At 37.3% G+C, this 288,358-nt stretch overlaps 1 protein-coding gene across 3 annotated transcripts; it reads right to left on the bottom strand.

Moving 5' to 3' along the window:
* Nucleotides 1-48,844: 48,844 nt before the first annotated feature.
* Nucleotides 48,845-166,069, bottom strand: STXBP6 (syntaxin binding protein 6). Of its 3 annotated transcripts, none has more exons than XM_086748708.1 (6): nucleotides 165,947-166,069; nucleotides 126,636-126,814; nucleotides 74,843-74,973; nucleotides 72,853-73,018; nucleotides 53,776-53,933; nucleotides 48,845-51,930 (listed from the first exon to the last, which is right to left on the bottom strand). In XM_086748708.1, exons 2-6 carry the CDS (start codon nucleotides 126,787-126,789, stop codon nucleotides 51,907-51,909), a joined length of 633 nt encoding a protein of 210 aa, XP_086604834.1. In that variant the 5' UTR covers nucleotides 126,790-126,814; nucleotides 165,947-166,069; the 3' UTR covers nucleotides 48,845-51,906. The 3 variants fall into 3 exon arrangements, with proteins under 3 accessions (XP_086604834.1, XP_086604835.1, XP_086604836.1); XM_086748709.1 differs by lacking the exon at nucleotides 165,947-166,069 and adding an exon at nucleotides 144,671-144,709 and having other exon boundaries at nucleotides 126,636-126,821; XM_086748710.1 differs by lacking the exon at nucleotides 165,947-166,069 and adding an exon at nucleotides 85,113-85,174 and having other exon boundaries at nucleotides 126,636-126,765.
* Between the last annotated feature and the right edge of the window lie 122,289 nt (nucleotides 166,070-288,358).

The raw sequence follows: 288,358 nt of genomic DNA, 5'->3' as shown, positions 1-288,358 counted from the left end.
CTCTAATTCTGCCAACACTCTTGTGACAAGAAATGCGTTCTTGTATGTTTGTCTGCTCAACACAAACATGACTGGTAAAAAATGTTTGCCAAGTCTTGAATGTGGTACGTAGGATTCACTAATCTTATATTTTATTTTCATGCATTAGTTATTCAACAATAGCAGCTGGTAGCACTAAAAAGAATTAACATTCCATAATACTAGGTACTCTGACTGTTAGCAGCTGTCTTATATTCAAAAGAGGTGATGGATTAGTGCAATGAATTTAACACAAGCTATAATCAGGACAATGCTCTGAAGATGTATGTACATGGACAATTTCAAAATGAGAGAAGCATGAATGAAAATCCTTGTGGAAATCCTAAATGCTTCTGCTGAAAAAAAAGTACGTGCACTGACAAGTGAAACAGCATACAGGTCTTCGAGTAGCTGCTACTTTTCCTATCATTCTTCACCAATGAGCCATAAATGATTGTTAAATTTAACGACATAACTGATAAAGTAGGAAGGACAGGAAATGATAAAAGACACAGCATTTCATTCATAGAGGAAAATCATGTATAAGAAGTAGTAGTCTAGTTTGGAGACTAATTGCTCATTTATTATTTTCAAAATCTTACTTGTTCTACATACGTTGATTAAACAGTATAAAGAACAATCCCAACAAGATCCATGAACTCACTTATACTGGAGGTAAACTATTTTACGGTAATCGATTTCCAATTAAATATTCTACATTGAGCATGAAACAAGGAATGTATAATGAAACTCTCATTTGTAGTGAGAAATCAGTATTTGATCAAGTGTTTCTAGAACATGTTATGCAAAATGCTATTACAAACTTTGCAATACTGCAACCAGACTGTGCAGTATGTTACAGGGAATCCAATGCAATGATCAAACAGAACAACAAAGCAAACTGACAGAGATTGTCAAAATGGAAAAAAAAACCAAATAAACCCACAAGATTTTTGACTACTTTCCTAAAGAAGTAGATGCAACAAGGCCAATCTAACTCTGAAAATGGGTTTATGGTATTTAAACCATACAGTTATTAGCAGTTAAGCATCTGACAGTTTAGGGCCCTGTTGAAAAATACGTAACATCTCAGAAATTGTATAGTACAGTTACCTAAGAGGAAGGGTTCAGAAGAAGTACAAAATATTAGCTAGAACCATGGAACAGTGAAACATCACTTTTTCCAACGATACACACTATTATCAGAAAACAAGACCAGAAGGAATATTGTTCAGAGGAGCTGACATCTCTGTTAGACTGACAGGGTAGAGAAAGGAATGTGTGCACAGGAAAGCCAGAGTTGAGAAGCTGAACAACAGGCAAAAGGAAAAATAACCAAAGCAGATACCAAGCAATAACATTCCTTACCATGAATCTATTTCTGCATCATCTGTGAAATTGTTACCAGATGCCCTGTGGGAAAAAGCAGTTTGTCTTGGCCAAAGTATTATGGCGCCTGTGAGACTGTCAGGACACTGGGACTTGCAACATCTAGTATGGAATACCTTGCACGTAGCCATAGCTTTCTGAAAGTAATTAGTCTAAACCAATCAGCGGGCCATCCATTGTATCATAAGTATCTAAGGTAGGTAAAAGGTAGTGGAAATCTTACACTGACTATAAAAGCAAGCCAGACAATAGCCTTCTGTATCCTGTTGAAGGTGGATGCAGTTAATTTCTCCCCAGATATCTTATCCTCCACATGGGAATGACACCATTTATAGGAATCAGTCATGAAAATTATTAAATCCTTATCCATGACTACCTTATGACCAATCTGAACATACAAGAGGAGCTGAGACAAGCAGCAGGAACATCCAATGACAAATCACAATTGAAAGGAGTTGCTCTTCAGATGGATAAAGGGATCCCAGAAGAGAGAGAAATACCAGCCGTGATTAGGTACAAAAAATAAGGTCCATCAATAGTTTCTAAGCAGTTTTGGAGCTTATCCAGCAAGGTCTCAGTATAGAGAATCCTGCTAAAATGTATGCTGTGCCTATGGTTAGTATAAAACAGTAAATCAACATTTGTTAAAAAAAAAAAATTATCCGATTTGCCAATCTGAAGGGTGAAAAAATGGAAAGAAACATCCCAAAGAATGGGAATGACCCATAAAGTTTTAACATTCAAATCACTTTCTTATTCTTAGAAGTATCCTTCCTTGGTGAGAAGAAGGCAGAGAAGGCTTTGCTTCCTGTAATAATTTCTTACTGATACATAACAAATGGTGTGAAGATGGAGTTCTGCCTAGGGTGAGTCCTCCCTAGAACTTGTTAAGTGTTCTCTGCAGGCTGGGGAGAATGCATAGGGGATGATGCTGGGAAGATAGAGATATGTTTTGAACCCCCATATGTTGTTAGTTTGTCAAAATGCAGCAAAGGACTCAAGTCTATATCTCTTAATTTCAATAGTTAGTTGATATGCATTTCATGGAAACATGGAAAAAAAAGTACTGGGAAGAACCCAGATTAGACAGTCTCTGTCTCTACCATGGGCCAAGTTAACCATGATTAATTTACCTTTCTGACTGCCAGACCCTTTTAAAAGACAATCTTCTCAATATACCAAGAGAAAAAGCCATAAGTCTCTCAAGTCACCTGGAAATCCTAGTTTGTATCTGCTGTAGTTGCCAGGCAACCATTACAATCTTCCAGTTACTAAAATTTGTTTGACTGGAGTTGACCTTACTTTTATGCTGTGGTTACCCCTAGAGCCTTCCTCAAAATAACAAAATTCTGTCAATCTGCCAGAAACAAAATTCTGTCATTACACTGAAATTTTGCAGCCCATTAGTCCATAATATGAACTACTGCCTTTAGGTGTCCCACAGGGACAAGCTGCTCAAGCAACTGATTTATTTCAGTTAGAAGCGAGGTTTTTGTTTTTCAGCACATGTGCATTTCTTTCTTTCATTTGCTTTAAACAAATATTCATATTGATTCTAAGCATGTAGACCTGGGGACTAATTCTGAACTGCAGTCTTAGCCAAAATCTCAGTTAGACTGGACAGGAATGCAGCCTATTTTTAAGAATGCATTATGTGGCCTTTGTGGCCTTACAGCAACAAAACACATGTCAGTAATTACCATTTGTCAGTGTCAATATACAGATTAATATCAGCGCAGAATTGATAGTCAAGAAATTTCATGTCAATTAAATCACATTTGCTTTTAATTTATTTAGCATTTATTGCTTATATTGCAAAAGAGGCGTGAAAAGGAAACTGTTTTGCAGAAGTAGGCAGATATCATTGCTACTTTGCAACCAGGAGAGACAAAAAAGAGAGATGTTAAAGGTTCCTAAAGACAAAGTACTCAGCCTAAATTCCAGTGCTACTTCATGCTCCTAATTCAACGACATCTGAAATTCTTAGAGGAACCATCCAGAAAGAAACTGAATGTTAACCAGGGAGCTACTAGGGCAATCTTTAGCTCACCTAAAGCATCTGGTTCAAGCTACATTATCTTTACTGAGAATGGAGAGAGCTCCCAAGGAAAATTAATCCCATTTCTGTCTGTATTGACAAGAGTTAGATGCAATTTAGATGAGTAACTTAAAACTGATACCTAATTTTTAGACAGCTGAGGTTTAGACAGTGAGATGAATTACTCAGCTATGGTAATCAATGGAAAGTACTATGCAGATGGACTTCAAGGTCACGTTGCAATTATGTGCAACAAAGGTAGAACTACTCTGGTCTCAGATTGTCTAGGTCTGTGATTTATCCACTGAACACTACGCTTTCTGTAGATACGTTTAATATGTTGGAGATATTTTTTCTAGTACTTAAAAAAATATATTTATTAGATTAAGTGACCCACTGTTTCTTTCCATCTACATTTCATTTACCTTCTGCAAGCTCAACATCTGAGTCTGGAAAGCAATATATAATTGTGTTATAACAATATGACATGTACTTAACCTACTTTAAAAAATACTGCAAAAGTTAGCAAGTAAAATTATAATATAACAGTACTAAGTATAAGAAAGTTCTAAAGACCTCCAAGAACACAGTGATTCAGGATCCCTTTTGGCAAAATTTCAATTTACCTTCTATCTTACTGAAAACGAAACAAGCCTTAAAGGACATATAAGCATAAATATTGTATATGCAGCATATTTAGGCTTTTTGCAAGTAATATTTTATGTTGAATGTAATGTAACTTTGCATTTCTTTTTTCAAGATGTTGATGTTCACACTACGGCCAACAAAGTCAGTAATAAAATTAATTTAGTGATGTATAATCCTAACTTTAATTACTCACCCATTGTTAAAAATTAATGTGAAATAGTATCTTGAAACTTACTTGTATATACTTCGTAAAAAAAAAAAAATACTGCTGTGCATGTCCTTTTTCTGTATCAAATGGAAGTACTTCCTGTTGAAGTTTTCAGGGAATCAAGATTATTGTAATAGTCTTACAATCTGCACATATGAAATGCTGATTGATGCGGTACCTTGGTAAGAAGATATCTAAAACTTCAGCTGTATTGTTCCTAAACCTTAAGCTGAGGCCACTTTGGGCAATTCTGTCTAAGGTAGTGCAAAATGAGGAACTTTCACGAATGCTTTGAGCCTGAGCAATTCCCCAAAAGAGATGCTGACTGGTCCTCGTACTTGTTTTAATTCCTGTGCTGTTTTTATTTCCTAATATCAGAATAATAATCTGTGGAGCTGCATAGTGAATGTATGGAGCAACTACATCCTGCCGTAGTCCTTCAATTATTTATGTCTTGTGCTGAATTTGTTTTAACTCAGGTCAGTTCCCCCACCCCAAATTTAGAGTCATAGTCTTATAAATGTGGCATAGGGCGTAAGGGTGGGGAAGGGAGATAAGATGAGATGGAGAGGCACAGAAACAGGAATGAACAGCTGGGTCCACTCCCCTGTTTGACTATGCTGATTTATGTGTATTTAATGTTTGTGAAAAGATCATCTCAGGCACCTGAACAGTAGAATGGTAAAATGGTTAATATGGGCATGTTTAGTTCTGTTGGCTAATTTTCCTCCAAGCTGACTAATTTTTTAAGTAATTTTACAATAATCTGGTAAAAGGAATGTGAACAGTCAGTGAGTAAACAATCTTTTGCATATGTTTAAGTTTAGCAGGTTTGGAACAGACCTGCAGGATTTTCACATATCAAATCACACGGATATTTTGTTTAAATGGCACCTGCTGGTTTTAATATCTGAGTGCTTTCAATAAAGATACCAGCAGAGCAAGCAATGATGCATCTAGTGAGACTGAGCTCAAAGATGAATGGTATCTGGAAGTAGGACAACAGCAGAATGTAAGCAGATATGCTAGAGGATATAATGTCAGTAGCTGGAAGCTATTTGGATAGCAAATGCAGCAAGTTTTATGAATGGCTGTCAGGAGCCAATCATATAAAATAAACCTTACATAAGCCACATAGAAGCTTGGGAACAGACTTGTAAAATATTTTGTGCTCCCTCCTTTAGGATCGCATGGCAGATCTGGGTCTAAATCTGAATCTAGATGGGATTGATCTTGGTGGAGTGGTACAGAATCTCCCTGCATTAATTTCTAACCCTAGAAGAGCGTATATTTCAGAGATAAAAATAAATACATTGATGAATATAATGACGGAGAAGTTATCTTGACACATCATTCCAGTAACTAGTCACTCAGATTTGTAAAAATACAAACAAAACTACTGTGAAATTATCTGTCTTCAACTTCCAGCTTCTAGATCCTTTCACAATTTTTTTAGGTTGGTCTGAGAACTCATTCTCTACCATCTAGCTGTTTAGACATTATGATCAAATTATACTCTAACTTTCTTGGAGTTACTGTGAACAGGTATTTCTTAGAACTTTGTCCTACTAGAAATGTTCTTCTACTCTTTTTATTATAGTTATGGTGAAGGCCAGCTTTAGGCATCAGGAAAGCAGGTAAGATAGACATCTGCTGTCAGTAAAATGCCTCCAGGATTGACACATGTGGCTTTGGCTGCTTACTTTGTCTCTGCAGGAAGAAAGTTTCACTTGAAGAGTGAAACTTTCCAAAGAATCCAAATCTCCATTTTCCATCCAAAGCCTCTAACCTAAACACAACAGAAATCAGCCTAAGAGCAAAAATTTCAATTACATAGATGTAAAAATATTTTCCTAAAAATATTGACACTAGTAAAACGCATTCAATCCAAGAATTATAAACCGTTTTACTAGCAATCACACCCAATTTACAGCCATACAGGAACTAAGTAGTCACTTGCCTGAAGTCAAAATACTATTCAGAAACAGATCTGGAAATAGAAGCAAACCTTCTCTTTGAATGTTCATCAGAGAATGCATCAAGTGTGTTCTATGGTTTAGTATATCTATTTAAAGCACAAGTGAAGTTTTTAAAAGTTGGACTGTCATTTAAATATTAAAATCATGATTTGGTATGAGTTTACACAAATGATGGCATCTAAAACCTAAGATGCTCCAAAGAAAAATGCACAAAGATTTAAAATTAACTGTTTAACTATCATTTAAATGGCAAGGTGTTTTTTTTTCCCTCTGTCATGTTTTTTAATAAGTTTAAAATATGTAAGAATTTTGAGCTGCTTGATTACTTGAATCTTATTTTATTTCTGTTTTCTTTAAATCTAAGGCTATTTGATCAGGTGTGATTGCATCACCAGGCCCTTAGCATCAATAGACCAATAGAGCTGATACTAGTGACTGAATAAATACACACTTGCGGACATCCACTGTCCTAATTTCATGCAGCTGAAATTATGGGCTTGGTCAACATCTGTTCATATGCACCATTAGTGCCCTCTGCAGTATTATAATGTCGTTGTGATATGCAGTATGATGATAAAAGTACAGAAGAACGGCAGAGCTCTGAACATTAGGGAGCCAAAGTGTGAGAAGAATATGCAATATAGTAATGCAGTAACTAGAAGTGTTTATTTGATTTCCATCAATTTAAAATCAATAGTGTGGTACAATATGATTGCAGTTAGATTTTGAATGAAGATCTTCACTCATGCAAGCTGCTGTACTGACATTAGCTATAAAAATAACTGTAAATTAGAAGGCTGATGCTGCATTATAACCGTTGTATGACATTGCTAGGAATGTGTGCACATGATTAAAGTTATTCAGCACCCAGTAACAGCCTTCCAGGGCCCATTCAAACTATAAATGTTCTTGACTTTGTGACAGTGCTACTCATAGTGTATGTTTTGTGCAATCTGTCATCATCTCAGCTATTGGTTTAATTTACTCCACTGGCTTTATCCTGCTTAACCACAGTAATCCCAAACCTGCTTACTCCCACGTATCTTTCTCCCATTCCTAATAAAGTTTTGCTGAATGCATGTGCTGAATATTTGTTCCACTGTTTTTTTCATAAAAAATCCTAAAACTGCTATTCACACATTTTATAATGTCAGCAGTAGAGAAGCAATGAATCTGTTCAGCTTAATTTTCTGTCTCTCTTTAGGGCTGACTTTCTAAAAAGGCACTTATTTGCATAAAACCACTGCGCCCCTCTCTTTGTGAGACCACAAGGAGAAGACCCTGAGGAAACGGGGAACTTAATGATTTCTAGCCAAGAGAGCTCACTCAGGCCTTGGCCAAAAGATGCTCCTATTAGACTTTGGCCTTATACTAGTATGGTAGTGTATGAATTAAGCTACAGTACATTCTAAGGCCAGTGAGAAAATCAACTTTCTGTTCCTACACAAACAAAAAAAAAACCCGGGAAATCTCCAGACCATCCTAAATTAACTTTAAAAATGTTTGACTCTTAAAAATATTTTTGGTTTGCCAAAATTAAAATATGCCTTCTCCAGGAGCTCTCTCCCACATGCTACTCATAGGGCTTGACCTAAAACTCCTGTTTTGTGCATGGAGTCTAAATAGCCACTGTCACACAAACAAGTAGCCAACACTCATTTTGGTGGACAGCTGCACCAGAAGCTGCAGAGAGGCAAGGTGTGGCCAAAAACATTTCCCTGGAAACTTTTCTGCTTATCTGAACTTGTATCTCTGATCAAACCAAGGAGATCTCAATGGGTCATTTTGCTGATTTTTGTTGCACTCGAGTCAGCAGTGCGCTCTTGTGGCGACAAGACTAACTGACTACCAAGCACAGGGACCACAGCCAAAACGCCCAGGGAAGTGGCTGCTCCCTGCCACTTGCTTGGTACTCAAGAGGCCACTTCTAGTGTATCCGGTCCAGAGTGAGGCTTCAGAACAAAGACATACAGGCAAAGTGGAGAAAGACTTCTGGAGAGCCACCGAGATGATATGCAAGGCTGCAATGCATGCTCTTTGACAAGGAGCAGAAGGATCTGGATTTCTTGATCTTCAAAGAAAAGGCTGGGAGGAGCAGCTACAGTCTTCCTAAGTCTGTCTAAAGAAGGGTTATAGAGATTTGCTACTGAAGCCAAATCTGGTCTTTGGTTTATTAGTAAAAGAACTGGTACTACTTTCCTGTATTTCCCCAAATTTTGGAAGTATAAACAAATACATATGTTTTGCCTATATATAATAGAAGATTGCCTTCTTCATACTCTTAAGACTTAGTAAGTAGCACTGATAATGAAGCAAGAGCAGTCAGGCACCAAAGGGTAAAGGTCCTTTAGAAGGTCCTAATTGACTTACACCAGGCCATTTACCTCACATTCCTGATCAGATGTGACTTAATGAGACAGATGGTTAAACTGAAAGATTGTTTGGGGAAGGAGAATTTTCAAAATGTTTGGCAAACTTATTTGCACCAGTAGTCATCCCAAGGTTTGGGGAGTATGACCAATGCTGCACTGCCAGTAATGATAGAGCAGGAGTTAAGGAAGAAGAATAACTCTATCTGATGACCTAAATATATATAAATTAATTTTATATCTGCTCGTATAGTTTTAGTGGTCTGGTTCTCCAGTTTTTTGTAAGTAAGACCATTTCAGTTTTGCCTTCTGTTACTAACATTCTGAATTATTGTTGGTACAATTCGGCACAGCCTTCAGCTGATTACTTTTTTCTGCTTAGCAAACACATCTTTGTTTACACTTTTAAGCTCCAACTTATTGTTGCCTATATTTAATGAAAATGCCCAATCACTTATTTGTAAAGCAGACAATGGAAACTCTGGGTTGACAGCACTATAATTCACTGGTAAAGGTGTAGCTTCCTTATATTTCATGTAGACGAGGGATGTGGGTACATTCATCTCCTGCAAATGTCCTCTCACCTTATTTTTTACAATCCTATCTCATCCTTAAGGCACAATATCTAAATTTGCAGCTAGCTATATCTGCTAGGAAAATATCATCTGATGGTGTAGCCCATTTTCCACAGTAAAATTCTACTGTTCATGATGGAAGAAAAGAGTTGACTGTCTTATTTTAAGTTAGACAGTAAGGTCTTCCAACTGTGGACTGCCTTGTGCTACTTGTTTGCATATCACTAAGTGAAATAGAATTCTATTCTATGACTTCAATATGCCTAACTAAATTAATAGGCAAATTATATGTAACTGTGTAAGTTGGTAGTTGCTGAGATATTGGGAGGAAATGTATCTGGCTTTAACTCTCAGGCAAAATAATCCAACAAAAAGCACTTCTTATGGCAACATCATATAAGTGTATATTGGGATAGGGTTAGAAATAACAGTGCTAGATGAATCACTTCCTTCATCACTTCCTACAGCACAGAGAAGGTCTTCCATTAAATGTCAGCCTTGACCGAGTCTGATGGAGAGTAGCAAGTGATTTCACGAAGTCTTTTAGAACATAGTGAATTTATGCTACTTTATTATCTTCTCTACCGTATTTGTCATGAAAAAATAATCAAGTTCTAGTTGATTTTTGTCTCCGATAAATCTTGACGGAAAGCTGAACCTGCATGACTTTTAATGCCTCACATACTCTGTGAATTATAGTGCTATGCTTTATTACTTTGGCCTTTTCAATATTCAGCAATTTGTCTGACTGATCACTTGTTTTTTCCTCTGTTTATAGCTTCACTGACTTCCCTGGTCATTATCCAAAGTAAACATATGAAAATAGAATTTGTATAGGAAAAAATAATCAAAACTTTCAAAATGAAAAGTAAATCAGAACTGAAAGTGTACAACTTCTTCTGAAACAGTCTCAAGCCAATGCTGGAAGTCATGTGTCAAAAGGTCTCAGGGACATTAACAATAAGCAATAAAATGTCAACTTCAAAAGTGAACTAAACAGCTTGAAATTTGTCTTCACTGCGGAATTCACTCTAAACATACCTTGACCATTGCCACCACGTGCAAATCTCATCTCCATCTTAGATCATGACAATGAGCTGCAGGCCATCTTAAGTGCTGTGCACAACTGTAATTCCTTTCTTTAAATTTAATCATGATCTGAGTTCAAACTGATGGATCCAAAAGGAACATACATGACAACTTAATACAACTCACTACCTTGTCATATGATTGCTGCATAATATGAGCACATATTGTGTCATTCAAATGCCATAGCTCTTCTTTACTTTCCCACAATTGCCTATGAGGCCAGGAAAAAAACCCAGAAGGCTTATTTTCTTAAAAGCACTGACTGCAGAAGTCATAGAATAGTTCAGCTTACCCTGGTGCAAAACCCATGAGGATATGACCCCCAGGAGACTTATTGCCTTACACAGTTGAGTGCTGTGCAGGAGCCAATGCTGGCTGGCTTGATCAGGAAAACTTGATTGTAGATAAACTGTACTAGCTATGCAGTAAAGGTATACATTAAGCAAATTAACAAACTTGTTCCTTTCTGAAAATATCTGTAGCTATTGGAGAAACTAGCTCTGAGAAGTTTAGAATGAGGAGTAGAAGGCCATATACCTCATACATCAAACTGAACTGGCATTGTTGCGATGATCCCTCTGAAGTGAGTACTCTTACCCAATGCACAGAAGAACAGTACAATTTGAGCCAGTAAAGAGAAATGGTAGGATGGAGAAGATGGAAAATAATAGCTAAGAACTGCTATTTCATGAAGCAGTATTAAGTCTTGTTTGTGTTGTTTGTTTTTCCCCAGAACTGTTTTCTGAGGCCTATAAGACATACATGTGGCACCATCTAGTGGTCTCAAAAACATACTCAAATTTTGAAACCCTCTTTAACCACATATAATCGCACTGGTTTTAGTGGTGTCTAATGACTGACTTAGGTATAGAATTCCTGATCAGTGAACCTTGGTTTTTTAGTCAAAACTGACAGGAAGGTATCATCACTGATGAAAAGTTATAATAATGTGTTAGAAACTTCTAAATAAGACATAACATAAGAATCTATTAGGATTTCAAATTCTGATACTTCAGGCTCAAATATATGAATAAAGGCGTATGAGACAAGATGCAACATTCTTCCCTGGATAGGAGAACATAAATTCCAGTGATCTGTGAACACCACAGATGGCCATGTAGCTCAGCTGGAAACTGAGACTTCTTTCTGCCAGCAACAAATATTGATGACTTTGCTAAAGAGCCAATTGTAAAGAAGGTTGAAACAAATCGAGAGGTTGCAAAATGTATAAAGCACAGGTCTCAGAAGTCTTTATAAAACTTAATTTTAGAACGATATGAATATAGAATCTCCCCGTGTGACACAATGGAGGTGAAAATCAGGTGGCAGAGTAATGACGGTTAAGCATTAGAACTTTCCAAATGAAATACTGGTATAATTCTTGCACATATCCAGTCCTATTAAAATTTTACTAACTTCTTTGGAGAAAATGTCAAGGAATCCACTACTATAAATTGTTTGCTAAGCTACTTAAGATGATACTTTAAAATCCTGATAACAATTCATGATAGTTTTCTACATTAATGCTGCTCAAGCTTTTAGAAATCAGCTTTGAAAGCCTTTTGAAAGCCAATTGACCATTGGTGGTCAATGAATTTACAGAAACACATAATTTTCACAGTTGTTAGAATGTGAGCCTGGGGGGCTGGATGCACAAGACTTATATGAGTATTAGGATGCTGACCACTGTAGTGTTTGGTTTCTTTTTGTCTGTCCTGCTGCCTAGTGCAATTCACGATGATCTTGTAATGATTGAGAGAGAAAAAGAGAGAGAAAGAGACTAACAGGTACTAGTCAGAGTGAAATACCAAATAGAGAAAAGTAGGTCTTGTTCTCCTAAGAGTTAGTTATTTCTCCAATTCAGTATTCACAACTATGAGCCCCATTTGTGGATGTCATTGCCAAAGTGACTTATCCTTTCATCCTCACCAAAGGCGGATGAGAAGGAAAGAAAAGAAGGAAATAATTCTTCTGACTTTTTTTCTTCCTGAGGAGTCAACAGTTAAAATAGTTAGAATACAGTTTATCGGCATCAAAGTGTCACTCGAAGCAGCCAGTGCAACCTGGGTGTTCAGACCAGGCAACTATTAGCAACTCCTTTCAACTATTGATTATACTGACTCTACAGGCAAGGTCAGTAGGAGAAAGTCAACTTAGCAGCTGAGTAGGTCCTTAGTGAATGCAAACTCCAATTGAATACTGGACTTTGACAACTAAGGGGCATGCAGACATCTAGTGCCACCACCTCTTAATGCTAAACAGCAGAGACTTCTTGCACCAAGTACAAAGTGTGGAATTTACCAGCATGATCAAATCCAAGGAGAATGATTTTTTGAGCAAAAACTTCTGAAAAAGATACTTTGTCACCACAGCTATAATCCTCTACTTGCTTTACAAATACAATATTCATTGAATTCTCTGTGATATCAAGACTTTCTGTGGCAGGTAAATCTTTGGCTTTTTCTGTCACTTTTCCTTTACAAAGCCACATTTTAGATTGTGCTCTCTATGGAAAAAGTACATTGTTACCATTAAAAAGATTCACCATTAAAGATTACCATGAAAAAGTTATTAACTCATAAAATATTGCGTCTTCCCATCTATTGAAAAGAGGAAATAACTCTACTGGTAACAGAAGAGTTAACTGTCTTTATACAGGTAAAACTAATGTACAAATGAAAGCTCCTACATTTAGTACACTATCTTCCATGTGCCAGTGTGATACTTCTTAGGCTGACACTAATAATTTAAATTCAGATACTTAGCCTGGTGGGAGCGTTTATTCTAGTCCTTGCCCATCATCCAGTCATTCAGTTGAGGTCTTATAGTTGGATACTAGCTAGAATTTAGGTTGCTTCTATATGTCCCTGGACTCAAAATAAAAGATGACTGCTCTATGGAAAGTAGGAGCTTGGGCACTTGTTGGAAGAGACAGCACAATGTTAGTTTCCCTGTGCATGAGCCGTATCAACTTTATGAACAGCCAATAGATGCAGTAGTGAGCTCTAGAACAGAGTAGCAGAAAGCTGGACAGGTATGGGTCACATATGGCTCACATATACTGGGAAAGAGGAGAAACTAACTTCTCACATTTGACACCCTGTTCAGCGAGGAGGTAACACCAGAGAGCTCAGCCTCTTTGGGGGGACTGCATCCTGCATACATATGTATTTGTTCTTTACTCTACTTTGCCAAGGGGTAGAAGCTCACTTTCTACAAGAGAAGCCAAACAGGTGAGACAAGGTGCCTGTGGAGGCAGATGCACATCCCAGTGGAGAGAGAGCTCTTTTTCCTTTGTTCTGATGTATGCCAAGCAGATGGCTTAAGCTGACCTCTTTGACTTTGAAAGGGAAGGGAACGTGAGAACTTCATGGTTGTGTAGTTAGCATCAGTCTCACTCAGGAAGCTGTAACTGTCTAATGAGAGACAAGGCTGTCTCCTAGCTGTAAACTAGCTGTACTGCCTGTGTCCAGACAGGATTTTTTCCAGGCCAGATTCTGAAAGGAACACCCAAATAATGTACTGTAGACAATGTAGTTTTTTATCAAAGAAGAAGAAGATAAAATGTAATTGATGTGTTTTTAAGGTATGTCTACAAAGCTTTGAGAATGCCCAAGGTATGTTAATTATTCAGAGGCAGTTCTAACATAATTTCTAGGTCTATAAAAATGTAAAAAGAAAAATTAAAAATCTGAATTTAACAGTTATTTCCTGCTTAGTCAGCAAGGGACAGCATTTATAACCTAGTTATACAAAATATGTTTTCAGAGATAATTTTCTGTTTAATTAATACTAAGAACTATACTAAATAATTTTAATTTTCATGTGTAGGCTACATAGGCAGCTGGATTATGCTTACAAAAAGGTAACTTCCCTCCTGAAAACTTGAACATAAAGGTTCAAAATTGTTCATTACAAAACTAGGACTTTTAAAGTCATACTTTCCTGTCTCACAACTATAAATTTATAGGTATTGTTACTATTGTTACTATTACTATTATTATTATTATCTCCTAAGTACATGATACTTTTTTCTTTTGTGATGTGGTATACCAGATTCTTCATTACTTCAATACAAGACAACAGGTGTAATGAAAATCCAAGCAGTAAGAAGTAGTTAAACATAACTGTCATAAAAAGAGCAAGAAACAGAAATTAGTTCTCAACTCACATTAAATGTTTTAATTAAAAAATGGCAAAATATAATATCAATAAGCTAACTGACAACTTGAAATAATGTTTCTGAGGAAAAAAAATAGTCTTTACAAAACATTTGTCATCTTTTCCAAATGTATTTTCAACTAAAGCAGGGATGTAAAAACCTTTCACCAACTAATAGGAAAAAAGTCTTACTCAGTTTCAACTGAAATTGGTGTATCATAAGAATCATAGAATGGTTTGGGTTGGAAGGGACTTTTAAAGATCGTTTAGTTCAACTCCCACGTCTAGTCCCCCCAGGGACATCTTTCATGAGATCAAGTTCTCAGAGCAACTGTTGACGCGGAAGTCACAGACACTGCATACGACCAATATGATCAAGCAAATGCCAATTTATTTTTGATACATCCCGGTTAATATAGCCCTTCTAGTTCCTTATCACGCACAGGCTCTTTACTAATTGGTTAACTATATCTATTCACGCACTCTTAGCTAAAATATGATTCATTAAGTCTCTTGTTCATGCGCACGGTCCTCTCTGCCTACGTCCTGCCTCGTGTTCTGCTTTCAATCACGTACACCAACTTTTCTTTCTCTTTTCAAGGTTGCTTCACCACTTTCTGACCGCAGGCAACCTTCGCGATGTCCTTGAGGCCTACTGCTCACGAGCATAACAACTCTATTCAGTCTGGATTGTTCACTGTGTCCTTGATTCTCCAGATATCCAACAAGCAACCACAAGTGACACACAGGTGAGTGACTTAAAAATCCAGTGATTTCTGGGGTTTTTAGTAAAGATTTTAATGGATTGCAAAGCTTTGCAATTTTCATGTCATTTCAAGAAAGTCATCTAAATTTTCTGAGAACATGAACAGTCCTATGAAAATAGACTTAGACTATTTACTACCTTTCTTCTCCTTTATATGCACTCAGGTGAAAGTTTTCTTTCACCTTCTGCATCTCATTCTGTGTGTACGCTTTGCATCTTAAAATCCTCTGGGGGAAAAAAAACCCAAAACCAAACTCTTGCAGCAGAACATGATAGAGTGCATCTGCTATGTCCATCCAGCATGAAGCATAAAAGCCTCAATCAGGTAGCTAGATCCCATCAAACACTAATGAAATATAAACATTAGATAAACAGATTATGAATTGATGGATTGTATCAGGACACCCTCTTGATGGTGCTGAGAACATCTATTAACAACTAGTAACTCATTTCAGTTTTTTTTTGGTGTGACATATGTGCTGCAATTTAGGCAGAATTCTAGTTTTTGTGCTTAAGCAGTCAGCTGAATTTTCTCACATACATAATGCTATTTCTAGGATTATTAACTGTACAATAAAATTGAAAAATGGCTACCTTAGAGGGTAAGGCCTTAGACAATTGCCTACTTGGTCTGGACTTAGTAGGCAGTTGCTGCTCCCTGCCTTGGCAGATATGCTTCATACAAGTCATATGCCAGGTTTAGAAATTTAATTTGTTAGTTATCTCATTGTTAATATTTTCGAGTTATAATACAAGTTTGCAAAACTTAATTGTTTTAAATTATTATCAAACTTTAAAAGTTAGTATGTTTATAGAATATAGAATGCACCACGTAACAAGAGTGGGTGATTCTCTGTTAAGGGGCAGTAAGGTGCTCCTCTGTAGGCCTGACAGGGAGTCACGAGAGGTGTGCTGCCTTCCAGGAGCCAATGTCTGACATGTTGCCAAGAGGGTGCCACAGCTTGTCAAAAGCAGAGACTGCTGTCCATTGCTACTCTTTCATGTGGTCACGAATGACACCATAAGCTGGAGCCTGGGCAGAATCAAGGAAGATTACAAAGCCCTGGGCGTGCAAGTGAAAGGTATTGGTGCCCAAGTTAGCTTTTGTTACATTTTATCAATTAGAAGAAAGGATGCAGCCAGAAATAGCCATATAATGTAAATCAGCTTCTGACTTCATGTTTGGTACTGTCATGAGCATTTTGGTTTTTATGACAATGGGATGATGACCCTAGCCTCCTGTCTAGAAGAGGCAAGGGAATCTTTGGCAGTAGGGTGGCCAGCTTGATGAGGTAGGCTTTAAACTGAAGGATTTGAGGGGTCGAGGTCCAAAGTGGCAATAGTTACAGCATTACAATCAACTGAGGAATAAGCCAGGCCAACCAGAGCAGTGACAAATGTTCTTCAGTCGCCTCCTGAGATGAGAACCAGAAAACCAAATCAATCATCATTTGATCTTATGCACCCCATATCTAATGATAAGGAATACAAGGATCAAAACTAACGTACTAAGTAATCTTTGTTTTAATATAAAGCTTTTGGAGCATATCCATTTTGGTTAGAAAAGAGGCACCTTTTACACTATTCTAAACTGATCTAATTCCTCAGTCTTTACTGGATTTTGTTGTAAGGCTGCAAATTTTGAGTGACTTGATCTAGTAGAAGGTGTCCCTGTCCATGGCAGGGAAGTTGGAATTAGATGATCTTTAAGGTCCCTTCCAACCCAACCATTCTATTATTCTATGTTAAAAATATAGTATAATTTCCTGAGTCAGTTCGCCTTCTTTCTTCATTCTGTATTACTGAAGGATTTAATTCAATTGCAAATGTAACTTTGATTTGATAAAAGCATTGTTCAATTTTGTTCAGTATGATTTAAGTAACAGAGACTGAATTAGGATATCAATAGATTTAAAATATGATTATTTATTAACTTGCAATCAAAGTCATAGAAGCATATAGGTCTGACTTTTCTATTAACATTTCAATTACTAAAATGTTATCCCAGACGATAAATCTGTAAGCTAATAAAATGGCTTCTAAACCTATGTGTATGTTCTTCAAAGAACATATTATCACCATAATTATTTTTCATAAGAATGTAAATTGCACTTAAAAACTTTTCAGAGAGATTTAGGTTGTATTCACATCAGCAATGTTATCTCTGCTACACATCCCCTTATCTTGCAAATAAGAAATGTTCCGTTTCTTTAAACTGTGTTTGCATTACGTTTGCTCACACTGCATGAAATCAAACATGAATGTCTCTCTCATGTTTGCCCATGTTTCATGGTATAAGCTGAGATATTTTACTCAATAATACTAAATATAAATACTGTCATAGTGAGCTGTAGACCTCTTTTCCCCAGGAATTCTTCATGTATATTAGTTCCCTGAGCTTGACTGCTGCTTCTTTTTGTACATCTGGACCAAGACAACAGGCCATTAAGTTAGTTTCATGATTTGTAAATACACACTGTAATTTGGCAGCTAGAGTACATTTTAATAAATAGTACTTTTTTGGAACATAGCATAACTGAAATGTGCACCTACCATGACTAACAGTCACAATAAGTAGCTTAGAAAGTATGCGGTAAATAAGCTCTGTAATTGGAAACACCATGTGTTCTGTGAGAAGAAAATGTGATTTTAACAATTACTTAAGTCTTGCTGAATAGATTTCACTCCACAGGCCAGATAATATCTTTGCAGAACAAGTGCAGTAGTAGATCAGTGACAGCAGAAGATACTGCCAAATTGTACCTAGATAAATTTCAGGACAGAGCCAAATTCTGGTATGTGCAATGGCTCTGATTCTCAAGAATAGTCAGTATGATTATACACCCAAGATAAGGTTAAACACTGACACATATTTTTTCAGACCTGGGCCAAATATGATGCACAAAATAAAGATAATATTTGCATAATAACATAATTTACTAAGAATAGCTACAATAGTGTCAGCTTTGGTTTCACTATTTTATAGTAATATAACTGAGTTGCTCTTTAATTCAAATAAATAGACAAGTTTTGAGGGGTTTTTTAATGAAGACACTAGAGCTTCTTTTGTTATTTGGTTTTGTTCAATATTTCATCCCCAGTGATTTTCAGCTGTACTGGAAATATATCAACTTACATGCCAAAGTTGGACACTAACTTCAGAGATTTATTTTATTACTCCTGGGCTTACAATCTTTATTTTGTTTCATATTGGCTCTCCCCCAGGCACAGCTTGAAGTAGATTAAAATTGAATAGCATTTCTTATGACAAATCCCCTGCTAAACATGCAAAAGAGCAATACACTGGAGATGTCCAAGTTTATTTCTAATAACAAAATTATGGCTAAAGTGGCTTCTGAAAATAACATTCACCGGTTTAAAACTTTTGGACAGAATTATATGAATGGACTTAACTTACCACCAATCTTTCTTGATGAATGTTAATAATATTACATTGGAATTAATCAGGCTGGGGAATGTTGCATGAACTTTCAGAGTTCATTTTTCTGAGACACTGGTAAAGTTCAACTCTCCAAAATTTAAGCACCTAACAAAAATGTTAGAAAGCTATTGTCCCTAGCATTATTTTAAAGACATCAGAAAGCAAGGCTTCTGCTCTGAATTATCTTGTGGAGGACTCAGAGTCTTTTTGCTACAGCTGTGCTGTGGGATAGGCAGAGTCCAGTCCCTTTGTTATCAAAACCAGGGAAATGGCTGACTGGAAGACTTCCAGCTTTTAGGTTCCCTCTCCACGGAGTCCAGACATGGCCCTGTCACACACTTTAACATGAGCTAGACAATCCTCCCTCTAGTTTTGTGTTATCTCTGTTTCCTGTTCAGGGACAGTAACCTCATAAGCACCCTGACTTATCCACCAGTTTTCAACCTTTTATTGTACTTTTTTTTTCCACTTGACAGATTCATGAAATGCATGCAGGTCTAGGCAGCCAAAAAGGCTTCCCCATCACTTGAAATTGCACTAGAGTGTGATGGCATTGGCTAGCAAAGATTGTGAACATTTGGAAGACCACTGTTGTTAGCAGTTGACCCACATCACCACAGTATGCACTGTTGCCTTAACATCCTTTTTTTTCCAAAAGACCAAAATAAAGTAATGATTTATACTTAGTTTCTCAAGATTTGTGCTGCTGTAGATGTGAGATATTAGATTAACAATTAATTCATCCAGAGCTGTTAAATCACTTGTAAGACTGTAAAAAGAGACTCCCTATTAAATTGTCATTGCTATGTTGCTTATGGACCTTTATAAAATATACCACACAGTATATAGTGTGTAGGAGAAAGTTTTCCTCTGTATATTTTGAACAATTATTGTTTACAGAGAAAATATTTTCTTTCCTTTTGAAATCACCATTTATTCTGCTAGTAAAGAAGGTTTTCTTTAGTGTAGAATTATTATTATGCAAGAAATCTATTCTGTCATGATTATGAAAGCTCTGATAAATTACCCACCACTTTCATGGAGAAGTGGTATGTGATGGATGGTAGAATAGCTGTATTATCATTTTTTTCTTTCTCATAAAGGTAAAAGGGCCAAATATTGCCATAAGTAATGAGAAGTATGATTTATTTTTATATTACCACATAGTTTTCTAATTTAAACAAAAAAAAATGAAGTGTAACTTTTTTCAAATGCACTAAAGCCCCAATGTCCTTTCCAGAAGTTACTATTATGGTGGTGGCTATATCAACAAAAAGATGTAGATGTCTAATGTGGCTGCTTAAATGCTTACTGCCAAACTTGGCATACTAATCAAGATGCAGAAACTTTCGTGTCCTTTTATTTCTGCCAAAGGGTTTGCCTCAGTTAAACTAATCCTTGTCAAACACAAGTAACTGCAGCTATAACTCTCATCTAACGTATTATGGCATTCATTGGTGAGATGTATAGTTCATTTCATCTGTGGTAGATGAAGTAGTTAGCATTCCTGAGAACCATCTGTCCAATAAATGTGAAAGAGAAGGACATGCTTTTACCCAGAGCTTAATGGTCAACATACATACTGGGATGTGGCAATTCCAGCTTCTTTTTTTTTTTTTCTCTTGCTTGGAGAGGCTTGATTTCACATTAACCTACAAGCAGAAAAGTGGCTTTTCTGCTAGGCTAGAAATATCTAAAAGAACACAATCTCTCTTGGTGAAGAGTTTCTGTTTCGTCCAAAACAGGTATCATTGACACAGGAACCAAAACTCAGGTATGAAACTGCAACCACTCTACTGGAGCTCTGAGGTGACAAGAGCCTCCTTGTAGTGCTTTCTCCACAGATAACCAGAAGAGATTTTTAAATGTAAAATTTTCATGCTATCATAGAATATAAATTAGAGGTTTTAACATTTTAAACAGAGAAAAATGCAAAATGAGTAGGCCAAACAGGAAAGCAATTTTAAAAATATCCAGGCTTGATTCCAGACAACTCACTGGCTTCCCAGGTTGCAATAAACTGTATAGTCCTTGCTGGTCTCTGGGGGAGTTTCTCCTCCCTCAGCTCTGCCCAGTCTGCTACCTGCTCCTCCCAGCAGCAGTAGGATCTCCTCTTGGCCTTCACTTCTCCAGGTTGGACAAGCCCAGTTCCTGTCACCTCTCCATCATGTGCGCCAGCCTCCACCACCTTGGTATCATCTGCTGGACTTGCTCCAGCATGTCAGTGTCTGTACTTGTCCTCAGGAGTGCCAGACTGGACATACAACTTCTGGTGCAATCTCATAAGTGTCAAGAAGAAGTGGATGAACATTTCCCTAGACCTGCTGGCCATACTCTTGTCTGATAGGCAGAAATTTTTTGCTACATTAGTACATCATTGCCTAGATAGGCAGGGTTTTTTTTTTACTACCTTAGTACATCATTGATTAGTGTTGAGTTTGTCATCCCTCAAGATCCCTAAGTTCAGACAGGCTGAGAGAGTTAGGGCTATTCAGCCTGGGGAAGAGAAGGCTCCAGGGAGACCTTATAGTGGCCTTCCAATACCTAAAGGGAGCCTTCAGGAAAGACGGGGAAAAACTATTCACTAGGGCCTGTTGTAATAAAACAAGGGCTAATAGTTTTAAAATAGAGGAAGGTAGATTCAGATTAGCTATTAGGAAAAAAATTTTTACAATGAGGATGGTAGAACACTGGAACAGGTTGCCCAGAGAGGTGGTGGATGCCCCATCCCTGGAAACATTCAAGGCCAGGTTGGATGAGGCTCTGAGCAATCTGATCTAGTTGGGGATGTCCCTGCTCCTTGCAGGGGGGTTGGACTAGATGACCTTTGAAGGTCCCTTCCAACTGTAACAATTCTATGATTCTATGATTCTTTCCTGCAAAGCTATGTACTAGCCCATCAGTCTTCAGCCTGCACTGTTGCATGGGCTTATTCTCTCCCTGCAGCATTTTGCACTTGTCACTGCTGAACTTCATGAGGTTTCTTCCAGCTGATTTCTCCATTCTCTTGGCAGGCCTCTGAATGGCCCTAGCTATCAGTATATCAATTGTCCATTTGTTTGGTATTACCTGAAAAGAAGATAGCATTTATTTATTTATCTAAGAAGAAGTTGTATTCTTTCTGGATAAAAATAGAAAATGTCAAAAAAGATCAATACATAGTCTGAGAACTTCTGTTTGTTACATATTCTTCCTGTCCTTCATGCTTTGGGGAGTGTTTTGTAAGTTGTTATATTCATATCAATATCATACCTGCATTTTGGGAGACTTCAAAAGGGCTTCTCGCTCTTAGGTTCTCTCTATAACAAAGCTACTGATGCACAAGAGGGCAGTATGTCACAGGGAAACCTAGCATTGCATATATAAAGTATACTGCTGCTGTTTCTGGCATAAAAATGTTTTGGGGCTGATGATATATCAGCTCAGTTATTTTAACTCCAGTCATTGAACCAATTTAATGAGCCCAGGGAACTCAGCAAATTAAATATGTTTTCCTACACTTTCCCAGCCTTTACATCTTTATTGACTATACAGGCTTTGTATATACTATTTCATGCTAATGCATATAAGGAATTCTGCCAAGATTGACAATATTACAACATTGCCGCAAGCTGCAGCCAAAGTGTGATAACGGCAACAATTGACTTGGCAGCAAGCGCTGGCTCTGATACTCCAAGGTCACCTTTCAGTAGCAGCAGATGAACTTCCAAAAGCTGATGTTTCACCACCCTAAGGATCCTGGAACTGAGTTTTTCCTCCTGTGCAATTTCAGGGAACGTAAGAAAGGCTTGTGATGAATATTCACATAGAGTGTTTTAAATTACTTGACCATGGAACAACTTTACATTATGCCTGGGATTCGGTATGACAAGTTAATTTAGGCCTTACTGCATTTTTAAGCCTGCTAAGACACCAAACCATGTAATTATCACCATATAGTCTACGCAGTGTTCTGTTTTATGTATTGTGAACACCTCTGTAGTAGGGTAATGACATGCTAAATACGTCTACTTTTATAGTATAAAAGAGCTAGGACTCAAAACGAATGTGTTTGTGCTGCAGGTCTGGAAAGCAATATTTGAACACTGTCACAGCTCATTATTCTAAAGCACCTTGTAAACTTTTTTTTTGCCACAGCATAAACCAGCAAAGAACATCAATGTTCCTTGCTCTGTCTGGAAGCCTCTTCTACTGAGGCCAGTGGTTGGCATATTGTAGGTCAATATACAGGTACATTAAAACAGCAGTGAAAGAAAGTCTATATAGCATTTTCAAAAAATTTCTGGCTCACATAAATATTATTATTCAATGTACACTAAACTTAGACTTGACTTAAAAATAAATGAACATATGTACCAAGTGAACAGGTAGCCAGTGCTTTATATTAGAAAACCTTTAAAGGAACCAATATTACAGAAGTGTAGAGCATTTACAGACTGGGGAAAAAAAGACAAAATGTATCCTATGAAATATCACTATTTTACTTTTAAAGTACCACCCTTCTCTAGACTTCTCCCTTCATTGCATGTGAATACTGAGAGAAATAATGCTCCTATCTCTGTGCAAGCCATTCATTGTTTGGTATTCCTTAGTTCAAACTTTCCCTTAGCAAAAGAATATTGTCCTCAGACTTTCCTGCAAAGAGAAGGGCAAGGAGGAGGTGGAGGAAAAAGCAAAGGCCTAATGCATTCTGCTGTGTTTCAGTCATTTGAGTTTATCAACTCAGTTTCAAAAACAGAGTGGAGGCAGTACAGCCACAAGATACACTTGGCAACCTCGGTAAGGGTATCTTGTGGAATACTAATTTGAAAATGTGTTTTAAAATGTATTTTAGAATATCTTCTTCAGCAAGAACAATCATTGGCATTACAATCTTCTTTTCCACGCAACTCTTTCAAAAGGATAATGTTATTTGGGCCAAATATGATACACAAAATAAAGACAATATTTTTAACATTGGTAAAGTTATTTTGCCAGATGCAGCCATTTGAATCAATATTGTTCATTTGATATCATAGCACCTTGAAAAACAGAAAGAATAAAATATCTAGCAAATAGATATGCTTAAAATGAGAATTACTTGCATTCTTACGCATGAGACTGTAAAGCTATTCTTTTCCAGGGGCTGGGAAATTTCTAACCTAGGCTGAAAAACCATTTAAGCTATATGAATGGAATCAGTCTCTGAATGCTTAGAAATATAACTCAACCATCAGTTGAAACACAAGCCAAGTAATGCTGAAGCATTTTAAATTAAACATAATATATTCATTTCTATGTGCTTCTAATTAATTAATTGCATGCTGTTGATTTGGAAACATTTTCAAATTTGAGTCTGTGAACGATTGTTTGTTTTTTTTTTTCCTGGGATATTCCTTTGTCCAAGAGGTAATTAAAAGTCTTACTCTAAACTTATTATCTACCGTACAATACATAGACCGTCAGCTTCTTCATATCACACTTCCAGTGCAGAATCTTCTGGGCAGTCTGCACTTGGGGTACTCTGGGTAATTTGAATAGCAGTTTTTCTGTGCTTTATTTCTTTGTTTTCAGGGAAACTGCTTTGAATTATCTCTCTTACATTCATCACTGGTATGTGAAACCATAAGTGTTTCTGACAAAGCTGAAAACAGGATCATTTCTAAGTTTTCTGAATTTTGACAGTTTTCAAGATCTATTCTCAAGCTGAGAGGAAATCCAATCAAAACCCACATCCAAGCTTTCCTTCATTTTCATTAATTTGTGTTCACTTTGGATGCAAATTTAGCAGCATTTATCTCAGCATCACCTACCACAATTTGTAATAGAGACAAAGCTATGAGATCCTATTGTGTGCTCATTGTGCAAAAATATTCAATATAATATTTAATCTTTTACACATTAGTAGCAAATGCTTGATGTAACTGTCATGCAGATGTCAATCAGCCTGATGGCATGAAAATGTTATCACACTATGATTGAATAAAAGTTTGAGTACTTGTTTCTAAAATAGTGATTCTTACAATTGCCAGTAGAATCTTCTTTTTGCACACATACATTATATACTAATACATCTCACTTTTAATGAACTTTTAAAATCTTTTCAAACACACTTTGAAATATCTATTATTTTCATTGGATATGTAATACTGGAAAATACTTTTTTTTTCAATGTCATTTTTTATTGCAGGACTAAAAATCTTCTGACATGAAATATTTCAGAAACTCTGACATACTCCCACTGTCTGGCTTCTAGGTTCCACTTACAATCCTCCTTCTCACATTTATCTATATTGATAGACCCAAGGCATTAGGCCAGTGGTGGTCTCAAAATCTTGAAAAGTGTAGGGGTGGTAGGTTCTCTGAGGAGTCTCGTAGCCCAGACATTTGCTTGGCTTATCCCAGCAGCCCACCTGTGAGTATTAGGACTCTGTGCTGGATGAAGTCAACACAGCTCTCTAGACTGGTTCTGTTTTGTGGAGGATTCTAAAGGAGTTGCACTAAAACTTTCAGTTACTGTTAGCTACCTTTAGGTGCCTTTTGGATAAAGAAACAGTTTCCAAGTCAGTTTCAGTTCAGATAGTGCACTCACACCAATTGTAGCAGATTGTCTCCCTAGGTACCCAAAGTAGCTGTTGAGTCTTGAATCTGACTTTACAGTCATGATTCTCCATTGCCTGACCTGTTTCTTGGAAGAAAACTATGAGATACTTAGACTTAGCTCTCATATCTTTGGAGTTTGTCAGTCATGTCACTATGGCTGCTATGGTCTGTGTTTTCTGAGTCATGCTTTGATTTTGTGTTGGACTTAGTCCAAATATTTGATGGAGCATCTTGAAAGTATTTTAATAGACATACACTGCATGGTTATACACACAAAAATCTCATTATTTCCTTTTCCAAAATCTCATCTTTTAACATGTAACTTGATCCTTTCCTGCTTAAGAGTATTACTTTGAGAAAATTTTTCTTTAGTTTATTACTTTATTCCATTTATCCCATGTTCCAGACATTTTCAACTTAACAAATTCTCCCCTCCTTGTTTGTTTTTTTTTTTTTTCAAAAGTACTCTTATTATTCTATTAACTGCAAGAAGTTAACCAGGAAAACAGCAAAACTATTCCAAAGTTGTATTTACAATCTATCTTCTACAAAAAGCAGAATGGCACATGCTGATGTTGATATGTCTGAAATATTGATATTTCAATACATCTGTGGGGATTGCCTTGCCCTATGAACACTGGAAAAACAACAGCTAAAGAGATGCAAAATATTTCCTGTTTCATTCTCCAAACGGAGTGGTTCCTGGTGAGCTTCACTGAGTCACGGTTAGAGCAGGACTTGTGTAAAGTTCACTTACATTCAATCTTCATCTATTTGCAAAGCAATACTGTGTTGTTGGCTGTTTGCATTATATCATTGTTGGGGTCTGTGTATTCAGAACAGACAAACAGAAAATGCCTCAATCACATGGTACAAGCAGTTCACTAACATAGAGTTTAACGAAAAGCTTGCTTAGCCTGCGCAACCACCTCGATGAGCATTTCCTTTACAGCCAGTGGTCCATGAAAACTATAAGGTTTGTAAATTTTTCAGTAAGGTTTCTACAGACCAATGGAAATCTCTCCACTCTGGGTATTATTCTTCGAAGTTGTTTGGATATAGGAGAGTGTAAGAGACTGTTGGTTTTTTATCTTCCTCAAAAAAGAGTGGTTTAAAATAGGCCAAAATATACTGAAGTGTGGGAGCTGGCTGGGTGAAAGACTAACTTCTGCTACCAATACCAGTCAAGTCTGTAGTAATTTCTGGTTCTTATCTTTACACTAAAAGGTTCTGCACTTTATTTTTAAATTCAGATTGTGCCTCATCTACTGTAGTACTATTTTATACATTGAAACAGAAAATAAAATATTTTACTGGAAAAGCTGGTAAAAAAAGAGAAAGCTTCAATCACTTTTTCCTGTGGAAAACATTGAAAAGTATGAAAAAAAAATTGAAAATAAATTTATATCGGTTGTTCCATTTTTACATCAAAATTTTTTCCAGCAGAAGAAAAATCCATGTATTTTTTAACCTTTTCCAGACTTATTTTTTAAAAATATGATAGTTAATTTCTGAAAATCAAAAAAGTATCTCTAAGATTTATGGAAATCCAATCCGATTCACATTCAGATACCAGGTGTTTTAGATTTTGCAGCTTCTTCTGATACAGTATTGTCTCATTGATGCAAAATTTGCACTCTTAGAAGAGCAATTCCCCCTTTGGAACTGGTGGAGTTGGGAGAGACTTCTCTTTGGACTTTTTTTTTTTAAGGATTTCTATCTTTAAGGCGCTTGTGTAATTTTCTCATGTTTTCCTGTCAATGATATTTCAAAACCCTGCCCGTTGCTCATTTTCTTTTGCTTTCATATTTTGTGGCTATCCTTATTTAATGCTGGGTTACAAAGAACTGGGCAATTCCTATAGTTTCTCCCACAGCTTTGTCATCTCTTGTATTTATTCAGTTCACATCTCACTTTAAGTGAAACTGAAAAGCCTGGTGTGAAACTGAAGTCAGTCAACCATGACAATGAAAAAAAATCAGGACGTGTTGTACTGCAGCTCATCATTTTACTCTTTATTGTATCCACTCTTTAAACCATTTTGACTTTTGTTATGTACCCTGATACAAATGCCTGTTGTAGCCAATATATAAAAATTAGTGCAGTTTATTAGCATTAGTACTGATTTCCACAAATATGTGTTATTATCTTTTACAAAAATCATCAAATTACCAAGAAGGATTTTGCAATGAGTCAAAAATGAAAAATTCGTATGTCAATATACAATGAATTCCATCCAACCCCTAGAGCATATTCTGGTATCCACATTGCCCTGCATAGGTGAGTGGAATAATTGCTTTTCTGACTTTATCTCCTAAAAATATGAGTAGCATAAGATAAAAAACATTTTGGTAGTGTTGACAAAATGCCTGTGTAAAGCTCAGCCCTATGATTAGAATGGTCCAACAAATTATCTTTGTGATTATTGCTGTCCATCCTTCTCCTGAGTCCAGGAAAACTTCTCACTCTGAAAACCAGATGGGATTTATCAAAAGAGATGCTCACACACTGGAATGGAACTGAACAAAAAAGCACACCTTTATTCATCATTATATATTCGTAATCACGTACAATTCCTGTGTCTAGTGTATGAGCACAGAAAAATACTTTGTCACTGGAAGATCATGGAGCAGGATAATTTGCTATAGAAAAAACAACAAAAAAATCAAGTATCTGAAAGCTGATAAAATGAATGGAAATTGCATATGCCCCATGATTTCAGTTGGAAATGCACTGAACGAAAAAAGGAGAAAGACTGTAATTCACATATGCTTGTTTTACCTTGTATTTATATACATATTTTATTTTTATTGTTGGCTTTATATTTTAAAAGATGTAGTAATGTGCTTTTAGAAGAAGAAAAAGACAATTAAATCTTCTGAATATTCTATTGTAGAAAACAAAATGAAAAACTGGGCAGAGGATGGCTCATGAATTTCAAAAAGAGCTCATGAATTTGCAAATGTGCCTGCTTAGCACAGATAGTAGCAACACCTCCTCAGACATCATGCTCTGTAATGCACTTAGACATGGTTACTTGAGAGGTAGCAAATGAACTGCAGTCCTTGTCCAGAATGTTTGATCAGAAGGGAACAGCCACAATTGTGCCAGGCTTAATTCACCAAAAAAAGGCATGGAGAAAATGAATGCAAGCGTATCGAGTCTCTAAAAGGATTCCATGAACCCTTCTAGGACAGAAGCCTTTGCATAGCAAATAATCCAGAGGCTGGAAACCAATTTAAGAAAATAGGAAGCATCTATCATTTGCACCAGCTGGGCTGCGGCGTGCTGGCAAAAGAAAATTTTCAATTTGAACATCTATTAGCAGGATGTCAAAGTAGACTTTATTTCAGAATCTTCAGGACTTATGACTGTATTTTATAATAAAAAGTACAGTTAGAAGTTGGCTCTTTCTTCCTACAGAAAAAGATTAATAGCCCTATTCAGCTCGCCTTTTGCTTTACTCATTATATTTGGATTAAGTATTAAAATATAAAGCAGTATCTCAAGAGTTTCTGAACTGTAGCTCTAAAGCAGAACAGAAAAATCTCAGATGTTTCTCTTGTCAGCTTCACTGAGAGCCAAATTCTGCCTTTCTATTATAATATTGGACTTTTAAGGTCACTGCTTTTTCTTTTTTATTTCTAAGCTCTGATTTATTTTAAAAAATATATTTCTTTCTTTATAAAACAGGTTATCCAGACTGCAAACCAAGCAATTCCATGTTTTAAGAATGTTGAGACCAAAACAATGTACTTTCATATAAAACAGTGACATGAAAATATAAATAACAAAAAAAAAATACTTATTCTGAATATTCTTTTATGTATTTTGGCCACTCTGAGAACTTCTGGAATTACTTAATTAAAGCAAAATGAACACAATACATAATATTTTTAATACTTATTTTCACAGACCTATCTTAGTTCGTCTACTGACTTAACACAATAATGATACAGATGTCAGCCTGTGTACAGGAATGCTTTCTAGGTCTTGCAAGCTGATCCACATGAAAGTCGCAAGAGTTGCACATGCATACAAGTGTTTTTCAGACTCCAGGTGTGCTGTCCAGGTCAGACAACACCAATTTCCCTTACAATATGTAACAGGAATCTATTATTTTGGAAAAAAAATATTTATTCTTGTAATAACATTACTCATTTCAAGATATTTGATACATTTCTTAAAATTCCAGTATTGCTAGAGACCTGTGATTATGTGAGACTTATGGTTTTCCTTGAGAAACATGCTCTTTTTAACATCCACGGTTGAAGAAAAGCTGGTATATATGACCTGATTGTATGCTGACAGCTGAAAAGCAGTCTGAAAAAAATAAGTCAAATTATTACTTTTAGCATCTTGACAATTTTAAGCTAAACTCTCAAATTATTATCCTTAATTTCATTTCAAACATTTGGCATCATTAAGCAGTGTGGCAACCAGAAAGTCCTAATCTTATTAACAGTATAATAAAAAAAAAATATAAAGGGAATATTTAAACTCCTTTTTTTTTCCCCACAATACTCTTACTCTGTTAAATGGAGTGATAGTTAATTTACCTGCTTTACAGGCTAGAGCTGGGCTCATACTATCAGTCTTCCACAGCTCAGTCACCTATTCCGTCCTGGAACATGGGATAATCTAGACAACAAAACGAAAGAAAAAATAAGAGAAAAAAAAAAAAAAAAGAAGGAGAAAAGGAAACTACATCTCCTGAGAAGAACTAAGTTCTTATCACTCATTGGAATGAAAGTTAACAGAATTATAAATTAATTTTTAAAAAATCGTTTTAATTTCATCAATGGAAACGGAAAGAAAAATAAATAAATAAATCAGCCAAACTGCTTTTTTTTTTGCTATGAAACTTTGCCAGAAACCACATATTACTGCGAGAATATTTCCTTGCAGATCTTTGGTATTCTATAATTTTAATAATGCATATTTACTACTTGGCATTTAGTTGCATGTAAGGAAGCAGTAAAGCAGCCATTTTACTTTTGTTTTCTACTCAGTGTTTAGGCTGTCAGTCTGTACCTTGTATGTGATCCATCATACAAACACTATTCTGAACAGTGAGTGATGAGTTTGGCTACAAGTTCTCTGTGGCAATTATCCCTGTGTAAAGTTCAAGTCCTTCACAAATAATGTTGATTTTCACAATACTTACTATGTTGTGAAACATGATTTCCCGCTTCAGATGTAGACTAAAAAGAACATTATTAGTCTTAGATTAATGAATTGGAACATTTATTTTGAAATTTTGAGCAGCCAAACATCTTCGAACACCTACTCTTGCTGAAGGGCAGCTGTATCTGTATATACTTGGAAAAATGCAACTCGGGGCATCAGAAAAGAACACATCAGATGAAACAGAGACAGAATCCCACTTCCCAAGGAAACATTTACCTGCCTGTGCTCTGCAGCTATCTTCTCACGTTCTCCAGTCACTGTATCTAAAAAAGGCAAAAAGACAAAAAGCAAGTTCCACAGAGTTGTTACCTCTGCAATACTATCATGCCTGGAATTAAGCCAGAGACCTGTGAAGAAAAACTTGGTGACATGGCTGCACAATACTGAATCATAAGCTTAAGAGAGTGAATTTCAGGTTGATAGTACATAAACAGACTGTCCCTTCCTAATTCTTAAATGCCTGATCTTGCAAATTTAGTGTTTACATACCTATATGGGTACACATACATACTGTGCACATTACTTACACATTTATATAAAACCTGCATATCCATAAAATAATCTCAAACTTAAAAATACAGACCCAAAGATTTTAACATAATTACCATTTATTTTTTACTAGTATAAGTGTATTTTATATAGTTTAAGATAAGCAATGAAGAATATCACATCCAATTAAAATTGCAAAAAGAATTTGATCAGAAAGATTATGATCAAGCCTGTTGAAGATGACAGTCTTGCTTTTACAAAGGGCACACTGGGATCACAAACGAACACAAGTGGTCAGAATCTAGCTTGACTCTCCTGCCTAAATGCTACATTTCTCACCTTTAACATCTAGGACTTCAGTGAATTTATTTCAGTAACTGAATGGGAAAATCCTAAAAGAAACTGAGAGCAAGCAAAACAAATTGTCATATTGTTTATGCTTAACATTTGACTATATCTTAAGGGCATGTATTCTTTCATTTATGTCAGAATTTACTTCATAGTCTGTAACATATAAACTGCAATTTTATATAGTATACAACTGTAGAGTTTTCTTCTGCTTCTGCATGCTCAGACAGCCAACTAGGAGGATGAAGTTCAGTTAATCAAGATATCTTAAGCCAAATTTTCTCCTCATGTACATTAGTGCTCACACAGTCACTCCACCACTGGAGAAGATATGGAAGTGGTTTTAATTATGAACATGGTTAATTAAAAAGTATGGGCTTAGTCCTATAAATGCAATGTGATTTACGCCTTCCAATCTGAATTACAATCTTCTCCTTAAAAGCAGGATCTGCATTCTGAAAACAGCAGGTTACCTCTGAAAAGCAAAAACCCGGAATCCATGAATTCAAAAAGTATTATTTGACAAAAATCACCCACCATCGGCTACTGAGCTGTATCAGGTAGAAATGTAACCCCTTAAGCATATTTCCAAAAATAGCTCTAAAGTGTTATCCTGTTAAATTTGAACCCCATTGGAAAAAAGGACACTTTTTTTTTTTAATCCTGTTTCTCTTTGATAATTTCTAACAGAAAGAGGTAAAGCAGATTTCAGCAAATGTACCCACTGTTCCAATCACTTGCAAAACAGTAGGAGTTATTTTAATGGACATGATTTAAAGTAGACCTTACCTAGTATGACCTTTTATTTAAAACTGAAAAATATAATGAAGTCATTCTTATGTTAAAATATAGCTATGTAAAATGCAGAAAACAAAAGCACAGAGTTCAAATATTTAAACTTAAGAATAATTTTTTAATGTAGTATTTTATAAGGCAATATTTTATCTGTTTCACTTGGTGAAAAAAAATCACAATCACTAAATTACTAATTTCTGAACAGTTTTGTTCTTGTAAAATAAAGATAACAGTAATTAGATAAGTGTTTTGAATTTAATCTTTTAATATTCACCAATGATTCCACTTAATTCCATTCATGGGAGTTAAAGATGTGTATATGATCACTAGTTAGAACCAAATGTTTCATTGTAGTGTTAATCTGTTTTAAGCAGAAATATAACTGGAGATGTATACTGGATCATCAACTAGATCTAAAGCTTGATAGAAAACACTGTAGGAAATAAATGTACAAGATGTACATTGATGGTTGTAGGACTGAATTAAAATAATCAACAAACAAATACTCAGTAAAAATTATATATGTGATTTAAGAGGCCTGAGCCATATTTAAAAAATAAAGAAGTAATCCTAGTATTGATTAGAATGTAAACAAGCAATTTAAAATTACCATTTCATACACTTCGCAGAAACTCTGATATAAAAATCTCAAATGTCTATAAAACTTACAGTTTCTTTTGTATTTTCACTTTTAAAATCGACTAGGGTTGCTCATAGGGTATCAGATATTCAGAAATAAGTTAGTTTCTTTGGCTAAGGACCAGATACATGATAAGCAATAGCAACGGAAGATTTTCTAGCCTGTCCTGTACCTCAGCTCCTGAAGGCCTGCCAATGTTATTAAGATCTTCACCTTACCTAAGTTAGTTGAGATAATGTGGTCTCATATTGACAGGATAAAATATGGCTGGGAGTGGGACAATGCCTAGATCAGGCGCTGAGAGATTCCTTAGCGTCACTGGCTTCTGAAAAAATTGGCATCAGAAAAACTCATGGACCTATATGGCTAGCCCACTACTTTCAGCCTGCTAGGCAACATCAGACACTGATTCATACAAATTACATGTGAAACCCCTAATTCAAACCAGGGACCTAGAGTAATGGAATGTATTTGACTGAACATAGTTAAAGGTATTTAATATAAATGTATAGGCCTCACTTATATCCCCATCTTTCGCTCTTGAAGTTTTGAGATATAATCCAAAATACTAATTTATCAAAACCTTATACAGGTAGTGTAGAAAAAAGAGCAGCCTTAACAATTCCTTTCTGGGAACTTGTACATTTGAAGTTTTTACATTCATACTTGCTATTAAGTGTGAACAAAATAAGAAAGGAAACCAAAGAAAAATAACATACTAACCTGCTAGACATGAAGTAATATCCGTGTTTCCATGTAGCTATGCTATGCTATTGGTCTTTTACTTTTGTAAAACAGCTGTTCAGTTACACTCACAAAGATCTTAACAAGTCAGTTTTGATTAAAGGCAACTGTGAACTTCAGACTCTGCTTACAATGTTCAGTGACGTAGTCCAAGATTACCCAGAAGTGTGACCAGATGGTAAATTTTACTGTTTCTTTCTCGTCTTTTATCTTTATACTTTTCATTCCTCCTAATTTCCAAGGGGTCCTAGAATTTCTCTACAGAGAGAGATGTATTTCAGAGTAACTTCAGTAGATTTTTCTACTGTGCCATGTACTGAACTGACACTTTAAAGCAGTCCTCAAGGAAAGGTCACTTACAATCTAATTTAATTCATGATGTAATGAGAACATTTGGGGAGCCAGTACAAAGATAATGATGATGAGAAATCCAGTTTGATTGAGTCTATTTAATTGAACAGCTAATAGAAAAGAGATCGGAAGTCACAGAACCATTAATGATATGTATGAAAAGGATATTGAGGTTACCTGCCCCAAGAGAAGATAAATCGTATCTCCATAACTTCTGGTCTTCAGAACTCTCAGTGATGCCCATTTGACCAGATTTACACCATTAAGCAATATTTCTATTGTCTAACTTATATCTGCTTTCCTGCAATCATAATACCATTTCTTCTTAAGCTATTATGAAACATTTTAATCCTCTTTAAACTTTTGTTCTTCATATGGCCTTTTTGTATATTTGAAAGTCATCATCGTGAGTTCACTGCTTTTCTTTGTTACATTAAATGACTTGAATGTGTTCAGACTTTCCTCATTGTTTACAGTTTGCAGATCATTTTTGTTGCCCTTCAGTCCCAGGCTACTCTCCAGTCGTGTCAGGCCTCTCTCTGTGGAAGAGTCAACAAGAATGCAAGCAAAATTGAAATTTGTTACTTCTGCATAACAGAAGTAGTGAAAAGTGTTTGAGGCTGTGTGAACAATATTTTTTTTTCCCCCACTCTTTGCCTTTCCAGACCAAAAAAAAAAAAAAAAATCATAGAAACTTTACAGTTGGTTTTGTAATTAAAGAGAAATGATGAGGAGAGTGCTGGGGAAAGAAGGATGCCAAAACTGTATTAGGCAAAAAGAGATGGGAATAAGGATAAGGTAGCTCAGCTTTGCTTCACTAAAAACAAACTTCCACAGTAAAAGAAAAAACATTTTATGAAGACAAGGTGGTTGTTTGGATGATTATTAGAAAGGTATTATTTTGAAGAGTTGATATGCTTCCAATATCTTGAGGAAAATTCCCTGTTCAGTGTCCCAGGCCCATCCATATGGCTACTAACAAAAAAAAAATGCAAAAGATGAGCAACTTCATTACTCACTCTGTTCTTTTGGTTTACCAGACAAGCTGCATGCATATGAAGGCTTCCTGGATCATGACAGCAGTTATCGCAGCAATATTCCTGCCTCCTCTGTATGTTCACCAAGGTGCTGCACTTTGTATTTGCTGACATAGAAGAATCACCTTTCCCAACAGTACACCATCAGACTATAATTGTCTTCCAATAATAGAACAAACCACAGAGGTTTCCTGCTCCTTAGCCTTGCTTTAACAGGCGACAGCAGAAATTTAGCCATCTGATAAATACTATAAAAGGGGTAAGAATTAAAAAAATAATGCAGGCCATAGAGTATGATTGTTTACACTCTAACATTGTGTTTTGGTTTCTTTAATTACAGGATGATGATGATACCAAGGGATAAATATCCCTGCAACTAGTCCATGCAGCATTTTTCAGTTTGCAACTTGGTTACTTCACTCAGATGAGTTTCCTGCAGCATACGAGAACTTAGATTAAAAGCCAGTGAGACAATGTAAAGATTTATATGTAAAGAACTTCAGTTTCAGTACACACGTTTCTTAGACACCAATGCCAGTATTTACTAGTCACATGTGGTAAAAGGACCAATATGGCCATTAGAGGTTCTTTCCTGGCATCACTAAGAGTTCTCTAACCACCAGAATAGAGCAAAGAAAACTTTCTCATCTGCCGGAGATCTTTCTTTCTCTTGTGACTAGTGTCGCAATCTAGTGTAGAAAAAATGTCTGAATTTTCTTACAACTCTATACAGACAGGACAAGACAGGAAAAACAACAGACAACCTCTTTCTTCCCTTGAAATAAGTCAAGGACCTATAGCCGAGAATGAGACCTAAGCTGGAGTCAGTTTCTGCCCAGAGTTGTGATGTTCTGCTGAATGTTAGACACTGTTCCCTTGCAAAGGACAGGGGTGAAAATTGTGGTAGGTGTTATGTTCTCATCATAACACCATTTATTCTGTAGTCCACAACACTGAAAGTAACAATAATTAGCACTGGTGTAAAAACAACATCTAATATTGTCACTGAAACAGACTCAAGTGACCAGTATGCTTAGGTTCATATATAATAAGAAGAGCTGGCATAACCTTAAGATACAGTAAGCCAATATCCAGGTCTTGCTTGCCAATATCCTGACTTTCTCTTGTAACTATATCTCAGTAGTCATATGTTGCCACACGACAACGAACCAATCCCCCCTACTGGGATCCCATCCTGGGGAGAGAGACACAGACACGGATGCCGTCGAGTCAGCTCTCAATTTACTGCTGCATCACATCGCAATATATACCTGTACGCCCGCTACGCAAGCCCGTACACCCTTTACACACGTGAATACACCCATCCCCTACTCCCATGTACCTATCCGTGCCTAGCACGAAGCATTGTGTCAGCAAGTGCAGAAATCATTGCGGTCCGTTCTTCCTGTGTACATGCAGCCCCACTCATAGCCTTGTTGCTGCCTTGCAGGGCCCCACATCTCCCCCCTCTCTTTGCTCTTTACAATTGTGCCCCAACATCCTGCTGCCGAAGGGGCTGATACCCCTGGGTGGATGCTGTCATAGCGAGATTGACTGTGAATATTCATCTAGCAACCCCACCAACAATGCTGTGTACAAGCCGTAACAACAGCGGAAACAAGGAGAGTGCTATCAAAGCGACAATTGTGATAGTTAAACCCATAGACACGATATTTCCCAGCCACTGGGGCAAACCGAACAGTCCTGAGAACCACCCCCAGTCCTTTAGGACCCTGATGTTGAATACTGACTGGGCAATACTTGCAGCATGCGCACGTGCCTTCTCCAAGGCCAAGGTGGCGTTCTTGCTGAAATCCAAACAACAGTAGCCCTGGAGACTTAATTGTTCCTCCAGGTCGCTGCAACCGATACCAAGCCTCGCAAGCACATAATCTAATGCCAATTTTACCTGAGTCAGCCCCTCATGCGCCGCTAAAGCAGTTGTTAACTCTGATATGGCGAGGGCCGTGCGGTTAGCGTTCTTCACAGCCCAGCAGGCCAAGCGTTCTAGGGTCTTGGTATTTCGGGCAAGCTGTGGCCATACAAAAAAGGTCTCGAAAATAGTTTGAACTCGTCTGGTCAGGCCGATCTGATCATCACAGCCTGCATCCAAAGTGGCACTGCGAAGATGACGTCGGTGCCTTATCCTTGTCACATTAGCCTCCAGGAACTCCTGTACTGTCGTTGGTGTCATTGAGAGGAATCCAATGCTGCAAGGACCACCATGAGGCCATGAGGGAATGACGGGATATACAGTACCGTCCCCACAGATGAGGAACATGCCCCGCGGTAAGCTGATCGGGTCGGAATTCTTCAGAGTTAACTGTATCAAATGATATCACATTCTCATTTTCTTTTATAAGTTATTCGGAGATAATTGAGTGATTTTTTTTCTGTTACATTATTCAAGTTCTGCCCTTTATTGGAGTTACTTAGAATGTGTCATTAATATCTATTTTTTGTTGGCATTTTTAAAACTTGTTTCACTCCCAAATATAATCTTATTACAATCTGAGGAGAAGGACTTGGGAGTGCTGGTGGATGAGAAGCTTAACATGAGCAGGCAATGCGCCCTTGCGGCCCAGAAGGCCAACCGCATCCTGGGCTGCATCAAGAGAAGCGTGGCCAGCAGGTCGAGGGAGGTGATTCTGCCCCTCTACTCTGCCCTGGTGAGACCCCACCTGGAGTACTGTGTCCAGTTCTGGAGCCCCCAACACAAGAAGGACATGGACCAGTTGGAGAAGGTCCAGAGGAGGGCCACGAAGATGATCAGAGGGCTGGAGCACCTTTCCTATGAGGACAGGCTGAGAGAGTTGGGGCTGTTCAGCCTGGAGAAGAGGAGGCTCCGGGGAGACCTGATAGCGGTCTTCCAGTACCTCAAGGGGGCCTACAAGAAAGATGGGGAGAGGCTGTTTAGTAGGGCCTGTTGCAATAGGACGAGAGGTAATGGTTTTAAAATAGAGGGGGGTAGATTTAGATTAGAAATTAGGAAAATTTTTTTTACGATGCGAGTTATAGAACACTGGAACAGGTTGCCCAGAAAGGTGGTGGAGGCCCCATCTCTGGAAACGTTCAAGGCCAGGCTGGATGAGGCTCTGAGCAACCTGATCTAGTTGGGGATGTCCCTGCTCCTTGCAGGGGGGTTGGACTAGATGACCTTTGAAGGTCCCTTCCAACCCTAACCATTCTATGGTTCTATGATTCTATGATTCTATTTCTAGCAACTGCATTTTTCAAAAGAAGCTAAAATTCAAAGTTTCAAAATTCAGGGGGACTTTCAGTTGGTTTTTTTTTTTGTGTGGTTTTTTTTTGTTTGTTTGTTTGTTTTTGTAAATTAAATTTTTTTTTTTAATGGCCAGGCATAATTAACATATCTTTGTGTAACTTTGCTTAGCATGTATCTATTGAAACTTACTTAAACGCCATATATATATATATTTCTAAAGTTAGAGAAAAATATCAGTGCAATGACTTGGGTAATTAAAGAACACACTTCACACAGCAGCTTAGACTGGCTTCTCAGTTGAAGGTCACAGCTATCATCTCTTTAAACTGCATTCTGCACGTCCCAATCAATCTGTCACAACTCCTGTATGCGCCCTTCAGTGCTGAAGAGAAACAGAATTTAACAGAGAGCAGGTAATCAATAGTAGTTATGTACTGTAGCAAGGTGAGAAGACACATTATTTGTGAAGGATGTTTAGGGAAAAATAGTTAATTATCTCCTATATAGCCTGGCTGGCTACCTCGGTTTAAAGAACAACTAATACAACACTGTAGTTCAGAAATATATCTCAAAGAGGAAATTAAATTCTGGTGGAGAAACTGCTCTATTCTTTCTACCTTTTAAAAAATTAGTAATGCATTAACTGTACTCTAATATTTCACATGTTGTACTTAGAGTAAGACAATTTATTCAAAAGCATTTAAGGATTTTAGAGCTTTTTTTTCAATTAAACTTAATATCACCATAGTGGGCAAACAAAAATTATTTAATAGATTACATTAAAAGCATTAATAGAATACATTAATTGTAGCTGTGCTACATTAATAGCACAGCCCACTGTCTGAGAGTTAAAATTAACTAGCAAGAAAAGTCCCAGATTCTTCGTGTTTCTTGACAAAAGAGCATCTGTTCCTGTTTTACAAGAAACTATTGTAACAGAGAAAAAAAAGAAAAAAAAAAAAACAGTCCTAGTATAATCTGCAGAATATTATCAGCAGAACTGTAGAAAACAGTCCCTGTTACATGGTGAAGATGGCAGAACGTAAATTAAAACAGAAGTGATAATATATAGAGTTTTATCTGAAGCAGAACAACCACAAAATAAGAGGTGATAGCTACAAGAGTAAAGTTAGCTTGTAGGGTCATTAAAACTGGAACCTGCTTAAGTTTTCCTCATTTTTTTTTTTTTCTGCTAGTGACTTTCCTAATAATTTGCACATTAAACATGGGACTCAAAAGAAACAAGTTTTTTTTTTTTTAAATGTTTAAATGGATAGTACAACTGTTTAACACAGTTTTAGTGATTTTTAAAAGGCCAAGATAATTATCACTGATAGCATATTGTAGCTATTTATCAGTTTTAATTGCTTCAAGAGACAACTGTAATGCTTTAAGAACTATATGTATAAATTCACATAAACACTGATTTAGGAAAAATAAAAAGGGATACTACAGCAATACTACGTTTGCTTTTTCACTTGTATGATTGATGAGGGCACTTATCTCCTTCAGAGCGAATAGCCATGCTTGAATTCATGATTGAAAAGTACTATGAAGAAAAATGCCATTAATTGCTTTTTTATTTTCTGTAAATTTAGTAAAATTAGGATATTAATAACAACATATTTCAAAGACTATAGTATCATGATCTCTACTTTGCAGCTCCAGATATAACTGGTACTGTGCAGGAACAAGAATTAGTTGACAAAGAACTCTGCGCTTTTTCGAGTCACCATTTCTCAAACTAATTGTCAACTACTTAATTACTGATATTTACAACTAAAAGGGAGTCTAGAAATCTCTCTCCCTTGATGAATTAAAAAAAACTCAGTAACAAAACACTAGACTGTCATGGCTGGAAAACTATAGAAGGGAAAAAATGCATCCATTAATTCTGACCTCATCATTCAGTTCTAAGTAGGTGAAAAATACATTTTCTAACACCCAGTTGTGCTAGTATGTTCTTTATGTGTTGCTTCAGGAAATAGTGGAATCTGAACTAATGGTTCAGCTCATGATAGTTAAGGATTTATTATCAGATAGGAAAATACTCTACTGTTTCAGAAACAATTTTATAGGAAAATATTTTAATTTTTGACAGTTTTCTAGTTCAGGTCACCTCATCTTTCATCTTACTGAAATACAAATGAAAAAACTGGGGTACAAAACTCCTCAGAAAATGGAAGATTTTTATGTGAAAAAGTCATGTTGTAGAGTCATATTACAAATTAAAATACTATGTATTGGGGGTGTATTTTGAGAATGTTGCATGTGTACATGTAATAGGATTTCTTCATATTCATTTTGTGCATCTGTGAATTGTCTTCCTTTCAATACAAAGCCATGAACAAGTACTAGCTGGGTGTGAATGAGACTTGTACAAGTTCACAGTCAGTTCCAAACTCCAGGGACATTGCTTGAGAGATAAAAGTTTACATTAAAAGACAGTTGTTATTTTAATAGAAAACTGTGAATACACAACCAGGGAGATATATATAAAGACCTGTCTAAACCAAAACAAAACTAAACCCCAAGTGTCATTGCAGCATTATTTTTTTTTTGCAAATCAATAAAGATGTAATTTATTGTAAATTGAAACTGACTCCAGTGACTGCAGGGATTGATGATCATGACAAATTGACCCAGTCCATGCATTGCCTTGTGTAACTCCATTGTCACCCAAAGTTACATTGACTAACAAATTAATTTTTTAATTCCTCTGATTTTAAGTTGACATTGGAATTCTAGCTTTAATAACCTTTGCAATTAAGAAAGTACATTTCTTCAAGTCTCTTCCTCAGATGCTCCAAAAAGCCTGTGAAGTCCCTTTTTTTTCTGTTACAAGTAAACTGTGGTAATCTCTCATCTTTCAAATCTTGATCCCAGACCAGGAAGACGTATTCTTTTATTCCTTCTTGCATTCCTTGCCTACAGTTGGTATGCCATTCTATGACCCTCACATAAGTAATCTATTTTTCAGGTCCTACTTCCTATAATTCACATTTTGAGACATAAAGAATATTAACTTTTCAACCTTTTCGGAGGTTTTCTAAATGACTCAATTTATCATGTTGGGCAGGGGAGTCTTAATCTCTTCGGTGTGTCAAGACTGAAGGAAAATGTGCTCTGCCACATATCTCACCTTCTGTTTTCCCCAGTTATCAAAAAAGGGCTTCAAAGTGTGTGGCTCACTTCCATCCTACATGGTCAGGTTCTGTTCTTTCAGAGCGAAACAAAGGGAAAGCAGAAGAGGAGAAGGGAAGCTTGTTATCTAACACAAGGCATATATCCAAGCTAGTGTTCCATGCCAGAAACAGAAATCTCAGATCCAGAGGTGGCCAAGGGTATCCTTGACCATAAGTCAACTGTAATGATCAGGCTAAGAATATCTACAACGACAATAAATTCACCAGGGAACCTGTACTATATTCGTAATTTACAAAATTTAAGAGGCCAAATTAAAAAACTGAAAATTAGTTTCTACATCATTGAACATAACTTGCAACATTATGTAAAGGACCATTACTAAATTCTGTGTGCTTTAGCAAAATAGTCCTTCAAGGTAGACTTAGTGTGAAATTCACCACCTATTTATGTCTTAATAATTAAGACATACACAGAAGATTGACTAAATATGTCTAATACACACGGAACAGCAGAGCAAAAAAAAACCAAAACCAATTAAGTGCATACTGTAATAAATGAAAATATTTCAGATAATTTCTCTTATAAGTGCAACTACTGAACACAAGTGCCTACAGCAGAAGTAGCAATGAGATTAGGATACTCCTTTACAAAGAGAGCTTGAAAATATTTGAAACTGTGTAAACATTTGTTGAAGAGGAAGACAGCTTGTACTATTTCTGACAGACATATGCTTCATGTTTTATATTTTTACATAATGACAAATATTGGGATGATAAATTATTACCACGAAAAAGAGTGAGACTATTATCTTAATGCAAGTAAAAAAAGTAGTAAAGAACATACACAGTTTCTTGGTACTGCAAAGTTTTTCCCTTTCCCTGATACTTCATAAAGGAAATAATTAGTTTCTTCAGCAATTCCTTTCACGTGAAAATTTTAATCTAGCATATAGCTGGCTCAAATAACTTTCAACATCTGATAAATCAGAAACTTTTAAAACATCCCTCCCACACTCTCAGAAGTTAGAGTACAGTTGCACATCCTTTCAACACCAGTAACCAAAGGATTAAATTTTTTTTTCTGTACACAACAGTTCATGTAGGACATTAAAAGTCACTGTGGCAGTATGTTCTATGTTTTCAAGTCAAGAGATTTAAATTATTTTCTGAATCTCCTCTAGCATCCCATTGCCTACACAACAGACAAGAAATAAAACACATCATCATCATCAATCATATTAATCAGCATGATAGAATTAACAAGAATTGCAAGAAATTGTATTTTCCTTTTAGCTTTTGTAAATAGGATAATTAACTCAGCAAGTGTCTTGACAGTAGAAATGTTTTTTCCTCATGTATTTTTTTTTTTCCCCAGCAAACTTCCCATACAGAACACTGTTCACGTAATTCTTCAAAGGCTTTCTGAGACGATCTTGACAAATCCACACAAATACTGGGCTTACATGACAGATTGAGTTTACTGCAGCAAAACCAGCTACGTATTTATTTTTATATTTGTGGTACTAGTATCTAGAAAGAATATACATAACTCAAGAAATTTATTATGTGCACTTACAGAAAACAGAAGTGCTGTATTGAGGGGAAACTCAGAAAAGGGAGAAAAAGAATGGTAATGTAAACTACTTTAATTGCAATAACTAAGATGACAAGCATTAATTTATGGCTGTGTGACTTATGCCATAGTGTGTCAGGCAAGCTTAACTCACTAGTCAAGCTATAAAAACTGTCCATGTAGATTCTCTTAGACTTCCTATTTGCAAAATAAATCATGCTTGCTTAAAACACAAAGTCTGAGTATCCACAAAAGTACTTTAAGTAAGTTTGCTTTATTGGCTAAACCTGAACCCAATTAGTTGTCAGAATGTCACTGAGGAACCCATTAAACCTTGGTATCCAAATTGCTTCTGATGGTGTGCCTATAACATTTCTCTAGGGATCAGCTACAGCTGGTAGGATGAAAGCTATTGGATTTGTGTCTTCTTACTGGAAGATGTTCTGTTTAATTTGAACATATGATTATATTTTTATAATGAGTATTTATTCTCTGGGTATGTCTGCTAAATAAGTATTTTCATACACTAATGTGATTTTGATAACTTGCTCCATTAAATATGTTTTTAATAGTCCACTCTACATCTGTCCTAGTCTTTATGAAAAGACACAGTGTACTTGCATGTTTTCTTTGTTTTAGACTTTTCATAAGAAATCTTTGAAGGTTTTCCTGGACAACATGCTGGTTTCTATATATCCCATGCAGAACTGCCTTAATGCACTGTGCTGAAACTAATAAAAATCTCAGAGCTGAAGCTGGGGCACAAAAATTGTCTAGGGAGTCTATGATTATACAAACAAGCCTACGTCTTGGCTTATACAAAACAACCCTTAACTACCATCACCTCCTAGAGAACCTCTGGTCTCTAGGGATTCCAGCCAGCCCTTCTCTTCATTCCCTTAAATTTAAAAAATAAAATACCTTATTATTACCATTCCCAAAGCCTTTCCATCATTGTTTTACCCTGACTTTCTTAGCAAGAAATATCTTGAAGCTACTTTATTTGGAGAGATTTGTAGATTCCCCTCATACAAGTATCTAGACTTGCCATCTGACTTGGGGAATCACTGCCTGTCTGGCAAAATGCTACTCTCTTGCATTACAATCCTTGGAATGTCAAAAATATGGCAAATTTTAACACAATTTCTAGGAAGACAGGAATTAATATTTACCAATATAAAGAATTTTATTTGAAGTTGCTGACACTAGACTGGTTTCACAAGTCACTGCAGTTCATAGCATGAGCTGTCAGCCACTAATCCCACTGTGATGTGTTTCAGATAGAAACTATGCTGTAAAATAACAAAACTGAGATAAAGGCTGTTATTTTAGTAATAACATTTTTACAAATCTCAGAAATGAAAAATTCTGACAGACTTGAAGACAGCAGATACTGGAAATTTTCACTTAACCCCACTACAGGACAAGGAATCTTAGCACAGCTGGTGAAATATCAAACCAACATTGCAAAGATCTTTTTTTTTTTTTTGTATCGAAGGGATGGACAGAGAAGAGTTTCTTGTATTTTTTGACCAATTAGAATGAAAGTTAGGAAATCTGTTTACCTTTCGTTTGGTTTAGACTAAGCCCTCTGACATTACATTAGCATTTGATTAGTAATGGAAGAGTTGCTTACTGCTTAGGGCATGAAACTTGAAAATGCTTGATTAAAGTCATTATGAGCATACCTTAAAATGAAACCCTGTGCTGTTCAGTAGAGATAGTTAAACTACTTGATGCTAAAAAACAAGGACTGCCTGTTTTTCTATTTGTAAATTCTCTACATGATCTTATGACATTTAACTCTACATGTCTGCCTTGCTTGTTTCTTGCATGATAACTATGAATCACATCCTTTCCACAGACTATCACCATCTCCCCTGAAATGAAGAACTCTACTGCCAGTTGAGGGACAATGTGGTCTTCATTTCTTTACTGTGACTTTTTGGTCTTTCTGTGCCTCCTGTGCTCACTGTATGACTGTCCTACTGGGTGTCATCCATGGGTAGTCGCAAGTCTTGTTTCCAAAAGTAATTCTCATCCTATTCCATGTTGCTCTGAGAAGGGGCTCTGTGCAGCTCTGACACAGAGATGCTTCTGTTCCTCACACTAAACCAAAGAAATGTCAGAGAACTGTTTGAGCACAAAGCCATAGACATTTTTTCCTCACAGTTGCTGAAGCCTGTGACAAAAGGCATACATGCACAGCATTCCCACAGATACCTTAAGCTGGGTTCTTTAATTGCATTGATACAAATGAAAAATACTCAATTCAAGATAAATACCGTGTATTATTACCGCTTCAGCACAGACTTTGGAGAAAAAACTCCAGCAAGATTAAGGAAGAAACATCTAGGTTGGTGACAAAGCACTATGAATTTCTGACTATTAAATCTTGTCCTACATCCTTTCAGACATGCTGAAACACCTTCAGTACAGCTTTGCCCTTGTATTTGAAGTATCCTAATTTCACGTTCAGTGCATGTCCACTTCTACAAACAGTAACAAACTGCAGTCAATAAATAACGTAACAGGAGCTGTTCAAATCCCGAAGGGCAAGGGCTAAAGACCGTACTTCATATTGGCCTTAAAAATTCCAAGACTTTAGCTTTAGCCATCTTTTAGGACAAGGGACTTGTAAGTGAGTAATAAGAGAAAAACATGATATCAAATATGGAAAGACTGTACAAAAATGGGAACTAGGAAAGACAGTCAGGGTAGTAAGAGAAGCTATAAATAACCTTGCACATTTACTATGCCACACAGAGACAAGGAACGGATTCTATGAGGCATACCCAGTCAATGAACATAAACACATAACCGCTTCCTTCCCACCTACTTTTCCTCTTTCAGTACCATTGCACAGATCACCATATAAAACAGAGACTTTGGAAAATAAGGACTTTAATCTAACATCTACTAAACTGAGGTAATTAGCAATCACCAACAGTTAATGATGTTTTCCTCATGAACGGATGCTAAGAGTTATGCAACCTTGCCTGGCAGATAAATGGTACCTTTCTCAGCCATCCGTCTTACAAATGATCCTATATGTACACCCATTATTTCAGTCAGACACTGGCAGCTCTGCAATTGTTCATGGCCTCAGTGAAGAATAGTACCTGTCACGCAGCTTCAGTTCTTCGACTTTTAAAAGACCTGTTTTCAGCTTGTCTGAAATGCTAAACAATTGCACATGGGGAAGCAATAGAAAAGAACAGGCAAGATAAAAAACAAGGGTACTCACATTTCTCTATATGTAGGTTTAAAACCCCTCAGGGCTGTCCTGAAGGAATTTTGCTAGAACTCACTGCTAAAATTGCAGATGGTTCTCTACTCATTTGTGAAAAAACACTAATGGCAAGCCCTCCACCATTGCTGTCCTCTTCCCTGGGAGCTGCATTGTCACAGGACAATGTAACTTAGCAGTTACTTCATCATATCTTCTGACTTGCTCATGTGGTGACCCAGAAGTCTCTAACCCTTTCCTCATCTTGCCCACCCTCACCTCAGAATTTAGCCACTGTTGATTTGCAGCATGAACAGCGCTTACACTTCCTCATCCCTAAAAAACAATACTGGGATGCTTCTGAGCGAGCTAAATTCTTGCAAGCCTCAAGCAAATGAATGTACTGATCTATTATTAAAGCTAAATGCCTTTTATCAGAGTGCCAACCACACCTACAACACTAAGGATCTCACAGCCGTCATAAATGTTTCCAGATGATGTGTTAATAAAACTAGTAAATGTTTTGGAAAGAAAGATTGTCATTAAAATCTTAATACTTCCTAAAAAAAAAAAAAAAGTACTTTTCGTAGAAATCCTTATTTTTCTGATCATGCTAATACAAAAAAAGCTTTATTGTTTCTCTTCTTCCTGAAATAGAAAAAAACTGTGACTCACTGATTTGGCTGCAAACCAGCCTGTTGATGAATGTTAGTTGCATATGTTGAAGATTTCCTTTTTGATGTAATATGAAATACTATCAAAATTTTCTGATTTAATCACATTTCCTTTCTGCTCTGTCCAGAGAAGAACACTTAATATAGAAGAAAACACTGTGTCCTCACATCTTTAGCAGCAAGAGAATTTCAATACAATACAGGCTTGAACTTTAGTTCCTCTGTAAAAAAGTTATCACTATTTTAGCTACCAAAGACCTGTTTAAAATATCAATCAGAATTTTGTTTAGTTGCCTGTTACCTACACTTCTAAAGCCATCCAACTTCCCTAGTTAACAAGCTTATTTTTATATCCTGAATACTTGGCCTTAACACTGAAGATCTGCCATATTACTATGCCTCCATGTAGCATTATCTTTATACTCCATTAACAGTTGCTTAGTCTTTGTGAAAGTTAATAGGCAATTACTTTTTGTGTCTGTAATCCCTAGTCGTCCCCTACCAAAGCTAGCCACCATCATATTCATTATCTGTTAAAAAATGTTACTACAATTTGGATTGCATGAGGTGACAGTAGGAAAAAAAACAGTAACAACTCAAATAATTTTAAAAGTATAATTGAACCATATATGTAATACCATACAGAGCTTCCAGATGATGTACAAAACAAGCTGAAATGATGTGTTATGAAGTGGATGCTGAGGTTTCAGAATCACTGGAAAAATTAGTTTTTATATAAGTTCATGTCATTACCCCACTGGAAGCTGAACATTTCCATAAGGGACTAATTTTGAAAAAAAGTAAAAGCAGTTTTTAATCTGAGACATTGCAATTGTTAGAGAGTACTGGATAGGTCTAGTCATCTGCTTTCTACTTGTGCCTGTCTTCAGTGATATTGTGACTTGCAGCTGAAGGTGATGAGCGTCTTGGTTTGATTTTCTCAGTCAAATATTATGCTTTCAGGAGTGTGGCAGTAACAATATTCTCCAACACACTCAACATACCAGCATATCTATTACTTAGAAATCCTAATATATTGAATCAGTAAACATTCACGCTTGAGCCTCTTCCATGAATCAAAGATAACAAACTAAACCTTGTCATCTTTATCATAAATTATACACAGCAGAAGATTAGGCTGATGATTTATGAAAATCATAAGATCAAGAAAAAAATGAAACACGCTTAAATTGGTTTAAAAATGCTCAGAAAATGAACCAAACTTTTTTTTTTCTGTTCTTACAGAATAAATGTACAATAAAGATGGAAAAGAACTGCCAAATTGTTATGTGTAAACTACACAAAATCCTGATCAAGTTTGCCTCTGTTCCACTTGGATATTGGCATGGATGGCATCCAACATCAGATGGATGACACACATTCTAGAAAAATTTACTAAAGCAAAAGTAACTGAAGTAATTTAACCAGTTGACAATACTTGCTAAGAGGACATTTTTTTGAGACTATGATCTTAGGGACCATGTTTAAGCCTAAAAAAAAAAAAAAAAAACAAAAAAACCCCAAAAAAACAACAACAAAAAAAAAAACCCAAAGAGATGGCAAAGGCAGATTCTTCTGCAAGTAGCCCTCACTCCAATATAAGGGATTATTTCCCTGTGTGTAGAAGAATTCTACCTTTATAGTTTTATTCCCATATGGCAATTAAAATTGCTTTTGCTTTGATAAAAATTTATCAATAAAACTTCATGAGCAGAAGAAAACAACAACAATTTGAGAATAAACATTTCATAGAAAATTGAAATTTTGAAGGGCAAATTAACACAAAAGTTCTTTTTAACCTGTACAGCCTTTAGGTAGAAGGCTAACTTAAAACCATATTCACTGTTGTCTGGAATCTGTCTGGACATGAAATCCTTCAACCTAGTTCCCATTACTTCTTTTTTAATTACAGCATTCTTTCTAGAGAAAGTTTTCAGCATTACAGTGGAAACTAATTTTTATTCAGTATTGCTAGAATTAAATATAAAGTAATTTACAAATAACTTACCTTTTGAATAGACAACTCAAATAATCCAAGGACAGTTTTATTCTCATCACAGTTGAAGTATTTAATGACAAAATCAGGGTTTCCAGTAATGACTTAAGAGACCAGGTCCCACTTCCCCCCCCCCCCCCCCCCCCCAAATGGCACAAAATAATTTCTACATCTTTGAGAACTTCCAAGGAATTGGTTACAACAGGTATTAGCAAGTATTACAATTCTGGCATATCATAACAAAACCTACCTACCTACCTTTAAGATAACTTTAGAGAGCACATTTTTGTTAATATTTCACATAATGCACAACTTTTGCTAGACACAAAAGTAGCCTTTTAAGACAGCTTGCAGTACAGTAATCAAGTCTAACAATACATTATTTTTATTCTTTGCAGAACTTTGAAAAGATAAAGAAACTATTGATGTTTTTACAATTTACAAATACATTCTTTCATATGAAACATTAACCTGAATTATACTATATTGTCATGTACATGACTATCTAATAATACTAGGTTGTATACACTACAAGTTATGTTCCAGAAGGAAATTGCAACGCTGCAAGATTTACCTTTGGATAAACATTTATACAGCTCTGATTTTTTTTTTTTCTAAAAACTACCAAATCTTGTAGTTTAATCAACAGCAAGAACAAAGTAAACACACAAACACTCCTTTTCCTTCATCCAATAACACTAGGTTACTTAGAATTCTTATAATAAATGGCTTTTAATGGTTGGATAAACGTCCTGAGTTATGATACATAACACAATACACTTAACTGGAAGATATTAAAAAAAATGCTGAAAAACTGTCAGTGAGACTACAGTAATTTTAGAACAGTTTAACTCACAAAAGGTCTGGAACTTAACAGTGCAACTGTGATCTTGTCCTGTCCAGCTGATATTCATGTAAACAACTGAGAACCTGTGCCTTTTTATCTGAATTTAGACAACTAATTCTTTTCAGGTTTATCTGATCTAGGTTTTAGACATTTTTTCTAAATTATTGACAAGCTTAGAAGACCAGCTAGATGGCAGCAGTTCAAAACCTATTCCCTTCTCTCAAGATAAAGACTTGTGAGGTTAGCAGCAGAATATAGTTAAATAAGTAAGAGTGGAAAAGATGATGATGGAAAATAGCTATGAGGTCAAAAATGTACTCCCTGATTGACTTCTAATTAAGCTATTTTTTAAAAATAGCCTAAGATTTTCTCTCTAGCAGAAGTTTAATTTCTAAAGAGGGACTGATTTCCTTATTAATTTGCAGAAATACCCATAGTCATTACAATGGCACTCAGAAAGCTACTGACATTTCCAGGGCACGTATTAATTGTACGTAACTCAATGGAGTGTTCAGAACTCCTATTGTTAATGAGCCCGTTTTGACTTAAAACGGATGTGGCCAAATTCTTTTTCAGTTGACAATGCTGGATGTAGCAACTATTAGAACTGATGATAACTAGATCTAAATGATCGTATGATTCTACACAGATGACAAATTTACCCCTTCTCTCAATTCCCACTGTGATATTAAATAAAAAGCTTAATACAAAACAGTTTAAATTACAGGCAAAAGAAAAAGATGTAAAGTTTGAATGCAATAATTTAACTAGACAGTGTCTTCAGTTTAAATGAGAATGTTTTCCTAAAGCCAAGCATATTTTCACAAAATGGGTATTTCCAAGAGATTTTCAGTTACTTTAGCTTGTGGTAATGAAAATATTCTCAATTACTACAGAAGCTTTTATCTCTCTTACAAGCACTGCTCTGAGGATTTTAGACTGTTTAAAGTGTCATTAATAATGCAGAAATCTTATTTTACATTTAAAATGAAAACTACAGTACATTCATTAATGCCAGCTTTCTGGCTCTCTGGTAAGATGAGGACAAAAATAAAGAGCAGGCATTTTCAGAAGATGAAGGCTGAAACTTCTGCTAGGATTTCTCTTTCTAGCTTGCTGGTTAAAAAAAGAAAAGTGCAGCTTTTTTCTTTTTTTTTCTTTTTTTTTTTTGTTCTTCATCCTAGAAGCATATTAGAACATTTTAAAAAATGTTAAGAAAACAGCTGCGAAAGAAGATAGTAACCTACTTATTTTCATAACAGAATACAGTGCATGTATTGCATATAGTGAATACAGAATGAAGTGGGGAGTCATCCTTCCCGTGATAATGTATATTGAAAACTGAGACCCAAACTAGAAGTTATGATTCTAATGTACCATTACATGCTTTTTGAAGGCCTCTATTTTAAAAATCAGACAACTAGCTAACACAGAAGTCATTCTAATCAGACAAATTTTGGAAGTGTTCCATTTCTAAAGTGTTCCCAAAAATTCTTACTGTAGAATTTACGAAATACAGATGGACTTGGAAAATAGTGCACTATCATTTTCCCAGGCCTTTGGCCACTGAATCACAGGGAAAAAGAAAATGAAATGTTATTTTATACCAGATTGCTAAATTCTAGATTGTGTTTGAGGCACAGCTATATGTGTATAGATTTAAAAAAATACTTTTTCCCCCCAATTTTGAAACCTCAAGCATACATTCTGTAGGTTTCATTATACTACTCAGATAATCAATCTGGAAGGGAAAATAGGAATATTCAAAATGCAGCACAGATAACATTCCCCTATGAAATTCAGATACGTACTTCTGACTGCTGGTGATGGCACATGCAAAACTTCCTACACTGGGTAGAAGAAACAAGTTTTTCTGTTTCCCAGGACAAAGTAGTCTATCCTCCACTTTAATTACAACCCTAGGTGCTTAATTCCAACATTCACATTCTGCTGATGCTACATAAAACAAAGAAAAAGCATACCACTTCCTTGGATTTTATTTCCCCACATATGTCCACAACCACTTAAATAATTTTCTGTACAACTGGGGAAGAATATTACTATTTTAATCCTGATCAGCTTGTCATTTGGTCCAGTTCCCCTGTCTGCTTTCACTCCTGTAACAACTGAAATACAGGTAGAAAGCGTTGCAGGACTGTGTAGCAGTATTACAAAAGAGGAACAAAAGTAAGTCAAAAAGGTAGAAATGCAACACTTTTTCCTGCACAGAAACTGAAAGAATGCATCTCCACTAAACTGGAAGAAAAAAGCACACAGAAGTCTGGATTCTCCTGTAAAAGTTGCTGAATGTAGCCTTTTGAGTTTCTCTTGGGAAGATTTCAACTTTGGGCAGTATCTCAGCATTTGTGCTTCATGGCAAGCTGAAAAAGAAAGAAAAAATGAACTGAAGAGAGATCACATGTAACAACAGCTATATTAAGCAAATGTGGCTAATCTGGATCAGACAAGCGTCTAAACAGACTTCTCCAAAAGATGCCTGAAATCCATTACTTCTTTGCACACAGATATGCAGAGTCGCTCCCTTTGCTGTGACAGATATGCAAAGTCTCCCTTTGCTATGCTGAGGAGGCAGGATTTATCTGCTTTCATAGCTAAGTTTCCCAATGTTCCATTATTTTGCTATCTGAGAGGAGGGCTAGAGCAAGACGCTAAAAACAGACATGCTTAAAAGAATGGTCATTTAGACCTAATGATTTGGATTGTTAAATACAACCAGAAATTCTAGACAAGTAATTTAAAACACCTGTTCAGCAGCTCTGCCACTACATAATGATGAAAAATTATGGACTGATTGCCTTCCCACCTCTGTGATTACCAGTATTTCCATGTCATACAATTAAAAAATGGACTTAAAACTGGGAATGAGAAGGAGAAGAAAAAGCTAGAGTGAGTTAAATCCTGTATAAAAAGTGTAGACAAACCCATTTTGGCAAACCAAGTAGAGCACTTAGTTTTAGGCTCCATATAATAAAAAATTAATACTTGTAAATAATAGCATGCTATACAAAGCTGAGATGAGTGAACCTTCTAGGAAGTTACCTAGAAACCTGAACTGGTAGAGGTAGTTAAAATTTCCTCATTTGCTACCAGTGAAACACTGACCAATAAATGACTCAAATGTAATTGACACAAGCCTTTCATACTTAAGCACCTGGTCATAAATACATAATTTATAAAAAACCCTATTATTTGTAGGGATATACTGGAAAGGCATTTCAGCATGAAAGAACTCCAATCAGCACTTATTTCTCTCCTCAAAGATTTTTTTTTTTTTTTCAGAAATATGTGTCTTTAGCCAGAAACTCTGACAGGAAGTTTTTATTATACAGAACCTGTAACTCTGAGCTCTTGTGCAGTCCATATTTATCAAGGATGTTATTTTTACTACTATACTGCATACTTTAATCCTGAGAGTTTAAAAATAAGATTTTCCTAGCAGAATCTGTTGAAAACATTTGTTTCTATTCACAGCATGTCTTCATCTGTGGAACTGCTATTTGGCGCATGTGGAAGATGATAGGGCAACACATGTGCATGTGCTACGCAGCAAAACTATCAAACTTACATGCTAAAATGATTGCTTATGTGCAGAAAGCTTTCACTCTTTCACTTTTTTTTTTATTTGAAAAGCATTCTGTCTGCTGTGGATGTGTTACACAGCCACCAAACTGAATGCTGTGGATGCCTAGAATTTTCGTGACAGAGATGGAAGCTCGGCACCATTATGCACACGCAGAAGCAACAGGCATAGTACTATCAATACCTTCCACCAAGAGCAGAGAATGTCCACACGTTCCCGAGACTGAACAATTCCTCAATATCCCCATTAAAAATATTTCCAGACATAAAAGATACATCTTCAGAAACAGACAGTCACAGACCTATGACTGCTTATCAAAGGGGGATGAACAATTTCACTATACTGCTGCACAAAGTATAAGGAATAGTTCCAAAGAGTAGGGGGAAGATGGATTTGAAACGTGCTTCTGGAAGGTGAAGATAGATAGCTTCAATTCAAAAGGCAATGCAGTAAATCTCAGATTCATACACAGAGAAGTTACAAACCTGAAAACTGCCAAGTGAGGAATAGTATCAAGGAAAATAGCAAGTTGTTTGTAAACAGTGACTGACTGCAATCCTTTCTAGAGCTTCCTCCCCTTCCAGTGACTGACCTACTGAGAAGCCTTGTCCCACCATAATCTTACCTTGTGTGCAGTTTCTGCAAACTGCTGGGCACTGTTCTTCAGATCCTCTGTCTTTTCTTCTGCTCGACCTAGCCTTTCCCCACGCTCATTCAAAGCCTGACTTGCCTTCTGTACTGCACTTGTCACACTGTCTGCTGCTGAGTGGAGTATGCTGTTTCCTGCAATATCAAAATAAACTATCAGAAAAACCTGAATATATATATATCCTTTGTATTAAATACAATTTAATTTATAATATTCTAGAAGCTAGAATGTGTTATCTGCTAGTTTATAATCCAGTAGAATTTTGGATAATGGGAAAAAGTTATTTTCTCACTCAAATCATATTATTAGCAAATTACAAAAAAGTACCATATTGCAACATAATACTTGGGGAATATAAGGAAGCAGAGGACACAACTTAGCTATGTATTATTTTTTAAGCCTTATGCTCATACATCGTTTCAGGAAGCTGTTCTACCAAATCAATGAAACTGGTCACAAGCGCACACAGTTTCTTCACAACACTCTCATGCTGATACTGATTAACTTTCTTTGGAAGTTACACCATCTCCCCAGAGAATAAATTATTGCCTCCATAGGACATGCCTGTATGAATCCACCCTTTTTTCTATATTATAATCACTATAATAATATTTAATTTACAAGTGCACCCAAAACACTACTACTACTACAGTTACATTGTGATGCTCTGATCTATTTACCTTTGACCCTTCTCCACATGGAGCACTGGCCTTGTTTCACGTGACAATAACTTTACTTAAACCTCAGTATCTAAACTCCCAGCAAGGCTCAGTATCTTCTAAGCCTTTACCTTTACCATCCAAATCAGCTTATCAGTTTCTCTGTTTCTTCTCTGGAACACAAGGTAGTTTCTTCAAGTTTTTAACAGAACTGCATTTCTCCTCTACATTCATCCCTTTTAAATGCTCACTCTTTACACTGCTGCTTTCTACACTGCTTCTCAACAGAAAGGATTATCCTCTTTCTGGAATGAAGTGCTGGTGAATGCTTAGAATATGAACAGGACAAAATGAAAACTCTCACAGAAAGCTAAATGTTACCAGTATGAACTGGTACATATTAAAATATATGTAGACTGAAAAAAGACCATTCTTTAACCTTTTCAGAAAAAGGACTAGAAAAAAAATCAGCTTCTTGTAATACAGTAGTCCCTTAGTGTCTTCCACAAGCTTTAAAACTTGATTTACAGGAAAATTTTTACCTAGCATTTTGTTCTCTAGACATACACAAAGTCACCGTGAGAATCAGAAAGCTGATACAGATGGAGCGTTAATGAGTAGGCACGTTCTCACTGCCAGTTTTCTAAACTGCCCCAAATATTGTAATCACACAGAGCTTTTTTTTTCCCCCACAGCATTAAAACCAAATATGTAATACTTTTAAATGAATTATACTGGTAAAGGTATGAAACTAGTTCAACACATAAAGCTGATCTGGGCACTACAGCAAGTCTGCTGTTAGATCAAAGTCTGCTTTTCTTATAGATATACAGAACCAAGTGAAAATAAACACAAACCTACTCCTTTTATCGTTAATCTGAAAAGTGTGTCTACTTCAAAAATATTGCCAGGTTAAAAAATAAACAACGAGGAGTGAAACTGAAGGCTGCCCCAAGTAGCCTGTGGAACAACAGTACAAGCTGCACATGCAGGAAGTCTCGAGATAAAAAATTGCCTTAAATTTTTTTACAGCCAAAACACAACTAGTATCAAACTATGGGGGGGTGGAGGGACCCAAGAACCTACACACAATGACTCACATATGACGAATCAATATGAGAAATATCAAGCAAAGAGCACCCTGGCCTCCTGTATACCAATATTTTTGTATTTTTCATATCAGTAATTAAAAATAATGCATGCATAGGACATGGAACAGCTACAAGTTTGTGTTTTTTAATGTTGCATTGAACAAAGAGGCTGCACTCAGGAAAGGAAAACACTTGCCATTAATGTTGAAGAGATGAATATAAGAATACTGCAAGTTGGAATTTGCAGAGAAAGAAATAAAACTTTACATTTTCTTCAGATGCTGAGGGATCTGATAATAAAACCAAGCAATTTTAAATATCGTACACTTTTTCTTGTCAAGATTTTTCACTCAATTGTTATTTTGTTCATAGTTTGCTTGTTTAAAGCCAGTTCTTAGGAGATTATTTTGACTTCTGTTCACGTGACTTTTCCAATAAACACATGTTCTGGGCAACACGGCACTGGAAATAGTTTCCTTTTTTTGGTGGCGTGATCTAAAGGCTTTAACCTCTTGTATAAATCAGTGCTAGTTTTCTAGGATAAGTTTTAAAAGCTCTCAACGCTGGAGTAACTCTGTTGTTGCTTTACAAGATCACAACGCTTCTGCAGAATGCACAGGAAGCAGGGCACAGGGAGAGCTTTATAAAACTAAGCATCTTCTGAAGTCTTAAAATGTGTCGGGGAGTAGAAGTTAACAGATTGCTGACCTTCTGGCAATGTCAAAAGGGAGTTACAGAATGAAAACATTCTCCATTTTCTATATTCCTGAAAATAGCAGGATTTGTGGCCAAAGACTGATATCTATTTCTCCACATTGTTTTCAGCAAAGAAGAATGAACTTGGAAGTCTGGTACAATAATAGTAATTGTTTTTCCTTCTAGCTAATACAGGATTGTGTTCTCTCCTTCACCTGCTGCATTGTTCTATTGGCAGTGACTTGCAGAAGCTGCTATTCTGAGACTGGTTTGGAGAACTACTTTTAGATAATCTTTTCCAATGGAATGTCAGCAAAACAATAAAATAATGCACTCTAATTTATTAGCAACACAGACTCATATGTCAGAGTCTATTGAATTTCATCAGTGTATTTCTAGAGCATGTGTAGGTGATTTCTGGTATGACTGACTATGCTTTGTCCTTATATTAGTATTACTGCAGGAATAGCAACTCTTGTACTGGATGTATTGGAGAATCATTCCTATGAACAAATCACCTATAAACTGCAGAATTTTTAAGCTGTTCTTCAGGAGATAACTACTATGGTTTAGTAGCTGTGGCAGCAATGGTAGTGGGAAGACGGTTGGACTAGATGATCTTATAGGTCGCATCCAACCATGTGATTCTATGATTCTATGATCTCCAGAGAAGTTTGTTCCATGACTGAATAACAAAACTACCTGACCTATACCCACTTAGGTGTAAAAATTATGCCAAACACATGCACTGAGCCACTGAAGAAAAATGCAAAGAAATGTGACAGTCAACATCTTTCTCCTAGGTCTGGAAAGACTGTTTTCCATTTTGCTTAGTTTTTACCAAAGACGTGACAACTGCTGTTAACTTCCCCCTGCCCCTAAGAAGAGTCTGGGGAATTTCAGGACTTCTCATCTACTAGGTGAGAGAGACAAGCTCCTCAATGGAAAACTTTCAACAGCTTTTCACATACAACACTTACACCACTAAAATATGGTTATGGGGTAGGTGATGTTCTGAGTTGGTTTTAGTAGGAAAGTACTCGCATTATTCCCAAGATCTTGAAATCCAAGAGCCTGGGAGCTCAAATTTTGCATGGCTACACTTTTCACTGCAAGCAGAGTCTCATGCTTGTGTTGCTGTTTTTTCTAAGGTATACGGAGATTATTCCATTTTTGGAGTACATATATCTTTCTATAGCTCTACAGAACAAGATTCCAGCAATTGAGACCACAGATTTTTCTCTTTCAAATAAACATGAAAGGAAAATAGAAAAGTTTACATATTTTGTCATTTTATTAAACAGCTGGTTTTTTTTAAGTCTCTATTAAGGGTAGGCACATAACTTTTCACTATATAACAGTATTTGCAGTCTCACTGAGTAAATGGAGCAAATATTGCCAGACAACATGAGATAACAGGAGACTACTGAGTTTAATACAAATTACTAGGTTAATATTAATTCCTAGTATCAGCAAGACATGTATGTCTAGGCCTACTTCCCTTTGAAACAAACAAATCAAGCTTAATTCAGTGGGTTTCTTCAGTTTAATTTTGCTACAATATAAAAGCACAAAAACATATTGCTAATTTATTTTCAGTTACTCAAACAAGTGGTTTAATAAGGTTGCCTCTAATAAAGCTTTTTCTATAATACTTTCTGTCTTATTACCTGAAGTTGTGTACCCAGAGGAAAGGAACATGCAGATTTCCAAATCAGTCACTAGCTACACAACTCAGTAATCCAATTTGCTAAGCAGATTATACATTTTATTTTTGAATTTGCTGTATTGAAATATAAACTATTGGAATTAAACTTCTCTCTCCTCTTAGAAAATTAAATTAGTGACCTGTATAATTAGACATAACATTATCGGGGCCCAGAGGTACAGAAATAGCAGAAGGGCAGCAGCCTTTGGGTGAGTGCTTTAGACCAGTGATCCTAGAAGTGTTACTTGCTTATGGACATAAAAAATTGAAGCAATAAGACTTTGCTCCCCTCCCCTAATTTTAAGATTTTTGGTTCTTATGATGAAAAGCTATATCAGAGGGTCTTGCAGCCCAGGTGACATTGCTTTAGGCCTTTTATCATGCACAAGAGAAAAGTATATCCTTAACCCACAATACTCAGTACCTGAAAGATCTAGAGATAGTATCATCAATCAACATGGGAATCAGTTTATTTGTTCAAGAAACTAATTGGCCTCTAGAGATACAAGTATTTAGTTTGAATTATTTGTTTTAACACACATTCATTAAAGCATCACACTCTCTATTAGTCATGTCAAATGTATTTCAGTTCAGTGCAAGGATTTATCTGTATATTAGTGACAAGACTTTACAGTGTCTAATTTCTGTAAGCAAGCATTTGCTTTTTCAATGTATATGCATTAACACAGTATTTAGCAATTACCTTCTTCTGAGAAGGAAATAAATGCCACTAGCAATTATAATTAAGAAGTTCCATCTATCACATGAAAATTTTTTATTTAAAAATATAAGTTATTTATGATTCCTGTTGAACTGCATAAAACTGTCACCAAATAAAGGTTAAAAGCATAAGGACAATCAGTTCAAGTTCATTAACATTTCTCTATCACAACATAATTATTCTACATGCCTAAACATCTATTTGCACTCAGATATGCTAGTGTCACTTAAAGTTCAACAGAAGTGTGGAAACATTGAGCGTAAATACAAAGAACGTTCTTTTTCTCCTTCACTACTTTGTTTTTTGTTAACTTCCTGTGCACTCAGCAGTTAAGAACCAAAAGCATTAAACGATTAAAATATCAATACAAAACTAAAGGACTCTAAGGAGAAGAAGAAAGGTGCTGAACAATTAAGAAGTAACATATCCTTGTGAAAGAAGGGACCATCACAGAGACGCTTTTTGTAAACGGGAAAGTGGTCTGAAGAAGGGAAAAGGCTATATAGTATTGCATTATTTCCCTTCCCAGGTTACTTTGAAACACTTAACTGAAAAAACAGTTTAAACTGACAAAAGGCAAATATAAAAAACACTAAGAGGGGAAGAGATTAACATAAATTCCGTGTTTCCTGACAAATAGTGAAAGAAGCCTTAAGACTGTATTTCTAATTATAGCTAGGAATTAAGATTACTTTCCAGTTTATCTCATCAATCCTTAAAAATGGAGGTGACAAAGACAGAATATAGCTTCAAATGGGAATTTTGAAAATAAATCATCTTTTTAATTTTCATCTGAAATGAATTATGATCCTTTAGACTTATACAAGAGACCAGCTTTAAATTCTTTGCTTAGTTATAGCAGTTTTCTAACCCTTCATACCTATGATTATGACTAGACTCCATATACATACAAAAATTTGATTAAATTATAAAGAAAATTACAAAGAAAAAACATAGTTAGCTAATATTTTGAGCTTGTGTTCACACATTCCAAATCTCTTACTGGTAAATTACCTAAGCATGGGAAAAATGCTCAAGACAAACAGTAATTTCAGGTCAAGTAGTTCTGTGATTTTTAAATGTAACACATCTATTTCTAAATGAACTCCAGAAATACAAGAGAGCAAATTTTTTTTTCCCATAAAGAATCACAGTTAACTTCTTGTCTCTCTTAGCACTTCATCTGGTTATCCAGGCTGTTAATGTTAAATAGGATGGGCCTTGGTGCTAACTTATAAGGAATGCCAATAGTAACTGGCTATTATTTGCACTTTGAACTGCTGACCATTACACCCTTGACGTCCACCCACCTTGATGTTCACCTATCCAGTCTGTATTTCCTCAGCTTTGCTATGATGACATTAGAGGAGACAGTGTTGAACGTCTTGCTGCAGTCAAGCAAAAAGACATCTGCTGCTCTCCCTTCATCCACAGAGCCAGTAACTTCCTCACAAAAAATAAGCTGGTTTGGAACAATTTGCTTTTAAAAAAACCTCTGGTGTCAAAATCTCCTTGCCCTCTGTGCATCTAGAGAAGTTTTTCAGAAGGATTTGCTCAATGGCCTTTACAAAGGTAAAAAAAAAAAAGTATTTCAAGTTCACAAGCAATTGAAGTTTTCAATACAGAATTATTATCTGGTTGAAATAATTGATAAATATTAAAGCTTCTCTATGCATACAAATAGAATTGAAACTCATGAAAACCTCATTATCTTCAGTCCTATCCACAATGTGGCTATTTATGTTGGATGTCTTAGTTGTCAATGTCAAGCATTAATTTTCAAATGCCAGGCTTGACAAAAATTACTACAGTCGTTTATGGGTCTCAAAGTAGAAGTGGTTTGGGGTTTTCTGGGGAGGATTTTTTTTTTTCTTTTTGAATTCTCAAATATTTTTATCCACCTCCATCTTGCTTTTCATAACAAGTTTTGAAAAACATCTACCCATAATTACTGCACAGCAAAGATCCACAGTATTTCCTTGATAATGAACTCATTCACTACTTCTTTACAAAGTTTTAATAGACTGGAGAAAAAAAAAAAATCAAATCTACCAGTATGGCAGCTCATATGAGGCACAATGAGACTTTTTTTTTTAATCTAATGTCCTTTTTGTGGCTTTTTGTCAGTGAAAAGCTGCTATTGAAGTATTCTGTTTCTGGCAGGTTCTCTCTCTGGCAGAGATAATGTTTGTTATGTTAAAACTGAACATACTGTAGCTTTAGCAGCAGGAAATTGAGGGGGAAGAAATCCTCTAGTGTGGGCTGCTGTGTGGGAATCTGTACTTGTTCCAGCTAAACATCTCCACCAACAGCGCTGATCAACAGCTTGCAAATAACCAGGCTCTGCAGTCTGCAGCCCATAAACACCCCTGACATAGGCTTCCCCCAACCTCCCCTAAATCTACTAGAGTACAAGCAGCTCCACTGCAAAACTTCTCTCCATGTTCAAGAATTAGAGTTGGTATTTGCCCCACAGAAAAACGAAAGTGTTTCTGAAAATAGCAAAAATTTGATGATTCCTACAACATTACTTTGGACTCATAAGAGCTATAACAAGTCTCAATCCTGAGTTAGTAGAGTTTGCCAATAGTAACTTGTCTTTTGCCCACATTATTACTTAATTTTACTTTCACTTTAATCTAGCTACACATAGGAACTGTATTGAAGGCAGCTGTTGGATCTCCTTCAGACAACCATGCTTTAACCTGCCTAAATGCTTTAAACCTTCCCTTTAGGATGTGTATTCCCCAGTTTCCCTGAGAGCATTAGAAACTGGCGATTTTGTTTACCAAATAATGAATTAAGGAGATCACTGCTATCAAAGACAAAATACTAAGCTAAACATTTTTTAGTCTGATCTGGTTTGAATGTTCCAAGAAAACTCCTGAAGATGTTGTTAAGCAAAATGGGATGGACATTTAAGAAAATTACATGAATCAGCAGATGCTTTCAAAAAAGTTTTGGAGCAAGGCAAACATATAGTTATACTTATCTAGCATATTTTCTAAGTCTTCAACTATTTGTGGCTTTGGGGATTTAATGAGACAAAATATCTTTGCATGTATCATCTTGATTGAATTCTTTTTATAAACTTCTCTAAGAAAAGAACCAATCCCACATTTAGCTGGCCAAATAACATCCCTAAACATACCAAATACATGTTTCTGGATTATCTCTGCTGTTTAACTCCCCTATTTCAACATATCCTAACCAGAAACACACAAATTAAACAAAAAATCAGGTAGGATGAAACACAGCAGACCATTAGCTGACCAAAACCTGACAGCAGCATGTGAGCAGCATGACTTCTGCAGAGCACAAGGAATAAAGTCTAACCAAGTGGAGAAGATGAGGTCTTAAAAAAAAAAAAAAAACAACAACAAAAAAAAAAACCACCAAAAAAAACCTTTAGTGTTCAACAACTCAGTATTTTGATTTCTAACAAGCAAAGTGTATCCAAATTTCTCAATGTGGCTTGCAAGATCTAAGATTTAGAAAATGCTGTACTACAAAAAAATCAACCCTTTTTAGGGTTCTGCAGTGGACTACAAAAATCCCTTTCAGGGACAGATGAGTACAATAACCTTTTTAACACAGTCAGAACAAAAACGGAAGTATTATCTCTGATGCTAGTGCCCTTTTATTTTAAATAGTGACACTAAACAAAATAGGGGCAATTAGAGTAAAAAAAAAAATTAATTGATGAGATCTCTTGATAATAAAAGTACTTCCTGATCTGCTAAGACCCTCTCTTCTGTTTTATTCAGCACTCTATAGCAATGATGCAAATTATCCATGCTTTTCAACATTTATACCAATATAAATGCTTATATAATAAATAATCCTTATTATAAAATAAGCACAGATGATTTGTGTTGACTGAAAAGATGAATGTCCTTACAAATACGAAAAGAAAGCTATGTTGTATAGATGATACGTGAAATAATATGTTATGTAAAGCTTTACTAGTATTGTTCTGTTGGGTCACCTAACTAAGATCAGATTCAAAGGTGGAGAAAAAGGGTCAAAAAGATTTTCTCCACAGAAAATCTGACAAAGACCAAGAAAAGGAAGAAAAAGTCTGCATATGAAAATTATTTCTTAAGATTGCCTGCACTAGGCATGAAGAGACTCATCTGACCAAATTACTGATTCAAATTTCAAACAGTAATTTTTTTTAAAAAAATCATTTTAAAAAACAAACAAAAAAAAACCAAAAAAAACTTTGCTTCAACTTATCGTAGGAACTTGTCACTTTGCTCAAAATGTTAAGGTAATTGTTGGGGGGGTGGGAGTTATGCTGTTACTTGTACTACATTTTAACCAATATGTTCTTACATACAAATCCTGACAAAATCAGTACTAAAAAACATCTAATAGTGATAGCTAATATTAGTGCTCATATTAATGATAAATAGTTACAGTCAAGCTTATCAACCCAGTAAATCAAATACAGGTCAAATACATAGAAATTTGCACTTTTGTGAAAAACTTTGTATCTCAAGATCCAAGCTAGAAAAGCCTTTGTATGTAGTAACCTCAAAAACCTTGCAAGAAGAAAGTCTAACTTGTTCCCTAAAAACGGTAATTTTCTCGGGAATTATAAAACCAATCAAGTCTAAAAATCTTACTGAGCAGTGATATTTGCCCATTATGACAATTTTGAACTACAGGGGCTTACTCTGGAAAAGCTCTGTAATTTTACAGGATCTCAAGTAATGCCACTATTACAGCTGACCTGTCAAGGTGCAGAATGTGCAATTAAAACAAAGAACAGCAGCTACGCACCATGGCAAACTTTTGTTTGAGAATGAGATGCCAATTTTAAACATTTATCTTAAATGCAGTTCCACAAGCAGAGAGCTGTGAAAGTTGTCAATACTGGAAAAGCTTCTGAACTTGTCTGCTTTTGATTAGCCAACTGAACATGGGATAATTGCCATATGAATTTTTATTGACATTGATGTCATCCTATAAAGAAAACTTATGTGGTTTTTTTTTTTTGGTTAAAATCTGTGTCATTTCTTCCAATAGGCAAAATCCTTTATGTCCTACATTTCTTCATAACCACAAGCTGAAATATCCAATCAAATTCTATTCAAAATCAGAACATTTTTTTTTCTGCAAGGAATATTCAGAAAAAGAAAATAGATTTCATATAGGATAAAAAGACAGTGACTACTATAAAGAGTTGCATTGAATATGAAGAAAAATGAATTTTGAATGAAAGCCTGCAGTGAGTTGACCCTGGTTAGCAGGTAAGCTCCCACCCAGCTGCTTGCTTACTCCCACTCAGTGGGATCAGGGAAGAGAATCAGAAGGGCAAATGAGAAAAGTCAAGGGCTGAGATAAAAACAGTTTAATAAGTGGAGGAGGAGGAAAAAAAAAAAAATCAAAAACCTACCAACAAAAACCAAGTGGTGCAAAAACAATCACTCACCACTAGCAGTCCAATGTTCAGTCAGTCCCTGAGCAATGGCTACCTTGGGAAAACACCCCCTTCAGTTCCTACTGGTGAGCATGCTCTTACACAGCATGGAGTATCTCCTTGGTCAATTTGGGTCAGCTTTCCTGGTTGTGTCCCCTCTCAGCCTACACACTGGGGACAGATAGAATGAGAAACTGAGAAGGCCTTGACTCTGTGTAAGCATTGCTCACCTAAAACACCACTCTTATCAACACAGTTTTGAGCTCCATCCCAGCCAAAACCAATACAAAGCCTAATTCACCTTTCCCCTGTCAAGGCAATCCAAAGGATTTACACATCTCCAGATGTATTTCATTTTGTTGTTGTTTTGTTTTGTTGCAAATTCAGGTCACTAAAGTACTGATATTTCTTTTAGGGTGGGTGGGAGAATCAGGTAGCAACATGCTTTGAAAATAAAACACAGGATTTTTCTAAACAAAAGTACTGCTTACAGTCACTGTATCAACTACTGTTTGATTTTTTTGATTAAGTGATGTTAATCATTAAGAAACATAATGCATTAACCTGCTACAATGGAGGCATGGAACACAGTTTATTTGTCAAGAGACTCACACTTCTAAATCAGGCAGGTGATTTTGAAAATTCCATGTTTGCTACAAACTCATTTTTTTATTTATAGAAAGACTATTTAAGTACCATATTCAAAGCCACCAACTTCTGTTACCACATAGACTGAAATAAAGTTGGAGCTCATGAGTAAGAATGTATAAGACTGAATGAGAACTGGTCAAGGTCAGGATGGAGTCAGTCAAGAGCCATGGTTTGAACATCAAACAGGAAAAACTCAGTGTCTGGCCTAGAACTGACTGGCTGTGCAAAAGCAGCTGCCCTCAGGGAGAATGTGGTCTGGTAATCTAGGAACTGTACATTAAGCAATATCTCAATTGCCCAGGTAGAACTAGTATGACTATGTTTATGTCTGAATGTTTTCTCTGCTAATTGTGCGCATTTTTCCTATCTGCTTTGATCAGCTACTCTCAATAATAATAATCAACTTGAATGTAGCTTGTACCTGATTAGTCAACTCCTTTAGAGAGCGCTTCACAAAAGTCACCTCCTCTTCTACTTTCCAAACTGTACTTAACCACTGAAAACAACACTTCAGAAAGAAGAAGCCGATCACAGAAAGCTCAAGTTCTTTACCGACATTTGTTCAGATGGGAATTCAACTGCCTAGAAAGGGAATTTTTTTCCAAGGAAAAGGGGAAAATAGAAAGTTACAAGTTTCTCTAGTCTGAAACTTTCCCCTAGGCTGTCAAGGCTTAGACGATCAGCCAGATTCAGCAGTCAAAATGATACATTTTGTTAGGAGAAAAAATTATGCCATTAAAAAAAAAAATACTAACAGTTGTTCATTATTGCAACACAACAGAGAAACTGAAGACATGAAGGCAAATCTCTTTCTCCACTAAAATTGTCACAAAATTGTTCACAACAAAGAACAGCTGTGTCTGGAATGACCCAGCAGAAACACCACATTAACAAAGGACTAAGTGAACATTAGGCTTCTAACTCAGGAAGCTTAGGTATTTTCGAATCAAAATATTTAGACTGATGAAGTTCCAACTGATGGTGGCACTTTGCAATTCCATAAACTGCCTCTCCTTACTGAGAACATATTTTTGTTAAAAATAATCATTACCAGAGAGTCACGCTTCCTAGACTACCATTAGCCCAAGGCTTTCCATCACTACTGTAACATAACAGCTGATTGCAAAGGTCGACAAGTTCTTCTTCATCCCTCTCACCTCCCTGTCAAGTAACTGTTATACATCCTTTCACGTGTATTGGGCTGACAGCCTTGTTTAGGAGCACTTTTGAATAAAAGAGGCAACTGCTGCTAAGAAGAACCAACGCGGTAAGAGGTGACTGAACTCTCTTAAATAACCATGCAGAAGCTTTATTAAACAGCTCGAGTTATTAAGTAGAAGATTACAGAAGTAGTACTTCTGTGATTGTAATCCTATAAGATAATTCATTCTTACAACTAAATGAATTCCTGGATCACAGGAACGGAGCGTTCTCTAGATAATTTCAATATTTAAATTATCAGCCAGAAAGAATGACTAAGTGATCCAAAAGACAGACATTCATAGAAAGTAGTCTATTTACTGGATTTATTAATTTTATTATAACTTTGAAACACTTGAAGCTGCAGAGTTAAACCTGAACACCAATTTCTCAATTTATCTTTCACAGATAATGTACTTCCAACTTAAATTTGAGCCTTAATATCTAGAAATCTCCTAACTCAGCCTGAACAGTAGGATTTCCATCATCTTTGAATGTAAACAAAACACTTCTGTAGGTCTTTGCATCTGAATCTGGAAAGTTTAAGACCTTCAGAAGAAGCACTAGTTACCAAAGTCTGATAATTGTTGTGATGTAAGTGGTACATAATCTCCACCTAGCGTACCTCGTACTGATCTTGCAACATGAGGAGTCACTGTAATCTCAGCTCACAGACCAATGTTCCACCTTTGTAAAAATCTGATTCTACTCAGGAAAGTAATACAGGTTTCAGAGTAAGAAGTGATCTCAAATTAAGACCAATTACACTAGCTTCCCCTGTTTTGATGTGGGGTATGCAATTTCTTCCAACAGATGAATCTTTTCATATTCATCAATGCCAACAGTGGCCAAGAACAGCTGTGAACAGGAAGTTGCAGGCAAATATCACACATTATTTTTGAAATAGAGAGATTTTTAGATTAAAAAAAATAATAATCTAATTTGGTATTTTGTCCAAAGCACAAAAGACAAAGAAAAAAAGAAAAAACAAACAGTGGATTATAGGGACTTTCTAAACCTCTATAAATCTCTTAAAATATGACCCCATACTTTTAAGTCTTCCTGATTTGCAACATCTGAAATGAAGCCTATAACGTTAATTCTAGTAATTTAGAATATAGTGTAACAATATGTTCTAATATAACCCCAGTTTGCCACTTCATCACTTTTTAATCTGTTATTTATATCTCCATACAATTTATTTTCATATATATGTAATCTTGTACTTTTAAGGCCAAAAAAGTCAAGTTTAATGTATCTCTGTTCTCACATGAGGAAACAGCATATTTTATTCCTGCTGCTAGTTAAGTAATATCTAAACTCTGGGAGTTTAACAGATGCTTTGAAGTTATGTCTAACAATAACATAAAATAACTTGTGAATCGTAACTTCATACTTTTATGAAAGTTCTACTGATTATAAAGAATGTAGGAGGCAAAATGATAATCCTAGCTGTTCAGCTGCAAAACCTTTATCAGCAAACAACAAAACAAGATAAGCTTTATTGGCAACTGAAATCAGTTTCTTCCTCTGCTCTCGTTAGTCACATCAGCTCCAGTGGGTACCATCCCACTTTTTGTTTTAGCCCTGGGTTTAACCTGTTGACTGGAAAGAAAGCTAGAAACTAAAGCTATGTACTCTTTCTGGACTGACTGACAAATGTGTGTGTACTTCAAAATTCTGCAATAACTGTGGCCTACATAGCCATGCCAGATCTGGACTGCTAGCTATCCAGCATCTTGCAAATAACACTGTCAGAGCTGGACAAAGCTCAGAAGGCTGCAAGGTCTACCTGGGGACCTGAGTAAATGCTCCGATTTCAGGACTGCTATAACTACACTACTGGTTACAGTAGCACTCTACTTACTCATAGAGTTATGCTCAACTTGTCTGCATGAGCCTTTTTATCATAGCTTTGTGTCAATGTTCTAAATGAGACACTTATGCTATAAAGTTTCTTCACTTTTGCACCACTATTAAGCATGAACCATATAGAACAATCACAGCATTCAGGTGTTCAACAGCTAAATAACTTAGAGCTAAAGATGCATTTTATGACTGAGTTTAAATACTGTGAAGAGAAAGACAGAAAAATCAATACATTATATGCTTCAAAAATCACTATCCTGCCACAGCAGGCATTCTGAAACAGTTCTTTTGTAAGATAAATAGTTCTGAACAGCAAAAAAAACCAAAACAACAGTGTGGTCTAAGACATCATCAAGGTTACATACAGTGTTTTATTTCTTAATTTTGTGTATTAAACAATAATGCTAATCCATGAAAAGGAGTCATAAAAATATCATGTCATTGCAACTAAATTTTATGGGTTATTTTTCAAATGACTTGAGTAGCCTGGAAGGCTACTTATCTGCTACGTAGATTGATGGTCTACAACTTTATATTTTGATTTACTTCTTCCAGGTTAGAAACTTGTGTTAGGAGGGAGTTTTATGTGTATGTTCATTCAGAGACCAGATTAAAGATGCCAGACCAGCCACAAACTAGCTTTTCCTTCTAAGCGAAAGAAGAACAGGGACTGACATTCTATTAAAATGCGGACACTGGATATATATAATTAACCTGGTATGGAAAAGCAGTCAAAATCAGGGGGTGGAAAACAGAATTAGACAGAATTAAAATGGCCTATTTTATCCAACAGTATTACCAGCAGACTGGTTTTTTTTTTGGGGGTTTTTTTTTTTTTTTGTTTGTTTAACAATTATGTACATAGAACTGAAATAGAAAAGAGAGACAAAAACATGGAGGGAATATTGTTCAGCAACAAAATACTTAATAGTATTTCTTTGTTGTAGATTTAGTTTTGCTGAACACAAAATTAGCTATGTATTAACAGATAAATAAGCAATTTTAATTATTCTATTCTTTTATTCCTCTAGCCAGCCACCTGATTCTGGAAGTTCTACTCCAGGTGACCTGGAACGGTTTATGTTTTATTAATATGTGAAACAAAGGGATCACCTCCCAAAATCCCAGCTGCTGAACTTTTTTTATCCTCCTTCCCCTCAATTCCCAGAAAGTCTACAGATAGAGAATGTAGTTTCACTGGTATAATTTTCCTCATCTTCACACAGATTTAGCATGGACTTTTCCAACACCGAAATACTATTTTCCAATTCCTTTTTTGGAAGCCCTGAACCTGGGAAGTCAGCCATATAGTTTGAACTACAAGAACATAAGTAAGAGGGAAAATAGTACTAATTGTTTCCACTACAGTGGCATATTCTGAGTTTACAAGAAGGCAAAATGTAAGTCGTAGTCATTCACATAAACACAAAAACCCCACAAAACACAAACAAATTAAACCCAACCAAAAATGCAGTCCACATACTACAGATTCTACAAACTAAAATGCAGGTATCAAATTAACATTGCATCTGAACAATCAGAAGGAAAAACTATATGTTAGTAAATAAGACTATCTAAACAAGGTCTTCTACACTTCTCATGTTTATATGGGAACTGCAAAAGATGAAGGAGATGCTGAAGTCCTTCAGAAGAGAAATGACCTATGCTATCAAAGCAGACAGCCCTTGCTGTGAAACCACACAATGGGGATATATATACACTGAACTATTCCGACCTGTGTCAATAGAAGTACAGAAGACTGAAAATGTCAATGCTAATGAATTCCTGCTAGTTATGAAGGACTACACTGTACTAAATTTAGAATAACTTTTGGAATGGAAGCAATTCTGGACAAGTAGAAGATAATTTACACTTCCTATTTACTTCGTTCAGATATATAGTAATGTCATTGCCTTACAACTTTGAAAGGGATCATTTATGAAAAACATGGCATATAGGATTTTTACCCGGAAGATCAAAAAGTAATTCTGGAGATAGATCAAGTTCTATCCTTTCCCACTGAATCTGGAAAGAATCAGCATTCAAAAAGATAATGAAAAGATACTCTGAAAAAAAAAATTAATTAAGCACCAGATGGTTCTGAGCAATGCATTTCAAATGAGCCAGTGGCTGTGTGGTTTACAAACAAGATGAGGTCAAATGGTTGGATCACCATAATTTTAAGAAAAACTGTTATTTATTGCTTCATTTGAATTTTGTCTCAAGCAACCTAAGAATTTATGCAAAATTCATTCTCAAGGACTTAAGAAGCTCACAAATATTAAGAAATGCATTTGGAATCACACAGAAGCATGTTCCACAGAGGTATTTTCAGTAGTTTATTTTCAATTATTATTATTGATATACTACTTGCATTCACTCTCCAGACTGTGAAAAATGGCTGCATTAAATGAAGTAATAGTGATCTAAAGAAGAAATATAAGAAATACTAGGTTACAAGAGCAGAAAAGGAGGATTTTAGTTTTTGAAACAGCTGGGCATTCAAATGGTGCAGTTTTCCCCTTTAAAGATTTCATTTGGCGATCATCCAAGGCATTCTTTTAAAAAAGAAAAAAAGCAAAGAGAAGTAATTCCGTTTTCCATTTCTAATAGTTCTGAAATCATTATGAACATGGACAACCACCTTTGCATGTCACACTACAGTTACAGCAAAAAAAGTTTCACCAAGGATGAAGAAACTCTGGCTGGTCTCACATGCTTATACACAAAGGTGACCAGAAGACAGCTTTCACTCAATTAATGCACAGCAGCATCAAATAAAAGTAGGATCCAGCTCATTTTAAGAAAGTACTGATGAATTCCAAAATGCTATAAAATACATATACAAACTCAAACTTATTTTTTATCTGTCTATCTGGATCAGACCAGTAGTCTGTCTAGCCATAGGCATCACCACCTTCTCAAAGGGATGCAATACTGCAATAAGCAAACTGAAGTAACTACACAACCAAGTCATCCACTAAGCTCAATAATTACTTGCTTGCTTGATGATCAGACAAACAGGAGAATAAAAGATTACTTCCAATCTCTGTTTATTAATAAACAATCTTTTTTCCCCATCCTAATTCTTAACAGTAAGTTTTCATTCATCTCCTCCAGTCAGTCATTAATCCTGCACAGTATGGTAAACACCTCTATATGCTTACCAGGTCTCAAATGTGGTAAACTGAGTCAATAGCTTATGAAAAAAGAAGTACTCATTACCATTCTCACATTGGTAATATATTCTTAGAGGAGAAAAAGAATAAGCCATTAATAACTCCTGCCAGCTGCCATAGAGAAAAGGGTTACAAAGGTAAATATGTCATTACTCTGGGCTTCTAAGAATATTTAAATTAGTTCAGTAGAACGACTGTTAAAATCAAAGCATATAGGTAGGACAAAGCTTAAAACAAACAAAATCACAAGATCGTGATCTTCCTTCAACCTGAAGTCTTGTTCCTTTCCAAGGATTATGCATTTCTAATGCCTATCTAAAGGTGGCAGCAACTGTTTATTCTTACAGGCCCAGAATTTATCTTTGAAGAGCTTCAAATGCTGTATCACAGGACTCTATGCAGAAGTGAGAGTCAAATTCATCCTCAGTGTCAGCCTAATGTCACGTCAAGAATTAAGTTGTTCTAATGAACACAACCTGTAGATGACAAAATTTCTGCACACCACTCATCTCCAACTTTGGTTTTTACATTACTGATGTAAAAGCAATGCAATCTGATTAATTTAGCCACCAAATAACAATTAACTTTGTGCAAAGTTGTCTCTCCAAATGAGACATATTTCAGTATGAGAACCTGTATGTTAGAAAGACAGAAAAGTGGAAAGTATTTCCTAGTTCAGTCAAAAAATCCTCTACTCCCAAATGCTTGCCTTTTCTTTCCTCTCTAAAGTAACATCCCGTAAGCTATGCAGAGAGCTCTACAAAACAAAAGACAAACTTGAAATATTTAGTACAAGATACTAGTGGGAGGAATCTTGTTACAGTCTTCTCAAATTTGAATTTGTTCTTTGTTCTCAGAATTAGCACCCACATCTTTAATCAGTTCTCATTATCGTTGTAATTACTAATGCCATTAATCAAGTTACAGAAAACAGTTTAGCTTATTAAACTCTACAGACTATATCCTTACATGATACTCCAATGAAAATAAAGCAAAAAGTGGTTCTGGAGAAAAAGAAACAGGGGCAGGGCTCTGGCCTGTAGGGGAAAGTGTACATGTGGGGTGGGGGGGAGGTAAAAAGAGGAAGGCAACGAAGACGGTCTTCAGTTTCACAGGGACACCCATGTTTACTTATGGCTAAGGTCTTAAGCACTTCCTGCAGAACAGAAACAGCATTAATTTCACTTTCTTCACTGTTATCCTTTAGGAAGGAATAAGGCTCAATAAGATAAGTAAGCTTGTAAACAAGCCCTTCAAGTCCTTCATCTTCAGTTCCACTTGGGAGGAAGTGTTCTTCGGCAGCATTTTTTTGTTTGTTTGTTTTTGAAAATATGCATTAGTTACAAGATACACATTACATATATGATGTGTATATCTAGATCATTACATACATAAGCATATATATGTGTGTGTGTATATTATTAAAAACACAAAGGCTACCTTGGTAGAGGGGATGAAGTGACATGCTTCATCCATAATGTGATTGCACTAAGGTTTAAAAATTATTTGAATATACCCCTTTGGCTAATTTGCAGAAAAAAAAAAAAAAATCCCCAAACAACAGCAAAAACAAATCCAAAGTTGCAAATTCTAAATTGAATTAACTTATCCACAGGGAGTTTGTAATCCAGTGTGAGAAAGAAGTTGTCAGTATGAAGAACAGAGCAGAAGCACTGTATCCATGAGGAGATTTATTAGTTCCTGGCCCTGTACTGCATCCACAGTCTGTATCACACACATTGTCTGTGTACACTCAGAATTCAAGCAAGGAACGTGGTAACAGTCACCGTCTGAGTAAGCCCATTTTAATCATGCCCAACTGCACAAAGTACTGCAGTGCAAGTGACTTACCTCCCATAATTTTAGATTGGCAGTTGATAAATTCTGGCTTCCTGTCTGTAAGGTATCGCTGACAAGTGTTATGTAGAACCTGAACGAATGTGCATTTTTCTGAAGCTGTGCTTGCTACCCATTGGTCAAAAGCATTTTCAAATAGTAAATCAAATTCTGGGGAATCCTAGAAGAAAAACAAATCAAAACAAAAACACACACTGCTATTATTCCAGTTTTAAGTGATCTGGAGAAAGATATAAAGCTATTATTTCTTAAAAGATACTACGCTGGAAAAAGCAGAAAGGTCATGCAAATCAAGACCATCCTGGCATTATTTTTCCTTTGCATATTTTTGGATGCAATGAAACAGGCAGGATTTTTTTTTTTTCAGGGATTTTTAACGATGCATATTCAGCTATAACAAAAATACCTGAAAACAAAAATACTTTAGACCAAAAAATTAGAAGTTGGAATCTCATAAGAAATCCTTGTTATCTATATAATTACTTAGATCTTCTATATTATGCAAGGATTAGTGCCCCAGCACAAAATCCACTTTCACACTATATTACAGAAGATGTGCTTCTGCTCTCAATACTCAACCAAAGGAGGAAAACAAATAGGAAGTCCTAGCTATTGTATTTAAAGTATTACCATAAAGTGTTGCTTAGAGCTCAGGATAACATGAACAAGAGTGCATTCCCAGAAAAATAATTAAAGCCCAGCTCTATACTGTGCATCAATTGCCAAAATTAATGGATTTTATGCAAAAGCATTGCTACATATTTAGAAATGTTTGCTAAATATAACGTGGAATCTAATCTAGTAAATGCTATTTTGAATCAGTGACACTAGGAATCACAGGAAGACAAGTTTCAAAGGAACATGCTTAAGCTTAAGAACTTCATAGGACTTTCAGAGTGTCGTAAATATATTATTGACATAGCTGCATAGCAGATGCTGGGAAAAGACCTAAACCCCGTATCCCTTACCTATCTGTCATTGCTCTCATTTTCATTGTCCCTTTACCTATAGAAAATATAATTCCACCGCTTGCATTTCACAGGGCAGTGGCCAAAGGGATTCTTTTTTGTACAAAAGACTGTACTGGGTAGTAACAGAATTTGGTGCACCGTTGCTAAGATGCTTAGGTGGCTGATCAGAGCACAGCTTTGAACAAACCAAGGGTTTAAGGAGTTTAGTGACAAACATATTTTGCTGAACAATGAACACAATAAGTCAGTCTGTGATCAAATAGTAGCCACATTCCTAACTTCTAATTCTGCTGGTTTACTACTGAAGATTTGTAATCATAAATTTATTATGTTAGTATAACTTTGTCCTAAGACAGCTCAAGGTGGGCTGTATATTCCACATTAAAGGAACTCCAGAACTATTTTGTGCAGGGTTTGGTTGGTTTTAGTTTTCGGGTTTTTTTTTGTTTGTTTAAATCAGTGTTCATGTGTCATTGGCAATTAAACCACATCACCGTCCTTTGTATGAAAACATAAGAAATGCAGAAGGATCTGAGAAAAAATTCAAGGTTCACAACATTTCACAAACTTGAACCTCAGTAACCTCTCTTGTACTTGCTCCTACTTATTGCTCTTAAAACACAGTTACCTGCCAAAATGGACCCCAAGAGGCTTATAGCTGAAGACAAGACAAGCAAGGCTCTTATTTTTCTCTTTACAAAGAAGAGAGAGAGTAGGAAGAGAAGTAGGGAAAGACAGGAAGAAAAAGCCCAATACGATTATGAGCTTTGGCTTCCTCCATCTTTCCCAGTAAAATTTATTTCACATATTTCATTAAGTTATTTCTTTTTTGAGAATTTATACTTAAACCTGTATGTTATCTTTCTAGACTCCCTTGGAACAGTTGAAAGAATGCCTGATTCATAAATAACCGGTCATAAAAGTCGGTAACAAAGTTTTCATTTTCTAGAAATGTTCAATTTCAGTTTTCTAGAATAGTTCAATTTTCATTTTCTAGGACTGTTCAAACTCACCCGATTAGGGTCTATACCATTGACCTGGCGAAGTTGCTCGAGCATCCACTGTGTTCTTTTGACAAAAGATGTAGAGCCTTCAAATTGCTTCACCTTCGTAATAGATGCTTGAGGTGGTTTCTTGTTTGTGACTGAACACATAAAAGAAAAAACATATAACTGAAATGGGCTTAATGTTTCAGGAACGTGCTGTTTGGTTCACTGTATCAGTACCTGGTTTGCTGGTATGTTTTCTATAATGTCCCACAAAGTAAACACGTCACTGATTCTGACAGTAGAATACATTCCCTTTCTCAGATAACATACTGAAACACACACTCCTTATTGTCAGAATGATGGTACAATGCCAAACAAGCATACTACTACTCAAAATTGGACATGTTTTAGCCATTATCAACTTAAGTTGCCAACACCGTGTAAAAAACAGAACTAAACCAAAGGTATTTGCATTCTTACAGTCACCTTACTCTTCTCCCCATGCTAATTAGAAGAGCTTTCTCGTATCTAGTCTTATTAATCTCTTTCTCTTCTTGTCATTTTAGACAAGAGAGCATAAGGGAAGGGAAAAAAAAAAGGAGATATCTCCATGTAAATGTAAGTCCCTTTATGCAGCTTTTTTTTAAAAGAAACTGTTACTGTGGACTGACTTATACATTGGTGACTCATTCAAAAAAACATAGGTTTCTCCAGTCTTTTCACAACATGTCACATGTAGGTAATGCTGTGACACATGTGACATTTAATTCCCAATTACCAGTCAACAAACATAAGTATATGCACTTACTGCATTGAGAAAGTAAATTCACCAAATCGGACAACAGCCTATCAAAAATATAAGGATTAAAGAACTAAAGATCACTTTACCTCCAAAAAATGAGGTACCCCAAACAAAGACCATAATTAAGAACGATTTTACTTGTAATAAAATACATGCTAAAAGCCACAAACAAAGTCAGTCATGCAAGACAGCTCTGCTTTTGAAAAAAAATGCAATATTAACCACTGCAGTTGGTGTATCCTTAACTCAGCATCAGGTTTTCAAGAAGTAAAGCTAACTTCTCCAACAACAGGAAAACTGACTTCCTGTCTTCAGACTTTCTCTAAACAAACAAATTTTCTTTTCATCAGTATGACTTTTAACCTCCATTAAAGTTTTATAAGCACTTTTATTTACATGTTATTTAACTGTTACTGTATATTAAGTCACTTCAAAACACATTTCCCCTTTCCATGAAGAAATAACTTGTAGCATCATTGCACTGCACAATCTACTAAAGCTGGTGTATCAATTATTTTTCTCCTTAAACTCCTTATTTCCAAAAAAACCTTTTATCCATATTGTCCTCCAAAAAGAGTATTCTTGGAAAACTCACTTTTCGCTGCTTTTAGATGCTGGCAGTTAAAGAAGGCTTTTCAAATAATCAAGGCTTGAATAGTAGGATTGTTTATTTTTGTGCACTGACTTTACCCAAATAATCAGGAAAACCAACAGGCTCCCCGCTCTGAAGATGCACATTTAATACACTTCTGCATGCAGGTGCATAGTTATACAGTAAATAAACATTGATGTAATACCCTAACATTCTATAAAGTTAAAACTGTTTCTTAAGATGACAATTTACCAATGCACAGTACATATAAATGTACTTTGGAATAGATTAACAAATTCAGATTAACATGGAAAGTTCTTTTTAATATCTTAGATTTATACATTTTCAGTTCAGTGTGTGCCTGTGCATGTGAAAGTCCAAGCCCCCGTATGAGAACTTAATTTGAGAAACAGAAAATTTATTTCCAAGTAAATTTTAGTAGGTAAAAAAAAATATAAAAAAGAAAAAAAGTCAGATACTAACATTCCACATGGCTGATAACTGTTTTTCAGTAGTTACTTTGGAATAGAAAGCATAGTTGGACTCAATATACCAGGGTATTGCTAAGAATGTAAAACAGATTGCCACGAGTCTCGTAATCAGCAGTTGAAGCACTCAGAACCAAATCGGTGCAGTATACAGTTCAGAATTGCATGCCAAATGGTACAGAACAGAAAATCAATGTCGTATCAGAAAGGTAACAGCAAAATCAGATCAGAACAACTACTAAAATGCAAAGATTAGATATTACTAGGAAGTGAGATTAGTATTCAAAATTCACTGACTGCTCAATGGTCTATGCATCCAAGTGTAGCAATATCAATAAAACAGAGGTGACAGGCTCTGTATACACTTACAGAGCATATACAGGTTTTGATTTTATTGCAAGTTTACACACCACTAAGTGGGAAACAAATTAAAAAATTACATGAGCAGACCGCAAACTTATGTCCCTTCATTCCCTGAATTCACCCTAATATTTACTCATGTCTTTTCTGTGAACCCCAGCAATCACTTTGGCAGACTGTAGCACTCCACTGGACCAAGTTTTGCATATTTTCTACAAAGCAGTACTAATAGAAGGCTAGCTAACAGTGGCTCATGTTTTATGGTCTGCAGATTATTCCCTTTCCATGGAAAATAGGCAATAATCTACTGCTGAATGAGCCATGTATTAAAAAGGAAAAAAAAAGGTGTATATTATACGTAAGTCACATATAGAATTAACACCAGTGGCATTGCAAACCAAAGCACTCAAAACCAAGAAGCGCTGGACAGAACAATTAAGTGAGCAAATGCTATTTTGTTCCCCCTCAGAATCTCATGGATAACCAATTATGAGATGTATAGTCTTAAACTTTAATAAAGTAAACTTCTCACTGCTCTGAAGGCTTCTATGTGACATACTATACATACACTATACTATATATACTATACTATGTGACATTCCATACATTCTAAAACTTCGAAAACCAGACATCATTTCAAGGTGAAAACATGCAATTTTGCAGATATGATTGTTAAACACTAAATGTCTAATCTCAACATCTCCATAAATTGTTTGGACGTTTTGACATATCCAAAATCTAATTCTCCAAACTTTGTATTGCATTTTAATAATCAATGAACAGCAGCTTTTGGCTTCAGCTGGAGCCAGTAGTGCTCCATACAGCAAAAGATCACACTAAGTGTCTCAACTTTGTAAACTCTTGAAAATGCCTATTAGTGTTCAACTATAAAAACATCTTGATTAGATGACTGTTTCTACGTCATCCACCATACAGTAAGTCTTGGAGAGACTGAGAGGGCTCTTCTACAGAAGAGGTTATAAGGGTCTTCGGTATCTCAGTTGTCTTAGGTAGAAATTCAGTCTCAAGTTAGCTGATGTGATCCTCTTAGAAATACAGCAATTCTCCCTTTAGGTCTCACACTTGTAAATATTGTGCATAGGCAAATCCATTTAGTTGCATTTCACCTTTTGGGTCTTGGTATTTTAGGAAAAAGCTAGCACTTCCAGAACATTCAAAAAACCAGCTACCCACAAACACACCAAACATGCTTTAAAACCTTGATCTAGTCCCTGACAGCTTGACAGTAGTATGGCAGTCATTACAACTCTGTGAAACCCTTTGGCAGCTGGGAAAACCATCCTCACTAGTTGCTCATTATGTTGCTCTGCAATCTAGAGCACTTCCACACAAGCCACTGAGCGGGTGTTACCTTGCAAACATGTAAGTCTTTTCTTAAATCTGAAGAAAATTGGAAGCAATTACAAGCTCCTGGCCACATTCCCTCTCTGACAAGTCATTCAGATGTGTTTGCTAAAATCTTACACAATCATTATCTACCTTAATAAAATCAAAGACAATATATTAAGTTGTTCTTCAATTATAAGTGTGTGGGGTTTTTTTTATTTGCTTTGCTTGGGTTTGTTTTGTAACACAACTTAGCGCTATGCCTTCAAAACATGAAGCTATAGTAGTGTGGACAAAACACATGTATTTGGAACCCATCAACACAGTAGGTCCATATTGTATTTCTTTGTGTCATCAGATGCAAATAAAATAGCTTTTTTTTTTAAAGAACATACAGTTATTGGTAAAGTAAGAAAGAATGTGTGAGGAGTCAGATACAGCAATTTATGATGAAAGACACTGAGTTTTGTTTGGTTTTGTTTTGTTTTTTAAACACTAGATTAAGATATAACCAAAAGTTGCTGAGTCACAAACAGCACCATTTCTTCTGGGACTGAAGACATTAGTAACCATTTTGCATCATAAACAGAAGTTACAGTACTAAGTTTCAAAGAGGTTGTTAAAATTTGAAACCCATGCATTTAAGTGAAATGCTTTGTTTCAAAAGCAGATCAGAGAATACAGGGCAGAAATACTCAGATCAGAATCAGCTTTACAGAATGCTGTGACAGAGTCAGGAAAGTCACTGTTCTCATCATTTGGAACACATGGAAACAAACATATTTGTATTTCAAACCTCAGCTAGAATCCAGTACCACATGTATGTCTAACATCCTAAGCAGCAAATCAATACAGCTCTTCACACAGAAAGCTAAGGGAGACTAAAGTCATAGTCCAGCTTAATCTCATCTGCAGTCTACAATAGATTTTATTTTTTTCAGCCTTCTAAAGTATCTTTATTTGAATAGAAGAGATAAAATAATAGAAAATAGTTAATTCCCTAAATACCTATCCCAAAATAATTGGCCTTGAGACACACTCTGAAAGCTTTAAACCACCACATTATGAACTTACACTTATTTTATCAAATTTGAAAAGCATATTTACAAAGCAATGTCTGTCCTTGAAGTCTTGATTCTGGATAGCTGTGTTTGTTTTGGATGTTCTCTAAATTTGGATCTCTGTATTTAATAATGCTAACTCTAGGTAATCAGGAATCTTACGACAGATGGCATGATTGCCTCACAAAATTTCTGGTCATATTGCAGTGCATTTCTAAAGTGCTGAATGACTGAAACAACTACTGAAGGAAATAACCAGAAAGCACAAAGTCTTTAAGCAGGCAGCGATGCCTGCAACTGTTCACATTACAATAAGATTTTTTTTTTTTCATCTAGGCACTGGACAGATTAATAAATTAAGCAGCCTTTATTTTTATTACTGTTTTGTCATTAGCTCTTGAGGTGAAAAAAAAAAATGGTGCAAATGAAGTAAAATCACTCAAAAAGTTACTTTCCGCTATGAAATTATTTCATTTGTGAAAGTGACAGACAGACTCACTCCTGAGTGGGCCTGTAGAAGTCTACTGAAAGCACTAGCATTTGTAGTTCAACCCAAAAGTATTCATCAATTTAATGTCAGATCAGCATAATCTATGTGTACGTCAAATCCTGTACAGTGGATGTTCATCCCTCAACTCACAAATAACCAATGATGCAAAGTTCAACAAACTGACTGTTAATAACTAATGATGACAAAAATCTTTAGAATGCATTCAAGACAGACTAATGTCTTTTTTTAAAAGACCTCTTTGATGAAGAAAAAGTTGAACTCAGTACCATAGCAGTACGATGTGATTTCATGGTCGTTGTACCCAGAATTTAATCGTTCCTACTTTCTTGTAGAAGCATTGCCCTAAAGCCAAACTGCTCTTTTCACAGTGAGACTAAGTCTAAAAACAACCAGGAGTTCATAGAATCATAGAATGGTTAGAATTGGAAGGGACCTTCAAAGGTCATCTAGTCCAACCCCCCTGCAAGGAGCAGGGACATCCCTGACTAGATCAGGTTGCTCAGAGCCTCATCTAGCCTGGCCTTGAACATTTCCAGGGATGGGGCTTCCACCACCTCTCTGGGCAACCTGTTCCAATGTTCTACAACTCGCATTGTAAAAAATTTTTTCCTAATATCCAATCTAAATCTACCTCCCTCTATTTTGAAACCATTACCCCTCGTCCTATCACAACAGGCCCTACTGAACAGCTTCTCCCCATCTTTCTTGTAGGCCCCCTTGAGGTACTGGAAGACCACTATAAGGTCTCCCCGGAGCCTCCTCTTCTCCAGGCTGAACAGCCCCAACTCTCTCAGCCTGTCCTCATAAGAGAGGTGCTCCAGCCCTCTGATCATCTTCGTGGCCCCCCTCTGGACCTTCTCCAACTGGTCCATGTCCTTCTTATGTTGGGGGCTCCAGAACTGGACACAGTACTCCAGGTGGGGTCTCACCAGGGCAGAGTAGAGGGGGAGAATCACCTCCCTCGACCTGCTGGCCACGCTTCTCTTGATGCAGCCCAGGATGCGGTTGGCCTTCTGGGCCTCAAGGGCGCATTGCCTGCTCATGTTAAGCTTCTCATCCACCAGCACTCCCAAGTCCTTCTCCTCAGGGCTGCTCTCAATCCATTCCCCGCCCTGCCTATATTTGTGCCTGGGATTGCCATGACCCAGGTGCAGGACCTTGCACTCGGCCTGGTTGAACTTCATGAGGTTGGCACGGGCCCACCTCTCCAGCCTGTCAAGGTCCCTCTGGATGGCATCCCTCCCTTCCAGCATGTCAACAGCACCACACAGCTTGGTGTCATTGGCGAACTTGCTGAGGGTGCACTCTATCCCACTGTCCATGTCACTGACAAAGATGTTGAACAGGGCCGGGCCCAACACGGACCCCTGAGGGACGCCACTGGTGACCGGTCTCCACTTGGACATTGAGCCGTTGACCACCGCTCTCTGAGTGCGGCCATCCAGCCAACTCCTTATCCACCGAGTGGTCCATCCATCAAACCCATGTCTCTCTAGTTTAGAGAGAAGGATGTCATGCAGGACAGTGTCAAAAGCTTTGCACAAGTTATTTGCTATTCTGACCCACATCATTCCAAAACAAAAGTCAAGAAAGGAAGATTTATCTCTATTCCTCTAACATGAAGAGCATTCCTTTCTGTCACAAGAACAACCTTACAATTGGTTTTGCCCACATGTCAAAATCTTACTCTCCCTGTTTTCTTCCCAGGGTGAGGAAATGGGGACTAGGCAGGGGAAAGGACACCAAACACATCCCTCAACGCTTATGATAGTAGAAGCTTGTATTATTGCTGTTCTGCAATGCTCCAAGGTAGTTCAAGCTACTACTGTTCAGGCCAGATAGTCCTATAAGCAAAGTATTGTCCTGACAAGCAACTTCAGAATTTCCCAAAGCATCTTTGCAAAAATCAGACAAATGAAGCTGAGGATTAAGTAAGATGGAACAAATTGGTACATTCTGACCTATTTAGGTGTTAAAGAATAAGGATCAGATACATGAAACTGCCTTACTATATCATGTGGATTTCAGGAAAACTATTTCCAGTCTGCTTCACATGATCATTGTGAACTTTTCTGTCTATCAACTCCAGCTTTGAATTTGAACATCAAAACTGGTAGTATTTAATGTTTTCTCACAGCAGTTTCAACTAAACACTGACTTAATGAGGAGTTTAAATTAAATTCTAGAACTTTGAGCCTTCCCACTGTGGTTGTCCAACTGCTACCTCCTGCAGCCTTCAAACTGCCATGGTTCTTAGACTTCAGGTATCTATAATATAAAGAGATGCTCTGAGAAGACAGCGCTAAGAAAAACCCAGACTTAATGTTACCACCTCCAGGTATGTTTGGAGTGGAAGACAGCTATCCACACCAAAAATAAACAAAAGTAGCTAAAACCAGGGCAAGTTTAAATCCCCACTTGCTGGTCAAGGCTTGCCAGGTGTCAAAATGGCTGATAAGTTGAGGCTTGACTTCTCAGAATTGTGTTTCTTCTAGTTGGAGATGTCCCTGCTCCTTGCAGGGAGGCTGGACTAAATGACCTTTACAGGTCCCTTCCAACCCAAACTATTCTATGATTTCCTACTTTTGCGCATATTTCCTCTTTCCTTCCTTCACCATCTGAAATCTAAGGAGCTGAAAGCAGGGAGAAGTTGCACAGTTCTCACCTTCTCCACTCACCAAACAGGACAAGGGAATGTCAATGGCCCCAAATACACAGTGGTTTAATTCAGAATTAATTCCTTCTGTTTCCTTAGGCACAGCATTAATTGGAATATGAAGAAAAAAGAAAGCTTTCAGATACAACAGAGGCAAACTACTCCTAAGTCTGCACACATACTGTTTTTCACAGGGCCCTTCCCAATAGTTCAAATAACAATTTGAATCATCTGTCAGCTTAAATAAGCATCTACAACATCACTGTCAAGTTGTCAGCCTTACTCTCACTACTTTTCAGACAAAAATTCATTAATTGTGTATCTTTTAATTAAGATTTATTCATATATTGTTCAAAATATAGTTGTTTAAGTAATATTTTTTATTTCTACATACAAGTTATCTTTATCTGCTGAACAGTAAACTAAAAAATCAAACAGTAAAAACATCAGTTACCCTGGAAATACAGACTGTTAAGGTATGTGGTATCTTCCCAAAATGAAAGTCTAGACAAAATAGTTTTCTAATGTCATAGAATGGTTAGAGTTAGAAGGGACCTTCAAAGGTCATCTAGTCCAACCCTCCTGCAAGGAGCAGGGACATCCCTGACTAGATCAGGTTGCTCAGAGCCCCATCCAGCCTGGCCTTGAATGTATCCAGGGATGGGGCTTCCACCACCTCTCTGGGCAACCTGTTCCAGTGTTCTACAACTCACACTGTAAAAATTTTTTTCCTAATATCCAATCTAAATCTGCCTCCCTCTATTTTAAAACCATTACCCCTAGTCCTATCACAACAGGCCCTACTGAACAGCCTCTCCCCATCTTTCCTATAGGCCCCCTTGAGGTACTGGAAGACCACTATAAAGTCTTCCCAGAGCCTCCTCTTCTCCAGGCTGAACAGCCCCAACTCTCTCAGCCTGTCCTCATAGGAGAGGTGCTCCAGCCCTCTGATCATCTTCATGGCCCTCCTCTGAACCTTCTCCAATTGGTCCATGTCTTCAAATTAAAAAAGCAAACAAAACCACCAAAAAGCCACACACACACAAAAAAAAATTGTTTTGGATTGCAATGAACAAACTTTTTTTTTCCTATGTGTAAGACATCATAAAGTGCTATAAGCCTGAAACGAGAGCCTGTATGTTTTCCAAACATACAACTGAGTGCACTAATAACAAATTGCTGCTTAAAGGCTGAGTGCATTGCCTTTCAGTTTTGCACCTAGTTTTCTGTTATATTTACTTTCACAGAACCATGTAAATACATATCCTTAAAAATAGTTTTTATGCCTATTCAAGCACTTTAAGCCTATATCATACCATATGCATTACAGTCTTTATAGGTTCTTGACAGACACATTTTTCATTCCTATCAAATTTTTAAAGCTAGACAGATACAAGTACTGCAATTATAAATTAATAGCCTGTTTAAGTTATTCTTCCTATACTACAGCAATATAGTTTAAGATATTGATACCAAAGCAAATGCTTTTTATATTGGCACAGTTATATAGACAAATGCAGTAAGCAGTGGGAAGAATGGAAGACTTCATTTTGTAGTTGGAGAGAAAGCTTCTCCTTAATTGCAAATATTTGGAAAGGAATCTTATTAAACACATATTCACTTCCAGAATGACGACTAAACTTCCAGGTTTTGTTTGAATTGTCTTTTACTACTCCATATTGTAAAGCAGCCAAGTTTCAAACTTTTCCCACCTCCTTTTTCCTGCATACAGATAGTCAGCTGCATTTGTAGACTCTTGATATATTTCTAGTCAAATATAGCAAATTTGAGTTGTGTATACATTTTAAATTAAGATCTAGTTGAGAGGACAGGATGGTGCTCTGACCGATCTACCAAGGCACGGTTGCTGCAGGGAAGGTAATAGGTAATCCAGTCAGCTCCCAGGGAAGAGGGATGACTTCCTCACAACCCAGGGACCAAAGTCTTCATCAGGGACCTCTCAACCAGTGCAGGGCTCCTGCTGATCCTGACCTAGAGCATTTCATATTAGTATTTCAACTTGTCCTGGAACGGTAGAGCCTCACCTCTTAACTGAAAACTATCTGATGACTGAGAATTTCAGCCCACCACAGCACGTGCCCTTTATTAGTCTGGATCATCTACAGCTTCAATCATCTTAGCTCTCTTTTCCTTAAAAGGAGGCAGCATCCTACACAGACTTTGCTGAACAGGATACTTTTAATAGCCTTGTAAGCATTTACACATACTTCAGAAAATCCCACTTCAATCTAGTTTAAAAATCAAGGCTCAAGATGAAGGTCACAGTGAATATCTGTCTGGGTGGCTCGAGATATTCCTTTTATCACACTCTGGTCACTTCAGTGCTTGCAACTATGGAGAACCAGTTAAAATCAATACCATGAAAGTACTTCTACTCTTAGTAAGTGGAATTTGGCGTAATTCCCATACAAGTTAACAGATGTGCATCCGCATGTAGAGAGTACACTAGGAATTACCTCAGCAGCCTGAAAACAATGTTTGAACTTCACAGCAAGTGTCCTGAGGGCAGGAAGAGGCTCTGGAAAATTAAAGTTCAAATTCATTACTCAGTAACTCACACAAAACGTACAGTATTAAGAAATAGTTCTCCATTTATAAGTTTGCTTAGACAACTTGACAGGCTTCAGGTTCTGGAACAAATTGGCCAACGACTTTTACGATCCTACAGTCTAAGAGGACCCTGTTATAACAGGGTAGAGTGTTTACAGGTGCTTTTAAAAAAAGTGTGACTTATAAAACTGTACTCTTTTCTTAATTTTATACTGAATCAAGGACCTAAAACATGGCAGATGAGACTATTACTAAAGAAAATACTTTGTACATAGTAGATACCAGAAAGGACTCTGTTACATCTGTTCAATGCAAAATCCCTAGCTTTTGCTGTACAATGGCCTAAGTCAGAAGAGCAGTGGGCAAATTATTCCATATTCTTATCACTCAGATGGACACAATTCTACAAAAACCTTCACTTTCACATGTGGCATGATAACATCCACATCCCAACATAAGCAACTAAAAAAGGCTAGTAGACTTTAACCACTTCAGATTACTAAGAAATTAAAAACCAAACTCACACACAAACCAAACCAAAACAACAACAACAACAAAAATCCAGAAACACATTTGTGGGGAAGTACAGGGGGTGACTACAGGAGAGGCCAAGCAGAAAGAAGAACAAGTAAGTGGGCCAACTGCTGCAATCCCAAGTAATCATGACACATTATTTTAACTGAAGTCAGTTACTTAAATCCTGCCCATTCAACACCACCACAAAACAAAACACTATCTCAGACTCTAAAGTACTCTTTTCACAGTATATAACTCACAACATGTTTACTCAGCAGAAGTCAGATACCCAGTCTTTCTTGCGTCTTACCATTGGAAGTGTAATCATTACTATGAAGTTTTTACACACTGACTTTTTTTTTTTCCTGTCTGAATTATTTTCTGCAGACAACTAAAATTAAATTCAGCAAGCAACATATACATTTCAGGTAGCACTTAGCCTGAGATGTAGGAGAGAAAAAAAATAATCTCTAAAGTATGTATATTCTGAATATTTTGAACTCTATTTAAGTTCACAAATACCAGTACTACTATTATTAGATCTAGGAGAATGCTCACGTTATGTGAGGAAATTTTACATATCAGCAGGTTCCATCTCTATCCTATGTATCCAGTAGTAATCCAGCCAGTAATTTTATTTCATATATGTATGAACAGACTTATGAAATGCAATCTTGCCCCCCAATTTTTTAACTGCTTTTAAAAGTGTGAATGAAACTAATTTTTGACACCAATCTTCAAAAATTTACATATTAAACACTAGCAATACAGTTTAGAGGTAAGATCTAAAACCTCCACAAGACCGAAATCTGTGCAGCGTTTTATGGTCAGCTGAGCAGATAGCATCCTTGTCACCTTTCCAAAGCCCAAAAAGCTTTGGGAAATCAATTCTCTGCCCATCTGCAACCAAGGGTTTTCAATAGTTGCTCTTGCACACTAAGTCCTCTTTTTTCAATGGCATCAACGAACAAGTATTTTTGACATAAACTACAAAATAAACAGATATTTTCTTAAACCTTCACAAATACTCCCTACAGCTTCAATTACCTGAAGAGACACAGTATGGTCTCTCGCCAGAATGTTCACTACCATTTCCATGTGCTGTTCAACAACAGCATTTCAGGGTCAGAAGTCACCTCCACTTATCTTTAAGCCAATCCAGTTTGCAAAGCACTTGAGAACACGAGATGGAAGGTAACATGTGAGTAACATTTAAAATTTTTAAATCATTAAGAATATGAATAGTGATTTGAAAACCAAGTGAAATTGAGACCCTAACAAGACTAACTTAAAAAGTGCTAAAAATATCAATTTTACAGAAGCGTCTTGCTGAACTGGGATCCAGCACTTGGGTTGTGGATCTACCCTCCATCCTTTTCCACTATGCTTTATCCTCCTGCTCTATTTTAAACATGTACAATGATAGCATTTATCCAACTGGCTTTTTTTCTTTCAGCTATTGATTTATTGCAGATACCCACTAAGCTTGTTTCACTTCATGAACAAGATGCAGGTAGTTAAAAGTGTCTAGTAACTAGTATATGTGTACTTTGGTACTTTTACTATATATACTTATATACAGACTGACATCAAAAGGCCCTATCACAATAAACCAAGAGCAAACAGCCATAGACAACACCAGAAGAATGAGAGCAACAAACACTGAACATTTGGTTACAAATCTAAAAAAAAAGCTGGAAAAATAAACATTAAGAAAAAAAAACATAACAGACTACTTATGCAATAAATAGTTATATTTTGGTTCCTTTTCTCTTTAAACAGTAAAAACAGGGGGAAAGAAAAAAAAGTCTAATTCAATTCCCCTCTCCCTGTCTGCACTCTCCAAAATAATCAACATGATCCTGTTCTCACTGATGGCACACTCATTAAGGCAGCGTGATTTTTGTGGGAAAGAAATCATTAGCTACTCAAAACCTACAAGAGTAGGTCTGTGAATCAGACAATGTACGTATCTTCTGTTATCACACTAAAAGGTTGTAAAGAGAGAGTGAAATAAGAGTATTTATGGTATGAACTGAGGAAAAGCAGCCTTCTACTACTGGTATGGAAACAAACAAAAAAAGCCCCCACAACAAACTCTGGGACTCTTGTCTATTTGTTATTTGTGTATTTGTTAATACATAGACAATTTATATTAAACATATATTCAAGCATAATTTGAAATGGTTACTTCATAACACTTACTGAAATTAACAGCAAAGCAAATGTGTACTTGACATTATGAGAAATAATTTTTGAGAACTCTGGGATTACAGCACACCACTATTGCACCTGAATTGGTGAACTGCTCAGCAGGACCATATGAATGACACTTTTTTTTTTTTTTTTTTAAACATAGCAACTATCAGTTGCTGATAAATTTTATCAGTATCCTCAGAAAAGCAAAACAAATGCAGAAAGACCTTTGGCAATATACTTCAACTATGTAACGACACAATTTCTGAAGTGTTGAACACATTATTGAATCTGAGTACCTTGGCTTCACAGATTTTACCCATTTTGTAAACAGCTACTCATTCTTCTTAATATTTGGATGCTAGGTATGTCACAGATTAAACATATCCAGTAGAAATATATGCCTCATTAGACTCTGTAGAAACACGTTTGCACTGTAAGAAAAGTTTTCATTCTATATTCTACGTTACAAATTTCCCACCTGCGGTAGACTAGATTTTATTGAACGTGCTGCAGACAGCATTCAGTTACTATATGTAGTATCTTAAGTTATCTGACACACAAAATTCAGCATACAATTCCTTTTATTAACACAAGATTTCACTCTAAGGGACTAGATCAGAAATTAAAGAGTAAATACTCGGTATCTGAGTTATTACTACTATTCTTATTACCAAAGTCCTCTGCAAAGCATTGAATCTCAGAGCACCTCTGTAAAGTGTGCTTTTTTTAACTCAAATAGTTTTATTAAAACAAAACTACTCTCATCTGCCATTGCACAATCTTGCAAAGGCAGGACTGAAAATTTGACTTAAATGATAGTTTTCTCATATTTACTGTTCTTTGGGAAAACTCTCAAAAGCACCAGTTATCTTTCTTTACCAAGAACAAGTCTACCATTTCAAACCATGGAGCTTTCTTGGCCTCTAAAGAAGAAAAAAAAAAACAGAAACTCATAAAACTTTCCTGTAGAGAGTAAAACAAACAGGGTTAACAGTCAGAGAGAGGAAAACACAAACACCGTTAGCAAATAATTTTTCTGTCTTTTATTTTTCCAACTTAATTACTCTCCTTAAATGAGACCACAGCAATCAAGGAGCAACATACACCTCCTTGAACAGTAATTTTAAAAGGTACTCCACCAAAGAAAGATCCATCAGAGCACATTTTGTGGTAGGAGAGAATTGTGCATAGGTAGGTCTCACTTTGATATGCAATTAGGGAAGTCCTTCAGCTGTCCCCTAACAGCTTCCATATCCTTAAGCACAAGCTTAAGGTGAAGACCACCTCTGTAAATTGGAAGTTTACCTGAGTCATGTCTTCAAAACTTCACATACGAGGCTAACTTTCCAAAGTCACATGTAGAAGTGATTTATGATGATGTACTTAACAACCAAGTATTTTGAAAATGTATTTTGAAAAGGCACATTCTCAGACTGCTCAATTGAACAAAAGCTCAATATCTAAAATAATAGTTACAAGATATCACAGTAAAATGAATGCTACAGAAATACCCAATATGTTGTCAGAAAAGCCAAAAGCTGCTGTGGCGGATGTGCGGCTTTCTCCAGATTTCTTCCATGAACTCTCTCTGCAAGTCAGTTACAAGACATTTTTCAAGTGTCTGTGCTTCCCTATAACTAGTTACAAGAAACCTCAGAGAAATTATTTGCAGTTCTGTTCATCAGCCATTTTCCTGACTTAAAAGGCTTTCAGCAGGTTCATTAAATCTGCTAGATTAAATCTACGTTATTTAATATCGTATAGTATAATGAGCAGCAGGTGATCAAATTGGTATTCATTCAATCCGCTATTTCCATTTCCTAAGGGGTTCACTGAAATAGATAATTTCCAGTCAGAAAAACACAACTAAAAAGAAACTAGATAATAAAGTTTACCTTATTATTTACCATGCAGCATTTGGGTATGTCTAACTAAACTGCCTTCCTCATTATGTCTGTGTGTGGGCATGTGTACAAAGGTGAGACTAAACATCTCAAGTACGTGCCACCAGCTTTTTTTCCTCGCTAGCTGTTTTTTCAGTTCGCATCCTCTTCCATTTGAGGGAGGCCAGTTAATTTCTGTATCTTAAAATGTATAGCTCCTTATGTTACAGAATTAATTACTGCTATTTCATAGGCATACTTCTTACAGAAATATACTCCAGATAGTCCTTATAGGTCCCAAATGTTCTTCCCAGTGATGTCGAAGACTGTGCTCTTCTCCTTTAGTCATAACTCAATTAAATGAAGTTTGGCTTCAGATTTAATCTCTCAGCAGTGAAGCTATGAAAACCTAACCTGAATGTGCCCCTGGCTATTACTTAACACACGAAATTTCAAACCAAAGAAAAACTTGGAAACAAGTTTAAGATACCATTGATGACTCATGCTTAATGAGGAAAAATTGATACCTTATAGACATAAAAATGTCTCAAAAAAATCTAGAAATAGAATTCTTACACATCTTAAATACAAATATAGTATCTTAAAACCCTTTTAATGATTTACTATGCTAATGGAGAATTTTTAGTAATATTTTACTGCTTATAGTAGCTTTTGCTTTGTGAAAATTTTTCCTCTGAAAAATGATCTATACTGCCTGTGCTACAAAAATAATTTTCTTCATGAATTTTTTTAGAGCACAAAAAATGAGAAGCTCAACTTTACTTCTTTGAGCGTTGTAGATCCTGACAGCAAGAGGTCTTTGCAGCTGACTGTCTGTACACCAGTCTTATTTTTCTACTGTACCATACACACTGTACTGTGCTATTATGGACAACATCCTTTTCATTACATTTCACAAAACCAAACAAAAACAACTGCTGATACTCCACACCAATACTCCCTCAAAAGAAAAGCTCATTACCACCTTAGAGACATGTTATTAGTTATAATTGAAAAAAACTGTGTCCAGTAATTGCAATGACCACGAGGCAATGTGTTTACTAAGCATTAGGACCATAATTTCCTTTACATTGCTATCAAATAGGATCATTGAAAACCACACAATGTGAGTACATTTCACATTAATATTTTTACATTCTACAACCAACAGGAATCAGTTTGCTTCTCAGCAGAGTAAGAGTTTGCCAGTAGTTCAGTTGGGATGTGTCTATGTTTGACCTGCCTGAGGAGACAACTGTTTCCAAAGAAAAACAGAACACAGGAAATAGCCCACTGGTAAGAGTACTAAACCCACCTAAACAGATTAAAACAACGTCTTTTATACTTTTGTTATTTTACATACTGTTGTCACTATGTTGCTCCCCTTCGTACTTTGTGAGGAAAAAAACCCACGCAAAACAAACCAAACCAAAAAAAAAAAAACCACAAAAAAACCAAAAAACTCAAAAAAACCCCAAATAAGAACCCTAGAAAAAAAAACCTAATCAAAGCCAAACAACAACCCACAACTATTTTCTCTTCTTTAGCCTGGCTTGTAATGAAAGTGCTTTTCAGGTTAATAGACACTCACTAAAGCCTTCTAAAGCATTGTGATCCTACTGAAATGGATATAGAGCAGAGCAGGAAAATTAACAGACCCAAAGGCCAGGAAATAATTTTTTGACACATTAAGTAACACATTAAAAGGCCAGACCTAAAGGTATAGCTGAAATATGAAGTGAAGTCAAAAGAGAAAAGAGACTGCAGTTTGGAAACATTTTAAAGTTTAACTTTGGGTCCCAGGTCAATACTAAAGTGTTATTTAGTCTGTATAGACTGCACTAATTTTGTTCATCATCTGTAAATGCCAACAACAGAAGCTACTGCAGATGTACATTCCAACTTTCCCCTACCAAGTACCAATTATCATCAAACCATAAAGCGCCCAAACAAACCAAAAAACAAAGGCAAAAAAAAAAGAATCATTAAAATACAAGGACCTTCAAAAGTAAAAATCTCACTAACATCGTAAATAAGTTAAATAGAAACTCAAATAATTGATTAAAAAAAACAAGTCAGAACTTTCAAAAATTGATTTTTATACTGTATTTTAGTGCTCACCATTCAATTTAAGACAAATAGGAGGCATTCAGTAGTACAGCACCCAAGTGCTATAGTATGTACTTCACTCAACTGCCAAATACAGTTTTGATACTGTCTAGATTTTACTGATATGTCATTTTTTTCTGAAAGATTAAAAACAGTCACCCTCTCCCTTCTCCAATAAGATACAACTACAGAAGTCCTCCTTCCCAGGGCAAGAAAATATGCATGATTGTCAACACAGACTAAAATACAAGACCTTGGCTTTTTTAGAGGTTGAATGATGGAATCAAGAGATAATTAGTGAAGTGTACACCTTAAGAACCGCATAAGAAGACATCGACATCTACATTTTATGAACTGAGTTGGCTTTTTGAAGGGTTATTAATCATCCCTACACAGGGCCAATTGAGCTAATGACTCAAGTCCTCTCAGTTGAGCTCTATGGACAGGGAATGCATACTAATGCCTGGTTTGAAAAAGATCAGCAGATCAGTGCTTGAATACTATCTCATCTAAGCTTGGTCTGCTGTGATACACTTAACAGAAAACAGAAAAAGACAAAACCTCTTCCTCAAAAAAAAGTATAAAATGCACCATAACTGTTAACATCTAGCCTATGCATCTGCTTTGCAAAACAAAACAACAAAAACCCACCAAATTGGAAATAAAACCACATCTGTAAAAAGCACCACTGTTTGCTTTTTTTAAAAAACTATCTGAACCATAGGATTTTATCTGTCCAAATAGTTAACTGTGAATTATTTGGCTGGAAGCGTGTGTTTTGCATGACTGAACTGGATTAATTTCCTACCAGAAAACAGTGATATATAAATGAACTGACAGTACACAAAGGATAAGCTAAAGGAAATTTCATACACAGAGGAAAGTATTTTCTTTAAAGCAATTTCCATAGTGGTCCCAAACACAGTACACTTACATCTGTCTTTGAGATGGAAAAAACAATTATTTTCTTTTGCAAATTGTGTATACAAGTAATGCATTTATATTTATAGCCAAATTAAAACCAGATGGAAGGAAAAAAAAATGGCTCCTCAGATCCTGATTTTTCCTCTAACTTCAAAAATTAAAACTAAAGATACTTTGAAGTAGACAAATACAAGTCGGAAGGATCCTGAAAGGTTTAAAAAAAAAAAAAAAACACCAAAGAAAAAGAACAGGTGTGAAACATGAAGAAAGCATAGATCACAAAAATCAAGAATCTTAAATATTTTAAATAGTCTCACTGTCTAGCCAAAGTTATACAACTAGGACACTCAATACTTTGAACTTGTGCGAGCAGGTGTGCTCCCTTAGCTTACAGTCACACTGTGATTGTTGGTATGAGATATGAGAAATATAATGGAGTGGAGCTACTTGCTGTCTTGGCAGGTGGTCGTGCAGAGGACATTAGTACTACTGCAAGCTAATTAAAAAGGAGTTATTTCCACAAACATTCACATAGCAGGAGAGGAAAAAAAATGCTATAATAGTGAAAAAAAATAGCCCTAATCCATGGTAGTATCTGGAGGAGAAATACTTCCCCAAACCAGGAGAAATACAATAGGATCACTTTAAACCGGAGGGGAAGCTAAGAAAAATCTGAGTATGAAGAAATGTTGAAAAAAATTCCAGCATCTGCATTTCACAGTATGTCTCATTACACAGTGTCTGAACATAAAAAGAACTGATACTACAAGCACCACTGTAACACCCTGCTGATTTGTTCCTACTGTTGTCACCATGTATTCACTGCACAATGCAACAAGAAGGATTTATTTTAAAATGGATGAACTGCTCATTAAATCTCTGTGTAGTTAGTTCCTCTGAGTGATTTATAGTTTCTCTGTGGTAAGAAATGAGGTGCAGATCAGGCAAATTTGGTACCTGGCAAGATTGTTAAGATGTGAAAAAACCGCAACAAATTCCGGTGGGTTTTCTATTTGAAGTTATGATCTCTAAATTCAACCACCTCTAAAGAGATGCACAAGCTGGAGTCTGACAGTACAGCTTTCTCGTCTCATGACTTTTATTGCCTCAGGACCAACTTTTTCACTCCTTTGCAGTCCATTGGAGGTAACAGGGTGGATAAAATATACCACCCTATGTGTTTTACAAAAAACTCTCTGGAAACATGCTTGATATGGAAAGCACATCTTCCAGCCAGACACCGGAAGAGTTAAAGACCAGATTAAAATAATTATTCTGACTTCTTTAAAATGGGAGTCCCTAAATGAGACTACTTACTTTTGTGTCTACAGCAATCTAGCAAGAAGGCTCTGTATGCTTGCTGCGGAAGTAATGAGATTATGGATAACTTGTGTTCACTTTCATACACCTGTTGCAACACTTAACCTAAAGCATAACAAATTAGGTCCACCCATTCCATGTACAGAAACATGCCAAATAAAACAATGTCCAACCAAGAACTAATACAGACCAGACATCACTGAAAAGTAGAGTAAGCTTCAAATACAAACTTTATTTAGACTTCCCTGTGGAATTTCCTCATAAGGGAGTTTAACCTGAGAAGGTTAAAATCTAATGCAATTTCCCTCACAGCATGATATTGTTACAATCTCGTCTCACTTCACTGCTAAATTTTGGAAAATACAATCAACAAACTTATGACTGAGTAGTGATACTTTTGGCAATACTTACTAGGAGCAAGGATAAAATCAGTTTAGTTTTATCTTGATAGAAGCTTCCCTCTCTCACTAAATGCCTTGCATTTACCAGCATCCTAGTTCTTTGTAATGTACTTGTCATTAAAAGCAAAGTTAATTCAGGACTAAAATACCTTCAAATTCAACCTCCGGGGGTGGGGGCAGAGGGGTTGAAGTCCACTGATATGAGTGACAGCCTTGGGAAACACCCAGCATGTTCACAGGGAGATTTAGCCTAGATTTAATAGCTTCCTCTTCCTCCAGAAGCTTTTTTTTTTTTTTTTTTGCTTGTTTCAATTCCATTATGAAGCTTTAAAGAAACTCCTGTTGTACACAGCACTCAGATTCCCAAAACATTTGTGATTTCATGACAGACTGCAATAACTTTGTCTAAACACGCTGGAGTTCCTCCATTGCTGTCTGCTCAGTTATACAACTCAGTCACAGAATTGGAAAAGGGCTCTCAAGGTCATCTAATTAAACCTTGTTCAAAGCAGGACAAACATTAACATTCACTGAGGTTGCTTAATGGCAAAACATAGTAAAACTAAGTGCATAACTTCACTTTCCCATAGTGACTATTTTTTTTTTCTTTTAACCAACTGGGATTTCCCCAATTTGACTTGTCACCTTTGCCTCCTAGTTTTCTACTGTATACATCTAAGAGGAATCCAGTTCTACCTTTTTTAGGACCATGAAATATTTAGGGAGTGAAAGGCTGCAATTAGATCCCCTCTAGCCTTGTCTTCTCTTTTGATCTTTTCTAAACAAAACCAGTTTCCTCAGCCTCTCCTCCTGTCATATGCAACAGCTTCCTAAATCCTTTACTTGACTCATGCTAGACTCTGAAGTTTAACAGTATATGCCTTGCACCCGAAGGCTGAAAACAAGTTTCCAAATGCAGTCCCATATGCTCAGCAGAGGAGAATAATTGCTCCTGCTGATCTGCAGGCTACGCTCCTGCTAATGGAGCTCAATACACAGTTTGTCTTCGCTGCAAGGGTAGTCCACTGATCCCTGTCCAGTCTGTCTTTCCCACAAGGCTGCTCCTGACCTAACTGGCAAGCTCCCAGCCCAAGGAGTGGATTATTCCAGCCCAGGTGCAGGACTTCACATATGTCTTGGGCAAATGTCATGAAGTTCCTGTCATCCCATTCCTCTGTCTAGAGTCAGCTTCTTAAAGTCTTATCTCCCTCCTCGCGTATTGACTACTCCACTCCAACTTGTTATCACCTGCAAACCTGAGGGAAGCATAGCACATCCTATTCTCCTCGTCATACACAAGGACATGAACTAGGATCAGCTCCAGGATTCGTCTCTGCACCATGCCACTGGCAGCTGGCTGGTTCAACTCCGAACATCTGGGAGACAGAATCACACCTTTGAGTCCTATGGTCCTCCCAGTTCTTCCCCTCACCTCGCAGTCCACCTCTCCAACCCAAATTATCCTATCTGCCTGCAAGGATGGAAAGGCAGAGCATTGAAAGCTGTGCTACCCTTCTACATGACTGTGTTCTCATTTGATAACTCAGTGATATTCGATTTACTTCAGAATTTATAAATTCAATTACAAGCATCAATACATCGATTTACTGTTGTAATGCAAAACAGTGAGCTACAGATCTTCTATCTTTTGAAGTCAATTTTATATAATACAAAATTTTTACCCTCACCAACATTCTATTTTAGCATTACTTAATTATTGAAAGCTCAGGGCCTAACAAAATCAGACCAATTATGTAACGTCAAACGTAGTGTTTAAGGACCCAGCACTGAGCAGATTTACAGATGAAATTTGATTTGCAAATTTCAATTTAAGTAATGTTTACATAAGCTTATAGTGAAAGCTTGAATGGACTCTAAAAATACATAGAAATTATATACCTATTACTCAGAAATAATTCTATTATTCAACTTAACTGCCCTCCTAGTTGGTGTCAGCATTTTTCTTCTGATCAAATTCTATATTCTCAATATTTACGTCACAGTCATTTTTAGTGTGCTGACTACTCCGTAAAAACTGCAAGCACTTTAAAGTGAAGGGATTAACCAAGAGAAAAGAACCCACAATATTTCTGTCAAATTACTCATTCCTCTACTTCTCCCCATTCAAATTTGAATTCAGATCAAGAAACAGAAGAATCTCCAAATATCAGGACTAAGAACTGGAATTTCAACATACAACTAACCAATTCCTACTTTCCTTGTATGACGTTTCTTACTATACAAGTTATATACATTTTTGTATTTGTATCTGCTTTTTAAAACATTTTTTTTTTAGCTTGGTTATTACCTTTTAGAGCTTGTGTCTTATTCTCTGCTTTACATGCCCCTAAATCAGACAATTCCCATCCTGAAAGGAAAGCTCCTATGTCTAATCTGACATTGTATGCATAGCAGAGCATTTGCTTGATTCTCCTGTTCTCTAATACACAGTATTAATATATTCTATTATTCTAAGCCTCATTGCTTGTAAATTTGCTCTTAATAGCTTCTTCCCACAGCATAGCTTAGAGCAAACAATCACCATGAGTGTTGGTTTGTCTGCTACCTAGTCTATGAAGGCGATCCTGTAATTACCCTGTTAGAGTCATCCATAAATACTCAGTGCTAAAAGCACTTAAATGGTGCAAAGAAGAAAATACATCTGCTGGCCTTATTGTAAATTGCTTAGTTTAAATGTATCAATGTGTTTCTCAAGGGCTTGAAACTATGTGGAAATTTGTTATTTAAGATGTGAACAGAATGGCCTTGAACCTAAACTGCAGCAGTGGCAGTAATGACTCTACAGCTTTTTCAGTTTCCTTAAGGCTTTACCCTATGTGAAATAAAATTATTTCAAAGCTTGCTGAAAGTCTTAAGCACTTTAAACTCTTATAGTAGTAGCTAGCGAGACCGATAATTAGCCACGTTCTCCTTCAAAGACAATAGTTTGCCTTTTAAAAATAAAGTCAAATATAAAATTATTTTATAAAAATTATACTAAAGATGCAGTTGTATTTGTTAAATTATTAATAGCTGTAGAAAAACAAAATAAAGGAACTGTCCTGAGTGTTGCATTGATGAAGTGAATGAGTATCACTGCAGCATATGTACTTGTATTCAGTTTTGACAACTCAGAAAGTAAATTCTGAACATTGTTCAAAAGTTATAAAGTATCTCACTAAGACATTCTGTGAAGTATTTCTGATTGTGTTACATAAATTAAAAATGTATTTTAGAAGATACTTACAGATTTTACCATGTTCTATGCTTCTTTGTTGTGTATCTCTATACTTGAGATACTTCTAAGTGTAGAAATGTTTTTAGTCAATGATTTTCTCTTCCAGTTTTTTAGACTCTTCCAACAGTCTAAAAATAGTCTTTCCAACAGATGGCAACAAAGTAAATTGTCACTACTTTCTTCACCTCCTGTTAGTAATACTACATAATTTCATTGCAGAAATGAAAATGGAGCTAGATGGATCCTTCTCAGTATTGCTGTTAGACTGATCAGTTATAGACAAACTAACTTCCTTACAGACAAGCACTAACCTATTCAATCAAAATCCACTATAGAATAAAATCCAAACCTGTTGAATTGCATGTTTCTTTGCAAGTTACTGAATGCTTAGTTGACTTTGAGGGGAAACAAAAAGGTATGTGAGAATTATTTCTCGGCTGCGTTCCGTGAAGTTCTTAAAGGACTAAAAATGGATAAAGCAAGATGCTGAGCAGTGAAATGAATTCTGCAGAAGTCTGAAGTGTACTGGTATAAGCAAGTGAAAGTCTCTTTCATTTTGAATCAAAGGTTATTTACTTTACTGGGCTCAGCTGTACCCGGTTTCAGGAAGTGGTGCTGGGAAATTCAAGATTGCAGCCCATATATCACTGTTTCTCAATACTTAACTGAACTGCACGTTTGTATTACATGCCACTACTGTCTGCAGAGTTCAGGTTTGTAACACTTCCCTTTCCTATCAGAGTTCTGAGACAATGACATGACAAGCTTCTTAAGTCAAGATAAAAGGAGAACATGACAATAAGTTTTGGCACAATCTATTTTCCCTTAACAGCTCTCTTCCGTGCCATTTCACAGCCAGCCATCCCCAGTCATCAAGAGACAACTGTATCAGAGCTTCACAACTTTGGCTGATGTTTCAGGAGGAAAACTGTTCCAAGCCACTGTCTTACACAAGTGGCCTAAGGCTAATATTTCAGTTGGCTGTATAAATTGAGGAACATTTCAACATGCATTGTCAAACTGTGTCCTGATTCAATAATAAGTAACTACTTTGATTTGCTCAGCCTGTAATAACTTGCTACATACTATCAAGACCCGTTTTACTATTGTGGTTTACAATTTGTGGTTGGTTCTCTAATGCTAAGTATCAATTTTTATACAAAAAAGCTCTAAATAATGAGTCGCGTTAATGTTTTCCTTCCCTGAGATAATCACACATTTTGAGGAGACAGCAATTCAAAGCAAGTCAAACATGGTACGTCTATAGCTGGCTTCTATCTCTGTCCTCCTCCACCCACCAAGGAGGTATACTGTGCTTCCATAACTTTTTCTTCTAGAAAAGTCAGACACAGTACTTATTAAATCCATTTGCAGTGAAAACAGTTAAACTGAATTGTTGCTAAAGAATTTCCATTATGGAAAAAATTCACTGTTTTTCCACAGAAGCAGTAAAAAGAAAAAAAAATTAATTTTCACAGATTAGTCCCCGCAAACACAAACCTTATTCACCAAACCTTTATTTTACATCGTAGAATCTTGTTGAGTAAATAAATTTAAATTTCATAAGTGTTACAAGCTGGTAACAGAATTGAAATGTAAAAAGTGTTTGAAACAAAAATGCAAAAACCTTGGTATTTAAAGAAGTTCTCTGAGCATTTAAGTTTAGTTTTAAGTTTAATACAAAAATACACAGGGTTTGCTTCAAATCATAGATTTACTTTCACAACTTCAAAGAATTTACAATAACAGCATATTGTTAACAGTTACCCTAATTCCTGCAGGTCTGACCCTGCCTCCCACTGAAACTAAGCTGGCAAATTGTTCAGAAATTTCAGAGACCCAAGCCTTTGTAAAAAATGAAAATGGAAAAGAAAAAAAGTAGTAATAACGCCATTGTATTATTTAAGCTCCTTCGGAGTGAAATTTAAGAGAAAGTTACACCACAGAAATCTCCTAGAAACACAAGTTTCAAAAATTTACCAGCATTCATGAGCTTAATTACATAAGTACACATTAATAGCAGCAGTTAGGCACAGCCACCTTAAAAACAGGGGGAGGAGGAAAGGGCAGGGGAACACCCCACCCTACAAGCTAATTCTCTTAATGAGAAATGTTACATTACTTCACAGATATCCGTTTCCATTACCTTTTCCATCTAGTAATTATTCCTGGTTAGTGACCTGTTGCAAACACTACCATTTCAGTTTATGTTCGCTCAGAACAGCATCCTGCTGCTAGGTAAGACACTTAACTAAAACCAAAGTTACTTTGCTTCTCCCCTGAAATAAATAAATAAAAGATTAAGAAATAGGACCCCTCACTTTAAGGGGTTTAATTTGCTCTCTTCCGTATTCTCACATGACCATTTGAGAAATCAAAAGAGTTAAAATTAAAAACCACTGCAGCATTCCTGTTCAAGTTCTCCCCTGCCTGGCACTTTTTCCTGTCACTGGCTTTTCAAAGAGCAACAACTTTTCTTCTAGAACTCAGTCTCTGTTGATGAAACAATAAATGGGACATCAGAATATCTGGGGATCACTGGGATACAGTAATTAGTACCTATTATCTGGCCTGCGTAACTACCACAGCAGCTGTTTATAACACTTACTGGCAAAATCTCCCATGGCACTGGTGAGGGACAATCACTGAACCTTTCCATCCTTCTCCCAAACCTGAGAAGACTGAAATGTTTTGCTTTTGCATGATCCAGAACCTTAAATCCACAAGATTACCTATCAACCTAAAAAAGTTTTTGCCAGCTAGAGAGAACGATGTACAAGCACTAAGTTGCTGCATCAGTTGGTTTAACAGTTCTTAAACAAATATATCTGTATCCCAGTTCCAAGTTTCCACAGCTGTGAAGAATACGCTATTTGAAACTAAAAGAAATGAGCACTATCCTAGAAAATTTATACTGCATAAGGACAGGTATTCAAGCACTTAATTCTTTGGCACTGCTGGAAGTGCAGAGATATGCTCCTATTAGCATGTCAGGACAGAAAATGATGGTAATGAGGCCTTCAAAAGGCTCTTCAAAAGTCAATTTAGCCTTGTCAGAGATTTACTGAATGCAGTATAATTGCAAGGACTGCTAACACAAGAAGTTTAATGTGATCCAGAAAAGCTATAGAAACTACAACATCAGGGAAAGAAAACAAAAGCATTCAGACTGAAAGGATGCAAGGACTAAAATTACTGGGGAAGGGAGCAGAGCAGCCCCATCCCATTGAAAGGGTTTTATCTTAATATCTCACTCCCCCTAGTTAAACTCAACAGCATGAAGCATAACACCAAGTACAGTAGCGATGAACAGATTGGTTAAAGAAGCTTCCCAATAGTTTACAAATGCTCAAGGATTACTGAAAATACTATGGGAACAGTAAGGCTTCTTGTTTTTAATTATAAAGAGATGTCTGATTTAGTTGTATTTTATGTGCTGAGTTAGGCCAGACCATCCCTAGAATAAAAGGTATCGAATATGACCAGCAAGGTTGTAAGAAAATAATTAGGAACAAATTAGTTTGAAGCAAATAATTGAACCACATCAATTTCTCTTAGAGAAGAGATGAAATGCATCATCAGCCAAGTGATGTTTCACAGTTACATCACCCACACACATTAGGCACTTAAAGAGTGATCTAAAAAAGGGGCAGAAACTTTTCCACCCTTCAGTGTTTGTCAAATTATCCAGACATAAGAGCTATTAATTTCATTTTAAACAGACCTTGAAGAAAGGTCATCAGTGCAGTAATAAAAGACCTTCAAGGTACACAGCTTGCTTTCTTATCCAAAGAGCACAGACACATTAGCATCATAGTTGCATAAAAACCCAGGAAAAGGGAGGATATCTGATGCAATACTTTTACTTAAGGAGGAAACAGTTCTTTACTTATATCCCACCATGAGATACAAGGATTAGAATGTGACAGGAAAAATAATAATGCCGTATACTCTCTCCAACTTACCGGATACTGCCAATCAGAAACAACATTTCTTCTGAGAAAGATGAGGATGGAGATATTATACAGCTACTTTTGCAATTAATATAACATTAAATTAGTTGATTCACTGCAATAAATATAAAAATGATGACTTGAGACCATCTACTACATTGATACTTACTAAGTCTTCAGTCAGTGGCAAACAAAGAACAATAGTCTGAGGAAATAAATCATACATTGCACATAAATCTGGTAGGGATAAATGCCTGTAAGACAGATACCATCTTTACAATGGAACACAAACAGTCATCTTAGAGAGGCCTGGGTGACCGAGCTGGAACACTTATTTGGGTGGTGAGCTGCCATTCTGTGGCTGAGAACACTGAGTAGCTTGCTAACATCTCCTTTATCTAAAGGGTTGCTGTGCCCCTCAGTTTCCTCTGAACACATATCCTAGCATACGTGACTGAGGGGGAGCCTATGCAAACTACTGTCCTAGTCTTTGGATAAAAAGCACATTTGAAGTAAATATTAAGGTAACATTAATTATTACTGCTTAGGAAAGCCCCTGCATAATATTTCAGCTTTGTGAATTTCACTTTGTTCTCTTTTTGGTTATTTACACACAGTATGTTAATTTTACTTTTAATAAATGCATAACTCATTTATGAAGATTTCATTTGATCTCACTAAACTCAAATATAGCTTTGCACAAATACATGGTATCAGTTTGTTCAGGATTTGTACCAGCACCAAGAGCTGCAGTGCAGAGAGAGCCTAGACTATGATCAGAAGCTTGGTACCTCTACGGCTTAAACCAGGTACACCTCCTCCCATCGCCTTGGCTTCCACTATGCCCCATGCTGTGGATTTCATAGTCACAGAAAGAGCCAGACTGTGAAGTGAGTAGGCTGGAACACAGGAAAAGAAAAAATATTTTTTAGTTGAATCAGTTCCTGACCTGGGTCAGTGTACGACCGCACAAACTGCAGTGCCATTGGAGAGGGAGAGAACAGCAGCTCCCAAAACTGCCAGCAAAACGTTAAGAGTGAAGACTTACGTTGAAGCACTTGCTTTGCAGTCTCCTTTCAGACCTGTTGTTTTCTGGTTTTTGTTTTGTGGGGGTTTTGGTTTTTTTTTTTTTTTATTAGTGTGTTTTTTGGGGTTCTGTTTTTAGAGGTTTTTTTGTGTTTTGTTTTTGTTTTGGGGTTGATTTTTGTTTGTTTGTTTCTGATATATCCCACAGTACATTATTGAGCTAATTCCTTATCTTCCACAACCTGGACTGTATCAGTCCCCCATTACACTGAATAAGAGCCGACTAAATACCAAGTCAACCTCAATTTGCTGGGCAGTATTCTGTGACCTATGCTTCAGAACAGGTGAGACTAGAGAGATTATAGATTGGGTTTCTTCTGTGTTTTCTAAGCTCTGGTTTGAGCTATTGCCTTCCTGTTGATTTAATGTTTGGTTCAAACTATTTCAAGAAAGAAAAGTAAAAACAACTAAAACTCTGCCACTTGAGAAAGAAGCCATGAAATTGTCAAAAATTAAAACACAGTAATTCACTTACATGAAGATAATAAACCATACTGACTAGTTTAAAATGGTTTATTGACTTGTGTTTCCTATTACACTTTTCAACCTAGTATATATGACTTGAACTATATCTTACAGCATTTAATTCATTTAAATGTTTCATCCAATGACTTTATCTGAAATTATGACAGCTTAACATATAAGATTAAAAGAGAGGACTATTTATTTCAGCAAATAGCCCAGTTGGTAGCTATCATCAAGCATACTTCCCAAAAGAACTTAATTTCTTTATTTTCAAAAATGCAATTGCTGAATAACCCTTAGTGCCATAGGACTCTATTCATTTTCCAATTCACCCACCAATATAACAACAATGTGCTACCATTAAAATAAACAGTATGTGATTTTTGTATAGGTATAACATCTCATCTATTTTTTACTGCTAGATTAGCCAGAAACTACTTTCCTTTACAAAAGCACTAACAATAGAGCATTAAAGTACACTCTCCCACGGCAGCACTGCCAGTTAGGACTTGGCCATAACTGCTACAAGCGATTACAAAATGAAACAGTAATTAAAGTCTTATAACCATTAGAACAATAAGAGCCAATGGATATATTACCAAACTCACTCAAATCATTACAGCTATAAAAAAAGTGTAAATAGTTCAGTATGTACCTGTATCAATGCCGTGGGTCATTGCTAGGGATACTCCTGTTCAGACAGGAATGGGAAAACATGGCTTTATGAAGCTGTATAAGACACTGTGTCTCACATATGCAGAAAGAGGATCCACTAAATGCATTTGATTACAAATTGGGGTAAGACAAGATAAAGCATTCTAATCTGGAAAATCAAATTAAAACACAATAATTCAGCCCAATTTGCACTTGGGGCCAAATCCTAAAATAAAATATACGAGTATAACAAGCTTTTAAAAAATTCTACATAAGCATGTCATCTATTGTAGATCAAATATTTTAACATTATCAAACAAGGCTATTATTTCAACATTTTGTTCACAAAACCAATCACTTCCAGGAAGCTGAAAATAAAACAGACCTAAGAAACAGACCTGCGCTATATTCATATTTCCTCAGACACACTGTCCTTGCTTTCCACCTGGAAGTCTTTCCTAAACATAAGCTGAAGACTTTGAAGACTTCCATGAGGTTTCCCTCACAATTTGTTGTTCAGGTGAGACTACGAGACTGAACAATGTACCAGGGCTCCAAGAACACCTGTACAGTGTGTGCACTGATCGTGCACTTGCAATTCATATAACACACTTCAGGACTTGCAATGTGTGCACCTTCATACATATTTTTCTGGAAATCACATGGAGAAACACAGGAATTCTGCTTAAGGCTGCCTGGAGTCTCCTCCCAATACCACAAAAATCTCACTCAAGTACTCCTTCACTGAGAAAGATAAAGAGCTATCGGAGTTGCATACACTTCTCTCAGTGGAGCAAATAAATACGGATTCAAAAGCCCATGGCCTGGAATGACATCACCCAGTTCAAAGTCCCTGGAATACAAACAAACTGATACTTGGCTAAATTACTTTCTCCCGTCCCCCCTCTACTTGTAGCTTGGAGAAAAAAAAAAAAAAAATCAGCCATCTCAATATCTACTTAAAGTTCCTGTAGTTCCTTTTGCATCACCAGTGCAACCAAGTTTTATGCTGAACAATTCTCAGAAAGGGTCGTATCTCGAGACTAGAAAATGCACAGTATTATAGGTAGGGTTTTGCAAGGAGGTGGCTCTTTTGTTTAGAAGATTTTCCATGAACAAATAATAAATCCTAATATCCAGGAGGAAAGATATTTACATTTTCTAATGGTTGATTTTTAAATTAGAATTTCATACTGTACCTTATCAGCATTGTCCTCAGATTAATATTACTCTGAGGGCTTTCTTTTGCCAATATAGTATACTAATCAGTCAGCTTTAATAGGAATCTCAACCTCTTCTAGTTTATTCCACCATCCTATGAAGCTCAGATTGAAGTTTAATTTTAGAAATCATACAGTAAATTCATACTGTATCCTTGGTATATTAATATTTAAAATTTAATATAGCATATACTGCACAATACTACATAAATTGCAGTTGTATAGCCCCAGACTGCAGTAAGTTGTTTTGCCATTGTTATTTAACCTATTTGTACTTATCCTTCTGTAAAGAATATATAATGAAAAGGACTTAATAACATAAGAAGCAATTGCATCTTGAAAGCTTACACAAATGTTACCAGCAGAGATCCTCTAGAATACATAATACAGATGAGACACAGCCAAGAGTGTGACCCTGTAGAGTCAAAAAATACAGCACTGCCTGAGCAGGAAATTATTAAATTTTATTCCTGCATTATGATAAAACAATGCTAATCTGCAGACTGAGGTTACAGATTACATAAGAGATCTTGATGATGAATAATTTAACATTATGGGACCACAGACATAGTATCGTTTGTTATCACAGACGGAGGTTCCGGATAACAGGATTTAGGGCTTGGAGTTTGGTTTTCTAGCGTTTCTACATAATCTGTGACTGAAAGTAAATAGTTCTGAAATTGCAGCCAAATAGGAATCAGAATAGCAGGACCTTACAGGATAACCACCTTTCAGTCTTCAAAGGAAGATTTTTCCAGACAGTGCATCAGAGTACACTGAATACCCAAGTATTTGGGGGCAGCAGCCTTCCAGTATTCATAGGACTAGGAATTACTGCTGGGAAAATGTAAGCTTCTGCTCTCCTGGAGTGCATCAAAACATTTATATGAATAAGAGGTTAAAGTTTCCTAGAACAATAAAAACAAGTGGCTTATCTAAAAAAAAAAAAAACAACCCATGATTATCCCTGTTAGCACACCTGTGGAACACTAATAACCAATTTCAAACAGAATCCAACAGAAGGTTGAGCACAACAGACACCTAACCAACTGTGTAATAACTTCAATGACGTTCTGAACAAATGCAGACATTGTATATCAGGTATAAAATAAGACTTAGCTGAACTGGATACGGTCGTATCCATCTAATTTTATGGATTACCTGTACTGTCACCAGGATACACTGGCTGCAGACAGAAGTATAGCTCTTCTCTCTTATCTCTACTCACTCTTGCCTGCATTATGCTTCCTGACACCTCACCAAACTCCTTGGACAGTACATATCAAACAACTAAAACACTGAACCTGGAAGAAAACAACATTAAATTCTTTAGAAGTTATGAATACCATTATCGACTGTACATCAAGCACTTACTGGTACACCACAAAAGACAGGAGGAAGACGACAAAGTTATTTTAGAACATCCTCTGCATTTCAAAACAATAAAAGAATCCAAAGGTGCATAGATGGAAAGGGATAACACCCATTATATCACTTAGCATTTGCTTTCAAAGTACACCAGATGTCCATAAGAATCACCTTTTACTGCTCAAATACTATGACCCCCTCCAGATTCTAGATCCTCCCAACATGGGGTTTGCATGTATCGACATATATTAGTCTAGTAAATCAATCTCTTTTTACACACCTCAGTCTGCTTGTTCAAATCATTATGGTCAACACCAAAGGGAATGTAAGCTAATTCATTACTTCTATTGTTTGTTCTTTTCACACTGTATTATAGCAGTGAAGAAAATCCTGCAGATCCTGAAATATCCAGAAATATCATCTTGATGCCTTACTTAGTCACATTTTGGATGTTCCACAGACATCATTCCCAGTGAATTATCTTCTTTGTAGCAGACTAGTTTACGCCCGCTACTCCCTTAATCCACATTCAATTTCAATAAAATAGCTAGGAACACCATTAGCTAAGTCACCAAATCTATGTGTCGTAGTTCAGCCCCAACGGGGACCAGACTACGCAGTCTCTCTCTCACTCCCCCCACTCTCCGAGAGAATAAGAGGAGATTTGACAAACAAAAGAAAACCAGGAAAAAAAAAAACCAAACACGCGGGTTGAGATTGAACAAAAAGTAAATTTAACAGTAATGACAGAAGAAAACAATAGAGTGATGGAACACAAATACAGTATAATAGCTCACAACAGATCTCCACATCCAGTCTCTTCCAACTAGCAGCACCTCCCTTCAGCACCCTCCTCACTTATATACTGAGCATGATGTCAGATGGGATGGAATAGCCCTTTGGCTAATTTGGGTAAATTAACCCCAGCTGTTAGCTAATTAGTTAACTATCCCAGCCATAGGGGCTACCAGCTTCAGTTCTCCACCCAGCTCAGGTAAATATTAACTCTATCCTGGCCAGAACCAGGACACTATGAAAGAGGTGCCCCAGAAGTTCTGAGCTTTGCTCTCTTGTGGCTGGTGATACCGCACTTAAAGATCTGGCCACACAGTGGATGTGAGCAGAGCAGTTGCACAGCTGCACCCTTCTCATGATGGAGGCTGCACACCGTACTGTGCACAGCTTGCGCAGTATGACATCAGTCGTCCCTTGAGACTCCCTGTTGTCTGTACCTCATAAAGATCCTGCTTCCATTTCCTGGCCGATGTTTTGGGTAATAAGGAAATAGCATTCCTTGTGGAAAGGTAATCCTGCAGTCAGCTACATTATGATTCAAGGGTTTTTGTAACATACCTTTTGGTACTTACTATCCAGTAAGACAAAATTATTTTTTATACAAGCTGCAGCCACATCAGTGTCAAAGAACAAACCTGAAAAGTTAAATAAGAATTCTTAATTTTATACTAGAAAACATTACAAGTGGGCAATCTATCCCTTTTCCTTACAGTACTACCCCTTACGGAAGCTTATAGTCACTTAGCAACTTGCTGGTAACTGTCCTCGTTTCAAGAATATTGATAACTAGATTATGAAACTACTGGTTCAGCAGAAATAACATCTTTAAATAAAGGACATGTCAGTCAAATTATTCTTATTCTCAGAAATTCTATATGTACTCTGAGTTGAACTGCTTTGACAGATAAAAGCACATAGTCAAGACATAGCTCGATAAAGTTGCATGTGCATATATTACATTAAGTTTCCAGAATTTATTGAATATCAGTTCCACTCAGTTCTTGAGATATTTGTATATGCTCAAAATGAAATGAAATTCATCCTTTCAAAACCATTTCTATACTTAGGAAAAATAATGTTAAAAACAGCCCTCAAATTGATGCATTCCTGTTACAATTTAAGAGAAATTGCAGCATTCCAATGCCCAAAGAATTTGCATTTATTTTATTCTATATTCTATATACATAAAGATGTTGGACAAACTGTTATTAACACATCACACTACCAGAGATAAAGCATTTTATAAAAAAGAAAAAAGTGATCATACTACTCAACTTTTATCCATACTGTTTTGCAAGAAATGGTGTGGGACAACTTATAACAAATAGAGGAACTAGGTCCAAAGATAATTTTAAAAAACATGAGGATGGATGTGTTGAGAGAGAGAGATCAATTTGTACCCTCTATATGGTGTTCACTGAAGCCTCAACACATGAAAATGTAGTCTACTTTTTTTTTTAAATATGTATACATGATCATATTTACAGAGAACACCGTAAAAGTGGAAGAAGCTGTAAATTCCCTTTCTGTTGAGATTAACATGCAAAAGAGAATGAAGCATGAACAACAGTGAAGCCAAAAAGTTCTCCTCGAGGGAAGTATGCTTTAACAGGTGAAAAGGAAGCCAGAGCACAACCAAAGCAGAAGTTGACAGCTGATTCTCCAACACTTGAGAATGCAACTTTGCTGTTTTCAATGATCCATCCCCACAAATGTGTCCTCATGACCACTCATTTACAGGCAATAATATAGATCTACAAGGTTGCTCTAGCACTCATTGTTTCTTTGCTATTCTGTGTAGCTCTTAATTTTCAAAATGGTTTTAAAACCAGGCTCTGTGTCCAAAAAAAAAAACCTACACTTTTTCAGGAACATCTGCCCTTCTGCTATGTGACCCCTTGTACAGAGCTGACAAGCAAGTGCTAGGACTACTTTAATCAAACATTACACAAATCAGCTGACAGATACCATTTGCTCTCCCAACAGACCCTGAACACACAGTTCACAAAATCCAACAGAAACAGCAAACATCCCGTTCAGCTGAAGGCAGAGTGCAAGCAAAATAAGAAATAGGAATTCTGCACTCCAAATGATTCCTCCTGAGCAGGGAACGAAGCCAAGAGATAGGATATCAAATTTTCACGGAAATGGTATAGCGGAAGTCTCGGCTTACAGCTGTAGCAGGATTCTAGAAATAAAGGGAAAGAAAAAAAAAAACAAAGCACAGTAAACTGAAATATGGTCCAACAGAGCAGATGAGGTATTTAAAATTAACGAGCTTGGCTATAAGATGGAAAAGACACCTGAGCAGACTGCATAAAAAGAGCAAGAAGGTAAAAGGGGATGGGATAATTACATGAAGTTAAAAAAAAATCAGCAACATTACTAGTCTGTGTTAGGAACGAAAGAGGTTGGCATAAGCAATTGTTGACAGCAAGAATAGCGTTATGTTTTATTTGTCTGTTTTGTTTTTTTTTTTAAAGGGTAGATTCTTGTGTAGAACTAGACAGCTGGAAATAGAGTTAAATAGAAATAGTGGCAAGATGACAATGGCTTGTTACTAGTGAATATTCACATTCAGGAAGGAAGTGCGCAAAATTAAAATGAGAATTAACTTGAAGTGTAGGAACTATCTTTAGTGACAGAAATTTCTCCAAGTAGGGGTTGCAGCCTAAGAGAATCACAGAGACAATCAGCTGATAGAAAGCAGCTGAGATAGAAAAAGGCAATATAAATGGCCACAGCAAGAATCCAACTAATCATAAAGAAAAAGGAGTATTTTAAAAGTACAAATAATAAATAGAAAACATGCTAAAGTTTTCCGCAAATAAAAGAAGCTGTCCAAAATAGGAAAAGCAGAGCTGTACAAAGTCACAAATAAAATAACTCATATAAGCTTTTCTCCATTTCATTAAATTCTGAGTCCAAAGTGACACAAAGCAATAGTACACCTCCGATTATTGAAGTCTTTGAGAATGTGCTATCTTTCTAAATGAATGGTTAATACAATTCTTGACCATAATTCCATTGTTTGGACTGCTGCTCTGAATACTTCTAGCAGATTGCCTGAATGACAGCACTGTTTTATTACCACACATTCTTTTTTTTAATACACTATTTAATAAGTAAAGGTTGGATCAGACAATGTTTCAAGGTCCTTTCCAACCTAGGCCATTCCGCCATTCTATGATTATTGTAATGTAAGGACTGAAATATGACTAAACAAACAAAAACTCATTTACATTTTTGTCATATTTGAAGATAATTAGAGCCTTTAATGAAATCTATGTTATTTCTCATCACCTGGACCACAAAACCCCCACTACCACTGGAAGTTAATGATAAAGTGCTTTAGTCCTCAGAGTATCTCAGTATGGATTGAAAAATTCACCTTGCAAAATGGCAACATCATGCTGTAATACATTGTTAGAGTCAAGAGAAGTCTGTACTTCTACCAGCTTGTCCAGTCGCACACATTGATTCTTTCCATTCTGCTCTTCCCCCCCTCCTGACCATTCCCCCAGCCAAAAAAAAAAAAAAAAAAAAAGCTGTTTGACATTAGCACAAAAATGTTTTATTAGGCTACATCAGTTTCTAGCTAGAAAACAAACTTGGTTAAAACTGATACATATTACTTTACACAATCTGCTATGAACACAGATCAATGCTTCAAGAAGCTGACAGATCCAAAGGCCAGCTTGCTTGCTTTGGGGGTGGGGAGGGGGCGATGGGACACAACAGGAAGACTTTTTGTAAAATTTCAGTTTACAAAAAAGTTATAACTGTTGTTTTCCTTTTAAGTAAATTGAAGAAATTTCAGCTGGCAAAAGTCTTTATCAGATAATATTTTAGACAACTTTAGATATTCCCACACACTTGAACAGCCAAGATTTCTTTAAGAAATCTGTTGTTAATGGAGGTGAACAAACATAATGGCTGGAGGTTGAAAGCTTTTGTTTATCTAAGCTTTCAATTTTCACCTCACTCAGGAAAAGCATACTTTGTGCAAATGCTTTGAGTGTTTTGTGTAAATGCTTCTCTTGCTTCTTGCAGGAGAATATTCTTTTGACAGTTCTGTTCTCTTCCAAGTCATTGATCCAGTCACAGAAAACTGCTCTTGCCATTACTACTGTGTTTCACAGAGTGACAAGAGGCAGACATTTAAGACAACTGACACAGCAGGGGCTGATATCATACTATCCATGAAAAGCATTTACTAGTTATTTCATGCAGCAAGAAGTTTATGTTGCAACTTCCCTTCCAGCTGAGCCTGTCCTCTGAAGACATGTCTGAGGAGACAATACAGAAGGACAATTAGATGCTTAAAGCAATTTTCCAAGAGCCATCTAGATTTAGGAAATAAAACTGCCTGAGAAACTTCACTGTCTGATGCATATGTTCCACATATTATAAAGCTATCTCAGACCTACCCCCGAAAAAATCCATCCAAATGAAGTTTTCTTCAAAACACTAATGTTAGAGCATTTGAGCTGCAGTAGGGTTTTAACTCCATCATTCTCTGAGGCTACTGAAAATTACTGTGTGCTGTTGAGCTCTAACAAACACAGCAAAAGAGCAGCTGACAGGGTGTGCCAGACTTTCTCTATGAAGTTGTTCCAGCTAAACAGTTACTAGAGATTGTTTTAACTTGGACAAATGGGTAGGCTCCTCCCTGATACAAGACCAACAAAACTTTGCACAGTTTATATTCTCTCAGCCTCCCCACCCTTCATATGTTGTTTTTTCCTTCTTGTTAGGATATGCATAATCAGACTACAAAAACCAAGTTACGTAAAAATCTTTAAGTAAGTAGGCTGGAGGAAAAACACTGCCTGCTGTAAATGCAGAACAATTGTTTGTGGTGGCATATACACATGCATGCATGAGACCGTGACCTTGTTTTTACTCCTACAGTTAGAAACGTTCATATATTACATCAGTGAGGGAGGATAGGACAGAATTAGTTCAAAATTCCCTCCCTACTGTATTTTATAGGTGGCATGCTACTTGGTGAGTGTCTGAGCTCCTACAGCAGCAGTTTGGATAAACGGGGGGATACATGCAAATCACAGCAGATGATCAGGCATCAGTTCTGATCTGCTCTTTTTCTATTTAACTTGCTTTAAAAAGATTACTCACAGATTAAAATCACAAACAAAAAATATTTAGAGATCAAGGCTGCATTATTCTTCTTTTTCTTTGTCGAGGCAACAATAAAACCTACCTAATGATAGAGAAGCTTGATGTAATATTCTCATCGGCTTAGCAATTCCTTGGTAAGTACGTCTTATGTGCTGCTCTGCAACAAAAATCATTTGATAGTACAGTCTTTAAAGGTCAGAAGTGTGATGAAAACTTACAGGATTTGACTCCTACAGCTTGGAGTACTATAAAAGGTTAAGATTTTAATCTGATGTTTATGAGAGAGTCTGTAATACACCAACCACTGGCCAGGCAGAAAGAGAACTGGTTTCATTTACAAGCTGCTACAACTACTAAGAGCAGAGCTACAGAGCAACTGACAGAAATGCTTTCTCAAGTGGAACTGCAAGGGAACAATCCAGATGTTTTCTGCGCAGTCTGATTTAAGTTCAACAATCCGCAAAGCAGTGAGTCAGGGTATTGTAAATACTATGCACCATGAAAACTAAGATAACTGTTAAAAATGAATCCTACCTCAAACCAAAACACATCAGTTTTAACTGTTGTGGTACAACGAAAATGGTTCCCACCAAAGACAGCAATTAGAGGATACTGATGCAGGTTTTATGTGCATGGTTGCTATACTTAAACTTGAAGGAATAGTTACCATGAAATATTGTTTAGTATATCCTTACTTCTAGCTCTGCATTTATTACACAGAAGAGCACTGAGCCCTGCCAAAAGCCTCACTTGGACAAAGAACAAATAAACTGCTTCCAAAGACAGCATGACATTCAAACATTTTAACCTGGCATTAAACTTAATGCATGTTCTGGGCAAAACACTGCAGCGAAACACACCGCACTCACTGAAGGAAGCTACTGCCAGCTCTTGAGGAATACACATCTACCCAGCACAACTAATTCCAACGAATGAATAAAGCACTACAAAGCCACCATCCTCTTCTAAAGATGGGGGAAGGAAAGGAAACCTACAACCTAAGTATTTTGTGCAAGCTTTCACAGTAATTTTTGGATCCCTCCATGGAAAAGGCTACAAATTCCAACTAAAAATAAGCTTCCTTTATGATTAACAGGGCAACATACTGTTTCTCATGTACAACTTCCAACAAACAGCTTTGCAACCAAATTGTTCTATGCATATAAACTTACTGCATCAACACAGGCTTCATATTTACGAATATTAAACCTACCCCTTTTGATTTCTGCCAAGTTACATCTGACTACATAAACAAATCTGATGCCTCACTTTTCCCATCAAGTTTTCTATGGTTTTGTTTCCCTCGTGTTTTTTACTTTCTTATTTTTCCAAGATAATTGCATTTGGGATTTTGGAAATCTTTCCAAGGAGTCCATTCATGCATAAGGTGGAGGAAAAAGCACTTCCAAAAGTTCAATTCTTCAAAACTGAAGGCAACATTAGTAACACAAGTTCCCTGGATTGACACGTCATTTTCTACAACAGAAAGTGACTCACAACAGTTAACTGTTAAGCTTTCTAAATATGCTACAATTCTATTCTGAAAAAAAGAAAAAAAGCAGCTAAACAGCAGACGTATAACTGCTTGCAATTTAGAAAATATTTCCTTCATGCAAATTAGACCAAATAGTGTGTTGGGGGGATGTATGGGAGTACAAATATATTCCTTCTCCACTTCAAGATGAAAAGAAAAAAAACCAAACCCACTAAATCTTAATCTGGATGCTTTCAAATACGCAATTCTGTAGCTCTACTATAACAAGATTCCCTCCTACATAAAACTCTTGTGAAAAAGTACTAGTTACATTAAGTTGAACAACTCAGGAGTCAGGAGAGATCAGAGCATCAACATATATTAAGGGTATTATTCTGAATACAATCAGTAAATGTAGCCTGTCAAAGTAGTTCACCATCTCCCCCCTTCTACTTTAAGTAAATACAAAAAGATCAATAATGAAGAACAGAAGGCTAATCTGGCTCCCACCCAAAAGCTACCAGTTTTTCACTTACATGATTTGATCACCGGTTAAGTTTTCCAAAGACCCTTATATGACTTCAGATTTTTAAATTCCTTTATGAAATGTAATTTGGCATTTATTATAGTTAAGAGTAAGTGATATTTGAACTTCTAAAATTGCTTTTGAGAACCATGGAGTCAAAATATCAGAAATACTTCAGACAGACAAAAAATGTTCTGATAAACGAAGGAAAAGAGTCTTGCTTAAGAACTGTATTCAGTATCATAATCACTTATTTTAAGTAGATAAAGGCAATTATATTTTGACAGTTTAATACGAGCACTACACTCAAAACACCATCATGACAAATTCACTGAGCTGTGATACAACAGGGAAGCTGTTGTTGAGACAAGCATTACCCTTGTCTGTGCTGCCAGTCTTCCATGCCACAAGGCAAGAGACCTTTGAGCACAGCCAGTTACAATCAATCAGCATTACTGGAAATAATTGTTTCCACAGCTTCAACAAGGCCTGAGGCTAACAGCTAAGAGTAGATGGAAACTTCATACATATGTATACATTTAATATATGTTTATTTAGACATGCAGTACACTACACGAATGTAAGCACGTTAAGCAACAGTTAAAAAAAACCACAGTGCTCTCCTTTACCCAACTTAATGGTCAAGTCACAGAACGAATATAGGCCACTGAGCACACAGCAAGAGGAGCTAGACATTAATTTGCTCTAAGGGTACCTAAATGATTAAACCTTCATCTTAAAGAAGCCATTATCAAGATGACACAATGATGACTCTGAACTTTACCCTTAGCAAAAGTGGAAGGAAGATAAGCTTGTTTGGGTTTTTATCTGCTCTGGCTTATGAAAGAAAAGATTTGCACATTTGCCATGAAACGTAGTACAAAACTTATGCTGTTATTGTTTAAAACAAAACACAGGAAAAAACCCCCAGCTAACACCTAAACCCAGAGCAATGTACACGCATGGTTAGAGGCTTATGGTAGGCAACATGAGGTCTGAAACATCGTTTGGACTTCATTATTTACTTCTCTTAGAACAGAAAGCATCAAGGTTGTAATGGGCCTTAGTTCACTCCACAGAAAGGCTAATTATAACATTATGCCTCTGCATATGTAAACTTCCATTTACTTATTTTTAAAATAATTTGATAAAATTTACATAACTTAAAAGTTTTAACCAAAAGCTTTTGGTGATTTTTTAGGTAGCTATTTCAAAAGGAGAAGTAAACACAGAGTAAATGCCAGAGAATTAATCCAAACTCCTATGATCATTTATTGAGGTTAAAAAAATCCTAGTAAAGACAAGGGTGATGAAGAGACCTATTTGCTTCAATCCTATAGCTTTTAGAAAGGTTTTTAACTCTACTCAGACTGACTTCTGAAGCAATGTTAATAAGAGAAAAAGTGTATCCATCCATGAAAGGCAATAATCATTCTTGTGTATTTGATGATGTAAGCATAATTTCCAATTGAGAATGTATGTTATGTAGAAATTGCCTTCGTAGTAATCCTTACAGCCAGCCAGCATGGGTTTGTTTTTTTTTTTTTTTGTATGCCATTTAATGAAAACTTTGAATTTGCTATCATCATTGGAAATATCTTTGCTAAGCAAGAAATATAAGCACCAGCCTAAAACACACACAGTAGTAAAGAAAATAGACTAATTTGCCATGTACACAATCTCAAGAAGGCATTATCTCATTCAGAAGTAGAACAGATAATCATTGGAATGATCAAATAATTTTTTACTAAATTAATGGAGCAAAGTAAAGATGAAAGTGGAATGAGCCTATTCCACCCTCCAAACATCAAAAGTTTCAAGGCAAAAACATACATACTGAAAAGGACACAGTTCTTGACCTTTTCTAATGTTTCCCACAGCCTCCTGACTCACTTAAAGGAATTTTCACACATGCCCTTAAGTTTCACTGAAGAGTATTTCAGCTTGTTTCTTGGAAAGCTTCTTCAGAGAATGAAGTCTTTCCTCAGACGAGGACAGCTGATTTTTCAAGACTGAAACATGGCTAGAAGGACAACTAAGTATTTGAATGTCTTCTACAAGCTCCAATTATCAACTAGGTATCATACTGACAATGTGCTGTACACACCCAGAAAATTATTTCCCAGATTTTTCTAATCTGAAAATACAAAGGAAAAAAATGGAAATGCAGAAAACAAGACACAGCATATATGAAATGGCATATAAAGGCCGACATCCCTTGTGTACACTTACTTTCTGGTGGTAAAGCAATTACTGTATGAAGATTGAATAAAAATGAAAGTATTTAATATGATGACATTTTACACATGTATATGCCAACACACTTAAGATATCTAAACATATAAAATGGTATCCAGCAGTAAAATAGAGGAAAAAAATCAGTAACTTAATAAGAAAATAGTAATATTATTGATTTTTTTCCTCTGTGCTGAAGTTACTCTGAAAAAATTAATGTAATAGTGTTAAAAAAAAAAAAGTCTATCTAGGAGTAAACCCAAATGATCTCTCAGAGCATCTTATCCTAAAGGCAAAATCAGTCACCTTTAATGCCATTCCTGACATATTTCCACAGCTTCTTCCCAAAGGTCTCCAATGACATAACGCATAAGTTTTCAAAGCTAGCTGTAGCTGTTGCCATTCTTCGCATAAAAAAAAAAAATACTACTACTTTTTTTTTTTTTTAAACAACTCCAATGCTATTCTTAAGTGGTTTCATATGAGTGAAAGTCAACTGAAGTTGATCGCCAGAGATTCTTGCTCACACATTTGCACCAGTTCAGCTGTATGAGCACTGGTAAAAACCTTCAGTGAGCTGCTATCGTCGCTCACTATACAGACACAAATATCAGTGTAGGCACATCAGCCATAGGCATCAGTCCACAGAAGTCCCAGAACAAACATGAAGAAGTTGCCGTTAAACTCAAAACTAACTACACGTGTGTGGAAATCACTGAACATTACATCAATTTAACTCTACCCACATTAGCAAATTGCATCACTTCAATTTAGTCAACATGAAACAAAATTTGCAGAAAATCTGTGTACGGTAGACATGTGAGTAACTGGAATCAAAAGCAGCCATTGATTCTGCACAATGAGGTTTTAGTAGCCAACTAAAGAAAATCTTCAATGTGTCTGTGCTTTGACATTAAAAAAGCCAATAAAGGAGGAATAATACAATTTATTTTCTAGATTTTCTGTATTGCAGAGTCCTGTCCATTGAATTCTGGAATAGTTTCTCCACTGGCCATCAGAAAGTTATCAGGTATTTTCAGGTAAAACACAAAAGTGTTAAGCAGACGGTGACGGCAGCCACACTTTTTATACTGATGGTTAGTACTCAAGGAACTCATCCCAGACACAGGAATACTTAACATCCCTCCGAGGGACAGAATGAGTTTTTACCTTAAAGCTACCAGCTGCAACAGGTAGCCCTTGCATGAAGTATGAGTACCAGAAATATTTCCCCTGATCCCTGGTTGAACATACCAATCTCTGCCGAGATGTTCAGTCTGCTGTGGCAGTTTGGATCCATGGGGCTAAGGAAAGCATCATAACTGGTCTGCAGTTGTCTTCAAATGGCTGTCCAGGTCACAGCTTGCAGAAGACTGGATGACCACTTGGTATGCAAGTTGTTCTGCACTAACTAAATCTCTCACATCAATCATGTTTTATTTTGCATAAATAATTCACATTCAATGGAAAGTCTGTCATCTAAGTGGGTCAGACTCAAAGTGAATGTCCTATTTCTGACCACGAACACTGAAGTATCATTCTCACTTCTTGACAAAAAGAGAGGTTTAAATAGAGGGGAAATGCATGCCCCCGCCAATATGCAGTAATACCTCAATACATCCTATGGGGAAGTGATTACAGCATTATCCTGGAAAGTTAGGGGAAAATGAAATCTACTGTGATTTCTCATGTTCTGAGAGGAACCATGAGAATCTTGTGCACTATAAGCTCCTGAAAATTGGATATTTTCTTCAATAAGAAAATACAGAAAATAAATTGGGAGATTGTCACTTCAGTAGCAAAACTCAAAAAGAAAATGAGAGCACATTAGGAGAAAACTGAATTCTTTTGATATGAAGCTCCTTCTCACTACTTTCCAATTTTCAGTTCAGCTACCATGCTGAAAACTCAATTGCACTTAACCTGCCCTTGAACTCCATCTTATTTTTGTACATTATTTCTTATGAGTTCCTTACATTTCCTTTTGGCTTTTCTACCACCGTTCTTGATAGATTGTACTTTTGCACAAAACCCATCCAAAACAACTCCTGAACTGACAATATGTTAATAACACTATTAAAGGCGTAACCACAGGGAGAAAAAGTTCCACTCCCAATTTTAAACAACTTTAGCTTTACAGTCAAATCCCAAGCTTTTCAGCAGAAGGACAAGAAAGAGTGGTGCTAAGCCAAGAGTGTCATGACACACAGGAATTCAGGTTCTAAAGGAACCATCTGGTTCATTCAGTTCTCTGAACCTGCAATAGATTTTTAGTCCTGAAAGGTCAATGCCACATCTGTACGTACAAACTGGAACACTTCCAATGCACTATAAAAAATTCCAAGTCTTTTAAATATCAGAAATTACTTAAAAAACGTAATCATAGGGTGTCAAAAGAAAATAACACAGAACTGTGCACAAGCAAGTAGAAGAGATTGCCAGTGTCCTATATTTTTAAAGTAATCTTTTAAGTATTTTATACTTAATTCAGAATTCTAAATAAGGCTAAGAACTATTTTTAAAAAACTGTGTTTCAATTACATAAGACAATGATTACAAAATTAAAACTTAGATCTGATCCAACAACTGTCAGTAGGTCTGCTAGTGTGGAGGAGGTGATAACTATCCACTTTCAGTCCTGAATTTCTTGTCTTGTCTTTGTGTTAAATCTTCTTCTAACACACACACAAAAAAAGTCCTAGTTTTCATCATCTCTGTTCTGCCTACAGTCACCCAACCTCTGTGTTTCCCATCTGTCTACTCCTTTCTTGATGTTCTTCAACTAACACCCAAAAGATCTCTCTTGGCTCTGCTTGCAGTCTAACTTGGCCAGCCCCACAACCACAGCAGGCTGGAAGGTTGCAGGTAACCCAGCTGCTCCGTTTCCATGAGTTCAGCAAGCAGTCTTGCTAAAGCTTTCTTACCTTAACCTGCCTCGTTTCAGATGACAGGCTTTAGGTACACCTTTTTCGAGCATTAATGAGTATTTCCTTCTGATCAATTCAATATTTAGTATTGTCAATTAAAAAAATCCAGTATATCAAACACAAATTTTAAGGAAGAATCTTCCTTGCTATCCCCATCTTGCTCTGTGCACTATTTGATTCTTTTAATGCGTCACTATCCCATCTCTTTAAGGCCTAAGGGCATTCTCCCTGCTCAGTATCTCTATGCTTACCAAAACGCAGATAGACACCAATTACGATATAACATATTTTCAATTAAACACAGAGAGGAAAACATTTAACTCTGATTATAACAATTCATGCAATTAATCTGTTACAAATGAGCAGTAAATAAAAGTAGCTATCACAATGGCTGATGCTTAACTTTCTGTATCCTGTCTGGAATGAAACTACAGCTACGCAAGATATTTTATATCCCCAAATATTTGCAAGTCCCTTAACAAGTCTACGTGTATTCTTTCAACTGACAAATTCAGTTCTATGCAGTATATTATCAAATTCCTTTTAGCAAAGGCCAAACTGAACTAATCCAAGGAAACAAAGAATACAAAGATATTCCACTCACTACATCTACCTAATACATATCAAACCTGGGAAAAATGTGACAAAAGTCAAAAGCTGATAAAGCTAGAAGTTGCAACATTCAGCACTAAAGCACCTGTCACTTCAAATGGACACTTGTAGTTTAGCCCACTCAGGACTAAGCTACCCAGTTTCTCACTCACTCTCCCCACCCTCCAGTGGGACATGGAGGAGAACTGGTAAAGAAAAGAAGGCAAAACTCATGGGTTGAGATTAAAAAAAAAAGTTTAAAAGAAGAATTAAAAAAAACAGAGATGGAAAACTAACAAAAAACCCAATAACAGAAAATACTGAAGCACATAATTTACAGTACAATAGCTCATAACAGATCCTTAAACCCAGCTTCCCCCCAAACAGCAGGAGACCCCCCTCTGCACCCTCCTCACTGATACACTGAGCATAATGTCACAGGGTGGGGAACAGCCCTTTGGCCAGTTTGGGTAAACTATCCCAGCTGTTGGCTCATTAGTAACCTATCCCAGCTGTGTCCCCCAGCCACAGGGGTCACCAGCTCCAGTTCCTCTCCCAGCTCAGGTGAAAATTAGCTCTATCCTAGCCAGAATCAGGACAAAACTAAAATTCAGAGGTAGCCACCACTGTGTCTCATTCATTGTACCAAATCACAGAAAACCGAAAGTCACCAAGTATATTCTGTTATCCCAAGGTATAGTTCATCCTAGATCATTTGGAGACACAGTAAAACTGCCATCCCCACATTTACTTACCCTTATTAAAAAGGAAAACTTTTCTTCATTTTTAACACAACTTCTTGCTGCAACTGAAACCATTATTTCTCCACAGCCATGAGGAACAGCAAAACCCATGGTTTAGTCTCGTCACAATTTCCCTTAACCACAGTGGCAGAAACAATTGTTCCCTACCCCTTAGTTCTGTGCCATTGATTATTCCAGACTAAATACCTAAAATTGCACTTGATCCTATTGAATTGCACCATTTTTCTGATCAGATTGTTTGGAGCTCTAATATCTCCCTCAAGCACAAAACACAGCCAGGCAATCCTCCCCCTAGTCACTTTGTTGGCTACTGAAATTACCAATCATGCTGTATGTTCCATAATATAAACTATAAATGTATATAAACCAACTGGCCTCACATCCCTGCAAAACCCCACTAATAGTGAGCCACACAAGGGTTCTCCCAATACAATTATGCAGCTTTTCAGTGCCCACCATGCAGTAATTTTATTTAGATCCTGAATGCTTCTCCCTGTCATCAGTGAGAAACTCTGCTGAAGTCAGGACATCTTTATTTCTTCCCTCCTCCTAATACGTTATCCTGTTGAAGGCAGACATAGACGCATCTAAGATCATTCAATCCCTTAAAATCAGTGTTGGCTGCTGCACATCAACATGGAGGTGGGGAGGTGAAGGAGTGCTAGGTTCTCCAGCACGCAATTAAAACCAAACAAAAAAAACCAAAAAGCCATCTAGTGAATAGAGTTAGCCTACACAAAATCAAGCACAGATCACACCTCTAACCTTTCCTCATGAACATGGGTATGAAACACCTGGGTATTCCAAAACTGACTGTACAGCCCTAGAACAGGATTGTTCTTTAAACTAAGATGACTTAGGAAAAAAACAGGACTGACACTCGAAAAATTTTACCGACAAAGGAAGAACAGTTGAGCTTTGCTTCAAAAAGGCTAGTGATTCAAGTATTTCTTTAAAAGATGGTAGACCTAGATTCAGTTTCCTCTGCAACCCAAGAGTATTGAAACCTGCAATCCTTACATCCAAGAAGAGTATCCCAACAACAAGTCTAGGGAACAGCCTCAGAAAGTCAATTTTTAAATCCCTCCTTGAAGCTCTGTATATTGGGAGAATAAAAAGCAGAACACTCAGCTGGAAATGAGAAGTCTTCTGTTTTGTCTCACTGTCCTCATATGTGTGCACACACTCTGTAGCTTATATTTTTTGTACATATGCATACAAACAACATTTCATTCAATAACATTCAATAAACATCTATTTTGTGTGCATATGTGTAATCGCTTATACCAGTATCAGAGTCACTGGGTTTCATGTCCTATGTTTTGAAAGTTTTAACATAGTTTTCAGTGGAAAAAAAAATAATAAAAAACCCCAATAAAATAAAATCAAAAGAGTCCATGAAACATTATCTCCCATTTAGTCAAAACATAACTGCAGTCTTCTGAGATTCATAGACCACTTCTTCCTCTTCCGTGTGGGTGGCGATGAAGCAGCAACGCATAGTCCAGGGACAATCAAAAGAGACTTCAGAGCCTTGGGATGGTAAGCAAGGGAACCTAGAGCACTGGTAACTTTTTCCTCTACCCCTCCAATTGCAGACAGTGACATAGGAAGAAACAGACAGACCTAGTCTATTAACACATGGTTCCATGCTGGTGTGACCACCACAATAATGGGTTTTTCGATAATAGGATAGTCTACATAGCACCAGGCCTGCTCACATCAGAGAGGATTCACCTTTCTCAAAGCAGGAAGAGGGTCTTTGCTCACAAGCTAGAGGGGCTCATTGACAGAGCTTTACACTAGACTTGAAGGACGAGGGGGATAATATCAGCCTTGCACATGACAAGTTATGGGACAACATGCCAAGGTTAGACAGGGTGCTAGCAAGGGCCCTCAGCCAATTGCTGCAAGATGTGCTAAGTACACTGGAAAGTTGATTTTGTTCTCTCTCATTATCCTGCTTTGGTTTTATTATTAACAAATTGAATAGTTTTCCCCAAGTTGAGTCTGTTTTGGTCGTAATGGTAATTTAAAGTGTTCTCTCCTTATCCTTATCACAAACCTTGAGCTTTGTCAGGAAGGCAAAAGTGTGGCTGGAGCTGGACTTGGCAAGGGATACAAAGAATAATAAGGACGACTTCTACAGGTATGTCAGCCACAAAAAGTAGGTCAAGGAAAGCATACTCCCCTCCCTGCCACAATGAACATGACTGGCAAACTGGTAACAATGGACAAGGAGGATGCTGAGGTACTCAAACTTTTTTCCTCTCAGTCTTCACTGGTAACCTCTCTTCTCAGACATCTTGAGTAGACATACTGATCGCAAGACAAGGACTGGAGGAGCAAAGTCCCTCCCACTGTAAGAGACTCTCAGGTTCACGACCACCTGAGGAACCTGAATATACAGAAATCCATGCGACATGACAAGATGCATCCCAGAGTCCTGAAGGAACCGGCTGATGTAGCTGCCAATCACTCTTCATGATCTCTGAAAAGTTATGGCAGTCAAATGAAGTCCCTGGTAACTGGAAAAAGGGAAGCACTGCACCCATTTTTAGAAATGGTAGAAAGGAGGACCCTGAGAACTACTGACTTGTCAGCATCATCTCTGCCTGGGAAGACCATGGAACAGATCATAGAATCATAGAATGGTTAGGGTTGGAAGGAACCTTCAAAGGTCATCTAGTCCAACCCCCCTGCAAGGAGCAGGGACATCCCTGACTAGATCAGGTTGATCAGAGCCTCATCCAGCCTGGCCTTGAATGTTTCCAGGGATGGGGCTTCCACCACCTTTCTGGGCAACCTGTTCCAGTGTTCTACAACCCTCATTGTAAAAAATTTTTTCCTAATTTCCAATCTAAATCTACCCGCCTCTATTTTAAAACCATTACTCCTTGTCCTATTGCAACAGGCCCTACTAAACAGCCTTTCCCCATCTTTCTTGTAGGCCCCCTTGAGGTACTGGAAGACCGCTATCAGGTCTCCCCAGAGCCTCCTCTTCTGCAGGCTGAACAGCCCCAACTCTCTCAGCCTGTCCTCATAGGAGAGGTGCTCCAGCCCTTTTATCATCTTCGTGGCCCTCCTCTGGACCTTCTTCAACTGGTCCATGTCCTTCTTGTGTTGGGGGCTCCCAACTGGACACAGTACTCCAGGTGATCCTCACAGAAACTGTGCTAAGGCACATGGCAGACAGGGAGGTGATTCAAGACAGCCAGCACGGCTTCACCAAGAGTAAGTCCTGCCTGACCAACATAGTGGCCTTCTACGGTGGAGTGACTGTATCAGTGAACACGGGAAGAGCTACGGACATCATCTATCTGAACTTCTGTAAGGCTTCTTACAAGTTGTTCCCCTCAACATCATTCTCTTTAAAATGGAGAGATATGGATTTGATGGGTAGACTGTTTGGTAGATGAGGAATCGGTTGGATGGTCGCATCCAGAAGGTAGTGGTCAAAGTCTCAATGTCCAAGTGGAGATCAGTGACAAGTGGTGTCCCTCAGGGGTTCATATCGGGACCAGTACTATCTTAATCAATAACAGATAGTAGGATCGAGTGCACCTCCAGCAAGTTTGCCAACGACAGCAAGCTTAGTGGTGCCGCTGACATGCCTGAGGGTCAGGATGACATTCAGAGGGACTTGGACAAGCTCATGAACTGGGCCCATGTGAACCTCATGAGATCAAAAAGGCCAAGTGCAAGGTCCTGCACACAGGTCAGGGCAAGCCCTGGTATCAGTACAGGCTAGGGGATGAAGGGATTGAAAGCAGCCCTGAGGAGAAGGACTCGGAGGTACTGGTAGATGAAAAGCTGGACACAAGCTGGCAATGTGCACCTGCAGCCCAGAAAGCCAACCACATCCTGGGCTGCATTCAAAGAAGTATGGCCAGCAGGAAAAGGGAAATGATTCTGCCCCTCTACTCTGTTCTGGTGAGGCCCCACCTGGAGTATTGCATTTGCTGTGGAGCCCTCAACATAAAAAGGGCACGGACCTGTTGGAGCAGGTCCAGAGGTGGGCCACAAAAATTATCAGAGGGTGGAACACCTATCCTGTGAAGAAAAGCTGAGAGAGTTGGGGTTGTTCAGCCCAGAGAAGAGAAGGCTCTGCGGAGACCTTACTGCAGCTTCTCTGTACTAAAAGAGAGCCTATAAGAATCGGACAAACTTTTTACCAGGGCCTGTTGAGATAGGACAAGTAGTAATGGTTTTAAACTAAAAGAGAGTAGATTCAGAATAGATATAAGGAAGAATTTTTTTTTTTTACGATGAGAGTGGCGAGGCACTGAAACAGGTTGCCCAGAGAGGCCATAGACAACCCTGTACCCGGAAGTGTTCAAGGCCAGGCTGGATGGGGCTCTGAGCATCCTGACTTAGTTGAAGATGTCCTTGCTCACTGCAGGGAGGTTGGTTTAAAGGTTTCTTCCAACCCAAACTATTCTATGAGTCTTACTCCAACCACTAGTTTTACTTCCAGTAAGATGCACAAACTCAAAAGGAACAACTGATAAAAAACTTAAGTGACTAAATCACACCTGATCAGATACCAAAGATATTAATGCACACTCAGTTGACAGACAGAAACTACACAGGACTTCTGCCTTTCTAGAGAGCTACCTGGAAGAAGGGACAAGTGATCTACAAGTGCACTGAATGCCTACTTCCATGCAAGTGAATTCCCCTCTAAGTTTGAAAATAGGTATAAACTACAAGCGAATCAGGATCACAAACTGCTTTCCAACTGCCTGAGATGTACTCTCAATTAAGGTAAATTTCACTACAATAGCCAGAGAATATCGAAAGTATAAAAGAAGGCCAGCCAAAAACCTATGATACAACAGCCAACCACAAGTTCCCCAATCAATGAGTTTAATTCATACATGACTTTTACTTTTATTAGAAAGGGTAAATATACAAAGGAAAACATCGTCCAACTACTAACTATCCTGTTCCTGAAATCTCAACTCTCACAAGTGCTGCTTTGACCTTGGAGAAGCTTGAATTAATTTCATCTGAACACATTAGTAACAAATAGATTGTTTCTCTGTTCCCCATGACCTCTCACTAAATATGTCGTTATACATCCTTTTGTTCTTCAATCCAAACATTTCCATCTTCATCTCTTTTAAAGCCAGGTGGTTTACACACAGCACCACTGTTGTGTTCAGTGAACTAAAGATATTCTGGCTGTGAGTTACATATCTAAGTACCCAATGAGCTGGCAATACACAGATGCAAACATGAAAAGAAGAAGAAAGTATATTTGCTTCAAAGAAAAAAAATTCAGGCCATTAAAAGAAAATATATCATAAAGTTTATCCCTCCAATAAAGATCTTAACCTCAATAAGCAAAGACTGTTACCAAATATTCTATTTGTTCATACTCAGCAGCTATGCTGTGACAGAACATGTTATTTTTTTAAAAACAATGAAACCACCTGTTCAATTTATTATATGGTATAAATATTAACAGCCTTGAGTGTGTGGTTTCTCAAGATTAAATATGTAAGTGTCATAATTCTCTGGTTATATTATTAAGATTCAACTCACCCAGCTCCTTATGGCTACAGATAACAATTAATCAGTTAATAAAAGATAAACCAAAACAGATAACTAGATGTCAAAATCATTAATCTTACCTGACAGGCAGATATATGTTAAATATTCACCCTGACCCCCGGTAGCTAGGAAAGGAATCTTTTTTTTTGTTCTTCTTTTCACTTGGACAGCTCCCAGCATTCTTTCATCATGTGGGGCAAAAATTTCTTTGCTGATTGCAGATTTGGCATTCATTGTAGATCACAAATATAGCAGACTGCTGCTCTCTAAAAATAAAATAATAAATAAAAAAAAAACTATTAGAAACTCTGAAGTTATGTGAAAGACCAGCTAACTCCAGCTGGGTACTGGCAGCTCTGACCTCCAAATAAAGTTTTTAATGATTCAAAGAATTTTGAAGATAATTTCATCCACTTACAGGCAGAATTTTCAAAGTATCTAAGAGTCTTCACTTAAGTGGTTCTCCATGCTTCTTAAATTCTCTTAACCCAGCTTAGCTTATTTTGGGCAGAAGCTGTCCACACTAGCACTTCAGCATGACGTAAAATCTTCTCAGAGGGACACCCTGTAACTCCATGCTGCATAAAAGCTTTGTTAATTCCCTCTCTGGTAACTGGAGGGAAGCTCATCTGTTCTGTTCCACACAGACAGGGAAAGCACTGCAATTGCGGGCTCAGGGAAGGAACATTCATCAGTGTCCACTCTGAGCTTGGCTGTGCCAGCAGACAAGACACGTTCACAGAAGATATAGAAAGCCTCAAACTCCATAAGACTGTTCCTTCAGAAGCACTGCTCTTGGTGATAGTACTTGATTAAGCAGCTCCTGTACCTCCTGCAGCTTTAGCACCTCACCCCTCAACTCCTCTGTAATTACCAATGGGGCAACCGCACAGAAACAGTGTCAGAGAAACCAGTGGGGTACACACAGACAAAACCACACGGCCTCTTTTCTGCTAAGTAATTTTGACCCAGGTCAAAAAGAAAACAGTACAGTCAACTTAGAAGAGACATTTGGAAAGGAAAAAAAAAAAAAATTAAAAAATGTAGAGAACAGAGAGGGAGAAGGAGGGAAGCTGCTTATTCAGGCACGTCCAGCAAAAGAAAGGTCAATATGACCACAGCTTACAGAGGAGCCCAATTAAAGGAGAGAACTCACACGGTGGATATTAACAGGCTCTTTATCTAGACAGCACCACAGTTATAACTCCAATTAATAAGTATATAGGTCCTACTGACAGAGCCTGACGAACACCCCTTTTAATTGTTCAAATACAATGACACTCCAATATACATACATCAAATTCCACATCCGTTATTGTTGCAATTATGATAAAAATTAAAACTTGATTATATATAAAAAAGCCAGGTTTGATTAAAAGTAAAATTGTAGAATATAGGAGTGTTAAGAATCAATTGTAGTTATAGGAACTGTAACCACAAGGATTTGAGCATTGTTTAAAATCAGTTAACCATGGAGATTTTGACAAAGATTAACTGACTTGTAGCACTGTGTTTTAGGAAACTAAGGAAACCATTATGGACACCAGTTTGCTGCTAGGAAACCCCCTACCCTTCCCATCTCGATCTAATTATCAAGGATTCCAATCAGTAGAGTTAAGTGAGATTAACCAATGATTGCTTTAATATAAGAATATTAATAAGATAGTGCGATTAAAGGACCAATCATTAGAAAGTTTAAATTTAACAACAGATATATTATGCAAATTAATATTAGGTAATGATGAGAATTCTACTGCACAGAATCATCTAAAAGGTAACTAGTGGACACAGTGAGGAGGAGTATTTACTTCATCCCTCGACCACCAGAAGACCACCATGGACCTTCACTGCATCTGTGTTAAGGACATTTACATATGCTAATCATATGCTAATAATTTACCAGAAAGTTAATGTTTATGTATAACATTTCCCAGAAATTTAGTGCATATGTATAATTAATGTGTATTCAACCTGCACTGTTGGACCAAACAGGTGCGCACACTAGGTGGAGCGATCCCCCACGCGCCCAGCGCCGCAATAAAGGAGTACCTGCTTCTTCACTTCTCATGGCTGTAAAGGAGTTTTATTCCAGATTTCAGTAATGCTATTAAGGCTTTCAAGGCCACAGATCTTTTTTGTCATACTTAGCTTTCCTAGTATAAGTAAGACCATCTCTACTCACGCCAGAAATTCTGCCTGTGAGATCATCTGATATTTGCCACAATTTAACGATTAGAAAACAGAGATAAATTCCAGTCAAATTAAATTACGAAGCCAAAAGAGTCATGGATCCATTATTTTTAGTGTGCATACTATCAGCAAAGTAACATTTTCACACTTTCAGTCTCAACATTTTGTTGACACTTTGGATATTCCCTTATCTTAAAATAAAAAAAAAAAAATCTGAGAAGTTTTAGCATTAAGTTATTTTACACAGCTCTTTACAAAAATCATTTGCATTTAAAAAATGGCTCCATCAAAGGAGAATCCAGAACAATTTCTAAGGAAGAAAGAATGTGCAGCTCCTGAAAAGGTGTGATTTCATAACTCCTGCCAGGTAAGTTACCTATCTTTTAACAACAAATATATCAACTTGAAAGAAAGAATCAAAAGAATAAATTTACCTGCTAGTTACTTAGAAAAGGTTGTTTTTAAATTCATGTTCATTATACCACAAGTTTCTCCTCTTCTGTCTTATGAAAATATTTGCAGTATATCTTATACTATATATATACACTATACTATACTATATATCTACTCTGCCCTGGTGAGACCCCACCTGGAGTACTGTGTCCAGTTCTGGAGCCCCCAGCACAAGAAGGACATGGACCAGTTGGAGAAGGTCCAGAGGAGGGCCACGAAGATGATAAAAGGGCTGGAGCACCTCTCTTATGAGGACAGGCTGAGAGAGTTGGGGCTGTTCAGCCTGGAGAAGAGGAGGCTCCGGGGAGACCTGACAGCGGTCTTCCAGTACCTCAAGGGGGCCTACAAGAAAGATGGGGAAAGGCTGTTTAGTAGGGCCTGTTGCAATAGGACGAGAGGTAATGGTTTTAAAATAGAGGTGGGTAGATTTAGATTAGAAATTAGGAAAAAATTTTTTACGATGCGAGTTATAGAACACTGGAACAGGTTGCCCAGAAAGGTGGTGGAGGCCCCATCCCTGGAGACGTTCAAGGCCAGGCTGGATGAGGCTCTGAGCAATCTGATCTAGTCAGGGATGTCCCTGCTCCTTGCAGGGGTGTTGGACTAGATGACCTTTGAAGGTCCCTTCCAACCCTAACCATTCTATGATTCTATGATTCTATACCAGCATGTGACCTACTGGCAGTTTATGACTAGTTTTTGTTTTGTTCTTTGTTTTTTGGGTTTGTTTTTAAATTTTCAATTCAAGGCCACTGTCAATGACTATGGGTTTAATCACACAGACCTCATTCTGACTGAGATAAAGACTGATAACCTTTGCAAAAATAACTTCAGTCTCAGACCTTCACATGCTTAAAGAATTTTCAATAAATAGCTTATTGGGAAAACATGCACAAATGCTGTCAGGCAAAAATATACTCCAGTCACAGCCAACTGAAAATGTGTTCTCCAGCTTGCAATGATCTGATGCTGTTAAATCTGCAACTGAGTTGTTGAAGAAATGTTCTCAGATGTTTTCATGAGGGTCACACAATGCAAAACAAAGTGTGATTTCATAGATATATTCAGTGATGTAAAGGCTTCCTGGATTAAGACAGGATATAAGTTTTCCCTGCTTACAATTGGTTGTAGCAGAAAATGTTATTGGTTTAAAGCTTAAAAACTTTCATACAGTACTTCAAGACTTACTTTAAGAATATTACAAGCAATAGGTCTCATTGTCTATAGCTGCATTTGATAAGACTTTACCGAACGGGAGGCAAGCCAAACAAGAGACACTATCCAAATCCTATTTTAGATTCCTAAATCATTTTGCTTCATACATGCACTGCAACTTACAGCATGAAACTAGAATGACTGCCATATAGACAACCCAATATAAATGCAACACTTAGGAGATTTAATTAACATACTTCTCTATGTATACATGCATCTGTACACACACACACACAAAGTGCTTTTATGCAAAAAAAACCATACAAATCCAACTTTAAATAAAGCCTAGCTCAACACAGTATCTCAGGACAGACTAGAACTGCTGTTTCAGTAGAGACACACAAGAGAGGAGATAGAACAATCAAATACTGCAGTTTATTGCTGCATGCAGCAGTTGGCTTTGTGATTAAGCTGGCTGTATGGACATTCATCAGAAGTTGTACACAAGACAGATGCTGTAGACACCAAATGTAACTGCAACCTCTGACTAAAGCATGGGCTTACTGCCTAGGAGGTTGTGATCCTTCTGTTCCCAGTACTTGGTTTGTAACAGCCTCAGATGCCAGAATTAACCAATTAATCTAATGCAGTGTTACTTGATATGGTTGCTGCATCTAATGTGGAAACAGACACTGGCACAAACCACAAAAGCTTATTTATTTAAAAAAAGAAAACAATGAACTGTGCCTGTGTGCAGACTTCTGAGACTGATCTGCCAGTATAGCTTGGATAAAGTTTCTCACAGGTCAAAAAAAAAAAAAAAAAAAAAAAAAAAAAATCAGCAGCTGGGTTTAAATAAGCTGCTTTCTCCATATTTACTGGTGGATCTATGGGAGTTGGAATTGGAATCCTTTCAAATTGAGATATTCTATGACTCTACAAAAAGCAAAGGTTATAGTAAAGTCTTAAGTAAAACATTCCAGCGCTGTACTTGTTCAAAAGCAAGTGTAATGGAATCTTTTTATTAGTCGTACTGAAAAATAGGGAAGACTTGCTCAAGGAACATGAATAGGTCTCAATTTTTCCCTGTCCTCCAACAAAAACACCTCTTTTCATCTTAAAAGAAAGAAAAAAAAAAAGCTGGCAGTACATGCAAAACTTCATATAGTACATGCAGATGATTTTTTTTTTTTTTTTTTTTTAACACAGTAATATTTGTTCTTGGCACACGTTCCAGGATGAATTTAAATCATCAGCAGTTTCCATTCATGGCCCATGTGGACTCATACACTTCGGAATGCAGTGCTCAAATATAAAATGTCTCACAAGTTGAAACTGTTACGGGTGGATCTCTGAGCACTCTGAGACAGTGCTTTACTGTTCACAACGTTTCCCCCTCTGTGGCAAGAGAGATTTAAATGTTTCAGTAAATGTAAGAGTCCTTAAAGAGAGCCTGCATTTCCTGCCTCACATGCTTTCTTTGTTCCATGCACTTACTTCTACCCAAATTATTATAACGATGCTTTTGGCTAAACAAAGAAAATTCCATTTTCCTCCCACAGATCTTCACTCCAGCCATCACAATGTTATGGAAGAGGATGTCAACATTTACACTGCACCCCCAGCACTCAACAGAAATGCCCAAGAGGGAAGATTCCTGTGCAGATCTGAACTAGTGCCTCTACCACACTATTTGCATCGTCTAAGATCTTTCTCTGCTGCAATTCTTCTCCATTATATTTCCATCATTGAAACCTCCTCCTAGGAAAGCTGACCATTTCTTTATATGTGTGTGAGGGAACAGGGATTAAAGTTAATTACTAAAAAAGACATTAAATAAAACTGAGATATTTTAGATTATACCTTCACAGATCCCACATGTTCAGTAACAAAAAACCTGGACTATTTTCTGGTCATCCAGAATCTCAGACTGTTTTTGGGCAGACAGCCAGTATGCAACCGACTTATCTTTACATCCAGATGTTTTACAGCACCATGCAAGTAAGTAGGAAAAAAGGAAGAGATTTACTGTATTTTTGTGGAGGTATTGGTACACAGAAGGAACTGGCGAAACTAATCCTTAGCATGCAGAATTTAAATAGTAGTAAATTACAAGGAGAAATTAACTAAGAAGCAAGAGAAGGAAGAGCAAGTAATGTTTTCCAAAAAGAAAAAAAAAAAAAAAGTTCAGTATGTTAAGTCTCAGTGTTTTCTTGCTGATCTTAAGTTTAACCACAAACAGGGATACAGGGATGGGCTCATAGGACAGGCTAATCACTGAAATGCTGCCTGCAGTTGATATCATCTGAGCAACCAACCATCGCTGGGCTGCACTGGTAGCTATAGCAAGATTCAAATCTACTTTTAACAAAGCCACCATCCTGACAGAGGACATACACTTTAGGAAATCATTGCAACACTTCATTGTAATAGCTTCTGCTATTGTGATAATTGTCTGGTACTTACTTGCTGGATTTTTTGAGATGACATATTTCATCATTACCATTCATCAAAATTCTGTATTTGTTGTCATCTCAAACAAATAGCTAGGTACAACTTTGGGGAAGCACAAAATCATTGCTAAACCAAGGCAAAAAGAAATTATAAATCCTTAAAAAGCAAATATTAGAACTTATAATTTCTAAAGTTGGCTTGCAATAGATTTATAAAGCTTAACTCTATCCTAAAGGAATAACACCAAAAAAAAAGGCGGGGAGGTGGGGGGGGGCAAAGTGCACAGCAGTAATATGTTAGAGTCAGACGAAATGAGTAAGTGCCTAAATATTGATGCTTGACATGTTTCTTCATCTGAGGTAGGCAGCCTGAGGCCTTGAGCAATTCCTACAACCTTTCATCCCAAAGGATGGTGATTTGAGTTCTGTGCAAGTTGTATGGACCTATAGATCTAGAGATCAAATGCATCAAGAGCTCTGAATGGAATACAAATTTATAAAGAAGTGATAAAAAAAATGGATGAAGAACAGGAAGTACCTTTGAGTTTACATCATCTAGTGCCTCAGTCTGGCAGACCATAACCCAATCCTTTTTGAAAATGAAAAAAGTTCACCTATAGATTTTGTTTACCTCCCTCCATCACCCCAAAACCTCCCCAAACATCTACTTACAATGACAGATTATCATGGACATCACAGAAACCACAAGTGGGTAAATGAGAACCAGTCCCACTTTCACGTAGAAGACAGAGCAGCTGTTTTCATTCCTGCACTCTGCTCTCTAGTAAAGGTGTATTATACATACAGCATCACAGTAACCAATACTCTAACTTCCTCAAGCCAGATGCCAGTCAAAGCAGAAGATGCAACATTACTTGGTTATTTTGAGACTCTGTGCCCCCAAAACTCTCCCCAATAGGTACAGAAAATGAAGTAGGACGCAGTACAAGAAGGCACCAAAGAGACATATAGATGGATGAGTTACTCTATATTCCAGGTCAAACAATTTTTTTTGTTCTGATAAGAACACAGCAATTCCAGATCTAGCAGCTAACATCCTAGTAAACAGTATGGTGGGTCCCAGGGAAACTTCGCTCACAAGAGGATATTAATTCCTAAGTAAACTTATAGTACTGCAAGGTGGAAAAATTTAACTCAAATGTAAGATGTATAACATTTCTGTACTGGAATTCTGTATGTGAATGGCTGCAGACTGCTTTAAACAGGTATGCAAGAAAAGAACATACATTCAAGAACTGCAGAAAATTAAAATGAATTGCTGCATATGTTTTCTTAGCATTTTGGATCAAGACTATACTTGTAAGAAGTTAATAAAATAATAATGCAAGAATCAGTGGACAGTGTGGACATTCATTCTCTCAGCATTCTCTTAACAGCCAAAAGCAGCAGTCTTCTCTAAACATGCTTTCCCCCAGATCCTGTGTGGACAGCTGGGAGTGCTTCTGGGAGATGTCCCAGGGAGGACAAGGCACCTCAGCAGAAAGTGGTACAGCCCTGCCAGGGCCTCTCCAAGTGAAGGGCAACAGCTGGGGACCCACTCAGAGAAGTTCTCATTAGAAAAGTCCCAAAATCTGAAAGTCATTGTTGTTTGAGAATATATGAATTTGAAAATAAGAACGGACAACGCCATATTAAGCATCACCATCCAAACAACAAAACCATTGCTTTTCAGTGAACCAAGAACTGCTTGGGAAGACTGCGCCAGAGTCATCTTTTTGAAAAGGGAACATTTTTAATCTCAAAAAAGAGATTCACAGAGAAACTCAGGAACTGCCAGATATTATAACAAAGCCCCAGAGAGACCACATTTGCATTTGTGGAAAGCTGTATTTATTACTTCAGAGCACTGCAACATTCATAGAAGTAAATACTACTACTAGTGCACAGTAATATTGACAATTACAGTCCTGAGAAGTCAGCTTAATTATTATGACCTCTTAGATATTTTTAGAGGTTAAGACCAGTTACTACATCCACCCTTATACTTTTATTTGCAGGCTGAACTATCACAGTTTCTTCTGTCATTCCTCACAGATTTCCTGTTACAGATACCTCACCTCTCTAGACTTTTTCCCATTGGCACCCATCTTTCTTGAAATGCAATCTTTAAATCTGGCCTTACAGCTCTATTTATGGCACCAGAGTCAACTGGAAGAACTACTTGGTTGGTTACTGGAACAGGCTCCCCAGGGAAGTGGTCATAGCACTAAGTCTGTCAGAGTTCAAGGAGCATCTGGACAACATTCTCAGTCATATGGTTTAGTTTTAGGCAGTCCTGTGAGGAGCAGAGAGTTGGACTTAATGATCCTTATAGGTCCCTTTCAAATCAAGATGTTCTATGGTACTTCATAGTCCTTACAGCAAATGCTTCTGCTTATACAGCTACTACCATACATCGATCTTTTCCAGCTGGCCAGCAAAATACAAGAGCTTCAGTTAAATATTTACCATGTTCAATCTTTTTTTTTTCTAAAAAAGAAACATTTGACATCTGAGTAACTAATTATTCCCACTTAACACGGGATTTTTTAATTACTACTTTCAGGCTATTTCTCCAATACTGTAAGATCATTTTAAATTCCAATCCTGTCTTTCAACACTCACAGGTCTCTAGATTGACACCCACTAAAAGTCAGGATGTACATTCTGTGTGCTATCACTTTAGTCAATGGAAATTGTTTGAGAACTAACACAGCCTCCCTTTCCTCCACCAATTAGAACTAGAAAGATACCAACTCCTCTGAATACATTTCTACAGCCATGTTTGTGTTCCCACATCTTACACTACTTTCACGTAAACTTAATTCCCTTAGTTCACTCATGAGACAGTATAAAAGGCACCACTGAAGTTGAGATATATCTATCAGTTCCAGCTTACTCACGTGGCCTAATACTTTATCATAGAAGGAAATCAATTGGTCTGAATTTTTTTTGAGTTCTCTCTCCACTCACCATGTAGTTCCTTAAAAATAGGTTTTGTTCCATTGTTTGTCCAATATTTTGGCACAGAAAAATAATTTTAAAAATGAAATTAAAGAATCTTGGTGAGAAGGAGCAGCCCACGTTCCTCAAAGAAAGAGGAACTGGTTTGAAGGACCGCAGTTTGGAGCATGCAGTGTCTTTCAGCAATTTATGTTGTTTCACATTTAATTTACGCCCACCTTGTGGATTTGTGCTAGCAGAAATGATTGATTTCCCTGTGCATGTTTCTTTCTTATGACAGCAGAAGTGCTTATGTGGTAGTGCAGTGAACTAGACAAGAGAATTAATGCAAGTTTCATCACAGTTAAAAGAAGAAAAACAGTGATTAGTTTTGTTTCCACTCAGATCAGCTCCCTGACTCAGTTCGCTACACAGCTGTGTGTCAGCACATGGGAAGGAAGAGCAGGGGTAAGATTAAGGCTGCCTTGTGCAGCAGCAATACTACTTTACAAGGATCAAGAAACTGCGGTCTAAAGACAGAACCTTAAGTGTGTCATTAAATAGTGAAATTGGCTAACTGAAGACATGGCACGAAGCCAATCTGGACAAAATTTTTCAAAATCAAAACTTGCAACAAAGAAACAAATTGAATAAAAAGTGGGAAAATAGAGGAGTCTGTATACAGCCTCTCCTTGATAAAAACAAACACATCTCAAGATAGGAGCAAATTTCTTGATATATTGACACTATTATTTTTTGGGTTAACCAGAGGCATAGCAAAAAGGCAAGTTGGAAGTCAGGCTCTGCTAGTATGCAGTGTGATTTCTGCACTAAATCAGAACCTGCTGCATATAGGAATACACAAAAATATTATGCAGTCCTATTACTGCAGTATATCCTACCTAACTTAGAACACACTAAGTCACGGCAGCTACTCTGGCAAGATAGCTCACAGGAAGCTGATTTTGACCTATTAGCATGAACAATGACAGCTGCTCAATAAGGACAAACTCTGCAATACTAAGTACTGATCACTGAAAATCCAATGTTAAATGGATTCATAATTCAGTATACAGGTTGCCAGAGAGATAGGATATTACTACAGTATTAGCTGAAGGTGTTTTAAAGAAAAAAATAAATCTGTTTCAAGTAACAGCTAGCCTACAGTACTCTTGCTACTGGCTTACTCCAACTACTATACCTCAGTATGCTCTTAAATCATGTTTTCCAAATCCTCGCAGTTCTATTACCATTCCTCCTTACATAACTAGTATTGGTACAAACTGCAAGTTTCTGCACATTACAGTCAACTATTAAATTAAACTTTCCAAAAGAGAAGCAGGGAACAAAGTCAGGTCTCTCAGGCTCAAGACTTTCAATTTTCTGAACTGCAACCTGCAACACTCACATCTGGAAAAAAAAAAAAAAAAAAAAAAGAATAAACTCTTTACCATTATGTTCCTTTACATTACCTTAATGCTGGGGAAGAGTACAAAAACAGAGTAATACAATGGGATAAGTCATAATATCAAGGAAGTAAAGCATTCTATTTCATCCATCCAAGGTGAATCAACTTTCTCTAGTAAGTATAAATATTTTTTCCGAATCACTCCAGATGTGGAGACAATGATGTGATGTGGCCTGTTACAATGAACCTATAGACTCCTCTCCACAGCTTCGATCTTTTTCTTTCTTTACTCAACAGGACACGGTCACCTCTACTCATCCTAGCACTACACTTTATTCAAAATTGTTAAACTGCTTTGCCTTTCAAGTAGTTTGGTCCAGTCAGTAAATTGCTTCTCACACCCTGCATCCAGGTAACTTTAAAAGTATAGCTTATATGAGACTAAGTGATCTCTCTGCTATAGGCTGTTCCTTTCACATACTCTGCAGACAGAGAAGAATGATATAAACCAAAAAATTAATAAAGGTATCATTACTGTTATCTCCAGACTCTACTCCTGAAAACCACCCGCCTACAAAATCAGCTACATTAAAACAAAAAAGTTAATTTAATGATATGAGTGATCAAAACCAAACTTCACTTTAGCTTTACCTTCTACTTCACTTTTATTTCACATATAAATAAACAGTGCTTCAGAACCTGATACTTGTCCATTCATTAGACTAAACCACTATAACAATTTGCTTCAAATATGTTCACTTCATAATGGCCAACAAGATTTGGCAAACAAGCTGGAGAACTTACACAGATGACTTAAAAATCACAATACACACTTACAGCTTATACGACCTAAGTATATGCTTGCATGTTTAAGGTAATTTATTATATATATAACAAGTCCTTATATAAATTATTCTGTAATTAAGACAAACAACATACTCAAAAACTTTGAGAAAATGACATATGAAGGCTCATTTCTGTGCCTGGTTCATCCACATTAAAATCAGCACTTTGGCAACATTAAGTGGATAACAAAGAAAAAGCCCACCTTAACAGATTTGTAATCTAGAGAATAGCCAGCAGTTATCCTCTGTACAGTTACAGTGAAGAAGAGATACATGTGAAAGAAACGTATGTCAAAATGGCACGGGTACAGTGAAGAAGCTTACAGAAGAGAACAATCCCATCTTCCAGTGACGAAGCGAAGAAGGAAGACCGAGAACATTCATTGAAATACCAGTAAAAAATTAAGCAAGTGTAATAACCCCAAGTGCAAGAGGCTGTTGATTTAGAAGGGGGGGGGGGGGGCGGGAAGAGTTCTCCACATTCCAGATGAAAAGGTAAAACTGGCTTCTTCAACCCATATAACATCACCATCTCCTATTAGGAGAGCAGAGAAAACCCACAACCAGCCAGAAGAAGAAACAAACTGAGTACAAGCAAACAAAAAAAGGGGGGAAAGCCCCACTTCTCAAAGCACTCTGATGACACCAGAACAGGAATAAATAAATTGCACTGGGAATATATATACCCTCATTTTGTTCAGTCTCCACAACTCGCCCCTCATGCACGGAGAAAATAGTTTTACCACAGAAGGCAGTCAGATTGGTCAAGCAAGATTTACCATCTTGGCACTTATTGTTCAGCAGCTTCTTGTCCTTCATGTGCCTCAAAATAACTTCCACTGACAAAAGGCAAGAGCCTGCTATAACTTCGTAGAATAAAAAGGGGGGTGAAGGTGGGGAGTGGGGAAGAAATATAGAGCAGCTATTCCATCTTTCACACCACTTACTCTGTTGCCTTCACACTGCTTCTCAGCTGTGATCCTCTGCACACCCTACCAGCCCTTCACTGGTGACTTAGGTTCTTCAGACAGTAATGTCTGCTGTTGGCAGAGAGACTCAGCCCCAGCAATGAAAAAAGGACAGTACAAATACCAGTTAAGAAAGCTGGATCTTTAAAACTTCTCCAGTGGAGATGGGGAAGATCAGATTTGCTTGCTACAGCCCTGCAGATAAGGATATGCATGGGGTAAGCACAATACGCTTTGGCCTGTGCTTCTTAATTGCATTTGAAAATGAGAAGTCTTTCTATAGAACGCTCTGGGAACTCTGCTTCTGTCAGACATAGATACAGTATCTTACAGTTCCTGGAACTGGCATTTATCCTTAGAGTTTATTCTGTGAGCAAGAGGTGAAACAGCTAATGCGGGTGACAGTTCAGGGAGTACGTCTGTGTACAGTTACTGATACTATTTTGCTCCATAAACAGTAATTTGCCATTCCCAGGCAAGAGTGGCCACAAAGTGGAGAAATTCACTAAGGGCTATCCCCACTGAATGACTTCTTGGTGAAAAAGCAAACCCATTGTTTCAAGGCTACTGAATTTAAATAGATTCTACCCAAAAATGTTTCTTCTGGCCAAGGAAAAGGAGATGTGTCCTCACTTACTTGCTTTCCATCCAAGTGCAAGAATATGAAAGAAATTTTTTTCTTTTTCTACCTGATCCCCAGGTTGAGACAACTTGAAAAGTCTCACTCTTCACATATGACTGCCCTCTCCCATCCCAGTGCAGTCATAGATGCTCAGCGCTAGGAAAAGAAGGCTTATCCTACAGACTTGAGCAAAACACACAGCTGCAAATCCCAGCCCAGCCAGAAGGAGAGACACTTCATGTCTCTTTGGTAATGGATATGAAATCGGCTTGTGGAAGAAGGCGGCACCACCCCTGACTAGGTTTGATATCGAGGGTGGGGGCAGGGGGTAGCGGAGGGGGGCTGAAGCTGTTCCTTCTCCAACACCAAATTAAACTTATAAAATGCCAAACCTTGGTTTTCAGAGCCTAGGAATTATTTTATTTTTTAAACCTGCAGTGTCTAAATAAAACCAAGCCATTGCTTCAAGAGATTAATTGCTCATTTCTTTTACTGTGGAAACCTGGCTGCTAGTGGAGACCAAGTCTCCACTTAGAAGCACTGAAGATGCTTCACAAAGGTCATATTGTGGAGTATGGTTAGGGTGCAGTGGAACTCAGGCTTAGGCTTTACCAAGTTGGACTACAGCTGTGCCAGGCACTGACTAAACAAAGGGATGACTCTGAAAGACACAGGAAACAGTTTAGAGATAGACCTTTGTGCCCTAACAGTCCTGCCAAGTAAAAAAGTAATTTGTTCATGCTTTAAGAGTCTTATGATAAGCTTCCTTCCTCCATGACATATTAACGTAAATGAAATAAAATTTGAAAATTAAAACTCCCATAGAAAAACCAGACCCTAAAGCAGAAATAAGACCACAGGTGGGTCTACGACTAATAGCTGGAGTACAGGATCACACTGCTTAACGAGATTGCCAGAGAATCTGCATGTGGGAATACAGATCCAGAGATAGGGCCACTGACCACCGTGGTAACAAAAGATCTCAGAAAACATGTGAGATCCAGTAGCTGAGGTGTAAAATAAATTAGAATTTTTTTTAAGGGACTGAGACTGGATCAGTTTCCACATAAATCAAGTTTAGAGATTTAATAAAGTATCTAAAAGGAAAGCTCAAGTGCAAAGTGATTATGCTAACCCAACTGTGCATGTTTCTGCCAAAAAAATAATTGCTGTTCTCACCTCATGAACTGTAGTACCAAAGATGGAGAATACAGTTATACAATAGCCTTGCTAGCCAGTAGTTCAAAACGTACTATATGTCCTACACAAGTCAAAGAATGGACTGAAGGAGTGTCCTCAATTTCCTCTTGTAAATAAGTAATAACTCAACTAGATAAATAAACTAATACTTCACACAACAAAACTCAGAAAAAGCAAGTGCAGAAGAGAACAGCTTCAATTTCAACAACTATTTTCTATCTACTAGTGCCATAATACTGCTTTTCAAGTAGTTTGTTTTTAAAATCTGATTTTCTCTAAAGCATTTCTTTACTACTTTTTGCCAGTTTTTCCCTCAATTATTGTATTTACCCACGTATAAATTCATGTCAAAACTGAACTGGCAACAACATGCTATTCCTCACCACTCTTGCCATATTCTTCATCCCCTCTCACTGCATTCAGATTCTTACTTTTACATACAGTATAGAAAATTTTATTCAAGTCCCTTCAGTGCTTTTAACAGGGAAGAATAGGAAACTGCTCTCCTAGAAGAGAGTTCCTAGTATTGTAAAGGCTCAAAAGTAGAAGACCATGGGAAAATGTAAAAAGAATGTAAGTTTTACTAACTTAATAATATATTTTTTCTTTTTGGAAAGCAGAGTGAAAACCCGTAAGTGTTCTGATGATCTCATTGCACTGAGACCAGCACAGTTTCCAAACTCATGACTCATTAAAAAAAAATGCCAGGGAGACAGATGTTTTGTTTATGATGAATTAATTCCTTCAGTATGTCTAGCTCAAAAATATCAGGCCTCACTTTGTACGCAGAAGATTAAGCATGACAGTCATGCTCCTGCCTTACTCTTTTTTAGATACTATTGTTAAAACTGAAATGGCAGTGGATGCTGCCGACACTTGAACAACTTATTTAACAAAAACAAAGAAACACTGTCTTGCCAATAAAGATCTAATTTCCCAGTTATGGTCTGTAAAAATGTATAGCTGCTAAATATTTATGTTTTGGCTTCAAAGTTCACTTTCACAAGTCTTATGCAGCAAAAGCTATTATTTGTTTCTTGTGAGTAAAAATTAAACCAAGGCCCAAGTATAATTTATTCACAGATAATGAAACTGAAAGAAAACTTTCAGCATTGTCCAGTTTGACATCAAACCTCAAAACAGTAGAATTATCTAACAAAAACTTTCTAAAAGTCTTTCTCACTACACACCTGAATAACATCAGTGGAATTACACTAACTCAAGAGAAGTAACCACTACATGATGTTTGTCCCTTCCTCCTAGAAATAAAAAATTGATTTTTATCTACCCCTAAAATGCACAGAATCTCAGTATTAACCATTCAGAGATAAATTTACTTATGATGTACACTTGTGTTCCCCTCCTTCATCCCCTGTCATCACCATATCCTCCCTTGCACGTGACTCATTATTTTCTAACATAATACTTCCTCATTCCTATCCAATTTCTTTTGTAACACTACTCTAAGGTATGTCTCATTTACATCCCAGTGAAGAAAACCTGGCACTTCAAAACACTAATGGAAGCTAAGTATCCATACCTTAGTGAAAATCACAGGACATGAAACTAGCTCCAAACACTGTTAGAAACTCCTCACTTCAAATTATTTTATTTATGCTCAAATATATTACATTTCACTAGTATTTAAGAGGACCTCTGGTCTTTACTGAATGCCCTAGATACTGCTTAATATTACAGAATAAAGATCTTTCTCACAGTTTTCATACCAAATGCAAGAAGAGACATGTATCCATGCAGCTGAAGTGTTAACAATCTGGAAAAACCCTACGGCAATTAACCAACAAAATGTATGCCTTTACTCATCTGAGCTACAGATGTAGCCCAAACTAAGACTACTCTGATAAACAAATGTAACTTGAGCTGGTGATCAGAGTTTAGTAGCACTGCATGATGCATGTAACCATTTCCTTAGTAAACGGTATGCTTCTTTTGATATGAAAAATTCAAAGCCAGAACACCACTATAATCTCCACCTCACTACAATCCTTGATTTGCTACTTTTCCAGCAAAGCAAACAACATGTATCTGTGAAATTCAGGTCTATTAACAGCATTGTCAGCTGTCTGACAAAGCTATAAAAATACAGAACATAACAGCTAAAGGTCAGTTATGTCATACCAAGTTCAATAGACCAGCACATCCATCAGCTAGTCACTGCCTGATGGCCAGAGAACTGCCAGGTTTAGAGAAGCGATTTTGGCACATTCCCACTGCATTCTTCCCAATAAACTTGACAATAATCTAGCCTTGGAGCTATGAAAAACAATATTAAAGTTATACCACTTTTTGTCTACTTCCTACCTTAAATAGATTAAATCAGCAAGCAAATTTATCCCAAACAGAATAGGCAGTTGTGATACATCAGAAAAAATACTCTCACAAAACAATTTCCTTGACATAGTACCTATAATAAGATAAATATATACCACTACTACCTTAATTTATCTATGTACAGCCAATAGCAAAAAAACAAGTCATCTTATGCCATGCAAAGTAAAATTAGTGTGGAAAACCTCTCAGTCTTTTTGTTGTTGCCATAAACCATATGATCTTTGGCACATCAGTTAGATGAACAAAGTTCTTCACGTACTGATTCTTATTTAGCATAAAGAGGAAAGAAAAGACAAGGATGGAGAAGGGAATATTGGAAGTAATCCTCTTTTCTCAGCCAAGGTTTAAACATAGACTACAATTCTGCAAGAAGACATCTGCAAACAAGGGATGACAAGCTGTTATTTCCATAACATCCAATTTGATCAAAAAAGAAAATTGTATGTTGAAAGTTATCAGCAAGCATACATAAGTAGAAATATTAAAAATTGTACAGCACCTCTTATTGTTAGAGAAAAGAAACTTACAATAGGCATTTCAAAGACACAGCTAGTCAATTTTTTAAATAGCTATGCCTTACATGGTCAAAAAAGATTGCCAGTAAATTCACGATCCTTCTGTCCTAGAAAAGATCCTCAGTCCAGACTTCTGCATGTCTGAAAGACACCAGCGCTTCTGCAGCCTTTTACTTTTTTTTCCATGTAAAACCCCTCATATTTAAATATGCATTTTAAACAGTTCTATCAGTTATTTTAATTTTACAGCTAAAATTTCGTATAACTTTTGTCAGGACCCTGATGGGCTGAACTGGCCCTGCCCAGCCCCTTGGGGCTCCCCCCACTCTGCCCAGGATCCCATGTCATCTCCTGGGGCTTCCCCTACCCTGCCCAGCACCCAGGACCCTGTCTCAGCCCCCAGGGCTTCTCTTACCCTGCCCAGAGCCCAGGACCCCATCTCAGCCCCTGGGGCTGTCAGCCCCCGCTCCAGTGACACTGCAGCAGAGCTGGTCTCCAGCTCCTCACAACCATGGACCCTGCCAAGCTGGACCCACTCGCAGGTCCACATCCCAGATGGGCCTTGGCCCATCCCTATGGCCCTGTCTGACCATGGTTCCCCCCAACGGGCCTGATCCTTGCCCCCTATCTGCTGGTGGGCTGATGTCCTGGCCTGGCCTTGACTTTTCCTCATCCCCAGGGAGGTGGCCCAAGGCCTCAGGCTGGGGCTGTCCTCTGGCTCCAGTTGCCCAGGGAAGCCCCCACTGCTCCTGGTGCCCCTGCCACAGGAAGCCACCAGCCCACGGGCACCTGGCCAGGTTCAACCAAGATGAGAAATAAAAGAGCAACGCAAAGCCATCAGCAACTATTTGCACAACATCAACAACAGCTTGAGTAAACGTACTAAGCAGCAAGCAGGATCCAAAGCTCATACTGTCTCAAGCCTTTTGCTGTCACACAGTGATTCCAAGTCTCACTGTGACAAGGAAAGGGAAAAAACAAAGGAATTGAGTAAACAAAATTGATTTTTACTTGCTTTCGGAAGGTTTTGAGTAATGGACTGCACAGCAGGAGAGACTACCGTGGAAACCACCAGTGAAGGACAGCCAAGCTGTGAGAACAGAAAAATATGAGGAAGGAAACAGTTAGAAACACCTAACCTTTGCTTGCTTACAGTAATGTCTCTGATCCAGCAGCAGTAGCCAGCCTGAGCTATTTTTCTTTTTCAAAGAAGAGGTAATTATGCAAGAGACTGCCCAGAACAGCAACTCAGCAGCGGGAAGGAAGACAGTACGCATCTGAAAGCTCTACCGCTGAATCAAAAACTTTATGCTTATTCGTGGTTAGCAAGGGCAAACAAGGACTTCAGAACTGCAGTCAGAGATCTTCAGAGGGAGTGCTGCGGAACTTCTGCAGAACAAGAGCAGCAGCCTGCTTTGACTTTGACCTAGAAAGGCGACACCATCTCCCTGAGTCACCCTGCCTTCCTCCTGTAGGCAAGCCTCAATGCACAGAGCTGAAGTGACTAATGACGTTCTTCAAAACACTCACCAGCATCGCAAGAACATACTTAGTCCTCTGCCAAACTCTGAGTGAGATTTAGTGGGAAACAGAAGCGATACAAGCAATTCTAGTCTAATAAGAGCACATTAAAAAATTGGTTTGGTGACACTGGCAAGAAATCCAAATTAGATAGGAGGCAAAGGACCCACCAAGCCTGGCCAGTTCTTCCAATTTTAAGGCAAGATGACGAGATGGATAACTGCTTTAACAACAATATGATAATTACAGAGCCTAACATTTCATACTAGTGTCAATAAAAACTCCTTATTCAAACACAACAGTTCATGCATAATAAAAGTAACTGCTCAGACTGCAACTGATCCTTTATCAACATCCTGGGGGCATAATCTCATTTCACCGAGAAGATAAATGGAGCAGGTCAGAAAGGAGAATTATGCACAAAATGGTCTCCACAGTTCAATATGGTTCCCTTTCAACATGTTTCAGCAACGATCAGTCTTCTGCGTGTCAGGAGACTCTAGCCCAAAAACTTGAAGTTCGAAAAATAAATCCTTGAACATATAAGCATGGCATGTCTGAACAGAAAGAAAAATTTCAAAGAGCTAGCATTGTTATTTTATAAGCGAAACAGTGAAATTAACATTTTAAGTCAGATTTGAGCAATATGTGCAGTTCTTCAGAAAGAATTAAAACTGTTTCACAGATTACTAGTAAGTGTAACTATCAATAAGACATTAGCTGCAAACCTTAATAGTTTCATTAACCCTACCTCTCAAAATGCTGGCTATATATAAAATAAGAGACTGCAACTTCTCCCTGAACAGTTACGAAAAATTTTGAGGTCATATTTCCAAATAATCCCTGGTGAATTTCAAAGGTTTCATTATTTCCCACAGGTTTTCCGTGCTTTTGGTTAGTGGATGTATGAAATGAAGCGTAACTGCCCATTGTAGACAAGCACAGTTATATCCACTTCTTGATAAAACAAACCAATTCTTCTCAGCCTTCTCTGTTGCAAAAAGAGGCAACATTCTGAGATTTGAAAAACAGCAACAAAACATAAATACACTAGCACTATTGCCAGGCAAACTACCAGTTAAGAATTACCAGCAGTAGGAAAACACCAAATGCAACTTACTTCTGGGGACAAGACTACAGAGGAGGGAAGTTTTTTTTCCGAAAGAAGTTCAATTCAGGCTGGAAAGCATTTCAAAAGATCCAGTCTCTCCTGGGGAAAGCTCCAGCTTTTACAGCATTTACAACTGGTATTTCTCAAAGCTGTTTTTAATGCCACCCCAAGGTAAACTTCTTCCAGAAGCATTTTTGCCCCCCAGAAAATGAAACCAGGAAATGTCATTCCTAAATCTGTCTAAACCAAAGAGAACCCATCACTTCACGTGTATTAGACTAAAAAGGAAACAAGCTATTCCTTGGCTTGTTTTAATACCCTTTTATCCTACTTACTACTAATGTCATTTATAAAACCCAAGCCTCAGTTCCTTCTACATAATAGTTCAAACTCAAACACTATCAAGTAAGTTATCTGCCTTTGTGAAGTGCACAGGTATCTTAAAGCAGTAACAAAACTAGGGATCTGGCATTTTAAAACCAGAAACTATTATCCATGTGTTAATGTAAAATTAGTCTGAATAGCATTGGAAGAAATACAGATCTCTGTCTTCTAAATCCACATTTAACGCACAAAAAAAAAATTAAAAGCTTTGTATTTAGTACTTGATAATCATGATCCATCAAATAGCATCTGATGAATCAAAACACTAGATGCCTGTCCTTCACAGGAGACGACCATTTATTTGTACTTATTACAGAACATACAGGTCATGTCTGACAGATGGACATGTCCTGTTTGCATCACACTTAATTACATCGCTCTCCCAAGCATTACTCTATTGCATCAGCATTCTGTATTACATACGGAGGTCATGCCCATACTTGTGACACGTAAGGTAATTGCAGTACTTATGCATAGGATAAAGGTATGCAACAGACTCACAGATCACCTGCACCCCTGCTAGAATAGCTCAGCACTTTTGCAGCAAGCAGTAGGCGGTATGCTGTACAAACTATAAACGGTGACACTGACAAGTGTTGTAAGACAGACTCCCGTCCAGCTGCTAAGGAGATCCCACAGATCCATTAAAAACAGTGCAAGGGGATTAATGCAATCTACAAGAAATCAAACAAAACTCTTAAGTGTCTATTTAAAAACTGTCATTTATACTGAAGTTGTAATTTTCACTTAACTAAAAATCCACAATGAGAGCCATCAAGTATCCAAAAGGAGAAGGAGATCAGAGACATAGTTAGAGCATAGTCATAAAGAAAGGTGAGGTGAAGCACTAAAATAATCCGGTCACTCTCCAGTACCAGCTGAAATCAAATGAAAAACATACAATTCCAACGTATATTAAATTATTCCTTATGGTTATTAATTTCTTCAAACACAAATTATGTCCATTCTTTCAGTTACAAATTTTCTGCCCTGTAGCAAGCAAGTTCCAGACAGAAATAGCCACCAGTTTTCCTTCTCTCTCAAAATTAGGCTTAGACTGAACAGACTCTCGGATAATGAAACATGCTTACTAAGCACTGCCAAAAGAGAAACAGCCATGCAATATTCCATGTAACCTCCTTTCAGTTTCTTGTGAATTACTGAATATACGAATTAGCTACCTTGAAGAACAGCAAAGGATAATCATTAAAAAGCATCCTTCAATTGTAAGAAAAAGTGCCAGTTATCACCTTTCTAGCACAATCATAGAAAACAAAAAAAAAAAGTTATTTCTTGTCAGTGCTTAAGCCAAAGAAGCAAAAGATATTAGGACCTTCACTCACAGACAGTAACATTTTAGGCTAACAAGTGGTTTAATACTACAAAGTGCTCCAAAATGCAAAAAATGCCTCTTCCCATTTTTCTTCTGAGACAGCATTCCCACATATGGTCACAGAGGGATTATATGGTTTGTCTCCGGTATATTCACACTATTAAAACAAGGAAAAGAAAAAAAAAAAAAAAAAAAAAAAAAAAAGAAAACCCATATGAAAAGGCCAGACTTCAAGCTGTTCTCACTTGAGCACAGTGACAGTATCCATAGGGAGAGACTCTCTCCTCCTGCTCTACTTCAAAGTCGCCTTTCTTTGATTACTTTCATAAACTTGTTTTACCAAATTAGAACTATCTAGGAACATTGCTGTGGCCACTAGTGGAAAATGGCAGGTATGCAAATGGACCTTCCTCAGTTACTCTGAAACTAGGGTACGGAAAACAATGCAGAAAAGAGGATCCTTTCTGTTTCCAGAAGACAATGTAAACTACCAATGAAGTCTAGAATTTAGAGCAGCTCATAGAAATAACCAGCACTAAGCAACCAACACTGGCATTACACAAGCTTCAGTATGACATCAATGCTCTTTTCAAATTTAAACAATCATGAGCTCAAATCGCTAAACAGCATCAATACCTACTGACTTGTTGATTAAAAAAAAAAAATACTTGCAACGAAACATACGCTTGCCTTAAGAGATTGCATTTTTAGAGAACCATTTCCTGGTAGCCTCACTGCTGCACACACTAACAGAAGACCTAAGAAATCTTCTACAAGAGGAACCATCATCTCCACCTCTGAAAGAAAAACAAACAAAATAATTTAACTAACTTCACCAATATAGTCATAATTCTCTCCTGCATCTGCCAGGAACTGTCTGACTCCTACAAGTTACTGCAATGTTTCTTTTTATTATGCAGTTGAGGAAAAAAGTTTGTCTTCATGCTAAATCAGCACCAACATCCTTTATCTTTTAACATTATTATGTGTCCTGGTTTCAGCAGGGATGGAGTTAATTCTTCTCTGGTGTGTTTTGGATTTCGTATGTGAAGAATGTTGATAAAAAACACTGTGATAATACGAGTTGTTGTTAACGAGACCAAGGACACTGTCTGGCTTTCCAAGTCTCCTTAACAGGCAGATGCAGAAAGCTGGGAGACAAACAGAAAAATTGACCCAGTCTGGCCAAAGAGAGTACTCCATGCCATAAATGTTATGCTCAGTATATAAGTGGGGGTTGCCCATGGGAGGGGGCATCCATTCTGGCATCCCTCTACCTTGCTGGCTCACTCCGCCCACCTTTGCTTGCTTCTCATCATTTCCATAATCACTGCTCAGGACAGGTTGTGTCAGTCATTTGGACATCGGGTGGTGAGAAATCGTACATTGTTCATTTTGTATATTTTATATATATCAATATCCTTATATTCTGTTATTATTGTAGTTTTCCTTTGCTATTTTAGTAAACTGTCTTTATCTCAACTGATGAGTTTTCCTTCCTTCCCAATTTTTCTCCCCCATCCCACTGGGTAGGAGGAGGGTGAGTGAGAAACTGTGTGGTGACTCGGGCTAAATTACCACATTATGATAATCCAGACACAAAGGAAATATTGGGGTTTTTTTTCCACCATAGTACTACAGTCTGTTCAACAACTCTACCCTAACTCAGTCAAGCTGTAACTCCTGTCCTGTGCTTACTGTTTGGATATACTTTTGAGGAATGCTCTAAGCAATTCAAATCCCTAAGTTTCATTCCACAACCCAAATATATAGAAAAGAAGAGGTAATTATCTTAGCTGATATAGGAGAATAAATCATCTACCAAATTCCCTAATTTATGGATCTTCACTACATAACTTTTTTAGGTGTGGAGGAGCAGCATTTTTCCAGGACAAGGTGGTATAGAAGAAAAGGAATTAGTAGCGTTGGATCTGAATGCCCTAACCTTGGAACATTATCCACTCCGATCCATACGAGTTTGCATTTATTGACTTTTTGGGTGTGCTCCTTGAAGTAGGAGAGGTAACAGAGAAATGAACAACTACCACTTCTCACATTACTTTAATTCCAAAGAAAATGGTTAAAGTAACCAGATCTTTCAGTCTACTTCTTCCAATTCAAATATATTAGTAGATTGCATTTTTGAATACTTCACAAAACAAGAACTATAAAAACCACTTTATTTGAAGAACAGTGTTTTGATGGCAGCGCAATCTAGGGCAGTTTTACAGTTTTAATAAAAGGCCCTCATTGCTATTACTCAACAACACACTTCCAACAACAATGGTAATTACCTTATTTTCCTTACCTTTATTTAAGGAGAGGGGGCAGGGAGAAACATACAACACCGCAATCATGTATGATTGAAGTCGGAAGTATAACTTCAAAATATAAATGGAGAGGGTGTAGGTGAAAGGGAGAACAAAGGTCCCACGTCCCATATCCACAACCTCTTCAAATTACCTGAGTTTCATAAACAAACCTACATGGATCTACCTCCATAAGGGCTTTTAAATTAACACTACACAGCTTACTTGAAATCAACAGGCTATTCTGGCTACTACTGCTGTCCTCATCGATAATGAAATCGGATCAATTTTGTCTTCCCTTGAAGCCCATATAATTTGTTTTTCATTCTTGTATTTGTCAACACTCCAAACAGATTAAGAATAGACTTCAGCGTTACTTCCAGGCTATACCATTACTCTGCCAGCACATTACAGGATTTTTTTCATGCAATGCTCTCAAATCCAGTCAGTGGGGACTCTGAAGCTCTCACATGAAGGTTGCCCGATTCTCTCCTCCCTCGTACTGCAAAGATGATGCTAGCACATACAGAGAGAAAGAACGGGGTCCTTCCAACACTGCCATGTTTTCTCTGCCTTCTGTTAGGACTCGCCCTTCTCAGAATCTTATTTCTCAGCAGTCAAGAAGCCAGCTTGTACAGCTGTATTCACACTGAGGAGATGTGCCTTCAGTGTACCAGCACATTTGGTGCCTCATAAGTTTACTCTGAGTAACTTTACCTGTGAGTTTGCCTAAAACAAAGGACAAATGTTTGCTGAGCATTCAAGCGTATGCAGTATTCCTTCTAGCTTTTGCAAATCTGTTAGCTGCTTCAAGGTATTTGACACTCAGTAAGCCCAATGTACAAACACCTGAGGAAGGCATACATAGAAACTCAAATTCCTACTCACCTTTTAATCGCCGTAAGTTCCTGCTCTTCTACTGTAAAAGCAAGTAGCCTTGTTAAATAAACTATGGAAATCAGAGACAAGATCAAACCCAAATGTTTACTGTCCTTTAGTTGTCTTTGCTGCTACACAATAGAATTATTTACTGCTCTGATGCCTTTTCACAACTGCAATAAGTACAATTCAGATCTAGTATTTCCTCGTACACGGCTCTAGAGCTGTCTTCACCAGAAACACAATTCTCTCCTCTGTTCACTTCTGAAAAGAAAGAAAAATGGCTTAACTCATGGTATTTGAGTCCTATTATGATACAGCGGGAAGGGCAAAGAGCTCTTAGAATGTAGGCTGAAGTCAAAAGTGAAGTATTTTTAAACAAATTTTCATCAACTTAAACTTGTCCTAGAATTGTTAAAATCTTATTCAAATTACTGTAATTAATATTATTTTGTGATCAGTACACTTCACTGCAATGTGTATGGCGTTCTACACCTTGTTAAACATCAAGGTTTTGTACATTTTTGCTGGTAGCTTAATATTACTTTCTTTCTTTAAAAAGTCTTCTCCTTTTAATATTAAGCTTTCACAGTAATCATGCTGTAACCCGAGTAAGCATCCTGCTGCAACTACACTCTACTCAATCACCCGCACCCAAGTTAAATTTGGTGAAGGGAGGGAACAGGAGAAAAGCAAAGCAATCCACGCACATGACATCAGGATAAGAAGTAAAACTCAGAAGCAGGAAAGAAGAGAAGGAAAAGAAGGGAAGTCCTATTAGTTTTCATATGAAGACAAGCCTACAACAGGGACCAAACAGACTTACAAGAAAGGAGAAGTTTCTTCCTCTGAGAGGATGAAAACCCATAGATGTCATACATTCAATGGAGAGCCAGGATCCTGTTCTGTACATAAGCATCTATAAAGTCAATGATATTCTGTGCTCATTATGTTCAACAACTGGACAAATCCTTAAGAGAGATCTTCAAAATACGTAATTAAAGCCTCACAGATAATTACTTATGTTTAACAGCTCTTCCAATAGCTCTCCCATTATGCAAGGGGGATTCAGCCATGTATTTTATCATAGACATTGTCATTAATATGATACATTAAACACAGTATACACAATAGACAAAAGCAAAGAAATACAACCAAACAACAAATTAGCCATATCTCACAAAGACAGTAAGGCAGACCCATTCAATTTTGCACACATTTGCTTTGCAAATAACATTTTCATTCCTACTCTGGTAAGGATCAGTTATCACCACAGCTCTGACTTTCTGAGATTTGAATACGGCAAGTTTTAGTGCTTAAAACAGACCGCTTGGCTTAAAGAATTCTTACCTCTTCATCAACACCTCAGGTCAAAGGAGGACCCACATTCCTCACTGTAGTTTCACAACTGATTGCCAAACCATAGCAAGAAAATCTAGAAACTCAAAGGTCTGAATTTAATCCTTGGGAGATATGAAAAAGATTAATTTTTTTTTTAATAGAGTGTTTATGTGCAATGCAGATATACTGTATGTATTTGAGGAGTGATGCTGAACCAAAATATAAACTAACAGACTATATCCAGCATAACAGGTACAGTGAGGCCACTGATGAATCACAACACATACAGATAGGCGAAGAAATTTCAAAAAAAGAGAAGCACTAAGCATCACCCTTGTAAAAGTCTGATGACACAATGAGTATATATATATGCACATATCTATGTATGCTCTCCTCTGGTCATACGGTAGCTAAACCTAGCTTTCCATAACTTCAAGTGTTTTCATCAAGATTCCAATAGTACTGAATACTTTTTTTAAAAAGTGGGACACTATCAGGGTTGGAGGACCTAAAAAAAATCCTAAAATTCCCCTTGACCTTGCCTCCCCCCCACCATCCCCCAAGTATTTTGGGAAATTAGCTTTGAAAATTCAGTTGATTCCTGCTTTTCTTCTTTAAAACTTTTCTAACATAAAAACAAGAATTTTTTTTTTTCAAAAAAAAAAAAAAAAAACCCTGACAGAAATCCCACATACAATTCTATTTACTCCATTTGGAAAGAAACAAGCATTTCCTTTGCTAAGTACACATCTTAAGGGCTTCAGGATCTATTACCATTTGAGAACCTTCTCTCTCCAAGAAAATCTCATACAGGAAGTACTGCAAGAACAGACAGGCAACTCTGGAAAAATCAGCATCTATAACGTAAGAGCCATGAGTGTAGGTATGCAGCATGGTACAAATATTGTTCTCATAGCTTCTTAAAAGGCTTTCATTTAATTTTTACAAGAATACCAATTTGTCAAAAGATACCTCAGACTTGCTTCTAAATCCATATGAAAGCGATTTTGAGATTGAGGAGGACTGCGTTAAGTGCATTCTGTGCTTCTAGCTACTATGCCTAGCAATGTTTCATTCTTTCTTCAAAGAGCAAGCTTTTGTATGGCCATCTGCACAGCAAGTGAAGAAAGCGAGAGATGTTTTTCAAATAAGCATGATATCAGAAAAGTGTGGGTATAGCCCTAATAATGCATACTTTGAATTCTTTGCAACTCATTATTTTTAGTTGCTCACTCAGCTTGACAATTCTAGCATCATTTATTTATTTGAGAGACACTATTTGCTTACTGCAGGAAAGAACAATTTCATAGGAACCCCAAAGAGAACTGGAATTCCATCTGGAATCAAGCAAGGATCTAGTGTTAACAAACCTTCTAAAAGTCTTCCAAGAAATACTTTATGCCTCAGCTGTTCATTCAGTCCAAAGACAAAAAATATATACGTATTTATTCTATCAATACAGCAGACCAATCAATAGTGTACCAGGATTTTTATTATCAATCCAAAACATAATACTGCTCAGATCACTTCCATTCTAAGGTCTTCTGTGCACTGGTAATAGCAAAGCTCTGCAAACAGATCATTGGTTTTACTTAGACTCATACTCTAAATAAGACCAGATTCTTACAGATACCTGAATTTAAGATAATTCATATTTGATTGACAATTTATATTTTAAGTTCTACTTTTCAAATGATACCCATTACACCAAATAAGAAACCTGCACATTATGAATATGCAAAGATACAAATTCATCTCTTAAAAGACCAGAGGTCTCAGATATAGGTAAATGTCTAATTAATTCACAAATTTTTTATACTAATGTAATTCGTTAAGGGTTAACTTTAAAGAAGCACAACAGAAAATTCAGAAGTATGGTAGAGATGTTGCCAGTATTTAAAGTGCTCATACATTTTAGAACAAGGAAAAATGCAAGCCAGAAGAGGAGACAGCTCTTCAGTGTCCTGTATCTCGTTACACAGGTAATTCTACACAGAAATCAATTTCAATAAGAGATTAAAAGATAACTAGCAGACCTATTTATCTGGCCTTTGAATTTACACTGCCCATTTTCAAGCTTTACTACATACAGAATATTCTGCACACTATTAAAATACATATATTAGACTTGGCACCCTAATCTGAGGCAAATAACTACCCACCACCCCAAATTAGTCTTTTTCTTATTTTTAGTGACCATTCATTCCTATATTTTCCTTTCAGCACTGGCACTGCATTGTCTTCTTTTGCTGCACTGTGGCATAAGGAGCAATCATTTAGTTACCTATCTAACAGAACTTCAGGGTTCTCCTTCCATTCTGCATTCTCAAATTCAGCATCTTATCCAAGTCACACTTTTTCCAGCTTTTCATTTAGGATTTTCTGGAGCAAGTTATCCAGCTCTGCTAAGTTAAAAACGTTTACTCCTAACAGCTATTTATTTACTCAATGTGTGTGAAATATTTCACATCCTCCTGTCACAGTGTAACAACATACCTGAAAAGACCCAGAACATACCACAGTCGCATTTACAGAACACTTACCTTTTTTCCCTTATCATCAGTAACTTCATTGTTTCATTTAAAGTATGCAACTCTCACAGGAACAATAGAAGAAACTTTGTCAAAGGGAAGAAAAATGGAAAGTAGAGAGGAATGGAAGCTAGAAAAGAAACGTTGCATCTTAGTCTCCCCAAAAGATTCCAGCTTATCTTGAAAACAGGATAAGTTCTGATTATTTAGATAAGGAACCAGGAAAACGAGGAAAAGGAAGAACTAATCTGTCAATAGAGGAGTCAATCTCTAGTCAAAATATTTTGTCCAAAGATGCGTAATCAATGTTGAAGGTGAGGTATGACAAGGAAATGCTCACCTATTAAGTCCCTCAAGAAGTCCCAGGGGACCACTAAACGAGGTTTGAAAGAGAGCAGCCTGATGATTAAAGAGGCATGCAAAGGATGACGAGATGAGAAATTATGAGAAATGCTGAAAGAACAGACAAAATTATAACGACAGAAAATGTAAAGAGCGAGATTAGACAGAGTAACACAAGCTGAGACCAGGTCATGGGAATAATCCTTGTCTGAGGAGGACAGCAGAACCAGTGCTACTGGGTAATTAATCAGATAAACACACCCAACAGCTTCCACACCTCAGTGTTAAGAAGGCTACTCACTGCACCTCTCCACATTTCAGTGCTACTGAAGTCTCACCTTCTTCCATCTCAGACATGTTTAAAGGGGGACTGCTGCACTTTCCAGAAGTCCTATAATATCTCTTTTCTATTTTCACAACAGTTTCTTCAGAATAGCTTGTTATGATACATTATATCATAGTTTGGGTTCCACTTTTCTGATCCCTACTACCCATGCCCCAGCTTAGCTCTCTGAATTAAATAAAAAGGATATTTCTTTTACTGCCAGCAAAATTATGCATTTACTCCCCTTGAAAGGGAACTCTGTTCTTCTGAAAACTTGTAATATGACAAATTGCCAACTCTATCTCATATCACTCTTTTGGAAGGGGGTGAGAAGGATGTTGAAACAATAAGGCAAAACGAATACAAGCACTCACATCAAAGCCAGACACATCCTGAAGTTCAGATAAGTCTATGTTGTAAGAACATGAAATAAACCCACAGAGTGGAGGGGACATACAGAACATTAACCCTGGGTTCACTGCTTTGTCACCAGCAGGAAGTGAGCAAGCGCACTCGTGTAACTCGCAACCAAACTAGGTCCCTACGAAACACCCAGATGCTACACCTTCACATGGGTGCCTTTTACTGCTCCACCTGGGAAATTTCATTTCCTTCTGATGCAGAAACAGAGTACATGCACAAGCTGTGTCAGACTACAGAGCAAGACACAACAGATGCACAAATGAAAGAGGCAGAAAATATAACAGTCCATATACATCATTGCCTGTTTTACTCTGGAAATGTAACTAGTTTTTTTATAAACTGGAAAGAGGAAGAAGTTTGTCTCACCAACTGGGCAAGACTCTCCATGGCATAAATCCATAAATTCAAATACCAAGGGACTTCAAAAGCACACCGAGTTGATTTCAAGTACTTTATTGAATTGCTTAAAAGATAAAAATAAAGTCTGATACACTAGCAGTCTATAAAAATGGAAACAGACACATTATTATCGTAGTGTGTATACAAACATACATATATTTATATAGAGATACATATAGAGAGAGAGAGTGAAGTATATATAACATGACCTTAAACAACTCACTTAAGGTCATTTACTTCAGGACCAAATGAGGGTTCACCACACCCAGCTCACAGATGTATGGGAGAGTTCAGCATCTGGCAAGCGCTTGTGGGACCTCAGGTGTCAGGTCGGTGCTACAGGTGCTGCACAGATGCATTCCCCAGCCTGATCACTTCTCTGAGGGAGGCTGTAAGGAAGCACTCAGAGTGGTACCTGCGTTACCTGTAAAGACAGCCCATTCCTTTGCTTTTCCCAGTAACTAAATGGAATACAAAGAACAAATCCCAAACAGCACACGGTTAGCTTTTGAATGAATACCAAAACTACTTTCACACATAAAAACTAGTCCATATTTAAAGTTACCCCAAGGTTTCAGATAAACAATTGGAAGACATCAGCTATTACTGTTTGAAACAAGCGCCTAATCACAAGCTATTTCAGCATCTTGACTATACACTGCTTCACAAGCTTCCATAGGGGACAAACATGAAATAAACAAGCGTCTGATACAACTGCGCAATTTCCGGTTTTATTTACCCAAACATCCAGAAAACTGAATCAGCTCCCTAGTAAACTAGTGGTGGGAAAGCGGAAGCAGAGTTGCAAATGTGTTCTTATCACTCCTCTCATGCAATGCAAAAGCACTGCTACTGCACTCTAAGGAGAACAGAATCAAGCCTTACCTCAGAGCCCAGACCTGCGCACTGTTGTGCATAAGCAGTCATTCCTATAAGATTTATACACAAATAAGCAGAAGTAGAATTGGACCCACAGACATCTGGAACCACGACAAAGGAGTTTACAAGGCCCATCATAAGCACTTATTCTTCCACTCCAAAACATTACTATCTCTTCCACAAGAATAACCATCACAAAAAACAGTAGCTCTATTTTACATTACATGACTAAGTCCAATATGTACATATGTGTACATATATTACATATAAAATACATATACATACACTTATCTTTTATAGAAAAAGTAAATAGAATCAAGACATTTATTAGCTGACAGAGGTTATCTTTGAAGTTTTCTTTTTAGGAGGTTAAGATGCATGATTTTTAAAGAAAAAATAAATTAAAAGCTAACAGAGTCTAAAATATTTTAATCGCATACTTCTTGCCCCCTAAATAGAAATATTGTCTAGCAACTGAACAGAACCTGAAAATAGTCATCTGTTATGTAATTCCTCTAAGGATTTGAAGGTGCCCTATACATTGCTCACACCTGCTAGATTCCTTAATCAAGCTACAGGTATTTTAGTTTCTTACTCCTTTAAGGGCTGGCATATTAATCTTCTGCCAGATAAGGGCTTCGAGTTAAAGTATGGTATGAGACATACAGGTTCTACTTTTATTTTAAAATGTTAAATATCATATTTGAGATCCCATGAAGGCATTAAAAGCAAGTTACATGTCCCAACTTCATCTTGAGAAATTTCACAGATCAATGAATTCTCTTACCTTCACAAAGCTTTCCCAAGTCACACTCTCATGCCACTGAACCCCTTGGGCTGAGGACAAGAACAATCCACAGCTCAGTATCACCTTGGTAAGTTGGGGCATGCGGGGACAGTGGTGTGCCAAGATGTGCAAATGGGATGTAACCCAACAGACATCACCTAACGTGGTACAACCGCAAAATCGTATTGCCTTATTCCCAACTCACATAAAAACTATTTCTGTTCATGCCTTCTAATACTGCTTACTGAAGTAACACCATTACTATTTCGTGAAACACTACAATGCTTTGATTCATGCCCTCGGGGTTTCAAACTCCTTCCACTGACTACACAGGAAACATGGACAATGCAGGTCAGGGGATAATCAGGTGCCTGAAGTAGACAGCGTCAGTTTACAAGAGTCAACACAAGGCCTGACATAAAAGACTCTAGTTTTAAGCATGGATTGAAGCACAAATGCAATTTATGTTTAATTGCCCGTTAATTAACAGCTTTGCAAGATAGAACTGGTCACCACAAGATAAATCCTTAATCTTGGATTTGAGTATTTCAAGAATATAATATATACTATAACTGCAGCCTTAGCATCTGAGAAACTTATGTTACCTAGTCTCATAGTTACATATTAAAGGAATGTCTGAAAATAAATACATACACCTAAACACATAGGAGACAGAAAAGTAAAGAAGCTCCATGGGACAAAGCATGCCTAGCTGCTCTGTTCAAGTCACAACAAAGTCAGCTACAGCCTTTTCTTTAATTTTCAGACAGAACCTTCAAAAACCACACTTCAGTCATGAATTTCTGTTTGCAAATTTCAGGCCCTGGTAAATTGAAAGTGATCCGAATATCCTACCTTAAAGCAACCTCAGTCTGCTAACATAACACAGTCAAACTAGTTTGTCATGCAGAAAAATTATGAACATGTAAATATGCAGTCTTGGTTGCATTCCTCAAATACAGATCTTACCACATTACCAGCAGTGTGGGAAGTATTGAGCACTGCATACACTGGTGAATCATTCATGGCTTCTCTGACAGTCACTTCTGAACAGCTGCAAATGCATACAGGCTACGGTAGAACTGATGTTTTCAGAATTTAAATAAATAACTGGCACATTATTTAACTTCTTTTAAGCTGGACTTTTAATAAACCCAGTGAAGAATAATCCTCTCCCAAACAATGTACTGAAAGTGCATTTATACTCAAACCGAACTTCTGTACTGATCAAGATAAATATAGTTTGGGAACAATTTTAGATTTTTCAGATCTAGTAACTAAGAACTCCATTAATTCTGCCTAGAAACAAAATCATTCTTCCACCATTGCTAATACAGGATGGATTGCTAATGCAACCTGCTAAGACAGGCGAGCAAGGCACTAAGGTCAGAAGCCACAGGAAAACAGGAGGGAAGTAAAATCAACATTTCTGAAAGGTGTCTATGCAATACTGAAAGGTCCTAATTTAAGACGGCTCAAAAAAACCCCCATAAGTTAGGAGCATTTCAGATCTAGAAAACAAGAACTCCATTCCACCTGTGAATGCCTCCCTGACCTCACTCAGAGGTCTGCTTATAAAACAAAGGGAGAAGAACAAAACAAACCTCCCGAAGTTAGCTATTCTGTCTTACCTAGTGGACATCTGAATTTACAAGCAGCAATTTCCTCTCTGTATCTTCCAAAACAAACAAACAAAAAGCTAATCTTAACATAGTTTTTCTTCTAGAGAGACAGCTATAATAGATCTGCAAAAAGAGGACCTCCAGAGGTTCCACCCAGTCTGAGTTGTTCTGTGATTCTGCGACCTTCTCGTTCCTTGTGTTTTTAAGTCAGACTGTTTTCTTCATGCAATCACTTTAGTGTAGATATAGACTTTAAGATGACAAAATTAAGTCATGAATTCTGAGTTTCAATGCCTACCTCTAAGACCTGTCTTTAAGACACTAAGGGTAGCTGAATGCAAGTTCTTTTGTTGGTCGTTCCCAGTGGAAAGATATATAGTGACACCAGACACTTTTTTTGTCTCTCTGCATCTTGTAACCTGCATTGAGCAAAGGAAAGTGGTGAAGGTCACAGGTACAGAGCCCAGCTGCAGCAGCTGCATATCAGCAAGGAACTGATGGCCACCAGGAAGCCAGTAAGAAGCCCCTCTGCCTTGCCAGACACAAGTGGACCACATCTCCTCCGAGCATCCATCGCTTCTCCAGTGCATGCTGCCCGAAAGGCTAATAATCCAACACCGAGTCCTATAAAACAGCCAAGTGGATACTTTAGAGGGTACAGCTGTTTATTAACCTACAGTGAACAAATTCCCACTTCAAAAAAACTAATTGAAGTGTTTATATTAAAGGCACAAAGGTGCTAACAGACTAGTCACTAACTTCTGGGCATACTAGAACATTTGCACACTTTTTATCACAGTGTCAGGAACCTGCCATACAAGTTCAAGAAAACAAATGAGCTAACAGGAACTCACTCTAACAGAGTAATACTAATCTGACAATAATTTAGCATATTCTTTCTACATATGACTAACAATGATGACCTGAGCATTGTGTCTCTTTAAACAAAGAGAGAAAGTTGATATGCCCAGATAATGGCTCAGAAAGGCAAACAATTCAAGAGGAAGCTCGTAAACATCCTAGAACTTCCATTAATTACCAAGAGGGAGTTTCCAAGTGTGGATCGCATATGGCCAAGAGTTTGTTCTTCCCCTCCTCCAAAATACAGCAGCAACTGGAAAGGTAAAAATGGAATTGAAACACTTTGCAATTTTCCACTTCAACAATCCTGAAAAGAAACTGTAAGCAAACTTAGGGAACTACAGCTTTGGTTCTGTGAGCAAGTAACTGCAAGATACAAGAGAGTTTTCTAAGACAGTCCGCACGCATAGCACAGAATTGCCTGCGAAAAGACTCAGCATCAAAACGTATAAATAAAAAACTTTCTGGTCAGCAATTATCAAGAAGAAATGATAAGTGATAAGATATCTTTCACAGATGAGTTGCAGGCAAGCACCAAATTCTACAAAAAGTACATTCCCGATTTTACCTTATGGCGATGCTTCAAGCAAAAGGAACTGTTTCCACAGCAGCACAATTGTATTCACTATTTAATTCATTATTTTGGTTCAGTTTAACTGGAGTAGGTTAATGTCTTGTACTGAAATCTAACTCATAAGTTTATTATTTATTACTAACACAGGTTTAACTGAAATGGTTTATGAAGAGAGAAGACAAACTGAACCTATCCAGAAGCCTGTTTTGCAAAGTCTCTCCATCCGAAGCATTTCATACAGATACATATAATTTGAGGTTTTCCCCTATTATTAACAGATCTGACTGTAATTACACCACATGAGTTTTATGCTACTTGGAAACTTCAGATACAAAAGTCACATGCAATCTCTAACAAAGATAATGAAGGGAAACTATCTGAAGTTTACCACACAAGATGGTCAAGGTGGGGTGAAGGGGAAAGAGAGCCACTCTTGGAGCTAGCACTGCTCTGATGCCTACAGCAAGACTAGAACTAAGTTTAAAGGGCAAGGGGAAAAAAAAAAAAAAAAAAAGTTTAGCTTTCCGTGCTGGACTTTAATCTGTATCAGCTCACGATAGTAAAGCTTTTAACAACTTGTGTTCATAACCATTGGTAAGAATTCTGCACCACTGAACAATCTTAAACACTCATAACGCTCCTGTTTTATTAAGGAAATCAAAATGTTACAGAGCAGAAATGTCTAGATTCTTTCCCTTGGGGCTACTGTCATTGAATTACCACTGACTGTAATCTACACATAAAAGTCAGAAGCTCACAACATTAAACACACACATATATATATATATATATATATAAACCTAGATCTTCCAAGCACGAGAAATCCAGTATAAGTGCTATCTTGTAAAGAACACAGCCCACCCTTCCAGGAACATTATGGTCCACACTGCTCCCAGGGCTGCAGCACTCCAGCACAGCCAGGAATTCTTTCCCAACACTATCTGCCAAAGAAAAATTATGAAAGGGAAAGTAAGAACACATAATATTATTGAGCTAACCTACAGTCATGCAATTCTGTTTGCAGAGGAATTAGTATCTTTTATACTTATGACAAAGAAGCCCCACAGCATCATCTGTGTCAAAGACTTCAGATGCAGAGGATGTCTGCCTAAGCTTAAGATGGAAAAAAAAAAGCATCTTCATGTTCAACTATGAGCTCTAGAGTGTCACAATGAACAACACATGTCAAAAGTCAACTGGGCCTCCAGCAAAGGCATACTGGAGAAAGAAAATGGACTACAAGAAAAAGATTTTTCAGGATGGAGGGAGAGTACTGGCAGTTTTGATTTTGAATACAATGATTTTGTAAAATGGTCTGTTCTCTTTTCTCCCTTCAGCTCCCCAGTGAGTACATTTCATGAATCTATTTCCGCTATATATAGCCTCAGAAATGCATTTGCTTCCTGAGAAACCATCATCCTTTTCTATGATAGCAGCTTACTTAGAGGAGGAGGGGGAGGGAATAAAAAAAAAATAAATAAATAAAAAAAAAATAAAACCACCACCCTCCTAAAACCAGAGTTCACATCACAGTCTACATGCTCTATGACATTGTTTGGGAAAAAAAAAAAAAACCCTACAAGAGTCCCTTCTCTAGTCAACACATTTCTTATTTTGTATTGTTATTACTATTTTGCTCTCCTTTTTTCCAAGTATAAGAAATTCGTCTGGGATAAAGGCGGGGGGGGAGGAAGGTATAGTTGTACCCTACCAAGGATTTGTATAACCAAGGAATGCTAACAAGAAGCCACCAGAAACAATCAGCTGATATTTATTAGCACTGATGAGATACTAGATTTACCCTAGTTACTGTGTCCTAACTCAAAAAAAAGAAATAGTCAAACCAAAAGCCTAAATTTAAACACGCTTCTATACAGTCAACATAGCAAGCACTGCCCACTGCAGTCATATGCAAAAGTATATTAGTGAATTCACTGTCATATCTGGCTACAACACAAATTAATGCCAAGGCTTTTTAGTTCATCCGTTTTCCAAATCCGTAACATCACTAGAGACTGCCAATCAAGGACTAAGCAAATTACGTGTTCTCCTGAAGGGCTTGATTTGTCTCTGTAAACAGCATTCCTGTTTGGTTAAAAACAGGAGGAATCAATTTATCTCACCATCACATTATCCAAACATAGGCCTCCAAAACTGCAATTAAAAAAACTTTTGTACAACCTTGGCAATGTTAACTTACTAGCTGTACACTGGAAAGGAACATTAAGTTACAAAGAAAGGAGAGAGAAATAAAGAACAAATGCACTGTTATTCAGATACCATACCTCCTCCCAAAACAGACTGACAACTATTTTCCAGTTGGCATTTCACAGAATTTTATTCATAATAAAGCAAAAGTCATCTTATCCCACGTACTTTTAAAAATGCATTTCTTTCTAATAAGATATTTTTAAGTTCTCTAAAATGTACGCTTTATTCCACTAACAACAGTACAAACACAAGAAGTAGCTCTTGATGAGCTGATCTTATTTAAGAAATAAACTTCCAGTATAAACAGCATGACGTAGTGTAATGAAAAAATATTTAACTAGGAGGGGGAAAAGAAAACCCTTCATACTGTTTTTTTTTTATATAAATAGCTTATTTTTTTTATTATTCTCACTGTCTAAAAATCACATATACACACAAGAGTGAGGTGATCTGAATACACATCTGGAACAGAAAAAGTATTTCTCTTTGGGCCTTCTAGAGTACACACTATGGTGTTATCATCCGTCACACTTCCCTGACTCTAGCTGTTCAGATCCAGACGTCTGGAGGGAAACTCAGAAATGTGAAGATAAATGAAATGGAGATGCAAAATCAACATGTGCGAGTTACAGCAATCTCAGTCCCCATGGCAAACATTCTTACTCAGGGGTAAAAAAACCTCTTCACTTTCCATAGCACAATTCTTCACAGACTCTTTTCCACCTGGCAATTACTTCACCTGGCAAAGCTATCACAAAATGGTGATTGAGCTAACTACCAAAATGGTGCTTTCACTCCAGTCTAAAAATTTCATGGTATTTTTAATTTAGTGCATTTTTAAAGGTGTCATCCAACTTTGAAGACATCTTCTTAAAGAAAATCAAGAGTATGCACAAGGGAAATTAGTGTGGCACTGTAACTGCATTCCCTCAGGCAGAAAGGCCTTAAAACATTTCACTGAAAGACACCTTTTTCAAGTAATTTATTAAGACTACCATCAACCCCACAGGGGATCATTCTTCCCAGGGGTAAAATACTATAAAATTATATTTCATAGAGGGTGAGGAAAAAAAATTCCAACTCAGCATCATGATTGTTCACACTCAAGCTACCCCAAGTATTTCTTTTGTGTTTGCTACTTCAAAAAACATCACATTCAGAGTTTTAAAGGCCTCATTAAAACAGTTAACTACACTTACAGAAAAATTCAAGAGTCAAAGGGTGCTTGTGAAGTACAGATGTGGAAAAGAAACCTCTGACTTGCTACCTCAGTGCATCACCACCTCTGTACGACCTCCCTGCTCTCTGCTTATTCCCCTCTTAAAACAGAGAGGGCAGGTTAGAGACCTCCTCTACAGTTAGATGCTGCAGCTGTGACTAGATGTCATAAACAAGAGAATCAATATTGCCATCTTCCAGTATTTCAGGATAGAAAAGGACACGGTCCTGTCTGCCTCAGTAGCGTTAAGCACAAACAGATGCCAGATAAACCCCACCACATAAGCAAGAACTCTTCAAACTCCTAAGAGAGGCGTCACAGCTTTGTGGAGCCTGTTCAAGCAATGAAAAGCATTAACACTAGTTCTGACTCACAAAAGGAAAACAGCCAAGCTGAAGACATCCTAAAGGCTGCTTATATTTAGAGAAAGATACAGGGATTTGCGAGGTGACATAATTCCTAAAACGTAAACTCCTCTGTTTGACAGAGGGCACAGTAAGATGAAATAAAGAATAATACAGTTCTCTAAACAATGGTAAATATTTCCTTGAACTTCAGACTTCAGTAGCATCAGTGCAAGACGAGAGGATACAGAAGGCAGATGTTCTAAGTTTTACTTTTCCATTAGCAAAGCTAGTCAAACGGAAGGCAGCTGTAGCCGTTTCACTGGGCTGTCAAGGTTACTCGTACAACACTGCTGGAAGGAGACCACTAGATCCGCTTAACGTCTGCTGGTCGGTCTTCTGCTGCTCTCTACCACCCGGAGAATCTCCCCAAACGCAAGCTGGGGGGAACGGTCGCTCCCAGGCTGCATCTGCAGGCATCTGGGCCGCCGTCAGCGCGGAGCCTCCCACTCCGGGGGTGACTGCGGGGCCGGGACGCACCCCGATGCCCCGCTCCCACAGCCTCCGACGGGGAGGGAGGGAGTGCCACGCTGCCAGGGGCGCCGCTCGCCTCTGCCGCCCGGCGGACAGCGCCCCGCGGCCGCGCAGCTCCGCGGGCTTCGGCAGCGCCCGCCCCGACCCCGCCCGGGAACAGCCACCTCCCCTCGAGGGCGCAGACCCGGCTGTATCGGCGCGGTACCCCCGGGAAACGCCGGCTGTGGAGTTAACCGGTAACTCGCTGCCCCGCTTCCTCGGGGAGCTCCTCTCGCGGGTACCGCGGCAGCCACCACCGAGGGAGCCCCCACCGCGCCCCGCAACACGGGGGCTGCCGCCCCTATACCCACCTTCCCACCGGCTCGGCTCGGCTCGACTTGACTCGACTCCTCTCCTCGCCGCAGCAGCTCGGGCGATGCGCGGAAACCCGCGCGCAGTACCGCGGAGCGCCGTGCCCGTGCCGCGCCGTGCCGTTCCCTGCCCCACGGCGGCGGCCGCCGCGCTGCCAGCACCGAGGCGTGAGGGCGGCCCCACGTGCGCCGGCTGCGCCAATCGGGGCCGCCCGCGGGCCGCCCCCCGCCCCCGCCACTGTCCCGGGCCGCCCGCGAACCGGCGGCGGGGCGGGCGCGGAGGGAACGACGGCAAACAAGCTGGTTTGGGAGGAAATAAGCGCGTTGGGGCGGGAGTTTGGGATCGCTGAAGGGGAGGGAACAAAGGAGCCCCAGGTGCTGCTGATCGCGGGCTCGGCGCCGCTTCCACGCCCGCGGGGCCGCCGCGTAGCCGGACTGGCGGCGGCAGCGCCGCACCGCGGGAGCGGACCGCGGCGGAGGCCCCGCGGGGGCTGGGTTCCGCCGCGGCTGGAGCCCCTCGCCGCTGGAGCGGGCGCAGGAGCCCAGGGCCTGGGTTAAAAGAGTTTAGCCGGACAAACCTCCAAAACTGGTTTTTAAAACATCCTCTCAGCTCTCTCACGAGTTTTGCAGCGCTAAATGTGCTGAGAGGAGAAAAAAAAAAAAAAAAAAACAAAAAACGAGAACCACCTTCACACCTTGTCACGGGAAGTCGGTCCGGCTTTCCTGAGTGACACAGCGGCGCTGAAGCGCGGCGGGAGACCCTCGGGTCCCTCGGATGTGGGAACGGCCGCTTAAGCCCGTGGTGGGCTTCCTGAAAGGCGCTACGGGCTGCTAAAACATCAGACCTCGGATAAATAATACCAGAGGGCTGTTAATCCCCACTCAGAGGCTAAGACTAGAAACAAATTCTGCTGCTGTACTTTCCTCTGCAGATACTCGCGAGGTATCCAGCTGCTGTGCCACGCTGCTGGAGTTGCTGTGTGCTCACTGTGGCAATGCTGGGAGCGAAATGCTTGAGAACAATAAGCCAGTCAGTAAGAAAATAAACATTCCTAACATAGCAAAATATTTTTGTGCTTTATTTTACAATGTTTAATTTATAACACTGCATTTTTGAGTGATTGTCAACGTGAACTGTAGTTAGCACAATTTCTGTTAGTTAATGAAAATGTAGGTTGGTTGGCTGTGTGTATTTTGATCCCATCATTTAGTCGAATGGTTGTTGTTACGCAGTGAGTTGTTCACTACCACCTCAATTTTTCACCCCATTACGCTTGGTTATACTGCTGCGCCTTTAGATCTCTCTTACAAATTCTCTGAAATCCAGTGAATGACTCACATTAATGTCAGTAAATGTTGCATGGGTGTCGTGGAAACAGGCCAACCTACTCCTGTTGTAGGCAACAGCCTCCCACAAATGCCTCACTGCCTCCCCATCTTACATATGTTCAGCCCCCTGTGGCCTTCAGTTTTCCCTGTATATTAAAAATAAATTTCCAAAACATAGATCCTTTTTTTTTGTATGAGTCTGGTTGCTGATAAGAGTTCAATGTCTCTGGCATCCACGGACTTTTGGCCGGATGCACAGCCATGAAAAGAGAACAGGGAAGACAGGCCACCCTTCTGAAAGGCAAAGTTGGAAACAAGGTTACTTTTTCATGGAGTACGAGGGGCAATTAGAGTGAGCACGCAGACCTTCAAGGAGCTCATCACTACCTTTTTTAGAAAGACAAACTTGAGAACTGCCAAATAAGTGATCCATTTTTATCTACTGTCTAAGAACCAAGTCTTTCAAAATGTCATTTTCTAACTTCTCTGCCACCATACAGACTAGTAACACTGAAGCTGAGATGGTGATTTAATTGCCTGATTACAGAAACCCAGAAGAAAAAGGCTGAATATGCATTTGGGAACAGTAATAATTACACTTTTGAGCCCTTCAACCATTTATCCCTTTTTTCTTCTTTTAGTTCTAGTGTATTCTGGAGGAGGTTAATTTTGCTGGTTTGTTTGTGGTTTTATTTTTCTCTTTTTTTTTTTTCCCCCTGCGGATTTTCTGCAGGCAGTATATTTCAGATAAGAGTAGAACCTGAAGTCCAGCTTCTATTTTTGCAGCTACTCAAGCTTTCCAAAAGTGTTTCATTTTTGCTTCCATCATGTTTTGAACTGATAGTATTTAATTTTGGTAAGTTGATTGTTGCTACTAAAAATGCTAAATTATATTGATGGATTTGGTTTACATTTAAGGATATAGCCTGTCATTTATGATGATTTGTACTGTTCTTGTAAAATGTCATCTTCACTGTCCTTGGGCTTGTCAGGCTGAGTGGCATGCTTGTGCTCAGCCGTTGTTCTCCTCCTACGACTGGATAAATGTATTAGTTAGACAGATTTAGCACACCAAAAGTGTCCAGCGGACTTCAGCCTTCATGCCAAACAAGTCTAGGCAAGCAAGTGGGTTTACACATGTAAGTAGCCCTAAAAAAGACAAAAAAGGTCTGTCAGTCAACCATCTAAAATTATTTGAGTGCCTAAGGATTCTGACAAGTAGTATCTGGTGGATTTAGATTAATAAAGTTGAGAGATTGATGCCCACAGCAGTATACCAGACTCCTTCACAGAGCTCAACATCTTCATAGTAGAACAGGATGTGTTTCTTTCTCTCCCATCCCAGTTCATAGTCTGTTATCCCAGTACAAACTAAGCTTACCTCTAACCTAAGCATTCCTTGCAGCAGGGTCTAGCTGGGAGGCAGAGTTTAAACCTGGGAAGCAATACTGTCTGAAACCATTTTAACTAATTCTACCAAAGCGTGTCTCTGAGAACCATAGTATTTGCAGGGTTGAGATCTGAAAAACAAACTCTGAGCTTGCCTGTATGGTCTGTAATCCAGCGGGATCAGGAGAGAGGTCCAGATTCGGAAAGGTTCGCTTTCCATCAGTTCCAACAGAATAGAGGTGAAATAGAGATCTTGGTGGTTATCTGGGTCTAATACTCGTTTGAGTATTCAAAAGCAAATCCTCACCTTTGCTCCAGGAGCACATAAGACTGTGGAAATGGCTTGTGTGCAGGATACTTAAAATTACATTTCAGATAATGAACTTCTTCCGAGAAATATGACGTCAGAATTTAGGCTAAAGAAATGTCGTGCAGGCCTCGAGAGCAGGAAATCTGTTATAGCTATGCAGCTGAACCACTGGAGTGCCAAGGAGTGTCACTGATAAGCAGCTTGATAGAGTACTAGTGAGCAGGATGTCTGCAGTCCATCACAGCACTGATCATGCAGGACACCTGAAGTATTACGTGCGAAGTAGTGTTCAAACATAATATTTAAAGATACGTAGCATAAACTGAATGCACGAGGCTGCTAATGACAAGTGCTGTTGTTCATGCTTAGTGCATAGCTGAAGTCATTAACCAGTTTAAATGCTTGACAGTTGCCAGCCAGAGATAATAACTGGTAAGGAAGTGCATGATACAATGTATTGATGAACTATATGGAAAGTGTCCAGCTGTGTCCTGGGCCTTTGGGTTTCTCAGGCTGCAATGCTGTGGGAGCCAAATTGCGTTCTGCTGTCACCTGCATATGGTGCTCCTCTTGCTAATTGTCCTAGCCCTCTGTCCTGCTAAACCACAACACCCTCAGATCAGAAAACCCCACATGGCAAATCCAAGCCTGTGATTAAAAGTAATGGGAGCGAGTCAGGGGACTCAGGGGATGGCAAGGGCAGGCTGTAGAGCAGCCGGTGTTCCTGTTGCCTAGCGGGAAGGCAGCCAGCCTCGAAGAGTCAAGGGGTGAGGTCTGTGGAGAGCTGGAAGCAGGAGCGGGAGAACCTTGTGCAACGTAGGTAGAACTGGAAACCAGTCACCTGTGATAAAGAGTGTGTATACTGCAAAACTGTAGCGTATCCCCAATGTGTCATCTGAAGGACCATAACTCTGTTTTTCTTTTTGCTTCAGAACGAAATAAGCAGTATTGCTTTTTCTAATGGTGAAATAATGCATCCATCTGTAAGTACGTAAATGGACAGAATTGAAGCTGTGTTTTTAAAAAGGTGCAAATAAATTTTTAACATAAAAGTATACTCCCCATCACCCTTGCTGAATCATATTTTCTTCTGAAAGTACCCAGTATTAGCAAGTGTTGCTTAACAAAAAGAGATTTGGTACAATCTGGTCCAAAGAATTAGTATGATTTTCTAATGTTTGCAGGAAAAGCAGTATGCATCTATGCACTGCAAAGCTGATAAGCCTGTATTAATAGATACAGACTTCTTGGTGATAATAAGGTCATTTAAAAACCCACTCCCAACCCTTTGTTACCCACAGAGGGAGCATTCAGGAATTCTGCAATTCTTCCAGATGCAGAAAGCACTGGCAGGTAGCAAAGGAGAAATACCTTCTGTCCTGGTTTCAGCAGGGATGGAGTTAATTTTCTTCTCAGTAGCCGGTGTGTTTTGGATTTTGTGTGTGAAGAATGTTGATAAAAACATTCTGATGATACGAGTTGTTGTGAATGAGACCAAGGACACTGGCTTTCTAAGTCTCGTTAACGTGCAGATGCGGGAAGCTGGGTGAAAGACAGACAGAATAATTGATCCAAACTGGCCAAAGAAAGTATTCCATGCCATAAACGTCATGCTCAGTATATAAGTGGGGGTTGCCCATGGGAGGGGGCATCATTTTCTGGTATTCCTTTTCTTTTCGGACATTCTTGTCGGGTATCCATTCGGGCACCCTTGACATCCTTTTCTTCTCTCTTGCTTGCTGGCATCGTTCCCTCTACCTTGCTAGCTTGCTCTCCCCCTTTGCTTGCTGCTCGGTGTTGTTCCTGTGATCGCTGCTCGGGACGGGCTGCGTCGGTCATTCGGACATCGGGTGGTGAGAAATTGTACATTGTTCATTTTGTATATTTTGTAGATATTAATATCCTTATATCCTGTTAGCTTTGTAGTTTTTAGTATTTTTAGTAAACTGTTTTTATCTCAACCCATGAGTTTTCCTTTCTTCCCAATTTCTCTCCCCTGTCCCACTGGGTAGGGGGAGGGTGAATAAGAAACTGTGTGGTGATCCGGGCTAAACCACCACACCTTCTCTCTACTTTTTTTGGACTCTTCCTTTCCCACATGATAAAAAGCCCCCCAAATACCTTCCTGAAAGTATTCCTTCTATGAGGCTGCTTCCTTTTGTTCTATAACAAGCAAAAGGATTGAGGCTGGGAAGCAAGTTAGACAGAACAAACATTTTACAGAAAACAGCTTGGGCATGGGATATTCCACAGCAGGATCTATAGGACATGTAAAGCAAAACAAGTATTTCATTGAGTGACTCTCATCTGACAGAACCATAAAACACAAGGAAGAAGTTTCAATACTTCAAAATATCAATAAATATGCAGTATGTGGAGGATGCTGTTCTACAAGAATGTTTTGTCTTTGAGACAGACAAAATGAAGCACCACAAAAAGTCAAATAATATTTCACGATCTTTTTCTGTTCATTCTGTTTCTTCACTGATATTTTCTGGCATTTATTCACTCTCTGTTTACATTAAAAGTAATATTGCTAACTGCAAACTCAGGTCTCCTCTAAACTTCATCTCCAACTGAAAATTAAAATGTTTGATTAAGTATGAGCACTATCCAAAAGAAATAGCCCTTATTTCAAATCTAATTAAGATAACATCAAGATACATATATATCTGTGCCTATGTGTGGAAAATCCAAATCCCAAATTACTAGGATACATTGGAACTGTCTGGCTTCCTGAAACGAGGGTGCTGAAGCCTGTTGTCACAGAACGTGCATGGACCAGTTTAAAAATAGCCACGTAAGAATGAGATGATGACTTGTTTTCCATGACCAGTGATATCTCAGAAAGCTTTCAGACACATAGCAAGGCAGTGGGGAGCACAAGTGAGCCTCAAAGGTCTCAGAAATGTTTGTGACATTTTCGTAAATTTTATGAAAAGATGCATTTTCTGAAAAGATGCACTTTTCTGAAAAGACATACAGTGGGTTAGGCAGCAGTGGGAGTTCTAAAGGGGTTTGATTAGTGTGTGTTTATAGGACTTGGGATACCCTAGCATTTTATTACATCTGGTTGGCTTAGTCACTAATTACAGGTTTCTCATGAACAGCAGATAAAATCTATGCATAATGTTTATGATTACCAGGGGAGTGACGTCGCATGCGGCCTGGCCTGACCAAGTATATGACTTGACCTCAGAAATTCTAGTGTGACTCGCAATATGGTATGGGGGATGCAGCATAAAATTAGGCATCATTTGCATGGCATGCCTTTCTGTTTGCCATCCCTAAGTGGTGAGTACCATAGTGGAGATTAGTGGAGATTAGTATTAAAGATCATGCTGAGTATGAAATTCAAGGACTTTTGAAAGGTTAGAAACATGCTTTCATAACAGTTAATTTAAAAATTTTTGCAATTGAGGATTTTTTTACTTTGAAGTCAAGAGTACTTAGAAAGTTTACAGCAATTATTTGAAAAACGCCCTTCATGGTAAAGTGGAGAAAAAGCAGACAGCACTAGATAATTTACTGTGATGCCTGTACAAAGCACTTGTGTAATGTTTTATCGACTCTAGTATTCTTTCCTAAATCATGTCCCAGATTAGCTAACACAAATGTGTTCCTTCCTTAGAAACAAATTTCTTTCTCAATTCAACTTGCAGCTGTGAATTAAAAAAAAAAGAAAAATCTGATTGTTTGGAGAAAGTTTTGTTCTTCCAGAAAACCATTCAATTTATTTTTCATTATTGCAGTGATTATAGACCCTAATTTTGTTTAAGGTGTAAACCATTATGTGGTTTTATATTTAAAATATAAAATGTACATGACATGTATTTGAAATGGCTCGATAATAATGAGGAGGAGGAGGAGGAGGTTTAAAGACTGTAGAGATAGATAACTAAAGATACACTGTATGCTGGAGGAAGCATTGAAAATAGATTTTTGAAAACTGTAGTATTTTTATCAATATTATGATGTTGGCTTCAGAATTGTTTATGAAGAGGCAAAGTTTTCAGAAGCTCCTCAATATGACTTCTATTTTTGCATATGCAAATGACAAAATTAAGGTCAAACTACCTTGCCTTTCAGTTGACTCTGAAAGATAGCTGAATGTTGTCACTTTTGTGTGCAATTGTCTGGATCCATAACTAATTACAGATGTGCACATGCATACACATGCACACAACCTAAATTCCAATTTTAAAAAAAAAAAATGTTAGCCAGAGTCTTACATTCAATTTGAAGACCAGTGTAATCCTTTGAGAGACTCAAGGCTACAAACAGAAATCCTTACTGCAAATTGGCAACACAATGGAATCCATATTTTATAACTCGTTGTAACTGAAAAGAAAGCATCACATACTTCATGTCTGATTACAACTCAGAAATGGGACAAGATCTTGTACTTCATAAAGTTGCAAGAATAACAGTCTTGACCTAAGTGGAGCTCTGGATGAAAGCTGTGGATAACATATGTTCCAGGCTAGTGATAGGCATTTTTGAAGATGAAAAGAGTGCTTTTAGTGGAAATCCACAGGTAATAACAATTTAAATTTAGTATTCTAAAACAATAAAGAGAACTGTACAGATTTTTGCAATTAACATGCATAATACTCTATGAAGTATATTCTAACTTTTCAAGTGAAGAAGTGAGGCCTAGAGATACCAAAAGCTGCATCTCAAACTTCTTGGTGCCTCAGACTTGAAGAACCACTTAAAATGCCCAAAATAATATACATGAGACAGATATGTAAAATTAGAAGCAATTTTAAGAAGTATGACCATGATTGGACAGCAGCTGGTAGGTCTGGAATAGAAGAGGCTTTGGTCTGTACCTTTGTGCTTTTTTTAAGAGGGGCTGCTTTTCTTAAGAGGTCTTACTGATGGGACTATGATCATTTTGCCACAACTACAGTATTCTATATAGAAACAACTGGAAATAAATTCTTGGTGATGAGAGTGATAATACACAGGGAGAGGTTGCTCAGAGGGGCAGTAGATTAGCCATCACTGCGAAGGCCAAATCTGTCTTTGAAGTTATCCCTGATTTGAAGTTGGACAAAATGACCTCTAAAGGTCCCAACTTAATTAAATTTTCCTGTGATTCCATGACTGAACTCGATGAAGAACTAGGAGGAGTCCCCCTCTGAGGCAAATACAGAAATTCAAAACCTGCCTGAGAAAGTTTTATCCTGATATGGGAATTGAGGGTACATGAGGAGGTTGACTAGGACTGTGGTAAGCCCCCTCTCCTCCGTCCTCACAGTGGTCAGATCTCTAGTAGGACAGAGAAAGTTTCTTGTAACCTGCCATATAAAATTCTTCAAGGAACCACTATTGTACTATTTTTTTCTAACTAATTTGTGAATTCTTGAATCTTCAAAGTGGGAATGAGGAGTAAGAAAAATTGCAGGGATTGTAAAAAAAAAGTGAAACCTCTGCTTATAAAAACACTTCATAGGCAAGACACACTGAAGTATAAAAAATTTTCACTCACCAATATTACTGCTTATATCTTTTTTTTTTTAATAAGAATCATCAAATAAAACCATAAAACTCAGAAAATCCGAGAGCAGTTGATTCAGCATCAGTCAAAAATTGGAAAAACATAAATCTCAGAAAAGCTTCAAGATCTTGCCAAGCTGTATTCTCTGGAACTGAGATATATTGTTCTAATGATTATGTTTACTTTTGTTTCTACAACCAGTCTTGACAAAGACACAAGAAGACAGATATGAAAAACATGTCCCAGAAGTAATTGTGCACCACTGCTCCTTGAATTGTTTTGATAATTTTTTTTTCTGACATGAATCTATAATAATATTAAAATAAATTTCCTCTGTTTTTTTCTTTTTTTTTCTACCACTGACCATCTGTCTGCCTTTTGTGAGGACTCACCAAATTGAAAACAGTTTCAGAGTTCTCTGTATCATAGACTTAATACAAGAAATAGTGTTAAATTCAGGACTAGATTTGAGTCTACTTCTGGTAAAATAAGCCACAGACTCTGTTAAGGAGTTAACGCTGAAAGAGGTTCACTGATTGCCAGTGCCTAAGATTGTACTGAAATTATATTAGACACAATTTATATGGACAGGTTGCTTGGATAAGAACGTATGCATGCGGGAGGATATGCTTTTTTAGAATAGTAAGGATTATTACATAGGATTCCAGTTACAGCCTGAAAGCTGTAAGAAACATTGCCCATGTCAATGACAATAAATTAAATCTTGTCTTCAAAGACAGAAAGAAACAAATCAATGGTCTTAAGAAAGAAATTAATAGGTTATTTAATGAACATATATTTTAAAATTATTTTATGTATATCTGTATCTATATCCTACATATGCATATAGATAGATATGTGTGTTTCTGTGGAGATACTACTTAACATTACCATATTACTGAAATAATCACAATGCTCAAAGACTCAGTACAAGGGCCTTGAGAATTTCTGCAATAGTGGTGAAACAGTCTTGTGCAGTGAGGCCTAAATAATGCAAAGCTGTGTACTTACTCATGGCATGGGTTCCCTGTTGCCCACCGAGACTGTCAGGAGACTGTCAGGAGCAATAGGGCTCACAATCCTTACTTGAGAGAGAAGAGCCTTGGAGTTCAGTCAGCTCCACCACTGTAAACATCTCAAACTTTCAAAGGGTCTCATTGCATACAGCAAAGGACAGGAGCAGGCATGCATACTTAATAACTTCTAGTTTCATTTTGTATTTAAGAAAATCCATTTTACATAGCATAGTACCCAGCTTCTCCAATTATTTAAAAAGTCAGCTAGGTGAAATGGCTTTGTATATTCTGACAACAAATTAAATGCCCAATGGACTTCTTTGCACTTATGATTAGCTGATTAAGGGCACCATTCCCTGAGGGAGCTAGTCAAGCTATGCTTGTCAAAATAAGCAGCTATGTGCACACACACACCCCACCCCCAACACCCGCATATATGCACAGAAATATAAAGCAATAGATGCATCCAGCTCTGGAGCCCCCAACATAAGAAGGACATAGACTTCTTGGAGCGAGTCCAGAAGGGGGCCATGGAGATGATCAGAGGACAGGCTGAGAGAGTTGGGGCTGTCCAGCCTGGAGAAGAGAAGGCTCTGGGGAGACCTTAGAGCGGCCTTTAGGTACTGGAGTACCTAAAGGAGGCTTATAAGAAAGACAGAGAGAAACTCTTTAGCAGGCCCTGTTGTGATAGGACAAGGGGTAATGGTTTCAAAATAGAAGAAGGCAGATTCAGACTAGGCATAAGGAAAAAAAATTACAGTGAGGGTGGTGAAGCACTGGAACTGGTTGCCCAAAGACGTGGCACTGGAAACACTCAAGGCCACATTGGATGGGGCTCTGAGCAACCTGATCTAGTTGATGTCCCTGCCCCTTGCAGAAGAGTTGGACTAGATGACCTTTAAAGGTCCCTTCCAACCCAAACTATTCTATGATTCTATGTTCAGTTTGTTTCTTTCTTTCAAAACTGGAGTCAATTCAATACAGTGGTTTTTGACCTGAAATGACTTACCAAATAGTACAAGTGATTGCACCATCAAGTTTCTTTAAGTACTAAAAATACTGATTCAATAGCTGTAGTCAATATACAGAGACATAATAAATTTGGAGAGGGAGAAGTTAATGTATTTACGATACAGTGTTTGAAGGATTTGGGCATAAGTAATGGAAAGTGCTTTAAAAATTAATAGTCTTAAGGATTTAAAAAAGAATGAGTGACTTTTCCTTCGTATTAGAAAATGAAATTCACTACACACCTATATATGGCCAGTGATGTTAACTTCCCAAGAGGGATTATAAAATTCCCAGGTACTTGAAGTTTGCTCTTCTCAGTACTCAGAGATTAATTTTAAAGTGTGGTTCGTTCTGAAAAGCTTTCATTCTCTGTATAATAGTAACAACGGTCGAACTAGCTTCCGTTCATGTCATTATTAATTTTCCCTACAAACATTTCTTAGGATAAATTTGGCAGACCCTTTTTGCAACTTAAGCTTTATCTTCATTAGGTTTTACTGTTAACACTTCTGATAATGATCTAAAATTTAAAAAATGGGTTCTAGATTGGTTTCTCTTAGCTACATTTTACTTTCTGCAAACTAAGAGAAGAAAAAACAGTAAAACAACCTCTGTCTACAAAAGAGAAGAGATAACTAAACAGGAAAAACCAACCAACCTTTTGAATAAATTGTAGCTAACTGTTAGTAGAAAAGTTTCCTGTAATGTATTTAAACTAATGATATACAAAATATTAGAGTTGCCTTTTGTTGTTAATATATTGAAGATAAATAATGATGAATATAATTAATGAATAAAATCCAGAACTTGTTTCCAACAAAACAATCACTCCTACCCTCCCAAACACCAACTCCAGTTTGAAGTTAACACTGCATTGTTACCTATTCTACTTTTGAGTCTTATGCTATCGTATAGGATAACTCAGAAAAGAAAACTGTGTAGAAAATGAGAGCATGTGAGAAGACGATATGGTACATAGAATTAATTTCTATTCCATTTCCAGGCCATTTAGTTGTCATCTGGCACATTGTCATAATGTGTTTTGTTTCGTTACCATGCTATTTTTAACCTGCATATCTCTGGTGAAGAATTAGGATAAATTCTTTCCTTTATAAGGACTTTAGTGTCTAGATAAAGAGTCCTAAAGTCAACTTTCATTAACACTATCTTGTCTAAGTGAAAAAAATTTTTGATGTCTGTTGTATTTTCTTACTTTTGTGTCTAAAGATAAACACATGTATCTTTTAATGTTAGGGAAAAAAAGAAAGAAAATATCCCTTTACACAACTTCTGCCTCTTAAGACTTGATTGTAAGGGGAAGTAGAAGAAAGTAGTCAGACCAAAACTTCCTCAAATAAAAAGGACAACTGAGGAAGAGAAAGTAATGAAATGATACATTTTTATTAATATCCAAATGCCAGTTTTAAAAGTTAGTGTTCCATGAGTGAGAATATTACTGCAGCTAACTTCTGTTTTTCCATTGCATGATCAATATTAATGATAAATATCCTGCAGGGCATGCTGGCCTTGCTCTGAAATCTACACTTTGACTTCTCTCTGTTCCTGTGTCTGGCTAATTTCAATAAGGTTACTCTCTCTTCATCTTACAATCTTCCCCAAATTTTCTATTCATTTTCCTTTCAATAAAGTAAATGTTTTCCTTGTGTACCAGTGAAAAATATTTCTAGGACTGGAAAAACTTCTTTTTTTTTTTCATACATATACAGGATTAAAAAAACCCCAAACCTCCTCTACTGCTTAAAGCCTGTAGATCAAATCCAAAAGACATTTTTTCTTTTCAACCGGCATCTTTGAGCTGGACATATTTAATATTATTCTGTGCAACAATGCAGATGCAAGTACCTACAATGGTAAAACCTTCTCCCCAAGATAATAAAGAGTACACCGCAATAATATGTAGTATGATATACGGATAACCACACTATGACCTTTAGGAAGTTAAGGCAGTTTAAATGAATTAAATTGAAAACTTCATGGGTTTCTGTATATTTTTCAGAACACATTTGATTTCAAAATACTGAGTGATCTGTGATTTTGTTCCCAGGTGTTAATAATGAGAATTCTGAGTCAGGGAGTTATAGCTAGAATGAATGTTTAACATAACAAAAAACTAAATTAAACTAGGGAAATGCTTTTAGGAGAGAGAGTTCTGTTTGTACCTAAGACCACGCATTGATGTTCATTTAAAGGTGATCCCTGTGCCCTCAGATCACTAAGTAGTGCAGATTTGAATAGGATCAGGTGAGAACAAAGAGAGCACAGACTATGCCATTTACATCTGCATGCTCTGTGGGCATGTGGGCTGCTAATCCAGGTTGCCTGGTGTTTTTCCTCTGCTTATCTGCATGGCACAAGAGACTTTTGGCAACTGGTTCCTAGGCTCTCCTGCTTCTGAGCTCAGCCCTGCAAAAAAAAGCCCCAGATAAAGAACCACATCACTATCAGGACACCATTATCTTTCAGCCAAGTTATTTCCAGAGTGCTTTTTAGAAACCTTTCTGGTCAGCAACCTGACAACAGCCCAACATTGGGAATGGAGCTGTGCGGTTACTGAGCGGTGAGCGCTCTTTCCTGCTCTCCAAAAACCACAGAGTAGTAGGCAGGGAGCAGAGCTGGCAGCGCAACTAGTGCATCTGACTGCCAGATGCCTGCCTCGTAAACATCCAGACACTTACACCAGATAATGTCTGGACCCTGAGGAAGACACTGGCTGAGTGCTGTAGAGCAACCATCAGTGAAGGGACAGCTTCCAGATGAAAGAGTCAATGCCCACACATGTAAGTCTGTGCTAAGTTCACCCTTTAGCTCCTGAAGTAGACAACTGACCTCAGATAATCATGGGCTGTTGAAGAGACATTTCTGGAAGCCAGTAAGCCTACTGCTGACTATCATCTGGCAAAATAATTGAGGAGGTGACATTCGCAGTTCAAGAGCTCTTGCCCATCATCTTTTGCCTATCTCATCTCATGCAAAAGGGATCATCCCTTGTGCTTTCTCCCCCTAGCTGTATCAGGCTTATGTACATGATGCTATCCTTAGTCTCTCTTGTTCTTAATTTTCAAGTCTTCACGAATCAGCACCTTCCCCAGAAGAGGAAGAAATCACTTTCTGAAAACCTAACAATTGACTGAGAGAGTAACTGGTCTAACCCAAATGTTCTGATGTTTGTTATAGTTCTCCCAAGGCTCTTGAAGAGCTGCTGGTCCTGATGGCCCAAAGCAAAGCAAAACAACATCAAAATCACTCAATATTTATTGAGCTTTTTTTGTAGTTTACCCCTGATCAGAACCAAACTACAGAGTCTCTCGCTCACTCCCCCACCCTCTGAGGGAATAGGGAGACATAATATAAGAAAAAAAGGCTCGAGGTTCGACATAAAGACAGGGAGAGATCCTTAAAATCACCATTATCAGCAGAACAGAATTGACTTGGGGAAAACTATTTATTTATTATTAAAACCAAAGCAGGATAATGAGAAAGAGAACAAGATAACTTCCCCCCAGCCCTCCCTCTTCCTGGGCTTAACAATATCTCTATCTCCTTCCCCCTGCCCCTGAGCGGCACAGGGGAAAGAGGGAATGGGTGTTATGGTCAGTTCATCACTTGTTGCTTTATGCCACTCCTTGCTCCTCGAGGGAAGAACTCCTCACATTCCTCCCCTGCTCCAGCATGGGGTCCCTCCCCCGGGCCACAGTCCTTTGTGAACTGCTCCTACATGGGTCGTTTTTCCACGGAGTGCAGTCCCTTTGGAACGGCTGCCCGGCAGGAGGCCAGAGGGTGATGGCTGCAAGGCCCACAAGGCTCTCACCTCACTTCCTCTGCCCCTGCTTCTGCTTCTTCACATCTTTTCAATTTTTTTTTTTTATTTTTTCCCTTCTTAAATAGGTTATCACAGAGGCGTTATTACGGAACATTCTGCTACTAATTGGCTTGGCCTTGGCCAGCGGTGGGTCTGCCCTAGGCCCAGCCCAGTCCACTGGACAAAGGGAAAACTTCTAGCAGCTTCTTACAAAAGCTACCACCGTAGCCCCCACTCACTAAACAAAGTTTTCTGTGTTCAAGATGTTAGTTAAGAGAAATCACTGAATTTTCCTATGGCCCTATAGTCACACAAAAGTTTTTACTTAATATTCATTCAAGTTTCAGTGATGAGTAAGGAGAAAATACATAAGGATTTGTTAAAAAAGCAGCAAGTTGTCCCAACAGCCATGGTACTCTAATTACATTTTGCAAAACCTACAACTGATCAACTAAAACAATTGCTGGAAATTGAAACCAAGCTGAACAAAGAGTGTATATTGAATTGACATATTAGCTATTAAGTATTAGAAAAACACATTCTCTTAAGGTAAAATTATTGAAGTCCTTTACATAAATGCTAGTCATACTGATGCCAGTGCTTTTGGATAATGTAGAAGAAATAAGAGAAAAAAAAACTATTGATTTTTATGTAATTTTTTTTTACAGGACTTAGCAGACAGGCTATATGACAAAGGACAATGGGTGTATTTCCTTAAAAATATACTATAACTTTGTAGTGTGCACAAAATATTTAAAAAATTAATAGAGTGAAGATTTCAAGGTAGGTATATATTTTTAGGTGAAAATTCCAGACAAGAAACAGATTACATTGAATAGCACGGAAAATTACCCAAAAATTATGTTTTTAGTAATATCATTGCAAGGGGAAAAATACTCAAAATACAAACAAAGCAGTTATGTGTTTAACAGTTGGGAATTGATATTTTGTATTATGACAAGTCAGCTAGGAAGAAAAATTGTGTAGAGAGAATAAATATTGTTATATAATGTGATTTTTATTTTAACAAGCGTATAAAAATCATGTTTAAAATTATGTTTCTGTTAACTAAGATGCCACACTGCCAGCATTTGATTCTCACTTGAGGAGAAATTAATTCCATTAGAGACCAAGTTTGCTGACTGGGCTGAGAAAATAGCTCTTAACATTACCTTGTATATGAAAACCCCTTCTCAAATGTTAAAAATATGGTTTGGTTAATGCACATACAAGAGTACTAAAATCTGTGTTTGGCTTTGCTTAAGGAATTTAGGAACCTGCAAATAAAATGCAATTGCTTTAAAGACACACTGTATGTACAATAAAGAACATACATTCATGAGTAAATGAAGGATGGATCACAAACTCAGACTCTTAATTTTCAGTGGTAGACAAGTCTAAGAATATTTTGCATGACTTTTAAATCACAGAATAAAAATCTAAAATTCCATACTCAGATAAATGAAGAGCATTTTAAATCAGAACTGTTTTTAAAAAATGTCTTCATAGGCTATTGTGTCTGACACAAAAGTAATGTTAATACATCATCATACTTTGAAAACATTTATTGTTCTTGCATTGCTTTAGATGATGATAGGTTACTACGGGGGTGTATTTTTATTATTTCAAATGAGAAGGCTTAGATGCTTGCCTTTTAGGTAGCTGAATTCCACACAGCAGGTTTATGAAGGAGACAGCACAGTTATGCTAGCTATTCTGCAAGAAAAGAAGGAAAAATTAAGATGTGTAAGCAAAGGGAAAGAGAAAAGGAAAGGTCTGCTTTTTCTTTTCTTGTTCTAAGACAATCTGCTAATCTGTTGTGTCTGTCCCAGCAAGAGCGAATGGTGAGCTCTGCACAAGCTTCTTGCTGACTCTCTTGCCATCTTGGAAACTAGCACAGATGTCTGAAATCAGTGTCCGTACCTGCAACAGAGGTGCTTTGCATACTTCTGTTCCTTAGGCAGACTGAGGCATCACATGTATGAATTGCTACTTGGGAATTTTTCAATTGTTCTACATTTTTCCAGACTTCCATGCTATCCAGACGTGCTCTGGCATGCTAAATCCTTCTCCATATGGCAAGAGTTTCACTGTGGGCAACAGCGTGGAGACGACATGAAAGAGATTGCTGAAGTAGTGCCTTCAACCTGTCCCCAACACATTGTGCTACTTTTGGAGAAAAATATACGTGAATTCTTCCATGGGGAATTTGCTGCCAAATTTGGAGACATGTCTTGGCCGTTCTGGAAAAAAGAGAGCACAGAGATTTGGAGAAAAACATGAGAAGGCATGTGGGATTGACAAGGGAACAGAGAAACAAAACAAAGTTCTCTAGAGCATTTTCTGGCACCAGTATATACAATATCTTCATCAAACATCGGAGGATTGCATTTTGCATCTGCAATCTCTGTATAGAGTAGATTGCTGCTGTGTACAGTTCAGGTTTTGGTGAAAGCTGGAGAGAAAGTATGGTGGTGATGAAAGCATCTGTGGGCACTGCCTAAGAAATTCTTATATGCCAAATATTCCTATGTAGGTATATGATACAGGCATTTGTGGCCTAAGTAAAAAAGGCCTGTGCGTGTCAATCAGTTGCTAAATACCTGAAACATGGGATTTGCCTCAGAAGGGAGATGGTTGTTTTTATCATGCTCCTGTGTGGCTTTTTTTGGTGCATGTAAGGGTAGCTGGGACTGAAATGAAATGAGAAGGGAGGGTTTGGGGATATTTCTGTGGAAAGCAGGTGGTGTTGTCAGATGGATACTACTAACACTGGGGAAACGGACTAATAAGCACATTTGAGCCTCTGATAGTATGGTAGGGTAAAACATAGCTATTGAAGAAGACAGCAAAATTACCACTGATTTCACTAAAACAAATTTTCTCTTAATGCTCCAGACTAGCAAGGCATGGACATATTTTTGCAGAAATAAGCTAAGCAATCTCTTCACCACTCTGCCAAACTGAGTGTTTATAGAATGGCAAGGATGGAGAGCCTGTTCATAGCGATTGTCTCTGCTTCAGCAATGAGAACCACAATTCCTCACACTCACTTTGCTACAGTGCTATAATTATCCCTCAGTACTTGACGACTAATTCAAAGCCAAGCACTCTTACAGGCTGCCCAAGTAGTATTTTAAGTATAAATTTAGAATAGATTTTTTTTTTTTTGGAAACAAAATTAATGAAACTCTGGTAGTTCTTACTACCTAACTGTAATACACAGTCTGGATACAAATGCAGCGGCATTTGATTCCAGCTTAAGTTTATGAAAAATGCTTTATCCTGGCTAGATAGGCTGCAATTTCTATCATCAGTAAGGGTATTTTGCATTTCAGTTGTATATTAATTTGAACAATTCAGAAGCATGTTGCTAATAAATCCCTGTCTAGAGTCTGTGCAAGAATAATAGTATGGCTGTTTCCTAAAGAATTTAGGTTAAGGTATAAAGATTAAAAATGGGAAGAGAAATTAGAATTCTTTGAGTCAACCACTAAATAATCCTTTTGCACACTTTTTTCCTTTTGCACACTTTGCAGCCAGTGAGGTGTGAAATACCAGCTTAAAAGGTATTTTGCTTTCTAAACCCAACTAAAGTAAAAATAACAACTTGTAACAAAACACTGAAGAATTTATGGTGCACAACACAGCATGGCAAGTCACAGCATAGCAAATAACCTTCCACAGTTTCTAAAATCATCAGTGTAATACTTTCCTGCAGCAGAGGCAGGATCTTTATTTTCCCAATGTATCTGTTTTTCCCCAGAGGATATCTAGGAGTTTGATATTCCTCTGTGAATACAAAGGAGCCAGAGTTCTTCCTGGATGCAGGTTGCAGGTGTGCAGCCTTTAGCAGTTTACACTCCACTGAAAGCAAAATCGTGAATCTCATATTCCTTGAAAGCACTTGCTCTTCTGTGACCCAGAAGCAGACTTTCTGTAGTCAGAAGACATTTATAACTGGATTTTGAAGGCCTGCCAATAGCACATTTCGGACTACAGAAATAGCTTTTTATGTATCAGTTTTTCTAGGTGCTTTGACATTGCTTGATGGATTCAGAGCATCTGGGGCCACTCTTTAGGGAAAAGTACAGTCATCCTGATTCAGTCTCTAATATAAAGGCTTAAGGGTAAAGCACTATAAGTAAAAAATCAACACGCATCTTTTTCACATACTAAAAGACAAGAGTAGAAGATAACTTTTGGAAGATGGTTCTACAGGTGGTTATTAAATGTTAAATTTTGCTTTTAAGCCTCCAGCTTAACTGATCTGCCAGAATCCAAAAGGGCAAGTATAATATAAATGTCCTAGTTCTTGGACTCTTTCCTTATGCATTTGCTCTCTGCCATTGGCAGGATTAGATAGTCCTTCACCCTAACCTGATGTAACATTCCTTATATTTCAGTGTTGATATGCCACACAACAGTGTTTGGCTCCTGCGTGAAAAGTCAAATGCAACACACAATAAGAAAACCCACAACCCCAACTAATAAATTATTTCAAGATTAATGGTATAGAAAACTGGAAAAGATTATGAATAATTTGAAAAGGAAAATAGAATTTTTTTTTTAAAAAATCCATTTTAATTGTGTAATACAAAAGTGTCAGTCTAAGAGAGTAAGTTTTCTCCCTCAAGAACTTTAAATAATTCTGTAAATGCATATATTATTGTGCAGGATTAAATTGCTTTGTTTCAAGATAATCATATTCAGTTTCCTGTTAATCAAATTAATTTTTTTCTGTATGACACTTCACATGAAGGTCAGGATCATAAGTGATATGAAAGAATTTCTGTGAGTTACTTGTACTGTCAATCTTCTGATGCCATAAAGTACTGGAGAACTCAACACAGTGACATACAGCTGTTTATTTTACCTAGCAATGATTTTACCAGTATATGCTCTGGAGGAGCTTGCAAGCCAGCTGAAGACTATATCATGACACATGATAATCCAAAAGTATATATATTTATACATATACACACACTATATATATCTGTGTATGTTATATATATTTGTATAGTATGTATGTATATATATGCCTAGATAAATAGATAGGCAAATTCAGAGATGGGAACACAACAGACTGCCTAGAAAATTAAATTAAGATAAATTACAGTTAAATCCAGACATATTCATGTTGATGGAAATACAGCATGGTCAGAGATTTCACTTCAGTTGTTCCCAAATAGAACTGGAAGGAACCACATCTGTAATCTGCTTTGTCTTCCTACAATGATAGCCAGCCAGGCAGCAGAATTTTAGTTTATAGCTCCACAAATGCTCCGCAAACCTGCTCCACAAACCCCCTTATGCTTCCACATACCCCATCCCTACTTGCTGCTGCCAGTAGTGTTGCATGGTTGCCTATCTCGGATTTGCAGAGAGCCATCATAGAATCATAGAATGGTTAGGGTTGGAAGGGACCTTTAAAGGTCATCTAGTCCAACCCCCCTGCAAGGACCAAGGACCTCTCCAACTAGATCAGGTTGCTCAGAGCCCTGTCCAACCTGGCCTTGCATGTTTCCGGGGATGGGGGGCATCCACCACCTCTCTGGGCAACCTGTTCCAGTGTTCCACCACCCTCAGCTATTAAAGGAAATTTTTTTTTTCAGTCTTATATATTTCATTACCACAGGTTCTTCTTTTTTTTTTTTTTTTTTTCTCATGCTCTTTCCTTACCTGTTGCTTTAAAAACACATTTGGGACATTAGAAGTTGAGTGGCTTGTAGTATAAAGCTTAGCTTTTAAGCTTTCAACCTGGCTTCTTTTCTATTGCTTGCAACATCTGCAAATCTGCAAAATGGAAAGTATGATTTATACAAACTAACTGCTGCATTTATTTAGGTCCAGTTCATTTCAGGATAACCGTCACAGTCAGATGTGAAGCAAGCAAGCAGATAAGTCTTGACCTGAAGCTAGAGGGACCCCTATGTTAGACACCTGTGCTGTGTAGTCTGATATCCGTATCTGCAAAATCACAGCCTCATGCTTGCAAGCTCAAAAAGGAACCCAGCATATTAAAAGTTATGTGAAATCTTAAACATTTAAGTGAAACAAAGTAAAAAGTGCATTCCTCATGGACCTTGTACAGTTATTTGATGCCTAAAAACACATTAGGTAATTGAATTTTAAAAGGAAGCAAGTAAGCTGTATCTGTAAGATTTATATTTCCGTAGCATACATGGAGGATACAGGAAAATGAGGTTCAAATGAAACACCTAATAGTGCAAGCCTTTACGCAAAGTAATCTGTTCATAGACAAGGATCTCATCTGATATTCATCTGCTATATTTCCAGATTATCTGGGTGTTAGTTACAAGTATTTTTTAATTCTTAACTCCTCAAATGCTGTTATACTCAGGAAAGGTATAATATACAACCCTGGTTAGTCTGATATTCATTTTCTCAAGACTTTCTAGACAGATTTTTGTCATTTCACAAGTATGAAAATTTTTCTTTCCCCCTCATTTCTCTTCCCCACCTGTCAGATTTACAAACTCCATCTGGAATCTGAAAAAAGCAAGCTGTTCATTCCCTCCGCTCCCCTTTCTAACAAGGATTCTGCAGACAGAGCTAAGCTGACAATCTGGGTGATGTAGAAGGAAAGCTGCAGTCCAACTCATTCTTCCAGAACTGTATTGATACTATAACACAGAGGTGAAAAAAAAAAAGTCTTTGGCATTAAAGTAAGTATATGCAACTCCACAACATTCAAGGATATAGATTCAGAGTAATAGGATGTCGCTCATTACAATGTTATTTTCCCCGATGATAACCTCTGTAGGTCAGTTTGTTAGTAGATCTCATTTTATCACATTCTCAAGATGCCTACAGGTAATGAACCATATATTTCTTTATCTGCATCAGGAGGAAAATGTCTCTATGCAGCCTTAACCACAATACAAGACTGCTTTAGGAGACCAGAATGTCTCTCTTCCAGGAAAAATATACCCTTCTTCATTTGTCCAAATACCATTGTTGGAACATTTTTCTGACTATTGAGCTCTACTGTGAGTAGAAATACTGCATTCAGTATTGAACTGTGAAAAAAAAGATCTGATTTATGAAACCACAAAATATATAGGAAAGAAAAGATGGCTGTCATCCTAAATGACAAGCTTATAGCAGCTAGGCTCTTTTGGGAAACTGCCAAACATCGGTTACCTCCCACATGCGTGACTGCAGTTCTAACATTAAAAAACAGACATTAAAATCATATAAATATAACCAACTTTCTGAGATACAACAAGTATTAACAGCTTCACATTCATTCATTTAAAAGCATATTGGAAAAATAAATCAAATCTGCACTGACATCTGTTATTTTACAGTTTTTCAGTTAATGCATTACAGCTAGAAAGTGGATTATTTTCATTTCTGAAAACTACTGAAAATTGTAAATATCCTTTTCTTTATTAGAGAAAGCAATAGCAAAATAGTTAACAGAGGTGAGATAAGAGGTAATTAGGAGATATTCTCGTGACTGAGTTTGATGTATATTTGTGGGCAGAATGAATATAACAGACCATATCACAAATGCCTGACCATGACAAAACTGTTAGAAAAAAGATGTTCTTAATCAAGTTATATAGTCTGTATTTCCGTAATGTGAGCAGAGGTGATTTTACACACTATAAGCACAGAGAGGCAGGTAAGAGACATAAATGGAAATGTAATAGGATATTACTTGATTCGTATCAGTAAGTAATAAGCAAAGCATTAAAATAAATTTTATTTTTCCATTTCCTTGTCATATGTATTAATGGATAAGGAAAGAATTCATATAACTTCATTAAATGACAGCTCTGCCCTGTCCCTGTAGCATTTAAACTCACCAGAGGGAACAGTGCCACCTTCTACGCCACCCTGCTCACTTCAACACCTGTCTCTCTTGTCATATTGAGTGTTTACTTTTCAAAAAAATGTAAATATAATTCTTTTTCATGGCTAGAATTTACAGCCATCATAGATTTGGCTGTAAAATGAAAGCTTTTTCACTTCAAGTTGTTAAAGGTAAAAATTCCTATTAAAAATTATTCATATAGGAAACAAAGTTTTTCCACCTTAGGAAAATGGAGGAATAAAAAACCAACAACAAACAAAAAGCTCCAGATAAAATAGAAAAAAAAATAATTCTCCACATTTTTTTTTCCAGCACTGGAAGATTTTTTCATTATCTATTTTTGTTTATTTTTGTCTTTCTTCTGAGGAAAACATATATATGTGTAGGTAGACAAGCTTGTATTCTATTTAATTTTTTTTTTATTAAAAAAACCCACAAAATATTGGCTGCAGGGTTTTATTTTTAAGTTTAATTTCTCCGTCTATTTTGTATACAGAAGAGGAGAAGCCTGAAATAGAAATTTTGGAAGCTTTGGCTACTGTGTAAAACTGCTCCTTTGTATTTTTAGCTTTGTCAATAATATATAATGTATGCATCACAGGTATGTGAACAAGCAAGACTCCTAAACAGATTGCATTTCATCCTTGAATATCATATCAACTCCCTGTATTGGTGGATATAAACACATTTCAGTTATACATACTTCAATATTATCTTCCATGAACAAAGATTAATACATTATTAGCTAACTTCTAATAATCATTAAGTAGTAATTCACTAATTAATCCAATGTAAATTGCTGATATTTGCTATTAGTTCTCTGAAGATTTCTTCCATAGTGTATAGTCTATTACACAGACAAAAATAATTCATAAAAAGGACATTTTAAGAAATTATTTGCCATTCATTTCAGTATAAATGCCATTCCCTTCTTAGGTCCCAAGGCAATTAACTTGTGGAAGGCAACAATAGACTAATAGACTAAATCAGTTCCTGAAGATATTTCATCCAGTTTTATTGAATGTCTAAGAATCCTGGCCCCTTGGGGGATTAAATTTGATTTGTTCAGGAAAAAAAAATCTAAAATTCCATATAATTTAAGGTCTTAGTTAATCAGTTGAACAGCTTTGTCATACTACAAATTACCTTTTTCAGCTCTAATCTTATTAGGACAGGTGATAGTAAAAGAAAAAAAAAAGCAGAAGAAACAACTATTTGCAAACTATCATGTTAGATATTTATTATAAATGAATATTATTTATTTAATAATTTGAATTCTATTATCTGAGGTAATAGCTTTTCTTCAGAAATATCTAAGTAAAAATCTGCTTTCCTAGAGCAATTAATGACATGAATTCATAAATATTTATACTTTAATTCCAAAAGACATTATAAATTTAAATGTAGTCTGTGCAACTTAGAAGTAGTTTTATAACTAATCTTCCTTCATTGTATGTGCAGAAATGCCCTTCTCCAAGTGTAATATAAAGCTCATTCACAAATCTTTATTTTAAAATATTTTTCATACACATGCATATTTTTTGTAATAAAAAAAAGACAAGCCTTATTTTCTCTAGGTGCAGCTCATCTATAACTAGCAGATCAGCACAAATTTATCTGTCTTTAGCAAAATCCTTGGACAAATGTTTATAATTCAGCAAAGCTTAAAAATATGCACAATTTTTCAGTTCTGGCCCTACCTCTTTTTTTTTTTTTTTTTTTTTAAATCAGAAAAATTTTATTCCATTCAGGAAAAGCTGTAATTTCACTTACTTTTTCCTGACTACCAGGGGAATAAGATTTTATTATTCTCACCCCAAAAATAAATGCCAGGTTTGATATAAAATTTCAAAGCCTTGTTTTTTTTTTTTTTTTTTTGTGAGAGCAGGATGAATTAGCAAAGGGCCATACATCAAATTTACTCTCTTTCCTATGCATTCAAGCACCTTTTCATCTGACTAAGTTATTGGCAGGACAGATAGAGCTGACAAGATATACCATGAAGGCTGGCTTTCATGGGGCTGGCTCCTGCAGAGCTGGCTGAGTGGCTGGAGGATGGAATCTATTAGGAGAAACAGAAAAAAATTGGGTTTGTTCAGCCTGGAGAAGAGAAAGCCTCTGGGGAGACTTTACTGCTACCTACAAATCCCTGATGGGAGGATGGAGAGAAAATGTATTCAGACTCTTCTTGGAGGTATGCAGTAATGGGATTAGAGGCAATAGACACAAACTGGAACATGGAAAACATGGTATAAATAAACTTTTTTTTTTTACCAAGAGGAACGGGTTGCCTCCAGAGGTTGTGGACCCTTGCCTTCAAGGTGTTCTGGACCTGACTGGACTTAGCCAGAGGAAACTCAGTAAAATCAGACCTGCTGTGAGCAGGAGGTTGGGATAGATGCTAATGGCGGTGCCTTTCAACCTAAATTATTCTATGATTCAATGAGAGAAATGGCCAAATAACAGCAGTCAGGAGAAAAGGGTAGAGGGGAACTTCCCTAGCTAGCAAGGAAAGAACTGGATGACAGGTCAGTTGTTCTGGTATCAGAGTGTCAGTGCCCATTCCAGCAGCTACCCATTGCTCATAACAAATACAAGCATTTCTAAGCCCTGGAAGAATTAAAGTATGCATGAATTGACACAGTTTCATGGAGTTACCATTAATTCTTTCTATTAAAATATTATTAATGAGAAATTATCAGAGCTTTAGTTTTCCACAAAATGAAAGACAATTCCTGTGAGACTGGAAATTTTGTTTGCAAGCCCTAGATACTTGTTACTGTTTGTTTTTTTTTTTTAATTGCAAGTACCAAATTGTCTATATCCTGCCTTGAAAATTACTCCTGCTATGCTTTAGCACATCTACACCTCAGCACTTTTATTCTCTATTTAAGCCTCAAACCAGTAAAATATATGTTGCAGCTGATATAGCTGTCTCTAAGACCAGCAGATAGTTAATATCTAGGACTCCTGAGGGGCCAAGCTGCAGCTGTCCTTGTACAGATGTTAAAGGAGAGCAGCTAACAACACAAAATACTCTCCTCACTTGCAGACCTACACAGTATGCAGACTCAGTCTTAGGCATGATAGACCTGAAATATGAAAGTGTTGAAACATGGTGCTCTACTGCCAGAAAGAGCAGATTCCATTCTCTCTCAGCTTCATACATTATCAGAGAACAAGCTATACAGGGAGAAGCTCATCACTCTTCTTAAAGGACTATGTTGTATCTTTGAGAATATTATCCTCTTAATATGTGCATGGCCATTGTTTTATATGGGGAGACCTTGTGCTTAATTCAGTTAGAAGATATTTTTATTTTTAGCCTAAGCCTGAAAGGTGTTGAAAGGAAGGCCCAACAACACGGAAGCACAGTTTTATATTTTGAAGTATTTTGAAAATTGTTTCATTTCTGTTAGAACACACTTTTAAAGCACAGCTTCTATAAAAAGTGGAATAGTATGTCCTGTGTGACTTCTTGAGAACAGGAAACTGAAACTAAGCTTATTTGAAGTCCTCTTTTAAAATGTCCTGAAGAGCCTCAGCCATTCTACCAATAGTAAAACCAGACTTAAAAAAGCACTTCAACTCCAGTAAGCCCCACAGCAAATGGTAGCATTCTTCATATAACAGAATGAACTAAACTGTGCTCAGCCTAGGCTGACCCTCATCTCAGTACAGGAGGCCTAGGATAACACATTACTTACCCCTTTTCTCTGTATGACCAGATGTATATCCTAACCTGGACCACAGAGGTCCCACAAAATCAGACTATCCTATAATAATGTGTGGCAGTGGGCAGAAGACTATGAAGAAGCCCGCTTTTCCAAAAATAAATTTGAGGATATTTGAAAAACTCTGATGTGTACCAATTGTTCATAAGCCATTTTCTGGCCTGTGAAGTTCCACATTGTGCCTTGTTTTCCAGAAGACACAGCAGCAAGGATCTGAAATCAGTTTTAGTGTGGAAGTAGATAGCCAGTTATCAGTTCTGTTCTCATGTACAAAAGACAAGATACAGCTATGATGAAGTTCAAACAGTATCTTTCTGCCCCTTCAGTGCCACAGGAAATCTGAGCAGATTTAATAGGTTGCACTTTAGAATCAAAATTTACTTGATTTAATCTCTTCATAAAAAGTTTTAGTCAATAAAGGAGATGATCAACAGTATGAAATTGCTGTGTGAAGAGAAAATATTTCCCTTCCTAAAGGAAGCTTTATGCCACTCTAAAGTAGCAGAAGAAAAAATATGAAGTTTTCAGTTAAATAATTTTATAGATTATGCATTGGGCTGTAGGGATTGTATTTTGCTGTTAAAGCTGGCATTGCTAGAGGGAAGACTCTCCTACAGAAAATGTTGTCATGAAAGAAGAGAGGAACAGGAAAAGACAAGCTATTTCTCCCCAGATAGAAACAGTTACCTGTATTTGTCAGCTATGCACAGAGTGCAAATTGGCATAATGATATTTCTTCTAGCTTCTGCAACTGCCAGAAATAAGTCAAGTCAAAAAATTAACATAAGATTGTTCCCTGCTCAACAATCCAGTAGGAACTACTAGAAAGCAAACGTTAGTTTTCGTTTGATATAGTTTCACTATAGCTCGTTACTCACAGCACTGGATTCTGAACTGATGTATAAAAGGTAAATAAATGTCATGACCAACAGGATGGCTGGGTTCATTAGTTGACCAGGCTGAGTAACCTGCATATAACTGAGAAGATTAACAGAAGGTCTTAAATCCTAAAATATCACTGAATAGATGAAAATGGTGCAATTCAGGTTAAAGTGCAAGAGAGAAACATCTAACATCTTCTAACAGCAGAAAAAAAAAGTTGAACAGTAAGATAGAAATAAGTTTATAGCAGCTTATCCTTTCTGATCCTTACTGAATGTTTGTCTATTTTACTTGCTTAGATAATCCTGCTACAAATAAATACTGCTAATAAAATGTCAACCTGTCAATTATTTTAGAAAACATTTGAACCAGCAGAGTAAGCTTATACCACAGTCTGAATCTGGCAGTTCTCAGATGGGAATTTCTCAGCAGCCATTTAATCAGTTATGGGTCACCGCTTCCACCTAAAGAAGTCCTCCTCACTCCTTACCTGTGTTCTCCCTGCTCTCAAGGCTCAGTTGTGTCAGAAAATTGTTCGTGTGTCAAAGTAGTGAATCGGATGCAGGATCTGATCTGACAGAAAATGAGTCCTCCCCGTTTCTTCCTCCTTTCCATTTTTATCTGCTCATCTTTCTGACCCAGTTCACTGTATAAAAACACACAATCATTTGTGCTGGTGTAAGGGATGGAAGGAATGAGAAAAGGAGCATGTTTTTAGTGGTGACCACGAATGCTTTTTCCAATATCTGTGCCGGTTTATGCTTACTGAATGTGCTTTTTGAACAACCTAGGTGACTTTAATAAATTTAATCTAAAATCTAATTAGTGCTTTGGCTTTGTGCATATCTACATTTTCAGGCATACTTTGATCAAAAGACTTACAAATTATAAAAGTTATCAAATTGATTAAACATTATTGATATATTGTAACTAAAGATACAGCATTTGTTTTAACATACAATTGACTTCAAAGAAAAGACTTCATGACCAATAATTTGCCCTATTTTGCAATAGCAACCAATTACTTCTAGGGCTTTTAATCTCTTATTTGAAAAAGTCTTTCTTTTCCTTCTGACATTACGTGCTGAACCTCCTCAGAGAATAACTGTTCTGGAGACACATCTCTTACTCATCTTTTCAAGAATTCGCCCTTCTCGGTTTCTGCTCTGTCAGCACCATTATTTCACTTAAAGTCTTGAATAGCTATTTAAGTTTCAGAAGTGCTCTTTTCTACATAACACATGTCTTAATTGAAGCAAAGTCATAACTCCTCCCCCAAACAAACAAGGGAAAAAAAAAAAGCAAAACAACAGCTGTTACTGTGGAAGCTTGAATCTAGCATTGCCAATCCCAAAGCTTTCTAAAGCTACTAAATTGGCTTACACAACAGTTTGGGTTCCAGATGAGGTTCTATCTTTGTTTCTCTTTTTAAATTTTTATTTGGCTTTTATGGGGTCACTCTCAGAAATTTTTCACTGAAGTAATGAAAACAAGAATCCTACTTTCTATGCCATAAAAACTGAGGTTCCTAGTTAACATAGATGCTAATTGCTGGAGAGTTAAAAATAAAAGCCTGCTAAATAATGTAGATGTCAAGGTAAATCACAAAACTGCAATTTTACTAACATACTGCTATTTTTTTTTTTTTTTATCTAGGAAAACACCAAAAAGTTGCTCGTAACCAGCCCAATGAATATGGAATTTCAGATACCACTATAGCTTACTAGTTCTGCTTTCTCAGTAACTCCATTTACAGTGCTGCAAAGAGTGTCCATTTACTGCAATTACATTTATGCACCTGAATTTCAAACTTCAGTTTAATTTCTAAAACTCCTTAAAGTTTGATCAAGTCTGGAAAAATATCATACTGGAATGGGGGGAAAAAATAAAAGTATTCCTAAGATGAAGGTCATGTGATAGAGAAAAAAATACTGGAAGGTATGTAATAAACAGAAGAAGAGCTCTTAGCATTACAGAACAAAGATTCTTTCTTTGAACTGAGATGCTTTAAATTTTCCACAGCTCATACTCAGAGTGAAGGAGTAAAGTCAAGCATGGGAAAGGGAAGAGAAAAGGCACTGTTTTAATACTTGTCTTTGTTTTCCACTACCTGAGTCTATTTTAATGGATAATGAATTAAATTAATTTTCCCTAAGACAGTAATTGGTAAGTAATGTCCCTATCTTTATCTCACAATCTTATCCTATTTTCTCCCCTTGTCCTCTTGAGTAGAGAGAGCAAGCGAGCATGTAAGTGGGAGTTTGACCCTTAGCCAAGATTAACCTACCACAGTAAAACCAATTAAACATACAGTTTTCAACTTTTCTAACAGTTCTGCTTGGAGAGACCATCTGACTCATCACAGTTCCTTACAAAACTTTTAAAGAAATGTATCACAGCATTAGAAAGGAAACTCCAGGTTGTTGCACAGCTTCGTTACAATTTTCCCTGGAGTATTTATTGGCATACTAAACATGTTGATTAACATACTGCAATTAGAGCTAGAAATAAAGATTCAAAGATTGATATCCTGAAATTTTTAATCACTGTACCCGTCCTTAGAGAATGCCTTTTGTGGAGACAATGGAAAGTTAGTTTTATGTATTGAGCTAATGCTGTTTGTATATTATGGTAAGAATGAGGTGTGATGTTATTGCACATCCTTTTAATGCATTTCTCCTGCATACACAAATAAATGTTTTATTTTAGATAAATATGTTCAGTTCTGTGCAGAAATTGATTGAAGAGGAAGCTGAGTGAAAGATGGTGTATATTCTACTTTGGCTTTTGAGCACAGACAATTCTTGAGAAATAATTTTTCTGTAGGCATTGAATATTGAAGCTGATTTGAGATATCAGAGGAAAATTATTTGCTGCTTGATCACATAGGTTGGAGGTGTGGTTTGTGCACATAAACAAAGTAAGATTATACTTGGAATCAGTTGCTGAAATCTGAGTACTACCTCTTTGAAAAGCAATTTGTTTTGTGCAGATCTCTGTAACCAATAAGGGAAGAATTTACTTTTATTTTACAATGAGAAATGAAGAAGAGAAACAGTATTTACATTTCTAGGGAAAATTAATTTATCTAGAAATAGAAGTAGTTGGATTTCTCTTTCTTTTGTACGTGGCATAGGAAAGCGTGTTGCATAAGATAGCATACCGGGTGTATCTGTTGTATGACACTGACCAAGTCACCTTGCCTCTCTGTGCTCCACTACATAGTGGGATAAAAAGTGTTTTGACATTTATTTCTAAAAAGACCTATATGAATTAGTTGCTGTTATTAAAAACTTATACTTACCTTTTGTGTAAAAATTGAACCGTGTGTTAACAACAGACTACAGAGGCAATGCAGGTTACTGCAGGTAGTAATGAAATTAAAGATCTGTCTTGCCCTTGAACAGAATTCCTGCTTATTTGCAATATTTAAACAAGGCAAGGGACATAATTACAAAAAGCAATGCATCAAGAACAACTTTTCTTCAGCATATTGGAAAGTATACTGCATGATCGATTCTCCTTATCCAAGCCTGATACATATGGATGTGATATAAGAATATTTAATTGTCCAGAACGATTGTCTAGCGATGAATCAATAAACTTGCTGGTGAGTAAAAGATCAAAGGAAAAACAGATGTAGTGCTTTGAAATCTGCAACAGCAACTCCAGGCACTGGGTTACAGTGGACTCCTCCAGCTATTGATTATGGGCTCTCCGGACAGTTCCATTCAGCCCATTTGACCTTTACAGCTGCTGCTTCACACAGAAACTGGATATGTGGGAAATTAGTAGTTACTGACAGGACATGAGGCCTAGAAGTTGTTGGTCACATTTTACACACATAATTACACCTGAAGTGTAATCACAAACTATCACACGTTAAAAAATTGCTACATGAGAATCTGGTGACACAGCTGGCCAGCAGCAGCTCCAAGTAACAGAAAGCATTAGGATGATAAAGGTTTAATGAAAGTTCCAAAGACTTCTTTGGATTGTCCTAAAATATTTATCCTGCTGCTTAGATCATTCTGATTTAATTAACACTATTGGTTCTTAGACCTTATGAAAATGAGAGACTGAATACAGAATTCTGTATGAACTGTGCAAGTATACAAGCATCTTTGTCTGTGGCTCAGCTGCAGCATTTTAATTTTAATTTCTAAAATATTACTGCATTCTTGTCTATTAAAAGTAGATGTAGAGGCTAATGCCAAATTGGGTGGTTCCCTGTTGTGAATTGTAACTGTAGTTTCGGTAACTCATTAGGAAAAAGCTCAAGGAAGTTAGAGTAATTTAAAATGTAATTGAAATTATGTTTTTCCACAGGGTAGGTCTCTAAAAGAAGCAATTTAATCTGTACCAGTTAGTCCTGCTTATTTACTTAGTGGAGGCTTACGCTTTATTTCCTGCAGGTTTGGTTCAGTAGTGCACTGGAAATAGTCTAGTATAAGAAACATCACTCATTTGGTGATGACTTTTGAAGAAAGTCTTATTGTGGAAAATCTATTCTGTCAAATAAAAATATTTCCTGTCTGGGACACTTTTCTTGGTAGCAGAGATGCATTATTATCCAATTAAAATATTTTTAATATTTAGCATTATACTGAAAGCAACGCACATAAAAGTCATTATGTTCCACACTTTTAAGTGCTCATTGAAGTAAGAGATTAATGTTTTCAGCTGCTAATATTAACCGCTTCAGCAATCAAGTCAAGCAAATCCATTTGTGGTCATTAGTTTCACTAATCACCATTAAAATCTGAGGACTGCTGAGTGTGTTTAAAATATGAGATGTGTATGGAAGTTATCAATATTATTTTTCAGATGGAAATTAGGAAGCCTGTATCATTGTGCTCCTGGGCAATGTCCAAAAATGGCTCTTAGATAAATCTCTGTGTAAAAAAATGTCCAAGTAAAGGAAAGATAATGTATTGTCCAAATTGCTACTTACAATTAACTGATGCTAAGCATGAGACTTTTGATAACACTGCAGCTTCTCGATGCAAGATCCTCAGAAAAAGATCAAGTCTATATTTCTCTGACAAAGAATAGCATAAAGTTATGTCCTGTGTCTCCAATTCATTGCCTCTCTCATTAAAAAAAAAAAATATTCAAAGATGATTTTCAAATCCTTGAGAAACTCTGCTGCAATGAAATCTGCAAGTGCAACTACATTTGCCATTCCTTAAACTAGACTCTTCTCACATCCTTCTCTAGCTCCCTTTACCCACAATGGTATCAATGAAAATAACATATTTATTTCCCAAGCATTAAGTTGATTTGGTCAGATAAGGATTTGGTCCTTAAACATGTATGACTGAAGACTTGACAAACACAGACCATGTTGAGGACAGTAGATTTCAGGGATGAGGACTGTCATTGTGGCAGGTTTACGCACATTGACAGCAAAACAGGATTGTGACTTCTCTCTGGGGTTTCTAAGGAATAAAAATAAAAAGCCAGTGCTTAGAAGGTATCTTAACGGTTTAACTGTTTAAAAATCCAGGCTCCCACTGTATTTGTCCACAGATGGTCTGGGGAGACCTTATAGCAGCATTTCAGTACCTGAAGGGGGCTTATAAGGAAGATGGGGAGAAACTCTTTGACAGGGCCTGTTGTGATAGGACAAGGGGTAATGGCTTTAAAATAGAGAGAGGTAGATTCAGACTAGATAGAAGGAAAAAAAATTTTACAATGAGGATGGTGGAGCACTGGAACAGGTTGCCCAGAGAGGTGATAGATGTCCCATCCCTGGAAACATTGAAGGCCAGGCTGAACGGGGCTCTGAGCAACCTGATCTAGTGGGGGGTGTCCCTGCTTCTTGCAGGGGGGTTGGACTAGATGACCTTTAAAGGTCCCTTCCAAGCCAGACTGTTTCATGATTCTATGATAAGTTTTTCTGTTTTTCAGTTTTTCACTACAAAACACTTCAGAGTGAAAGAGGCCTCTGCTTACCTCAGAGCTGAGAAAGACTCACAGCAAAGTAAAAACCTTATGGCTATTATATCCAGCTGTCTCTCAGAACATTTTCTCCACCCACACCAACAGAACTCCAGACATCTGCAAATCACCAGTCTCTCACATTTTCTTCACTGTCCCTCCAACCCCCTAGCTTCACTTGTCCTTATTTTACTTAACAGAATAGGATATTTTTTCTACTCTTGTGTAGAACTTGAACTAACAAAGCGATTCTGTTAATTATTTGAAATTAAGTCTAGCAATTACCAAGAAGTCATATAAAGTCAAAGCTTTTACTACTGAATTTTACTGAGGAATGATGGTACATCTAGGAAACTTGGATATTTAAGTACTTGCAGTACGCAAGGTTGATTTTAAGGAGACATGTTTCACAGACCTTTTAAATAAGAAAAATATATGACTCTACAAATCTTTCTACTGCAAATTTATTTGAAACAGGCACTAATTCTTTTCTTAGCCTTAGAACTGAAAATAATTTGCAGAATATACTTTCCAGAGTATAAAAATACAGAATATAGAATTTGCAGGATATGGACATTCTGCAAGCAAAGATTCACCAGAGTTTGAGTCAACCTTGGCTTATGTTTCAGTGAATGAGACCTTTGAAAACAGAAAAGAGGCAGTTTTTTCTTGAAGCATGTTCAAGTTAAGATAGTACAAATACTGTATGTGTTTGAACAAACATGATATACCTACTAGTTTGAAAAAGAAGTTCAGACAGCTGATGAATATTACCCACTTGTGTTCTTTTTTATCTTCCCTTAATGTTTTACTCACATGAATATAAAGTGTCTTCTCAGAAACTGTGAGATTCCTGTCTGGTATAAACATTAACCATGGAGAAGAAACAGGCAGTGAGTCCACATGTGTAAAGGTTTAAATTGAAACAGATGTTTAACAACATTTGCAGCTTTAGTGCTTTAACAATATCTGATTCTCTGCATGTTCCTATTATGCTTGACAATGTACTGCCATTTTACACACACAAACAAAAATTAATCATGAGGGTTTTTAATACTACATACAGTAAGTTTGCAGCTTACAGGCACATTACAGCACCCACCTAAGGCCTGCTAAAATTCAGTGGGACTTGTTTCTTAATTATTTAAGTAGATATATTCTCTTAATTCCATTAAAAATAGTAATGAAATTGAATTAATGATCTACAGAACCATGAATTTACACCTCAGATCTTAAAAGCATTTTCACATACTTCTATATTTAGGAGGACTGAGCCATATTTTACCCTATAGAGAGTGTTTAAGTGGTATGGAGGATCAGGTGTGCCTTTGAATTGTAATAAATTCCACTTTAGTAATTGCAAGATTGTAAGGTATTTTCTGTTAGCTGGAACAGAAGAAAAAATGACTTGTTGCTGACATTTTTTTGAGACACTCCTTTGCATGGAATGTGACATAAGTGATATTCTGGATTGTTAGCTGGGATTCTGAGAAGTTTTCACAGTGCTTTATTTCAGTCCCTTTTATTACAAAATAATTCAAATTCCAATCAATTGTTCAAGTTCACAACCAAGAAAGTTTTGTCAAAATCAAAAGTTTACCAAAATAGACTCTTTTGTTGTCTTAAAAAATCCTAGGAACATAAGGATTAAAATCCCCACTAACCTGCTGAGATATTCTTTCATACTTAATGGGAATAGAGAATCTTTTTTTTTGCTAAAGGAATATAGGTGAGAACTTTGACTGTGGGCAAGTCTTTTGGGTGAGATTTAGATGTGTAAACTAGAAGGCTGCTGAGTTGCTGGTAAAATCGCCTACAGTTGAGAGCCTACAGAACAGAATATTGACTTTCTAGATAGCTCTTTATCCAATAAACAAGCACGTTAAAGGAAAGTGATGCCTCCTCTTCTCCTTCTCTGGAAATTGTTTTACAAGGAAAAAGCCAGTTACCCATATGCAAAAGACAGTCCATGTCAAAAAAAGCAGTTTTGTGATGCAGATTGCTGTCTCACATATGTACTGAACTCAGAGCTTCAGGTGCCTGAGACATTCAAAATATTTCAGAGAAAACCTTCTCTTACGTGTTCTTGAGAAAATTACACATCTGCTCCAAAGCATGTGTTTCCTGGGAATCCCAAACCTGGTAATTTAATTATCCTTCTTCAGTCTGCGGCAAATTCAGATTCTTACCTTAAACATTGATGAAACCAGTTGTCTGAAAGTAGGCAGATGGTTGTGAAATTTGACTGCAAGGCCATTCCCATTTGAATTGACTCAAAAGAATTTTTTTTAAATATATAATTGAATAAATTAATATAATTTACATAACAGAATACAATATTCTGATAATGTTTAGGATTAAATTTTTGACAAATTCTTTGGTTTTTGGAACCTGAACTTTCCCCCTTTTAAGTAGGTTGCAAAACATATTATTTGAATTCAGTGGAAATTTTTAAAATGTGATTACTATTTAATATTTATATAGCAGTTTGAATCCATTGGGCTTTAATAGCTGGGCTCTCACTTTCCTGATTCAAATTCTTCCTAATAAACAGAGGATTTGGTAGGCAAATACCTACTATTCTGAAGTGGAAAAGTCTTACTCATGGTTCAGAACAGTAGCTTTAACACTGGTCTATATTTTGCATATGAAAAGATGTACATTAGATGTGGGATAGAGAGCTCGTCCAAGTGCTGGTCCTTCATTATTAGAATGAAAGTTGAGAAACTACTTCGCTACATATTATTTTGTTGATTAGTTAGAGTAATTAATTCATTCAGAAGCAATTAAATAGTTGCAAATACAGGGAGACAGTGCCAGTTCAGACTCAATATGTGATTAAGTCTCATCATTACATCAAAGCCCAGCATCACTTTCCCAGCAAGTACCTAGTTAAGGTACAGATGTTGTTTGAAGTCTCCCAAAGCGTAAGGAAGGTAAGTAGTAGAAAAATAATAAAATAGTTTTAGAAGTACCTATGCTAGCAGTAGCCCACAGCACAGATTACAATTAATTTTCACTGAACTGTTTTACAGAACTATTTATTAGCACATCAGCAGAAAAACTATTACTCAATTTTTAGAATAGTTTCTTAATGCCCATGGCTACTTTTTGTTGCTGGAAAAAATATACAATGTAAGAAAAAAATGCACAGATGTTTTAGGTGATATGAGTATGCCTAAAAAGACTTTCCCAAATGTTCTGCCCTTGACTTTGGCTTTTTCATGACCCACCCTTCTGCCAATACATCAGTTTTCAGTCCCATCACTGTCACCTATTTCATATGAAGTTTCCTCCAGAGTTGAGCAAGTAGAATAATTTCAATCATTAATAAAATACCATTTTACCTAGGAGAAGGATTAGCCTGCTATGGGATTCTGATTTTTGTTCAGTCTGTTTCTGCTGCTGTTAGTTCAAGTGTTGCTTCAGTCCTCACTTAGGTTCACACAGAAGGGCTCTCTGTGAATTCAGCCCAGACTAGCTGTCAAGCCTGAAGTGTATGTGTTTGACCTCAGCGTTCCTGTTCACTCACATTAACAGATCATTCTCTTTATAGTGACACAGATTTTGTCACTTAATTGTTGATAATCATCCAGTGTCCTCCCACAGTTTCCTTACACCCTTTGACTCGAACAAGAGACTTCTCTTATCTGCTTTAACTTAATGCATTAGGAATCTACATCAAAGTTTGCACTAGACAGCTTTCTGATCAGATTTACAAAAAGGCAAGTAAGATAAACAAATTAACAGCTAATATGAATAGACAGATTCTTTAGACAAGCTTGAAGGGATTGTTTTAATCAGAATGGCTGAATTCTGAATGGTACAGCAATCTACTTACTTCAAAGTCCTTACAGTGAGGCAAACTTGAGCATATTGTTATTACTTAAGGTTCAAGCAAGCCTAAGGCTGAGAAGAAAAGATTATAGCCATCAGCAGCAGTTCTTGCTGTCTTATAGAACACATTAAAATATGTTCTATAATTATAATGTAGTTGTTTTGCTTTAGCAACCTCTGATATGTTAGCATCTGATATCAAGGTATGAGAATTTAAAGATGAATGGGTGTGGTTGTGAACTTCTTTTCCCATTTGGATCTTATAAACCAATGACATTTTTGCTATAGAAGTTCTGAAAACGTCACATAGGTCACTATCACACCTCACATGGAGACAAACATATGAAAAGTTAAGTGTTCAAAGGCTTTAAAGAGAGAAGTATATTCAATACAGTGTGGATAGTACATGGCATTGCATTTTTTTCCTCCATAAAATTCAGATAAAACAGCAAATTAAAGAGTCAGTGTGTCCCATTAGTTATTGGTTTGTGAAGAATTAATTATGTAGTTGGGTGGACTGTTATTTTGAATGAATTATTCTATCCTGCTGAACCCTAAAAAGTAAATTTGACAGGGATCTTTGGATACTTGATACTACGCAAGAAGGTCATAAACTTAGACTGGGTTCTACGCTGTTTTAGAAGCCTGCTCTTTCAGACCTAAGACCAACACTTGTGATGTTGATTACAGAAAATACATCCTTTAAAAGTGTGATCATTGATTTCTTCCTATCTGACAGGAATAGTTGCTGAAAATAAAACTGCTAAGAAAGTATATTATGTAGATACTCCAATCCAGCTCTCAGAATGGGTGACATATGCTTATAAAAGAAAGTTCTTGTCTGCATTTGCATTTTTTCGACTCAGATATCTGCAAAACAGTTTTAAAACATCTGTAAGCTTTTGCTTTGATCAATTATCTTTACTCCAAGGTTCAGAAGATTACAATATGGATCACTCAGAGCAGATCAGTATTATCAGCTGGAAAAAAAACAGAGCATGAAACTAGATAATACAAGACAGCTAAGTTAATGAAAATAGAATTGCTGTCAATACTTTTTCTCCTGAGAAACTAACACACAGGCCACCAGAGCAGAATACAGCCTGATATTACAGAGTTTAGTCATGTGGACTGTAACGCTACTGAGATATTATATAGGACACAGAGGTGTATGGAAAACAGACATTTTTTGCCCTTAAAGAAAAAAGACATTTTTTTCCCTTAAAGGAAAAGACCTCAGCTGCTTACTGTCAGAGAGATCAAGCTGGCTACAGAACTGGAGATTTGAGCATGTGGGACCCAGACTTGCTCAGGGGCTCAACAAAAATACCCCAACAAAACATCCTCTTCTAGAAAATGCATTGTTAATTTTAAAATGGAGAGAAAAGACAATATGACAAATATTAATTCAATTCTGCTGTAAAGACTGGAATATTATTTCTGGTTGTTTCGGAGTGAGAATCAAGACTGGAATATTAATAATTAAGTACACCTCAAGAAAGCCTATCATATTGCTGAAATTACCAGCCCTGCATAAATGTTTGCACAGTTTTGTGGACTGGGATAATGCATTTTAGCTTTTTATAATCAATATAAACTATTTATTTTAGATTCATAAAGGAAAAGAGATGAATGTGTTTTGATTTTCAAAAATAGGTTTGCAAGTTCCAGAGGATAAGTGACCAAACTAAAAATTAGAAAATTCCTTTGTAGAGTTGTTCCTGGTGCTGTAAGGGAAGGCTGAGCTCGTGCCTTCCTGTGGCCAAGGTGCAGATCTGGCAGGCTTTCTGGCCAGCTGGCAGCTTGCTTGGTGTGATCTCACTGTATATGGGGCTGGATGTGCCATCTTTGCCCTTTGGGACCAGGGCTGCCCTGTAACTCAGGGCCTAGCATGGCAGGAATGGACCCACTTTGGTCATGGCTTTCATAGAATTATAGAATCATAGAATAGTTAGAGTTGGAAGGGACCTTCAACGGTCATCTAGTCCAACCCCCCTGCAAGAAGCAGGGACATCCCTGACTAGATCAGGTTGCTCAGAGCCTCATCCAGCCTGGCCTTGAACGATTCCAGGGATGGGGCATCCACCACCTTTCTGGGCAACCTGTTCCAGTGCTCTACAACTCTCATTGTAAAAAATTTTTTTCTAATATCTAATCTAAACCTACCTCCTTCTAATTTAAACCCATTACCCCTTGTTCTATCACAACAGGCCCTACTGAACAGCCTTTCCCCATCTTTCTTGTAGGCCCCCTTGAGGTATTGGAAGACCGCTATCAGGTCTCCCCGGAGCCTCCTCTTTTCCAGGCTGAACAGCCCCAACTCTCTCAGCCTGTCCTCATAGGAGAGGTGCTCCAGCCCTTTTATCATCTTTGTGGCCCTCCTCTGGACCCTTTCCAACTGGTCCATGTCCTTCTTGTGTTGGGGACTCCAGAACTGGACGCAGTACTCCAGGTAGGGTCTCACCAGGGCAGAGTAGAGGGGCAGAATCACCTCCCTCGACCTGCTGGCCATGCTCCTCTTGATGCAGCCCAGGATGCGGCTGGCCTTCTGGGCCGCAAGGGCGCATTGCCCACTCATGTTGAACGTCTCGTCTACCAACACTCCCAGGTCTTTCTCCTCAGGGCTGCTCTCGATCCAATCCCCGCCCAGCCTGTATTTGTGCTTGGGATTGCCACGACCCAGATGCAGGACCTTGCACTTGGCCTGGTTGAACGTCATGAGGTTGGCACGGGCCCACCTCTCCACCTTTCCATGCTCAGCCATATGTGCCCAGAGTGCCAGCCCAGTGCCACCTGTCCTGCTGCATCCACAGTTTCAGTCAAGTGTCCTGGCTCCATTGCATCCCACAGGCAGGCAAAGCAGCAGTAATTTCTGGTGTGTTTAGCAAGGGAGTTCCCTGGGATGGGGTGTTACTTTTGTGTGTAATCATAAGGAGGAGTTGTTTTTTCCATTATTTCTTTGGATCTGGGGATAATGATCTATCTAGACCAGTTTACAAACTTGTGCCTCCTTTCTCAAGAGGCTGTTCTTTCTTCCTTGGGTTATTGTCCCAGTAGGTATCCCTTGTATGCCAGACTGAGGTCTGTAGTAGTCTTTCATCTCCAGCTTCCAAAATCTGGAAATCTGCAAGGAGAATTGGAGTTTCCTTTTCCACTTGCAAAAGAAGGCAAAAAGTGCTGAGATGATGGAAAAGAACGGACAGATGAGAGGAAACATCTCTACCCACTGCTTTTGTGCCATGTCAAATTTTTCCTGTTTTGTGTCGCAATAGCCACATCATTCTTTTCCCAGAGAGCAATTAATTCTGTCTTTTTTATTTTAAAACCAAGGAGAAAGACATTTTAGTAAATGACATCCATTTCTAAAGTGGGAAGAAGGGACTTAAATAGTGGAAGAAAATCCTTGTTGCATAGGATGTGTGTGCTAACATGTAGACTTAATCATGCATTTAATTCAGAAAAAGAGTTCAAATAGATGAAAACAACGAAATAAAAGAAATGTAAACATTTCATTAGAGTCTCAACTCTTCTTTTCTCTTTTGTGTACTGCTTTTAACTTCTTTCATTTGGATTATTTCAAAATAGGAACCACATTTTCTTTTGTATCTTCAGAAGTAATCCACTGTCAATGCACCGAGCCCTTCTATGTGAAAACATCCTGACAGATTTGTTGTAGAATAAGGTCTGAATATTAGAAATTGCTAGTGGGAAAACCAGTTGAGTGTTTTACTTAACCTGCAAAATAGCTAGCATTATACAAATAGCAAGTAATGAACAGGAGAGGAAGTAATTTAGCAGTGAAAACTGGGAGGAAACTATTCCTGATAGAATAATTAAAAGAAAAAATTGGTTTAGATTACTTTGAATTTTTTTTGTCTACATGTAGACAAGGTTTGAATTTTTTACTGCAGTGTTTATGATAAGCAGAGACAGCATCTCCTGAAGAGAAAGAGGGTAGACCCATCTGTATGTTAAAATTACTATATGTTAACTATGGAGAGAAGCAACTAAAAAACCCAAAGGCTTTTTTATGTCCACTCAGTGTGTACTGTAGGCCTAACTTTCATGGCAACCTGTGAAAGACTAACCCTTTATGTAAAAAAGTGAGTGAATCAAGTTGTTTTATGCCAACAGGAGAAATTCTCTTGTTACTTAAATCAGGTAAGACAAACAATTATAAAATAAATCCACCAAAGTCCAATGAAAAAATGTCAGTTTGGGATCAGGATAAGAATAGGGTTACAAGATCAGCTATAATGAAGAACTTTTACACATAGTATCTACAAATTAATACAGCTAACTACAGTTCCTGAACTATGAGCATAGGCCTGGCACGTACGTTTCTTCACTTATCATCACAACATTCATCTTTTTTTTAATTTTATTTTTGCAGATTACTGTTTGAGAACCATTTCTCAATGATTTAAAGCTGCCAATTTCAATACATGACAACCTGCTGCTAAAGGAATAATACATGTTCTAGAATTTAATCTTGTCATACGAGTGTCAATGTTATAGCTGTGATCAACCAAGCTAAAGCCGTAAATCAGACAAGAAAAGTGGAAATGGTAACATATTTTATTAGGCTGAACGACAGAATTTTGGAAAACAGACATACTTTGGGGAAGACAAACTCTCTTCAGGGAGTAGTTTTGCAGGGACCTGTAGGAGGTTTATGCATCCAGAAGTGTTGTTGTTTCCCATTTTTGTTTAATAAAATATATCCTTTTCTTCACAGATTCAGACTTTTTGAAGGAGTAGAGACTGCTGTACTCCTTGAGAGAGCAGTATTATTACTGGTGGCTCTACAGCACACTCCCCTGCCCAGCTTTGACATTATTTCGTAAAGGACCTTGCAATAGTTTCCTTCACAACTTGTTCAGATGCCTGTGTTCATATAAGAAACCAAAACAAATGCTAGAGGGGCATTCTTTACTATATAGGTGGTGAGGCACTGGAACAGGTTGCTTAAAGAAGCTGTGGATGGCCCATCCCTGGAAGTGTTCAAGGTCAGGCTGGACTTGGCTTTGAGTCACTTGTTCTAGTGAAAGATGTCCCTGCCCACAGCAGGAGGGTAGGAACTGAATGATCTTTAAAGGTCCCTTCCAATGCAAACCACACTATGATTCTATTCTATGATACTCTGACTGAAAGGAGTTTATGCTATTCATAAGCTTATATTTTCATTTCATAAGCTGCTGTATGTAGTTGGTTATCTGATCATTTGAACCTATCTATTTTTCTAATTTATTATCAGGTTTGCCCACAATATCACTGCCACTGTATTTCATTTTTGGTTCAGTAATATATCTTTCTCAATAATATCTGCTAAAAAGACTACCCAGGGCTGTTTCATCAGATCATAACATAGGTCACAAGCTATTAGACAACAATAAGTTCAAAGCCATTTATCTCCACTTAGATATATTAATACAAATATGCCTGACAGATTTTTAGAGTAGTTTAAAGACTTAAGAAATATTAACAGAGACAAAAGAGTTGCAAAGTCAGACTTGCAGCCTTCCTACATGTCTTCCAATTAGACCTGAAGAAATTAATGGACATCTCTTTTGTATATCTACAAAGGATCCTTTCTATTCTATGATTCTATAATTCTGTGTAAACAATGACAGCAATGTCAGAAATAGTTCACATTTACTCTGCTACACAACTTTTGTGTGAGAATTCTGCTCTAAAGAAGTCTTAAAATTTCATACAGTTTTGAACGTGAGTCTTGAAACATCATGTACAGTGATGACTGGTTCCTTGTTCAGAAAACTTTTGAAAGCAAGACGCTTGTAAACAGGCCAAATGGTGTAGGCAGAAAACCTATATGAATGCTGATGTATTTTCAAGTGTTCAGTGCTACACAAAATCTTTGTTTGATCAAGGGAAAGAACACACAAAAAAATATGACCAGTGGAATTCACTGCTGCTTGTAACAAAACTAGTAAGTGCACGATTAAAAACTAAAAGGTGATTTTTTTTTTTTTTTTTCCGGTAGTAATGCTCCAAAAGCTTTAAGCTCAACAAGCTCCAGTTTTTTTTTTGGTCTAGCATAGAGATATATAACTAGCATAGAGATATAACAGCTGTTGTGCTGTAGATCTTCCATGCTTTCCCTCCATCACAGCGTTCTTACCTCCCTTCCCACATACACAGAATTATATGCCAGATTATGCTTCAGTATAAAAGTAAATATTAATCTACTGTACAACATATATAATTATAAAGTTTAGCTAAATTAAATGAAAAGTGTCATAAAGTTTTGCCAGCTAAAAGAAGTGTCTGAAATACCAAGAAGTCCTCCAGACGTTTGGATTGGACATGGAATGTACATGGAAGTTACAACAGCTATTTGTAGTTAATCAGTTCTTTTTAAAGACAAAGTTCAAGTGATCAAGTGACCAACCTTATTCAGCTCTTGATTAAAATCACAATGAATCAACAGATCAAAGACTGTGAAATGGAACCAATTTAATTTCAGCACTGCCTAGGTTTGTATACCTTTTGATCACAACTGATAGTACATTTTCTTGTGTTTCTTTAAACCTTGTTCTTTCTGCTTCTCCTAGAGACATACCAAAACTTAAAAAAACTTGAAGGGCTTTATCAAAACTTCCCATTATTCCACTCTGTAGAGACATTTTTAATAAGACAATATGCTTTTTGTAGTGTCTCAACCAATGGTGAAACTGTTCAGTTATTAAGGAATTAAGTAAAACTTAACATGAACATCCACAGCTGGAATGTGTATTCCAGTTTATATTTCTACAGTTCAGTGTAAATATGATCAAGGCTTTTATATTTACAAATTGATGACTGGTATCCCTAGTCTCACTTCACTTCCATAAATTTTTTCTTTTGTCTCAATATTCTCTTAGCATCTTTTCCCACACTTCCCATTCTTTTCCAGGGAAATAATTAGAATGACAGGGACAAGGAACTGCTTTCACAACTATAAAAATTGCGCTCAGATTATTTTTCTTTGGATGGAAATGAGTTAGAATTTTTTTTTTTTAGGATCAGCAAAATCTGTTGTAAAGGGTTTTCTGCTATAAGTTGCATTTTTTTTTTCCTATTTTAGGGCATGGTTAGGAAACACCTCTATCCCATTTGAATGATTCCTCTCAAAGAAGCTTACTACTCTTATGTGGATTCTATTAAAGTCCATTAAAGAAGTAAAAGAGAAACTGTGAGGGATAACATTCCTCTCTACTAGCACATCTGGTTGAGCAATATGTAAACTCACATGACGAATGGAGCTACACTGTGTTAGGAAATTCAGTGTGCTGTGGCAGAAGAACTGGGGCACTCCTGGACTCCTTTGTACCTGAGTACCCTGAGATAAGCTAGGCTGGGATCACTTACACTCCTTGTCCAAAAGATTTAAGAATATTGAGATATCATGATGATTTTATGGTACTTTGTGGAAAAAGAATTCTCTGGTACTCTAGAAAGTTTAAACAGAGATATGGAAAAGAAAAGCAGATTCATTTTCACTGGTAATAGCAACAGTGCTACTGCTATTTTGTATTTTAGAAATTAATAAGATCCAGTTATCTTCATATGAAATGTTACTACTGTCCCTTTCTAAGTATTAAAATGAAGACCTTATAAAGAACCTCAAAGAAATCTCTGGAAACAACAGATATGACCCAATCAACCTTTATTTCAGCTCAAATGCTGTCTGCTTCAAAGATTTATGGATAGAAGTATATAGAAGTATTGGAGATGTTAGAAGTATATGAAGAACAATAGGCAAGATATTTATTTGATTCATTTTCACATAAATAGCATGTGAACGAGAAAGAAAGGGCAACTTTCTCACTTCCATATTCAGGAATGGGAAATTAATTGTTTTTTGCAATCTCAGGACAGTGAAATTTCATATTCCCTTCCTCGCTTTTGTTTTGGCAAACTTCATTAGAAATGGTTGTGGTCCAAAATCAGAAGGATAATATCAAGAGAAGCAGGAAGAAACTCAAGGTTAAGATTCCAAAACTTACATGTTAAATTACAAAGTCAGTGTGGGTATGGAGAAGTGATTAAATAGTATTTTTTTTTTTAAGAAAGAAACTTAGTGGTATATTTTTAGGCTGCTAGTTCAGTTCTATTGACTTTATTTTCTTTGTAAATCAAATGGGGAATAACACCACTATATAACAAACCAGTTCCAGAAACAAGAGTCAAAAAAAAAAACAATACCCAAGAATGCTTCCTTCACAGCAGGGCTAGCATTTGCTGCTGCTGTACTTTACCTCTTTTGACTAAAGGGTTAGCTGGCTTTTGTTATTTTTCAAGCTGCTGTTGCTGTTTCTCAAATTAAGCCGACAGCTCAGTTTCCACAGTCTACATCTTTTCATGCTGAGAAGCTCAGTAAAATTGTCCAATAATTGTACTGTCCATGCAATGGGTCAAAAGTTATCTGTAAGTATTTGATCTTAAAAACATGAACAAAATGGAATGTCAACTGTATTTCCACACCCCAGAAAAGTCACTGAAGACAAGTAAGCAGAAAGACAATCACAGAGGAGTCTTAAAAAGATCAGTGAACAATATTTTTTGCAATGTAATGAGCTTTAATAACAAAGCAAGACTTTTGGCAGGAACCAAAACAATGACCTTAAAGCACTTCAGTGAACTGTTCTCTGCTTTCCCCTTTGAAAACCTGCCCTGTGGCTTGGAGATCCCTAACAGAAGGGAAAGGTACATTATCCTGGGCAATTTCTACTATCCAGTGTCTGAATCAACCTAAGAACTGTTACCATCAGCCTTCATCTACCATTCTCATTTTCAAAAAGGGACTCTCTTTCATTGGTATTTCCATAGTAGGAGCACAATATTCAGAGTACCACATAAATTGGTACTCTGTAAATAGCTTATAGACACTTTTCAAAACTTGATGACTGTTAGGCAGCTTAATGTAATGCCCATCATGCTAACATGGCAATTGTCTTTCTCATCCTTGCTGTTCCCATTTGCCTCTTATCTTATACTCAAGAGTGAAAACATGATCAAGAAGGAGCCAGCATTCACGATGTAGTTATGCAGGGTCTGGTCTGAACCACTCCACCCTTGTACTCAGCACTGGTGAGGTCACACCTTGAATACCATGTGAAATTTAGGCCCCTCAGTACAAGAAGGATATTGAGTTGCTGGAGCGCATCCAGAGAAGCACAACAAAGCTGGTGATGGGTCTGGAGAACAAGCCTTATTAGGAGCAGCTGAAGGAGATGGAATTGTTTAGTCTGGAGAAGAGGAGGCTGAGGGGAGACCTCATTGCTCTCTACAACTACCTGAAAGGAGGTTGTACGGAGGCAAGTGTTGGTCTCTTCTCCCAAATAACTTGTGATAGGACAAGAGGAAATGGCCTCAAGTTGCAGCAGGGGAGGTCTAAGTTGGATATTAGGAAACACTTCTTTACTGAAAGAGTGGTCAGGCACTGGAACAGGCTGTCCAAGGAACTTGTGGAGCCACCATCCCTGGAGGTGTTCAAAGAACATGTAGATGTAGCACTTCAGGACATGGTTTAGCAGGCATGGTGGTGTTAGGTTGATGATTGGTCTTGATCTTGGAGGTCTCTTCCAACCTTAAGATTCTATGATTGTGACTGATAATGACACCAAGTGATTTCTCCTCCACATTGATTATGAGATGATGAATTCGGAAGTCTTGGTCTTTCGTAAAACCCCTAGAGATACTGTCTTAAGACCTCCATCAAATTCTAGATAGTATGTATCCTAGGGGCTACATTTACACTTGTTAAATGCCTTACAGCTACCTGACAGCAAGCACAACATTGCTTTAAACAAGTGTTGCAGTTTAGCCTCGTTCAGGACTAAGCCATACAATCTCTCACTCGTTCCCCACACCATCCCGTGAGATGGGGAGGAGAATTGGTAAAGAAAAGAAGGCAAAATGCATAGGTTGAGATAAAAAAAAAAGTTTAAAAGAACAACAGAAGAAATGAAAACAGAGATGGAAAACAAACAAACAAATACAAGAACAGAAAATACTGAAGCTAATGAAGCACTCAATTTACAGTACAATAGTTCACAGCAGATCCTGAAACCCAGCTTCCTCCCAGGTAGCAGGAACCTCCCCTCACCACCCTCCTCACTGATACACTGAGCATGATGTCACAGGGTGGGCAACAGCCCTTTGGCCAATTTGGGAAAACTATCCCAGCTGTTGGCTCATTAGTAACCCATCCCAGCTGTGTCCCCCAGTCATAGGGGCCACCAGCTCCAGTTCCTCTCCCAGCTTATGTGAAAATGAACTCTATTCTAGCCAGAATCAGAACAACAAGCAATTATTTATACTTGACTGTTCTCTCAGATATCTGATGGACAAGGAGGGGATACTGTTATGGTCTTTTAAAGCATTTGTTCTATTCTCTCCTGTCACCTAACTAATTTAAACTCACTTCAGTTTTGCTTGGGTAACATTTACTGCACAGAAACGAATTTCCAGATATTTTGAATTATTAATATAATCTAAAAATAACCCTAATGAAGCCCAGTGGTTGAAGCTGTGTGTCCTGGTTTTGTGTAGCTGGGGACCCCACAGTGGCAGCTTCTGCAAGAAGCTGCTAGAAGTTTCCCCTTTGTCCAACAGATTTGGTTGGATCTAGGGCAGACACGCTGCTGGCTGGGGCCAAGCTAATTGGCAGCAGTAGTAATGCCTCTGTGATATTGTATTTAAGAAATGGAAAAATAATTAAAAAAAGAACTGAAGAAGCAGAAGTGGGGGGCAGAGTGGGAGAGGTGTGAGCCTTGTGGCCCTTACTGTCTGGGCCCTCTCGCCAGGCAGCCGTCTGGGTCTGACTCGGCCCGGCTGCAAGAAGTGAAGAGAGGAGATGTGAAGAAAACTTGAAAGGCATCTGCCTGAGCCTGATTGTGAAGAATTTCTTGTGAGAGGAACGGCTGCAGGCACCAAGGTCAGTGAAGAAGGAGGGGGAGGAGTAATGTTGCTCCCAGCAGAGATTCCCCTGCAGCCCGTGGTGCAGCCCATAGTGCAGCAGGCTGTCCCCCTGCAGTCCATGCAGGACCACAGAGGAGCACAGATCCACCTGCAGCCCATGGAGGACCTCACGTCGGGGCAGGCGGATGCCTGAAGGAGGCTGTGGCCCATGGAGGGCCTGAGCTGGGGCAGCTGGTTGCTGAGGGACTGCAGCCTGTGGAAAAACAGTCACACACTGGAAAGAGTTCATGAAGGACTGTAGCCCATGGGAGGGACCCCATGCTGGAGCAAGGGAGGAATGTGAGGAGTTCCTCCTCCCAGGAGGAAGGAGCAGCATAAAACTACATGTGATGAACTGACCGTAACCCCCATTCCCTATTCCCCTCCCTGTGCCACTTGGGGGGAGAAGGAGGTAGAGATAATTGAAAATGAAGTTAAGCCTGGGAAAAGAGAGGGGTGGGGAAAATTGTCTTTGTTCTCTCTCTTTATCCTGCTTTGATTTTTTTTTTTAGTCACAATAAGCAAATAGTTTTCCCCAAGTCGAGTCTGTTTTTCCCATAATGGTAACTTCAACGATCTTTCCCTCTCCTTTTCTCAAAACTCGAGCTTTTTGTTATATTATCTCTCCCTGTTCCCTCGGGGAGTGAGAAACTGCGTAGCTTGGTCCCGAGCAGGGCTAAGCTATGACACTGTGCTCACATTAGCACTCTACTTCCCTCTTCTGTTTAAATACGGGAATCTCCGTTTGTTGAGTTTCGTGTGGATGTGTTTTTCCATTTTTCCAATGAATTTGGTCTTTCAATCAACAAGTCACTTGCAGAATGCTGTGTAAATGTCTTATTTGCCCTCAGAGGTGACATTGAATAAAACATCATCTGTAACATATTTTGGGCAGCTGTGGTGTATTACAGTGTTACTTTTCAGTAGGTCAAGAATTTCAAGATGAAACAATGAAATATGAGCTAAAAGGAAGTATTTCTCTTAGCAGATACCTTATGAAGCTATGATTTTGCTTTGCTCTGCACTGCTGAAAAGTAAGCATAAAAAATATGGGCTCAAATATTCTGTCTTGGATATTAAAATACTGCATAAGTTTCTCCTTACTTCCAAGGTACATTAATTTAGGTTAGCATTTGAACTGAAGCTTATGTCTCCTTATGTCCATGGTAATTATGGAAGGATAGACAATTCAGCTTGACTCCAGAAGAAGCCAGCTGGCTCCTGGGATTTTTACACCTACAGATGATTCCCTGATTTAGGGAATCAATGCAACTTCTGAGCCCTCTGTCTTTTTCTGCTTTTTTCCTCCAAAAATTTTTCCTCTCCACATAGCCACACCTTAGACCAAACAGGCATGCGGATCATTGTTCCCCTCTGCCCCATCCAAAAAAGAAGCAGAAGCCTCCTGTGGAAATAAAAAATCCACGTATTTAATTATAGTAAAATAAAATCCAAAGATGTGACCAGAATGATTTTATAACTTGATATTGTGTGACAACTGATAGTTTCATATATGGCTTGACTACCAGATAATATAATGTCAGGTCAGATGATGATATAATGCCACAGAGTGAAGACTATGAGTTATTAATACTGTTTATATTGTAGCTTCCTTGCTTCACATTAGTTATACTTCTTACAATGAAATCCAAATATTTTTATTTATTGTAACAGAAATGACATGGTAAAAGTCAAACAATATAGTTGAAATAGATTTCAAACTTGCTAAACCGAATAATTTTTATAAATGTATTAGAAATGTTTGCTAAATCAGTTATTTCCACTCGAAAGATTTAGATATTGTTAAATCAACAGTTTTCAACGGAAAAATTGAAAAATCTTCATATGATGTATTTTAATCAGCTGCATTACAGAACTTGTGCCAAAGCCTATAAACTGATTCTTTGTAAAAACTGGTACATCTTCCTAATGATTGAAACATCTTATATTTGTCTTCCAGTGTTGCTAGTGTTTACCACCAGTACTATTAAGAATGTCCGGCTATTTCTGTCATCTTTAGGACTAATTAGTGTCAGGAATGATGGCAGTAGTTTCATTGCTTAATTGCTTAGTGCATAGCCTGGATAGCATGGAGAAAGTATAAGAATATAGCAATTGCAACTAACAGCTCCCCAGAAAATTCTTCTGCATTTCTCCAGCATTTTACAGCTCAGACACTCCAAAGCCAGAAGTGGATCCTTTATATTTAGTAATTCTTAAAATTATTTTGTCTTCCATGGCTGCAGCCTTTGGCTTTTTTGACTCTTGTAAACTTTTAGCATGTACAGTTGCTTGTAACAACTTAATTACATGTTGTGTGAAGAACCACTTCCTTTCATTTTTTTTTTTTCAGTGTCACCCTGTAGTTTCGTTCAAAGCCCCCTAGTGCAACCTTTTTGTAAATGTCATATACCTTATTAAGTTGGCAGTGAACAATACAGTGATGAGGTAAGGGGAATTAGGAGTTTTCTCTGGTTACATACCAAATCACAATTAACCCAGGTTGTCAAAGTAAGTGACTCTCAGGCTATCAGCTGGGATCTGTGTAAAAACAAATTAGTCCTTACTTCTCAAACAAAAAGTTCTGCTTCAGACCTGCTTAAAATTCAGTTTGATAATCAATTAAGTGATACTTGTGAAAAATCTTGTCAGTGACAACAGAGGCTAAGTAGGCAGAGAGACTAACAAGAAGGATCCAAACAAGATTGTGGTGTCAACATACTTCGATGTTGCAGACCAGCACTAGCAGAATGTGCTAGTCTCTGCTCAACAAGTGTGAAAACCTCTTCCTGAAAACTTAATGCAAATGAAAAATTCATATAGAGCACCAGGAATCAATGGAGCAGGGAAAAGATCAAGAAACCCGTTGCTGTAGAGGAACAAAGAATAAGCTGTGAGAAAACAATATAAGACTAATTTCTCACAAACCATTTTGGCCATTTGTTTCTATATTATATGGAAAACCTAGGAAATAGCAACTGTATTGGTTTTAAGGGGCTGAGATAATATCTTTCCTAGACTTCTTATATCCATCATGCCTGAGAAGTAAATGTGATAAACTTACTAATTTAGAAATTACATCTTTTTAATCTCTTACCTTGTTTTACACTTCTGTGCATTTCTTACTTCTCTCATTGTTTCTGTGCTCTATATGCTTCATTACATTTTTTTTTTTCATTCTTTCCTTTTAATTTCGTGACATCTTTCATTTTAGGACATTGTTGAAGATGTCCCTGGTCCTTGCAGAGGGGTTGGACTAGATGACCTTTAAAGGTCCCTTCCAACTCAAACTATTCTATGACTTTCCCTACTTCATACTTAGAAAGACCTATTTTATTCACTTGTCCTTTTCAGCATTCAACTTTGACTCATACTTGAATTTCTTCAGTATCTTTTGTTCTCTTTACCTTCTTTTTTTTCCCCAGCTAGTTGCCATTATCAGCTTCATCTCTCTCTCTAATAACTAACATATACATAGTGCTTTATAATACTGAAAATACTCATCTTCTTGCCTGGAAGAATGGAAAAATTCAATCAATCCACAGAAAGATCAGTCTAACAGAGGTCAGAATGTCAGGCACTGTAGATTCATGCTGCCAATCCAGTCATTGCTGATTTTCTTTTTCCATGTCTGCAGAGATGTCCCTCTTTGTAGCCAGAGATATTACCAGGTTTTGAGAACAAGAGTTGGCTGATATGCAGGCAGCTGTCTAAGACCTGATAGGAGGCTTGTCCTGAGTCCTGTCAATGGCAACTGAGTCACCTAGTGTAATTCATTGTCCTGGTTTTTCATCATATTTTCATAGAATAGAATCATAGAATCACATGGTTGGATGCGACCTATAAGATCATCTAGTCCAACCGTCTTCCCACTACCATTGCTGCCACAGCTACTAAACCATATCTTGTAGCTCCTCATCAAGCCGCCTCTTGAACACTGCCAGGGATGGTGACTCCACCACCTCTCTGGGCAGGCCATTCCAGTGCCTGACCACTCTGGGAGAAAAAGTTTTTCCTCATGTCCAATCTAAACCTCCTCTGGTACAACTTGTGGCCATTTCCTCGAGAAATGCTTGTTGCCTGGGAGAAGAGGCCAAACCCCTGCTCATCACAACCTGCCTTCAGGAAGCTATAAAGTACAATGAAATCTCCCCTGAGCCTCCTCTTCTCCAGACTAAACAATCTCAACTCTCTCAGCCGCTCCTCATAAGACTTGTGCTCCAGACCCCTCACCAGCTTTGTTGCCCTTCTCTGGACACGTTCCAGGGCTTCAATGTCTTTCTTGTAGTGAGGGGCCCAAAACTGAACACAATACTCGAGGTGCGGCCTCACCAGTGCCGAATACAGGGGGATGATTACCTCCCTACTCCTGCTGGCCACACTATTTCTAATGCAGGCCAGGATGCCGTTGGCCCTCTTGGCCACCTGGGCACACTGACGACTCATGTTCAGCTGAGCATCAACCAACACCCCCAGGTCCCTTTCCTCTTCACAGTCCTCCAGCCACTCAGCTCCGAGCCTATAGCGCTGCATGGGGTTATTGTGGCCAAAGTGCAGGACCCGACACTTGGCCTTGTTGAACCTCATCCCATTCAGCTCCCAGCGATCCAGCCTATCCAGATCCCTCTGAAGGGCCTCCCTACCCTCAGGCAGATCAACACCGCCACCCAACTTGGTGTCATCTGCAAATTTACTGAGGGTACACTCAATCCCCTCGTCTAGGTCATCAATAAAGATATTGAACAAGATGGGCCCAAGTACCGACCCCTGGGGGACACCACTTGTAACAGGCTGCCAGCTGGACTTGACTCCATTAACTACTACCTGCTGGGCACGGCTCCCTAGCCAGTTCTTTATCCAAAGAAGGGTATACCTACCCAGTCCACGGGCAGCCAGTTTCCCTAGGAGAATACTGTGAGAGACCATGTCAAAGGCTTTGCTGAAGTCCAGGTAGACCACATCAACAGCCTTTCCCTCATCCACCAGTCTGGTCACCCAGTCGTAAAAGGAAATGAGGTTGGTCAAGCACGACCTGCCTTTCGTGAACCTGTGCTGGCTGGGCCTGATCCCCCGGATGCCATGCATATGCCGAGTGATCTCACCCAAGATGATTTGCTCCATAACTTTCCCGGGTACTGAGGTCAGGCTGACAGGCCTGTAGTTCCCCGGATCCTCCTTACGGCCCTTCTTGTAGATGGGAGTCACATCGGCAAGTCTCCAATCTGCCGGGACCTCCCCAGATAACCAGGAGCGCTGGTAGATGGCCGAGAGCGGCTCGGCAATCACCCCCACCAACTCCCTTAGCACCCTAGGATGGAGCCTGTCCGGTCCCATGGACTTGTGGCAGTCCAGATGGAGGAGGAGCTCTCTAACTGTCTCCACCTGTACCACAGGGGGTGTATTCGGCCTGGCATCCCAGACTTCCAGATTAGGGCATAAAGTGCTCTGAGGATAACTGATCTGCCTATTAAAGGCAGAAGTAAAGAAGGCGTTGAGGACCGCAGCCTTCTCCTTATCCTCAGTGGTCACATTGCCCGCTGCATCAAGTAAAGTGTGTGAATTCTCCTTGTTTCTTCTCTTACCACTGATATATTTGTAAAAGGATTTCTTGTTCTCTTTTACTGCAGTGGCCAATCTGAGTTCATGCTGAGCTTTTGCCTTCCTAACTTCCTCCCTGCATACCTTAGAAACTTCTTTGTAATCTCCCCAGGTAGCCTGTCCCTTCTTCCAGAGGACATAGACTCTCTTTTTCTTCCGGAGCCTCAACAATAGTTCCCAGTTCATCCACACCGGTCTTCTTCCCCTACGGCTCACCTTACGGCATTCAGGAACAGCCTGTTCTTGTGCCTTTAAGATCTCCATCTTGAGGAGCGTCCAGGCTTCCTGGACCCCTTTACCCTTAAGGAGCGACTCCCAAGGGACCCTCGCAACAAGCGTCCTGAACAAGTCAAAGTCCGCCCTCTTGAAGTTCAGGATAGCCGTTCTGCTAGTGATCCTTCTGACATCTCCAAGAATAGAGAATTCTACAATTTCATGGTCGCTCTGCCCAAGACAGTGCCCAACCTTCACGTCTCCCACCAGTCCTTCTCTGTTGGTAAAGAGTAGGTCAATCAGGGCACCACCCCTGGTAGGCTCTCGTACCAGTTGCATAAGGAAACTATCTTCCATTTTGCAGAAGCCTACCACACAGCAATGTGATATGGGTAACTACAGAAATTCAAGACCTATGAAAAGTCTCTGAATTCAGAAAAAAAATTCATGGTGGTTGGTTTGTTAGACCTACAGTCAGTTTTCATTACCAAAGGCATTGCACAAGTAAAGAACACTCACTGGACAGCTGAAAAAAAATAAAAGAAAATGTTATTGGGAATCTGTGTTCCTCTGTTTTCCAAACAAACATTTTACTGATCTATAGCAATTCCTGAGTCAAAGTAAACTTCTTTAATGCTTTAATAGATGGTGAAAGGAGTTTGACACTTTCCCTAACAATACTTATTACTGCAGTGGGGAAAGTATTCGGGCAAATACAATCAATTTATTAAAATTAAAGATGACAATACTCAGTAAAAGGCATGCTTTAGGCAGTATGAGTTTAAAGTGTTTATAGTGTAATGTGTTCTGCAGTGTAGCTATATACATCAGTAACCTCCAGTATCTCTGGCTCAAGGGGATGCTAGAAAATTTTATTAATGCAGTTCGGTGTTTTCTGAAGAAGTTTTGGGGTTCAGACTTTTATCCTAATCTCTCTTTGTATTCAACAGAGAAAAATGTGAGTTTTCAGGAGCTGCTTTAGGATAACATAGGTGACACCTTTGATGGGGAATAGGAAACTAAATTAGAGGTGGAATTTTACACTGCATTTGATCAAATGAGTCTCATACAAAGTGTCTGCACCACTGGAAGCAGTGGTCCTTCCTTTGTGTTTGTCATCATATCATCTTATCTGTCATTTTATTGTCAATCATTAAGTGTTATCAGTGCAACACTTCACTGTTGACTTAACAATTATTAGCTCGAATAATTTCATATCAGCAGCAAAAATTATCACTTTGCTATTCCCAAATACTTTGTGAAAATGTTGAACTATACAGAAGATCTTGTTCCTTTGAACTCCCAAGCCAATTCGTCAGAGTAGAAGAACTTAAACATAAATTTTACAGCTGACATAACTGAAATTGTTAGGGCAGCTTGCTGTCTGAGGTCACAAGGACAGTCTTTCAGATTTTGAAAGATCCATACAACCCATTACACAAGGGTAATTATATTTTAAAAGACTAAGTCTTTCCCTACAGTTCCCTTAAATGAATAATAAATGTCACGTTCATCTTCACAAACTAATTCCTCAGATGTAACATTAAGAAACAGTCCTTGAAGTATACCTTCGGGGAAGTCTAGCAAAGTTTCTATTCATACCTAGGTAGCTATTAATAATGCACATGCCACTGTGTATTATTTAACACTCTATAAATGACATTACAACTTTTAGACTATTTTGCAATTGTAAAGGATAGTAATAAACCATTGGCTTTCACTTGAGAACTTCTCATGTAGAATGTTTCCTTTTTAATGTAGGTCAGATCAACTAATTTATAAATTTCAAAAAACATGGCTGTAGTTAGCAATGGTGATTAAAGTATTATTGAACAGGACACTAGACAATTCATCATCTCTGATCAGTTCTGATTCATCCAGATATGTGAGCATAAGGAAATAAAGAAGATTTATATGCATTTGGACTAGTGTCTGAATTTAATGGTGAAACAGCAAAACTGTCTTTATGTGCTCACAATACCCAAACTCCAAATATATAGGAATTCTGTAACACCTTTGCAAACCATGTGTGTGGCCTCAAAATAAACATATGCTGACTGGTCTATAGAATTACAGTGGGATAAGCTGGCACTGAATTTGCATTTCTTTGGATTAAGTGCTAATAAGGGCAGTCAAAAGTGAAAGAACTGCAGCAGTGGCTTCAAGGAAAATGCTACCTACAGTGCAGCACATCATCTCATTCTCCCTTCCTCTATAAATTCCAAGACTTTAATTTATCACTTCATAGTTGCACATGAAAACTATGTGCTTGGGCCTTATGTGGCTGAAGTGGAGTTGTTATAAAAGAGACAAAAAGTGAAAATCAGCTTTTGCTTGAAAAAAAAATAGCTAAAGATTTAGGACTACATCACAAATGAGTGTCCAAACCACTCTGTCCCAGTCCTTCTCTATCTAATCTAGTTTCTGCCAATTCTACCCAATACACACAGGTTCTTTGCACATAGCAGGTTCAAGCACAGATCAGACACTTAAATAACAGTGATCAAATGAAGAAACACCTTGGCGTGCTATACCACAATGTTATGATCTTTAAAGTAAAAATCTTTGAGAATACTATGTTCTTCAAAATTCTTCTGCAGCCAGGCCACATAAAATCTAAGCAAAAATGCATTGTTTGAATAAATTGCTCTACCATGGTGTGCAAAGAGCCTCATAATAATTGCTGTACCCATTTAGTCTCAAATAAACATATTTGCATGTGGTTCATTAGGTGAACAGGACTTCTATTTTTCAAAGCAAACTTTTTATCTTTCTTTAGCTCTTTTTGGTTTTTCTGTTTTTGAAATTATAGTTAGCCTTTCATCTTGTCCTTCTTGCATTTATTGTAAAAAAAAATCAGTTTAGATGAGTGAAAGAAAATAAATTAAGCATAGGTGATTAAGCATCACTTAAAAGGGTGTGGAGTGCAGGCTGTGAAAGCAGATGGGGGAGTAAAGAGTGCTAGTAGAAGGAAATGGCTGGGAAGGAAGAAAATTAGATGAGGTCATAGGATACAGTCAGGAAACACAATGTAGAAGTAGCACACTGCAATTACTTCCACCCAGTGGCTTCATGACTATTTTCTGCCTCAAGATAAGTGCCATGAGAGGATATACTTTACAATTTGTGAAGCATTGGCTAAGAGATATTGTAAGTTTTCCTACAATACCTAAAAGCTGATGAGAACTAGCTTTGGCTGATACAGGTGTCGGTAAGAAAATTAAACCAGAGTGGAACAACCCAAAATGTCAACACTGATACAAAAAAATAAGATGTCTTGCACATCCCAGTAAGTCTGGCAGTAATGTCTTCTTTGGTAATACAGCTTAGATATTGGAGTAATAAATTATTGGTGGTAATTCCATGAACACCAGCTCAATTTGTTTCACTTGTGTGCTGGTTTTTAATTTTCTTCATAATAGCTGGTAGAAGGCTATGTTTTGGATTTGTGCTAGAAACAGTGTTGATAATAAATAAAGGGATGTTTTAGTTATTGCTGAGCAGTGCTTACACAGAGTCAAGGTCTTTTCTGCTTCTCACACCATCCCACCAGTGAGTAGGCTGAGGGTGCACAAGAAGTTGGGAGAGGATAATATAAGAACATTATAATGAATATTTAAAGAAATCTTATACCTACCATGATAGAATGCCATTAAAACATTTTGTGCTTTCCTGTGCTCTATATTTTGATTTAGATGAGGAAGAATTTTTATATAATAATCTGTTAAATGTATATTACATTGTAATTTTCAATTTTCTTTTATCATTAAAATCTGCGGCACAGCTTAGGATACATACTTCAAATCTACATATAGATTTTTATGAAAGGGTCAGATAAATGTGCAACAGAGATGTAACAAATGTCTTTCAGATTTTTCTTCAGTTGAAAATGCCCACTATTATAGTATATTTTTATCTATCTTCCGTTGTCTACAGAAATTTTGTTGTGCTTGCTCATCTTCCTTAAGTTACAGTGCAACATCATTTATATGTTCTGCTAGACAAATTTAAAAAGGCCTTGTTCTTTAACAATGTCACAAAAACCTGGCTGATTTGATAAAAACAAACTGTACTTAACCCATAAAGTATGAAGACACTACTAGTTAGAAATATTCTTTTCAAGCTATGGTATCATTCTAGAACTGCACCTAAACATCTAGTTTGTGTTAATGGGTGTTACAGAGAGAAAGCTGTGAACTGATCTGATCTGGTCCTTTTGGTCAGGTCAGAAACAGTGAATGAATGTCCACAGTTACTTGTATCAGCTGCTTACAACATCTGTCTTCCATGTGGGGCATGTCACAGAAAGGAAGGAAACTAACCAGAGCTTGATAGCCCATGCTGATTCCTTCCTTGGTTAGGCCCCTCAGGAATCCAGAAATTAAGAATGCCCCTTAAACTTGCACTAAGCAAACTTCAAACCCAGTTCCTCTCACTAGACTACAGTACTGGTTAAAATGGGTCCAGTAAGAGTGAGACAAATCATTGCATATGCAAGGGAAATTATGGCAGGATGTTTAACAGAGAGAAACCACTAATTCCCTTCAGTATTTCTTCTCAAGTCTTTCACAAGCCAAGGAAGATGACTTTGTTAACTTCTCTCCTCTGGGAGTGCTGCTAGAGCTTGCTTCCAGAGCTGTTGCAGTCACATACAGAAAGTGCCCCACCACTCTTGTGTTGCCCTGGCTTTGAGCACTGCCCTATACTCCTACCATGATGGCTTCCACGGACCTTCATGGGCAGTGCAGGACAATCTCATCTCTGCATCTAAGCACATGCAAATAGTTTTTTTGCATGATAATAAACTTATTCATATAAATAAAGACACATATAATCTTATAATTCAATGTATCCTGCAGATCAGTCATACCTGCTTTTTGATTAGGAAAATAGTGCATGTAATTGACTTAAGTAGTTTCACTCTGTTCCTTTTCGTTCTCATTAACAGCACATTCCTTCTTTGTTAGTGTTCATTTATTCTGTAGTTACGTAGGTAGCTGCACCACATGTCCTGGCTGATTTCAGTTTGCATCAAAAATATTCAGTTGAAATGTGTACACTTTCCGGACATTCTAGTTTATTCCATACATTACATTTTAATGAAGGCTACAAAATGCAATGAATGTATATTTCAGGTAACAGGAGGAAGGTGTAATTAGTACTTGTGCTACCAAATTTATCCAGAACAGAGTTTGCTTTATAAAACAGATGAATGTTTCAAGTCATTTGGAAACACTTACAAAGGAAAGTGTTATGAAATACAAAATACAATGACATTGAGAGGACAGCAGCATTTTTTGTTTCTAGAATGAAGAATTTTTTGGAGTGATTTCACAAATCACTGAGATTTTTAATATGCAGCTAACAGTTGTTGCTAAATTATTATTTGAGTTGAAATTTGAGAATATATGCATGGAAAACATTTGTTATGTCACTATTATGTCTACCTCAGTATTTCACTTCCCTGGAGTCTCAGAATACTACTAAGATCCTTGTGAGATTGTCTTTTTTTTCCTGTAAGTGGTAGTGCATGAAACTTGAGAAAGATGGCTGCTTAAGGGAATTAGCTGTTACAAATTACTGGTGTAAGAAATTAATACAGAGCTGGAGTTTAATTTCCTAACTTCATAAGTTGGCTTCAATAGGACTACTCACAATGAAAAATATTCAGTGTGAGGAAGGCTATCACAATGAACTCCTAAGCGTTCTACTTCTACAGTATGTTCTTTTATAGATAGTATATTAATTATTATTTTTGTTTCCTACCATGTGCTATAGACAAGAAATTAAAAATGTGTAATACAGAATGTTCTCTGCAGAGTGGCAGAGCCATTTTTAGCTCTGAGCAAATAAAACATGTTGTGCTAACCTGAAGAAAAAACCTTTCTGCATTAAATGGTCCTATAAACTCAACAGTTTCTGTAACACAAGCTACTTAAAAATGCTGGGGTTTTTTTTCTGGCTAAGTGCTCACAGTAAAACAATAACAAAAGTTGAATCAGCCTTTTGCAGTTTGAAAAGATTGTATTAATGCTTTTGCTTTTCCAGCTGTATAATATTTTAACAAGTGACTTGACTTTTAAAAAAATCATGTGCAGTACATCCAAACACTTTGGACATATACTAGAGCATTGTAATAGAATATTCATGTAATTATTTTTGAATGAAATTTTGATGGCAGTGATTAACTATCCAGAAAACCAGAGTAATTTCCTCTTTGATGTTCTATTCATGAGGGCAAAATAATAAATAGTATGTATCACTAAATCCTGTAACTTTAATAAACTGTGAAAGACTGCAGCTATTGCAGTTTAGCAGATTATCTGTTCTTATTAGGTCCTTCACTAGCTGAAGAAATATTCTGACTTTTAAATTACTGAGATTTTGAAAGCTGACCAATAGCTGTTATTGCTTGTTCTTTTTGACAGGCACTGTCTTGATAAACTCCTGTTGGTCTGAACTGTTTCTTCACGCTTATTCTATGCATACAGCAAAATAAGGTGTCGTATTTTGTCAAAATCTTTGAAAACAATTGTAATATCAGATAATTAAAACCAATACAGATACAGTAGTAATAGCACAGAGGATAAGCTCTGTTTGGTGAATTGCTAGACTAGGTAATAATAAATATAAACTTGTGTTTAACATATATAGAGAAGCTATACGTGCTTAGAATGGATTTATAAAGAAGCTAAACACACTGTGGTCCAAAGTTGCTTAGCTGGCACCACTCTTCTGTCTTTTAAAATTAACCTTCCTGCATTTGAAATCATTGCCTTCACTTGTTCCTCTACAGTATCTCCCATACCTCATCTCCCAATCAAAAAAGTTTTTAGATGTATGAATAGCAAAATACGTTTGAAGTTTCAGTGACTGGAATGAAATGTCATTTTGACTTAGCTGTATAAGTACCAGGTGAAATAAATGTAAAAAGCCAGCAGTGGAAGTGTTTAATAGATTATTTGACCTGTATTTAAATGTAGACACATGCTTACACTTTTGTTGAATTGAACTTGATGATTATATGACTCTTAAAGAAAAATTAAAGGCAGATTGTCCCATGTGAAATAGCTTGATTTTCTGCAGTTACCAGTTTCAATTCAATAGTCTGTGAATAAAATGAAAAACCCACAATGCAAAAAAGCTGTGCCAGTTAAAAGAAGTTTGATATTGTTCCTATTTTACAAAAAAGTAACCTTAAAACAGATATTTTGAAAATTAAGTATCCATTGTTCCCCTTGGATAGACTTGCAGAAAACTTTTTTTTTTTCCTTTTTAGACATTTTCTTCTATATTCCTTAGACATTTTCTTCTGTATTCCTATTTCTATCACTGGCATTGGCTTTCCAGCAGATACTCCTGACTGGAAGCAGTATTGATTCTGACTGGAAGACCATTGCATTTCAAGGAGTTAGTGATCCATATGAAAGTTACCCTGACTATGACCAGGCCTGTGCTATGCTGTGAAGCACATCCAGCATGGCCTTCAGGACTGCCCAATGTGGCACAAATTCCGTGGCTATAGGATGAGCTTAGCCAGCTCCCTCTTGGTGCCAGTGATTACACCACCTGGGTGGGCCTGCCTCTAAAAGTGCAATGAGAAGTTCTTATGTGAACATCACTTCTGCTTGACTGTAGAAAACATAGATTGCATCATTTCCTTGTAAAAAATCCAATAATAGCTCAAATGACCAAAAAAGGAGAATCTCTTCTATGGATGGGGTCTGCATTGTATGCTGTGCATGGGTTCCCAGCAACTAAGGGGATGTAATTTTATCTGTGCTATTCTGTCCTTATACTTTTAGCTCAAATGTATTTTAGTATTTAAAATGATACCTTACAGAGTCTGAATGCCTTTCTTATGGGGACCATAATGGACCAGCACCTCCAGTTCTAGAACACCCTGTAAGACAATAATTCTCTTTGCTTTTTTTTCCCCAAGATTACCTTAAAATATTAAACTATAAAAAATATTTTAAAGATATAGTTGGAATGTGCCAACTTTCAAGAAATCACTTCAGGAGAAAGTGAAGTTAAAAATCTTAGCAAAAAAAGTGTTTACTTCAACAAAGTAAGGTAGTAAGGAAGAGGGAGATCCTACACCACTCCAAATGAAATAGGAATTGATTCAAGTCTCAAGATACATAAGTTACTCAAATATGTAACATATATTTCCACAAATACAAAGGGAAAGTGTGTGATAAGACCTGGCTGTATTTCATGTCTTCCTATATAAGTTCTGCAAAATGCTGAGGAATTTCCAGGATCTGGGCTGTTCTTGTAAAAAGCTAACTCAGCCAACAGAGACTGTTACAGCTCACTTCAACTCTTCTATTTGAGGAAACTGTGTCAAATGCCCCAGGAAGGGAAAATCTGGGCTTCCACACTTGTACCAATTACATGAAGGACTAGAAATCAGTTCCTTCTCAGGCCAGGTCCTTCTCAGTCCGTTACATGCCTATTCCCTATGGGGTTTTGCTATGAACTTGTAATTCCGTGCTGATGCCACAACTTGTCCTACCCTGCCTCCAAGTAATTCTCAAAAGTTGTTCTTTCTTATTAACAGACTGTCTAGGGGTTTTTGTTCCCTTGTTTGCTTAGTAACTTTGAGGGGAAAAAATGAGTAGAGAACATCTTTAAATCAGATGTGGTAATTGTGCATAGCTGGCAACCTTGTAATAACATGCAAAGTGGATTTTCCATCCATATTTACACTCTTCTCATGTCAAAAAAGGACAAAGCAGGCACAGCTGATGTTATTTTTAGATCTGGAGCAGGACTTGTAAAGTGTGGTGTAGAGCCAAGACTGCCACAAACTGAAGAATAATTACAATCAGCTCATGAAATTTTAACACAGAAGTGGCTGCATTATTTAGAACATTATTATGGTTTCAGGAAAAAAGTAATTACTGATTATCTATTACCAGAGACATCGTTTGCTGTCTAACTCCAGGGGTGCTGTTTATGTAGGAATTAATGCAAATCATTTCAAATATTTCAAGTAAGTCTACAGTAAATATTTTTTTTGTGTGCTTCAACTGCCTTTGGTTGAAGAAACTGGACTGATATCAAACAGAATACATGCAATTTCTCCCTAACTATGGTGAATCATATTTCTTTCAGTTTTCTAGAGTGATTATAATCACAGAATTTTCCCCAGTATAAGAAATTCCTCCACAACTCTGGTAGCATGCCAAGCTGAGAAAAATCTTGGGCTACTCAATACATGAACCTGCCTGTATCAGGAATAAAAAAAAAAAAAAAATTAATTAGTCGCACATTATGGCCACTTGAAAGATGAAGAAAATATGTCCTTTCTCATATTATTGTGTCTTACAGCAACATTCAAAGCACAGCAAGAGATCAAAAAATTTGGAAGATAAGGAGTTAGTCCACGTGTTCTGTACCAGTGTGGGGCAAGAGAGAGAGAAAGAGATGGTGCAGGGTTCTTTCTTTATCTGAAGAAGGAAGATCTAACAAGAAATGGTGTAATAAAATAGCTGTTTTAATAAGTTAGAATACAAATATGGAGAGTAAATCTTACCTTGCCTCAAATACTGGGAACCCTGCACTCATGTAGCATCAGATGGACATTGCACAGCTTTCCCATGGCATGCTGCACAGATCCTCTCCATGGAAAGAAGCTCCTCCTTTTTGGTCATTCAAAGCAACTGTGTTCATAGAGGATTTTTGCATGAGAACCTCTTACTACACTTTTAAGTAAAACCAAGGCCGTTTTAAAATAAAAACAAGACCATGCATGTTCAGGTCCCCACACTTACATTCAAACTATTTAAAAAACCTAGCATTTAAATGGGATGGAATGTGAAGTCACTATTTGACTTACGTCCTTGTTTCATTTGGCAGCTAAGACTGCAAAGGACCCCTGCCACTTATGTGGCAGTGAGCATACTTCCCAGGGAACTGGTCCCAGTACCCATGGAATAGCCACTAGACGAGGCTTCTGCAAGGTGAAACTCTAAGCCATTGCATCACTACTATCTTCAGCTTAAACACAACTAAACTAACTTCTGTATTTTTAGTCAATACCTATCTAGATGTGTGCCTGACCTAGCTAGAAGTGCTGTACTGCAGTTTCCATTCTATGCTAGAAAGTTGGCAGATTGTGGTCTAGACCTTTCTTACCTTTATTTTTTGTTAAAAAAATTTTCTTCATTAACAATATTTATAATCTAATGAAAAGAATGAAGAGCTGTGCTGTCAGGAAAATAAACAAAACCCCCACAATGCTGGCTAGAGCTGGTTGAAAACACTACATTGGAAAGGTTTCCCTTAGAAATTGCTGTTTTATTAAACAGAAACATTCTAATTTTTCTGTTTTCCACAGTAACATGTCAATTCAGATAAAGTCAGAAGTAAATTAAGCTGATTGTGTGTTGGAAACATATGTTGATTCTTGATTAGTTCTAATGTCAATAACATCCTGGCTTTCTGAAATTATGCATTACTTTGTTTTTATAGTGGTGTAACTGAGATATTTTTATTATTGCAAGTGGCTTTTATTAAGATCAGATAGCATCTAGTAACTGTGGGTAGTGAAGAAGTTCATAGAGGTTTTCCAATGTTACACGCCTTATTCCAGAAGTGTCCTACAAGTTTTTGTTTTATTTGCCATTGAAAATAATATTTTTTTCCTTAATACTACTTCAACAATATTGGTCTCCATTAAATATCTGTAATCTCATAATAGCAAAACTGTAAAACAGTAGAGATAATTTTTTATATATTTTGATTTTTGGCATCGATTTATCTTCCTGAAATTTTTCAGGCAAAAATTTTTGACGGAAACTTACTTTCAAGGCCAGGCTGGATGAGGCTCTGAGCAACCTGATCTAGTTGGGGATGTCCCTGCTCCTTGCAGGGGGGTTGGACTAGATGACCTTTGAAGGTCCCTTCCAACCCTAACCATTCTATGATTCTATGATTTTCCATTCTGGCCTCTGATGCTAAGTGTTAGAGATCCAAACAAGAATGGTAATGTTTTTGAACCAAAAATTACTTAACATTGAACTTTCTCTGTGCAGCCAGAATCCAGTGTTTGTCCTCTCTTATTTTTTAAAAAAGTTTACTGCTGGCAGGTAAAACATATATTAAAGATGATGTGAAGTTGTAGAGATTATAAACAAGAAAGGAGAAAAAGTGAAGAGAAAGATGAGAAGTCTGAAACGTGTTATTTGGCTTCATTTAATATATGCCCTGTAAAGTGATCTGCATTATGTAAAGCTGCTATACAGTTTAACAGATGATAGTTCCACAGAGTTCTTCAGTGAGTTTAAACGTACAGTTACTTACTAAAAGGAGATAAAAATGATGAGACTGAAGTTCATCAATAACTGTTCATCAAACTACAGCATTAATATGTCACATAAGTAATAGGCCCATAAAAATTTAAACTGGCCTATAATGATTTAGATTAGCTACAGATTCACCAGCAGAACTGATTAAGCTTCTGCCCAGGATTACTTGCATCACCCATTTCATTGTGCTAAGGCATCAGTTTTTACATCTGTGTGGTAAAAATTCAGGGAACTTTTCTTTTAGAAAGAAAAGAAAGAAAAAAAAAAGATAATTTCCCTAATTTTCTTTACTATGAGGTCTTACAAGTGGTTCCAGAAAAACATAGAAAATTTGGATTGGATAAACAAGTTTTTCTGAAAAAAAAACACCCCACATTTCTGCAAATTTAGGGCAGAAATATTCTGTTTTAGGATTTGACTTCAACACACCTTCAATTCTGACCTCGCATTGTGAACTCTGACCTTCTTATCACCTGTTTTGTGAATCTTATTGGAGTAATTTAACAGATTCTTAGCTTCCATTTATTAAAAAGAGATTTTTCTCAGTCCTCCTAGCTTTAGAAAAATAAAGCTTAACTGAGCAATATTATAAATGCAACACTGAAAAATAAAAGACTATTCAAAACCTCCTTGAAAACTGACTCGGTATTTCTGGACATTTAGAGCTGGCAATACAGCTGATGCTCATATGTGGGTGAACAGTTAGGTCAGACCTATTTTATGGACTAGCTACTATGACAGCTTTATACCACCTGGAGAGTTTCTTTCTGCCAGCTGCTCATTGACAGCATAACTTGGCAGGAACAAAGGACTAAAGTGTCATTCCTCATTTTAGTCAATTTAACCAAAAAACTACCACAACATCTTCATTGAATGGAAAACCCCTCTGTGACAGTCCACCTAATAAAAAGATATATATATATATGTTTTAAAGCAGAATGCTAATGAAATACAATTACTTTCGCAATCTATTGAGCTTTTTCTGTCTTTATCTTGTATGAGGAAAGCAAGGGGTAAACCAGTTATTTTGGAACTGGAGCCTTCTGTGAATTCCACAGAAGAAATGACTGCACCGATGGCAATTCCAATAATCAGACTTAAAGACTTCAGGTAATTCACTAATGCATTTAACCAAACTGAAATTTGTGACAATTCTTGCTGTTTAATTGTATTACTGACTGTGTATGTGCAACAGTATTATGAAGATTTTCATTGGGATTTCATAGCAAAATGCATTATCAGTCTTCATCCTTGTGGTTTATGTTTCAGTCTAGTCTTAAATCATTATGGTGACATCTGGTATATGTTTTAAAGGTGAGTCAGTAAGATTTTCAGACCTCAACTATGTGGTACTCTAACAGACCAGAAGCAGAGCAGTATCTTAGAAACATTTTTCCTGAAGCCATTGAAGATGAAGTGATATCACAACCCTTTTGAACAAAGAAGGCTGGTAGAGCAAACAAATGAACTTTGAAATTGGAGAGAATTAAAAAGGAAATGGTTTTGAAGAAGGAAAAGAAAAATATTTCCATATCTTAGATGAAACTAATGGTCAAAAACTGGAGAAGAGACTCATGTAGAGCTAATGATTGGAACTTAAGAAGGAACACAGTGCTCAAGAACAGTGAAGAAGATGTACATGCATTATTGTTGATTTTGTCCACATCTGTATACTGTACTTGTGAGAAAGAGCACTCCAGCCATGCTTTCATATTATGATTTTGGCCTCTGCTCATTGGACTTTAAATTATCTAATATCTGGACTAGCATACAATTAAGCAAATCCACACGGATATTTTTTTCATAGTCTCATGTACAGACCTGAAGTTGGCTGGATGAGTCTAATTTGTAAACCTAAGGCCCTATACCCACTTAACATGTAGAACTTTAAGCTAACAATGTTAGAAAGGAACTTAACTATTCTATGATTCTATGATTCTGATATCTATCAATCTGCTAGGAAATTCAGGGCACAGCAGAGGCTGGGCTCTGCAAAACACAGGGCAACTGAAAGCAGAGGGAGTCCCTCGGATAGAACTCAAATTTTAGATGACTGACTATCTAAAAATGAGTCTTTGGCCAGGGCTTTAACAAATTTGCAGACAAATTTTCACTGAATAGCTTATTTTGATCCCTGTCATTTTATCTTTCTTAAATGACTGCATTTTTTTTTTTTTGGCCAACAGTTATGCTTAGTAACACTTCCATTTTATCTTCTCTTGTAAGATTCTGGAAGTATAGACTAAAAATTGTTTATATGGAAAAAGCCACACTCCTCTATTAAAAACAAAAGGCAGTTTGCATGTGTTTTGACTTCTAATGGAAAACATGTTCCAGAATGTAAAAAAAACCTGTTTATGAAATTGTTGCATGCTAATGTAGTAGGCATTTTCAATGATTTCTGAAAGTGAAGTATTATTTTCCTACAGCTATAAGCTATAATATTCTCCTCTGTCAAAGGAAAAAAACATTTGTCAGTTAGAGAATGATATTTTGTGTCAAATTCATGCTTATGGAAGAAAAAATGTTTTATTCTTCCAAGTTGCTACATAAAGGATTCATTCTGTTCACACATCATGACCTTCTGTGATCTTTGGAAGACTTTCTTTTCTAGGCACTTGAAAATGAGAGATTTGTTGCAGAAGGAGTGATAAAAGAAAGAAGCAGGAAGGGATTCTGTGACATGTTACCTCAAACGGGTGCTTTCAGGAGATACTGAGTTATGATACAGACACCTACCCATATGCTGTATGCACATTTCTAAACAAAGTACTGGAGGATACACTGGTTTTTTTTTTTTCCTACAGATTAAATATATTTTGCCCTTGTGACATGCTGCTTCATAAATAATTTTGCCTGGTAGCATTGCTGGTTAATGTATTATTTGTCACCTTTGACTCCATGGGAAAGATTTTAGAGTTTATAGACACTGTTTTGCTGTTCAAGTGTAACGAGAATATCTGACATAATACAAGAAATGTGTCTTAGAGATGTAGATATGTGTACAGGGCATTTTGTTTGGGGTATTAGATGGTCCTTTAATTCTACAGTGTAGACGTATCACAAGGAACTAGTTTAGAATACACATCAGGCTTCAGCTTGTTTTAAGCCTCAGCAATAGTCTCAAAAAGACTTGAACACCCCCTGGCTATGCTCCATTTGCTAGCAGCTGGAACAAAAGTATGGTTAAGTAAGCTTCTGCTGTAGACTAAAAGTAAATATATTTGAATATAGTTCTCATTACTGTAGTTAGAAATGCAAATTGAGAAACTCTAATTATGTTACCATATGACATAGATTTCTGTTAATGATAATTTTAGAGGTTTATTTTTGTTGAATTAATATTAATATTAATAAACCATGACTTATTCTTGCAAAGAGCATTATGTATTAAACAGTTGCTTTTGGTAACATTATATTCTGCTGCAATGATTTACAACTAAAAATCGAATGTCCCATCTGCCCTCTCGCTAGATCTCGTTTCCAGTATCTATACATAACTATATATTAACTAGAGTTAACCTTAGCCAGGACACTTAAATAAAGCTATGCTTTCCAGACTTATTATGGTGCTATGTCTTGTGGCACTCCTTACTTGACAGCACAAACTCTACATTGCTTACTGATGTGCATAGACATATCCAGATTGGCTTGAGCAATGCTGGATTAAGGAAGAGTTCCAGGAAGCCTCAAGTTTGCACTATATTCATGGTTCCTTCTTGCTACTTTTAATGCAGCAAGACGAATTTTACAGAGGGTCTGGCAAAGAGCCTGACAAAGAGAAGGGTCGAGGGAGACCTTAGCCTTCCAGTAGCCTTCCTGGTAGCCTTCCAGTACCTAAAAGGGGCCTACAACAAAACTGGAGAGGGACTTTTGACAAGGGCATGTAGTGGTAGGACAAGGGGTAATGGCTTTACACTAGAAAAGGGTATATTTCTATTAGACATAAGGAAGAAATTCTTTACTATGAGAGTGGTGAGGCACAGGAACAGGTTGCCCAGGGAAGCTGTGGATACCCCTGGCCAGGGTTCAAGGCCGGGTTGAATGGGGCTTTGAGCAACTTGGTCTTGTGAAAGATGTCCCTGCCCATGGCAGTGGGGTTAGAACTAGATGATTGTCCTGGTTTTGTCAGGGATGGAGTTAATTCTCCTCTCAGTAGCCAGTGTGTTTTGGATTTCGTATGTGAAGAATGTTGATAAACACCCTGATGATATGAGTTGTTGCTGATGAGACCAAGTGCACTGTCCGGCTTTCCAAGTCTTGCTAATGTGCAGAAACTGTGTGGTGACTAGGGCTAAACCACAACAATGATCTCTAAGGTCACTTCTAATCCAAACCATTCTATGGTTCTATGATTCAAGTCAGTCCCTTTGTCTGACTGTTCTTAGGCTTGTTTTGAATTCAGCAAAGTTGCTTACTAGTTATTAGACACTTAGTAGACTTATTTCAATATATACTAACTACATATTGGGTAACAAGCTCTCTACAGTTATGTAGGTATGCAATAAACTTCTTTACATAACATATTTGTACTCTAATTTTTTTTTTCTCTGAAGAAAGACACTTTGCAAAGTTACTGGTGTTTGGACATGCACTGCAAATGTTTTGACTTTGAAATTTGTCCATAAAAATACACAATCTCCTTCATCCATTTCCTAGTATATAAAAAACTTTTACACCATGATATAGTCCAAATCTTTCTCTCACTGAATTTCACCTGAAATGACAACACAATTAGACCTCAGATATTAAGGGAGTTTAAAATCTAACATTTCTGTACAACATAGCATTGATTCCTTCCTCTTGAAGAAGTTCCAACAGACTCCGAAAGAGTTACAGGTCTCTCACTTATGAAAAGAGTAAGAACATGTTCTCATTTTATTTAGTGGGTTGGTTATCTGCAAGAAGCTGCTAGAAGTTTTCCCTTTGCCTGGTGGACTTGGCCAGGTCTAGGGCGGACCTGCTGCTGGCCAGGACCCAGAAAACTGGTGACAGAATGTTCAGAGATAATGCCTTTGTGATAACATATTTAAGAAGGAGAGAAAAATAATTTTAAAAAGAAGTGAAGAAGAAGTGCGGGGCAGAAGGGGAAGGTGTGAGCCTTGTTGGCCTTGCAGCCCTCACCTTCTGGCCTCTCACCAGGCGGCCATCTGGCCCCAACTTGGCCCAGCTCAGCTGCAAGAAGTGGAAAGGAGATGTGAGACAACCTGAGGGGTGTCTGCTTGAGCATGATTGTGAAGAATTTCTTGTGAGAGGAACGGCTGCAGATGCCAAGGTCAGTGAAGAATGGGGGGGGAGGAGTAATGTGGCTCCTGGCCAAGATTCCCCTGCAGCCTGTGGTTTTTGTACTCTTCCTCATTATCCTGCTTTGGTTTTATTAATAACAATAAATAAATAGTTTTCCCCAAGTCAAGTCTGTTTTGCCTGAAATGGTAACTCCAATAGTCTCTCCTTGTCCTTATCTCAAACCTCAAGCCTTTTTGTTATAGTATCTCTCCTCCATTTCCTCAGAGGGTGGTGGGAATGAGTGAGACTGCGAAGCTTGGTCCAAGCCGGGCTACACTACAACAGAACAACTATTTAATCCAGAGGTCCAAGAGTGGAATATCAAAGGGAACAGTCTAAAATAAGGCTGTGTTATGTAAAAGTTTAAACATCAGAAAAAGAATATTCTAGTATCTATCATAACTTGGAAAAAATATATTTAAATGTAAATACTGACTTCCTTGAAAGTTCCAAATAAAGCAAAAGAACTTTGAGTTCCATTATAAAAGACTTGGATTGGAATTTAATTGAAAAATAGCAGTGTTTCAGCTTGTAAAAGTTGTATGGGATTAATATTTAAATTAATGCTTTGTTTCTAAGGACAAATATTTCATAAAAAAAATTACTGAGATTTTCTAATGAAATAGGTAAAGATTTCATGAGGATCAGTCTAGCATGCAAATTCTTACACAGAAGAACACTGTGAATGAGACTATCTCACTTCATCCTTAGGAGGAATAACAGCTTCTTTAATAAGATTAAACAGACACTGCAAGGACTTGAGGATTTCAGGATTCTGAAATATTTTTTTAGCTTGAGGAAAAAATCTGATATAATTCCCTTCCCATGATATTCTAATCAGGGCTTTAGGGGGGATTGGGGTTGTGGCTAGGAAAGTTTAATATAGGTAAAGTTTAGAAAGTTCTTCCAAAATTAGGCTGCTACTATGGTATTATAATGCCATACTTCAAGATTCCTGATTGGTATAAAAAGGGGAGAAGAAGAATTTCAGTCTGATGTAGTAATAGAAAAATACTCTTTGCTAGGAATATAATTAATACAGTGCTTTGTCACAAATAGTAAAGGTAATTATCTTGAACAAATAACAGAAATAAATTAATCTAAAGTTTTATAGTTCTTTCATGTAAATTATGTCAAAAGAAATTATGCTGAGGAAAGACTAAAAAACTAAAAAAACCCCAAACAAACGGAACCAAACCAAAAAAGATTTAACAGAACAGAAATAAACTGATGAAATGCTTTTAGGAATGCTTTCTACCAAAGTCTCTATTGATCATTGTTGATATCTGTGAGATTTTACTCTGATGAGATCTAAAGGATATTTCCTAACCTCGGAGTAGCATTTTGGGTTGTCTCGTCATGATTTAGTCTAGCTTGAGATACACCCTTGAAGGCTGTGAGAAATGTTATTGTAACTGCATTTTTCCATTGTTTGGGCTCAACATTGCAGCTAACAAACTCATTTATTTTCCTAGAAATGTAGTTATTTTATACAAATAACTTATTTTACTTCTTTGTATATTTTGAGGTTGATGTTTTTTGTTTTATTTCATATCAGTTTACTAAATGGGAAAAAAATAGGACTATTAGAAGAGAGATTGTGTTTCTTTACATCCAGGCTTGTAATTCTCACTATCAAATATTTTACTAAAATGGTTCTGAAATCACTGTTATCTCTACATAAGCCCCACTTGGAGATTTGTGTTTTTAAATAGTCACTTTAAATGTAAAATATACGTGTTCCTTTCCACCAGAGGAAATATATATTCTTAACAGTCAGCATATCTTTTCTCAGTGTTCGCAGGCTGAGTATTTAGTACTCAGTCACTTTTCTGCTGAAATAGGATTCTGCGTAATTCTGCATTCAGTGCTTCCTTTATTGGATTTGACCAATTTATCACTGTCTCTTTTCATTGTAGTGCAAGCAGCTTTTAGCTGCATACTGACCATGAAATGATTATCAGTCTATTGAGTAGCAACCATTAGGAGAAACCATCATTCTAATTTAAGAAACAGAACAGATTACAGAATTTTCATTGTACTATTATTTTTGATAAACCTTATTTTTTAAAAGATTTGTATTCTTTGCAATAAGTCTATTGCAAGAGATATCTAGAAACAAATTCAGGAAATTTTTGCTCCAGAAAAAAAGAAAACTTCTGCTTGAGAAATGCATTTTTTCTATAGGTGTTTTGTTATTTTATATTAATATTTTTCCATTTTGTCTTAAATGCAAATGCATATAGTAAATGTCATGTCATGTTGTGTCTTATGATAGATCATGTGATAACAACATAAAATAACAGTTTCTTTTATGTCTACTTAATTTAAAAAATGAAGGGCAGATGTCACATAGACCAACTCAACGTATTTTTTCACAAGTATCATATTGAGTACAAATTTGGAATCAAACTATTTCAAAACATGACTGTTTCCCACAAAGGGAAACTCTCAGTCTCACTTAAGTTGGATTATAAGAGTAATGGTGCATTCAATAATTTTTTTTTCCTTTATAGTGGATAAAATCAGGTAACAATATATCATTAATAATAGAGCATCCATCCCTTACACTGCTGTGTTGGTTTTGTTTAGTGGGGGGGCTACAGTGGCAGCTTCTGTAAGAAGCTGATAGAAGTTGTTTCCCCTTTGTCCAGTGGATTCGGCTGGGCCGAGGGCGGACCCACTGGCCAAGGCTGAGTCAATTGGTGCCGGAATGTTCAGAGATAACGCTTCTGTGATAACATATTCAAGAAAGGGAAAAATAAAAGAAAAAAGAAGTGAAGAAGAAGCGGGGGGCAGAGAGAGGGAGGTGAGAGCCTTGTGAGCCTTGTGGGCCTTACAGCCCTCACCCTCTGGCCTCCTGCCAGGCAGCCGTCTGGGCCAAACGCAGCCCAGCTCGGCTGCAAGAAGTGAAGAGAGGAGATGTGAAGAGAACCTGAGAGGGGTCTGCCTGGGGTGATTGTGAAGAATTTCATGTGAGAGGAACAGCTGCAGATGCCAAGGTCAGTGAAGAAGGAGAGGGAGGAGTAATGTTGCTCCTGGCAGAGATTCCCCTGCAGCCCGTGATGAAGCAGGCTGTCCCCCTGCAGCCCGTGGAGGTCCCTGGAGGAGCACAGATCCACCTGCAGCCCATGGAGGACCCCACACTGGGGCAGGTGGATGCCCAAAGTAGGCTGTGGCCCGTGGAGGGCCTGTGCCAGGGTAATCAGTTCCAGAGGGGCTGCACCACGTGGAAAAACAACCCATGCTGGAAGACTTCGTGAAGGACTGTAGCTGGTGGGAAGGACCTCATGCTGGAGCAGGGGAGGAATGGGAGGAATTCTCCGAGGAGGAGGAAGGAGTGGCAAAAACCGACATGTGATGAACTGACCACAACCCCCATTCCCTATTCCCCTCCCTGTGCCCCTTGGGGAGAAGGAAGCAGGTAGAGACAACTGAAATGAAGTTAAGCCCGGGAAGTGGGAGGGGTGGAGGGCAGTTGGTTTTTTATTCTTTCTCATTATCCTGCTTTGATTTTATTAAGAACAATAAATAAATAGTTTTCCCCAAGTCAAGTCTGTTTGGACTGAAACAGTAACTCCGATGATCTCTCCCTGTCCTTATCTCAAACCTCAAGCCTTTTTGTTATATTATCTCTCCCCTTTTCCCTCGGAGGGTGGTGGGAGTAAGTGAGAGACTGCTTAGCTTGGTCCAAGCAGGGCTAAACTGTGACAACTGCATAAAACAATGTAGTTGTATATACATAATGAGGTGGAGAAAGGTTATTTCTGCTTGCACAGCGAGAAGGATGATAAGGAATTATTAAGGAAGCTTCTGAAGATAATGGAATTGGCAAAATCTAGGGTTGAGTCTAACAGACTGCTGAGGTTGGATCCTTAACCTGCTGTCTCCACATCTCTACATTCATTTCTCTTTTTCCAAAGAGCACGTAAGAGCAGAAACTCTACTTTAAAAAAGATTTCTATTCTTGTTGACTTCGTCTGGTTTCACATCTTCAGCAGCATGTCTGTTACTTTCATTCTGCTACCCGTGGCCTTGCATGAGCATACAAACTTTCCAGCTATTTCCCTGGGCTTCATCTGACATCCTAACCTGAAAAAGTACCAATTCACTCACTGTCTCTTCTACCTTATTACCTCTCTCAACAGCATTACTTACGTTGCCCATATACTTATTATTTGTTCCTTACTAGATCTGCCTGTTTTAATTTCCTTAAAACCAGGATAGAAACTATAGAACTACCTCTTCCTCCTCGAGATTTCCTACTATCAGCTGTATCAACCTCTATTCAAAGTATGAACCCAGGTGACAACTTTCCCATTAATCCTGGTGACAATATCCACAAGATGAGATTCTTTTTCATGCTCATTTCCCAAATAACTCCTTAAAGCTTTCTCAGAGCATCAAAATTTGATCTTATTCTTCATGCTAATTTTCATATTTGTGCAATTTTTTTTTTCATTTTCTTTTTTTCTTGAGGGAAAGAAGGCATCAAATGGAATTCATTCTTCTCTGTGGGACATTTTATCCACCTTGACCTAGTCATCCTTCATCTGGTCAAGCAGGAGTCCAGTAGTGTTTTGCACAAAGGTAAGGGAAAATCCGCAGATATTTTTCTAGGTCCCAGTATGGTTTTTAAGAGACTCATGGCTATACCTGCAACTGTTCCTGTGTTCACTGACCACACATTTTTATTAAGTGCCTATTAGAATACTTTGAGATCTCTAATTATTTTATCCTTCATTCTTCCTCATGACAACAGTAACAGTGCCTGTGTAGTTATTAAAATGTTTCAATGCAGTAGCCAAAAAACTAGAGTTGACAGAATTAATTTAAAACTTATCAGAATAGTGCAGAAGAATATACCTCAGCATCTTAACTCCCTATGTCAATGTTCGGTACTGGGGGTGAGAAAGAGAGAGAGACTGTACAGGGATCTTACCACATCTCAGTAAGAAAAGTCTGACAAAAAACAGCATAGTAAAATGTCCACTTTAATAAGAGAGAATAAAAAGAAGAGTATTGATAGCAAATAAATCTTATGTCCTTTCAGATGCTGGAAATCCTGCATTCATGCAGCCTCAGACAGACCGCAGATGATTTTTCCACGGCACACTGTGTAAATCCTATCCTTGGATAAGTTCCTCCTCCCTCCTATACTGTGGTGCCTTTTATTTTGTGTAACAAACAAAATCACGTCTTCTTCTGACAGGCTAGAATGCCATCTCTACAGTAACACCCCCCAGGGCACAGCACAGGCAGGAGGCTTCCTTACAGCAGCTGCTCACCCTAACGAGCTTCTCAAGTCTGAAGTACAAGGCCCAACATAGCAGGCATGGCTTACTCAAGATCACTAACTTCTTGAATACAATGTATTCCACAAGGCTTCAGTTATGAAATATCTTATAAGCCATTTTGTAAGAAATAAGTTTTTTTCAACTTCTTTTTCCTTTCTTTTTTTTTTTTTCCTTTTCTGCAAAGGTATCAAAGTGCAAATTTAACACAGCTCTTTTTTTTTTTTTTTTCAGTATGCAGACAATTAATTAAGCTAGCATTGAATAAAACTGTTAAAGGGGTAGTACAACTGATATACTTGCTTTTATTAGAAAATTCTTCTGTTGGGCTAACTTTGGCTATATTCACTTTGACTTTTTAATTTTACTGTTAATCTTAGTGGTATTGATAGGTGTTTAGTACATTGGAATAAGTGAAGTAGTATGTTAGATTTGTACATGTTTCTATGAATTTGAATGGTTCAAGTAGTATTCATAGAGAAAACAGGAGAAAGTCCTTTGGGAGAAGAGCTCATTAATTTCCTTTTCTCCCTCCAGAAATTGCTTTAAGCAAGTTGTATGCTCAGATACACCTAAGGAAAGCAGGAACCCACAATGGAATTAAGTATTCTGGGCTACTTAATTAGTTTTTAAGTGCAGGAGTTGTCTATTCAATTTAAATGAGTCGCACTGACAGACTGATAGATTTATTTAGAAATGAGGGAAAGAAATTTGAAATGCAAAAACACATATACATGAAAATGGGAGGATTCAAACAATATGTTGGTTTTTGTTTTTTTTTTTAAACACCAGACAAGATTTTTGGATTGAGTCAATGGAAAAAGAATGGAAAGGAAAAAGAGGCCCTTCAGCAATGGAATTAATGCCCAGAAAGGTTCTGAGTGAATGGACTGAGTTCCTTCCATGAACCAAGACAGTCTTAACTATCTCACTGACGATGTAAGTTGTCTTCTTCTTTTGAATATAACAGGGGCAGTTTGAAGCCTCCATCCCCCATAACTTTCTCAATGTCTTTTTATAGTCTACGCACTTTATATACAAAATATATTTTGAGTTTTGAATGTACTCATTTATTATCGGGACAATTTTTTTCCGTATCTTTATCAAGTTGTATTAGAATCATAGAATCCTTAAGGTTGGAAAAGACCCCCAAGATCATAAAGTCCAATCATCAACCTAACCACCACCATGTCCACTAAACTATCTCCTGAAGTGCCATGTCTACATGTTTTTTGAACATTTGTATGTATGTATAAACAGAGAAATGGTGCTCTCCACAGTATTTTCACCATCAGCTTTCCTATCTGCAAACTTACTTTCTTTCTTCTAGGTTGTGTGATAAAAACTGTTTGCACACCCACAAAGGAGCCCAGACAGACAATGGCAGATGGGGAAGCCCAAGTAATACTTTTCCCTAGCTCTTCCTCAGCCCTCGGTAGCAGCCACCAGACATCCAAGGCCCATCTCCACAAGCTCAGAGGAGCACATTTACATTAGACTTCAGGGCATTTTCATACATCAGCGAATGTATCCATACCACAGTTTAATATGACACAAGCCAGACTATTAAACCCCAGACTTAGATTAAAGGTTCTCAGTAATGTGAAACAATTAGTTTTGCAGTGTCAGAAGCAGAACCCGTCCTCAACGAGCATTTTAGGAGCCCAAGACACAAGGCCCAAAGAGCTCCTTGACGTTGGTATGAGGCTAACACAGTTCTGCTGCCAGCATACGAGTCCAACCCTGTGCCTGTGCTGCTGACCAGGTATACCAGAGTATCTGTGTCTTACTCTTGTTTGCTGGAGTTTGTGATTTTACTTTTTATTAGCTGTTCTACTCAACTGCCCACTTTTTATAAGACTAGTCCTATTATTACCAATACGTAAGTAATATAAGTGAGCCAGATTATTTAAATAGTATACCCTATTTCCCGAAGCCAGGAGTGAAACCAATGATCATGTGAATCATGTGCTTCAACCCTCTCATTCTATTTCTACATGTTTTCAAAACAATATTGAAGTTAACATTGTATCAACTGTATCCTAATATATAATTTCGTTGATATAGGAAACAAAACTTAACTTGGAACTTCTTTGCTTTCTGTGGTTTAAAGCAAGGTTTAAAGTTTGCTGGTACAAGTTTGCTTAGAAAACAAATAAATTAATTGAATGCAAAAAAAATATTGGCTTACTTCATCAAAGATCTTACAGTGGGTAAATCTGTTTGTTTGATGTAAAAGTTTTGAAAATTCCATCTTGGTACATGCTCTTCAACTTCTAAATATTTGAACTATAATAATCAGCACACAGGATTAAAAGAATAACTGAGCAAGATTTTTCAGAGAAGGAGATAATCTGTGTGAATTAAAAATGCACTGGTAAATAATGGCATTCTGAATAATTAGAATGCTTATCACATGAGAAGAAAGAGATAATAATCATAATGTACTGAAAATAGAAAAATATCATTACTAATGGCATTTCAGCCAAAAACCATTCAAAGAATGAATATTTCATTGTTTAACTGTACCAGTAGTTGTGCACAAGAATATGCAGTACAAATACAACCTGTAAAAAGGACTACATGCTTCATAACATACCAATGTGATTTTTGTACTCAGGCACAGAACAAATGCAAAACATATTAATCAAAACCAGCAGGTAACCGACACAGAGTGAACACTTAGAAGCCACGTGAGTCACATCAAATGGCATAAATGATCCAAAATCCCCTCTGAATCAACCCGTATCACTTTATCTCTTTGTTTATTATGCACTTGATTCAAAATTTGTCAGCATTTGCTAGAGCATTTGCCTCATTTTCTGTTACCATCAGAAGAATTCCTAAATCAGGTTGTGGTTGTAATGGATCCTGGTGAGGAACAAAAAAAAAAACAGTCATAAAGCATTAGCAGAAAAGAGTTGTTGCTGGAAATTTGTCTTTAAGCATCTGTCTGTTGAGAACCAAAACTTGCTCTGTAAGAATAGGAACCAGCTAGATTTTGGTTCTTCCTAGTGAAGTGCATTCAGTAAGCATGTGACAACAGCTTTAGCTTGATTAGAAGTCATGTTAGAGGGTGAAAACGAGCGATATGGTGACTTGGTGACTTTAATTGCTACTGAAGAGCACTTCTCTATCATTGTGGGGCATGGCTTTGAGATCTCTGAAAGAGCAGTGATGTATAAACTCACCATCGCGGCTATGTTTGGATTCAGTGTCTTTGGTCTTAGTGCCAGCTATATTCTGTAAGATATAATCCTTTACTTTGCATATGCTGACAAATAAGTGCCTACAGTAAGAAGAAAGTGGATACATCTACACTGCATCTTAGAGACTTCACTGAGGGAGTCCCCAAGGTCAGGATCATGTGCCATATAGATGGTAATGCTATAAGCATAGTCCCAGGCATGGCTAGAGGCTACCTTTCACAGCAAATGAGAGTTCATGTACATGGAAGACTAATACTCTAAAAGGCAGCCACTAAGTGGATTTCAAAATAGATTATACATGTAACTCCTTCTTTCTGACAGCCAAATGCTGCAGAGGTACACTTTGCAGCGCCTATTTTTTTTTATCCAGGACAAAAGAAGTGACATTGGCATAATTTGTCCTCAGCAATTCATGTTGTCTTAATAATAACAACCAAGGTGTCCTATCAATTTTTTGCCCCCCCAGCTGCTATGATGTATTTTAGCACTGCAGTCACCATTATATGAAATAATTTACAATTTGATACAATTTCTTTTCAGAATTGATAGTATCTGTAAAACAGTGAGGGTAATTAATCACTGGCACAGTCATCTTCTTCATTACTTGGTAACTTTAATTAAAACTGGATTTCCTCCTAGAATTAATGAAATAAATTTTCAACACACTTACAGCACTTACTTAAACTCCTAAGTTCAACATTTGAAACTCTTGTGCACTCTAGTGGGGGGAATATCAAACGTTTTGACAGCACCACAGAAAGCCTAATTGACTGGTGCCAATCAGAAAAACACGCCAGGCTGCTTCAAGTGATTGCTGCTACTGCCACCTCAATAGTGAAACAGACTGTAACATCAAGGTAAAACCTAACGTCCAGCTATGTGCTTGACTTCTGGACTGTACTTTGATTTCTGGACTTGAAATTATGAATATTAACTGATACTCTGAAGACACTTAAACAGTTAACTTTAGAAATGTGAACTGCCTCATTTATCTCCATTAGGGGCTCAATATCTTGTTTAATAGCCATTTTTTTTTTACGTCTAGCTGGTAGAAGCATCAGTTACGAGTAGGAACATTTTATTTCTCTCAGCTGCAAGAGTTCAAGTGAATAACCTTTGCCAAGGCTCTGAAGCCCCCTTTCTATGAATGATACAAAGAAGTTTCTGGCATGTTTCAATGATTGCTACAGGACAGATATGACTGCATTTCCTACATTTCTTCAATCTTTAAGTTTGGACAACAAAAATAAGTTCTCACCAAACTGTCTTTCAACTAAGACTTGACAGTCATTTATTCAGAGTAGTTTCCACATATGATCACAGAATGGTTGAGGTTGGAAGGGACACCTGGAGATCATGTAGTTCAACCCAAACAGCTCAACAAGTGTCAGCTACAGCAGGTTGCCCAGGTCAATATCCAGCTGAGTTCTGAACATCTCCAAGGATGGAGACTCTGCAGCCTCTCTGGGCAAACTGTTCCAGTGTTTGACTGCTCTTACAGTATTTTTTCCTATGTTTAAATGGAATTTCCTCTTTTTCAGTTTGTGCCTATTGCTTCTTGTCCTTTCATTGTGTACGACTGAGAAGCATCTGGTCCCTTCAGGTACTTAAACACATTTGTAAGTGTGTGTCATCGACCCTTCCACTCTCCCGCCCCTGAAATGTCTTCTCTCCCAGTTAAAAAAACCTCAGTTCTTTCAGCCTCTCCTTATATGACAGTTGCTCAAATCCCCTAATCATCTTAGAAGACCTGTGTGTATATGCTTTCTTGTGCAGTGCTTCTGCCTTTATCCCTCAGAGCAGCTGTCAATTTTTTTTACCAGAATTTTTGAAAAGAAACGTGATCTCAGTCAACAAATCATTTGTGTGGCCAAAAATGGTTTAAGGTACTGGTTTCACACAATCTGAAACTCTATTAGTTTTGGACTATTTTCAGAAAAGATTGACCCTTAAATAAAAAGCCTATTTTCAGAGAAAGTTGATGGAATATTGGTAGGTTTTAAATAATGGAGAAATGCATGTAAGTATAAAATTAATGTAATTTCTGTTGTGGGACCTGAGAAATGCACTAGAATTTTCTGATGGATAACTTGTGAGATTTAATTACACAAAAAATAAATCCTAATTTGTAAGGAAATTTTAAAAATATTTAGACTTCTGAAGCATAAACATCTCTTTTTTATATTTAGTCACATGCAAAATCACAGTCATCACCTATGCTCAAGAAGTGCACCACATCAGAAAGGAACTTCTGATTCAAAACTCTAGAGATAGTTTGAACTGTGTCATTCCAGCTCCCAAGGACTTATTTTGCTTCTCAGCTGAAACCTGTATTACCTTTTTGTCTGTCTGTTCAAGTAAAAGTAGTAGACTTGTTTTTAAAATACTTGGAATTTTTTTAACACTTCACAAGCAACTGAATCCTAAAGCATTCGGGGTCAAAACATTTCTTCCTTCTCAGTCATGTTTTTAATAGCTTTTACAGAGGGTGTTGCATGAGGATAGTCTCCTTTTGCAAGGACAACTGTCATTGTCCATTTTGAAAGATACTTTCCAATCAAATTGCTGTTACCAAGCAACCTATCTTTATTTGAGTTTTTTCCCCTGTTTCATAAAGCCTTTGTTATATTTTATTTTTACAAAAATAAAACCCCATCAAAATGCTTTGAAAGCAAATTCTTACCAGTGTATGGTTTTGAAGTTCAAATGATTTAATTAAAAATGCTTAAGTATATGTATTTAATTTGGAATAAAAGTAATGACATATAAACGATCCTGAAATAACTTCCATAGTCATTCAATTAGACTGACTTTCTTTTTCAAATATTTTTATTTTACTTTGGATTGAAATGTTTGGATTTTACACTTGCACTTTTTCTATAATCAAGATGTGCATTCTTCAGCTGTTTTTCCTGAATTCCATATGTAATCTTTATGTTGATAAACTCTTTTTGTTAGTGGCTATCAAGAAGCTATTTATATTGAACTTCCTTGGAGAAAAAGCACAGCTATTTGTCTTGTTGAGAGACAACAGTACCTGTCATAAAATTCTAGTATTGAATATAACTGTTCATTTTAAAGGGTAAGATCTAACCAGATCATAATATGAAAAGGGGGATGGATGGAAACATCTCAGGTACTCATAGTGCAAACACTGATCACCATAAACAGTGCTATGTTTTACGTTATGTTTAACCAATGAAGTCTGCAGGTGCTAGAAAATAAAATAGCATATAGAAAAGACAGTGCAAGGTCTGGAAATGAAGAACTGAATCTGCTAAGGAATGATTCTCCTGCCCTATTTCTTACTCTGAAAGGTCAAGCATACCAAGGGGCCACCACATCCCCTGGACACAGAAGAAAGAAGTTTTGAAGGGATAGTGTTCCAAGGAAGATGATTATGAAGGGTTCCAGAGCCAAAGGATTTCCTCTGTAGCTGTACTGAGCTCCTGTATCTGCGTACATCTTGGTGCACCTCTTGTTGAAGATAGTGAGAGGCTATAAGACATCAAATAAATCCACTATGGATGCAAAGCTATTTGACTTCCTGCAAGCACTTGCTGCAGCACTGTTTTCATAAAGGTTGTGATGTAAGAATTTAAATGAACCCCCTGTTCAGCTTCCTGTGCTCACCTTGTTGTCTCTCCTCTTCATATCCTGCTACTGTCTTCAAACAGTGGGCCTCAGTGGGCTTTCATTGCAATCAGTAATAAGCCATTATTGGCAGAGCTCTAACATTGGCTCCTGCTCTGCTATGGGACAGGAAGGCTTTCTCCGTACAGAATTACCACCACAGAGAATGGTATCTTTGAGGAACATAACAGTATTGTTACAGTATTTCATTTCCTTCCCTCATACATTTACGTCAGACTGAAAATATTCAGGCCAAGGAGGATGAAAACTTGGCTCCTGACTATGCATTTAGAGGAACTTATTCCATTCCCCTTCGTCCCATTTTAGCTGCTTAGCTATAATGAAGTGACATCCGGGGTAAGGAGAGAAGAGCTGTCAGTAATAATGTAACTTAAAAAATGGGAAGGAAAAAGAAAAAGAAAAAACCTGAAGCACAAACTGCAGCAATAGCAGATGATCTGTTGGCTACGTATCCTCCATCTGAATTAGATTCAGAAAGGAAAAAAACCACGGAAATTAATAATCCTTTAATCTAAGGATTCTAAGGATCACTAAGAGTGAGACTTTTTCAATTCTTTGCCTCATTGGTAAATATATAAGCATATATTTAATAGACACTATCTTATATGGATTCTGTAGTAAGTTATGGTGATACAGATTTGGAGTCACATCAGTGTTGCATCATCACACTAATGTCATAACTGAACATAGAATGGAGACTCTTTATGTAGACCCACAGTAGCTTAGTTTAACTCCATGAATATTGCAACCAGTATTTCTTTTCTTTTCATATACTCAGTTACAACATTAATTAGATTTTGTTTTGATTTTATGAATATTGACATTACCACTGGAAGTACAGTGTAGATTGAGTTGTCTTCTTATACTGAAAGACTGTTGTGTAGTAATCAAATTCTCCTTGAAGACTGAGCTGATATCATAGTGGAATAATCACTCCAATTATTATCTTTAACAGCTGTGAAAAGGACCTGATGGTTTTTGGAACGGAATTTTTGAGGTCATTAAAAAAATAATGTGGTTTTCAGTGTGCTATGTAACTTCCAAGGCAAGAAACAATCGGAAAAAGGAAAGAAAGGAAAGGAAAGAAAGGAAAGAAAGAAAGGAAAGTAAAAAATATGTCTGCTAGAAATGGTTGATTAAAATAAAAATCCATACCTATCCTGTGCATGAAGGCCAGATGATATTTCCCCATTTTTTTTTCCATTTTCCCAGGAATATTCAAGTTTGTAATCCTACCAAATAAAATCTTTTAAGGTTCAATTATTTTTTCCTACTGTTTCTGTTAAGGCTCATGAATATGAGTCTCTGGGAATATTATGCAGTATAAAGGAGAAATTAGAACAGGTCCTAATTTGGCTCTAATACGCATGTTTACTTTGAATCACAGTAAACAGCAACCAACCACTGTGATATGATTTTCATCTATGTCCTTTGTCTTCTTCATCTTCTGACTCCATATATTTGGCTTTTCCTCTGTCTGAGAGAATCCAAGCAAAATATGGTAGATTTCTGGCATACCACCTCTGTACTGAAGGTATTTTCTCAGCAAAGAACTATTCCTGCTATTCTTCAGACTCCTATATACCATTCAACTTGTATAAAAGAATAGTAAGATAGCAGAGAATTAGCTCTTAAATCTTTTGATGTAGATAAGTAGAAATGTAGGGGAGCAGATCTGGATAAAATAAAAATAGGTGCTGACTTGCACTTTGGATACGGTTCAGATTAGACCCTTGAGATTAAACGAAAGCTGCTGCATTTTTCTAAAAAAAAATTACTATTCATCTGTGTTGGATACCTGGAATACCAGGGGCACTTAGTGAACAATCCAGACCGAATGGAATTGTTATGTTTGTGAGCAGCAGGCCTCAAGGACATCACTGAAGCCGCTTGTGAGAAAGTACTGAAGCTGCCTGTAAGAAAGTACTGAAGCCACCTGTGAGAAAATAATGAGGCTGCCTGCGAGAAAGTAATGAAGCTTCCTGTGAGAAAGTAAACGAAGCAACCTTGAGAAGAAGGAAAACAGCTGGCATACGTGACTGGGGGCTGAATGTGAAGCAGGGTGCAGGTGGAGAGAGCCGTGCGCGTGAACATAGAGACTTAACGAATCATATTTTAGCTAGGAGCACGTGCATGATATAGTTAACCAATTAGTAGAGAGCTTGCGCATGATACAGAATTAGAAGGGCTATATTAACCGGGATGTATCAACAATAAATTGGCATTTGCTTGATCATATTGGTCGTCAGCAGTGTCCGTTACTTCCGCGTCAACACATCTGAGTTCTGGTTTTGGCTGAGATCAGAATATGAAACTCTAGGGGACTCCTGAGCTGTATTCCCAACTTGACCCAAAGCCAATATGTACTACATCATCAGTAAAAACTTTCTTTGTGGGATTTTAGACCTATTTTTAAATGTAAGTATATCAGGACTATTTAAAAAACTTTTGAGTTTTGTCCTGTGTCCAAACAAAAACAAAAAAAGAGAAGAAAATACAATGGTCTTCTTGTTCAATATGAGAAACATATCAATGATAAAAATGCCAGACTGTAAGACAGAATGGGGTAAAGAAAGCCTGTTGCCTAGTTTTACCATGGAACAAAGAGTTCATTACCATATGCTCTGAATTAACAGTGTTATGACAAGGTTTATTTTGGTCTAACAAAAGGATAGTGTTTGAACTTCAGAATGCAGGAAAAAGATGATGAATATGAGTCATTACATTTTATTCAGGTTGAGTCTGTCTGAAAAATATAGATAATTATAACAGCTGACACAAAAAAAAATTATTGAGGAATGTAGTTCAAGAGATATAAGAAATTATGACCAGTATGATAAACTATTTTTTGCTAAGGTACATTTTTGGGTACAAAAAACTCCATTCAGGCTTCTCATTATTGGATCATTTTTTACTATAGACTTCTTGTTTTGATTTGTAACCTGAAACAGGGACTGGCTATTTCCAAAAGAGGCATTAGGCGTTATGGACTAATACTGTTGTCTTTTCCAAACTCAAAAATTGAAATTGTTAATCAGACTACTTAAACTAACCAAAGCACTGCTCCAAAGCACATATGTGAACATGGTTGAAGTATTTCCTCTTGCAAGTAAGATTCACATGTTTGGACTGGTTCATACTCTTGCAAAAAGGACTACTGCCATTCAAACTCAATGAAATACTTTTGTCTAACTAAGTTTTCAAAGATTTGACTATTTCTCCATACTTGATTTCCATGACCAACATTCCACTTTTGTTTCAACCTCTTGAAGATTTCCTATTGTTAGCTGATCTGCTTTTCATCATAATCCTTAATCAATGCATCTCATCAGTTGAAGAAAGACAAAAAAGACAAATCAAGGATCTCAAAATTGCAGTATCCGATTAAGTTCATAATTTCACACAAAGTAAAGTTCCTATGAGAAGTTTCAGCTCAGAATATTGCACTATGACACAAAAGATATCTTTTCCATCTATCCAACTACTGTTAGAACAACACAGAAATAATTTGTGTTCTGGAAATTGGCTCTTCCGCAATCAATGATATGAGTGATGGACTGTATGAACAAGCTGTAACTGTGTAGAGTCATCAAGTAATCACTGATTGCAATTGGAAGATGGAAAAGCAATCCAATTAGCGTCAGATAAGTTAAACATTAAAGTTTGCATTAACAACTTTAGCCATTTGAGAAAGTGTAGCAGCATTCTTAGGCAGTAGCTTAAGAGGCTCCTGTGTCAGAACTTAAAAATCAAGTGTTTATTATAAAAACGAGAAAAAAAATTATTGGAGAAAATCTGTGTGAACCCTCACTTTCTGCCAGGCTGCCACTAATAGTGAGTGCTTGAAACCAGAAAGTTGTTGAATCTGTTAAATTGAAAGATGTGTTCTAACAACACAAGAGTGATACATGCATTTTCATCCTGGTAAACCCACTATACTTGCTAGTATAATGTTTCAGTCAGAGCATGCATCAGGAAATGGGCATGCGATCACTGTTCATCCTATCCCAAATTCAAATTGCAAGGAAACAGCTGTACTTCATGCCTCACTGCAACCGTAAGTAGGTGGCATTATTTTTTGCTAAAAAGGACTGGAAGCCAGGGAAGATTCTCAGCAGGATGTGGGCAGCGGTGCAGAGAAGTGATGTAGCATTAGGAATAGAATTGCTCTGGTACTGCTCATCTTAAGCATTCAAGAGCTATGACTAAGGCAGCGTAGAAATCATGAGAAGGCATAAAATAATCAGATACAGACAAACAAGCAAACAGTTTGTAGAAGTGGATGGAATTTTAAGTAGCCCCCTGCCTGGGAATCTTTCAGATTCACTGAGGTCATGCATTCTAGCTTATCTTGGCAGCAGCATAACATAGAAACACTTTTTAAAATGAAAGGTAATGTGTTCATAGGCAGCAACTGCCTTGAGGGGTTCAGCCTTAAGTAATACACAAGCACTGCAAAAACTTAAAAGGACCACTGACACTGTTTTTCTTACTCTATTTCCTTTGTTCAGTCTTGAATAAAAATACTGGTTTTTTTTCTCTTTCTTTCCTCACAGCTGATGTTAACGAAGAATGTCCTTGCATTGTTTAAAAAGGAGTCGCAATTGCCCTTAAATGAGATTTCTGAATAAATGGTCATCTTCTACCTGTCTCTGTCCTCCACAGGCAGGTTCCTTCAGGCATCTGCCTCCTGGGTGTGAAAGAAGCAGCACTTGCTTCTGTCTCTCTAAATAGTGCATTGCTGTCCTTCAAAAAATACAAAGAGCTACTGAAGTATATGTTCCTGGAAATGCTTCTCCTTAGGTTAGTTTAAAATGTATAATACCAGAAAACATCAAGTAGTTTATTTCTCTAGATGCAGATGAAAACATGACTGGAAACTGCTGAAAAGTTACTTGCTTTCCTGTTTGTTTTTTTTTTTTATATAATTTCATGGCACTGTTTTGTTATTTTCAAGTGTTCACATACTCTAATGAAAAATTCAGGTATGTAACAAACTACAAATTCTTCAGACACTTTTCAGGGACGGAAATGATGTACACATAATTCTTATACCAAGCGAGTTTATCTGTAATATCAAATGTTTAAGTGAGGACTGAGTTTTTAAGGTATTAGGGCTATTGATTTCCTTGTGATGTCATCTTTTCAGTGGTAGCTTCTTTAATAATAAATATGACAGTGCATATTATGATATTCATAAATTTCATTGTGAGAAGCAAGTAAAAATTCCTTGGAGAAGAGAACATTCAGGGCAAAGCACAAGAATATATTTTTGGACATGCAGACCTTGGGGCAGATAATGAAAGAGTCTTCCGTAGCGAAGCATCCGGAGCTGTTCTTCCTTTCTTCCCTTTCACAGTGGTTGTTTCATAGGAGCTGTATCTGTTTCATTGCTGTGCATTTTGCCTGCATTCACTTTGTACTCAAGGTGTCATTCTGAGCAGATTCAGTCAGCTCTACATTGTACGTTGCTTCATTAGAATGACAGCACAATAATAATTTTTTTTAGTGCCTTGCAAGCAGATTCTTTTCTGAGTGAGGTGTTTTATCTCATCTCATATTTAGTTAAGATTGTCTTATCCAAGCATAAGTGTTTGTGTAAATGTCTTGTTGACCAGTATTCCTTAGTTTTTAGCAATTACTCTTCGTTAAGTGATTGCATGTGGACATGGAAGCAAGAAATTAAGTACAAAGGAATAAAAATCTTGGATAAACTCATTATTATTTTTTTTTTGCCAAGCCAACTCTGTTCCAAAGTTCTATAACTCGCATCGTAAAAAATTTTTTCCTAATTTCTAATCTAAATCTACCCGCCTCTATTTTAAAACCATTACCTCTCGTCCTGTCGCAACAGGCCCTACTGAACAGCCTTTCCCCATCTTTCTTGTAGGCCCCCTTGAGGTACTGGAAGACCGCTATCAGGTCTCCCCGAAGCCTCCTCTTCTCCAGGCTGAACAGCCCCAACTCTCTCAGCCTGTCCTCATAAGAGAGGTGCTCCAGCCCTTTTATCATCTTTGTGGCCCTCCTCTGGACCTTCTCCAACTGGTCCATGTCCTTCTTGTGCTGGTGCTCCAGAACTGGACACAGTACTCCAGGTGGGGTCTCACCAGGGCAGAGTAGAGGGGGAAAGTCACCTCCCTTGACCTGCTGGCCACGCTTCTCTTGATGCAGCCCAGGATCTTTGAGGATATATCAGAGATAAGTGTAGATTAGCAAGAGGAAACTAAAGACAAGGCTATTGTGCAGAAAGCAGAATTCTGAGCACAGTGAGCTTTGCTGCTGTGTCATTAGCTATGTGAAAACACCGATATAATAGCTTTTTAAGAGCCTATGTAGTATAGTTTTAATATGTCTATATTACAAATGAATGGGTTCCTCCAGTGTCCCTTATAGAAGTATTTGTCAGATCATACCAGATCTATTCTTACAACAGGTTACTTCATGTTAAGAACATTCTGAAAGACTTAGCAATAATGCAGCCGTGTTTAGAATACTAAAATCATTACCTGAGTGGCTGACACTAGAGAAGTCTTAAAATTGTATGAACAAAGGATGATATTTACAATACTCAGATAAACCAGTCAAAACCTATTTCTTTCTGATATTGTTGTTTTAAATATATAAAAAAAAATCTAAATGATAACTTTAGGTTAAAAATTGAAGTGTTGGAGAATTCTTAGTGAAACCTGAAGTTCAAGGCCAAAGTCAGTGTTTGTACAAGTACTGGAAGAAAATGAATCACAACTATCTAGCATGCCATTCTGTATTTAACCCTGCAATGAAAACTTGCACACTGGGATTTTGAGGATGACCTTGGAGTTTTACCACTATTTGTTTAATACTATTTGCATGTTGTTAGTGCAATTTATAATGGTAAATGTGGTGCAGTGGGGAAACATTAATATGAAAGTACAGCCTGTGCAAGTTAACACAGAATGAGCAGCCCCTTTGTAACCTGCAATGCAAATATTTACCAAGGTGTGTCCATTTAGCTGGTAACTTGCCAGGGCTGTTAGAAAATTGAGTAACTTAAAACCACGAGTGTAGATATTTCTTTATAGTACTTATTCTATTCTAAAACTTTGTATTACTTTCCAAGGCCTCAGCCTCTGTTAATCGCATGTGTTGCGGTAATATGTCACTCCATTCTGCTTTGTCTTCTTCAGCCACCCCTGAACTCCAGGCTTTCTTTCACATCCTTCTAAACACTTCAGCTTTTTTTCTAAGTAAGAGTTATCAGAAATTTCCTTTTACCCTTCACTTTCTAAAGTATCTCTGCACCATGGAACACTGTAGCTCTAAGGGTTGTGTACTTATATTTTACATGCCATACTAAGAATAAGAATTTTGGTATATGATGTACCTTCATGTGTTAATATCTATGAGGCAAAGTCTATTGACTGATCGTTAAGTTACAGACGGCCATCTGTCGAACTGTCTATCTGTGTGAAAAAGAAAATAAACTACACACATTAAATTGAGAATTCAATAACTTTTCAAGAGCTAGAAGGTTCAGTAATAAACAATGCTTATTTAGCACATTTTTTTTCTAAATGTGTATGTTGACTCAGACACCCCAGGGTCCTTAAATCAACTGATGATATGGACCTAGCCAGGAGTTTCAAGTAAGTACAAACTGGTACAAATTGGATTGTTAGTGAGATTGAAGCCCTTCCACACCAGTGTATTCCAGACTTGGTAGAAAGAATCCATAAACTTTCTCTTCAATGAAAAAACAACATGAATAGTAATAAAAGAAGCACTAAAATTATAATAGAAGAAGGAGTTTATCGTGACTCAAACATTTCTAACTCTGTCTCACAGTCAAGAGGACATGGGTCTCTAGTCATTTTTTAGACAGATTGTCTCTGAAACAGCCTAAATGTTTAGCTTTAATTTTTAAAATGCTGAAACATTATTTATATTAATACTTACTTTGATTTTTTTTTGGTGCTGATTGTTGGTTTTAAAAATATGTAATGATTACATAAGGATAGGCCCAGAGATCCTCATTAGGAAAAAACCCCAAGATTTAGGAATATGCTGCATCGGAAAAGCTCTCTCAGTCACAACAGTCTCAGGTTCTGCTGCTTTCACCTGAGGAGAAGCTGGTAATTTCTCTGACTTCCTCTTTATCCTGTATCTCATAAAGGGACCAGATAAATGAGAAAATTTTATTAAATGAGAAAGTTTAACTTGGAATCTGGTACGCCTAAGTTTCAGAATTCTTACCAAGAAAACTTACTACTCAGGACCTAGTAAGGAGTATTAGCCCCCTCTTGTGGAAAAATGCCTTTGTTTCCCCAGCCTTTTAATATGGTGAATGTTACTGAAAGCATATACAACATTACATAAAACAACATGGATATCAGTGGAATATCTATACAAAAAGATGAAAAAAAAATAGGCATAGTACCGTTTGATATGGCTATCTATCAGCAACCATTATATATATATATCCAATAATACTAATTTACTGCTTGAATATCTGCTTATGTGTATGATCAGGAATGCATTTCAGTTGTTTCCTTTTTCAGTTTTTTCCTTTTTCAGTTTTTTTCCTTAAAAAGATCCTGCTGTTCTCTTCTCTGTTCTCTGTCTAGAGCTGGTGGAACCACTAGTGGTAATGATCCCTTCTGAGTTCTTCTGAAAATAATTCTTGTTTTAGAAGAGATGATGTGAAAAATTGAAAGGGAATGGGAATCATGTTTTATTAAAATAATTAGGGTGTTTATTTTCTGTTTATTATAACATCTACTGATTAGGTGGTACTAAAGTTGAAGTTTAAGAGCATTTCTGTCAATAACACTAAAGAAAATTTATTTTAATGAGAAAGACTGTATTGCATTAAAATACACATTGTATTAAAATACTTTAATATTTTAATTATTTAAATTATGGTATTAAAATACACAGTAAATACCTTTTACTGAAAAAAATATTTAATCTCAGATTCAGAGGAGTTAAGCTAAATATATAGTGCAGTTTTGCAGGTTCAAGTCAGCAAAGCAGAAAAATCCCATTGCCAGCTCATTACAAACAAGGACATAGGAATTTGAGAGTGTAAGGACCTTTTAAAAGTTCACCCTCAGTTGGATTAGTATTTGGAAATACAGCTTGTGTCTGACAGTCACCTATATAATGAAGTAATAAGGACTTCAGGCACTGCAAAACAGTGTTCAGGACCTCCTATTTTTTCAATTAAATAATGTAAACTGCAAGTATCATGCTAACAATTTATTTTGGGAGGAGACTAATCTTAATTGATTGCATTGCATAATTAGACATATTTATCTGAGATGCAGTCTTGCAAAACTCAATTGAATTGCAGTGAACATTTCATAAAGAAGCACAATATAAAATATAATCCAACAGATATTTCTGTGTTAAATATATGGACTTAAGTAGCTGCTGTTTGAATGTTGTCTCCTTTGTGTATTTATGGAAATACACCCCTACTCAGTAACTTGTGAGCTGAGCAACTTTTTTTAGCCACTTTTTATATTATAAGGTCATCATTTTGATGGTTATTGGAGAGATCTCTTCTTTCCATTTCAGGTTCAATCAATCTCTTATAAAGATCAGCAATTACAATTAGGTATTGTATGCTAAATTTAGTTTCAGTGGAGCCTTATACAATGCATTACTATTCTTTTATGAATAATATGACTGAGATGATTGGCAAATTCTATTTGTCTTTGTAATACTGGTTTCATCTTGACAGCTCACAGCAATTCAGAGATCAGCCAGCACTGTCAGATTTTTCTCCTTTATAGTGCTTCTATTAAGTTTCAAGGTTATAGAAGGTTTTTTTTTGTTAGTAATCCCTCAGTACACAGCCATGTATTTCCATACACACTGTGTATTTCTATCCTCTTGTCTCCAGCTCTAAACTATCACAAATCAAACTCATACTTCACTGAAGTTTAAGAAGATATTACGATCTGTTTCAAAACAAATAACTTCCCTGTGACTGATGCTCTCTCTTATAGCATCATCTATTCTTATTTATCTTGGCAGAGTTTCTTACCAAACTTAAAATTCACCTATTAATCTCTATTTTTCACACTTAATTTGTAATGTCTTATTATTCTAGTTATGTTACTAATATTACAGATATAGGATCTTATTTCAGTACATCCATGCCTTGCACAATAAGAAAAGTTCCTCTGAGACATACCCTTGCAAAACCACATTGAACTACAGAAGACATTTCTTAAGCAGAGCAGAAAAGAAAATATAGTCCAATTAAGACTACAAGAGAGGACTGATAAGGATTATATGATAGAGCACTAACATGATAAGCATTTCTGTTTTCAGTTTCCAAACATACTGTGTGTCAAAGGACATCTCTGTTTATAGTAAAATATGGATAATTTCATATATCTACACACATAAATATACTTTACCATTAGAAACATGTATTCTGATCAGACATTAGTAATGACCTACACATTCTATTGCATATAGTAAAAGTCCAAAGTATCACAAGCCTCTTTTCTCCACTGAATTCCAGCTTTTTTTTTCCTTTATGCTTTTTTTTTTTTCCAGTCCAATACTAGAAAAAATACTTAGGCAAATACTTAGCATTATTAAGTTCAGTAAATGACATTGTAGAATTAAATGATGTCTATAAATGTGCATAGGCCTGTCTTCATTTGTTCTGAAAAGACTAACTTTTAGGAAGCACAGCTACTGTTATGTGTATTTTTACACTTTTAAATTGTATTTCCATAGCTACAACCTGGAAAGTGAAAAACGCATTCAGAGGAACATATTAGGCATTGCCTATATCATTCATCCCATATCGCAGAAAGGCCCCTGTTAAGTCCCTCTTGTGGGCAAAGGGTAAAGCTGCTGAACCATTGCTGGACTTGTCCTAAAGAAACTAAACCCCCACAAAACTTCTAAATCCACAGAACTCTGTAAGCAAATCTGAGCAGGTAATTCAACACATTTTTATGGATACAAATAATTGAAAACTAACTTTTAAGTATTACTCCTGATCCAAATATAGGAATGTGTATGATTATGCATTACGATTATTCAGTATTTCAAAGCTGCTATCACCCATTGCAGTTTACCCAAAATGGTTACTTTCTGGTCTCTCGCCTGTAATTCTGTTTTCCCCAAACAGTAAAAGCAGTCAAACAAATCTGTTATATTCCTTGGCATTTTGCTTTTTGGCAGAGCTACTGAGTTTTTTTTAAAAAAAATAAACAAAGCCCTGAATCATAAAAATAAATGGGATGTAAAAATAAGAAAGAATGCTGAAAGTTTAATTTACAAACAAAGTGAATTTGAAAATTTTAGGGAATAATATACATTGTTTACCTAGCAGTGTTCAAATATGATGCATTTTCTCCCCTTGGTAAGCATTTTGAAGGACATCCAAGGAAATGCTACCATAGTATTTTCTATGCTGGGACCCTGAGCAATTGACTTGTGAACCGATTACTTCTCAGTGGACTGGTTTCCAGCTGGGAAATTTCTTTGAATGACAATCCAGCCACTGTCAGGGATGAGGATGTGAATTGCCTCCTATCCTATAGCTATGAGACATGCTATAATGTAGGTTATACGATTTGCAATAAATAACTGAGTATCTTTTGTAGCACATGCAGACTGCTTGTAATTTTTTCCTGTAATGAAGATGTGGCCTTCTGCAGCTCAATGGATTACACTATTTTATCTTAAGAATGGCACAAAGAAAGTAAGTAAAAAGTTATTAAGTATCTCTTGCTTTACAAGAAGTAGGGGTAATCCTATTGAACAGAATACATTGATTTTTTTTTATTAGTAATAGCTTACACTATTAAAATACAAAATTCATTGCTAATGAATGAACTCAAAATTATTGCTGAGTTTGATAATGAATTTACTTCCTTATTTTGAAATTGAGTCAGTACTCAATAACTATCTGTGAAACAAGATGGTCCAAATTCAACCTCCAGGTCAGGGAACATATACAGTGCTGTTTGCTAAAGACTGGGAGGGTATACCAGAGAAAAGGAAGATCTATATATTCCTGACTTCCTATATGTTTTTTTTTCCTTAAGCATGTTACTGGACAGTACTGAAAAAATATGGAGGACAAGGAGAACCTTTGGTTTGACCCTGTTCATATTTTATCTGCTGTAAGCTGTTAAATAACCATCTTAGAAAAAGTGTGTCTGGAACAGCAGAGCTAATTTATTTTATCTCTCTACAGAGGTGCTGACAGAATGGCTGTCTCCTCCCCGTAAATTAGATACAGACACCAGGGGATTATAGTATGCTTTGAGAGAGAGAAAATTCTGGCAGCAGATTGACTGTGTCTCAAAAAGTTTCCATAAAAGACCTAGATTGCTATGTATACAAAAGCACACTGTTGCTAGCCAATACTGCTGATGTCACTGGGCATCAGAGAAAGTAAAATGATTAGCTGATGTTTTTAATTGCCTTGAAATCTCAGTTATTGAAATACTTGTTTCACTATCAATTAACCTTGGGACATTTCTGACACTGCTTTTTTAAGGGTACTCAAGTGAAAATAATAATTTGTGAGAGCATTCATCCTAGTATGCAGTATAATACATCTATGAATGCTAGGTGTTGGAATTGTATGAATTTTTCAATTAGTTTAGCTTTAAAGCATGGTCTGATGTAGCCTAAATCTAATGAGGACAAAAGAGAAAGCTTTTTCCTACACAACAGCTTCTGTACTTTTCACTTGAGGAAATACCTTCCAGCTTTCAAAAACATCTCTCTTGCACACAATGCTACCTACAGAATTAAGGAATGACCCAACATTTTACTTCAACCACCTTCAGATACTGTAGAATTTATCTAGATAGATTTTTTTTCCTCACTTATACTATAGATAAAATCAGATAACAAAACACCTAAAGCTTCAAAATCTAGATCTCAACTGCCTATAGGCTCACTGGATATTTTGGCTGAGAAAGGACTGAGCCACTGAAAAATAACGGTAATTTACTAAATTTTGCCTTCAGTATGAATTTTGAGCACTCAGAAAGTTACTCTGGTCAGAGAGGTTGCTTGGAAAGAGTGCCCATCTGCACTCCCATCAGTGCTGCACTCCCTTAGTCATGTGCTCCCTGGGTTTCTGAAAGGACCTGGCTCACAAGAAGCACATTCAGGACGAGCAGAGTGAGTTTTCATCTCAGGTTTCATAAGCTTTTCCATCCCTCATATACTGTTCTGTTCTCTGTGTTACTCTGCAAAGCCTTGTAAGTCTCAGGTTACTCTTGCAGAGCCTCAAGAACTCATGGCCACTTCTATATTCTGTTGTTGGTCAACATTTTCCTTGCTATTACTTCAGCTCAATAGTAGTATTCAGCACATTCTGGCCTTATCCCTTGTTGTAGTTTTGTTTAGTGGGGGGGATGGGGGGGTGGGGCTAAGGTGGTAGCTTCTGTAGGAGACTGCTGGAAGTTGCTCCCCTTTGTTCAGTGGACTCGGCCGGGCCTAGGGCGGACCCGCTGCTGGCCAAGGCCGAGCCAATTGGTAGCAGAATGTTCCGTGATAACGCCTCTGCGATAACGTATTTAAGAAGGGGAAAACAGAAAAAAAAAAGAGAAGAGAAGATGTGAAGGAGCTGAGCGGGGGCAGAGAGGGTGAGGCGCAGGCCTCGTGGGCTTTGCAGGCCTCACCCTCTGGCCTCCTGCCGGGCAGCCGACTGGGCCTAACTCGGCCTGGCCCAGCTGCAAGAATTGGAGAGGAGATGAGCTGGATGATGTGAAGAGATTCTGAGAGGCGTCTGCCAGCCTGTTGTGAAGAATTTTTCTTGTGAGAGAAACAGCTGTAGACACCAAGGTCAGTGAAGAAGGAGGGGGAGGAGTAATGCGGCTCCTGGCCAAGATTCCCCTGCAGCCCATGGTGAAGACCATGGTGGAGCAGGTTGTCCCCCTGCAGCCCACGGAGGTCCACGGAGGAGCAGAGATCCACCTGCAGCCTGTGGAGGACCCCACACCAGGGCAGGTGGAGGCCTGAAGGAGGCTGTGGCCTATGGAGGGCCCACTGGGGCAGCTGTTATGGAGGGACTGCACTCTGTGGAAGAGATGACCCATGCTGGAGCAGTTTCACGAAGGACTGTGGCGTGTGGGTGGGACTCCACAATGGAGCCGGGGAGGAATGCAAGGAGTTCTTCCCCCGACGATGAAGCAGCAGCGTAAAACAACACATGATGAACTGACCGTGACCCCCATTCCCTCTTCCCCCCTGTGCTGCTTGGAGGTGGGGGGGGAGGTAGTAGAGATAATGTTAAACGTGGGAAGAGGGAGGGGTGGGGGGAGGCTATCTTGTTCTCTGTCTCATTATCCTGCTGTTTTTAGTAATAAAAGAATAGTTTTCCCCACATCGAGTCTGTTTTGCCTGTAACAGTAACGTTAGGGATTTTCTCCCTGTCCTTATCTCAAACCTTGAGCCGTTTTTCTTATATTATCTCCCCCTATTCTCTTGGAGGGTGGGGGGAGTGAGAGAGAGACTGCATAGTCTGGTCCTGATTGGGGCTGAACTACAACCTCCCTTAAAGTGTTTGCACCTACACGTTACCCTAGTGTACCTTTAAAAAACAAATTCTAGAAGCTGCTCTTTCAGACTCATCAAGTTTTTAAGTTCTCCAGAATTTATATCCATTTGATACTCACATTCCTGTCTGAATCCTAATCCTTTCTACTAAGCTCAGTCAGTTCATTGAAAGGATCCTGTTCTGTCTCAATAAATATACACATATGTAATTCTGATTTACTAAAAAAGTAAAATTTCTTTCAATATTATTTTTATTCCTTCTCAGACCCACTTCCTTTCACCCTGCTGATTCCTATTCTAAAGCCTTTATGTTATTTAAAGAAGAAAAATAAAATACCTTGCATCGTATTTCTCTGGCAAATTCTTTGCTTTCATTCCCATACGTGCCATAACATCTCAGTACTAACCTAGTTTTAAACTGCGCTTTAAATGAAACTAATATGTTTTGGAATTGAAGCCAGGGATCAACTGTGCTTGTGAGGTTGGAAGAGTTTGTACATGCTATAGTAGTAAAGCAAACCGTCAGAAACTGTCATTAACAAAATTTTTCTGATACATGTTCATTATATACATCAGACAGTATGGAACAACCTTTCATGAGCAGTCACGGAAGAAAAAGAGTACCTATCTAGTTTTAAGGTGGAATAGCGTTACAGATGTGATTACCTCAGACAGTGGGGGAGCTGGCTTCATATTCAGAGTTGGGGCTTAGGCTTTCTCTATAAAGACAATGAGAGTTTTGAAAGTAACTTTATTAGGAATGGGGTTAATCCTAAATGAAGATTTTTGCTTCTCAATTAAAATCTTCACTGAAAGTCTCGCTGCGATTTTTATTCCTAATAGTCTGCTCCTGATGCAATGCAGTGCTGATACATGCTGCCATCTAGTGCCTATAGGGGAAAGCAGTGGGCTACTGAGTTTATGATCCTCAAGGATGCTGAAAGAATAGTAATTCTAGCTCTTCACTACTATGAGGTCTTTCTTATCGCCTCAGTTTTAACCTTGCAATTAACCCTATAAGGACAAAACTCTGCTAGGAATTAATACAAGCTTTCATGGGAGGGAGTTGGGGACAAGGCGTGGAGCCGGGGAGAGAAAAACAAGTGATAAACAAGGCTGCATGGCAGTAACCACACAAAAAAATACTCTGTTTATGGTTGCAGCTACCTTGCTGCTCAAAGAATCAGAACAAGTGCAGTGCAGTGGCCATCTGAACCAGAATAAATACAGCAAGGGATGTAAGTGGAGAGTATCGTGACCTTGAGGGGAATAGAAAAGGCATGTAGAGAGAAAAGAAGAGGGAAAAGTGTTTGTGCACTCACTGAAGGGTTTGTGATTTAGCTGGCAGCTTAATATTGGATACATAATACAAATAATTGATATATTAGATTTAGTGATTTAATAAATAAATATGCATACATTGATATGACTAGAATTGACCAAAGTAATTAAAGACTACTCAGTCAATTAGTCTCATATCTGCAAAATGACTAGATTCCCCAAAACAGGCAAAGATCTCAACCACTGGAAAAAGTCATGCACGTGACAGACCATTCAAAACAAATACGTGGTATATAGTAAGGATGTTCTAAAGTGTACTATGTATCAATGTAAACATATCATAACTCATTATACTTAATTACAACAAATATAAGAAAAAAATTAATTCTGATGACAAAATACAAACATGAGAGTACAATTTCTTTTCCATCCTCCAAAAAAATCTTTAAAGAGCACTCAAATAAAATAACTATGTATTTTCATATAAATTCTCATTTTAAATATAGTTTTAAAGGACTTTCATTCTTCCCCAAAATTAAGAATATAGTTTTGATAGAGCAATCTTTCAACAGACACAAACTTGTATAATCCCTCTTGACAATTTGCTGTTAATTAAAATTGCTACTTAAACATTAGAAGTGTTTTTTTTAATGAGCTATCCTTACTTACAAAACTGAAGAACAATATTGATTTTTCATTGAAATTTTTTCTTGAGTTACAAAATAAAAACAATGCATTTTTATATATATTTAGATCTAGAAATATGCTTGTAATTACTTCTTTTACTGAAACTAAAATAATATTCAGACAAACAAACATATGGCATCTGAAGCAGTTTAAGAATATTCAAAAATCTGTTATTTCCCTTCGCAGACAAGTAGCAGACAAGCACATGCACACCACAAATAGAGACTTGTCTAAAGTGAAAAATGAAGTTCTCAGGCAATATAGAAAAAGCCTATACTGGAAAAGCCAATATTTTTCTCTGAATGTGATTACACAGTGCCAAAAATATATCATTGTCAATCATTACATTAGATGGGACTTTAAAATATCAGTTTGATGTTATAAATGTAGAGCATATTCCTTCAAATAAGCAGAATATTATACTTTGATATTGCCTTACTAATATAAAATATTTGAGTGTATGAAACTGAAATTGATTTCAAATGAACAACATTGTACCTACTGAGCTATAAACATTATATAAAGTTTAGCAGTATTCACAGATAAATTAAAGAAATAAAGACATTTTTCCTTAGAAGTTTTAAGAGCTACTGTGGTGGTATTTGAGAAACTTCTTCCTTCTTCACATGTCTTGGGAATATATATATATATAAAAAGTGTATATTTGATACAATTTTCTTACCTATGCCATTTTTCAGGACATGTCATGTATTGTGTATCTGGTTTTTGCGTTGTAGAAATAGGTTCCAACAGTTTTAAGCTTTCCCTTATAAAAGCAATTGTTGTTTTATCCAACAGTGCAGATCTCAATAGGAGCTACAAAACCTCCAAAAAGATGAGCTTTCTTACATTGTGAAATGTCATGAATCAGAACAGTGAAAGCCAAAAAGAGTGCTGACTCTCACCAGGAATAGCCAGCAGTTCTGTAGAATAACAAAAAAAGTTAATGACAGCTTTGCTTATGGAAACCTGTTAGCACGCAAGGACTCGATCATCCTTTTCCATCCTCTGAGGCCATGTTTGTATTAACAGCCTCAGTACAACTAATCAGATACATAACAAGTGTCTGGAAAAACCAAGCTGCAAAATAACCTATATTCAAGTCCCCTCTTTGTGTGTGAGGCGTTGTTTACAGAGATAGTTACGGTTTCTGAGACCACCTGAGATTTGTTATTGTTGTGTTACTATTCTTCCCTTTGACCCTTTTCATCCTTCATGCACAGAAGATAACTTTTCTTGGTTGAGAACTAACCAGAATTATCAGGGAGTAAACATGACTAACAGTTTTGAGAACAACCTGAATTCCAAGCCGTGTCTAGCTAAGACAAAATTAATTCATTATGGAAACAATTCTGGTTGCCTTCTGCATTTATCTTACTAGTAAATAAGAATCTAAATAAAACCTCCTAACTACTGCCCCAGTATTAGCAAAGTTAGTTTTCCAGTAGTTGTTGGCACAAATCACTTCTTAAAGCCAAGTACCAATCAAATCCTCATGACTCTGCTCCTACCAACTCTTAGCATTCAAATTAATCAACAGAACCATGAATATCTTTAGCTTTCTACATTGAACAATATTGTCATATAAATCTTGACAGTGAATCTGTAATTAGCAGAGTTTTAATAGATAAATGAAAAGGTCATATGGATAATTTGCTCTATGTTAGAACAATCAAAAGATAAACACAGCATCATAATGATGATAAGTTAGCTATGTAGCATGCACTTTAGATGGGAATGTGATTCTCAATAGCAGAAATAGTAAAGAAAATGAAGGAGCACAAAAATTAAGATTCTTTTGTCGGCTTAAAAATTGACTAGTCATACTCAACAGAAGTGAGTAAAGGTTCCAGAATCTGCCTAGAGCTAGAATCCTATACAGCTGTATTTTCTAAAAAAAAATTTAAATGGTTCTGTGCCTATCTGTTCACATCAATTGCAATTCTGTGGACTGCTGAAGGTACTATACAAAACAAAGAATAAAGCTTGAAAACTTAACATTCTCAGAGAAAAGAAGATCCAATTCTAAAGTCATTGCAATGGCATTAGGCATTTGGCCACAATTTTGAGAATCGTAGAATCATAGAATCATAGAATGGTTGTTTTGCTCCTGTTTTCAGGACTTATTTAGCCCAGGCAGAGTGTAGACAGTCTCCTGGTTCCTGATCCAAGGTTGCAGAGTTCACTGAAACTTCTCCCTTTTATGGGAGCTAATGCTTTTACTTTTCCTTAGACTTTTATATTACTGCTCATAAGAATGTAAGTAGTCTAGATTGGATGATGACTGCCAGAGAACTTCTCCAAATTAATGTGCAGGACACTTACATGGACACATAAACACTTCAGAGTCAAAGATATGTCTTCTACTGTATGTCTTGGTGTACAACTGGTCTGGGGCCTGTTTGGGATTCTCTTGGCCCTACTTGAATTTCAGCAGTTGTGCTCACCTACATAGCGAGCAGACACATCTTTAAGCAAGGAATTTAAATGTATAATTCTTCCAACTAATTGCTCATGAGTTACAGATCAAGAATAATTCACAAACCCTATTCCACAGATAACAATAAATTCTAGAAAATTGCAGTCAAATCACATATAATTCCTGAATAGAAAAAGAACCGAAACAAATTAGTGAACCAATTTGTTATGATTACTTTCTCCCCCTTCTAACAGATCTGAAATCTGTTATTGAATGTTATTATACAACATTCAGATACATCTGCAGTAAAGACTGCATCCAGTACTGGAAAGATATCTCTAGCAATGGTATTTAACATCCATATCCTACACTGCTAGAGGATTCAATATAGCAAGGTAAACTGTGGTCCTTGGCATAGTGGAGATAATTGCGTATTTATTCTGCTTCTTAAAGTTACCTACACTGGCAGGGAAACAAGATAATGATCTGGTCTGTATGACAGAAAGTTTAGGATCTAGCCCATTGTCTTATCTCTCACTGTAGCAAACTACCTTTCAGCAGTTTCAGTTTGCTAGTCAGGCTAAAATTATATAACATGACTGCAGCATTGCTTCTAAATAAAATAACTTTCAGTAAAATTAGCAGCTTACAGGCCAGTTTCAAACAACCACACTCAGCTGAAGAAATAGTCCTTTTCTTTCTAAAAGTTCCCAGCAGACAGAACACCCTTTGAATTCTGTGGTCACCTCACAGACCTTTGCATAGTAAGACATTTTTCACAAAAGATGTCTGGCTATTTGGATACAATTCAAAAAGTGGCTTATGCGTCAAAGAGCAGGAAAGCTGGCTTAAGCTTTAGAGTAAATACCAAAATCTCTTATCTTTCCATATTTGTCATATGTTATAATCCTTGAAAGAGTGGCCATAATAGGAAAAAAAATTCTTGAGATTGGCTTGACAGACTAACAAAAGCATTATACATAAATGGTGGTTAGGGGACAATTACGGGAGTTTTAAGCTTTAGAAATGATAAATTCTCATTTATATTAAAATGTACATGGATTTCCAGTGGGAATGTTTCTTGATGCATGAAAGTCTTACTTCTGAGGACTGATTTATTCTCTAGCATATATGAAGAAGAAAGTGTCTGCTGGGTACTACCAGGGTAAGGACAGAGAATTCCTGCATCCAAAAATGTTTTTTTTAGTGTTTTCTATATTAGATACTATTTTTATGGCAAAACCTGTACTTAATGATTGCGTAACTCTAAACAGGCTGATCCTCCTTCCAAATTTTTTCTTGTCAAAGAGCCAGTGACAATTCCCTGAATGCAGTACTAGGGAGATATTTTGTACTGATTCTATAGTTTTACTATACACTATGGATAAACTCTAGCCTTTTTTCCTTCCTCTTATTTAAATTAGTTTAGCTTCCACATTTAAACACTAATACTTTCAAATAGATTTGTATATTCCTAAGACAATCTATAATTTATTTTAAAGAAACTTCTAAAAGTGATTCAGTTCAGGAATTTCCTCCCTTGAAAATCCACACTATTAAAATATCAGTTATACAAGCTCACTTGAACTCCATCTAATTCCCATGTGTTCTGGTTTTCTTAGTGAGGCGGGGGCTAAGGTCGTAGCTTTCTGTAGGAAACTGCTAGAAGTCACTCCTCTTTGTTCAGTGGACTTGGCCAGGCCTAGGGCGGACCCACTGCTGGCCAAGGCCGAGCCAATTGGTAGCAGAATGTTCTGTGATAACGCGATAATATATTTAAGAAGGGGAAAACAGAAAAAAAAGGGGAGAAGATGTGAAGCAGCTAAGCAGGGGCAGAGAAGGGGAAGTGCGAGCCTTGTGGGCTTTGCAGGCCTCACCCTCTGGCCTCCCGCCGGGCAGCCGACTGGGCCCAACTCGGCCTGGCCTGGCTGCAAGAAGTGGAGAGGAGAGGAGATGTGAATGAGATGTAAAAAGATCCTGAGAGGCGTCTGCCAGAGGAACGGCTGCAGACACCAAGGTCAGTGAAGAAGGAGGGGGAGGAGTAATGCGGCTCCTGGCCAAGATTCCCCTGCAGCCCATGGTGAAGACCATGGTGGAGCAGGTTGTTCCCCTGCAGTCCATGGAGGTCCATGAAGAAGCAGAGATCCACCTGCAGCCTGTGGAGGACCCCACACTGGGGCAAGTGGAGGCCTGAAGGAGGCTGTGGCCCGTGGAGGGCCTGCTGGGACAGCTGTTCTAGAGGGACTGCACCCCATGGAAGAGATGACCCACGCCGGAGCAGTTTCACGAAGGGCTGTGGCGTATGGGTGGGACCCCATGAAGGAGCAGGGGAGGAATGCGAGGAGTTCTTCCCCCGATGATGAAGCAGCAGCGTAAAACAATGTGTGATGAACTGACCGTGACCCTCATTCCCTTTTTCCCCCTTGTGCCGCTCGGGAGGAGAGGTAGTAGAGGTAATGTTAAGCCCGGGAAGAGGGGAGGGGTGGGGGGAGGTTATCTTGTTCTCTGTCTCATTCTCCTGCTAGTTTTAGAAATAAATTAATAGTTTTCCCCAAGTCGAGTCTGTTTTGCCTGTAACGGTAACTTTAAGGATTTCTCCCTGTCCTTATCTCAAACCTCGAGCTGTTTTTCTTATATCATCTCCCCCTATTCTCTTGGAGGGTGGGGGGAGCGAGAGAGAAACTGCGTAGTCTGGTCCCGATCGGGCCTGAACTACGACACCATGCTAATTTCTGTAACAGAACACTTTTAATACATGTAACTGATTCATAAAGAACTGCTGCTTCTATACAGCATAAATGAACATAACTCTGTGAAGTATTCCCCAAACCACTATCTCTACCTTAACATCTTCCCTCTAAATCCTAGAATTATGCTACCTTGAAGTTGACTTGCAGAGTTAGCTGAGAAGCCCTGCAAAAGTCATGATCCCTGTAAGAACGAAAGGTGTGTGCCCCCTCTTCCCAGAACCATCCTTACTTGCCTTTGCCTTTCTCTGTGAGTAAAGAGGATGCAAACATTTCAGCGAGTGAAGAACTGAGTGACAGAGATTAACTTAAATAAATGTAACTTTTATGTTACCATATTTGTGTATTTACTTGCATTTGGGATCATTTTAATGCAATAATATTTAGATCAGGTTTCATCCGGATCACAGGAGACGTAATTTGCCATAGCATTTGAGACAGTTATAAGTATACTTATAACTGTAGTAATAGTAAGTATACTTAAACCAATAATATCTTTTATCAGTATTATGATTTCTAAAATGAAAATGCAACTATTTTATATTTACAATAGATATTAAATACCTCTTGTACATCAGTTTTCATCTGCTGGGATGCACTTTACAGAGTGCCAAGAGAAACTGCAGGAAAAACACACAAGAAAAGATGGTAGAGCTGTCTCTTTTTTTTTTTCAGCGCATTACTACTAATTCATCACTTCTTTAACAATTAACAGTAATATTTTTTTTAGCAAATTTTCTTTTCTTTTTCTTTCTTTTTTTTTTAGGTTGGTCTCTGCAATTGCACAGGAAATACATTTTCCTATGATGTTTCCTTTTCGTAAGTAATATCTCACTATTACACCACAAAGAGGTGCTCTAAACCCACAGTAGCTATTGACAGGAACTCTACCAAGAACAGTTAGGACTGCTGTAAGCTCGCCAAAAGGTAGGGGTTTCTAATTTTAGTACTCTGGTTTTTGGGGTTTTTAAAAAATGTTTCTCATGACACTCATTGTGATAAAACTTGTGTCCAGAAGTCAGAACTTCAAATAATGAGATTCATAGCTGTCACCACATTAACAAGTCAGGTAAGATTTACTCCATAGAATAGATTCAGGCAGAATACTCAGCTATCCATTATCTAATTTTTTAATAAATAATCTATTAAATTGACTAGAATGTATTTTTTTTCCCTGTAGTAATAACTATGTAACAAGTGAATTGTTTGGCACTGTTTTACAGAGGTTTCTGTGGTGACAACTGTGGTGCACGTGTTTAAAATACCATTTTTGTGAATTATTATGTTGAATACAGCTGGTTTATTTGCACAAGTAAAGATGAGCATATGTACAAGTCTTCACACAGTCAGGGCTGAAGAAATAAATTTCCCTTGAGATCTAATTTCTAAATCCTCCTTTAATCCAATTGAAATTAGTTTTGTAACCCCAGATTAGTTTTAACAATTTTTCTGAATCCCAGCGCTGTTCTGATTGTCAGAGAGGGCAAGTGTGGCTGAGGCACAGAACTCTGAACACTGTGTTATTCCTTGTCTGCATTATTTCATACTAAAAGAGATGGGGATGAAACTTGATTGCAATCTCTGCAAGATGTATATGGCTTTCACCTATTCAATCAAAAGAAGATTCACCTGCTGTAATGGCATCATCTGGGGGGTCTTCATGTGGTTCTACAATTGCACAGAGTCCACTGGAGTTGAAAAGTCTGAAATTATGATTCATCTTGAAAATGGTACCTATACACACCACTGAAGAAGGATTTTTTTTTTCAATTTTGAGTTTGGGAAAGTCTGGATCTGAATTGAGATGAAAGTTTACAGTTTATTTGCAAACACTACTTGAAGAACCCCATTTTTAGCCTTTATTTATTTCTCAATATAGTTTAGAAAGCTGTGTACCTAATATAGTGTGTGTCACTTTCTAATGCGTGTTGACTTTGTCTTATATAGGCTAAGCTTTATTTCTTTATTGGATTGACAATGGTTCTCCCTAAAAACCTCCTTACTTATGAAGTGATATGTTTCATTCTCAAAGTGCCTGAATATGAGCTTCAAAATTTAGCTCTGTATTTGTATTCCAGTATGAAAGTATTTGAAAGCTTTGGAGCATTTTGATTTGAAACATTTTGCAGGTGATTTGCATTTTGGTTCCATATTATTTATAGTTTAAAGTATCAATTATGTATTTTGAAAGTGTACTGTCTGCAGTAATCAATATTTATAAATGTTTAAGAAAGAAAGAAAGAAAAAACTTCCAAAATGGTGTTCCTGTCAATATGATCTATATGTAATAAATTACTTTTCAAGCAGGTTTGATTTTTATTTCAGCAGGCTCTGCACATCTATAATTGAAATATCACTTGTGCTTGTCAAGGTCTGCATGGTGCTATAATTGTTTTTAGAGCTATACAGCATTGGAACACACAATTTTCTTCAGGACTGCTAGATAAGTAGGTAATTCAATTCAAATTCTTCAATCTAAAATATATACACTTACTGTACGCATTCCAGCTAAACACGGGATAGATGAAGCACAATTGTTTAGGGAGATGAATGGTAAGATTAGAGATATTTAAATAAATTTTGTAATTGAAGTGAAGGAGGATAAACATTAACCTTAGATATAGTTTTCAGACCATACATGTGCCTCAAATACATGAATGATCATGCTGTGTTAGTATTTTTGCCTTGTTACCCTCATCAGGTCTCTTTTTAAGTGCCTATTATGTATTTTCTTCCATTATCTTTTATGTCTATATGCTCACTAATTGGAGGTTTTTTAAAAGCTGTGGTGAATACTCTCTGACTATAGAAAGCTCAGGCTGCTATCAGGAGTACCGCATTGCCTGAAGTTGCATTAAGCAGAGCCTCATCAGCATTCAGCACCACTGCCATAGTGTAAAGCCTAGAAGAAGTGGGAAAAATACCTACTGAAACATAAGAAGGGAAGATGAAAAGAGGCCAGTGAGCAGAAAGAGAAGCTCCTTATGTCTGTTCTGAAGCTTCTTTTTCTAATGCATCCCCCTCCCAAGCAATGTTGCGAGTCACAGGTGATGTGTTCTGCAAATAGATCAGCAATGTCACTTCTAAAATTGCACCTTTTTGGCATTTAGGTGTTAAAGCCAGCCAGTGGGTAGCCAGGCTTTACCCAAGGCTGCATTATGAGTATATGTTAGATCATCTAGCAGCAATTACAATAAAACACCTCTGGCTTGAGCCAGAATCACTGTTACTGTTGCTTCCTGCAGTGAATTCTGTCACTATCATACTTGCTTCCTTTTTCACTCCCAGGTGTCAGACATATTTGGCTGGAATTATTTTGCTGGGCTGAGTTGTTCCACAACTTCTCCAGAAACTGAAGTGATTGTTAGCCCTCCAACAGTCTCAAACAACTGAGATCTCAGTGAAAAGTTGCAAATATATATAACAGATTATATTTTGAAAGGTATTGCAAAATGCATTAAATAAATGATGAGATATCCATTGTTAGAGTTGCTGTAGTCACAGATGTAATATTTTTCCTCTTTCATTTTTTCCTTTCACCAAAATAATCACTGCAGCAAGTTGTAAATGCAAGGAAACCCCCTGCTATCCATGATGGAGAGAGCACAGAAAATTATTTACGATATTGTACTGTGCAAAGCTCAGGTGCAGTCATAAAATCTTGCTAGTTTCAGAAGTCTCTAGAAATAAAGAAGGAAAGGAAGGAAGAATAAAAAGAAATACTCAAAGGAAGAAAGAATAGAAAGAGAAAGGAAGAAAACTAGAATATTCCCCTTCTCACATGTAAAAAAGTTTCAGGGAAATTTGTATGTGCACAGATACTGTAATGGAATATTCATATGTTATTTGCACTTTTTATAATTCTTGCTCATCACATTAATTACCTAAGATATTTGTATGCCACTATTACTGCCAGTTATTGTTACTACCTGTATAATACTGTGTGTTGTAGCTATCAAAGTTCAGTTGTAGTTTAAGCTTTGTGCGGCTTCATGAGTTATTTTTCACAGGATTTCTTCCATGAAATCTTCCTCCATGGTATCTTTAAATGGCTTTGGAGAACAGAGCTACTGTCTTGGGAGAAATGTGAGGCAACAACTGAAGTACAGATGAAGTTAGAAGGTGACTAGGTTACGTGCAGTGGTTGGGTGGTGGTGTGAAGGCTTGCACCTGCAGCAGAGAGAGACCAAGGAAGTGTACAAAGAAAGAGGGTTGTTAATAAAAGTGGGGAAAAGGGATAATGACAGTATTAATGTAAAACAGGGAAATAAGGAGTCTTCAAGGCCTTTTCTTCGCTAGCCTCTCCCTGTCCTTTAGGCCAAATCACTGTCTTGCTTTCATAACTCTAATGACATGCCTGTGCTCTTGCAACAGAGTGATGAAGACCGAGTTCCTTTACTCCTGTCCACATCTTCATTCCACCAAGATCTAACTTGCTTAGAAGGCCGAGAACGGTCTCATTTTTCCAGACAAGCTGGGGTCTTTGAAGGGTTGATTCATCTCTAGCAGCAGTAATAAAGTCTTATCCAAAGGGAAAGATCAGTTTGAGACAAGACTTATGCTGGAGCTTAGTGATTTTTATTTTGTGATTTTCTACTCTTATTTAAATAACTGATGCAAATAGACAATTTTTTTCCTATTTCTAATTCATCCCTTCCCTTTCACTATCAAAATTTAATTTTTAGCCTTGGCTCTAAGCCATTTGGACTTTGAAGAATGAAAATGACCATAGTCAACATGCTGTCGAACTTTCATCTTAAAATATGCAGGAACCTCTTCCGTCCCTTTTCCCTTTCAGTAATGGTCTTTCTTATATCTATCAGAACGGACCCACTTCTTCAGTAAGTAATTGTCAATATTATAAAGACTTTTCCTCCTGGTCTGTGATCACTTGATCTGTCTCAGTACCTCTCTGTTGATAGAGGGATAGAAGAAGAGAACACATACTGAACTGTTTGTTGTCAAAGCCAAGATTAAAACATGTTTAGGCAAAAAAAAAAAAAAGAAGAAGTCCAGGCTTACTCTAAGCCATACAAAAAAAAAAAAAATTACTGATTCTTTTGAAAAGTGAATGTCCTTTTGTTCCATGTTTCATGCTTTATTTTTTTAAATGGAAGTATTATTTTCTCAGACACTGAAGTGTGATTTATGCACACTTTCAATTCAGTAAAATCCAACAACCAACCAACAGACTAGCAGTACCTGATTGCCTCAGGTTTGTTTGATTTCATATTTCAACACCTAGCTTACATATAAATATTTCCTTGTTCACTTTCTGCAGCAACTTGTATGTAATTATTTTAAAAATTAGTTTAAATTAGGTATGGAATAAAAAAGAATAGGCCTAAGAACTGTAAATTAAAAAAGTTTTAAAGCTGATATTTTGGGTTTAGTTTAATGACTGATGGGCTGAACATGACTTCATATGTGGTCTGCAGTCTTACATGCACGGGACAATACCACATGTGAAGGGTCTAAAAATCAGTTAGAATCTATAAGGCCTTGATGTAGGAATGAAATTTCAGTGTAGGAGCCATGCACAATGAGAGCTGTTCAGATTAAAAGCAGATAAAAATGAGATTTAAACTGGTTTTTAATTCACACAAAAACTACATTTTACATACTGTCGTAATTTAGCCCCGATCGGGACCAGACTACGCAGTCTCTCTCTCACTCCCCCCACCCTCCGAGAGAATAGGGGGTGATAATAAAAGGAAAAAAAAGGCTCGAGGTTTGAGATAAGGACAGGGAGAAATCCTTAAAGTTACCGTTACGGGCAAAACAGACTTGGGGAAAACTTAATTTATTACTAAAACCAGCAGGAGAATGAGACAGAGAACAAGATAACCTCCCCCCACCCCTCCCTCTTCCCAAGCTTAACATTATCTCTACTATCTCGCCCCCTCATCCCCCACCCCAAGCAGCACAGTGGGGAAGAGGGAATGGGGGTTACGGTCAGATCATCACACGTTGTTTTACACCGCTGCTTCGTCATTCATCATCGGGGGAAGAACTCCTCGCATTCCTCCCCTGCTCCTTCGTGGGGTCCCACCCATACGCCACAGTCCTTCATGAGACTGCTCTGATGTGTGCAATTTCTTCCACGGGGTGCACTCCCTCCAGAACAGCTGCCTCAGTGGGCCCTCCATGGGCCACAGCCTCCTTCAGGCATCCACCTGCCCCAGTGTGGGGTCTTCCACAGGCTGCAGGTGGATCTCTGCTCCTCCATGGACCTCCATGGGCTGCAGGGGGACAGCCTGCTTCACCACAGGCTACAGGGGAATCTTGGCAAGGAGCCACATTACTCTTCCCCCTCCTTCTTCACTGACCTTGGCATCTGCAGCTGTTCCTCTCTCAAGAAATTCTTCACAAAAGGCAGGCAGATGCCTCCCAGGTTTTCTTCACATCTCCTCTCCTCTCCACTTCTTGCAGCTGGGCCGGGCCGAGTTAGGCCCAGACAGTCGCCCAGTGGGAGGCCAGAGGGTGAGGCCTGCAAGGCTGACAAGGTTCGCGCCTCCCCCTCTCTGCCCCGGCTGAGCTCCTTCACATCATCTCTCCTTTTTTTTTTTTCGTTTTCCCCTTCTTAAATACATTATCGCAGAGGCGTTATCACAGAACATTCTGCTACCAATTGGCTCGGCTTTGGCCTGTAGTGGGTCTGCCCTAGGCCCGGCCGAGTTTACTGAACAAAGGTCAGCGGCTTCTAGCAGTTTCCTACAGAAGCTACCACCGTAGCTCGTCCCTCACTAAATAAAACCAGAACACATACTGGTAACAGTAATTCTTTGATCAGGGATGATATGCCCTTTCTTACAAGGTTATTCTCTTATTGGTCAGATGATAAGAAGATTGTTCCCTTAACCAAACTGAATGCTGCTTTTTAACGCTATTACATTAAGCATTTTGTTTCTACTGAACCAAGATCCATTAGAGACAATTATTAGATCTACATGCATCATTTGATACAACACGAATGAAATCCCAGAAGTAGAACACTTTCTTAGCGGCAATGTTTCTCCGTGTGCCTCAGCTTTTTCTTTCATTGTCTGCCATCTCTCTCTGCATATACGTTTTTTAACAACAATCTGCAACTATCCTATGACAATGTCTTAAACTCATCCAGCTTCTTCCATGAATTTTAAAATATCTTTATTACGAAACATATTAATAGCAAGATGTGGCCTGCTAAGTAACTGAAGATGACCAGCACTTTTTCACCTTCATCCATGTATGAATCTAACAAGATATTAATACCACTTAGAAAAAAATTCCACTCTGTATTCAGAAGAACTTTATGCTTCAACAAGTCTGAGCTAACTGAGGGGACATGAAGGATAACATGCTCTTTGTAATGCCTTTCCAGTTGCTTGAGTCAATACACTGGGAATGAGACCAGTGGATCTATAGTAGTTTTCAGAGTTTTTTTATCTATCTCAGATAGAGAAGTAGAGTGAATCATTCAGTCTAGTTTCAAATCATCGATATTGATATTAGAGATGCCTAGTACCACCCTTTGAATCCTCCAAGACTACAATTAATTTAGACTATTTCCTGAACGTATCATTCAGGAATGCTGACAAGGGAGGGAAACAGGCATTAAAGTTCAGTCCTCCATGATGTAGCTATGTTATAGCATCAAAGATGGGCCTTGAAAAGGACTTTCTTTACAGGACAATAAAGTATGAGTTTCTACATGAATTTCCTATTCTCATTGGGTTTTTTTGTTGTTTTTTTTTTTTTTTCACACTTATCAGTAGTGCATTCTAGTATCTTCCAGGAAAGTACTAAACAATAGGTCTAACATCTGTCCCTTGGTAAAAATAATATTCCTGCCTCTTGCTACTGAGTGAGTTTGTTTTTTTTTTCTCCACCATTGTACAATACCATAGATATGATTCAGTGTCTCTTTGAAAACAGTGATTTTCATTTTTGCATATGAATTAGTAACTTCACCCACTTCAACTTGCAGTCCTAAGCAAAGAAAAAGGAAATGATATAGCCGTGTTCCAGCTGCTAGGACCTGATGCACCATTTCAACATTCAGCATAAAATATTGTCTATTTGCAGTTAATCTGAACTTCATATGTGATATGAGTGAGTCAGTAGCACCTTCTTTACAAAGCGAAGTAGTGAGGCAACCAGTTTTTAAGTGCTGCAAAACATTCTAATGATTTTAATAATTTCTAATTTTTTTTTTTAAAGTGCTCTTTTCAATTTTGCAAATGAATGGAGAAAGTGAGATGAAAGGAAGGAGAAAAAGTTTAAGATCCCACATTTTTCACTCCTGATCAATCTTTCCTAAATAAAGTCCTGATGATCCCTTTGAAATATTGGTACAATCTGAGAACCTGCTCTTGGCTTTGAAGGTACAAGCACACTGTGCTGTGTATATTATGCATATGACTTCAAATGCAGTAGCAGATTAAAAAAGGCAAGTGGCAATGTATCTGAGAAATGGGCTGAACTCCTACAATAACTCAAGTATACTAACTTTTACATAGGAGTTTAGGTCACTACTGTGAGATAAGATTAACTATCTGTCAGGTCAAAATAAATGGAATAATATTAATGAAGAAATAATAGGACTATGAGCTTAAAAGGCATCATAATGTGTTAAAATCAAAAGCTTTGAATATTTAATTTTATTTTAATTTGAATATGTCTTCTGTTGAGATAATCAGGGCCTGCTGAACCGCACCACAGCCAGGAAATGCCTGTATTGATGGTGTGCTTAATAAATGCTCCTTTTAAAAAATATTGCTATATCTAGTGAAATTAAATCATGTGACATGTTTCTTCTCACCTGACACTGAAGCCTCTTTTTGAAGAAATGAATCCAGTATCTTATCTACTGAGGATTTAAGTGAACATATTCTGATGTGGAAACAGGGTAGGCAAAGTAATGAGGATACTCCAAGCAATTTGCATTCTATTAGAAGAAGATAGAATCGTAGAATCATAGAATCATAGAATGGTTTGGGTTGGAAGGGACTTTCAAAGGTCATCTAGTCCAACCCCCCTGCAAGGAGCAGGGACATCTTCGACTAGATCAGGTTGCTCAGAGTCTCATCCAAGGTAAGATGCCATTGTTTCATTCCACTTTGTCACATGCTTAGGTAAGTATGTTTGATATTAAAGGATAATATACATCATAGATTAATTATATATCTGCACTTCATAAAGGGGAAAAGGTCCTAAATGATAATGCATAGGATGTAGAAATTAAAAAAAAACAACCAACCAAACAAACAAACAAGAAAATTCCAGAAAAGTGTATTCCAGCTTTTTTTGTATCAGTGTAGTCTATGTGTTTTTAAGCCTTTTTTCTTTTTTTTTCCCCCCCAAAAAAAATTATGTGGCATACATAAGCTAGATTATTTCTCATTCTTATATATTCTTACTATTAATGAATGTGTTGGGAAATATCAGAGAGTAGATTTTCAAGAAGCCGCAGAACTACTGCAAATCTAGGTAGAGTGTGTCTCTGCTGAATGCAGAGATCAGAGGAAAAATTTCTGAATTGTTACTGAATGACTGGCTCTCCGTGCCAGGAGCAGTATAACTGCAGTGGGGTGAAGCTTCGGATGAGCCGTTTTGCTTTTCAGAAGTGTCAATTAAACGCTATGTACAGCAACTAAACTGCTCCAACACTCAAGCTGTCAAAACACATTTTCAGTGGCAGTGGTATTTATCTCTACACTGCACTGCAGTAAAGAATGTAAACTTCATCTTCAAATGCAATTAAAGGGGGTATGAGGTAGTTGAGAGTTGCCTAAACAAAGAGAATTTCCCTTCATTTCCCTAGTTGCAATGGTGAATCCTATCCCCATAATGCAAAGTGGTTGGCATAAGAGCTATCCTGACTGGGTTTAAGTCAACTAGTTTACCTCTGTTGGGAAAAATGCAGCAAGACTGCATTCACTGTCAAACTCAGACAGCAGAGGGATCAGAAGTTTGGCACCTCTGTCATTTGGTATTGTACATTACCCAGTGTTTACTTTCTGGGTTATTTATTTATTTTTCTTTTCTCAAGATAATTTCTATGGCAAAGATTACAGGAGAAGCTTTGCTGAGCTTTTCTTACTTCATACCTTTAGTCTAAGATAATCCCTTACCAGCCTCAAAAAAAAAACAACAAAAAAAAATTGATGCTATAAATCAGTAATCTGTGGACAACAAGTTTGGGGAATAATACACTTATTTGTACTGACCACAATATTGCAACCAATTCCAGCCTTAGGGAGATCTCTGTATTTTCTACAGGCTAATGCTGAAGAGTCAATTTGTTTTAGGTGGAATTAGCTGACATTTCCTTTTGTACTCAAAATTCTAAGAGTTCTTTCCCAACAAGAGTAACAAAACTCAGTATTAAGTCTGGTTTTTAATTTCAGACATTTTTTTCCCCAAGGAAATATGTGTGGAAAAAGATACAAACTAGCTATGTGTAAAAGATGGAAAAGATGTAATTAAAGATTCATTTTGCCTGTCATCCCAACTTAAGGTAAAACAATGTTGTCACACCTTGCCCCTGTCTTTTGTTCATCTCTGCTTAATTTTGTGTTCCATTAAATTTGGAATGAAATAATTTGTATTAATAACAACACAACTTTCACCTCTTATTTTGGAGACTTGTCTAGTACTGTACATTTTGAGTATAGATTTGTTAATATGGAAGGTCAAAATTTAGAATGAGAGAGAAGAGTAACATAAGAATGTTATTATAGTACTCAGATCTTTCTGAGTAATGTAATTTTATTGTTATTGATATTGGTCCATATCCAGCTGTTCACCTGAAACTCAAGTGTGGCATGCAGGCATTTAGGACTTATTTTTAATCATCATTAAAACTCATAGAATCGCATGCTTTTTTATAGTCCTTTACAACCTCTCATAAGACATTCAGCCTCTCTACATGACTTTACAATCTAAAAGTGGTTGTATCCCGAAACCTTTTGTCACTAATGAAATTATAGGGAGACGACTTTTTCTCTGATGTCACATTTAAGAAATAGACTTCTCAACAGAAAAGGACTTCAATTAGCAGTCAAAAGAAGAAAAAATATTCACAGTATTCAAGCTCAAAACTATCTATGAGTTGATAGATATGGCATTATATATGAAATGTCAGCAGATCCCAATTTAGGATGAAGCTGAACATGTGCCAGATAAATAAATATTTTTTTAATCAATCACACAAACTTATCTGATAATTAAAATGGAGTTATGGTCCAGGGATTATGGAAACATAAAACACAATGGAAAGATACTTTGAAAACAGCCCAAGTGGCGTGATGGGCTCTGCCCAGCTGGGACGTTGCTGTGACATGGAATTGGTTTCAGCTAAGAAGTTTATTAAAAAAACAAAAAACTCCAGTATTTTTGTTTCTTGGTGAGAAAATGGGAAACATTGGAAGATTGATTGTGGTAATACAAGTCTGTAAACTGCAGAGGGTGTTAGGAACTGGGAAAGACTTAAGATAATTCTGAATTTAAAACTTCTATGTGATTCTACTTGGTGTCTCAGTCAAAAATCTTTTATCAAGATTCCTCCATCTGGTCTCTTCCCTAATTCCTGAGAGCAGATGTTCTACACTAATTGATATGTTTTCTTTTATTCATGATAAAAAATGAGCACAGGTTAAGACAAGAGAATGAAAAATATGGCATATAGTGAATACAGATGCTTTTCATTTCCTGATTTTTAGAGAGCAGCAGAAAGCTCCTTTTTTAAAAAAAAAAAAAAAAGTAATATTACTGGTTTCTTCCTCCTCCCACCCCTTTTAAAAATGGAAGATTAATTTAACAAATTGTTTATGATACCAGAGCTTGGCTACAGAAAAAAATCCCATTGTTTTCCCTTTTAAAAAATGGAGTTTTATTAGGTTATTATTTAAACTCTGTTCAGTCCTCCTGGAATTTTCAAATTGACTGCTGAAGGAAAAATGTTTTATTTGTAGTTTCTTTACTTTTCTCAGGTTCTTATTTCTGCAGGGAACAGAGTGGATAATGATTTTTAATGCAGATGTATTCAGAGACAATAAATATTTTTTGTGTAACAGTGGCTGCATAATGAGATTTTTTTCCTCCTGTGTTGTGTAACTTGATACTCAGATCTGCCAATTTGTCATTTCGTATGATTTTACTTCAAGTTCATTTATTACATTTCTTTCTTTCCTTTGAAATCAACATGAATATTTCTTAGGTTTGATACATATAAAATATTTATACATCTTAATAATTATGAACAGTTTTTCTGTTTCTTATTATTGCTGAACATTATTAGGTACAATCCTTTGTTCTGTTTTGGACAGAATTCTGAGCATAACACATCAGCTGCAATAATTTATATTTGTGAGGAATTAGACTCATGAACACTTACTTTCTGAACATCGTCATAACTAAGTTTCTGTGGAGTTACTTCTAATTTACATAGATACAAATTATGTTTAAAGTCACACTCATTTTCCTTGCACAATTTAGTAGGGATAGCATAGAAATTAACTCTAAACATTGATCTGAAATTTGTTATATTCAGTCTTCTCATTTTTTAAGTCTACTATTTTGCAGATATTTGGAAATAGTATAAAATAATATTTCTTTAACAAAGTCGAAAGCCAGAATTCTTTATAGGCTCCCATGACCGTTCATTCTGGAGCAGACTGCTGTATGAGCAATTCTCCTGGAGTGTCTGGGTTCTACTGAATGCTTTAGTTCTTGAACAAAAGTATCGATTACTTTTCTTTTTACTTGACTGTTTTTAATCAGTAGAAAATGTTTCTGGAAGAGTTTAGTTTAACAACTGATGGCTCCGCTTCTGTGTGGAAATGCCACAAAACCAATTTACATTTGTAGCTTTTATAGTCCCATAACATCATTTGAAGAAGTAACATGAATAAAAGAACATATAACAACTGGGGGCACAGCTTATTGAACATCCTCAGGGTGGGCTCATGCATCCATAACCCACAATATGTTTTGCTTACATATAGAAACCCCAAATTACTTAAAAGAGGACTGAAATATCTTTTTTTTTATTAAATTTTAATCCATCAACTTTTGAAGTGTCATCAAGCTGCACTCATTAAATTTGCAACTGACACCAAACATGAGGTTGGACCAGGGCACAGCTGCTGTTCAAGACGCTAGAGGAATGGATTGACAGGAACTTTACGCAATTTAACATGGGCAAATGCTGAGTCCTGCACCTGGGAAGGAAGATCTTCTTGAAACAATGTAGGAAAGGGACTGAATAGCTGGGGAGAAGCTCTGTGGCAAAGGACTTGGGGCCTTCCGGAAGGCAGTAACCTGAACATGAACCAACAGTTTCCTGGCAGCAGAGAAGGTCATCAGCATCTGAGGCTGTATTCACTGGAGCAGAGCCGGTAGGCTGGGAAAAGTTATTATCCCCCTATATATGGCACTCCTTAGCCCACACTTAGGTATTGTGTGGAGTTTGGGTCTCAGTTTACAAGAAAACTTGGGTATAGTTTAAAGGAAAAGCACTGGCAAACTCCAGAGCACCACTAAGATGATTGAGGTCTGGAGAACTTGCCCTGTGAGGAGAGTCCGAGGGAACTGGTGTTGTTCAGCAGGAGAAGAGGTGGCTTCAGAGGGAGCTGATAGCAGCCTGCTGATACACCTGAGGAGGGGACTGAGCAGGAAGCTGGACTTAAGCAGAATTTACTGCCAGTAAGAGAACCATAATATGAAAACAATGAACTTGTACAGTATGGTTTGTGTAACGTAATGCATAGAAAACTGTTTACAAAATTACTATAGTTTAAATCTCTGCTGACTTTTAAGTAGTTTTAGTGCTCAGCTTGTTAATAATTCAGAACATCTAATTTTCATTTCTAAGAAGTCAATAGCAACCCAAAATAAAATAAATCTGAAAGAAGCCTTAGTGAAACATTCACATAGATATAAAATAGTTTCTTATATCTTTTCTCAGTAAGCTTTGAGCAGCAAACTATTACTCACCATAGCTAGTGACACTTCTGAATAACTGAAAAAAGAACTTAAGCTAGAATAAAAACTACAGATTTCCGTACTCACTGTGTCTTCATTTAATATTCTTGATGTTAATAAATTATTTCAATAGAGTGTAATAATAGTAGATTTCTGTATGACAGAGGCAAATTTTCATTTAAAGTGAGATCATCCATTATAATCAGAGACAGGGTACTTGAACTGAAGATCACCACTCAGTTAAAATAAAAAATAATGGAAGTGACATCTTTAATAGAAAATGTCATATGGATACATGACAAGTGATGCATATTTAAAAGGTTTTCTATAAGTTATAGATGCAATTTTGGATTTTGGAACTTAAAAAACACTCTACTGTTTTTTAGTTGGCATGGGACATTACATCTATATTTTTATTTGGGAAATCAGAGTCCATATGCACTAAACCCACAGATAGTAATTATAAATGCAAGTGGGCAGACAGAACACAAAGTCGTAATTCACTGTAGGGACTTCTGCAACATATCAAATTAAGAAAGGGCTTTGAGTGGTCTGAGTATTAGTGAGACCCCTAGACTAAATATTAAAACTTTGGGCTCACTTGGAAAAGAACAACAAATTAAAAATATACATATTTATGCCTCCATTATTTGGTACAGATTTGTAAATTAAAAATTGCTTTCCCAAATTGGTGATTTTCAGAAGCTAGCATAGCATTTTGCAACTATGTGTTCAGGATTACAGAAACAGTGTGGTTTAGATCATAACAGGTTTATGAAGAAGAAAAAAAAAGTACGAATACTCAGTCATAAAAAACTTGTGATGAAGCAAAAAAAAGTAGGAGTATTTATCAAGGCTTTTATTTGTCTGTTGATCATATTCTACTATCTTATACATATTTATTTCTTGTTATAAAGAAGGATATAAATAATCAAGAATCATAACAACATTTTTAAAAAATCTCATTCATTTCCTGCCCTCATACAGGAGCATTTTGTTCTTCATGACAGCAACCACCCTTGTTGCATCAACAGCTGCGATTTTTCTCAAACATAGTCAACAAAATTATCACTTTGCTTTAAACCAAACATATACTTTAGATGATTGAAAACTAATTTGATGATTAATTGCATCTTCTAGGAGCAAGTCTGTTCACTGTATCCTCCAGTACCTTTTGGTTTACCAAAGAGTAAAAGAGAGCTAATGAGAATTCCAGAGATGCTCAAGGAATATATTGCCTCTTAATTCCAAGAGAAGGTACTAAAAGAACATTTCAGAAAGACAGAGTGGGAGATAGCACTAGGACCCCACAGTATACATTAAAGCTTTCTAAATAAATGAAACAAAGAAATTGATTAACAGGTCGCAAAATGGTGTAATGTCTCATTATAATCTGTATAGGAAATCTGGAAGGTGGCAAATACATGAACTAGTTTAAAGAAAATGCTACATCTTGGGCAGAACAGGTCAGCAAACTTGCTGACTTGCAGTACAACAGAATTGCTTTAAATGATATCTAAAGAGGATTGTAGAATGATATGAGTAGGTACATACACCATGACAGAGAAAATCAACACAAAAAAAACCTGAAGCTTTCACATTATATGAAAAATTTTATAGCATGTTGACAAATTGAGGCTAAAAGAGACAAATTGAATTTTCTGATTTGACTTTTAAAATAAGTTTTTGATAAAGACTCTCTTACGGAAGGTCCCTAAAGAAAGCAAAGTGTGCCTACAACAGGAAGTGAAGTTCCAGCATGGATTAAGATTTAGCACAGCAGTAGAAGGCCAAATAGTTAGCTGCAAACAAGAATCATAGTAGAGACCAGGAAGTGCTTCCTGTCCTTGGAGTTGGGGCATATCAGTTTGAAAACATGCATTCCTAATCCCATCTAATCAAGTTCTGTTGAAATACTGTATACAGAGTTATAAATTGAATCACAGAATCATAGAATCATTAGGGTTGGAAGGGACCTTTAAAGGTCATCTAGTCCAAGCTACTTGCAAGAAGCAGGAATATCTCCAACTAGATCAGGTTGCTCAGAGCCCTGTCCAATCTGGCCTTGAACGTTTCTAGGGATGGGGCATCCACCACCTCTCTGGGCAACCTGTTCCAGTGTTTCACCACCCTCATTGTAAAAAATGTATTCTTTATATCAAGTCTAAATCTACCTCCATCTATTTTAAAACTATTACCCGTAGTCCTGTTGCAACAGGGCCTACTGAACAGCCTCTCCCCACATCATTCTTGTAGGCCCCCTTGAGGTACTGGAAGACTGCTATAAGTTGTCTCTGGAGCCTCCTCTTCTCCAGGCTGAACAGCCCCAACTCTCTCAGCCTGTGTTCACAGGAGAGGTGCTGCAGCCCTCTGATCATCTTTGCAGCCCTCCTCTGGACTCCCTCCAACAGGTCCACATCCTTCTTACGCTGGAGGCGCCAGGGCTGGACTCATAAATACTTAGTGTATTTGCATTACTCCTCTTTACTGATATAGGAATACAACATGAGAGCTACAGCTGTTAGAGGTCTCTGATTTCTCTTGTTTAGCAAGAAAACTTTAAGTCATAGTCTGGTTTAAAATGAGAGCAAATAGAAATGTAACCAGAACTACAAGCTTGTGCGGTTCTGGCACATGAGTCCGTCTCTGAGTTCCTTTGAAATGTAATCCAAATTTGGGAAGAGACCCTCAACAAGATGAGCTCAAATTTCAAGTGAATAATGAGAAATTAGCGATTTTTTTTTAAAATGAAAAAAAGACAATGGATGATTAAAACTCCATAAGATATTTTGTCTAGCCATTCTTTTAACAGAGTGATTAAACACTCAGTATATTTTTCTTAATTTAGGACTTTTCTCAGCTTTTTCTATTGAACTGACATAGAAAGTAATTATTTAGTAGCAGGCTTGAAGTTCAGTGTAAAATGTTAAAAAATGTTAAAAAAAAAAAAAAAGCTATGTTTAGTTATGTCCAGACAGAGTAACTCTAAGCTTTTAGTCTATTATGTTTGCAGAATTAGAAAAGCTGTATGATTACATCCACTCAACATCACCCTGCTCTATGGAAATGTGTACTTACATATTTATGATAGTCATACTCTATATTTACAGATATAAATCTTTGATTCAAATAAGTTTTATTGAAAGCATCATAGATAAATGTGTACAACATATAGAAATACAGAACAGACACAGCCTGATATTTAACCTTACAAACATGTGGTGTTAGAAAAGTATTCTTAGTACTTGCACTAAGGCATGAGGAAAAGGTATTTCACTTTTATGAAAAAAGGTCAAAAACTATGCTAAACCTGTATATCACTTAAGAGAATACCACATCAAAAGCATAATGACAACTGCCAAATCTCTCAATTGCTCATTCCTATATCCTAATCTTTCTGAAAAATTGGCGCCTCTCTTTTGGCGCTGTTGTGCGCTGTTGACTCAACGTCCTCCAGGCTGTGGGCTTCTCTGAAAAAACCTGGGGAGAATCCAGGAAAACACAGGTTCCACTGCAGCCAAGAATGGAGAATAATTTGTTGAGACAGGCATATTCACTGTTACCTCGCTTTATACAGGATGATGTAATGTTTGATGGCCTTTCCTCTGCACCAGCAGTTCCACTTTCCTAACATGGATTTGGATAACACTTCCAAAGCTTATATCAGGTTATTCAGGAATACATTGGCAATCCTGCTGTCCAACAGAAAGGTCAAATCAAGTTGGGATTCACAACAATGCTATACTCACGGCCATCCTAAGCCTCCAACACTTGGTTTCTACATAATGCAAATTTGAGTGATGGAATAGGAAAAACTGAAATCTGTCTGTCAAACTCTTCTTAAAAAAGTTTCCCGTCTTAAATGTTTACTATCCTTATGCATTATGATTTCTTAACATGCGTATCTTTAATCTTCGTGTATTTCCTTAGATTTCAAAGACTGTTAGTGTGTGATGTCACATTTACAGCTAAAACCAAATGAAAATGCATCAAAAATGATACATTGTTGATCTAACAGCTAGTGCACGGACAACATGAAGTCAGAAATTAAGTGATTTTTGTACACATTCTGTAGAATCAAACCATCATTACTGTTAGTTGACACATAAAGAAAAGAGTAATCTGCTAATAAAAATATCTACTTGGTTTTATATTTTTTTTTATTTTAGATCTACAGTTTTGAACTGTGATTTAGATCTGTCACCACTCATTTTGCCAGGATTTTTTCTTTAGATGTATTTTGTTGGATTTACTATTGATATAACTCCCTCTGCCCTCAATTCTGGCTCCTTAGAAAGAGTGAATAATGTACTGCTTTTTCAGGCTTGGAAGAAATCTCACCAATGTGTATAAAAGCCTGGCTCTGTGGTGCCCAAAGAAAGGACAAGAGGCAGTGGGCACAAACTGAAATACAGAATATTTCATTTAAACATAAGAAAAATCTGACTTTATGGTATGGGTGTTCAAGCATTGGAAAGGGTTGTCTAGAGAGATTGTGGAGTCTTCATCCACAGAGATACTCCAAACCTGACTAGATCCAGACCTGGGCAGCCTGCTCTAGTTGATGCTATCAGCAGAGGGGGTGGACAAGATGCTCTCTAGAGGTCCCTTCTAACTGATCAGTGA

The sequence above is a fragment of the Chlamydotis macqueenii genome, chromosome 5 (assembly GCF_036417535.1).
Source record: "Chlamydotis macqueenii isolate bChlMac1 chromosome 5, bChlMac1.mat, whole genome shotgun sequence".
NCBI lineage: Eukaryota > Metazoa > Chordata > Aves > Otidiformes > Otididae > Chlamydotis > Chlamydotis macqueenii.
Note: the sequence above shows the minus strand (reverse complement) of the source record. Positions and strands in the feature narration are given on the sequence as shown.

What these genes read in the sequence shown, in the direction of transcription:
- STXBP6 (XM_086748708.1), bottom strand. Translation starts at nt 126,789, where the DNA reads ATGAATGCCAAATCTGCAATCAGCAAAGAAATTTTTGCCCCACATGAT. An exon ending in AACATATATCTGCCTGTCAG is followed by an intron (nt 74,974 to 126,635) that starts GTAAGATTAATG and finishes TTATGTGTTCAG; the next exon opens with TCACAAACAAGAAACCACCT. An exon ending in ATGGTATAGACCCTAATCGG is followed by an intron (nt 73,019 to 74,842) that starts GTGAGTTTGAAC and finishes TTTTTCTTCTAG; the next exon opens with GATTCCCCAGAATTTGATTT.